This window comes from Leuciscus leuciscus, assembly GCF_965113295.1.
Source record: "Leuciscus leuciscus genome assembly, chromosome: 3".
In the NCBI taxonomy this organism is placed as follows: Eukaryota; Metazoa; Chordata; class Actinopteri; order Cypriniformes; family Leuciscidae; genus Leuciscus; species Leuciscus leuciscus.
In genome coordinates, this window is record NC_138727.1 from 27806866 (window position 1) to 28095223 (window position 288358).

The 288358-nt window shown below is 41.7% G+C and overlaps 3 protein-coding genes across 3 annotated transcripts; 2 read left to right on the forward strand and 1 right to left on the reverse strand.

The window, feature by feature from the left end:
* Positions 1 to 3660: 3660 nt before the first annotated feature.
* On the forward strand, positions 3661 to 159788 carry LOC309495581 (putative ribonuclease ZC3H12C; the record flags this gene model as incomplete). The annotated part of the gene is made up of 5 exons (XM_082165365.1): positions 3661 to 4298; positions 136120 to 136259; positions 136463 to 136697; positions 136815 to 136921; positions 158392 to 159788. 5 exons carry the CDS (start codon positions 3661 to 3663, stop codon positions 159786 to 159788), a joined length of 2517 nt encoding a protein of 838 aa, XP_082021491.1.
* LOC309494680 (uncharacterized protein) lies at positions 154393 to 156511 on the reverse strand (the record flags this gene model as incomplete). Its single annotated transcript, XM_082164094.1, has 2 exons — positions 155703 to 156511; positions 154393 to 155672 (listed from the first exon to the last, which is right to left on the reverse strand). Exons 1-2 carry the CDS (start codon positions 156133 to 156135, stop codon positions 154393 to 154395), a joined length of 1713 nt encoding a protein of 570 aa, XP_082020220.1. The 5' UTR covers positions 156136 to 156511.
* Positions 159789 to 270613: 110825 nt separating the features above from the next.
* On the forward strand, positions 270614 to 274170 carry LOC309495584 (piggyBac transposable element-derived protein 4-like). The gene is made up of 3 exons (XM_082165369.1): positions 270614 to 270837; positions 271727 to 271813; positions 272037 to 274170. The coding sequence occupies exons 1-3, from the start codon at positions 270689 to 270691 to the stop codon at positions 273640 to 273642; spliced, it is 1842 nt and encodes a 613-aa protein (XP_082021495.1). The 5' UTR covers positions 270614 to 270688; the 3' UTR covers positions 273643 to 274170.
* Positions 274171 to 288358: the final 14188 nt, after the last annotated feature.

A 288358-nucleotide genomic window follows, 5' to 3' on the forward strand; every position in this document is an offset into this window, starting at 1 on the left:
CCCCAAGCAGGCAAGGCAAGCGGGCGCACCGGCGAGCTTTGCGGGTTGGGGGGGGCGGAGGAGCAGTCTCGGAGAAGGATGCCAGGTGAGTCCTCAGAGTCACCAGGCAGTAACTGGCTCGCAGTGAGGGCGGTCGCCGTCAGCGAGCGCGAGCGCGAGAGCTGCGTGATCCTCAGGAAAGGGGCGTCTTGAAAAAGACGCCCGGCTCTTTTAGTGCAATGAGAGTGTGTGTCGCGGCGGCGAGCACACACACATACACAAAACACAGTAGCAGAGAAAGGATATAACGCCGGATAGCGCAGCAGGAAGGCGACTGAAGGCGGCGCGGCCAGCGGCTTCAGAGTGTCGACTCGTCCCGCTGAAAGGCTTTTTCAGACGGCGCGGCTTCTCTCCGGGTCCAGCGATGCGAGAGCTTCGCTGAAGAGATGAAAAATCAGTGAGCTAGCCTCTCGAAGCTATGTTTATAGCCCTAGACCACGCCCATTCTGGCGGGACGTGACGTATTGGGCGCGAAGCGCCCCCATTGGAGCTGACGTCACGAGTGGGCCTTATCGATAGGCTGCTGCAGTTGCCGCAGGGCAGCCAATAGGCGCACAAGCCGTCTCGCCTGTGTCTGCATGCTGCCGCAACGCGTTTTACATTATTTCAAAATTAAGGATAATTTTTTGGCTTCAGTATCTCGCGGAAAAGAGATTTTCCCCTAGCGTAAGATTTACGCAGTACGAGAGTACCTCTCGTAAGAGAACCTTATTTCTCCCATCTCAGGGAAAAATTAATGAAAAATCCACGTTTATTATAATATATGACTGGGTTTCTAACAATACAAAGCTTAATGCAAATGGGTGAAGTGTCCCTTTAAATAAAAAACGAACAGTCCCTTATGAAATGTGCATTTCTCTCTGGCTCGTTCTGAGAAGATCGCGACGCATCGTCAACTTTATCTTTGCAGTCGACACAGAAAACACGTGTTTTTTAATAAACAATTAAAATGTCTCCTTGCTATATTTGACATATTCATAATAATAACTTTTGCCGGTTCTTTGTGACAGCTTTTAGATGCTTTGTTGGCAGCGCCACCCACATGTTGAACGAGTCACACCGCATCAGCACCAAAAACATGACTTTTTTCCAAATCTAAAATCAAAAATCGTGATACGAACCGAATCGTAGGTTTGGTCTATCGTTACAGCCATAGTAAGATGAGAAAGCAAGAGTTTATGGTTTTAAAAAACAAACAAACAATGGCTATCTGAACATCTTTGCCAAGCGCAGTACAGAAGTAGGCTAATCAATAAATTATCGGGGAGGGTCATGCCTTTTTTCACAATCATTTTGGAGGGTCATAGAAAAATGTATTGCTGGCGAAGGGAGGGTCATGTCTTTTTTGACAACAGATCTCAAAACTCCTCCGGTGGCCCCTTAAATAAAAAACGAACAGTCCCTAAAAGAGATTTTTGATCTCAATGAGACTTCCTGGTAAAATAAAGGTAAATAAAATGTAGAGTTCTGGGAAATTAAGTCTGGGAATAACAGGGTTCATACTTCATAGTGACAATGAGGGACGAGGCTGCCATCTGCTGGTACTTATGGGTACCGCAGCTGACATGTAGCACTCAGATATTTCTCGTCTCACTTATTTCTCTTAAGGAATTTTAAGAGAAACATCTGAATCACTATTAATACTAAAATAAGATATATTTGATCATATTTGAGCAATAAAATATTCACATAATGGAGCCTTGAAAGAGATTACAGCAAGACAATAAAGATATGTTCTGTTTCTTCCACCATATTCTTTTGAATATTTCTTTCACCATATTCTTTTGACTATTTCTTTCAGATATTTCTCAGGTCTCATTTGTGTCTACTTTTATATCTTCCAAGGGGTTTTAGGATAAACATCTGAGACACTATTGATACCAAAATGGGAGATATATGAGAATCACAACTAAGTCTCCTGCAGTTTAGGAAAAGTAACCACTGAGCAATAGCCTACATTTTTCCTTTGTATTGTTAGTAGATGACCAACGATATTCACTGTGACTGGTCATAATGAGTTGTGTAGAGTTGTGTACATCAGTGTAGATGTACAATCTGTAGTTTAAGAAATGTACATTTACATTTACTAATTTAGTAAATGGTTTAATCCAAAGTGACTTATGCTTACAAGTCCACAATTAGTCCACAAGCTAGAGCAGAGGTAAAGGCAGAAAAGATGATTTATATAAAATAATTTATTCCAATGGAAAATTCTTTAGTTCTAGGATTAGAATTTGTATGACATTCTTTCTCTTGTGAAACATAAAAGATATTTTTGGTGGAAGGCTATCTTGAGGGTAATTAAGAGGGAAGGGGGAGTGCCAAGCGCAACAACCCACAATACCACAGACCGACAACATTAATGAACATTAAAATGTGAGTATAGACAAAAAAAGCATAGCACTTTGCTGTTTAATTCACGGAACAAACGTGTAAAAGGGTGAAGAGTGACGACAACTGAACCTTTTGTTACTCTCATTCCTTTCACTGCTGATTTCATGACCTTTAGTAAAGCTCTTAACCTCATGTCCTTCAAGCACAGGAGCGGCTGGTCAGTAGAGGCCGCTAGGGCGGTATATGTGATATGTATATGTGAAAAATATGATAGAAATTCAAAATATCTGCTTTTTCTACATGTCCCCTCCACCTGTCTGCACGTCTCATCAGCTCTGGGGCGCTGGAGAAATCGCCCCAGGCAGGCGGGTCTGTGTAGCAGCTTAGCCAATTGCTCATTTAAGATATGAATGTTTGACATAAACTGTAGCCAATCAGCGAGCTCAAATCTAGTCTGAAAGTATTTTAGGGCCCATGCGCACACATCTCTATCAGACAGCAGGCCAACGATAAAGGGAAGCATATATGTGCAAGGCTTCTCTCGTAGCTGGCAAACTAGAAAGGCCTGGCTAGATGGATGCAGTCATGCTAATGCCTTATTTTGCTTTCTGTGATTGCTTGTTAAAACAACAGGGACAGATCCAGCATTGACAGTTACCGGAGTGAGGGATATGAAGCACCTGTCTGAGAAAGTAACAAAACAGTTTAAGTTCAATTTCAAATGCAAATGGAAAGTTTGTGCAATATGTTTGTTTTTGTGTAAGAATGCCTCAACCTTTTTAATATTGTCATTAATTACTGACGTTTTCACAGAACACTGGTATCCTGCAGTTTGTGTTAAATTGTGTTTTGGTGGTTATTATTAATAATAATAATAATAATATTTATATATCGCTTTTCCAACACCCAAGGTCGCTTTACAAAGATAGGTCAAAAATACAAACAAAGAGGGATTCAAACAAATAACATATCCATAACAAGGTATAATTTACAGACACAACGCTAAAACACCTGGCTTCCATGGTTACCATCAGACTATTAAAACTGACTGAATATGGCACAGCCCCACCGAAGATATTTTTCACTAGCCACCACTGTTCAAGCATGCTTTAGAAGTTCAGCACCTTTCACATTTCTCTGTTCCCTGAATTACTATGCAGTCCCTTAAAGTATCCCTCTCTCCTTCTCTAGGTTCACATGAGAAACACGACCTGAGAGCTAAATAACAGGTGGCAGGGCTCAGAAAGACTCACAGTCAGAACGGTGCTGGATGTCTGTGGCTGATTCATGGGCCTGAAAGACCATCTGGATGATGGAACAGGCCACATCCTCGAACTGGAGCTGGATCTAGACTACCTCCAGGTGAACGCCACAGACCAGCAGACTGGAGCTGACACTGGTTCTTCACCACAAGATGACTCTGAGAAAAGTTCAGGGCCAAAAAGTGAGCCTGTGCAGAGCCATAGTCATCCTCCTATTGATACGCTTAGCAATAGGTCTATCCATGCAGTCCACCCATTACTGTGTTGGTCTCCATGTCTAGATTTCGATTCACCAGTTCCAAATATGGTACCCCAAGAGCCAGGTCCTGTGAATACATTCAGGGAATATCAGACAAAGATGGAGTTTGCCCTTAAGCTTGGCTATGCAGAAGACTTGGTTCGGTTGGTTCTGAACAAGCTAGGGTCAGATGCACTGATCAATGATATTCTTGGGGAGCTGGTAAAACTAGGCAGTAATCCGGAGAATGAGGGTGGGATACAGTCTCCCTCCCAGTCCACTTCCACGTCATCATCATCCTCTGGCTCATCTTCTTCCTGCAGTTTCTCTGACTCACTTGAGTCAGAGTCCCCTTCTCAGATACCCGTGGATGATAAGGATAACCTCCGCCCCATTGTTATTGATGGCAGCAATGTGGCCATGAGGTAAGAATCCAGACATTGAAGAAACCATTTATACAACCAGACCTGAAGTAGTAGGGGTTTTGCTTGTAGTAATTGTAATGCAATTGTAATTGTATTGATCACAAATGTAGCAGCAAAGGGGCAATTAAGGAGCCAAGCACAACAGAGGCAAAATGAGGAGCTAAGCAAGCATGGCAATGAGTCATCAGACCAACTGTAAAAATGTGTCATTTAAAGAAATTAGTTGAGGATTTTAGTCAAAATGGTTGAAAACAATCACAATGAAGTAATTGCATTTCATTTTTGACAAACAGATACTGCTAGCACCAAATCCAGCTTGGCATCATGCCATCAACCTCGCTGATACAGTTTAGTCAATCAAAACAAAATTGAGTATTGTTTGACTTAATTGGGTATTGTTTGACTTTAGTATGCTAATAACAGAGCGGCATACCATTAGCATAAATAGGGCTGCACGATTAATCAAAATAAAACTGAAATCGCAAAGGCTACGACTTTTATTTTTATTTTTTATCCAGTCTTCTTATCATAGAATAAGCCAGACAATATATTATTTTATAGCATTCTATACAATGAGAAAGGCTATGTTGATTAGTATTGCATTGTAAATATACTTTATTATTAAAATACCAGAGAAGGCGTGAAGAACTCAGGTAAACAAGTCAAACTCTGTCGTGTGCATTCAAAGCATTTCTATCTTCTTTTTATTCAGCGATCGCTTGATGCATTTGTCCATATTAGGGATTTCCTGGAACATTATAAATTATAACAAGTTATATTACATCTGCGAGGCATATTTGGACTTTCTGCGGGAGGACGCCCTTCGGCTTCCAGTATGAATAAAAAATACATGTTTAGCGCTCAGTAATGCTCACTCCATCCTATTTTGGGTGAAAATAGACAAAATAATACTTCTCTCTAAAGAAATTTGAAGTAAACATGATAATACAATTTTTTTTTTTGTTTTTTTTTTTGAGGGGACAGCCAGTTGTAGTAGTATTATGTAAAGCATTATATCATACAGGTATAAATACCTTTTTAATTGATTATTAAATTATTTAATTAAGGTTTATACATAATATTTTCATTACCACTGGAGCTGCCAGTTTGCTAAGTTATAAATTATTATTAAACAGCAAGCATAAACTATGCAAATACGGCAGCCCTTCCGGCACACTCAGTGTCCGAATTTGCTCAGTTGTTTTCATTCACTCCTTCAAGTTGACTATATTAGTAGAATAATGTAGTAGGGAATAGTGAAAAAAAAACAAAAAAAAAACCTTTTGCCAGAGCAGAGCAGTGCCTTATATGCCATGAGAGAAGTGTTGGTTCTTGTCATGCTAGCTAGCCAGATTTGGCAATTACAGGGTCCGATCAACCCGTGGTTAGCCATTGACAAATATCCCTTGACAAAACCCTACGACCTGTTAGTGTCATTGACCAGAAAATATTTTTTTTCCCCAAACTAGACTTAACTAGACTTAATAATTGCCTCTCCCAAAGGATTGTATAAAATAAATTGGTTGCCCTATGGTATGTCTTGTTCACCAGCAATCTATCAACTAGGGGTGTGCAGTAGAGCCACTATTTGTATCTTTATCTGTATCTGTAACAATCTCAAAATTATTTGTATTTGTGGCAGGGTTTAAAATGAAATTACATGAGAAGCCAGAATTAAATGTAATTATGTTCCCTTCATAGTTTTCATTCAACAAATATACTTTCTCATAAAATAATGATTTTTATTATAATTATAATAATTTATTTAAATATGTCATAAATAAAAACAAATGTTAAATAAAAGGATTTTTTTCTTTCTTTTTCCCCCCAGAGGAACTTTGTGCACATCAGAATAGTTATACCAGTTATATATTTATATATAAGTTATATATGAGTTATATATGGACAATCACCCACAACCTCAGATAAGAGGACTCTCAAGTCAAGTCAAGTAAAGTCACATTTATTTATATAGTGCTTTTTACAATACAGATTTTTTTTCAAAGCAGCTTTACGGAGATAACAGGAAAATAATGCAACAAAGTTTGTTTCCAGAAGAAAATGGCATCACAGTCCAGCTTAAGTAAGTTCAGTGATGTTTCATTTTTGTTGTAAAAAAAAGTTATTAATTTAGTTCATTTATATATATATATATAGCAGCTCTGGAGAAAACAGTGATGTCATCGTCCAGCTCAGATCTCATATAATGGTGTAAATGCAGGCAGGTCAATAATATTGTTGAATATTAAATTAAATGTCCCCAACAAAGCAAGCCAAAAGCCAATGGCAACAAAGATGAAAAAAAGGTGACAAAGGTGAAAAAGGTGACAGTGGCAAGTAACCAAAACTCCATCAAGTGGCAGAATGGAGAAAAAAAAACCTTGGGAGAAACCAGGCTCAGTCGGTGGACCAGTCCTCCTCTGGCCAACAAACGAACAGTGTATGAGTATGATTCAGGCAGCATTGTAGGTCAGAAGTCAGATTGGATTGGAACAATCAGAATATTATCCAGTTCCATCTGGTTGAAGATTGGAGTCACACGGGTATGGAGACGAGTTTGTTGAGGATCAGTGCCGTGTCGATGAGGCCTTCACAGGGCAGAGTCTAGATGACACAATCTCTGCTGACACTTCAGGGATGCGTTGTGGTCGTGTCTAGGCACAGGTCCACCATCTGATCTGGATACGGCCCGGATACGGCTGATTAGTCAGCTTAGTAAACTTAGTAGACTGTCCTTACTCAATGGCTGGCTGTCTAAGTGGTGTCCGCAAAATAATATAGAATTCATAGACAATTGGAAAAGTTTTTGGGGCAAACCTGACCTGTTGAAAAGAGATGGTATTCATCCCTCCTGGGATGGTGTTGCTCTTCTCTCTAGTAATATGGAACATAGTCTTAGAGCTCAAACATGAATTGGGGATCAGGTCAGGAAGCAGACAGACTGGCTAAACCGACCGTCTGCTAGCTGTCTCACGTCACTGAGGTTAGATAAATCCCATCACATAGAGACTCTTTCACCTACATATCATCATATGGAGACTGTGTCTGTTCCCCGAATTAGGAAATACAAAAAACTTCCAAACCCATCTAAGGGTGAAAATTGTATTGATATTCAACAAATAAAAAACAAATATAATACAAATGAGCAAATGATAAAGCTTTGGTTGCTGAATATTCAATCCCTTACTTCAAAAGCACTTATTGTTAATGATATGATTACAGACTATAACCAAGATGTGCTGTGTTTGACAGAAACCTGGCTAAAACCAAACAATTACATGACTTTAAATGAGTCCACCCCCAAGATTATGGTTACAAACATGAACCTCGTCTGAAAGGCAAAGGGGGAGGTGTTGCTGTAATTTATATTAATATTTTCAGAATTACTAAGAAGTCTAGTTTCAAATATAATTATTTTGAAGTGTTGGTGCTTAAATGTAACTGTCACGGCTCATCACAATGAAGAAGAAGAAGATAATTTTAAACGCTTTAAAGGGTCATGAAACCCTAAACCAAATTTTCTGTTATTTTAACAGAGGTATGTGAGTTGAACACCATTGAAGACAATGTTAGCATCTGCATCATTTAATAGTAGGGGGGAAATGTTTAAATTTTAGTTTTTCTCCGCTATTTTCATCTTCCGGGCGTAAAATCTTCATCGTGTCCACGTCACAGGCTGTGACGTGGCAGAGCACTATAGTACTTTGATGACTCATCGGTGTCTCATAATTATTCATGACTGAGTTTTCTTATCCAATGAGAAGACACTTGCTCTTAATTATTCATGACACCACGTGGAACTTTCCAATGACAGACATGTCAAACTGTGATATCACGTAGTAGACAGGGGGGCAGGGTTTCATAAAATATTGAAGCTTCCCCGGGGGCCGCCATTGATTAGCGGACCATCACCTGCTGTTAGCATTCCATTGACTCCCATTCATTTTGGCGTCACTTTGACAGCGAATAACTTTACATCTGAGGCATTATTTATTTCTAAAGAAACACGAAAATGTATAAAAGGCTCCATTACCTTGTATCTTACGTTATGGCCCAGTAGAAGCAATTTTTGTAAAAATAGGCTAACGATTGCGTCATAACCACGCGACTGTCTGTCGCACAGTAGAGAGATTACCGTATGGACAGGAGGAGAAGCTTGCAGGCAATCGGGGGGACGTGGAGGCAAAATGACAAAGTAATTAATCAGAATACTTAGCAAAAGTTGCTCCTGCTCCTAGCTCATGGACAGCTCCTAGTCACGATCTCCGTCTCTGTAAATTTCGGAAGGGAATGATTCAGATTTCTCTTGGCACAGCTACTAGAAGAAAGACGGGTTGCTCACGTCACATCTACGTCGTCAAGCTCAGTTTGAGTCTGTGCAGTACGCTCGACCATCAGGAAGTGAGAGCTTCTAATTGACTAAACTTGTCTCCGTTGAATCCAATGGGGGTCGCTGTGTCCAGTTTATATACTGTCTATGGTAGTAGATGAGAGAGGCAATGATGGGACGCGCGTTTGTTTTCGTGGTGCAAAAGTTCCAGTGCATCTTTCCCCGCGATGCTGCCTGGGCTAGACTCTGGCTGTGGGCGGTTGGTTGGCCATCAACCACGGACACATCTAAACTATGTGTGTGTAGCAACTATTCAACTGGAGAATGGTGGACTTGTACACCAATGCAGGTTTCGTCTTGCGAGTGATGCGGTCCCGAGGACTTTTCTATCGCTTCAGAGGTGTTTGTGTGTGTGTGTGTGTGTCTAAAATGTAACCCTGACCGTTTTACTTGCCTTTTGTTAAAAGTTTAGGGGGCGCGTAGATCCAGGCTATGTACAGAACGTTTTTGTTTGTTTTTAAGCGGAAAATTTATTATTTTAAAATATATGCATTTATAGTGTGTATATAAACAAATATATATTTTATAATGACATAATTATACATATGCATGTACATTTATATGTTTTAAATACAATTATGATTACTGTAGGCTAATATACAGTGGCTACGGAAAGTATTCAGACCCCCTTACATTTTTCACTCTTTGTTATATTGCAGCCATTTGCTAAAATCATTTAAGTACACACAGCACCCCATATTGACAGAAAAACACAGAATTGTTGACATTTTTGCACATTTATTAAAAAAGAAAAACTGAAATATCACATGGTCCTAAGTATTCAGACCCTTTGCTGTGACACTTATATATTTAACTCAGGTGCTGTCCATTTCTTCTGATCATCCTTGAGATGGTTCTGCACCTTCATTTGAGTCCAGCTGCGTTTGATTATACTGATTGGACTTCATTAGGAAAGCCACACACCTGTCTATATAAAACCATACAGCTCACAGTGCATGTCAGAGCAAATGAGAATCATGAGGTCAAAGGAACTACCTGAAGAGATCAGAGACAGAATTGTGGCAAGGCACAGATCTGGCCAAGGTTACAAAAAAATGTCTGCTGCACTTAAGGTTCCTAAGAGCACAGTGTCCTCCATAATCCTTAAATGGAAGACGTTTGGGACGACCAGAACCCTTCCTAGAGCTGGCCGTCCGGCCAAACTGAGCTATCGGGGGAGAAGAGCCTTGGTGAGAGAGGTAAAGAAGAACCCAAAGATCACTGTGGCTGAGCTCCAGAGATGCAGTCGGGAGATGGGAGAAAGTTGTAGTAAGTCAACCATCACTGCAGCCATCTACCAGTCGGGGCTTTATGGCAGAGTGGCCCGAACGAGCCTCTCCTCAGTGCAAGACACATGAAAGCACACCTGAAGGACTCCAAGATGGTGATAAATAAGATTCTCTGGTCTGATGAGACCAAGATATAACTTTTTGGCCTTAATTCTAAGCGGTATGTGTGGAGAAAACCAGGCACTGCTCATCACCTGTCCAATACAGTCTCAACAGTGAAGCATGGTGGTGGCAGCATCATGCTGTGGGGGTGTTTTTCAGCTGCAGGGACAGGACGACTGGTTGCAATCGAGGGAAAGATGAATGCGGCCAAGTACAGGGATATCCTGGACGAAAACCTTCTCCAGAGTGCTGTGATACAAGCAATGTAGCCCGACTACGCCACCCAATTAAAGAGCTGGGACTCTATTAACCCTCTGGAGTCTGAGCGTTTTTTTGGGCCCTGGGGGTGTTCTGACATGCTCTGACATTTGTGCTTTTTTCAGTTGCTTATAAACATATTAATGGCAAAGGTGTAAATTCACTCTATATAGCACAAACAGGACTACAATAATATGTGAGCCACATGTATGTACATGTTTTCATTTTTGAGAGAATAATGTTTATGCGTGGTTATCGAAAAAACTAAAAATTAAAGTTTTTGAAATAAGGCCACAAAACACATACTAAATATGTGGCAATAAGACTTTTGACTAATGGATGTCCTCGCCTAGAGTTTTTTCTTCAAAATTATGTGAAAATAGTCTTGCTTTATCATTCACATAAAACCATACATTGATTTAAATTGATGTAAAACAGGTTTTGCTTGGAAAGCCAATATGCGAGGGGGCGTGAACGAGGAGTGGTTTACACCTTAGAATACACCCACTCTGCATAATTAGCCATTCATTCAGGTGTGACACAGTGACTGAGCCACAATGCAAGGACAAAAGATATATTTAGAAGAAGACTTATATTGACCATTTAAGATTTTGCTTACATCTATCTTGTAAATATGTTTTGCTATTTTATTAAAATGGTTACAATTACAACAATAATTACAATTTCAACAATATTTCAAGTGTACTCTTTCTTTGTAAAAAAAAAAGATTATAGGCCTACATTTTATCTATGTATTCATTAGTTTGAATATAACCAACATTGGAACAGCTAACATCTTAGTTGATGACTTTATTTTTGACAAAAATAGTATTTTATATATAGAAATTGCTAAACAAAAGCTTATTTGATGTGGCAGTATATTCTACAGTAAAAACTGTACCCAAATCTACTAAACAAAATGTTGTCTTTCATATTTCGTCTGACTGTAACGTTGTTTTCATGAAATATTAGGGCATATTGTTAATTTGCAGTTTAATACGTTGCTTATACAAATAGCCTACATTTTATTTCAACATTCAGTCGATGTTTACTTATCTCAGTATAGCAATACAGTTTGCTAAAACATCATCATTCATTCACACACGCGATTTAAATTTAAACTGTCTTTGCCAGCTGTGGTAAACAGCGCGCATCTCTGCCGTTTATTCATTCATAAACAGAAACCCACGTGAAGAAATTCACGTGAGAAGGAAAAAACTTACTAGTATTCCTCAGCTCGCTCCTCGATATACCTGCACTTCTGAGGGACATTTTCCATTAGTATTATTCCTCACAGCGCTGCAAGACGGTGTAAACAAGTAATGATCTAAATAAACTTGTGTGTTTTCTCGAGCTGATGGGGGCGTTCACAGGATTGCCTCAGCCATTTGCGTTTGAATAGCGCGCGCTCTCCGTGGGCGGAGTCACATTACATCTGAATTAGCTGTAATGAGGTCGACTGGAATCGCTCTCTTTTAATACAGATTTCACAAGATGAGAATATTTGTTTTTTATATAAATTACTTCATTTAAAAGAAGAGAATTCAAGCTTCATGCCTGTGTGTCTGTATGCCTGTTTGACTGAGTATTCGCGGAGTTATTGTTCATTTTCGGACGCGTTTCAGAATGGACTACACTGGCAGAGAGAAGGCAGAACTCGCTTCGTGTTTATTTTTCTTTATTTGGCAAAAAGCACAACACTTTGTTTTTATTGTGAGTATACACAAAAATAATACACATTTAACAGAATCGATTGATGTATGAAACTCATATGGTAAATCAAAGTCAACAGAGTATTTATGAGTTTCTTTTACACTAATAAAAAAAAAGCGAGCTGGTATCGCCGGCGATACCGTAGACCTCAGGGGGTTAAAGTAACCTTATCTTTTACTTGAAAGTTCTTTTAGTTTGGTGGGAGCAACACAACAGAATGACCCAAACAACGGTTTCAATATAAAAATATATTTATTACAATCTCTGATTAAAAGGATAAAAGGAAAAGGGCGCGCCGTGCACTCACGCACTCTCTCACTCAAATTTAAAAGCTGGACATCGGAAAAAAATACATTCACAAATCCACTGGAAGTCCGTAGTTAGGCACCCACAGTCCATAAGCGTTTCCTCTAACGCAAGTCCGTCTCGCACCAAGCAGCGGCGTCTACACAGCAGGCCACCTGTCAATCACTCGTGCGCTTCAACACAACACTCACACAAACAGAAAAGAAAGAGCCGCCAGTATCTCCACAGTAGATAAAACAGCATAAACACCACACTAGAAAAGCTATCAATCGTGCAATACTCAATTAGATCACTGCAATTCGTGAATAGATAGTTATGAGGGTGGTATGACAGTAGACAGACTAGAACTCCTCAATTTAGGTGAGACAGAGCTTAACTTCAGGCGAGGCAAGTCACACAACTTAACACAGGGCGTCACTCACCAATAAACTGGGAACAGACGAATCAAATTCCCAGTATTGTTAGACAGTGCTCCACAACACCACCAGCCCAAGACAGACGAAGCAGAGCTCCGGGCAGCACAGCGGAGAACAACAGCGATCTGTAGCGCAGCAGAGGCGGCAGCAGTCCAGCGCAGATAAGAACGGCAGCAATCCCAGCGCAACAGAGAACGGCAGCAATCCCAGCGCAGCAGAGAACGGCAGCAATCCCAGTGCAGCAGAGAACGGCAGCAATCCCAGCGCAGCAGAGAACGACAGCAAATCCCAGCGCAGCAGAGAAAAGACAAAGATACCAGCAGCCACCGGATTATCAGCAGGACCGTCACTCAACAGAACTTCAGCTTGAACACGAGCAGACAATAATCCATGCAACAGTCGGAGCAGTGAAATAAAACAATCGCGACTACCGTCCAGTAATAAAACATGTGGAGAACAGAGCTGCACAACAGAGTTCACGGGATCACAGACACTTGTTTTCAGTTCCTTCGCCTTTTTGAACCGTCCGTGATTTGACATGGCAATTACCAACAGCTGTCCATCTGCTAATCAGCTGTGATCCGGACTCCCCGCAAAATACGGGGGCGTTACCCCACATTCTAAATCATGGTCAACAGTCACAAAAATAAAACGTGCATCAATAAACAAATCACAAAAGAACACCAAAAAAGAAAAAAAGGAAAACAACGGTGCCAAATACACACAAAAACACACAATAAAATAGACCATAGTCTCTCCATATGACAGTGCTCTGGACCTCAGACTGGGCCGAAGGTTCACCTTCCAACAAGACAATGACCCTAAGCACACAGCTAAAATAACGAAGGAGTGGCTTCACAACAACTCCGTGACTGTTCTTGAATGGCCCAGCCAGAGCCCTGACTTAAACCCAATTGAACATCTCTGGAGAGACCTGAAAATGGCTGTCCACCAACGTTTACCATCCAACCTGACAGAACTGGAGAGGATCTGCAAGGAGGAATGGCAGAGGATACCCAAATCCAGGTGTGAAAAACGCCTCGGTTACGACTGTAACCTCGGTTCCCTGAAGAGGGAACGAGCGTTGCGTCGAAATTGACGCTATGGGAACGCTTTGCGTGATGATTTCTTGAAGCACATGTAAAATCAGTCCAATGGCGTGGCGGAACGTCAGATGCGGGTGACGTCACGTACCAGGAAACTATAAAGCCTGAATGAAAACAGAGAGCGGCAGCTTCGTAAAGTCTGAAGTAGCAGCTGACAGGCATGAAGGAGATATGGCAAGGTGACGCAACGCTCGTTCCCTCTTCAGGGAACCGAGGTTACAGTCGTAACCGAGGCGTTCCCTTTCAAGGGAACTCGCGTTGCGTCGAAATTGACGCTATGGGAACGTCCATACCAACGCCACCATAGCTACAAGTGTCTGTCCTGTGTGAAATCATAAGAGCAGCACTAGGATGACAGGACCTGAGACCCTGGTGTAGAGTCCAGGTCCAAGGAGTAAAACCTGACAAAGGTGTGCGGTGAGGACCAGCCTGCCGCATCACACACGTCCTGGAGAGAAACTCCTGAAATAAGGGCCTTGGAGGCCGCCATACTCCTTGTAGAGTGTGACCGGACAGCCATAGGAGAAGGCTGCCCGGCCGCTTCATAAGCAAGCGAAATAGCCTCAACCACCCACTTGCTCATCCTTTGCTTAGACACTGGAGATCCCTTGTTAGGGGACCCAAAGCACACAAATAATTGATCACTTTTACGCCACAGGGCAGCTCTGTGGGCATAAGCATCTAATGCCCGGACTGGGCAAAGCAAATTATTAGTCTCCTGGTCCGCATTCTGAAAGGGAGGAGGACAGAAGGCCTGCAGTATAATAGGTCTGGCCACATTAGTGGGGACCTTGGGGATATAGCCCGGTCTTGGATGCAGAAAAGCTTTCACCATGCTCAGAGCAAACTCCAAGCATGACGGGGCAACCGACAGTGCTTGGAGATCCCCTATCCTCTTAAGAGAGGAAATGGCTAGGAGGAACAGAGCTTTCAAAGTTAAGAACTTCTCGGGAATCTCCTCAATAGGCTCAAAGGGGGCCAGGGAAAGGCCTTGCAGCGCAATGGACAAATCCCATGGTGGCACCCTAGAGCGAACTGCAGGCCTCAGCCTCCAGGTGCCACGAAGGAAACGAGATACCAGAGGGTCCTTCCCCACAGACATTCCACCCAAAGGAATGTGGTAAGCACCTATGGCCGCCACATAAACCTTTAAAGTGGACGGGGTCAGACCTGCAGTGAACCGGTCCTGCAGGAACTCCAGCACTGTACCAACTGGGCAGTTAACTGGGTCCAACCGACGGTCACTACACCAAGAAGTGAATACTCTCCACTTCAGGGCATAAAGTTTCCTCGTGGAGGGAGCTCTGGACTGTAGAATGGTCTCAACAACCTCAGTTGAGAGACCTGACTCTATGAGCTGGGCCCCCTCAGAGGCCAAGCCCACAGGTTTCACAGTTCTGGCCGAGGGTGAAATATCGAGCCCTCTGCCTGGGACAGAAGGTCCCTCCTGACGGGTAGCTCCAGAGGAGGCCCGTCGAGGAGCGACACAAGATCGGGAAACCATACTCTGCCCGGCCAGCGCGGGGCTATAAGAAGCAGGCAAACCCGGTCCCTGCGAACTCTCTCCAGAACTCCCGGGAGCAGAGCAACTGGGGGAAAAGCGTACAGACGTAGCCTCGGCCACGTCTGCACCATAGCATCCAGTCCCAGAGGAGCTGGATGCGTGAGGGAGAACCAAAGTGGACAGTGAGACGTCTCTCGAGACGCAAACAGATCCACTTGCGCTTGGCCAAACTCCCTCCATATCAGCTCCACCACCTCGGGGTGGAGCCTCCATTCCCCGGGCCTCAGCCCCTGTCTCGACAGAGTGTCTGCTCCTATATTCTGGACCCCGGGGATGTAAGCTGCCCTGAGAGACAGCAACTTCCCCTGGGACCACAAGAGGATATGGCGTGCCAGATAGCATAATGGGCGCGAGCGCAAACCCCCTTGGTGATTTATATAGGCGACTACCGAAGTGTTGTCCGTATGTACTAGCACATGGTGTCCCCTGAGATCTGTGATAAAGCTCCTCAGAGCCCGGAAGACAGCTAACATCTCTAGGCGATTGATATGCCAGGAACGATGATGGTCTTCCCACAGACCTTGAGATGAGCGACCCTCCAGGATCGCTCCCCAACCCGTGAGGGAAGCATCCGTCGTTAGCAGTTTGCGATGACAAGGAGCTCCCAACACTGGGCCCTGGGACAGGAACCAAGGTTTTTCCACATAACCAAGGCACGTAGGCATCGCCGCGTGACCTTGATTGTGCGAAATGGGTTGCCCCTCGGGGAAAACCCCCTGGTCCTGAGCCACCACTGCAGGGGCCTCATGTGCAGTAGTCCAAAAGGTATCACGTTGGAAGCTGCTGCCATGAGACCCAACAGTCTCTGGAACTGTTTGACAGTGAGTAGCTGGCCTAGCTTTACACTTTTCACAGCTGCAAGGATGGAATCTATCCGTGGCGGTGACAGGCGCGCCTGCATCGACACTGAATCCCAAACCACGCCTAAGAAAGTGGTCCTCTGAAGTGGAGAAAGCACACTCTTCTTGGCGTTCAGCCGTAACCCCAGCTCTTTCATATGGGCGAGAACAACATCTCGATGTTGAACCGCTATCTGATGCGAATGAGCTAAAATCAACCAATCGTCGATGTAGTTCATGATGCGAATACCCTGGAGGCGCAGTGGCGCCAGAGCTGCATCCACGCATTTGGTGAAAGTGCGGGGTGATAAAGCCAGGCCGAATGGAAGAACTCGATATTGGTATGCTTTGCCCCCGAAAGCAAACCTCAGGAACTTCCAATGACACGGACGGATGGAAATATGCGTCCTTGAGGTCTATCGTGACAAACCAGTCCTCGGACCTGATCTGTGGCACGATTTGTCTCAATGTTAACATTTTGAACTTGAGTTGCATGACTGACCTGTTGTTAATACATCTCCGTGGATAAATGACGCTATCCGCAGCTTTAGACGTGTCTGTCGGAAGACGGAGCGGTTATGGAAAACGACTCAGCTTCAAGTCCATCGTCTGCATCTTAAAGAGCTCTTGATTGATCTTAATGAGATGATCAAGGATGCTAGAGTCGCTTATTTTTCAAAACTGATATCTGCCAGCAAAAGGAATCCTAAAACTTTGTTTGAGACTATTAACAACATTGTTTCTCCTGCTACATCTTCTGTCCCTGTGTTTTCTAAAGATGATTGCAATCATTTTTTGTCTCACTTTGTGGACAAGGTTACAGCTGTTAGGGCAGGCATTGTACCATCAGTAAACCATCTTATAGTTACTCAACAAAGACCCTCAATACTGGACTCCTTTTGCCCCATTTCCCTGGAGGACGTCATTAGGTTGGTGGGTACAATGAATCCTTCCCAAAGCTCTGTCGATATTTTGCCTACATCTTTGTTCATGAAATCCATTACATCTATTGGCCCGTGTTTGGTTTCAATTGTAAACCTTTCTCTTAGGCTAGGTCAGGTCCCTAGGTGTTTTAAACATGCTGTTGTTCAGCCTCTTTTGAAAAAGAGTAACCTTGATGCAGCATCTTTTAACAACTATAGGCCTATTTCTAGATTACCTTTCATCTCTAAAATCCTAGAAAAGGTTGTGGCAATGCAGTTAAATTATGTGTTGGAGGCTCATAGTATCCGTGATAAATTCCAGTCTGGCTTTCGTAAAAACCATTCAACTGAAACTGCCCTCCTTAGGGTTTCAAATGACATCTTGATGGCTGCTGATGCAGGAGAGTGTTCTGTGCTGGTCTTGTTAGATCTTAGTGCAGCGTTTGATACTGTTGATCACTGCATTCTGATTGATAGACTTAACTCTCTAGTGGGCATTTCTGGATCTGCTCTGGACTGGTTTACCTCCTATCTGACAGGAGTTTTTCTGTGTCCATAGGATCTTTCATGTCAGATTCTGTTCCTTTGTCCTGTGGTGTGCCACAAGGTTCTGTGCTTGGCCCCCTGCTGTTCAGTTTGTACATGCTTCCCCTTGGAAAGATTATAAGTAGTTTTAAAAGAGTATCTTATTGTTATGCAGATGACATCCAGTTATTTATTTCATTTAGTCCAGACAGACTAGACAAACTGTCCCTTCTGCTGAATTGTTTAGTCTCCATTAATACATGGATGACTGAGAACTTTCTGCAACTTAATACGGATAAAACAGAGGTGATGATTTTTGCCCCAGACATTACAGGGGTAATGACTCAGAGGTCATTACCCCTAAGATTAGGCAGGCCCTCGGGGGTCTATCTTCCTCTGACCGCAGTGACATAAGAAATCTGGGTGTCATTTTTGATAGATCAATGTGTTTTAACAGTCATGTTAAGTCTGTGGTTCGCACTTGCTTTTTCCATCTTAGGAACATTGCTAAGATTAGATCTATGGTTTCCAAAAAAGAGATGGAGATGCTTGTTCATGCCTTTATTTCTACACGATTGGATTATTGCAATGTGCTGTACACTTGTTTGAATAAATTTTCTTTAGATCGACTGCAAGTTGTACAAAATGCAGCTGCTAGGCTTTTGACTAGGACCAGCAGGAGGTCTCACATTACTCCGGTGCTGAGGGCCCTTCATTGGCTTCCTGTTGGGTTTAGAGTACATTTTAAAATTTTGGTCATTACTTTTAGAGCCTTGCATGATCAAGCACCCTCATACGTTCAGGATCTATTACATATGCATACTCCGTGTCGGTCCCTGAGGTCTTCAGGCCAAGATCTTTTAACTGTTCCCAGAACACGCCTTAAGACAAGAGGTGACCGTGCTTTTTGTGTTGTGGCTCCAAAGCTCTGGAACTCGCTCCCTTTAGCTCTGAGATCTATGAGTTCTGTAGAATCTTTTAAAAAAACACTTAAAGACTCATCTTTTTGGACAAGCTTTTAATTAACAATTTGACGTGTTTATTAGTGCATTTTTATGAATCTGATGGTAGTACAGTTGTGGAGTTGTACTAGGTTTGTACTTGTGCTGTTTTTATTTTTTAATTTTTTTTAATTTTTTTTTATTACTGTGCAGCACTTTGTGACCCTTCTGTCTGTGAAAGGTGCTATACAAATACATTTTACTTACTTACTTACTTACTTACTTACTTCAGAACTCGAAGATCTAAAATGGGACGCAATCCCCCGTCCTTTTTTGGAACTATGAAGTACCGGCTGTAAAACCCGGTTTCCCTGTTCGAGGGAAGTACATATTCTATGGCCCCTTTCTCTAACAGAGTGTTTACTTCCTGTTCCATAACCAGAACCTGCTCGGGGCCCACCACTGTGGGCAGGACCCCCATAAACCGAGGTGGGCGTTTCTTGAATTGTATCTGATACCCTTTTTCCACGGTCTGCAGGACCCAACGAGAAACATTTGACAGTAGCTTCCACGCTGTCAAAGATTCTACTAGAGGTACCAGTCTCTCGAGACTGACTTCTGGGTTCTGTTGTTGTTGAGTAGTCGGTTCGTCGCCCTGTAACGGCGCACCGGCAGGGAACGACTGAACGGACTGCTCTAACACCCTCCTCAGAGGGGGCGGGCATCCCAAGGCCACTACATTTCCGGGTGGTCCTTGAGATATGTGCTCGCCGGAGACCGCTGCGCCCTGAAACACCGGAGGTGGCAGGGTTGGCAGAACGGTCCCCTGAGGGTACCGAAGGGAGACGGGCACCGTAAAAAGAGGTGTTGACCGCTGCACTTCGGGGGGGACTACCCTCATCTGTCCTGAGCCCTCGGACGTCAGGACTTTTTCCCAGCAGCCTTCTTGGCGGTAATAACGGTCCGCAGATCCGTTCTACCCCTCGAAGGCTGCTGGGTTTGAGAGCGTCCTCCGTGTCCCCGTGATTTATGTGGGGGAGCACGGGAGGACACGCTCTGTTTTTGAGTTGCACGATGTTCAGTGCTCTTTTTAGATGAGTGAGGCTGCTCCCGCTCAGCAGCCTCGTGAAAAGATCGGCGGGGGAGAAGTTTTTGCAAAGCAGCTGCCTGCTTAGATGCCTCCTGAAGCTTATCAACAGCAACAGTAACAGCGTTGCCAAAGAGACCAAGCGTGGAAACTGGAGAATCTAGAAGAACATTCTTCTCTTTGTCTTTAATATCACTGAGGTTGAGCCACAGGTGCCTCTCAGTGGCCACCAGGGCTGCCATAGACCGCCCGATTGATTTAGCGGTCTCCTTGGTGGCCCTGAGAGACAAATCTGTGGCTCTGCGTAGTTCAGCAACAACCTCAGGACCAATACCCCCGCCCTCATCCAAATCACTCAATAATTCAGCCTGATAAGCCTGCAGCAGTGACATAGTATGAAGACACGCTGCAGCCTGACCAGAAGCTGAATAAGCCTTGCCCACCAGAGAAGAAGTCACTCTGAGGGGCTTATTAGGCAACGCCGGAGCTTTCAGGGAAGATGCCGTCGCTGGAGAGAGATAGCTCGCAAGCGTCTCTTCCACCTTCGGCATCTCCCCATAACCATGCTCTTTATACCCAGATATAGTGGAATAATTCATGGTTTGTGAATTAAAAACTCTATAAGAAACTGGTCTCTCCCACGATCTCGACACCTCAGTGTGGAGATCGGGAAAAAACGGCAGATTTCGGCGTTGTGGTTGTGCACGTGAGGGCAGGAAGCGTTCGTCAAGTTTACTTTTTGAACGAACGTCCTGTTTATCAGATGGCCACTCAATACATAATCTATCAACTGCTCTTGTCACTACATCCAGCAATTCTTCAAATGCATGAGACTTAGGTGGGGCTTCCTCAGACTCAGCATCAACACTAACAACATCCAGTTCCTCAGAACTGGACAATTGACCTTTCGCCGAGCCCCGCCCCCCTTAGTTACTGTTGCTACGTCCGACAAACAAATGGTCAAACACGACCAGCGCGACAGATTGCCATGACGGGAAGAGGTATACCCGTGCGTGTCAGTGACCTTTTTTGGAGAAATACCTCCGCGATATCCTCCAGATCGAGGCAAAAGGGGTTACAGTATGCAGTGGAGGGGTTCGAAATATAAAAATACACAATGAAGGAGACACGACTACTATGGAGGCTAATGCTTACAGGTCTCAAGCGAAATCTGAGAAACCCCATGACAATCGCAGAAAAATCTCTAATACCCACGCAATCGACATAAACACTTGCAGACGGCATCTTGGAAGTTTGTGATCAACCAGCATCCCCAGGCATCGTAGACCTCTTCCTCTGTCTTGATTTTCTCCGATTTGTTGCAGACAATCGCAGTTATCTGAGCTGTTACAGTAGCTATATTTTGCTCATTTTTATTAGCAAATTAGATTTTTATTGTTTTGTTCCAGTTCAGCCCTGCTAACGTTATGTGCTTTGTTATTGGGGAAGGGAAAAAACTAACGTTAGGGTTGCCAAATATCCCGTATTTTGGGCATCATTTATTTGTCATAATTAATAATGCATAATTGATATCTCCCTTGTCCTGTTTTTTTTTTTTACTGCAAAGCTGATCTAACCACTGACTGATACAGCAGTGCTGATCACGACACCTGTTATCATCCTATCAATAATAATAATATATAATATATTATGATTTAATATATCATTATTTAGGGACAAATCATTGTTTGGTTTACCGCTCCGAGCGAGACTTTCAATGTCAGCATTTTGATTTCGGCAAATCATAGGCGAATGCAAACAACGTGATCATTGATTCCAACATCCACCCACGCAAGAAAACGTGCAGCCTACCTGAGGGAATAATACGCTGATTTACTGCTCAATAAATATTTCTGATTGTTATCAATGTATAAACTGTTTTTTGTTTTGTTTTGTTTTTCAGGATTCTTTGATTAATAGAAAGTTTCAGAGTTTTCTGAAATAGAAAGCTTTTCTAGCGTTATAAATGTCTATACTGTCACTTTTGATAAATTGAATGCATCCTTGCCTATTACTTTTCTTAATTTCTTAAAAAATCTTACTGACCCCAAATTACTTTTACTGGTTCTTTGTGGCAAGCTTTATGCGTGCGGCCGTGCGGCTATATTACGTAAACGCTCATTATCCTGTAGTAGGCTATATAGCATATTTAAGTAATTCAATGAATATAAAGGGGCGATTTGTCCACTAATGGCTTAAATGAATAACTATAGTCGATTAGAAAATGTTTTTTGTCGGAGGCAGCCCTTATTCCACATATTTACAAACGCCGTGGGCGCACCGCTTCACCATCTTGCTTGGAGAATGTTTGTCGGACATGCTCACATAGTAACGGTTGCTATGATGTGTGATTGGACAATGGCCGTTTTGGGGGAGGGGCCGGCGAAAGGTCAATTGCAGTGTTTGTTCTATCATCGGGGCGGAAGAAACCGCTGCGCGTGCTTCCGAACCCTGATGACAGACATCGGGTCTATCAGGTAAGGGCTGAGATAGGGCAGAGCCCGTCTCAGACCCCGCTGATAGATCCATTTGCGAACCCCAGGACTGAGATCGCCGCTGTGCCTCGGCAGCAGCGGGACCCGAGCCCTGGGGAACGCGAGCTTCCCGGAAGAAACTCAGCCGGGATCGGAGCGAGCGCATGGACAGCGCCTCGCAATGCACACAGCCAGCACCCTCGAGTGCTGACTGGGCATGCTCCTCTCCCAAACAAACAATACACAGTACGTGAGTGTCCCTACCCGTAATAAAACGCGGGCAGGGATGCACACACATTCTGAACTGATCGCTGGACATAATGGGTGACAAACAACAGTAAATAGACAGAGACAGATTTCACATCAAGCGCTACTGAAGACACAGAAGCTGCCGCTCTCTGTTTTCATTCAGGCTTTATAGTTTCCTGGTACGTGACGTCACCCGCATCTGACGTTCCGCCACGCCATTGGACTGATTTTACATGTGCTTCAAGACATCATCACGCAAAGCGTTCCCATAGCGTCAATTTCGACGCAACGCGAGTTCCCTTGAAAGGGAACTTGTTGCATCTTTCCCAAAAAGACTCATGGCTGTATTAGATCAAAAGAGTGCTTCTACTAAATACTGAGCAAAGCGTCTGAATACTTAGGACCATGTGATATTTCAGTTTTTCTTTTTTAATAAATGTGCAAAAATGTCAACAATTCTGTGTTTTTCTGTCAATATGGGGTGCTGTGTATACAATAATGAGGAAAAAAATGAACTTAAATGATTTTAGCAAATGGCTGCAATATAACAAAGAGTGAAAAATGTAAGGGGGTCTGAATACTTTCCGTACCCACTGTATGTAGTAGTGCATTCAGTTACTTTTGAAAGGACAAAAATAAGGTGTCAGTGTATTTCATTACACTTTAACTTTGTCAGCTATACAAAAAAATCTAGCATTTCCTCATGTTTTACCACTGATTTTTAGTGACAGTTGATATGCATGGGCCGACTAAGTTTTCCGCACCATCGGCTGAAATTGGTCTTCGTCTGTTTTTTTTTGGCCGTTTTGACATATTGAATAGGCGTCGGGCTGTCAATGAGAGAGAGAACTCTGATTGGCTGTTCAGCATAGTGAAAGAGTCAGTGCACGAGAATAATAGCAAAACAGCGAGCAAAGTCAAAATGGTACAGATAGAAGGCTGTTCTAATGTTACATCATCTTACCCAGGCCCGGGGTGGGTAATCGGGAGAATCGGGAGAATTCCCGGTGGGCCGCTTCACTTTTGGGCCGGTCGAGGAAATAATTTGTCACGTTAGTTACATTAGGCTACACACGTTCCGCATTCTGACACCGCAGCGCGCAGCCTCTGCATGGGTTGTACCATGAGAGGGAGTTCTCCCCTCCCCTCCCATAGAGTTGGTTGGGTCCATAGCCCGTCTTTTCCAAAACGTTTTCTCAGGTAGGCTACCGCGGCACCGCCGGCGCCTACCGATAGCTGGGTCGGCCCTACCGTAACGGTACGCGTCAGGGAGGATGGATGGGAGGGAGAGGCCAGGAGGGGCTGAAAAAGCCAGGTTGAAAAAAAGAAAGGCATTGGAGGAGGATGCTGCCAAATGTGGCAAGCTTACAGATTTATTTTCAAGAGGACAAACATAAGTGGCAACAGGTAAAGAGAGATAGGTCTAGTAATGATTAGCATTAGCAACGCTGCAACGTAATTATTCGGCTAATACCGTTGTAGCGTTGTCAACCTATTCACAAGCAAAATATAAAATTTAATTAAAATATTAGCCTTTTTGTATCACCCAATACATGGCAATTCATAGACTTTGCAAATATTATGCAATTTAATATTGATTACAAAACTCAAGCTTGATCTGTGTATGCAGTAAAATGACCTCTTAATTATTTTTTTGTAGCTTCTGAGCAGCAGATAAGCCAGTCCCCCGCTGAAAATGAGGATACCAGAGTAAACAATATTAATTAAAGTTATTTAACCCTCAGGTTGTGTTCAAAACCCTATAACTACGGTGGCCGAGAGAGCTCAACGCGCTGCAACTGAAGAAAACACATGCAAATAGAAAAACACCTGCAAATTAAGAAAACATCTTCATCAGTTTCACAACACCACTGATGGGCAGTAACGCGTTAGAAGTAACGCGTTACTGTAATCCGATTACTTTTTTCAAGTAATGAGTAAAGTAAGGGATTACAATTGCAAAAACAGTAATTAGATTACTGTTACTTCCCCGTAAACAGGCTGCGTTACTGCGTTATTTAACCTTGATTTTGTTTTGTGAGACTGTCTCGTGACGTGAGTCGAGTGACAATGACGTATGAGCGTCGCGCCCGCGCCGTCAGTCAGTGTAGTGTTGAACAAGAAGAGACAACATGGAGCGCGGAAGAGAGCAAGACCATGCAGCGTTTAATGCTTGGAAGTACCGACATTACTTTGAGTTTGACTCGGTTAAAGGTGACAAAAACATCAGCGTCCGCTGTACACTCTGCGTGGGAAGAAAACTTTTATCTACAGCGAAAAATTCCACCTCAAATCTGAGCAAGCACCTAGCAAGCCGGCACAGGAATGTGAAACTTACTGAAAAAAACCCTGAACCCCCAACTGACATGACCGCTGCGGCTACATCCAATTCCACCGGGCGAACCTCCGTGGGCCCCTCTCCTGCTAAACAGGTGAAAATAGACTTAAAAGCGAGTGCGACAGCACTTAGTGCCGCTGAACTGAATAAGCTCGTCGCTGGCTATATTGTCGAAAACATGCTGCCAATTTCCACTGTTGACTCTGAATCGTTCCGACGCATTGTAGAAAAAATACCGACCAAACACGGAGTCAAGCTGCCGCAGAGAAAGTCATTTGCAGGATACCTTGAGAGAGAATATGACATAATGGACGCTAATTTGAAGGCTGCACTCGGAGATGTAGACTTTGTTTCCACCACTGCTGACATCTGGACGGTGAATAACAAAAGTTTTATGGGTGTAACAGTTCACTGGATTAATTCCACTTTACAGCGCAACAAGGCCGCCCTAGCATGTAAGAGAATTAGAGGCAGGCACACCTATGATGTAATTGGAGCAGAGATTGAAGAAATCCATTCATCATATGGACTGCATGGCACAGTTGTTGCCACTGTAACTGATAATGCATCTAATTTTGCCAAAGCATTCAGAGTGTGTCAGCCCTGTAATTTGGAGTCTGAATCTGAAAATGAAGAAGAAGGTGATGATGAGGAACCGACTTTTACAGATGTCATAGAAGCTCTTTCAACCGCATCTGGTGATGGACAGTTTAGCCTCCCTCCACGCTACAGGTGTGCATCACACACAATTAACTTAATTTCAACAAGCGATGTTGACAAACATCTAAATTCCTGTGCAGACACCAAGGCTGTATAGGAGTAGTATTGCAAAATGCTCTGCTCTTTGGACTAAAGCAAGTCGATCAACATTAGCCTCTGAACAGGTGGAGGAAGTCAGCCGCAGGAAACTAATGGTACCCACATCCACAAGGTGGAATTCCCTGTATGAGGCCATTTCCAGAATCATCACAATTCCGATGAATGAGCTGAATCCCCTGTGTGTAAAACTGGGAATCAAGTGCCTTAATGAAAGGGAGTACCTATTTTTACAAGAGTACTGCACCGTGATGAAGCCCCTGACCGTAGCGCTAGACATCTTACAAGGGGATGAGTGCACCTATGGGGCTTTACTACCAACACTCACAAGCCTGATGTCAAAGACACTTGCCCTGAAAGATGACCTCTCTAGAATGACAGCCAGCCTTCCAGATGTTATTGTAAAGGTAAGATTATTATTTGATAATTGATTTGGGTGGATTTGTTGAATTTATTATATCATTCATGGTGGGCAGATCTTACACTTTGTTTGTTTTAAGCAGTGAGTACAATTATTAAAATGATAGAATATAATAAAATATCAATTATTCATCCCCTGTTCAATATCAGGGATATTGATCATCATTAATCATGAATATTAATCTTAATATCAATAGAAGATTGAAAAAAAGAGGTCAAAACAGCCTCAACCAAAATTAAATCTCATACAGTATTGAAAGCACATGAGATGGTTTAGGTCAGTAGAGCCCACAAAATAGTTAAAATAGCCAATTTATATAGTAAAATAAATATATTCTTTGTTATATCATATTGTATTTTACAGGCCATCAAGATTCGTTTTGATGCTGTACTGGATAGCCAAGAAGGACTTCTTGCAGCGGCCACTTTTCCGAAGTTCAAACTTCGATGGCTGAAAGATGAGCATAGAAGAGAGCATTTGAAGATGCTTCTGACAACAGAGTGTCGTAAAACTGCTCCTGCAGCTGACAATGCTAATGTGTCCCAACTGGCAGCCAGCCCAGCTGAAATGGACTTTTTTGATTTTGAGAACCAGCCTACAGAAAGCTTTTCAGCAGAAAATGAAGTAACTGACTATTTAAGGTCAGGGTATGAGCTTGAAATTCTGAATCAGTTCCCAAACCTCAAAAAGATGTACATGAAATACAATGCTCCAACTCCATCCAGTGCACCAGTGGAACGGCTGTTCAGTTTAGGTGGATTGGTGCTTTCCCCGAAAAGGAACAGACTGTGTGATAGGAGGTTTGAGAAGCTTCTGCTGATGCGATATAACCACTGTTTCACTCCGAAAGAAAACTAAAAAACATAGGGCCTTGTCAGGGTAGCCATAAAATGAGACTGGACTAACAGCCTAAATGTGCATGCAACAGCATTTTCTGTTTTGGTAAACTCATTTTTACTCCTCTCTGCACTTTACTGTTAAAAGACATAAATGTTAATAATTTGGAATACAGTCAGGAGAGACTTTCATTTTAATTATTTTATTGCTGTATTTTATTTACATCTTTTCGAATGAAGGATTTTACAAAAAAAAAAAAATTTATTTTATATGCTGGAATATGCAGAAATATAAGTTAACAGAAGAAGGACTTTCTTTATTTAATTAAAATATGAATGTGCAGAAAATAGGTTTAAATGTTCAAACAATTTATTCAAGTCTGAGACTGTTGCATTTAATTAAATTTTTGCTTGATGCAATGTGCATAAAGTTAAAATATTGAAACTAATAAACAAGTTTTAAAAAAGAGAATGTTTCATTTGATTCAATTTTAGATGATGGAATATGCAGAAAGAATAGAATTAGGCTGAAAGGTCTGTTGCTTTATTATAGCATATTCAGGTCGTGCATCATGTTTTTGAAAAGTAACTTAGTAAAGTGACTAGTAAAGTAACTAATTACTTTTGAAAATAAGTAATCAGTAAAGTAACTTGATTACTTTCTTGGAGAAGTAATCAGTAATCAGTAACTAATTACTATTTCCAAGTAACTTGACCAACACTGCACAACACATGTGTGCTCCAAATACTCACAACACAACCAAATACAGAAACGCGCTGCAAAAGTTCACAACACAACCAAATACAGAAACGCACTGCAAATAGGACAGAACACAACGGAAATGTTTACAGGGAACCCAATAAGTGACGGACCCGGCTGGGACGTTTTTTATTGCTCGTGAGCATTTCAGCATTACCTATGCCCTAACGTTACTCCCTTAAAAGGGCAGACGGCAGAGCCCTTGAAGTGGGCACTTTGGAGGGAGCGGGGCACTTGTGTGCCATTATGTAGCCGTTTGGAACGGACTTGATGAAGGGAGCAACGAAAGACAATGTCATTTCCTCATTATTTTCACCTGGGATGTTCTCATGACAACGCAGCGCCGTCTCATATTTGGACCTCTTATATACTGTCTATGATTTGGACCCTTCATTCTAACATGTTTTATGAAACTTATTTTAACATAACATGAATGTGTACAATGTAGCCTAACTGATGTATATATTAATATCGTTCCCTCATGTTCTTTTTCTCTATCTTTTTTCTTTAATTTATTTTAGTCTTCAGCTCATTGTTCTTTTCTGATTTTTATTCTTGTGACATTGAACATATTATAAATACATTTTGTATATTGTATACAAAGTTGTATGTCATAAACGTGTAATCTCTGGATGTTTTGCCCAAAAAAAAAAAAAAAAATTAATTAAAGTAGACAGCTGTAAGCACGTCCCAGTCGGGTCCGTCACTTATTGGCTTCCCCGGAAACATTTCCGTTGTGTTCTGTCCTATTTGCAGAGCGTTTCAGATTTGTTTGTGTTGTGAACTTTTGCAGCGCGTTTCTGTATTTGGTTGTGTTGTGAACTTTTGCAGCGCGTTTCTGTATTTGGTTGTGTTGTGAGTATTTGGAGCACACATGTGTTGTGAAACTGATGAAGATGTTTTCTTAATTTGCAGGTGTTTTTCTATTTGCATGTGTTTTCTTCAGTTGCAGCACGTTGAGCTCTCTCGGCCACCGTATATAACACCTTTTGGATTCAATATTTTTGTCAACTTGTTTTCTTTAAATTAGGACTGGTTTTATATTTCTATTTGCATCTGATTAATCATAGGCCTCATTTATCTGAGAGTAGGTATCACATTTTTTTTATTAAAAAAAGCATTATTTTGGAATATTTTTGAATACAAATAAAACTGTAAACATTAGTTCAATATGCCTCTTTGTGGAAGAGTGGGATACATTTCAAATGATTTCTTTCTTTCTTTCTTTTGTTAATTTATCAACCTATCTTTGTGGAATAGTGGAATATTTTTTGTTAACTTCACAGCTTAAGTGAATTATTATTTAACCTTTACATTATTTATTGAACCATGGTATTAATAAAAACGTTCTCGGTTACTAACGTAACCTCGGTTCTCTCTAGAAGAGGGAACGAGTACTTGCGTAAGTATCTTACGCTAGGGGAAAACCTCTTTTCCTCGAGATATTGAAGCCAAAAATTATCCTAATTTTGCAATAATGTAAAACGCATTGCAGCAGCATGCAGACATGGGCGAGACAGCTCGCGCGCCCATTGGCTGCTCCGCGGCAACTGCACCAGCCTATCGATAGAGGCCCCTCATGACGTCAGAACCAATGAGGGTGCTTCGCGCCCATTACGTCATGTCCCGCCGAAAGCGGGTCGGGCTAGGGCTATAAATACGGCCCAGAGAGGCTGGTTTGGTCAGTTTTTCATCGCTGAAGCGAATCAGAACATGACGCATGCACGGCAAGATACGCAAGTACTCGTTCCCTCTTCTAGAGAGAACCGAGGTTACGTTAGTAACCGAGTACGTTCTCTTACGAGAGGTCTCTCGTACTTGCGTAAGTATCTTACGCTAGGGGAACACAATGTAAAACGCCGTGCGTGCTTGAGACATAACACTAAAGTCCCAAGGGCAGGTGCCCGGGGCTCATACAGTGCACTGCCCACAGAAGTATACAGACGATCAGTGATCGACGCTCTAGCAGTTTCAGCATCCTGAGCCGATAGCATCGGGCGGGCAATACTGAAAAATTAAACCGAGAGCAACCTAGCTTGCAAAGCGGGAACATCGAGGTTATAAAACCTTATAAATGTAGACGGGGAGGCCCAGCCTGCCGCCATACAGATATCTTGCAAGGCAATCCCACTGGACCAAGCCCACGACGAGGCCATGCCTCTTGTGGAGTGCGCTTTGACACCTATCGGGCATTGCAGGCCCTTGGATGTGTAAGCTAGCGCTATAGCATCAACTATCCATCTGGATAGACTCTGTTTTGACGCAGCTAGTCCCTTAGAACGTCCGCTGAACAAAACAAAGAGCTGCTCCGTCTGTCTGAAAACAGATGAGCGAGACACATAGGCCCTTAACCCTCTGGGGTCTGATGTGTTTTTGGGGCCCTTGAGATGTTTTGACATGCCCTGACATTTGTGCTTTTTTCAGTTATTTCTAAACATGTTAATGGCAAAGGTGTAAATTCACTCTATATAGCACAAACAGGGCTAGCATAATATGTGAGGAACATGTATGTAGATGTTTGTATTTTTAAGAGAATAATGTTTATGCGTGGTTATTGAAAAAAATGTAAATGAAAGTTGCTGAAATAAGACCACAAAACTCATACTAAATATGCGTCAATAAGACTTTTGACTAATGGATGTTGTCGCTTCGAGTTCTGGCTTCAAAATTATGTGAACATAGTCTTGCTTTATCGTTCACAATAAAACAATACATTGATTTAAATTGTGTAAAACAGGTTTTGCTTGGAAAGCCAATATGCGAGTGGGGCGTGAAGGAGTGGTTTACACCTGAGAATACAATGTCCCACCCATTATGCGCAATGACTCTGCATAATTAGCCATTCATTCAAGTGTGACACTGACTGAGCCAAGAATGAATGCAAGGACAAAAGATATATTTAGAAGACTTATATTGACCATTTAAGATTTTGCTTACATCTATCTTGTAAATATGTTTTGCTATTTTATTAAAAAGGTTACAATTACAACAATAATTACAATTTCAACAATATTTCAAGTGTACTCTTTCTTTGTAAAAATATAGCCCTACATTTTATCATATGTATTCATTAGTTTGAATATAGCCAACATTGGAACAGCTAACATCTTAGTTGATGACTTATATACACTATATATATATATATATATATATATATATATATATATATATACACTACTGGTCAAAAGTTTTAGATCGGTAAGATTTTTTATGTTTTTAAAAGAAGTCTCTTCTGCTCACCAAGGCTGCATTTATTTGATAAAAAACAATAAAACAAAACAGTATTATTGTGAAATATTATGACAATTTAAAATGACTGTTTTCTATTTTAATATATTTTAAAGTGTAATTTATTCCTGTGATCAAAGCTGAATTTTCAGCATCATTACTTCAGTCTTCAGTGTCACATGATCCTTCAGAAATCATTCTGATATGATGATTTGATGCTCAAAAAACATTCATTATTATTTTCAATGTTGAAAACAGTTGTGTACATTTTTTTTTCAAAATTCTTTGATGAATAGAAAGTTCAAAAGAGCAGGATTTATTTAAAATAGAATATTTTCTAACATTATAAATGTCTTTACTGTAACTTTTGATCAGTTTAACTCATCCTTGATGAATAAAAGTATTGATTTATTTTATTTATTTCCCCCAAAAATAAAATTAAAATTCTTACTGACTCCAAACTTTTGAATGGTAGTGTTTAATGTTACAAAAGCTTTCTATTTCAGATAAATGCTGTTCTTTTGAACTTTCTATTCATCATAGCATCATGAAATAAAATTGTAAAAAACAGTTTTCAACACTGATAATAATCATAAATGTTTCTTGATCCTCAAATCATCATATTAGAGTGATTTCTGAAGGATCATGTGACACTGAAGACTGGAGTAATGATGCTGAAAATTCAGCTTTGATCACAGGAATAAATTACATTTTACTATATATTCACACAGAAAACAGCTGATTTAAATTGTAATAATATTTCACAATATGACTGTTTTTGTTTGTATTTTTAGTCAAATAAATGCAGCCTTGGTGAGCAGAAGAGACTTCTTTTAAAAACATTAAAAATCTTACCGATCTAAAACTTTTGACCGGTAGTGTGTATATATAGAACATATGAGCAGAAATTGCTAAACAAAAGCTTATTTGATGTGGCAGTATATTCTACAGTAAAAACTGTACCCAAATCTAGTCAACAAAATGTTGTCTTTCATATTTCGCCTGACTGTAACGTTGTTTTTATGAAATATTAGGGCATATAAATATTAATTTGCAGTTTAATACGTTGCTTATACAAAGACATTTTATTTCAACATATTTCAGTCGGTTTTTACTCATCTCAGTAGGCAATAGCAAAGCATTTTAGTTTATTAAAGCGGTTTATTCTTTCACACACAGACACGCGATTCATATTATAGAAACGCGATTCATCTTTTTGCGGTTTACATAGGCCTACAGTAACGTTATTCCATAACGTTATTTATTCCACATTAACACTTGAGAAAAGATAACTTAGCCTACCTCACTCCTCAGCGGGATCTATTGCTCCTCATATCAGCACTGTTCTGAGGAAACTTTTCTCCAGGATTATTAGGTAGGCTATATTATGCCTCATTCGCGGCGCGCTGTGTTTACAGCTGATGTGGGCGTTTCACAGGTCTGAAATGGTTCTCAGAATTTGCGTTTGAATAGCGCGCGCTCTCCGGGGCGTGGTCACATTACATTTGAATGAGCGCTAATGAGCTCGACTGGAATCGCTCTCTTTTAATACAGATTTCACAAGCTGAGAATATTTGTATTTTATATAAATTACTCCATTTAAAAGAAGAGAATTCAAGCTTCATGCCTGTGTGTCTGTATGCCTGTTTGACTGAGTATTCGCTGAGTTACAGTTAATTTTCGGACGCGTTTCAGAATGGACTTAACTGACAGAGAGAAGGCAGAACTCGCATCATGTTTATTTTTCTTTATTTGGCAAAAAGCACAACACTTTGTTTTTATTGTGAGTATACACAAAAATAATACACATTCAACAGAATCGATTGATGTATGAAACTTGTTTGTAATATCAAAGTCAACAGAGCAAAATGAATCTCTTTTGAACTGATAAAAAAAAAAGCGAGCTGGTATCGCCGGCGATACAGCCAACCCCAGGGGGTTAACGCCCTGACCGGGCAAAGGAAGCCTGCGTCCTGTAGCGAATAAATGCCTCTGGGTTAATGCGAATTAGCTCAAGAATATAGGGAATTTTGGCAATATTAATATTTATAACGCATGGTCATAATTCATAAATCGCATATGCATTTACTTTATCAATTATAGGAAATGCCTCGTTCTGTACTGTCTGATCATTACAGTTAAGAAGAAGTATTCCTGTTTACAAAACTCCAAGAAATTTTATCTTCTGGCCACGGAGACAAAACCTCTTTGGGTTTATAATTTAAAACTATTCAAAGTAGTTTTATAATATAGAGCCTGTAGCTTTATAGATCTTTTGTTTCATTGACTTTATAAAAAGTGGGTTTTCAAACACAGAGACAGTTAAAAGTATAAATGGGTTTATTAATAAAATGGCACACGCTAGAGATTATAAGCTACAAATATAAACGTACGTAAAATGCAAACGATAAAACAGACAAACATTTAAACAAACATGACGTGATCGGAATGAATGACATGAAAGAAAGAAAGAAATAAAGAGTTAAGAGATAGAGGGTAACTTAATTCGCAGACCTACAAGCTAAACACCAGGAATCAGCTGTTAGAGAGAAAGATACTTGCGAGATGTGGTACTCTTTCAGTGTGATGCTGAAAAGGGGACGCGCGCATGCGCGTGTCCGGCTGGTTTGCGTCTAGCTTCTTCTTCTGGGTCGTTTCGAAAAACGATGTAAAGGCTCACTTGAATTTAACGTTACCGAGAAAGTTCAGATTCGTCTCCCGGGATGGGAGAGGCTGGAAATCTTAGTTGCAGAGACGCAGCTACGACTCGAACATGTGCTCGCTCGATGGAGAAGGCCAGGGCCTCCTCCAGATGTTCCTTTGGAGAAGCGCTGCGCCGAGGAAGAGGGTCCAGAGAAGTTGGATGAGTTGAGAGTGGGAAGAGAGGAGAGAAGAGAGCGAGATGAGGGGGCTTCTGACGTTTTATCAGACCTCTGTTTACGCCCCCCTCTTGGAACGACAGCGAATCAGATTGTCTTTTCTGAAGCGGGAAAATTCTCTTTGTGTGAAGAAGAAAACGCCTACTTTCACCATATGTCTTATGAGAGAAAGAATTCATATTTCTTCTTAACCCTCTGGGGACCAAAAACGCGCCCGCGCGTTTTGCTCGTTTTTTTTTTTTAGCAATGAAAATAAACACTAAATGCTCTGTTAATTTTGATCTTTCATTTTCGTGTAATACATCAATCGATCCTGTTCAGTTTCTATTTTTTTTCTGTATACTCACAATAAAAATAAAGTTTTTTACTTTTTGACAAATAAAGAAAAATTAACATGATGCGATTTCTGCCTTCTCTCTGTCAGTAAACTCCCGTTTGAAACGCGTTCGAAAATTATCTATAACTCCGCGAAAATTCAGTCAAACAGGCAAACAGACCCACGGGCATAAAGCTTGAGATCGCAGCTTTTAAATGAAGTCATTTATATAAAAAACAAATATTCTTAGTTTCTGTAATCTGTATACAAAGAGAGCGACTCCAGTCGACCTCATTACGAGATGATTCACAGTAATGTGACCACTCCCCGGAGAGCGCGTGCTTTTCAAATGCAAATTCCGAGAACCATTTCAGATCTGTGAAACGCCCACATCAGCTGTAAACAAAGCGCGTCGCGAGTGAGACATTATAGCCTTTATGGAGAAAAGTTTCCACAGTGCTGATGAGGAGAAATATCTCCTGATATGAGCAGCAGATCGCGCTGAGGAGTGAGGTAGGCTGTTTTCTTTTCTCAAGTGTGGAATAACGTTATGGAATAACGTTAGTGTAGGCCTATGTAAACCGCAAAAAGATGAATCGCATTTCTATAATATGACTCGCGTTTCTGTGAGATGGATGAAGGGTACATATTTGTAAAGAGTGTTTAGCCTAAATATGAATCGCGCGTCTGTGTGTGAAAGAATAAACTGCTTTGCTATAGCCTACTGAGATGAGTAAAATCGACTGGAATATGTCGAAATAAAATGTATTTGTATTTAGCAACGTAAATGAACATTTATATGCCCTGATATTTCAATAAAACAACGTTAGTCAGGCGTTAGTCACACTATTTTTGTCAAAATAAAGTCATAGACTAAGATGTTAGATGTTCCATTGTTGGCTATATTCAAACTAATGAATACATATGATAAAATGTAGGCCTATAATCTTTTTTTTCTTTCTTTTTTTTTTTTTACAAAGAAAGAGTACACTTGAAATATTGTTGAAATTGTAATTATTGTTGTAATTGTAACATTTTTAATAAAATAGCTAAACATATTTACAAGATAGATGTAAGCGAAATCTTAAATGGTCAATATAAGTATTCTTCTAAATACATTGTCCTTGCATTGTGGCTCAGTCAGTGTCACACCTGAATGAATGGCTATTCAGAGTCATTATGCAGAGTGGGTGGGACATCCCAGGTGTAAACTACTCCTTCACGCCCCCCTCGCATATTGGCTTTCCAAGCAAAACCTGTTTTACACCATTTAAATCAATGTATTTTTTTTTGTGAACGATAAAGCAAGACTATTTTCACATAATTTTGAAGCCAGTACTCAAAGGTACAACATCAATTAGACAAAAGTCTTGTGGACACATATTTAATATGTGTTTTGTGGTCTTAATTCAGCCACTTTCATTTTTATTTTTTCCAATAACCACGCATAAACATTATTCTCTTAAAAATACAAACATCTACATACACATTGCTCGCATATTTTGGTAGCCCTGTTTGTGCTATATAGAGTGATTTTACACCTTTGCCATTAACATGTTTATAAATAACTGAAAAAAGCACAAATTTCAAGGCATGTCAGAACATCTCAAGGGCTCCAAAAACACCTTGGTCCCCAGAGGGTTAAGATTGTACACCTGGAACAATACATCTTACTGTAATACTATGTGCGGGACTGGCTGAATTAAAACAGGACGGTCAGACAGATACCAAGAATTACAGGTAGATATTGGACACACATAACATTACGTTCATATGCCTCATTACACACAAATAAAGCTTGATTAAACACACAATAAAATTGTCAGTGTTTCCGTTATGGCAAATGACGACACTTTGAGAAACATAGGAATACATATCAAACATTTAGTGGCTTGTTATGTGGAAGAATATCTGTTTCCAAAGTTCCAGAGTGTGTGTGTGTGTGTGTGTGTGTGTGTGTGTGTTCTGGAATGCCTTTGAGGCTTGGGTCGTAAAGTTTTATGGTCTGAGTTAGGGTTACAACAAGACACGACTGAGGAATTCCCTTCAATGAACATTTAGAATTCAAAACTATACTCTAGCAAACCAAACCTCTATCACACGTGCATATAGGAAGGTACACACATTATAAAGGAAAATAACAGATATTTCTCTTATTCTCAGTTATACACAAAAGGGTGTTTGTGTGTGTGTGCGGAATGCCATGAGGCCGTAAAGTTGGGGGATACGAGTCACATGGGCGCTGGTAAATGGGTCCTCGTGGGGCAATTATTAACCAGCAAGGACACAAGACGATGTGTCTTCCCATATGATCACTTAACGCGAGAAGCAGATGTCGTTGTGGCTACATTCCCCCTTTTTGTTAAACGAAATTCGGGATGGAATTCGTTGAACAACAAATAGGCACAACGAGTGTCAGGGCATTGTCGGTGACCGTGGAGATGCACATCACCGTGCTAGACTTCTCTGAGTGTGAGTCCTGCCTTGGCAGTCAGGAGTCGGGGGTGTTCTCTCTCCATGCGATGTCGGGATCGGACCTGGTGAGGTCCGATGGTGGCTGCTTTCTCGCGAACCACTGCGGCCTGCATCCTGTTAGAGGCGATAGGGAGAGAGAGAGAGAGAAGGAGAAAAAAAAAAAATTCCAGCGATGGAGGTCCTTAGTTGGTTTAGGACAGTCTTTTTGGTTCGCTGAGGTTGGTATGCCACATGCTTTGATGTCCCATGCATGGCTTTTTGGCACATGTGGCGTCATTGTTACGCCTGGCCCCCCCCCTTGTGCTTTGTGGCTTTACGAGCTGTGGCGCTGTGATGGCAACAGGTGCACAATGCGTATTGAAGTCTTGTGAACGCAACATGTGCGTGGTGGCAGACAGCTGTCTGAGGCACTGGTTGTCAGTGAGCTCGGATGGCCTGCGAGGGTGGTGGAGGGGTAAGTGGTGGCATAGGAAAAGTCTGTTCATCAGAGGCCCGCATGACTTTCTTTGTACACAGCGGAGGTAGCGTTTTAGCGGCTCTGAGGCGTGCAATGTAGTTGGTAAAGTTCGTTTGTGCTGTGTAATCACTGCAATGGTTAGGGTGGGTGGGTGGGTTGTCTGTATGTGGCGCAGACATTGGTTTGGTTACTCAACTGCAGGTCAGTCAGGACCTTGAAGCAGTAGGTGTCAGTGTTCGTTTTCTGTGTCTGTGTCAGACGTGGCTGCACTGTCTTCATCTGTGATGTAAGAAGACTCTGCCTCACCAGTGTTCTGGAGAGAGTGGTTACAGGTTCGACGGTCTGGGCTTGGAGTTCTGGACGGCGGGTGATGCTGGTTCCAGAATCTTTCTGAGCGGTCGGTCCGACGCTTTGGACGGGCACCGTCACAGTCGTGCCGCCACCTGCTGTCTGGTTCTGAGCGGTGCTCAGAGACGGAGTGAATTGTGTGTGTCTTTACCGTCTTTTCATCCATGGCCCTTTGCTTGGTGTAAGCCTTGTGGGCTAAGTCTCTGAGTTTTCGAATAGACATGGTTCGTGGGCAGACGAGCACACCGAGATGTTTACTCACGGTGCTATGCAGGTTCCGCAGAAACAAAGTTCTAAAGGTTATATCTTCTTCCATATCTGGTGTGTTGGTTGCTCCGAAGAACGTTTGTCGGAGTCGGTCATAATAGGAGTGTGGGTGTTCAAGTCGGGCCTGTTTCACGTCGAGGGCCGTGATAAACCCTTGGTCTGATTCTGGGTCAGAGAATTCGCGGATCAACGCTTGTCGCAGTTGCTTGTAATCTGCTTTGACAGGCTGTGGTTGGCGATCCAGAAAACTACGCACCTCTCTGCTTGAGGTGATTCTTACCAGGTACAATTTGTCCCAAGCTGTCGCGTTGGCGACAGTTTGCAGGTGAAAGTCAATGTCTTGAAGGTACGCATGAACACTGCAGTCTCCGGCAAACGTAGGAATGTTTCTGGCCATCTTGTTGAGGTTTGTTGGACGAGAGCTGTTGCTGGGGGCCCAATCCGTCTGGAGAGGATTCTGACCCTTTACAGCTCTTGGTGTTTGGCTGACAGGCGTGGTGTTGTGCAGTGGGCTTTCGCCCCCCTTTTCAGCTCTGGGTGTGTGGCTGAAAGGCGCAGACTCGCTGGAAGGGGGAAATGGTGTGAGATGTTCTTCCCCTTCCCGGTCGCGGTTGAAACTGTAGGCATGTCTCAGTTCTCTGCGAACCATGTCTAGTTCGTCTTCGAGATCGTGTCTCTGCTGAATGAGCTGATGGATTTTAGTCTCTGCTCTCTCAAGGAGAGCTTCAGCCCGTTGGAGCCTTTCGTTGAGTTCCTTCCGGGTGTTTTCCTCCGACTGCTGTCTTTGATCTGTGTGCAGACGAAGATCGTCCAGGGCTCTTTGAAGTCTTTCAACTTCCTGTTGTAGCGTTGTGTCCGTCTCGTCCTCTTCCTCGGTCAGGAAGATTAGCTGGTCTAGCCGACTCTGTATGTGGGCTCGGTCCTTCCGGGCTTCTGTGGCCTGGAGCTGTAGTGCGGCTGCCTTCTGTTCCATATCGAGGCTGAGCCTTTCGCTGGCCCAGGCCTTGGTGACGAGGTTGAGTGCGATTTTCCGAAGATTTTGGCCAGCTGCTCGTGGTCGTACTTCTGGGTTAGCTCGACATCTCTGCTTACTGTGGTGAGAGAAGCACAGCACACACAAAAAGAGACACAATGCAAGTTTGTTTTAGGGTTAATGAGCTATACTCATATACCCTATGCCGTTTATGAGAATTTCGGGGCTAACTGATGCCGACAGTTAGCTGAGCCAATTTCGTGGGTATGGATGAAACCCACAATAGAAATTTGGACAGGCGGTAGCCTGGGGGGGTCGTCTAGCGACGCCCGCTTTGATCGTCACTCTATTATTCAGCTTTTCCTGGGGTCTCTCTTAGGTTCTGTGTCTAAGTGAAATGAAAGAAACAAATCACAACAGAGTGGAGAAAGAGACAAGGTTGAAGGTAGGGAAGATCAGAGGGAAACACAACACAAGGAAGTGCATTGGTCTGCAATGAAATGTCACAAACAATAACACGGGGAGCGTTATTTAAGGAAAATAAATCAAATAAGATAAAATAAAATAAAATAAAGAGGCCTAAGCCTTATTAACACTGCGAGAGTTCCTGATCGGGCCAGGAGATGCGTGGGTTGTCGGGACAGGACCTCGAAAGAAGGTGTGTCTTAGAGAGAGAAAGGTGAGTCCAAGCACTTAAAATACACCCGAAGGAATAGCTAGTATTCTGTGGTTCCTAATAAGTGGATGGGTTCTATCAAATTTTAGTTTACCTGGGGTGAATAGAGGTCATCCAGGTGGAAACCAGCGGGCGCGGTCAGACTCTCCGACGGTCCCAACACCAGACAGGGCGCAGTGTCAGTAACGCCGGACAGATGATCCCGCCCACCGGAAACCACCAGGGATGACTTTTGGATTACCACAGTGCACTGACTGGGTCCTGCCAATAGATACACAATAAGGGATTGAGAGGTTAGACTTAAAGTGAATTAAGGCTTTCTGTTTTCATCAAATTGAGTAAATATGTATGCAGGGGTCAGAGGCAAAGGCTTTACTAAAATAATGATACAACAAAAGGAAATTACGATAATTGGTTGTAATTATCAGAATAACCTACCCCCCCTTTGAAAAGGCTGGGGAAAGAGAAAAAAAAAATTATCAATGAAATAAAATTCAAATAAACAACACAGGCTTGGGACGCAGGCAGAGGGATAGGCCCTGCAGTGGGTTTGTGCCACAAGGGAAAGGGGCGTATTCCTTCTCCGTGGTCCACCTGGTTGTTAGTGAACACAATTTAAATTAAAATTCAAACTAGTTTAAATTAAAATTCAAATAAGCATGCAAGGAGAGGTCCAAAATAATAATAATAAGGAAGGAAAGAAAATCAGAATGATAACAGTGATGTATCAATACTAAAAATAATCAAAACTGAAATTCAGAATGACTTCCTATAATCCTTACAATAACACTGAGGTTATTAGTATTGATTATAAAAATAATCAAACGAAAAGGGTGGCAATGAGACACTTCAATTGCAGGCTGGGGGTTAAACAGATATTGATAAGTCGACCCAAGATCGCCACACGGTGGCGTGCTTCTTCCTAGGTGGACCTTATCAATGAACTGAGTGAATCAAATCTAAGTTTTTAATTCGAAAAGTTTTCCCTTTTTTTTTTCGAACTTAACTTAAAGTGTGACAGTCAAAAACAGAAAAAGGAATTGTCTAACTCCAAATAATATCAGCATAAGCTAAGCTTGAATGCAGTTAAGTATTTGAGAGAGAAAATGAATGCAGAGAGAAAAGAAATTGAAAGCAGGTATTATCTTAGAACGCCACGAGATGGCGTAGTTGCGCTCGCGCAGGCTGACGTCAGTGGGAGGCGACGCTCACGCAGGATGACGTCGGTGGGGGGCGCGTAATTTGAGCCCTGCCACACCTCTAGAGGCTGCCCTCTAGTGTCGGTGACGTGATTCAGCAGTTAAGACAGCAGATTTTTTTATCTGTGGAATCACGTGGTGTTTTGCGCTTCTGTTGCATGCGGAAAACTGACGCGAGTTTCACAACATGTGACTAACAGGAATTACACATTATACATTACACATTGAGACGGTTTTAGAATAAGAACAGGGATTATCATCTTTTTCTTAATTCATAAAACTGGTCTCCAATTACACATTACATATAAAACGGTTTACATAAAAACAGGTATTAAAACTTCGTGTTTTAATCACTAGAAACTGTGAGCAAACAGGGATTGAACATCTATTTACTTAAGCTGTGAGCACACCAGGCATCAGAACAGCTGTGAGCAGGACTTATCATCTGCTCATCTCCCATAAGCATTAATCAAAATAGCACTTTTATGATTTTTGCGTAGGTTTACGAAATTGGATCGCGAGGCCAATTTCTGACCAGGAGCTTTATCGTTAACGTATTGTATAAGGCCTATTACGACTGAAAACTATCAGATTTACGTCTTCGTCCTAAAAGAGATCCTTCGTCTTCATTTAGTCGGTTTAAATCATGTTACATGTATCAACTGCAAAGAGTTTTGTTTCGTCTTTACAGAGACAGATGTAATGTCATGAACTGCAGTTTTAGCAGAGCTGGGCTGGCTTTGTGCCCGCCATCAGCTGGGTGAGTTCGCCTTGGCGACTTATCTCACAATTCAAAACGCGCGTATAGCCTACAATTATTAATACCAATAATACACATTCAACTGAAACTGAATTTGCCCACAAAAATGAAGTTTGAAACTGCTCGAAATATCTCCACCAAAATGTAGCGAATAAATGCCTCTGGGTTAATGCGAATTAGCTCAAGAATATAGGGAATTTTGGCAATATTAATATTTATAACGCATGGTCATAATTCATAAATCGCATATGCATTTACTTTATCAATTATAGGAAATGCCTCGTTCTGTACTGTCTGATCATTACAGTTAAGAAGAAGTATTCCTGTTTACAAAACTCCAAGAAATTTTATCTTCTGGCCACGGAGACAAAACCTCTTTGGGTTTATAATTTAAAACTATTCAAAGTAGTTTTATAATATAGAGCCTGTAGCTTTATAGATCTTTTGTTTCATTGACTTTATAAAAAGTGGGTTTTCAAACACAGAGACAGTTAAAAGTATAAATGGGTTTATTAATAAAATGGCACACGCTAGAGATTATAAGCTACAAATATAAACGTACGTAAAATGCAAACGATAAAACAGACAAACATTTAAACAAACATGACGTGATCGGAATGAATGACATGAAAGAAAGAAAGAAATAAAGAGTTAAGAGATAGAGGGTAACTTAATTCGCAGACCTACAAGCTAAACACCAGGAATCAGCTGTTAGAGAGAAAGATACTTGCGAGATGTGGTACTCTTTCAGTGTGATGCTGAAAAGGGGACGCGCGCATGCGCGTGTCCGGCTGGTTTGCGTCTAGCTTCTTCTTCTGGGTCGTTTCGAAAAACGATGTAAAGGCTCACTTGAATTTAACGTTACCGAGAAAGTTCAGATTCGTCTCCCGGGATGGGAGAGGCTGGAAATCTTAGTTGCAGAGACGCAGCTACGACTCGAACATGTGCTCGCTCGATGGAGAAGGCCAGGGCCTCCTCCAGATGTTCCTTTGGAGAAGCGCTGCGCCGAGGAAGAGGGTCCAGAGAAGTTGGATGAGTTGAGAGTGGGAAGAGAGGAGAGAAGAGAGCGAGATGAGGGGGCTTCTGACGTTTTATCAGACCTCTGTTTACGCCCCCCTCTTGGAACGACAGCGAATCAGATTGTCTTTTCTGAAGCGGGAAAATTCTCTTTGTGTGAAGAAGAAAACGCCTACTTTCACCATATGTCTTATGAGAGAAAGAATTCATATTTCTTCTTAAGATTGTACACCTGGAACAATACATCTTACTGTAATACTATGTGCGGGACTGGCTGAATTAAAACAGGACGGTCAGACAGATACCAAGAATTACAGGTAGATATTGGACACACATAACATTACGTTCATATGCCTCATTACACACAAATAAAGCTTGATTAAACACACAATAAAATTGTCAGTGTTTCCGTTATGGCAAATGACGACACTTTGAGAAACATAGGAATACATATCAAACATTTAGTGGCTTGTTATGTGGAAGAATATCTGTTTCCAAAGTTCCAGAGTGTGTGTGTGTGTGTGTGTGTGTGTGTGTGTGTTCTGGAATGCCTTTGAGGCTTGGGTCGTAAAGTTTTATGGTCTGAGTTAGGGTTACAACAAGACACGACTGAGGAATTCCCTTCAATGAACATTTAGAATTCAAAACTATACTCTAGCAAACCAAACCTCTATCACACGTGCATATAGGAAGGTACACACATTATAAAGGAAAATAACAGATATTTCTCTTATTCTCAGTTATACACAAAAGGGTGTTTGTGTGTGTGTGCGGAATGCCATGAGGCCGTAAAGTTGGGGGATACGAGTCACATGGGCGCTGGTAAATGGGTCCTCGTGGGGCAATTATTAACCAGCAAGGACACAAGACGATGTGTCTTCCCATATGATCACTTAACGCGAGAAGCAGATGTCGTTGTGGCTACAGTCCCCTTCCTCTTCAGATACCGGCAGGGCCGACAGGGAGATCACCTGTGCCCTAAACGGTGTATTGAGGGATTTAGGAACATATCCGTGCTTTGGTTTGAGTATGACTCTCGAGTCATTAGGCCCAAACTCCATACACGTCGCGCTCACTGAGAGCGCTTGCAAATCCCCTATGCGCTTCACTGAAGCGAGAGCCAGAAGAAACACTGTTTTGAAAGACAAGAGTTTCAGGTCTATTGACTGTATTGGCTCGAATGGGGCACCTTTCATGGCTTCCAGAACCGTGGAAAGGTCCCAAACGGGAACTGAGGGAGGTCTGGGAGGGTTCAGCCTCTTAGCTCCTCTAAGGAAGCGAATGACCAGATCGTTCCTTCCTAATGACTGGCCGAGCGGTGGTTCAGTGAACGCTGCTATGGCCGCCACATAAACTTTGAGCGTGGATGGGGTTCTGCCCTTATCCAGAAGCTCTTGTAAAAAGGAGAGAACCTTCGGCACCCCACAGCGTGAGGGCGGAGTACCACTCGCTGTACACCAGCTAGTGAACACAGACCATTTTGAGGAATAGAGCCGCCTCGTAGATGGAGCTCTAGCCTGTGTGATCGTGTTTAACACTCCCGCTGGGAGGTTAACGGGTACCCGTTGATGGCCCACACATGTAGGGACCAACGCTCCGGGCAAGGATGCCAGATCGAGCCGTTTGCCTGCGAGAGGAGATCCCTCCTCACCGGTATCGGCCACGGGGCGGTACTCGTCAGCTGCATCAGGACTGGAAACCAGACTTGGTTTGTCCAAAATGGGGCGACGAGTAGCACTGGGCATCCGCTCTCCCTGATTCGCTCTAACACCTGGGGTAGGAGCGTGACAGGGGGAAACGCATAGAGCGGGCAGCGGGGCCAGACGTGAGCCAGCGCGTCCCTGCTCTTGGAGAAAAATTCCTGACAATGAGCGTTCTCTTGAGACGCAAATAGGTCTATTTTCGCTCTGCCAAATGTCCTCCATAGCAGTTTGACTGTCTGTGGGTGTAAAGACCATTCTCCTGTCGGAAGATTGTTTCTGGACAGTCTGTCTGGTCCCACATTCAGATGGCCGGGCACATGCGCTGCCCTGAGCGAGCGCAGATTGTGCTGAACCCAGACCAGGAGGCGTTCCGTCAGCCTGTGAAGGATTCTGGATCTGATACCTCCTTGGTGATTTATATAAGCCACCACTGACATGTTGTCCGAACGGACCAAGACGTGGTGTCTTTTTATCTGGGGACAAAAGCGCCTCAGCGCGTTGTCGACTGCCATCATTTCCAGGCAGTTTATATGCAGAAGCTTCTCCCGTTCCGACCACTGGCCGAATAATGGTCTGCCCTCGAGCAGCGCTCCCCATCCCGAGGTTGAGGCGTCCGTAGACACCACCTTCACACTCGAGGAAGTCCCCAGGCTTACACCTGACCGGTACCAGTCGGTCACTGTCCAAGGTTTCAGAGCTGCGACGCATTTCTGATCGACCTTGAGGCGCGCGAGACCGGAGGTCCAAGCTCTGCGCGGCGCGCGCGCGCTTTCAACCAGTACTGCAGCGGGCGCATGCGAAGCAGACCCAGCTGAAGCACTGAGGATGCTGAAGCCATGAGACCCAGCATCCTCTGAAACTTTTTGAGCGGGACTAAAGCGTCGTGGCGAAAAAATCTCTGTCATGCGCTGAATACTTGGAGATACAAATACAAAAGCGAGTCCAGATCTGTGCCCAGAAAAGATATTTTCTGACTGGGAGACAGCGAACTCTTCGCCCAATTGACTGTGAGACCTAAATTCTCGAGGTGATCGAGTAATATGGTCCTGTGTTCTATGAGCTCCGACTGTGATCGAGCTAGAACCAGCCAATCGTCCAAATAATTCAGCACTCGTATGCCTCGGAGCCTGAGGGGTGCGAGCGCTGCATCCATGCACATCGTGAATGCGCGAGGTGCCAGGGATAGGCCAAATGGCAGGACTGTGTACTGATATGCCTGACCCTCTAAGGCGAATCTCAAAAATCGCCTGTGACGTGACGCTATTTGTATTTGAAAATAAGCGTCTTTCAGATCTATCAACATGAACCAGTCCCCTTGGCTTTTTCTTGGTCGTGAGCATTCTGAACCGTCGGTTCAGAAGTGCTTTGTTTAGTCGTCTTAGATCTAGAATGGGTCTGAGACCCCCGTCTTTTTTGGGTACCAGAAAATTTCTGCTGTACATGCCCCCTTCGCTCTGAGCTTGTGATAAGGGTTCTATAGCCCCTTTGCTCTGTAACTTCGCTATTTCGGCTTGAAGTAGGTGTGCTACTTCATTTTTAACCGTAGTTTCGATTCGCGCCGCTTTGCGTTGCGGGCGTCGACCGAACTGTAGCGAATAGCCTCTTTCTATAAATGTCTAGCACCCACTTCGAAACCCCGGGTAGCCTTGCCCATGCGTTTGCACGAATGGCTAGGGGTTGAATGCGAAGCGCACTCTGGTCGCTCAGCGACAGAGGGGCTTCAGTGTGCTGCAACATAAGCGTCGCGTTTATGACATTTGAGGCAGGGGGCGCGCTGATAACAGCGGGCAGATTGCCCGCGCTCGACTCCTCTGCGGTGGTCAACCGAGAGGGGAGGGCTGGGCCCGTAAGACCTGTCATGTCTATGTGTGAATGTGGGCGCGGGATAGCGGGCACATTTACAACACTGAGAGCATTGTCCGCCTGAGCAGAGCGAATGCATGTTGGTTTCGTTTAACAGAAACCTTGAGACATGCAGAACGTAGTGTTTGTGGGCACTGGGCAGTGGGCACATTTACCACATTTAATGCGCAATCGATCTGGGTCGATTTCATGTGCGCGAACCTTGTGTGACGGGCTGTGTTTCTGTGTAGGAATGAGCACTGGGCAGTGGGCATTTTGTCTACACTCATAACATCATCGGCCGTGGCCGGAACACCAGAAAATACACTCTTATGGGATTTATCTGGGTAGCCGTAAAAGCGGCGTTTGTGTGCAGGCGAGCGGGTTGTACAACGCGCTCGTTGGCTGCAAAATACACATCTGCAGTCGCCTTTTCAGGGAACTGACAGAGCGAGCATTGACGGCATAATTTTATCTGCCGGTAGACCCGGGATCGAACACGGGTCTCTCACGCGAAAGCCTGAGAATCTGCCACTGGGCCACAGGGGAAGACACATAGGCATTTAGTTAGTGCGAGTATTATCAGAGAGCGTCAACATGCTGGCGTTTGTTTGCAGGCGTGCGCGCATTACAACAGGCTCGCTCACTGCAGTATTGACATTTCCAGTTGCCTGAACTTCAGATGGGAATGAGAAATGTGTGAGAAATGGAATTCGGCCCGGCCGCAGCGGGACATAAACACTCTTTTCTCCTTTCGCCAGTGACGCACGGGAACCATAGAAACGGTGTTTGGGTGCAGGCGAGCGGGTTGTACAACGCGCTCGTTGGCTGCAAAATGCACATCTGCAGTCGCCTTTCAGGGAACTGACAGAGCGAAGCATTGGAGGCATAATTTATCTGCCGTTAGACCGGGATTCGAACACCGGTCTCTCGTGCGAAAAACCAAAGATTCCGCCACTGAGCCACAGGGGGGAACACAAAGGCTTTCAGATGCACGAGCATAAAAGAGCGTCAAAATGTTTTCTTCGGCGTTTGCTTGCAGGCGCGCGTGTATTATAACAGGCTCATTTGCTGCAATATTTATATTTCCAGTCGCCTGATCAGGGAACTGAGAAATGTGTGAGAAATTCAGGTCAGTCCAGCCTCGGTGGGACTATAAATTTATTATAATAATCAAGCGTAGCGTTAGTTCTGGCAGGTCACGTTAGTCAAGCTTGCATCAGCTGACCCTCAGCTGATCCACATCTACCTATAAGGAATACCACGCCTATCACGTATAAATATATAAGCTCCTTCAGTATTATCAGCAGCTATCGTGTTTCTCAGGAGCTAATTACATGGCGAAATTCGGCAGGCAAACAACATCATCTCACAAGGAATCGTGCAATCGGGAATTTAGCAAGAGGAATTCGTTCCCCACAAGGATTTCACCTCAGATTCATCTTAAACTTGAACACGAGATTTGCCGCATTGATCAGAGGTTGCCTGATTTGGAAGTGACCTCAGTCTGCATTGCTGCTTGCATCGCTGCATTATTGACACATGACTCGACGTGATTCATTCTCCATTCATCTCTGAAAGTCTTCACAAAGCTAAGCTAAGTCCTTTTTAATGCTCATTGCTAAAATCTATCAGGGTATTGGCAACATGCTTGTTGCTAATGCTATACGTGTGGCTTGGGCTTATCTAACTTAGTCGTTTTCATTAAAATGATCTTGCTAGGCTTATGCGATCATATTGGCTATGTGCGTTAAGTATGTGTTGTCATTGGCAACTGATCGCATTGCACACGCTGTGCTTTTAGCACTATGCAGCACAGATTCAAGCAGCTGCTTGATGTGAATTAATTCATGATGCAAACGGAATAATTCTGCTGTGGCACAGCTTTAAAAAAGACATTGTAAACAGTCACAATTCAGTTGAGTCACTTCAGCGTTATTGGACAGGCTTGGTCTATCTAGTTCTTGGAAACACGGTGTTCTTAAAGCTACAGTGTATTGCATACCGTGCTTTCATTTAATGCACAGATGTTAGTTGCTATTGAAAACATGGTTATTTTACTTTTAAGGTTATTTAGCCCAGTCATTATTTGGAACATGGCTTTGTTTTAGGCTTAAATACCTAGTGTCATTGTCACATGCTGTGCTAAGCTTTTCAGGCATCAGTAATATGCTGTCATTTCAGCAACATTGCTATCAGTACTGTATGGTGGTTGCTAGTGCAATGTTATCGAATATATATGCTTGTTACTTAGGCTTCTAGTATTTTGCGCATACTGTCCTCTGCAACATGCTGTAGTAATCAAGCGTTGTTTATGCTATCTGGTTGCATTGGAAAAATGCCTGTTCTTTTTTCTATCTGATTATTGCAACATGCTGTGTTAAAGTTACCACATGCTTGTGGCTAAAGCTATCTAGATACCGGTAACATACTTGTGCAAATACACAGTACATTCACCGCAGAGGTCTGGTATTCAACACTAACAACATCGTAGCTTGATGGTCCTGTGAAGGAGTGTGGAATCATGGGAGTCGTCATCTTCACCTCCACAGCCGATGGAATCCGTAGGACGGGAGCAGAAATCATGTTAATGAATGAGGAAGCACACTGTATTTCATTGCTTAGCTGCGCACTGCATCTGACTCAGAGCTAGTATGCTCAGTATGCTTCTCCGACCGGACTACACTAGTTCTAATATTAGTCCTATGGTTATACAAACATGCTAGTTGTATCAGTTTTCTTGCCGCTAGTTGGAGCTATTGCTGTAGGGTGTATGCTTCCCCTGCCAAACTACACTAGTTTTAGCTATAGTTCTGTGATTTATACAACATGCTTGTTGTATCAGGTTTTGCTGCCACTAGGGGTGTAAGCTTCCCCCAATAGATCCCATACAATTGTTAAATTGGCTACAGCAACACGCTTGTTGCCATGTATCCTTGCTTGCTCCAGCTTGGTGTGATGCTTCCCCCATTAGATTGGATCTATAATGCTCAACATATGATGCTAACATCAGGATGTAACCATTCTATCAGCCTCAGTCGTGGTGGGGGGTAGTATGTAAAAATATATATATATAATAACAAAATGTGCATATTATTATTTTTTTTAATTTTTTTTTTATTCTACAGAAGTAAACTACAACCAAGTATAACAAGGTTATGACGTCATTGACAGGTGACACTGTACGCAGTGATTGTCTAGTGATTGGAATTTATTCAAATCTACATATTTGTGACTAAATATATCCAAGCATCAGCATCACGCTTGTTACATTAAACCATCCAGCTTTATTAATGACATGTGTTGCTAATCTGTGTGAACCAGTAGTTTCCACCAGGATTACTTCAGTATTGTGTACTTCAGTACTTATTTCCAATGAAAAAGATAATTGAAAAATTAGATCCCCATCTCTCATCTCTAGCTCACAGGCGTCACTCAAAGAAACTGGAACTGGACTGCGGATATACATCAAGCAAGCAGCTGATTCATTTTGATATCTCAATTTTCACTTCTTCATTTCAGGTGGTATGCCATTCATTGCAATATGCATGTTTACTGCTAAACATGCAGGGGATTGACAACATGCTTGTTGCTATGGCTTATGTGGGTATTGGCAACATACTCGTTTAGGCCATAAGGGCAACATACTTGTTGCTTAAGGCTTTCTTGTATTGTTGGTAGCATGCTGTTGCTCAAGCTTTTCAGGTATTGATAACATGCTTGTTGCCTTGGCTCACTCAGGTAACTACAAAAGCATCCAGATTGCGCTGTCAGTTGGGTTGGGGGATATTGGCATATGGTTTTGTTTTGGGGGGTTATTGCTGCTCTCCCTGCTTTTATCCATGCTAGGCTGCATGGATGCGCAGGGAGTTCTAGCTCAAAACGGAACCATACCGCCAATCCAAACTGTATGCTAATTGTCAATCGTATTTGACGGTAGTGGTCCTGACAGAAATCAAGCGTAGCGTTAGTTCTGGCAGGTCACGTTAGTCAAGCTCGCATCAGCTGACCCTCAGCTGATCCACATCTACCTATAGGAATATGACGCCTATCACCGTATACATACAGTATATAAGCTCCTTCAGTATTATCAGCAGCTATCGTGTTTCTCAGGAGCTAATTACCCTCCTCCATCCCCAGCTCCTCCTCTCGCCCAGTCAGGATTTGGCATTCTGATTCCCCTTGAATCAGAATAAATTCTCGAAATATGTTGTACTTTAGAATCTTGAATTAAATATATTTGCAAACATTCATGTTGGTTCTGTTCGGTTTACCCCAAGGGGGGTTATTGCTACTTATCCATGCTAGGCTGCATGGATGCACAGGGTGTTCTCACCCAGAACGGAACCATACCGCCAATCCAAACTGTATGCTAATTGTCAATCGTATTTGATGGTAGTGGTCCTGACAGAAATACATACAGTTAGTGTTGGCAGAATTGTCCTCTTATGGGCAAAATCCACGCACCCGTCCATGCAGCCATGCCTAGACAGAGTGGGGAGAGCAGCAAGTAAAACGTACTCGGTTACTAACGTAACCTCGGTTCTCTCTAGAGAGGGAACGAGTACTGCGTAATAGCTTACGCTAGGGGAAAAACTCTTTTCCACGAGACACTGAAGCCCAAAAATTATCCTTAATTTGTAATGTTGTAAAACGCGTTGCGGCAGCGTGCAGACATGGGCAAGACGGCTCGCGCGCCCATTGGCTGCTCTGCGGCAACTGCACCAGCCTATCGAGCGAGACTGCTCATGACGTCAGATCCAATGAGGGCGCTTCGCGCCCACTGCGTCACGTCCCGCCGAAATGGGCGGAGCCTTGAGCTATAAATACAGGCTCGGGAGGCTGGTCTAGCTGGTTTTTCATCGCGAAGCGAACCAGAGCGTGATGCATGCACGGCAAGATACGCAGTACTCGTTCCCTCTCTAGAGAGAACCGAGGTTACATTAGTAACCGAGTACGTTCTCTTACGAGAGGTTCTCTCGTACTGCGTAATAGCTTACGCTAGGGGAACACAGTGTAAAACGCCGTGCATGCGGAGATTCAACACTAAGGTCCCAAGGGCAGGTGCCCGGGGATCATACAGTGCATAATCACATGGGACTCAATAGAATCCAGGAAGAGGGTCTAGAATAGCATCATTCCTGTAAAATGTAGTACTCTACTAAGAGCAACTATATCAAGTGTTCCACACAGCCAGGGCGGAGTCGGCCTGGACTGATGAGTATTGGGGGACTTACACACTGCCCACAGAGCATATAGACGATCAGTGATCGATGCTCTAGCAGTTTCAGCATCCTGAGCCGATAGCATCGGGCAGAAAACACTGAGTTATTAAACCGCGAGCAGCCTGGCCTGCAGAGCGGGAACTTCTAGGTTGTAAAACCTAATAAATGTAGACGGGGAGGCCCAGCCTGCCGCCATACAGATATCTTGTAAGGCAATCCCACTAGACTAAGCCCACGACGAGGCCATGCCTCTCGTGGAGTGCGCTTTAACACCTAACGGGCACTGCAGGCACTTAGATGTATAAGCCAGCGCTATTGCATCAACTATCCACCTGGATAGACTCTGTTTTGACGCGGCTAGTCCTTTGGAACTACCACTGAACAAAACAAAGATCTGCTCCGTTTGCCTAAAACGGATGAGCGAGACACGTAGGCTCTTAACGCTCTGACCGGGCAAAGGAAGCCCGCGTCCCCTTCCTCCTCAGAAACCGGCAGGGCCGACAGGGAATCACCTGTGCCCTAAACGGTGTGTTGAGGGATTTAGGAACATATCCGTGCCTTGGCTTGAGTATGACTCTTGAGTCGTTACCCAAATTCCATACACGTATCACTCACTGAGAGCGCCTGCAAGTCCCCCACGCGATTCACTGAAGCGAGAGCCAGAAGAAACGCTGTCTTGACAGACAAGTGTTTTAAGTCTATTGACTGAATTGGCTCGAATGGGGTGCCTTTTATGGCTTCCAGAACCGTGGAAAGGTCCCACACGGGAACTGAGGGAGGTCTGGGAGGATTCATTCTTTTAGCTTCTCTAAGGAAGCGAATGATCAGATTGTTCCTTCCCAATGACTGGCCAAGCGCTGGTTCAGCGAATGCTTCTATGGCCACCACGTAAACCGAGCATGGATGGGGCTCTGCCCTTATCCAGTAGCTCTTGTAGAAAGGAAAGAACCTCCGACACACCACAGTCTGAGGGTGATATGTCACGAGCTGTTCACCAGCTAGAGAACACAGACCATTTTGAGGAATAGAGCCGCCTAGTAGACGGGGCTCTAGCCTGCATGATCGTGTTAAACACTCCCGCTGGGAGGTTAACGGGTACCCGTTGATGGTCCACGCATGTAGGGACCAAAGATCCGGGCGAGGATGCCAGATCGAGCCGTTGGCCTGCGAGAGGAAATCTCTCCTTACTGGTATCGGCCATGGGGCGGTACTCGTCAGCTGCATCAGAACTGGGAACCAGGCTTGGTTCGTCCAGAACGGGGCCACAAGTAGCACTGAGCATCTGGTTTCCCTGATCCGCTCCGAGACGCCGTGACAGGGGGAGACGCATAGAGCGAGCAGCGGGGCCAGACGTGGGCCAGCGCATCCCTGCTCTTGGAGAAAAACTCCGGACAGTGAGCGTTTTCTTGAGACGCAAACAGGTCTACCTTCGCTCTGCCAAATGTTTTCCACAACAGTTGGACTGTCTGTTTCTCCTGCTGGAACGTTGTTCCTGGACAGTCTGTCTGGGCCCACATTCTTTTTTTATTATTTTTATTAATAAAAGCATCTCAAGCACAGTACAAGTATCGGATTATTACATAAATAAATGGAGGAAAAAAGCAAAAATTAAACAAGCATAATAAATACATAAAAATGAACATATAGTCACAGTAACATTTGCATATACATATAAACAACTAAATAAACCAGATTAAAAAAAAAAAAAAAAAAAAAAAAATCTTATCCAGAGCTTGCCTCCTTAAAATAATCTAAAAAAGGGCTCCAAGATTTCAAGAAAAGTTCGGGTTGCATTCTAACTAAAAGTAGGTCAAAAACCCACTGACGGTAGGTTGGAGGAGATGGCAGCTTCCAATGAATTAGTATAAGTCGTCTAGCCAGCAGTGTGCAAAGTGCAATATTATCCCTCTCTAAAGCTGTAAGTTTAATATTTTCCGGACGGACCCCAAATAAAGCTGTCAATGGGTTGGGATCTATTACTGTGGTAAGAATTTCTGAGACACAACTAAAAATTCCCCCCCAAAACCTTAATAATTTAGGACAGGACCAGAAAGAATGAAACAGAGAGGCTGGCTCCGCAACACAGCGTGGGCAGGTGGGGTCTAAATCAGGAAATATCTTGGCAAGTTGCACCCTAGACCAATGAATACGATGCACTACCTTAAATTGAATAAGCCTATGCCTAGAGCTAACTGAAGAAGATTGTATCCTTTTTAAGGTAGTGTGCCAGGTTTCATCTTCTAACAAAATACTTAAGTCCTGCTCCCAGAGAGATTTGAATGACCTGCTAGATGGGGTTTGATTGTCATTTATTATACTGTAAATCTTAGAAATGGCACCCCTTATACATTTATGTTGGTCTAAAATACACTCCAAGACACCACTAGAAGGGGCAGAGGGGAACTCCGGAAGATGTTTACGGGCAAAGCTCCGAACTTGAAAATACCGGAATAAATGTGAATTGGACAAAGTAAATTTATTTTTAAGTTGGTCAAATGAAGCAAAATTATTATCAATAAATAGCTGATCAATTGTAACTAGACCCTGTGACTTCCAAATATTGAAAGCCCCATCAAAAAGAGAGGGTGGAAAGGAAGCGTTACTGGCAATGGGTGCAGCTGAAGAAAGACCCTTAAGCTCTAGAGCTCTGCGGAACTGAGTCCAAATCCTCAGAGAGTGTTTAACAATTGGATTCTTAATTGAGATACTATGAGTAGGAGGGATAGAAGAACAGAGCAAAGATGTCAATGTGACTGGGGAACAACAACCAGCCTCTATTTGCACCCAGAGAGCTTTACACAGTTGCAAATCATGCCGGCACCAGTACAGCAAGTTTCTAAAGTTGGCTGCCCAGTAATACGTTTGAAAGTTAGGCAAAGCCAAACCTCCCACCTCTTTTGGCTTAACAAGATGCTTTAGACTTATTCGCCTTGGCTTGTTATTCCAAATAAATGACGAGATAGTCTTTTCCAGACATAAGAAAAATGACTTAGGAATAAATATGGGCAAACATTGAAATAGATATAAAAACTTGGGAAGAATGTTCATTTTAACTACATTTACCCTTCCTATCAGTGAGAGAGGAAGGGGTTTCCATGATAAAAACATAGATTTTGTGAGATCAAATAAAGGACTAAAATTTGTTTTAAACAAGTCAGTATGTTTACGAGTCACTTGGACACCCAAGTATCTAAATTGGTTATTAACAACTCTGAATTGGAAATTTGAATATGAGAGACTTAATGCAGCAGAATTCACTGGGAATAATTCGCTCTTGGAATAATTCAATTTATAACCTGAAAAAGTACTAAATGAGTCTAATATTAATAGAACTCGTGGAATTGAGACTAAGGGATTGGATAAAAATAAAATTAGATCATCAGCATGTAAAGAAACCTTCTGTTCTAGACCAGCACGAAAAATGCCTTGCACCTCTGAGTCAGCACGTAATGCAATTGCCAAGGGTTCAATAGCAATAGCAAATAGAAGGGGGGAAAGGGGACAACCCTGCCTTGTGCCCCGACACAGTGGAAAAGGATCTGAAATAATATTGTTTGAACGTACAGATGCTTTGGGTGTAGCATAAAGGAGCTTTATCCAAGAAATTAATTTTAAACCAAATCCAAACCTTTCCAAAACATTTATAAGATAGCCCCACTCAATGCGGTCAAATGCTTTTTCAGCATCTAGTGAGACCACAACTTCAGCATTGTTGGAATGAGGTGAATACAAAACATTAAAAAGATGCCTAATATTAAAAAAAGAGTGCCTGTCCCGAACAAAACCGGTTTGATCAGGTGAAATGACTCCATGTAGAGTTTTTTCAAGCCGAAAGGATAATACTTTAGCTAGTATCTTGTAATCACAATTTAAAAGCGATATGGGGCGATAAGAACCACAGTCTAGGGGGGGTTATCTTTCTTAAGAATTAATGAAATAGTAGCTTGATAGAAGGTTGGGGGCAACTTAGAATTTTGAAGACTCTCTAAAAAAACCAAAAGCAACACAGGGCATAGCAATTTAGAAAATGCTTTATAAAAATCAGACGGGAAACCGTCAGGACCCGGGGCCTTGCCTGTTTTCAAGGAAGCAATCGCATCAGCTATTTCTTCAATTTGAATATCCTCATCCAAAAAAAATCACACAAAGTCTTCTCTACAGTGGGGAAATTTAATTTATCTAAGAAAGTTTTCATTAAAGATCCATCTTGAGGAGATTCTGAGGTGTACAATTTTCCATAGTATTGTTTAAATTGAGAGTTTATTTCTTTATAGTCAGTGGTAGTAATTCCTGAAGGTAACTTAAGTTGGGGTATCAAGCGTGATGTTTGCGATTTACGAATTTGGTAAGCTAACAATTTACCCGTCTTATCACCAAACTCATAGACCCTATGTTGAGCTCGTAAAAACAAATTCTCAGCCTCTTCCGTCGATAGCAGATCATATTTTGTCTGCAAAATCTGACGCTCTTTGTAAAGGTTGGGAGATGGGTTCAGTGAGTACTGAACATCAATAGCTGATATAGAACTAGATAATTCATCTAGTTGCCTTTTTCGCTCTCTATTTTTATAAGACGAATATGAAATTATGCAACCACGCAGATAGCATTTTAAGGTCTCCCAAATGGTAGAATAAGTCATACCCTGAGTACTATTGAGTTCAAGAAAAGAAGATATATTTGAGGAGATACATTTTACAAATTCTTTATCCCTTAATAGACCAGGGTTAAAGGACCATTGATGATGCTTTGGGGGTGCTTTTGGAAAGCTAAGTTCCAGAACAGCTGGTGCATGATCAGATATTACTATGCTTTCATATGAACAATTCTGCAGATATGGAAGAAGTTTGTTATCTAGAAAAAAATAATCAATTCGTGAATAGGAATGATGTACTTGCGAAAAAAATGAATATTTCCTTGCGGAAGGATTTAAAAAGCGAAATGGATCACGAATACCGTAGCTATGCAGAAAAGATTGAATAATCACTGCACATTTTGAAAGAGATATAACTTTTTTCGAGGACCTATCAAGTCGTGGACACATCACACAATTAAAATCTCCGCCCAGGACTAATGAGTGAGAGTGAAGGTCAGGTATACATGATAAAAAAGAGGTCATAAAGGAAACATCATCATAATTTGGGGCATATACATTAGCAAGAATTAGGGGGGTTGAAAACAATGTTCCTGTTACAATGACATATCTGCCCTTATGATCTGCAATTACTTGTGATACGGCAAAAGGAGTGGATTTATGTACCAGAATGGCACAGCCCCTGGATTTGAACTGAAAATGTGAATGATAGACTTGGCCCACCCAGTCTTTTTTCAATCTAAAATGGTCAGATGAACAGAGGTGAGTTTCTTGAAGAAACACAAAACTGGCTTTCAGTTTCCTAAGATGAGTCAGAACCTTATTGCGTTTGACTGGATTATTCAAACCTTTACAGTTCCAGCTAACCCATCTCACCAAACCATCTTCATTAGCTCTACCACCCATCATTTAAAAAAAAGAAGAAAAAAAAAGAAAAAAAGAGGAGACCAAAAATATACTTGTAAAACGTACTCGGTTACTAACGTAACCTCGGTTCTCTCTAGAAGAGGGAACGAGTACTGCGTAAGATATCTTACGCTAGGGGAAAATCCTTTTCCGCGAGATATTGAAGCCAAAAATTATCCTTAATTTTGTAATAATGCAAAACGCGTTGCAGCAGCAATGCAGACATAGGCGAGACAGCTCGCGCGCCTATTGGCTGCTCTGCGGCAACTGCAGCAGCCTATCGAGCGAGGCCTGGCGTGACGTCAGACCCAATCAGGGCACTTCGCGCCCGCTGCGTCACGTCCCGCCGAAATGGGCGTGGTCTAGGCCTATAAATATCGCTCGCAGGCAGCTATTATCTGGTTTTTCATCATCGAAGCAACCAGAGCGTGTGCATGCACGGCAAGATACGCAGTACTCGTTCCCTCTTCTAGAGAGAACCGAGGTTACGTTAGTAACCGAGTACGTTCTCTTACGAGAGGTCTCTCGTACTGCGTAAGATATCTTACGCTAGGGGACCCAATGTAAAACGCCGTGCATGCTGAGATCTGACACCAAAGACCCAAGGGCGAAAGCCCGGGGTACATATAGTGCACAATCACTCAGTGAACTCACAGGGAGTCCGGGAAGAAGGAGGGGTGCAGCCTCACTTTTCCACATAAAGTAGCGTCGATGGGACGCGAATTTCATCATACAGACAGGGCGGGGTACGGCCTGAACTGATGGGGAAAAATGTGGGTCTTACACAGTTTGCCCAGCTTTATACTGTCGAACGTTGAGCTGTGCTCAGCAAACGCAGCATTCTGAGCTGAACGCATCAGGTCAGATAATACTGGTAGTTTAGACCGACAGCAGCCTGGCCTGCAGGGCGGGAACCTCTAGGTTATAAAACCTTATAAATGTAGACGGGGAGGCCCAGCCTGCCGCCATACAAATATCTTGCAAGGCAATCCCACTTGACCAGGCCCACGAAGAGGCCATGCCTCTCGTGGAGTGCGCTCTGACACCCAATGGGCACTGCATGCCCTTGGAGGCGTATGCCAGCGCTATAGCATCAACTATCCATCTGGATAGGCTCTGTTTCGACGCGGCTAGTCCCTTAGAACGTCCGCTAAACGAAACAAAGAGCTGTTCCGTCTGTCTGAAAACAGACGAGCGAGACACATAAGCTCGTAATGCCCTGACTGGGCAAAGGAGGCTCGCGTCTCTTTCCTCATCAGGGACCGGTAGGGCTGACAGAGAGATAATCTGCGCCCTAAACGGTGTGTTGAGGGATTTTGGAACATAACCGTGCTTAGGTTTGAGTATAACTTTTGAGTCATTGGGCCCAAACTCCATGCACGCCGCGCTCACAGAGAGCGCGTGCAGATCCCCTATGCGCTTCACTGAAGCGAGAGCCAGCAAAAACACCGTTTTGAAAGACAGGTGTTTCAAATCGATTGACTGTAAAGGCTCAAATGGCGCACCTTTCATGGCTTCCAGAACCGTAGAAAGGTCCCATACGGGGACTGAGGGAGGTCTGGGAGGATTCAGTCTCTTAGCTCCTCTAAGGAAGCGGATGACTAAATCGTTCCTTCCTATTGACTGACCAAGCGTTGTTTCTGAGAACGCTGCTATAGCCGCCACATAAACTTTGAGCGTGGAGGGGGCCCTGCCCCCATCCAACAGCTCTTGTAGGAAGGAAAGCACCTCCGTCACATCACAGTTTGTGGGTGACACACCACGGGCTGTGCACCAGCCCGAAAACACTGACCATTTCGAAGAATAGAGTCGTCTTGTAGACGGAGCTCTAGCCTGCGTGATCGTGTTTAATACTCCTTTAGGGAGTCCAACATGTACCCGTTGATGGCCCAGACATGAAGGGACCATAGTTCCGGGTGAGGATGCCAGATCGAGCCGCGGGCCTGTGAGAGGAGATCTCTCCTCACTGGTACTGGCCACGGGGCAGTACTTGCTAACTGCATCACGGCTGGGAACCAAGGTTGGTTTTTCCAGAACGGTGCTACCAGCAGTACTGAGCATCCTTCTTCCCTGATCCGTTCTATCACCTGAGGCAGGAGAGAGACGGGGGGAAAAGCATAGAGCGGGCGGCGGGGCCACACATGGGCCAGCGCGCTCCTGCTCTTGGAGAAAAATTCTTGACAGTGAGCGTTTTCTTGAGACGCAAACAGGTCCACTTCCGCTCTGCCGAATTTCTTCCACAGCAGTTGGACTGTCTGTGGGTGTAGAGACCATTCGCCTGCCGGAACATTGTTCCTGGACAGTCTGTCCGGTCCTAAATTCAAGATCCCTGGCACGTGCGCTGCTCTGAGCGAGCGCAGGTTGCACTGAGCCCATACCAGGAGGCGTTCTGCCAGCCTGTACAGTTTCTCGGATCTGATGCCGCCCTGGCGATTTATGTAGGACACCACAGACATGTTGTCCGAACGGACCAAGACGTGGTGACCTTTTATTTGGGGACAAAAACGCGTCAGCGCGTTGTCTACTGCCAGCATTTCGAGGCAGTTTATGTGCAGGAGCTTCTCCCGTTCTGACCACTGGCCGAAGAACGGTCTGCCCTCGAGCAGCGCTCCCCATCCCGAGGTGGACGCGTCCGTGGACACCACTTTCACCCTCGAGGAAGTCCCCAGGCTTACACCTGATTGGTACCAGTCGTTCGCTTTCCAGGGTTTCAGAGCTGTAACGCATTTCTGATTGACCCTGAGGCGAAGCAAACCGGGTGCCCACGCTTCGCGTGGGACTCGCGCTTTCAGCCAAAACTGCAGCGGGCGCATGCGGAGCAGACCCAGCTGGAGCACTGACGATGCTGAGGCCATGAGACCTAGCATCTTCTGAAATTTCTTGAGCGGGACAAACGCGCCGCAGCGAAAAGAGTTCGCTGTGCGTCGAATGTCTACCGCGCGCTGTTGTGATAGTCGCGCTATCATGGATAGTGAGTCCAGTTCTGTGCCCAGGAAAGATATTTTCTGACTGGGTGACAGGGAGCTCTTTGCCCAATTGACACTCAGACCCAAATCCTCGAGGTGATCGAGTAAAATGGTCGTGTGTTCTATGAGCACTGCGCGAGATTGCGCTAGAATCAGCCAATCGTCCAAATAGTTCAGCACTCGCATGCCTCTCATTCTGAGGGGTGCGAGCGCCGCATCCATGCACTTCGTAAATGTACGGGGTGCTAGGGACAAACCGAACGGCAGGACTGTGTACTGATATGCCTGGCCCTCGAAGGCGAATCTCAAATATCGCCTGTGACGTGACGCTATCTGTATTTGAAAATACGCGTCTTTCAGATCTATTGACACAAACCAATCTCCTTGGCGAATCTGCACAAGGATTTGCCTGGTCGTGAGCATCCTGAACTGTCGCTTCACAAGCACTTTGTTCAGTTGCCTTAGATCTAGTATGGGTCAGAGACCCCCGTCTTTTTTCGGTACCAGGAAGTATCTGCTGTATAGCCCTCCCTCGCTCTGATCTTGAGAGAGAGGTTCTATGGCCCCTTTGCTCAATAGTTTCGTCACTTCGGCTCGAAGTAGATGTGCTACTTCTGTTTTTACCGTGGTCTCGACGCGCGCCACATAGCGGCGAGGGCGTCGGCGAAACTGCAGCGAATAGCCTCTTTCTATAATGTTCAGCACCCACTTCGAAACCCCGGGTAGCTTTGCCCATGCGTCTGCATGGATTGCTAGGGGTCGAATACGAAGCGCGCTCCGCTCGCTCAGCGATGGAGAAGCTTCGGTGTGTTGTAACACAAGCGTGTCGCTCGTGACATTTGAGGCATGGGGCGCGCTGATGACAGCGGGCAGATTGCCCGCGCTCGACTCCTCTGCGGTGGTTAACCGCGAGGGGGAGGGCTGGGCGGTTCCCGTGGGAACTGTCATGTCTATGTGTGGATGTGGGCGCGGGACAGCGGGCACATTTATCACACCGAAAGCATCGTTCGCTTGCGTGAAGCGAGTGCACGTTGGTTTCGTTTTTACAGAAACCGTGAGACATGCATAACGTGGTGTTAGTGGGCACTGGGTAGTGGGCACGTTCACCATGTTTGAAGCGCAACCGATCTGAGTCGGTTTTATGTGCGCGAGCCCTGTGTGACAGGCTGTGCTTATGTGTAGGGATGGGCACTGGGCAGTGGGCATTCTTACTACACATGAAACACCATCGGCCGTGGCCGGGACACCAGAAAATACACTCTTTTGGGGATTTATCTGGGTAGCCGTGAAAACGGCATTTGTGTGCAGGCAAGCGGGTGACAGAACCGACTTGTTGGCTGCAGAAAACACTGGAACAGTCACATTTTCTGGAACTGGACGAGCGAATAGCTTTGGTGTGAGTCCGGCCGCAGCGGGACTGGAACACCGTCGTTTTCCTAGCTGTGCTAGGACGACTTCGGGGCCTCGGGCTTCACCGTGATCCTATGTCGCGAGCCGCGTCCTGCGGGGCGGCGACCGGATGAGCGGGAGCACGGTCTCACGCTTCTGGCCTGGCGGCGCTGTGAAGTGGAGGCAGTGGACGGTGGCTGTGGCTGTGAGCTCTGAGCAGACGGTTTCGCACGGCCTGCTGCAGAGCTGGAGCGCTTCGGGAGGAAGTGCTTCATAGCCTGAGACGCTTTCTGTACCTCTGCGAATCTCTCCGCGAAATCCTTGACGGAGGATCCAAAGAGGCCTGTAGCGGAAAGCGGGGCGTCGAGGAACGCGGTGCGTTCATACTCGGCCATTTCCGAGAGCGTCAGCCAGAGATGTCTCTCAGACACGGTGAGAGAAGCCATAGTCCGTCCAATGGCTTGTGCTGCGGACTTAGTAGCACGAAGAGCGAGGTACGTGGCACTCCTTAAGTCCGGCACGCAGATCGCGTCAGGTCCTTCCTCATCCAGCTTACGGAGGAGATCGGCCTGGAAGATCTGGAGCGTTGCCATGGTGTGCAACGCTGACGCAGCTTGCCCGGCGGCGGAGAAAGCGCGGTGGAGCAAGCTTGACGTCGTGCGGCAAGCTTTAGAGGGTAGGGCCGGCTTAGCGCGCCGTCCAGCGGAGGGCGGGCATAAGTGGGCCGCTATCGCCTCTTCAACCGGCGGCAGCGAGAGGTATCCTTTGTTCTTGGCATCGTCAACGGCGGAGAATGCCAAAGAAACAGCAGGACGCACTCTAGCAGAATAGGGGGCGCTCCAGGACTTGGCGACTTCTTCGTGTAACTCAGGAAGAAAGGGCGCCGGTCTGGACACAGGCGAAGCGCGCTCCCCAGGCAGGAAAAATCCATCCAGCCGGTTGTGAGCGGGCTGCTCAGGCGAAGACCACTCGAGGCCGAGGCTCGCCGCGGCCTGTGCGAGTACTCGCATGAGTTCCGTCTCAATGGAAGCTCTCTTGCCTGACGATGTGCGGGCAGGGGGTGCGGGGTCCTCAGAGCCCGCCCAATCCTCACTGCCTGACGCCAGGATAGAGCAGGAATCATCCTCTCCCAGCAGGGCTTCCTCATCCGCGATATCAACGGAAGCGGCGGCAGACGGCGGCCGCTGTCCGTCAGGAAGCGAAACAGAAGAAGCCGGGGAAGCAAGCGGGCGAACCGGCGAGCTTTGGCGGCTGAGGGAGGGTCCCGGGGCCCGCTGGGCACGGCGCTTTTTACGGCGCGACGCCGCGGCGGGCGGGGGAGCAGTCTCGGTGAAGACGGCTAGGCGAGTCCTCAGAGTCGCCATTGCCATCAGCTCGCAGTGAGGGCATCCGCCGTCAGCGAGCGCGAGAGCTGCATGTTCCTCACCCAGGCAGGAAACGCAGATCACGTGGCGGTCCCCGTCGCTGAGTGTGGCTCTGCACGAGCCGCAGGAAGGCATCTTTAAAAAGATGCTAGCTCTTTTAGAAATGTGTGTCGCGGCGGCGACACACACACACAGAAATACAGTGTAATTAAAAGAGAAGGATATAAGCGCCGGAAAGCGCAGCAGGAAGGCAGGAAGGCGGCGCGGCCAGCGACTTCAGTGACTCGTCCCGCTGAAGGTGCTCTCTCTCGACGGCGCGGCTTCTAATCCAGCTCCAGCGATGCGTGTGCTTCGCTTGAAGGATGAAAAATCAGATAATAGCTGCCTGCGAGCGATATTTATAGGCCTAGACCACGCCCATTTCGGCGGGACATGACGCAGCGGGCGCGAAGTGCCCTGATTGGGTCTGACGTCACGCCAGGCCTCGCTCGATAGGCTGCTGCAGTTGCCGCAGAGCAGCCAATAGGCGCGCGAGCTGTCTCGCCTATGTCTGCATTGTTGCTGCAACGCGTTTTGCATTATTACAAAATTAAGGATAATTTTTGGCTTCAATATCTCGCGGAAAAGGATTTTCCCCTAGCGTAAGATATCTTACGCAGTACGAGAGACCTCTCGTAAGAGAACCCAAATAATTATGCAAGGATCAGCAAGTACAGAAAAGTATAAAACAATACAAAAGAGCAATGGCCCAGTCTTGTGCTTATGAGATGAACAAAAAAATGAGAACATGTTAACACACTTCAAGAACCCTAGCGCAAAGACCCGCCCCCCGCCCTCACTGCCACCCCCCACCCCGCGCTCTTGACCTAAGCTAACACTCCCCCAACTGGAGCGTACGCTACCCTGAGGAAAAATCCCAATGTGCGTGCGAGATATTGTGATTCTTACCTCGGACGCATCTCCGCAAACAAATAACAAATACAGCGAATGTATTCTGATGAAGATAAAATAAAAATTATAATCCTATATAATTATATAAATTATAATTATAATCAAAGAATAAATCCTAACATATTAAACCACACATCTGAGTAAAGTGCTTTCAATAGTCTCTGACCCAGAGAAAATGAGACATTATAAGCTCCAGCACGTTCATAGATGATCAAGCAGGTAATAGGTGTTGTTTCACAAAAGCCAGTGCCGCGGCAGGAGTATCAAACATATGTTCAGTGCCGTTCTTTGTGATTCTGAAGCCGGTAAGACCTTTTAGACCATACTTAACATCTGGCATGGACCTCAGTAGACGTTTAACCTCATAGTATGCGGCCCGCTTCTTGGCAATCTCAGGCGGAAAGTCCGGGAAGACGAACACAGTTTTGTCTCTGAACTTAGGTTCAGAAAGATCAAATATCTCCACCAATGCATCTGCCACGAACTTCGTAGGTTGTGGGCCTTCCAAACCCTCCGGAATTCCCACCAAGCGAAGATTGGATCTGCGGGAACGACACTCTAAATCGATGCACTTAGCTTGCAGTGAGGCGACCTCTTTCTGGAGAGAAACGACCGTTGGCTCGAGAGAGTGAAGACTTGTCGTCCATTCTGAGGTAGCGGTCTCCAGGCTTGTTAAGCGCTCACTCTGAGTCTTGAGGTCTTCTTTAAAAGATGAAAATGTGTTATTCATTTCTTCTCGTATCAGGGAAATTTCGCCTCGAATTTCAGCGGCGTGCGCGTCAAATTTGGCGAGAATTCCACTTTCAAGCCTGTGAATGGCAACCATTATCGCAACACCCTCAGGGGTGGAAAGTTCAGCCGTTTCCAAAGGCGAGCCGCCGGCGACAGCCGAATCGGCCTTCTTTTGTCGTTGCGTTTTAGAAGACATCGTTGGAGCTCATACGACTATAAGATTACAACAATATTGTTAGAAGTAAAGTAAACATCAAATACACGAGATGTAAAAAAAAAAATATATAGCGCTGTATCAAACTATAAAACGAAATTTAAAAGCTGGATTGCGGAGCTCCCGACTTATGCGCCCTCACATGGCAGATGCTAAACCGGAAGTCTTGTCTGGTCCCACATTCAAGTGGCCTGGCACGTGCGCTGCTCTCAGCGAGCGCAGATTGTGCTGAGCCCAGATCAGGAGGCGTTCCGTTAGCCTGAAAAAGGGCTTTGGATCTGATACCTCCTTGGTGATTTATATAAGCCACCACCGACATGTCGTCCGAACGGACCAAGACGTGGTGCCCTTTATATGGGGACAAAAAATGCCTCAGCGCGTTGTCGACTGCCATCATTTCCAGGCAATTTATGTGTAGAAGCTTTTCCCGTTCTGACCACTGGCCGAAGAACGGTCTGCCCTCGAGCTGCGCTCCCCATCCCGAGGTTGAGGCGTCTGTAGACACCACCTTCGCCTTCGAGGAAGTCCCCAAGTCCACATCTGACCGGTACCAGTCGGTTGCTTTCCAAGGTTTCAGAGCTGTGATGCATTTCTGATTGACCTTGAGACAAAGCAGACCGGAAGTCCATGCTCGGCGCGGTACTCGCGCTTTCAGCCAGAACTGTAGCGGGCGCATGCGAAGCAAACCCAGCTGAAGTACTGATGATGCTGAGGCCATGAGACCCAGCATCCTCTGAAATTTTCTGAGCGGGACAGACGCGCCGCAGCGGAAAGAGTTCGCTGCACGCTGAATATCCAGTGCGCGCTGCGGTGACAGCCGCGCTATCATAGACAGCGAGTCCAGTTCTGTGCCCAGAAAAGATATTATCTGACTGGGGAACAGAGAACTCTTCGCCCAATTGACTCTGAGACACAGATTCTCGAGGTGTTCGGGTAAAATGGTCCTGTGCTCAATGAGCTCCGAGTGTGATTGAGCTAGAATCAGCCAATCGTCCAAGTAGTTCAGAACTCGCATGCCCTGGAGTCTGAGGGGTGCGAGCGCTGTGTCCATGCACATCGTAAATGTACGGGGTGCTAGGGACAAGCCGAACGGTAGGACTGTGTACTGATATGCCTGGCCCTCGAAGGCGAATCTCAAATATCGCCTGTGACGTGAAGCTATCTGTATTTGAAAATACGCGTCCTTCAGGTCTATTGACATAAACCAGTCTCCTCTGCGAATTTGCGTGAGGATTTTTCTGGTCGTGAGCATTCTGAACTGGCGTTTCACAAGCACTTTGTTCAGCTGTCTTAGATCTAGTATGGGTCTGAGACCCCCGTCTTTTTTCGGTACCAGGAAGTACCTGCTGTATAGCCCCCCTTCGCTCTGAGCTTTAGATAAAGGCTCTATGGCCCCTTTGCTCAACAGTTTCGGTATTTCGACTCGAAGTAGGTGTGCTACTTCTGTTTTCACCGTAGTTTCGACGCGCGTCGCAGCACAGCGAGGGCGTCGACAGAACTGTAGCGAATAGCCTCTCTTTATAATGTCTAGCACCCACTCCGAAACCCCGGGAGCACTGCCCATGCATCTGCATGAATGGCTAGGGGTTGAATGCGAAGCATGCTCTGGTCGCTTGGCGACAGAAGAGCTTCGGTGTGCTGAAACATAAGCGTCGCGCTTATGACATTTGAGGCAAGGGGCGCGCTGATCACAGTGGGCAGACTGCCAGCGCTCGACTCCTCTGCGGCGGTCAACCAAGAGGGGGAGGGCTGGGCGAGTCCCGTAGGACTTGTCATGTCTGTGAGTGAATGAATGTGGGCGCGGGACAGCGGGCACATTTACTGCACTGAGTGCATTGTCTGCCTGAGCAGAGTGAATGCGTGCTGGTTTCGTTTTACAGAAACCGTGAGACATGCAGAGCGTAGTGTTTGTGGGCACTGGGCAGTGGGCACATTTACTAGGTTTAATGCGCAATCGATCTGGGTCGATTTTAAGTGCGCGAGCCCTGTGTGATGGGCTGTGCTTGTGTGTAGGAATGAGCACTGGGCAGTGGGCAATTTTTTACACCATAACACCATCGGCCGTGGCCGGAACACCTAAAAATACACTCTATGGGATTTATCTGGGTAGCCGTAAAAACGGCGTTTGTGTGCAGGCAAGCGGGCTGTGTCGCCGACTTGTTTACTGCAGAATACACCGGAACAGTCGCATTTACTGGAACTGAACGAGCGAGAAGTTGCCATAGAAACAGTGTTTGGGTGCAGGCGAGCGGGTTGTCCAACGTGCTCGTTGGCTGCAAAATACGTATCTGCAGTCGCCTTTCAAGGGAACTGACAGAACGAAAGCATTGACGGCTTAATTTTCACTGTTGGTAGACCCGGGAATCGAACACGGGTCTCTCGTGCGAATGCCCAAGAATCTGCCACTGGGCCACAGGGGAAGACACATAAGCATTCAGTTAGCGCGAGTATATCAGAGAGCGTCAACATGCTGGCGTTTGTTTGCAGGCGTGCGTGTATTACAACAGGCTCGTTTACTGCAATATTGACATTTCCAGTCGCCTGAACTTCATAGGGGAATGAGAAATGTGTGAGAAATGGAGGTCGGTCCGGCCGCAGCGGGACTAAAACATTCTCTTTTCTCCTTTCGCCAGTGACGCACGGGAACCATAGAAACGGTGTTTGGGTGCAGGCGAGCGGGCTCGTTGGCTGCAAAATACACATCTGCAGTCGCCTTTAAGGGAACTGACAGAGCGAAAGCATTGACGGCATACATTTATTTTCATAAATTCTAATTTATAGAAAAACTAACCCCGTGACCGTCCGCTTCCGGCCTCCCTTGTGAACGGCGCAGTTTGCGCGGCTCAAACAGAGGGAGAGAGAAAGCTAGCCCCGTGACCGTCCGCTCCTGACATCCCCTGTGAACGGCGCAGTTCGCGCGGCTGGGAGAGCAGGTATCATCCCCCCCAGCCGCGACTTCTTGGTCGATATCCACGACGGAAGCGGCGGCCGCTGTCCATCAGGAAGAGACTAAAGCAGGTAAAGCAGGCGGGTGCACCGGCAAGCTTTACAGGCTGGGGGAGGACCCGTTGAGCACGGCGCTTTTTACGGCGCGGTACCGCGGCGGGCAGAGGTGCAGTCTCGGTGAAGGATGCCAGGCGAGTCCTCAGAGTCACCGTAGGCATTAGCTCGCTGAGGGCAGTCGCCGTCAGCGAGTGCGAGAGCTGCGTGATCCTGACCAGGAAAAGGGGCGTCTTGAAAAAGACGCCGGCTCTTTTGGTGCAATGAGAGTGTGTGTCGCGGCGGCGAACACACACACACACAAAAACAGTGGCAGAGAAAAGGATATAATGCCGTAAAGCGTTAGCAGGAACGGCGACTGAAGGCGGCGAGTTGTCGACCAGCGGTTTCAGGTGCAAGGCTCGTCCCGCAGAAGGCTTATCAGACGGCGCGGCTTCTTCCTCTCGGGATCCAGCGATGCGTGAGCTTCGCTGAAGAGATGAAAAATCAGCTAGACCAGCCTCCCGAGCCTGTATTTATAGCTCAAGGCTCCGCCCATTTCGGCGGGACATGATGCAGTGGGCGCGAAGAACTAAGGTTTAGAAGTACCAACACTGAACATAGACCTGCGTCCGAAGCCATTTGAAGGTCATTATAGACTCTCACCAAGGCGGTCTCAGTAGAGTGTCTCTTCCTAAAACCTGATTGAAATTTGTCATATAACTCCAAATTCTCTAAAACAGCTGTAAGTTGATTAGCTACAACTTTTTCGAGGATTTTGGACAAAAATGGCAACTTTGAAATTGGCCGATAGTTCTTCAAAACTGTTGGGTCAAAATTAGGCTTTTTTATTATAGGTTGAATAGTGGCATGTTTAAAATAGGATGGGACACAGCCTGTGGCCAGTGAGGAATTGATAATAGCTACTATACCAGGGCCAATGGCAGGGAGGGCTTTTGAGAATAATGAGGATGGTATTATATCCTGTGGGCAAAAGGACATATTCATTTTGAGATATGCCAATGGGCGCAGAGCAGCCAATGGGCGCGCGAGCCGTATCGCCCATGTCTGCACGCTGCCGCAACGCGTTTTACAACATTACAAATTAAGGATAATTTTTTGGCTTCAGTATCTCGTGGAAAAGAGTTTTTCCCCTAGCGTAAGCTATTTTACGCAGTCCGAGAGAACCTCTCGTAAGAGAACCCCCCTGGAGTAACATAACAGAGAACGTCAGACGTAGTCGACGTCGACTAAATGGGGATCTATTGAAAACGCCACTAGCGCTGCCACCTTCCAGTGCCTAGACAGAAGCCTCCTGATCCCCCCGCGATTTAAGGCGGAGAAAGGACAGGGCTTTTGGCCAGGGAAGTCACTGCTGTTCCTACAGGACCACTTGTAAAGCGTTCCCTGTACATGGAAGGAAGGGATGCTGCGGAAGCCACATCCTGCTCACAGGGAGGTAACATGTCTGCCGTACAAAGGCAAAAGACCATAACTTCGTTTTTGGTCGAAAATAAGTTATTTATATTTTTGGCACATTCAAGACCTCCTTTATCATGTAGATGAGTATCTTGAATCAATTCCGTTGTTTTTTCGAGAAAATAATGAGTTGTCTTAACCCTCTGGGGTCTGAGGTGTTTTTGGGGTCCTTGAGATGTTCTGACATGCCCTGACATTTGTGCTTTTTTCAGTTGCTTATAAACATATTAATGGCAAAGGTGTAATTACACTCCATTTAGCACAAACAGGGCTACCATAATATGTGAGCAACATGCATGTACATGTTTGTATTTTTGAGAGAATAATGTTTATGCATGGTTATTGAAAAAACTAAAAACTAAAGTTTCTGAAATAAGGCCACAAAACACATACTAAATATGTGACAATAAGACTTTTGACTAATGGATGTCATTGCCTAGAGTTTTTTCTTCAAAATGATGTGAAAATCATCCAGCCCTTATCATTCACATAACACAAATACATTGATTTAAATCTTGTAAAACACTTTTTGTTTGTAAAGGCAATATGCGTAAGGGGCGTCAACCATTCAACAGCATCATGCATATGTAGTGGTTCACACCTGAGGAGACAATGGGGCCCGCATACTTAATGAGCCATTCATTCAGGTGTGTCACCTATAGCCACAAGAAAGAATGCAAGAGCAATATATATATATATATATATATATTCTACCAAATTGGTTCACAGTTGGAAGCATGTCAATTTTTTTTTTTTTTTTTTTTTCACAAATTGTGCTTGCAAATTGTATAATATCCAAGGAAAACATGTCTAGTAATTGTGCAGTTAATTAATTCTCATACTGTATTTTCAGTTTTGGAATATGTATCCTCTCCCCAAATTTGTCAATAATAAAACACAATAAAAATTATTTAAAGAAAAGGCTTATATTTACCTTTTAAAATTAGTTTACATCTACCTTGTAAATATATATTTTTTATTAAAAAGGTTACAATTACAACAACAATTGAAGGGTAATCTTTCTTTGTAAAAACTAAAGTATACATTTTATCTTACATATTTCAAAGTTAAGGATTCATTACTTCGAATATAGCCTACATTGACAAAACTTACTATATTTAACATATTAGCAAAAATTGGCAAACAAAAGCTTATTTGAGGTGGCAGATATTTTACAGTAAAAATGTGTAATCTATCCAAAACTAATCAACGAAATGTTGTCTTTCATTTGTCTGTAACATAGGTCTTTCGTTTTTATTATAAGGAATATAAATGTTAATTTGCAGTTTAATACGTTGCTTATACAAATACATTTTATTTCAACATATTTCAGTCGATTTTTACTGAGTATAGCAAAATAGTTTGCTAAAAGCAGATCATTCATTCACACACAGAAGCGCAATTCAAATTTAAACTGTCTTTTTGCGAGTTGTGGTAAACAGCGCATCTCTGCCGTTCATTCATTCACACAGAAACGCGATTTACTTGAGAATGAAAAAAAACTTACTACAGTATTCCATCCGTTGCTCCTCGAAATACCAGCACTTCTGAGGTAAGTTTTCCATTATTATTATTCCTCACAGCGCTGCGAGACGGTGTAGACAAGTACACTGATCTGAATGTTTTCTCGAGCTGATATGTGGGCGTTCACAGTTTGTATGGGATCGTCTCAGTCATTTGCGTTTGAATAGCACGCGCTCTCCGTGGGCGGGGCCGATTAAAACGTAATGAGCTGAGATGAGCTCGACTGGAATCGCTCTCTTTTAATACAGATTTCACACGATGAGAATATTTGTTTTTTTATATAAATTACTTCATTTAAACGAAGAGAATTCAAGCTTCATGCCTGTGTGTCTGTATGCCTGTTTGACTGAGTATTCGCTGAGCTATTGTTCATTTTCGGACGCGTTTCAGAATGGACTTCACTGGCAGAGAGAAGGCAGAACTCGCTTCGTGTTTATTTTTCTTTATTTGGCAAAAAGCACAACACTTTGTTTTTATTGTGAGTATACACAAAAATAATACACATTTAACAGAATCGATTGATGTATGAAACTCCTATGGAAAATCAAAGTCAACAGAGTATTTATGAGTTTCTTTTACACTGATAAAAAAAAAGCGAGCTGGTATCGCCGGCGATTCCGCCGACCTCAGGGGGTTAACAGCAACTTCCAAAAGTCCATGAGAAACCAAGGCAGAACACCGTAACACCAGTTACCGCTCTTTGGCTTTGTTTTGGAACGCTCAAATTGAGTTACGGTACTCTGCCTTTGTTTAGCCGTGCATCAATATGAAGTTACTGTGCTGGTGTTCTATCAAATAATGCTACCTACCAGATTGTATGGTTATCTGCCTTTGTTTTACTGTCCATTAAAATCATGGTGTAGCCTGTGTATTTTGTACAGCTGACATCAGTCCCTGTAACTTCTGATGTCCTCAGAGCTTTGTTCTAAACAAACGCGGTCAGAACATTTAGTATGGTCTGAAACCGCTTCATCGACAAACGTGCAATATCGATCGCGAAGGATTATGCAGAGTTGACCGAAAAATGTTCACCGGCGCCTTCAGCACCGCCCTAAACACGGTCGAGTCAACGCTGGACTAATAAATCTATGGAGGTATTTTGTCATGTCAAATGTATTAATAATGCCATCAGAATGCAACCAAAGCACAGGATAGCAGTAAGTAGATGGCTATAAATAATTGTAAATCATACAAAATAAATGCCATGATCACTAGATTTTATACAGGTGTTACTATAATTATTTTGTTAATGGTGATCAGCAACCAAATATCGATAATGTGGAAGTTACTGCCTTTTGCCTTGGCATGACTTCTCACTTTTTGCTGACAATACAAAGGCAGAGTACAGTAACTTTAAAATAGTGGTCAAAAGTCAAGTTTGAGCTCAAGATTTTTTTATGTTCATTACTAAAACATTTACATTTACAACAACTTTCTATTTGCCAGATTTCCAGTGTCCTACCTATAATTACTTTGGCGGGACAACAAAAAAAATCTTTAAAGTCATTTTTCTCAGTTCCACACTCTAGCGAGTTAAGGTCGTTTGCCTTTGTAGGGCAGATGTGGAGAATACACATATGGACTGGGCGAATTGACGGGCAGTACAACATATGGATTGTCACTGGGGAGGCTTCAGCCTATAACCGGGGGGAGCTACTCACCAGACAGTGACGGCAGAAAGCTCTGCCAAGGGAAGACACAAGCTCGCCGTAGGGAGCCGTATCGTGGAAGAATATACATATGGGATCACCGTGGGGATCGCAACATATGGACCCAGCCTTGCACAAGTTCCACCAGTGCATACGAGTGGTAGGCCTAGCTTCGGACGCTCCGCCGCATCTGTCGCCGGAGGGTGTGGAGGAACTCAACAGGGTTCGGTTTAAGAGGGAACTCTACTGGAGCAAAAATTGCACACATATCCAGTCCCTAGGAGGGGAAAGGCGCAGCAAGCCGACACTTCGAACCGGGCCCAAGTGAAACTGGCTTCATGAGAAGGGAGCCCACGGGAAGCAGCGTTTCGACTATAGGTGTCGCCCAGCCCCCAACTGTCAACGCCTAGGCGGGAGAACACACTCACTTCAGAGGAGCTCACCACCTAAGTGGACACGTGCATCTCGGGATTTTCACCAAGATGAAGGCAGCCACTCAGGATCTCCTCATGGAGAGAAGACTCACTCAACGAATAGGTTCCACTTCTATTTGGCATAAGCAACAGCTCTCGCAGAAGTGATGGTGACTACCACATATTCTTGCGGTAGCCACCAGAACCTCCGGGTCCATTCTTAGGACCGGCCTGGAATCTCAGCGGGGTCTGAACGTGGGTGCCATCATGTCCCTTTCCTGAGAATGTACTCAGGGGAAAGTCAGGAAGGGCTGTCTAGTTCTGGTTGGGCCAATAAGGTGCAACTGTCTAGACCTGCTCCACTCCTGACCTAGCACAGTACAGTACTTGCAGGCGACATGCTTGCACAAGACAGGAGCACTGCTCAACACTAGGTGTGAAGAAAATCACTGAGCTTCAGGAGCATCTCTGCTCAACACCTGAGTGTGATGAAAATCACTGAACTTGAGCGGGCGCCAAGCGACAATGAATCGCATAGCCGCTTTTTAGAAGTCTCATTGGGGAACGAATTTCTGCGGGGCCCCGGGGCCAGCTGAGAGCCAGTGTCTGTCCAAGGGTTGTCCGCTCGGACAGAAATAACATAACTGGCAGAGGAACGAATCCGGAGAGGCAAACAGATGTGACTGTGCGGCCTCGAAGTGGTCCCTGCCCAGCTGTACCGCCCGGGCATGGAGTCTCCACTCTCCCTGGCCAAAGGCTGTCGTGAGGCTTGTGGCGGCACGATTGAGCAGGCCAGGAGAATAGTGGAATGAATTGATCCTCAGAAGCTTCTGACTCCAAGGAGGAGGTGACAGGTGAGTTGTGACATGCGAGGGAAGCTAGCTGGTTGCAATGCTGTCTTCTCAGACCAGTACCAGCTGCAGGCCGTGGTCATCTGTTGTCACACAGGGCGTGCCGCTCTGCCACGGTCACCTCGGGACTCGACCTTGAGCCAGTGCTGAAGCGGTCTTCTCCTTAAATTGAACACATTTATGGCCAAAGAGTCCTCGAAATGTTTTTTACTATTATAAACTTATAGACTCCTTCTGGTGTAAAATCAGCCATATAGAAGTCCATATTTCAACTACTGGAAAATGAGTACTCGATCTTGAACTTTCTATAAATACTCTAAACTCCTTCTGATGCTTCATAAGCCATTTAGAAGTCCATATCCGACCTGTTAACTTATCTCTGGTCAATGGGTATTTAAAAGGTTTTAAATATATATATAATCTTATATAACATATAATACTTAAGCTATATAATCTTATAGACTAATTCTGATGTTAAATCAGCCATACAGAGGTCCCTTTTTTACCTACTAAACATATTTCGGGCCAAACAGTACTCAAACTTGAACTTTCTATACATACTTGTTAACTCCTTCTTGATAATACGTCAGCCATGAAGTAGTCCATATTTGACCCAAGGAACATATTTCTGGAAAAGAGTCCTCAATCTTGAACTTTGTATTCTCACTCCTAGACTCCTTCTGATGGTTCATAATTAAGCCACATAGAATTCCATATTTGACCTATTGAACTTATTTCTGGTCAAAGGGTCCTCAAAGGGTTTCTTATTATGTTAATTCAGCCATACAGAGGTTCCTATTTGAACTACTGAACACATTTTTGGCCAAAGAGTCTTTGAACATTAACATTCTCTGCTTATTGACTTCTCTTAATAATACATTAGACATACAAAAGTCCATATTTGACCTACTGAACATATTTCTGGTCAAAGAGTCCCTGATCTTGACCTTTCTGTACATGCTCATTGACAGCTTCCGATGTTTCATCAGCCTGAAAGATGTGTATACTTGACCCATTGAATATATTTCTGACCATAGAGTCCTCGATCTTGAACTTTCTAAACGTACTCATAGACTGCTTCCGATGTATCTTCTATCCGATAACTTTTTTTTTACCGCCTCCTATAAAACATCTCGCGGCACGAATGTTCCAATAATAAAATATCTCCAGTTAACCAGCAGAGCATTCATTTCGTTCGTTTGTTAAATAAGAGACGATCTAGCGCTGAACTGTGTTTTTTAAATCAAGTGATCAAAGTGCTCGTTGCCGCTGCGATCAGTGGCGCTGATACAGTGTTTTCTTTTTTTTCTTTTCACCGTCTTCACTCTGACGCGCGCTTCAATACGTTGCGGAGACTCTCTATTCGTTCCGGTGAAATCACGAAATGCGTCTCCCTGCTTGATATACAACCACTGATGAGCATAATCGGTTGAATTTTTTTTTTTTTTTTTTTTTAAATGTACGAATGCGGATTAGAACCCATAACCTCTGACACGCTTGACTAAAGTTCAAGTTCAGCTGCCAGTGTCGTGGTGGACATGGAAGTCTAGTATTTTAATGCCAACTGCAAATCTTGCATATCAAGTATTAAGTATATCAAGTATATTTATATGAGGCTCAGGCTATACTCTGTGTGTTAAATATTTCTGCTCAGTGTCAGATATTTCTCTGTTTTAAAGTAAAAGTCATAATATGAGAAGTCAAAATTTTGATCTTAACTTAAGTGTTTTAGGCTACATTAGTAGCCTATTAAACGGCGCAATTTTTCATTTAATCAGAAATCAGAAAATCTTTAAAGATTTAAGTTAATATTGTGTCCAGTTTGGACGCACGCACGCACGCACGCACGCACGCACGCACGCACGCACGCACGCACGCACGCACACACACAGGTATTATTTTTTTTATAAAGTGTGTGTGCTTTTGTTTTCTTAAGTACCGGTTCAAGAACCGTTTAAGCACCGGAACCGTTTAAAAAATACCGAGTAGGTACTGGTATCGGATAAAACCCAACCAATACCCAACCCTAGTTCTCATAGACTACTTTTGATGTTACATCAACCATATTGTTGGTCCAAATTTGACCCATTGAACATATATCTGGCCAAAGAGACCTGGAACTTTAATTATCTATACATAATTACTATCTCCTTCTGATTTTTCATCAGCCAGGCTATTGTCCATATTTGGTTTATGAACTTGATTTCTCTATACATCGGATGTTATATCATCCTGACAAAAGTCCATATTTGACATACTGACATTTTTTGTCAAAAGGTATTTTGTGTACTATTATAAAGTTATAGACTCCTTCTGATGTTAAATAAGCCATACAGAAGTCCATATTTGACCTACCGAAAATATTACTGGCCAAAGAGTCCTTAAAGATTAACACCATACATTTAGATTGATTTCTAAGATGTTATATCATCCTGACAAAAGTACATATTTGACATGAATTTTTTTTTTTTTTTTTTTAAAAAGGTATTTTGTGTACTATTATAAACTTACAGACTCCTTTGGTCTTATTTTTTTCTGAAATTTTTTTAGTGGGACCCTTTCTCACTTCTGTATAGCACCGACCGGACACACTCTCTTCTTAAAGAGGTTTGTTAGACCAAGTCCATCTCCATAACAGAAAAGAGATTACTCTCTCCCAGTTGACCTGAAGACCCAACTGGCTATGGAGCACTAGAGGGGTACTCGAAGAACATATCATTCAGGTCAAACGCTGCAGACCAAGCTTGGGGGTGGGGCATTCTGAAAAATGCCTCTGTGTAGCAACTTGGACAGAGGCTTTCGAGAAAGGGCCTGTTTCAAGTGACACAGGGCCAAGATGGTCACGACCTACCACATACTAGGTACATGAAGAACGAGTTTATACAAACTGGCCATCATATCGGCTGGAGGAGGCAGCTATATCGCATCCTTCGCCAGTAGGACAGCGACATGCGCGCACAAGACAGGAGCACTGCTCAACACTAGGTGTGATGAATATCACTGAGCTTTCAGGAGCATTTCTGCTCAACACTTAGTGTGATGATTGTCACTGAACTTGAGTGGGCGCCGAGCGATAATGAATCGCATAGCCGAGTCTGATGGTCACAGTCTGGTCCGGACCGGTTGGGAAGCTCTTTCCGCTTCTACGAACCAGGCCCAGGCCCAGAAGACCACAGACCCGGTTCGGAAGGCCCGGGGGCGGCCCGAAGAAGGCTACTTGTCTCCATGGGGCAACAGGGGATGCGTGAGAAGGCAGATGACCGGGTCCTCGAACGCACCATGCTGCCGGCTGGCGAACAAGAGGGGGCTGAGGGGGTGCATGGCTGTCCTACAGGGTTGCATACCGCCAGCCTCGCCCTCTTGGGACTCAGCAATTTGCTCTCTTAACAATTCAGGTACTACTGGACTCCGGGGAGCCAGTGGCGGAACAGTAACCATCTGAAGAGCTCGTCCCCCCCATCCCTGGGTGGCCTGTCTCAGGGACGCTATGTCTGACACTTGCCCCCTTGCTTGGCAGTGCCTGAGACAGACCAGGCGGCCTGCCTGCTGCTGGCTCTACGCTGGGGCCTGGGTGTAGGCTGCTGCGGGGGCCCTGCGGAACCGGAGGCAGCGGCAGGGGACGCCCTTGGTGACGAGCAGGCTGAGGAACTGCCACCGGCAGCGGGGTGGAGGCAACAGCGGGCCACCGGGGCAGGATGTGTCGGGTGGCCTCCGTCTGTGCCTGTGGGTGCAGCTCTCCACTGCGTTGCCGAACAACCCAACCTAGGAAATTGGGGAGTACAGGAACCGAACCATGTCCGCATCTGCCATCTCCACCAGGCTGAGCCAACGATGGCACTCCTGGACCACTAGGGTGGACATCGCTAGACCGATCATGCACGCTGCGACGCTCGAGCCTGTGAGGGGAGTGAGGAGCCCACAGGGAATGGTTACCGGGCGAGACATCTAACACTATCCTCTTATCACCCACCCCACGTGGCACCCGAAGGCGGGGCGGGAATATGACTGTCGCGGTGTTGAGGTCGAGACTCGCCTTCATCCGCGAAGCGTCTTTTTTTATTTATTTTTTTTATTTTATAAGACGCAAACGCATCCGTGTTGCTCTTTTAGGAAATGTGACCGTCACCGGAGCACACGGAATGACCGCGGCAACACTGAATCAGTGAACTGAAACTCAGGAAATCAGCGCGCACTCACTTCTCGCCCTCTAACCAACCGTCAAACACAAACGAATTGAAATTTGATACTGTTAAAACAGCAGTTGAGAGCCTGAGAAGCTTGCGATCACTGCTGCACTCACGCTGTAGAAACACCAACATTGGGAGGTCTTCCCGCAAGAACACCGACACACTCGCTTGTTGTGTAAACAATAGTACTCTTCAGAGACATCCGATCGGCTCCGAAGCGAAAGGCAACTGGTGCGTGCGTCCACTTCCGTGTTTATACCCGCACTGCGGGGCAGAGCGTGTAATTACGCACGCCAATGTTGAATTGGCTTGATTAAATAGTAGTACGAAGAAGACAGGCTCCCTAAGCGTGATCCCCATTCAGTCGACGTCGACTACATCTGACGTTCTCGACTGAAAGGGAACTAGTATTTAACTAGTAGTCCGGTCGGGGAAGCATACACCTTGCAGCAATAGTTCCGATTAGTGGCAGCAATCTGATACAACAAGCATGTTGTATAATCACGGAACTAGTATTTAAACTAGTAGTCCGGTTGGGGAAGCATACACACTGCAGCAATAGTTCCGACTACCCGTGTGGCATTAGCATACAAAAAACAAAACAAAACCAGAATCTGGACATTGCTTTTCTCTCCTTGGTGATAAATAGAGGTTCATCAGGACAAGCATGAGGGCGAAAACTCAGATACCGGGACATGGAATGAAAAGGGCAAAAAAAAAAAAAAAGTATTAGTATGAGCAATGACAATTGGAATACCTTTAGATTCTTTGTCAGACTTGGAATGCTTATGCATTATGGTGAAAAATCTTTCATCAAAAGTGATATCAGACACCGTGAGATCATAAGATGAATCAAAATTATTACTGCGTTTGGTGAATTCACAGACTCTGAGAAACCCATAAAATGCTCAAAGAAACGCAGCCTCCAAAAATGAATCCCCGTAAGGATTGAAACACCCCTGCCATAGTGAGACCAAGCATTTTAGATGAAACTGAATGCCTGAAACCTGACTTTTAATGGAGAAGGGCTGCTTTTTTTTTGTGCTAAATGACAATGCGTGATGTATGAGCATACGATAGCAATTTAACAGGCAAAACTGTTTAAAACGAGACAGGCAGTCAACTATTTTGTTGTCGAGGCCAGGTATGTGCGCAGCACTGAGTGTAAAATTGTCATTAACACAAGTCCATGTTAGATGCCTTAAAAATCTATTAATAAAGGGAAGTGAGGAGCGCCTTTTATTAGTAATGTGAACGGTAGCTTCATTGTCGCAGTATTCGAGAATTTGTTTCCTGGACCATTAATTACCCCAAAGAATGCAGGTCAAGACCACAGGATATAATTCTAACAGCACTGTTGAAAGTGTGTTAAAGGGAAGAGCCGACAATTCCTTTGGCCAAATGCTAGCAAACCACTGATTTCTGTAAAAATCTCAGAATCCGACTGAAGGAGCAGCATCAGTAAAGAAACAAAGGCCCCATTTACACTGCATGGTTCAAGTGACCCAATTCCGATTTTTTTCCTCTCATGTGGCACAGATCGGATATGACCGGTGAACGTGTAAGCAGGAAAAAAACGCATGGATTTCGATTTTCTCAGATCGGATTCAGGCCTCATTCATATGTGGTAATAAATCGGATATGAATCGGATACGTGCATTTGCGTGTGCCATGTAAGCAGACAAATCGGATATTCCCCAGTAAATGCACATTAAAAAAGTGACGTCAACTCAGGTGGACACCACCAACTGAGAACACATGACTTATTATAGGCGCGATGGAGGTCAAAGGCTCAACACAGTGGAATAATTTTTTCTACACCTTACGAGAGCAATGTTTTGATGACCTTTGAAAATAGTGCGGAAAGCAAAACACGTCACCCGAATCCACAGCGCACCAATAATTTTCTCTGATTTAAGTGTCCGCACCCGATGGTCAAAGTTATTATTCTTATGTGTGGTTACGCGTGAGGATAAATGGATGATCATCACCTTCAACAGCGGACTCGAGGCGACGGTTGATGCGCGCATCTAATACAATGATGAATGAGCGCTGCTTTTAAATGAACATTTCTTTAAAACAAAATGTATTTGACAGAATTTCATTTTCTTAATGGCATAAACAGGCTTTACTCCCTTGAAACTTAAACTGGAATGGAACATGCTCATATTTTAGAGAATGTAGTTAATATTTTCGTTAATAATGATTTATCTATCCAACCGCGACCCACCCGAAATTAATCAGAATGTTATTTTTATTAGCCTACTTGACCCGCCCGATCCGCGGATTATCCGCAGAGCCACCGCGGATATAACCGCGATCCACGCATCACTATAATAATTTTGTCTGCTTCTGCATCCATTGCATATAGAGCGGTTTTACTTCATTTTCCGGGCCAGAAAGTCTACATTTGGTTGTTTTGGCAGTGTATAGTGTAAATGCAAATCACGGGTCACTTTTAAAAGATGATGTAAGCGGGTCGTCAAAAAAAAAAAAAAAAAAAAAAATAATAATTTGGATATAGTCAGCAAATCGGAATTGGGCATCAAGACCTGCAGTGTAAATGCAGCCTAAGCGCGACAGATGTCTCTATCTTGTCGTTGTAAAAAAAAAAAAAAGAAGATATTCCGTTCCAACCTTCGCAAAGGAGGGACCAAAACTGCAGTTCAAATTTGCAGTCTAAATCTAACTTGATAGAATCGTGGAATTTATCGACTGTTTTGGAGATATTGATGAGTCAAGTCAAGTCACCTTTATTTATAGATCGCTTTTTACAATACAGATTGTATCAAAGCAGCTTCACATTGATAACATGAAAATAATACAACAAAGTTTGTTTCTAGAAGAAAATTGCATCATCGTCCACCTTAAGTAAGGCTGATCAAAAATATTGTTGCAAGCCAAAAGCCAAGGCAATAGTGGCAAGGAACCAAAACTCCATCAGGTGACAGAACGGAGAAAAAAAACCTTGGGAGAACCCAGGCTCAGCCGGGGGCCAGTTCTCCTCTGGCCAACGAAATGAAAGCATAGAAATGAGCATAGAAATGAAAGAGCGACCTTGTGGAATAATCCGAAATAATTTTTTAAGGCCTCCCTAATGCGATTAATTTTATCGAGGGGGAAAAGAAGCTTGCATAATCTTGCTATCTAGAGTAACTCCAAGAAATTCAATAGTATTTAACCCTCTGGGGTCTGCTTTTTTTCTTATCAGTGCAAAAGAGACTCAAAATACTCTGTTGATTTTGATCTTACATATTAGTGTTATACATCATTCAAAACTGTTAAATGTCTTTTATTTGTATACACGCATAATAAAAACAAAATGTTGTTTTTTCGTAAAATAAAGAAAATAAACATGAGGTGCATTCTGCCGTCTCTCTCAATGAGAAGTTCATTCTGAAACGCTACAAAAAATTATCTGTAACTCAGCAAAAAACGAAGAATCAGAGACTTCAGTTCTCCTCTGCTTTTCATCGAGTTTGGAAGACACGTTGTGTTTGTGCTGTGCTGTGCACCTTGGTTCTCTTACGAGAGGTCTCTCGTACTGCGTAAGATATCTTACGCTCGGGGAAAATCCTTTTTCCGCGAGATATTGAAGCCAAAAATTATCCTTAATTTTGTAATAATGCAAAACGCGTTGCAGCAGCAATGCAGACATAGGCGAGACAGCTCGCGCGCCTATTGGCTGCTCTGCGGCAACTGCAGCAGCCTATCGAGCGAGGCCTGGCGTGACGTCAGACCCAATCAGGGCACTTCGCGCCCGCTGCGTCACGTCCCGCCGAAATGGGCGTGGTCTAGGCCTATAAATATCGCTCGCAGGCAGCTATTATCTGATTTTTCATCCTTCAAGCGAAGCACACGCATCGCTGGAGCTGGATTAGGAGCCGCGCCGTCGAGAGAGAGCACCTTCAGCGGGACGAGTCACTGAAGTCGCTGGCCGCGCCGCCTTCCTTGCCTTCCTGCTGCGCTTTCCGGCGCTTATATCCTTCTCTTTATTACACTGTATTTCTGTGTGTGTGTGTCGCCGCTGCGACACACATTTCTAAAAGAGCTAGCGTCTTTTTAAAGATGCCTTCCTGCGGCTCGTGCAGAGCCACACTCAGCGACGGGGACCGCCACGTGATCTGCGTTTCCTGCCTGGGTGAGGAACATGCAGCTCTCGCGCTCGCTGACGGCGGATGCCCTCACTGCGAGCTGATGGCAATGGCGACTCTGAGGACTCGCCTAGCCGTCTTCACCGAGACTGCTCCCCCGCCCGCCGCGGCGTCGCGCCGTAAAAAGCGCCGTGCCCAGCGGGCCCCGGAACCCTCCCTCAGCCGCCAAAGCTCGCCGGTTCGCCCGCTTGCTTCCCCGGCTTCTTCTGTTTCGCTTCCTGACGGACAGCGGCCGCCGTCTGCCGCCGCTTCCGTTGATATCGCGGATGAGGAAGCCCTGCTGGGAGAGGATGATTCCTGCTCTATCCTGGCGTCAGGCAGTGAGGATTGGGCGGGCTCTGAGGACCCCGCGCCCCCTGCCCGCACTTCGTCAGGCAAGAGAGCTTCCATCGAGACGGAACTCATGCGAGTACTCGCACAGGCCGCGGCGAGCCTCGGCCTCGAGTGGTCTTCGCCTGAGCAGCCCGCTCACAACCGGCTGGATGGATTTTTCCTGCCTGGGGAGCGCGCTTCACCTGTGTCCAGACCGGCGCCCTTTCTTCCTGAGTTACACGAAGAAGTCGCCAAGTCCTGGAGCGCCCCCTATTCTGCTAGAGTGCGTCCTGCTGTTTCTTTGGCATTCTCCGCCGTTGACGATGCCAAGAACAAAGGATACCTCTCGCTGCCGCCGGTTGAAGAGGCGATAGCGGCCCACTTATGCCCGCCCTCCGCTGGACGGCGCGCTAAGCCGGCCCTACCCTCTAAAGCTTGCCGCACGACGTCGAGCTTGCTCCACCGCGCTTTCTCCGCCGCCGGGCAAGCTGCGTCAGCGTTGCATACCATGGCAACGCTCCAGATCTTCCAGGCCGATCTCCTCCGTAAGCTGGATGAGGAAGGACCTGACGCGATCTGCGTGCCGGACTTACGGAGTGCCACGGACCTCGCCCTTCGTGCTACTAAGTCCGCAGCGCAAGCCATTGGACGGACTATGGCTTCTCTCACCGTGTCTGAGAGACATCTATGGCTGACGCTCTCGGAAATGGCCGAGTCTGAGCGCACCGCGTTCCTCGACGCCCCGCTTTCCGCCGCAGGCCTCTTCGGATCCTCCGTCAAAGATTTCGCGGAGAGATTCGCAGAGGTACAGAAAGCGTCTCAGGCTATGAAGCACTTCCTCCCGAAGCGCTCCAGCTCTGCAGCAGGCCGTGCGAAACCGTCTGCTCAGAGCTCACAGCCACAGCCACCGTCCACTGCCTCCACTTCACAGCGCCGCCAGGCCAGAAGCGCGAGACCGCGCTCCCGCTCATCTGGTCGCCGCCCCGCAGGACGCGGCCCGCGACCTAAGGTTACGGTGAAGCCCGAGGCCCCGAAGTCGTCCTAGCACAGCTAGGAAAACGACGGTGTTCCAGTCCCGCTGCGGCCGGACTCACACCAAAGCTATTCGCTCGTCCAGTTCCAGAAAATGTGACTGTTCCAGTGTTTTCTGCAGCCAACAAGTCGGTTCTGTCACCCGCTTGCCTGCACACAAATGCCGTTTTCACGGCTACCCAGATAAATCCCCAAAAGAGCGTATTTTCTGGTGTCCCGGCCACGGCCGATGGTGTTTCGTGTGTAGTAAGAATGCCCACTGCCCAGTGCCCATCCCTACACATAAGCACAGCCTGTCACACAGGGCTCGCGCACATAAAACCGACTCAGGTCGGTTGCGCTTCAAACATGGTGAATGTGCCCACTACCCAGTGCCCACTAACACCACGTTACGCACGTCTCACGGTTTCTGTAAAAACGAAACCAACGTGCACTCGCTTCACGCAAGCGAACGATGTTTTCGGTGTGATAAATGTGCCCGCTGTCCCGCGCCCACATCCACACATAGACATGACAGTTCCCACGGGAACCGCCCAGCCCTCCCCCTCGCGGTTAACCACCGTAGAGGAGTCGAGCGCGGGCAATCTGCCCGCTGTCATCAGCGCGCCCCATGCCTCAAATGTCACGAGCGACACGCTTGTGTTACAGCACACAGAAGCTTCTCCATCGCTGAGCGAGCGGAGCGCGCTTCGTATTCGACCCCTAGCTATCCATGCAGACGCATGGGCAAAGCTGCCCGGGGTTTCGAAGTGGGTGCTGAACATTATAAAAAGAGGCTATTCGCTGCAGTTTCGCCGACGCCCTCGCCGCTATGTGGCGCGCGTCGAGACCACGGTAAAAGCAGAAGTAGCACATCTACTTCGAGCCGAAGTGACGAAACTATTGAGAAAAGGGGCCATAGAACCCCTCTCTCAAGATCAGAGCGAAGGAGGTCTATACAGCAGATACTTCCTGGTACCGAAAAAAGACGGGGGTCTCAGACCCATACTAGATCTAAGGCAACTGAACAAAGTGCTTGTGAAGCGACAGTTCAGGATGCTCACGACCAGGCAAATCCTTGTGCAGATTCGCCAAGGAGATTGGTTTGTGTCAATAGATCTGAAAGACGCGTATTTTCAAATACAGATAGCGTCACGTCACAGGCGATTTTTGAGATTCGCCTTCGAGGGCCAGACATATCAGTACTCAGTCCTGCCGTTCGGCTTGTCCCTAGCACCCCGTACATTTACGAAGTGCATGGACGCGGCGCTCGCACCCCTCAGAATGAGAGGCATGCGAGTGCTGAATTATTTGGACGATTGGCTGATTCTAGCGCAATCTCGCGCAGTGCTCATAGAACACACGACCATTTTACTCGATCACCTCGAGGATTTGGGTCTGAGTGTCAATTGGGCGAAGAGCTCCCTGTCACCCAGTCAGAAAATATCTTTCCTGGGCACAGAACTGGACTCACTATCCATGATAGCGCGACTATCACAACGGCGCGCGGTAGACATTCGACGCACAGCGAACTCTTTTCGCTGCGGCGCGTCTGTCCCGCTCAAAAGATTTCAGAAGATGCTAGGTCTCATGGCCTCAGCATCGTCAGTACTCCAGCTGGGTCTGCTCCGCATGCGCCCGCTGCAGTTTTGGCTGAAAGCGCGAGTCCCACGCAAAGCGTGGGCACCCGGTTTGCTTCGCCTCAGGGTCAATCAGAAATGCGTTACAGCGCTGAAACCCTGGAAAGCGAACGACTGGTACCAATCAGGTGTAAGCCTGGGGACTTCCTCGAGGGTGAAAGTGGTGTCCACGGACGCGTCCACCTCGGGATGGGGAGCGCTGCTCGAGGGCAGACCGTTCTTCGGCCAGTGGTCAGAACGGGAGAAGCTCCTGCACATAAACTGCCTCGAAATGCTGGCAGTAGACAACGCGCTGACGCGTTTTTGTCCCCAAATAAAAGGTCACCACGTCTTGGTCCGCTCGGACAACATGTCTGTGGTATCCTACATAAATCGCCAGGGCGGCGTCAGATCCGAGAAACTGTACAGGCTGGCAGAACGCCTCCTGGTATGGGCTCAGTGCAACCTGCGCTCGCTCAGAGCAGCGCACGTGCCAGGGATCATGAATATAGGACCAGACAGACTGTCCAGGAACAACGTTCCGGCAGGCGAATGGTCCCTACACCCACAGACAGTCCAACTGCTGTGGAAGAAATTCGGCAGAGCGGAAGTGGACCTGTTTGCGTCTCAAGAAAACGCTCACTGTCAAGAATTTTTCTCCAAGAGCAGGAGCGCGCTGGCCCATGTGTGGCCCCGCCGCCCGCTCTATGCTTTTCCCCCCGTCTCTCTCCTGCCTCAGGTGATAGAACGGATCAGGGAAGAAGGATGCTCAGTACTGCTGGTAGCACCGTTCTGGAAAAACCAACCTTGGTTCCCAGCCGTGATGCAGTTAGCAAGTACTGCCCCGTGGCCAGTACCAGTGAGGAGAGATCTCCTCTCACAGGCCCGCGGCTCGATCTGGCATCCTCACCCGGATCTATGGTCCCTTCATGTCTGGGCCATCAACGGGTACATGTTGGACTCCCTAAAGGAGTATTAAACACGATCACGCAGGCTAGAGCTCCGTCTACAAGACGACTCTATTCTTCGAAATGGTCAGTGTTTTCGGGCTGGTGCACAGCCCGTGGTGTGTCACCCACAAATTGTGATGTGACGGAGGTGCTTTCCTTCCTACAAGAGCTGTTGGATGGGGGCAGGGCCCCCTCCACGCTCAAAGTTTATGTGGCGGCTATAGCAGCGTTCTCAGAAACAACGCTTGGTCAGTCAATAGGAAGGAACGATTTAGTCATCCGCTTCCTTAAAGGAGCTAGGAGACTGAATCCTCCCAGACCTCCCTCAGTCCCCGTATGGGACCTTTCTACGGTTCTGGAAGCCATGAAAGGTGCGCCATTTGAGCCTTTACAGTCAATCGATTTGAAACACCTGTCTTTCAAAACGGTGTTTTTGCTGGCTCTCGCTTCGGTGAAGCGCATAGGGGATCTGCACGCGCTCTCTGTGAGCGCGGCGTGCATGGAGTTTGGGCCCAATGACTCAAAAGTTATACTCAAACCTAAGCACGGTTATGTTCCAAAATCCCTCAACACACCGTTTAGGGCGCAGATTATCTCTCTGTCAGCCCTACCGGTCCCTGATGAGGAAAGAGACGCGAGCCTCCTTTGCCCAGTCAGGGCATTACGAGCTTATGTGTCTCGCTCGTCTGTTTTCAGACAGACGGAACAGCTCTTTGTTTCGTTTAGCGGACGTTCTAAGGGACTAGCCGCGTCGAAACAGAGCCTATCCAGATGGATAGTTGATGCTATAGCGCTGGCATACGCCTCCAAGGGCATGCAGTGCCCTTTGGGTGTCAGAGCGCATTCCACAAGAGGCATGGCCTCTTCGTGGGCTTGGTCGAGTGGGATTGCCTTGCAAGATATTTGTATGGCGGCAGGCTGGGCCTCCCCGTCTACATTTATAAGGTTCTATAACCTAGAGGTTCCCGCCCTGCAGGCCAGGCTGCTGTCGGTCTAGACTACCAGTATTATCTGACCTGATGCGTTCAGCTCAGAATGCTGCGTTTACTGAGCACAGCTCAATTTTCGACAGTTTTAAGCTGGGCAAACTGTGTAAGACCCACATTTTTTTCCATCAGTTCAGGCCGTACCCCGCCCTGTCTGTATGATGAAATTTGCGTCCCTTCGACGCTACTTTATGTGGAAAGTGAGGCTGCACCCCTCCTTCCCCCGGACTCTCTGTGAGTTCACTGAGTGATTGTGCACTATATGTACCCCGGGCTTTCGCCCTTGGGTCTTTGGTGTCAGATCTCAGCACGCACGGCGTTTTACACTGGGTCCCCTAGCGTAAGATATCTTACGCAGTACGAGAGACCTCTCGTAAGAGAACGTACTCGGTTACTAACGTAACCTCGGTTCTCTCTAGAAGAGGGACCGAGTACTGCGTATCTTGCCGTGCATGCACACGCTCTGGTTGCTTCGATGATGAAAAACCAGATAATAGCTGCCTGCGAGCGATATTTATAGGCCTAGACCACGCCCATTTCGGCGGGACGTGACGCAGCGGGCGCGAAGTGCCCTGATTGGGTCTGACGTCACGCCAGGCCTCGCTCGATAGGCTGCTGCAGTTGCCGCAGAGCAGCCAATAGGCGCGCGAGCTGTCTCGCCTATGTCTGCATTGCTGCTGCAACGCGTTTTGCATTATTACAAAATTAAGGATAATTTTTGGCTTCAATATCTCGCGGAAAAAGGATTTTCCCCGAGCGTAAGATATCTTACGCAGTACTCGGTCCCTCTTCTAGAGAGAACCGAGGTTACGTTAGTAACCGAGTACGATTTACCTCAGAAGAATTATAAGAACGCGATTTGAAGATGAGAAAGGTTTTTAAGGTAAGACATGTCCACTCATAATAGTAAGCATGCTAATTTTGCATAAACTTTACATTGTAGCAACTAGTCAAACTGGTGCCAGACTAAAATGTACGTTATGAAATGAGATTGGAGTAAAAACATGAAGCCTAATGCTAAATTTATATACATGTATGACAAGGATGTTTTTATGTTCAATAATAAAACACAGCATGATATAAAAGTAGGTTAGTATGAGTTTTTACTCTAATATGGTAACTATTATAATGTTTAGACCAGTGTTTACTGTTAAATACTGTGTTTGTGGATATCTGCTCAAACGTAGATAATGTATAATGTGGTAACAATAATGTTTCATAGTTTGGAGCGGCTCGATCGCTTCAGTAAATGGTCTCTGCACACCCTGTGAGTTTGAGTCACTCGCACTGTGCGTTTGAAAAGCAAAACGTGCCAAATATTAGGATTCATGTTTTTACTTACTCCAATCTCATTTCATAACGTCGTAACGAATGGAAACATTTGAAGTAACATATGATAATCCATAGGCTATATTTTTCTCTAGTGCAGTGTTACTGAAGTGTTCATTTTTAACGATTTATAGGCTGCATGCTATAGACTTTTGTTATTATTATTTTATGCATCCCTATACGTATATGACTACAAGGCATAACACACCTAGTGTTAAATAAATAAATATATATATATATATATATATATATATATATATATATACACACATACATACTATATATATATATATATATATATATATATATATGTGTGTGTGTGTGTGTGTGTATATATATTTTGTATATTTTTGTATATTTTGCTTACTTCAACATTCACATGAGTCTCTGTACAAGTACATGGTAAAATGAAAAATCAAACACCTTGGAAATGACAGGTATGTACTATGTTTCAGGAATGGCACAAAGTTATGTGACTGTTCAAGTCTCTGTCTTTAGAATAGTGTGTTCAATAATGTGCTTTTTTGTCCTTTGTTGTGTATCTGTGGATTATGTTGTGTTGTAAATAAATCCAAACAATCAAAAAGCCTTTTTTTTTATTTCTCCTCATTATTTGTGCAAGGTTCCTCATAATGATAGGGCCTGATAGCACCTGATAGGGCCATTACAACGCATTCTCATCCCAAGTCGTCATATACTGACGCTTTTGACATTTCGTCTACATCGAACGCACATGGCACCCTTTAGCGTCAATATGAGACGCACAGAGCTTTGTTCGGTTATGGGTAGGTTTAGGTCTTGGGTAGGGTTAGGGTTAGGGTTAGACCGCTAGGAGGCACCTTCTGGCCCATATCTATCTGTGTCTCATATTGACGCTAAAGGGTGCCATGTGCGTTCGATGTAGACGAAATGTCAAAAGCGTCAGTATATGACGACTTGGGATGAGATCGGGCTGGCCATTATGGTAGGGTCTTTGTCTTTCTCAGGTGTGAAACACATCAATATTCATGGTGATTCATGTTCCTTGCATAAAGCTTTTTTACACAAAACATGTCTTACAAATTTTAAATCAATATATTGTTTTATCTGAATGAGAATGCAGGAGGATTTTCACATAGTTTTTAAGCAAATATTCTAGGCTACGTGATACAATTTTCAAAAGTCTTGTGAAGAAATAATCAGTATGGGTTTCATGTCCTTATTTTAAGTGAAAATATTTTTTTTTTTTTCACAAACCACGCATAAATGTCATTATCTCAAAACTACAAACTTTTACATACATGCTGCTGACATATTATTGCAGCAGAGTTTGTGCTGGATACAGTGCATTCAGACTTTAGCCATGAAAATGTCACAAGTAACAGAAATAAGCACAAATGTCAGAACACCACCAGGGCCCAGAAAACACCTCAGACCCCAGAGGGTTAATCTTGTTTTCTCTTCTGAAATAAATAGCTTATAGAATAGCATAGCTTATAGAATGTTTCGCTCGGGTTGAGAATTTGGATAGTCTAGGACCAAAAAAATCATCTAACAAATGAAGCACGTAAGGCAGCTTGCAATTATTTAAAAGAATCCAACAAAGCGCCTCCGATAAGGAATCGAAAATATGGGGGCTACTACGACAACCAAACGCAAGTCTAACAGAGAAAAACATTTTACCACGCCATCATACTCCGAAGAGGTGCCATTGAGAGGGGTGAAGCGGCATAACTTTAAAAGCATCGACAATGTCAGCTTTGCCCAGCCTAGCACTCTTTCCAGCTGTTTTGATAAACTGGATTGCATTATCTACCGAAGCATAAAACAAAGAATAATTAGGTAGGGGAATCAAGCTATTAATGCTAGGTACATGTTCATAGTTATGAGGAGCTGACAGATCTATAATTAAACGCTTCTTTCCCCTGAGTATTTCCTTGTAGCTACACTTACTGAGTTGATCCAAAAAACTGAAAAAGGCAAGCTATTGAAGATCGTGTGTCCTTTTTCGACTTCTTAGCCAAAATACTTTCTACTACTTCGGGTTCCTTAAGACTGATGTTATGTTCTCCAAATTCATCAGGCATTATAGGAGAAGACTCAGAGCTGTTATCTTGGAAAAAGGAGGTTGCAAAAAGTATTTAATAAAAGGGGGCAAATAATTGTTCCCAACGTGTTTTTGAGAAAAAAACATTTCATAATGTGATTTTCCCCCCACTTTCAATTCTTTTACTTCAATGAAAGGTTAGATTTTTGCAATTTAAAAAAAAAATACATATCAGAAGGATTAACAATGCAGATTTATTTTTTACAGCCATCTTTGATCATATTTACCAAGGGGGCAAATAATTCTGACAAGCACTGTTCATGGCAGATTTCAAAGAGAAAGACTTATGGTACTCATAAAACATGCCGTGTGTAATGGCAAGGTCTGATATAATGGCTAGATAAGTGTCTAGTTCTGCCCTGCGCTCTGGATAAGTTTCACAGATAACGTCTCTAAACACTCCAAAAGCAACATTAAACTCAGGCATAGTTAAACAATTTGATAGCCTTTGGTCATTATCTTTTAGCAGTACTGATATCTCTCCACAGTCAACCAAACGTTTGTCTTGACCCTCTGAGCACAGGAGAATTTTAACCAAATTAACATCATTACCTGCAAGGATCTGAGCACGCAGCTGGGGAGAGATGGCAGCAGAAGTGATGGCCGTTGTGAGGGTCGAGGAAGAGGGCCAATTTTCCAGACACTGGCTCGGCAGCGGCCATCTTGTCCGGAGACACTGGCTCGGCAGACGTGACGTGAACAGTCTCTGGATAAGCAGACGTGACGTGAACAGTCTTTGGATCGGCAGCCCTGACGTGAAGGAGCTCGGGCTTGGCAGGTCCGACGAGAAGAGATTCAGGCTTGACAGGCAGCATGGGTGGGGTTGGCAGGGCAATGAGCTTGAGTGGTGCCGGCAGGGTTAGGAGCTTGGGCGGCGCCATCAGGGCAAGGAGCTTGGGTGGTGCAGTCAGGGCAAGGAGCTTGGGCAGCGCAAGACGCTTGGGCAGTGCGGGCAGGGCAATGAGCCTGGGGACGGCCTCTTGGCCCACAGCAGGCTTAGGAACGACCTCCGGGCCTAGTGGGAAACCGGAAGCCTTCCTTCTCCTTCATCTCCGAGAGCGAGGCGGTGCTCCTCAGCCACCACTGGGGGCGCTGCAGCCTCTTGGGCCACCACTGGGGGCGCTGCAGCCTCTTGGGCCACCACTGGGGGCGCTGCAGCCTCTTGGGCCACCACTGGGGGCGCTGCAGCCTCTTGGGCCACCACTGGGGGCGCTGCAGCCTCTTGGGCCACCACTGGGGGCGCTGCAGCCTCTTGGGCCACCACTGGGGGCGCTGCAGCCTCTTGGGCCACCACTGGGGGCGCTGCAGCCTCTTGGGCCACCACTGGGACCACAAAAGTCGGATTCTCCCAGACCACTGGGCTTGGGACCACCAAAGTCAGATCCTCCCGGACCACCGCACTTGAGACCCCTGAAGTCAGATCCTCCCGGACCACCGCACTTGAGACCCCTGAAGTCAGGTCCTCCCAGACCACCAGACTTGAGACCCCCGAAGTCGGGTCCTCCCAGACCACCGAACTTGAGACCCCCGAAATCGGGTCCTCCTGGACAACCGGACTTGAGGCCCCCGATTCAGACTCGGGGCCGCTGGACATTATGGGTTCAGGGCTGAAGAGAGGTTGAAGTGGGGAATGGCGTCGGGGTCCATATAGACCACGTCCTCTCCTGCGGCCTCCATGGGTCCCAGGGAATATGGCTAGGCGGGTTCCCTCAAAGGATTGCTCGTAGAAAGGAGTGTTAGCTGAACAGGTATCCGTGGTGCTGACGGAAGGGGGTTCAGGGGAGCTGCTAGTAGCAGTATTGGACCTTCCTCTTCCAACTTGACACCTGGCTGCTATGGTCTCAGTCCTTCGAGCACACATGGCAAAATACTCAAACAAGGTCATATGAGACCCTGACTCTCCTCCAGGTAGAGAAACCTCACTCCGCTGTATCCTTATGTTGGCTGGTTTGTTCTGTCACGGAATGGTCAAAATTGAAGCGAGGATACACGTGTGCGGAAATAAGGATGTTTATTAAGTAAATCAAAGGCAAAACCAAAACTACAAACCAAAACTACCCCGTAGGGGAAAACAAGAGAGATCTGAGGCGGGAACAGGAAACACGAGGGAAACATGGACAACAAACCAGCACAGGACTGCAAACACACAGGGAGACTAAATAGGGAGCAAACAAAAGAGGGTAATGAACAAAGCAGGTGGGGAAGATTAATCAATTATCAGGTAACGAGATGGGAGGGGCTAGACAATTGACAGGAGAGCACATGGAACAAGGAATACAAGACAAGCCATGTGCTCACAATAAACCAAACTAACATAAACACAGGACAAACTGGGAATGTCAGAGCTCTGTCACCAACCAGAATATAACCCAGACAGAAGTGACAGAACCCTGACAGTGCATTGGTGGAACGGGAACTGTGCTTCCTTTTGGCGGTAGCCTTTTTGGAGCCAGATGATGTTGGATTCGATGGAATGATCGGTGAATTTTCTGAGATATTTTTCAAGAGGAATTGAAAATGTTCCTCGTGATTCATTCTGAGAGGCGCCTGTATAGTAGCCTGTCAATAGCCTGTCTGTACAGAGACGTGAGAATTTTTTCAGTCTGAAATGAGCGCAGAAGGTGTTTTATTGGCCTGACTTCTGCGAATTAGATAAGTGTCTTCTGCTCACTCAATCTTCTGTGAACTTCTGCGAATTCCTGCGAAGTCCAGATCAGACATGGTGAGTAGTAGAAAAAAAAATTAGATGTGGCAAAAATAGCAATTTCCCTTATTGCAAAGTCAATAGTAATTTTATTGTGCAGCCATGAAAAAGTTATTTATGCAGCGTCAGTTAGATGCAGCGTGCAGATAAGCAATAGAGAGAGGCTGAATGAATGGAGATTTAAAGGAACTGCTGTGATGAGTGTCACAAATGGATTGGTACACGTCAGAAACAGCTGACTGTCAGCTGGTGCAAGCTTGATTGACGTGGCCTGTCTGAACTAATGCAATGCATAATAAAGTCTTTGCAAAAACTAAAAAGATTTTGACATCAGACTTCAACATTGCAATGACAGAAGTGGAAGTTAGGCGAAACTGAAAAACAGTTAGGTCCAGTTACTTACCTGGTCTGTGTTAAGGGCTAGTCCTACAAAATGCATGTAGATCAGTTAAGAGCAACAACATTATTTGCCTAGCAGGATATGGAAGAACTTTCAGCAAAAAACTTGTGACACTTTTGAATGGTGTGGGAGGAACTCCTGTGTTAGGAAAGAGCTTTTGTTTTGTTTTTTTTGTTTTGTTTAAGAAATGGAAAAACGAGACTTAAGAGGTTTTTCATATTTTTAGTGCATATGTTAAAATTAGTTTATGCTTTAATATTTGTTTCGAATGTGTGGGCGGCCCTGAAACGCCCCTTGAGTCAACCCTCTCCAGTCTTCTGTACTAGATTTTATAATCTATGCAACAACCTCAAGCTCAAATCATTTTCAGGAGACGTGGCAGGAGAGCCAAGCGTGTTCACGAGAATCCTGCGACTTTGTCTTGTACAACTGCTAGCGGTGCAGTGACTTAAGGCAATAAAAAAATATATATAATAAAAAAAAAAGTGTATAATGTAAGGTAATTTAATTAATTAAATATGTATTAAATTACAATTACATTTTGAGTGTAATCTTAAATGTAGTTTTATACGCCCTGCAGTGACTTTGCAGCTAATAGAGACATTCACTCTTCATTTTCAACAGTAAAGCACATTTCACAAACAATGCAGTCCTACTGTACCTTTACTAGGTTTTATCACAGGTTTGTGTTTAAAGTCTGTGTAGAGAGAATGGTGTCGTCTTAGCGGCCCCTAATTTAATAACAAATGATCGTTACAACGGAAGCGAATCAATCAAAACTGTTACCTTAAATTATACGTTTATCTCTGTAAAGCTGCTTTGAAACAGTCTACATTGTTAAAAGCACTATATAAATGAAGATGACTTGACTTGACTACTAGCAGCAATATAACACCAAATATAGAGCATTTATTCACAGGACCAATGTGCTAATAATCCACAAGAAACTGATTAACGTAAACTATAACTGACTGTCATAAAACTTTGAATGGCAGGCACTGACGTCACTGCCGTTACAAGATAGGCTGAGGTGCCTCAAGTGATCCAAGTTAGCCGTTACGCTTTCTCCAATGGTAAGAGATACAGACCCTCTCATCTCCCTATAATAAGACAATCTCTGCTTCAATCAATAAGATTTTTGGTCAGAGCGAGAAAACGATGGTAATGTAAAACATTTGGAAAGAAATGTGTGAAAGTACAAAAGAATGAAATAGAGGAGGCCTGTTGCTGGAGAATTTGTATCCGCCGTCATCTATTTGCATGTATAGCATGACAAATATTTAACTGCACTTGAAGATTTTGTCAAATTAAAAATGAAACACTTAAAACTGTGTTTAAACCGGACGGAGTGGCATAGGGATGTAATGTCGGACAGAGTGGCATAGGGATGTAACAACGTTTTTTTTCTATAACATGTAAAACAGGAACATGAAATTAATATTCTAAAAGCAACTCATGTAAACATCTTAATCAGAACATTGAACTATTCAGAATAAGGTCAATGATTAGATTACTGCTCTCCATGTAAACGTAGTCACTGACGCCTCGTGGAGTTTGTTTTGACACATGAGGCTGCGCGCTGCACAGAGCGGGACACTTCAGAAACGGATTTAAACGGATGGTCGCCCTCACGCTTAATAAACAAATTCCAAAACGCAGCAGCTAGAGTTCTTACCAGAACCAGGAAGTATGACCATATTAGCCCAGTTCTGTCAACACTGCACTGGCTCCCTATTAAACATCGTATACATTTTAAAATATTGCTGATTGCTTACAAAGCACTAAATGGTTTAGCTCCGCAGTACTTGAGCGAGCTCTTAACGCATTATAGTCCTTCACGTCTATTGTGATCTCAAAATTCCAGCCAGTTGATAATACCTAGAATATCAAAATCAACTGCTGGTGGTAGATCCTTTTCCTATTTAGCACCAAAACTTTGGAACAGTCTTCCTAACCTTGTCCGGGATGCAGACACACTCTGTCAGTTCAAAGCTAGACTAAAAACACATCTCTTTGACCTAGCATACACATAACACATTATAGACTTTTATAATTCAATGTTAGGCTGCATAGATTAGGTCTAACGGAACCGGGAACACTTCCCATAAATCTTGATGTACTCGTTACATCATAAGAAGAATGGCGTCTACGCTAATATTAGTCTCTCTGTTTATGTTGAGGTTTACCGCAGTCCGCCGGATCCAGGCTGTATCCAGATCTGATGAGGGACGCGACGACAGCGCAGTCCTGAAATGTCAACTACACTGTAAAAAAAAATCCTAATTTTACAGAAAATAACTGTGATTTTTTGACGATCATTTTCTTTAATTTTAAATTGTACTCAAAACACTGTAAAATTACAAATAATATCTGTAAAATAAAAATGCAGATGTTATTTTAGGTATTGTGACATTAAAGGTAGGGTAGGTAATCATTTTTCTAAAAAAAAAACATTCCAAATTTGTTTAAACTGTCTTTATATACCAATACATAATTAAAATGTAAGTACTCTGAAAAAGAAAATATAAAAATCGAGTGACTGTAGACCTTTTAATCTGCAATAAACACAGCTCATTATTTCCATTCACTCCACCCCCTCCCTTCTGAGCTCCTTCCAAAGCCACGCCCCCAAAACACATGAACGCGCGACGCCAAACGCTCAGGCTGGAACAAGACGCATTTATTACCTGAGACGAGTGGAGAGGAAGGAGCGCAGTACATACAGTGACATCATGTCAGAATCACATGTAATAAAATACCTAACTTTATCACTATGAATATAAACAAATAAGATTTATTTTAGTACTCACTATCAAGCTAGCATATCGATAATGGTAAAGTTTCATTCGGTAACGAGCTATATTTATAAGGCAAAACTAAAAACAGGTTGCATTGATACACGTTTTTCCATTACCATCAGTTACACTGTGATGAAGATGAATTTCGTGTAAGATTCATAACATATACGGTGTTTTGCATGTGAGAGTTTCCATGATGAAAACATTGTTGACTCTAATGAAGACTAACGTACACTCCGAGTCCGGAGACAAGTACCGCATCGTCGGTTCGAGGACAGGTCCGGGGTTGAGGGCGAAGCAGAGGAGGTCGTTCAAGAGCGCGGGCAGGGTCCGAGGAAGTAGTTTTTGCCTTATTTGCCTTCGCTGACTGCATATGCAGGTGCTTTGAGCTGAATATTTCCGGGAACGGTGACATGTGATGAGTGCACGCCGGGCAGCGTGCGCAGTGGGGCTCGGGGCGGGCACGAGACATGAAGGCATCTGATTGGTTCTTTACATTCGCACCGAATGGCAGTGATTGGTCAGAGTTTTTACTGTCCTGCAGCTGCTACAGAGGTCTGATTTTTTTCATTCCTTTTTCTAAACACATAATGTATTGACTACTATCAGGATGGAAGGACCATTTCACCCAGTATAAAAAAAAGTGTTTCTGAACAGGATTACCTACCCTACCTTTAATGACAAATTACAGTAATTCACATTTTTTATACAGAAAATTGATTGTATTTTTCATACAGTATTTTTTCTGTTTTCTTAAATTACATAAAAATGTATGTAAAATTACAAATATAATCTGTAATTTAACAGAAACAAAACAGTTAAATGATAAAATGGTCAAATGACTGTCAGCTCCCCAAAAAACTGTAAAACATCCTAAATTAAATAAACTGAAAAACACTGTTATTTTACAGGTATTTCCTGAATAATCACGATCAAATACCTTCATTGTAAAAAAAATCGTTAAAAAAGGGTCAAATGACTGGCAGCTGCGGCTGCCAAACAAAAACCCTAAAATTAAAGTAAAATATGCTAATTAAAAAAAACATGAAAAAACACTGTTATTTCACAGGTATTTCCTGCATTATTATGATCAAATACCTTAATTGTAAAAAAATCGTAAAAAAAGGGTCAAATGACTGGCAGCTGCGGCTGCCAAACAAAAACCCTAAAATTAAAGTAAAATATGCTAATTTAAATAAAGTGTAAAAAACTTTAAAATAAATTTGATGTCACCATGATTGAGATCAGTGTCTGCTTTAGTTGGGCTCATGATCCTTGAGTTTTTAACTTTTGTTTTTCTTTGGCTGCTTTAACTGTGTGTTTGATACACGATTATTATAGCAATAAATGCTGGAGAAAATATCAGATGATCTTGGTCATTCATTGATGATGTTATAGTCATTATATGATGATCTGATTCACTGATGTGTCAGTCAAATCTCTGAATATATTAGCTTAGATTACATAATATGTAGATGGAATTTAGCTTTATACAAAGTCTATAATTAATGTCGTAATTTTTCACATGACCCTTGAAGTATTATGGCATCAGTATTATAACAATCTGTAAAAAGAAAAAGATATATATTGTACAGAAAAAGTTTTGAGCTTGTTCATTTTTTTAGTAGAGATATCAAGAATCAACATATGAATCTCAACAATGGTGACAACCAACAAAGCCTTTTTGTGACTTTATAGTAATTCAGATTTTTTTTCTTTGTCACCATTGTTGTGATTCATACGCTGATTCTTGATGTCTGAGTGAGTCTATATGGTCCTGTCAAAACATTTTCTGTATAATGACATCATAAAATCTGAGTATCACAGCACTGCAGGTTTAGCAGTTTTGTCATGCAATATAAACATCTAATATTTAACGACTTAATCAGATATTACACTTTAAGTAGTATTAATAAAGCAGGACACTACATGATGACTATTATCACTAAAGAGTGACCAACATCATCTGATCTGAGTTTCTCTTGGAATTGCTACAATTACAAATGTGCATCAGAGACACACAGTTAATGCAGCCAGAGACACATTAAAGTTAAACATTAAAAGTTCAAGAGCCCAACTAAAGCAAACACTGATCTCCATCATGGTGACATCAAACTTTATTCTTTTCAATAAAACTTCAACTTCTAAACCTCTGTTAATTCTCAATAAGAATGTTAGTATGAAAGAAATAAAGTCTGGATTGTAATAAGTGAAGATGCTGAGATCCTGAGAGATCTGGTAGTGTTTAATGTTCTGTTGGGGTTTAAAGTGTTTCTGTATGGTGTGTTTCGTGTGTCACCATTGTGTTGAAGAGTAGAGCGTGAGCTTCAGTTCAGGATGAAAAGAGAAACACTGATGAAATGCTGCATGTTGCTTTATTTAACAGACAGTAACTGTGTAGCTGCTGATACAGTGACGTATAGTCACAACAAATCATGCATATAATTAACTGTGTGTTTTTCATTAAAAAAATCAGAAAATAACTGTGAAATAACTGTGTTTTAACTGTGTGTTTCTGTTCAAAAAGATTAATGAAGATTTCTGTAAAAGTATTTTGAACTTATTTAAATTAGGATATTTTACATTAATTTTACGGTTTTTGTATTGCAGCCGTTGCTGACAGTCATTTGACTGTTATTTTATGGGATTTTTTTTACAATGAAGGTGTTTGATCGTAATAATTCAGGAAATAGCTGTAAAATAACAGTGTTTTTCTGTAAAACATTTAAGGAAAATTTCTGTAAAAGTTTTTTGCACTTCATTTAAATTAGGATATTTTACTTTATTTTTACGGTTTTTGTTTGGCAGCCGCAGCTGACAGTCATTGACCGTTTTTGTACGATTTTATTTTTTACAGTGTAGGCTCTTCCCTGTGAAGGCCTCCCTCCCCTCCCTTTACCTATCTACAGATAAAGCGTTATCGGGATGATTCCGGTTCGCGTGGCTACGTGGAAGCGATAAAAATTCTGTATTATTCATTTTAAGACCAGACAAGTTGTATGTTGAGGGTTGATTTGTAGGGAAGGACTACACGCCTGCGCACATATATTCAAATGCGCATACCAATAGACTGAACTCGTAATACGCATGTGCACGCCATCGACGTTCTCACTGGTTTGTGTTTTTGAAGTTTGAGCAGAAAGAACTTAAGAGTTTTCTGTTAAAACGGTGTCGTGTTAGCGGCCCCTAAGTTAATAACTAATGATCGTTGCGACGGAAGTGAATCAATCAAACTAACTTTAGCTCGACAATAACTTTATTTTAGAGCTGCTATAAAGCCAAAACACTTTACTTTAATTTCCTATTATCAATGTAAAGCTGCTTTGGAACAATCTACATTGTTAAAAGCGCTATATAAATGAAGATGAGTTGACTTGACTTAAAACATAGACAACAAAACAGTATGTATACAGTACACTACAGTACGTTTTCATATCATTATAAAGTAATTCATTTGTTGACTAGATGCTGCATTAGTGGAGAACAGCAGTTTGCCGTCAAGGCAGAGAGGATGCTAACATCAAGCAAAAACACATGCAAGTCAGACCCAAATGTTTAATGTCACGTTTGTTACATCTGTTTGCATTAGTTTATATCCATTTGCACGCTTTTATAAATTCCATATTCAGCTAAGTTGCATTTTTAAAGCTAGTGACATGAGAAAGCAAACTGTGTCCTCATGCAGCCGACCAAAACATATAAACAAATCAGAAATGCATTCGATTTCACATATCTTTTTTTATTGTAACTGTAATACATATTTTGATTTGATAATTATCAAGTGTTCTAAAATAGAAGCAAATTATGTGTGAGTATACATATAATATATATATATATATATATATATATATATATATATATATATACACTGTATATGTGTCTAATTTCAATGCTATGTGGCATTTGTGCAAATATTTAAAGATGGCCATCTGTAAGTAGCCGCGTTTCCATTACCCTTCAAATTGCGCAAATTGAAATTGCGCATTGAAAATACGCTCAATGGAAACGCGTCAATTTCGCAAAAACGTACTCGGTTACTAACGTAACCTCGGTTCTCTCTAGAAGAGGGAACGAGTACTGCGTAAGATATCTTACGCTAGGGGAAAATCCTTTTCCGCGAGATATTGAAGCCAAAAATTATCCTTAATTTTGTAATAATGCAAAACGCGTTGCAGCAGCAATGCAGACATAGGCGAGACAGCTCGCGCGCCTATTGGCTGCTCTGCGGCAACTGCAGCAGCCTATCGAGCGAGGCCTGGCGTGACGTCAGACCCAATCAGGGCACTTCGCGCCCGCTGCGTCACGTCCCGCCGAAATGGGCGTGGTCTAGGCCTATAAATATCGCTCGCAGGCAGCTATTATCTGGTTTTTCATCATCGAAGCAACCAGAGCGTGTGCATGCACGGCAAGATACGCAGTACTCGTTCCCTCTTCTAGAGAGAACCGAGGTTACGTTAGTAACCGAGTACGTTCTCTTACGAGAGGTCTCTCGTACTGCGTAAGATATCTTACGCTAGGGGACCCAGTGTAAAACGCCGTGCATGCTGAGATCTGACACCAAAGACCCAAGGGCGAAAGCCCGGGGTACATATAGTGCACAATCACTCAGTGAACTCACAGAGAGTCCGGGAAGAAGGAGGGGTGCAGCCTCACTTTTCCACATAAAGTAGCGTCGAAGGGACGCAAATTTCATCATACAGACAGGGCGGGGTACGGCCTGAACTGATGGGAAAAAATGTGGGTCTTACACAGTTTGCCCAGCTTTAAACTGTCGAAAATTGAGCTGTGCTCAGTAAACGCAGCATTCTGAGCTGAACGCATCAGGTCAGATAATACTGGTAGTTTAGACCGACAGCAGCCTGGCCTGCAGGGCGGGAACCTCTAGGTTATAAAACCTTATAAATGTAGACGGGGAGGCCCAGCCTGCCGCCATACAAATATCTTGCAAGGCAATCCCACTTGACCAGGCCCACAAAGAGGCCATGCCTCTCGTGGAATGCGCTCTGACACCCAAAGGGCACTGCATGCCCTTGGAGGCGTATGCCAGCGCTATAGCATCAACTATCCATCTGGATAGGCTCTGTTTCGACGCGGCTAGTCCCTTAGAACGTCCGCTAAACGAAACAAAGAGCTGTTCCGTCTGTCTGAAAACAGACGAGCGAGACACATAAGCTCGTAATGCCCTGACTGGGCAAAGGAGGCTCGCGTCTCTTTCCTCATCAGGGACCGGTAGGGCTGACAGAGAGATAATCTGCGCCCTAAACGGTGTGTTGAGGGATTTTGGAACATAACCGTGCTTAGGTTTGAGTATAACTTTTGAGTCATTGGGCCCAAACTCCATGCACGCCGCGCTCACAGAGAGCGCGTGCAGATCCCCTATGCGCTTCACTGAAGCGAGAGCCAGCAAAAACACCGTTTTGAAAGACAGGTGTTTCAAATCGATTGACTGTAAAGGCTCAAATGGCGCACCTTTCATGGCTTCCAGAACCGTAGAAAGGTCCCATACGGGGACTGAGGGAGGTCTGGGAGGATTCAGTCTCTTAGCTCCTCTAAGGAAGCGGATGACTAAATCGTTCCTTCCTATTGACTGACCAAGCGTTGTTTCTGAGAACGCTGCTATAGCCGCCACATAAACTTTGAGCGTGGAGGGGGCCCTGCCCCCATCCAACAGCTCTTGTAGGAAGGAAAACACCTCCGTCACATCACAGTTTGTGGGTGACACACCACGGGCTGTGCACCAGCCCGAAAACACTGACCATTTCGAAGAATAGAGTCGTCTTGTAGACGGAGCTCTAGCCTGCGTGATCGTGTTTAATACTCCTTTAGGGAGTCCAACATGTACCCGTTGATGGCCCAGACATGAAGGGACCATAGTTCCGGGTGAGGATGCCAGATCGAGCCGCGGGCCTGTGAGAGGAGATCTCTCCTCACTGGTACTGGCCACGGGGCAGTACTTGCTAACTGCATCACGGCTGGGAACCAAGGTTGGTTTTTCCAGAACGGTGCTACCAGCAGTACTGAGCATCCTTCTTCCCTGATCCGTTCTATCACCTGAGGCAGGAGAGAGACGGGGGGAAAAGCATAGAGCGGGCGGCGGGGCCACACATGGGCCAGCACGCTCCTGCTCTTGGAGAAAAATTCTTGACAGTGAGCGTTTTCTTGAGACGCAAACAGGTCCACTTCCGCTCTGCCGAATTTCTTCCACAGCAGTTGGACTGTCTGTGGGTGTAGAGACCATTCGCCTGCCGGAACATTGTTCCTGGACAGTCTGTCTGGTCCTATATTCATGATCCCTGGCACGTGCGCTGCTCTGAGCGAGCGCAGGTTGCACTGAGCCCATACCAGGAGGCGTTCTGCCAGCCTGTACAGTTTCTCGGATCTGATGCCGCCCTGGCGATTTATGTAGGACACCACAGACATGTTGTCCGAACGGACCAAGACGTGGTGACCTTTTATTTGGGGACAAAAACGCGTCAGTGCGTTGTCTACTGCCAGCATTTCGAGGCAGTTTATGTGCAGGAGCTTCTCCCGTTCTGACCACTGGCCGAAGAACGGTCTGCCCTCGAGCAGCGCTCCCCATCCCGAGGTGGACGCGTCCGTGGACACCACTTTCACCCTCGAGGAAGTCCCCAGGCTTACACCTGATTGGTACCAGTCGTTCGCTTTCCAGGGTTTCAGAGCTGTAACGCATTTCTGATTGACCCTGAGGCGAAGCAAACCGGGTGCCCACGCTTCGCGTGGGACTCGCGCTTTCAGCCAAAACTGCAGCGGGCGCATGCGGAGCAGACCCAGCTGGAGCACTGACGATGCTGAGGCCATGAGACCTAGCATCTTCTGAAATCTCTTGAGCGGGACAGACGCGCCGCAGCGAAAAGAGTTCGCTGTGCGTCGAATGTCTACCGCGCGCTGTTGTGATAGTCGCGCTATCATGGATAGTGAGTCCAGTTCTGTGCCCAGGAAAGATATTCGCCCAATTGACACTCAGACCCAAATCCTCGAGGTGATCGAGTAAAATGGTCGTGTGTTCTATGAGCACTGCGCGAGATTGCGCTAGAATCAGCCAATCGTCCAAATAGTTCAGCACTCGCATGCCTCTCATTCTGAGGGGTGCGAGCGCCGCATCCATGCACTTCGTAAATGTACGGGGTGCTAGGGACAAACCGAACGGCAGGATTGTGTACTGATATGCCTGGCCCTCGAAGGCGAATCTCAAATATCGCCTGTGACGTGACGCTATCTGTATTTGAAAACACGCGTCTTTCAGATCTATTGACACAAACCAATCTCCTTGGCGAATCTGCACAAGGATTTGCCTGGTCGTGAGCATCCTGAACTGTCGCTTCACAAGCACTTTGTTCAGTTGCCTTAGATCTAGTATGGGTCTGAGACCCCCGTCTTTTTTCGGTACCAGGAAGTATCTGCTGTATAGCCCTCCCTCGCTCTGATCTTGAGAGAGAGGTTCTATGGCCCCTTTGCTCAATAGTTTCGTCACCTCGGCTCGAAGTAGATGTGCTACTTCTGCTTTTACCGTGGTCTCGACGCGCGCCACATAGCGGCGAGGGCGTCGGCGAAACTGCAGCGAATAGCCTCTTTCTATAATGTTCAGCACCCACTTCGAAACCCCGGGTAGCTTTGCCCATGCGTCTGCATGGATAGCTAGGGGTCGAATACGAAGCGCGCTCCGCTCGCTCAGCGATGGAGAAGCTTCGGTGTGCTGTAACACAAGCGTGTCGCTCGTGACATTTGAGGCATGGGGCGCGCTGATGACAGCGGGCAGATTGCCCGCGCTCGACTCCTCTGCGGTGGTTAACCGCGAGGGGGAGGGCTGGGCGGTTCCCGTGGGAACTGTCATGTCTATGTGTGGATGTGGGCGCGGGACAGCGGGCACATTTATCACACCGAAAGCATCGTTCGCTTGCGTGAAGCGAGTGCACGTTGGTTTCGTTTTTACAGAAACCGTGAGACATGCATAACGTGGTGTTAGTGGGCACATTCACCATGTTTGAAGCGCAATCGGTCTGAGCCGATTCATGTGCGCGAGCCCTGTGTGACGGGCTGTGCTTGTGTGTAGAGATGGGCACTGGGCAGTGGGCATTCTTCTTACACATAAAGCAACATCGGCCGTGGCCGGGACACCAGAAAAAAATTCACACTTATGGGATTTATCTGGGTAGCCGTAAAAACGGCGTTTGTGTGCAGGCAAGCGGGTGACAGAACCGACTTGTTTACTGCAGGATACACTGGAACAGTCACATTTACTGGAACTGAACGAGCAAGAAGTTGCCATAGAAACAGAGAGCGTCAACATGCTGGCGTTTATTGCAGGCCTGCGTGCATTACAACAGGCTTGTTCACTGCAATATTGACATTTCCAGTCGCCTGAATTCCAGAGGGGAATGGGAAATGTATAGGGAAAAAGGAGGTTGGTCCGTCCGCAGCGGGACCAGAAAAACTCCCTTTTTTCCTTACGCCAGTGACGCACGGAACACCATAGAAACGGTGTTTGGGTGCAGGCGAGCGGGTTGTACAACGCGCTCGTTGGCTGCAAAATACACATCTGCAGTCGCCTTTTCAGGGAACTGACAGAGCGAGCATTGACGGCATAATTTTATCTGCCGGTAGACCCGGGGATCGAACGCGGGTCTCTCGCGTGCAAAAACCTGAGAGTCTGCCACTGGGCCACAGGGGGAGACACATTGTAACTGAGTTAGCGCGAGTATTATAAGAGACCGTCAACGTGCTGGCGTTTGTTTGCAGGCATGCGTGTATTACAACAGGCTTGCTCACTGCAATACAGACATTTCCAGTCGCCCGAACTTCAGAGGGGAATGAGAAATGTACGAGAAAGACGAGGTCGGTCCATCCGCGGGGGGACCAGAAAACGCTCTTTTCTCCTTTCGCCAGTGACGCACGGAAACCATAGAAACGGTGTTTGGGTGCAGGCGAGCGGGTTGTGCAACGCGCTCGTTGGCTGCAAAATGCACGTCTGCAGTCGCTTTTCAGGGAACTGACAGAGCGAAGCATTGGCGGCATAATTTTAACTGCCGCTAGACCGGGATTCGAACTCCGGTCTCTCGTGGGAAAAACCAATGATTCCGCCACTGAGCCACAGGGGGGGAACGCAAAGGTTTTTGGATGCACGAGCATATAAGAGCGTCACATGCTTTCTTCGGCGTATGCTTGCAGGCGCGCTTGTATTAAAACAGGCTCGCCTGCTGCAATATTGATATTTCCAGTCGCATGATCAGGGAACTGGGAATATGTATGAGAAATTGAAGGTCAGTCCATCCTCGGAGGGACTAAAAAACACATCTTTCTCCTTTCGCCGGTGAGTGACGCATGAATGGGGCGCAGAAGGCAGGGTAGCTTTCTTATAACGTAAAGAAAAACTAACCCCGACCGTCCGCTTCCAGCCTCCCTTGTGAGCGGCGCAGTTTGCGCGGCTTGAACAGAGGGAGAGAGAAAGCTAGCCCCGTGACCGCCCGCTCCTGACATCCTCTGTGAGCGGCGCGGTGTGCGCGGCTCGAACAGAGGGAGAACAGGTATCGTCCCCCAAGCAGGCAAGGCAAGCGGGCGAACCGGCAAGCTTTGCGGGTTGGGGGGGGGGGGCGGAGGAGCAGTCTCGGAGAAGGATGCCAGGTGAGTCCTCAGAGTCACCATAGGCAGTACCTAACTCGCAGTGAGGGCAGTCGCCGTCAGCGAGTGCGAGAGCTGCGTGATCAGGAAAAGGGGCGTCTTGAAAAAGACGCCCAGCTCTTTTAGTGCAATGGGAGTGTGTGTCGCGGCGGCGAGCACACACACATACATAAACACAGTAGCAGAGAAAGGATATAATGCCGGAAAGCGCAGCAGGAAGGCAAGGAAGGCGGCGCGGCCAGCGACTTCAGTGACTCGTCCCGCTGAAGGTGCTCTCTCTCGACGGCGCGGCTTCTAATCCAGCTCCAGCGATGCGTGTGCTTCGCTTGAAGGATGAAAAATCAGATAATAGCTGCCTGCGAGCGATATTTATAGGCCTAGACCACGCCCATTTCGGCGGGACGTGACGCAGCGGGCGCGAAGTGCCCTGATTGGGTCTGACGTCACGCCAGGCCTCGCTCGATAGGCTGCTGCAGTTGCCGCAGAGCAGCCAATAGGCGCGCGAGCTGTCTCGCCTATGTCTGCATTGCTGCTGCAACGCGTTTTGCATTATTACAAAATTAAGGATAATTTTTGGCTTCAATATCTCGCGGAAAAGGATTTTCCCCTAGCGTAAGATATCTTACGCAGTACGAGAGACCTCTCGTAAGAGAACTCCCATTTATCGCAAAAAAGTTTTTGCGCTCGCATGAGGTGGTTTTTCAGGCAATTCGAAAAAGGAATATTTAGCAAAACTGCAATGGAAACAGTTTTTTCGCATTTACAGTCACCTGACTTAGAAGGCGCGGTGTGTTTGGACAGAATACGAGACAGAGTTCTTGAGAAGAAAGAATGACAGAAATTCTGGATTCTAAACCTCAAAGAAATGCCACAATCAAGACCTCGGAGCAGAAATGAGTGAGAAAACCCCAGAAACACCTCATATGTGCCGCTCACAGTAGGGTCTTTCCTTGCCATTAATGCTCGGATAACACGCCTACGTTTCCTTCCATTAATAATAATAATGTCTAGTGTGGTACGTGGCTGTGATATATATATAAACTTACCAACGTCCGTTGCCATGATTTTTAGAATGACTTATCACGAGATTAAAAAAATGACGTTTTAGTCACATAACATCGGTTAATGGAAACACCGTAATTTCGCAATAGTTTTTTGTCGATATAAAAAAAAAAAAAAAAAAATCGCAAAAGTTTTGCGCAAATCTTTAATGGAAACGCGCCTAGTGTCACCATTCTGTTCTGTTTAGTTTTGTTCATGGACTTTTAGTTTGTAATTCTTCAGTTCCTGTGTTCCTTTGTTTGGGTTTCCTGCCACCTATCTGTAACCATGGAGAAAAAATATCATCACAGCTGTTGGTCATTCATCTCATCACCATTGTGTATTTAAGTTCTTGCTGTTCACTTAGTCTTTGTCTAGTCACTTTTGTGAAAAGTTGTGTTTTGCCAATGCCTGGTTGCCTGCCTTTGAGAATACTTGCTATTAAACCACATTGAGTACTTTATTCATCTGTCTTCGTCTGCCTGCAAGCACATTGTGACAGATGACCAGACCACCAAAAATGGACGAAAGGGTTAAGTTGATCCGATCCAGAACAATAGACCTCTAGCGGCAGCACCTGCTACTCTGACAAATGATGAAGGTTGTAACGCGTTGTGTCAGGAGGGAAAGAAAAATATGGATAGCTCACAGCCGAATTATTAGGCCAGACAGACTCACAAAGGCGATTGGCATCTTACAACAACTCGCGCTTTATTTGACAACTGTCTGTCCCAGGCTCCACCGTCCACAGCGTTACCAAAACAAACAAAACAAGATAAAAAAAATGAGCTCCAAACAGAAATTACCCGCATACATGTGGGATTCGAGGCGCACGGTACACACAATACCATACAGAGTGCAGACTGTTTACCAGGGAGCGCGCAGCTCTTAAAGGGGCCACACTTATTTTCCACTCGTTACAGATTTCCTCCGGCCAAAAAAAGGCTGCCCTCAGCCGTACACAGCAAAGGAAAACTTCTACTTAACAACCATTCATACATGACTGTGTTGAAAAGTTAACAAGACAGAGGGGTATATAATGTACAGACAGTACAAGCATACATGTTAGCACAGCGTACATTAGTTCCGTAACCCTTGAGAAAAGTATGACCGCAACACAAAAGTGAAACACTCAATTCTTCCTAGATAAGAACCATGAACATGCAAGAACAACAGTTATAACTCTTGAATAACACTCTTATTTAGTCTGTCGTCCTTAATACAAGTCAAACCTTTGAGTATGGTAGGGGTTAGTCCACTTATTCACCGACCAGTCAGAAGTAATTCTAGGGACTCTTCTCTGTCTCAGTTCATAACGAGTCAGACCCTGATTTGCTGGTTCGACAGTAACTGCGTCAGATGTCAAGTCATGAGAGTCAGAAACAGTCCCCCCGTCAACACTGTCAGGAGCAAGGTCAAGTGAGTGTCCAGCACAATGTTCCAGCGAACTTTCATCTGAGTGTCGATTCAAAGGTTTGTTTGAGTAGTCAGTACCAACCTCCTGATCAACATTAACAGATTCTTCTCTGTGCGTCTGAGAATCAAAGTCCTCATCCAAAGGTAGTGACATCTCAACATCACCATAGGAACTTACTGTGGGCATGGCCGTGTCTGTCCCATAAATGAAAAGGCAGTAGATTCACTACATGAAACACGCCAGCATCTTCTCCAGTGTCCACGTTTGAAAGTCTGTAATTGACACTTGACAGTTTCTTAGAGACACGAAATGGTCCGTCAAAAACTGGGGCCAACTTGGCTGTAAAGTTTGCACCAGCATCAGATTTGGGGTGTGTCTTAACTCTGACCAAGTCATCCACAGCATAGGAAATTGTACGTCGCTTCTTGTCATAGTAATGCTTCTTTTTTGTATGGCTTGCACTTAGAGCAGCTCTGGCATGATCGTGCGCATCCTTCAGGGAAGATCTCAAATTCTCAGGATAGGGTACCTCAGGCTCATCTACTCCAACAGAATTTGGTTGTGTTATCAAATCAAGCGGTGTGTCCAACTCACGGCCATATAACAACATTGCTGGAGATTGACCTGTGCTCTCATGGCAAGCAGTTCGAAGAGCAAAACAGATTTGTGGAAGATATTTATCCCACGAAGTGTGCTTGTCCTCCACGTATGCACGTATGGCAGTTTTAAGTGTGCGGTTTACCCTCTCCGTGGCGTTCGTTTGCGGGTGGTATGCCGTTGTCAGCCGGTGTTCAGTGCCAAGGGCAGCAACCACATGCTCAAAAAGATTGCTCACAAACGGGGTCCCACGATCTGATATGAGGTAGGTTGGTGCACCATGTCGAGCAAATATCTCACTCAGAAACTTAGTCGCTGCCACTTGAGCTGTCGCTGACCGCACTGCACTCACTTCCACCCATTTTGAAAAGTAGTCAATGAAGACGATTAGATGTTCATTGCCACTCTGTGTACGAGGAAGCGGACCCACAAAATCCACTCCTGTGTATTCCCAGGGTTTCATTGGTTTAATCGGAACCATCAGCCCTGCTGGTTTTCTTTGGCTCGGCTTCGTCAACTGGCACACAGGACACGATATAACGTATCTTTTCACATCTGTCACCATCTTGGGCCAAAAGAACCTCTGTTTCAGCCTGGCCAACGTTTTTGTCACACCCAGGTGGCCAGCTGTAGGATGGTCGTGATAATATCGGAGTACAGTGGGTCGAATTACTGTTGGGACATATAACTTAAGCTGCTTCATTGGGTGGAGACTGCAGGTTATCTTAGGGTCCTTGAAATAAAGCAGACCATCATGAATGACATGTTCTTCATCTGTACCGCCCTCTTCAAGGTTTCGAAGAAGACCGCCAACCACTGGGTCACCCTTTTGTAACTGCATCAACTGTGCTCTGTCAGTTATCGGGACCGAGGAGAGACTGCGCAGATCCAACCCAGCTATGACCGCATGCGGAGGAAGAATGTCAATAGGGCCCTCACAATGCGGCAGCGGGTTGCGTGATAGAGCGTCTGGAACTTTATTCTGAACCCCCGGCCTGTGGACGATGTTAAAATCAAAATCCTGTAGGCGCAAGGACCATCTCGCCAGTCGTCCAGAGGGGTTGGGACGGTTCATCAGCCACCTCAGGCTGTTGTGATCAGTATAAATGGTTACATGAAGGCCCTCGATGTAAGGTCTGAAATGTTCCAGAGCCCAAATCACTCCCAGACACTCTTTCTCAGGTGTTGAGTACGGTCTTTCCGCCTTGTGCAACGTCCTGCTTGCGAAAGCTACCACCACATCTCGCCCCCTGTCATCCTTCTGCATCAAGGCCGCACCAAGGCCCAAGTCACAAGCGTCAGTGTGGATGAAGAATGGGCGTGAAAAATCTGGGAGACACAGAATGGGTTCAGACGTAAGGCAGTTTTTCAAGTAATCCATCGAAGCCTGACAACCATCGTCCCAGTTGAACGGAGTTTCCTTTCTGGTGAGTTTAAAAAGTGACTCAGCTTTTTGTGCATAATTTGGAATGAACCGCCTGTAATAGCTTGTGAGGCCGAGAAATCCTCTCACTTGTTTCACATCCGTCGGCGTTCTGAACTCTGTGACCGCTTCCACCTTTCTTGGATCAGGAGAAATACCATCCGGAGTGACCCTGTATCCTAAGAAGATGAGTTCTCTCAAGCAGAACTGACACTTATCTAGCTTGAGAGTAAGACCAGCTGACTCAAGCATAGAAAGGACTTCCCGGAGGTCTTCCAAGTGTTGTTCAAAGGTTGGGGATACAACGACAATATCATCCAAGTACACTGCACAGCACTTGTAAACCAATCCAGCAAGGACATTGTTCATTACTCTCTGAAACGTGGCCGGGGCGTTACTAAGCCCAAAAGGAAGGACTTTGAATTGCAAAAGGCCACAGTGTGATGCGAATGCTGTCTTTGGCCTTGACTTTTCCTCTACCGACACCTGCCAGTACCCCCGAGCCAAATCAAAAGTAGTAAGAAATTTTCCACGAGCCAGGAAATCCAATGATTCGTCGACTCTGGGAAGTGGGTATGAATCCTTAAGTGTCAGGTGATTAAGGCCTCTGTAGTCAACACAAAACCTGTGGTCTCCACATGGCTTCTTGACAATTACCACAGGTGCAGCCCATGGACTGGAAGATGGTTCGATGAGGTCTTCTTCCAGCATCATCTGAATCTGATCTTCAATGATTTTTTTCTTGGCTGGTGAGCTCCGGTATGGCGGAAGGTGAACTGGTTTTGCTTCACCAGTGTTGATTACGTGCTCCCCCAATGAAGTATGCCCCAGGTGTCCATCAAACAGGCTCCAAAAGTCTTTAAGAAGGTCCAACAATTTCCCTTTCCCTTTTCAGACAAGCTCTCCCAACTTTCTCATCCAAGGCAGACTGGCAGACATTTAAAAACATTAAGCTTCCAAGCTCAGGTGCCTCCAACCACTCACTCGAAACTTCTTGGGGTGTAGATTCACCCAGGGTCACCGTCCTTGATGGGATGTGAATGCTGACTGACGCTCGCAGCATAAAATCCATCCCTAAGATGAGCGGAGAGGAAAGATCAGGGATAATGACAAATCGATGGTAGAATTTTTTTTCCTTGGAGGCCAATGTTTAACCAGACAACACCAGTCGGAGTGCAAGCAGCACTGTTGGCAAGCTGAATTGGGGGAAAAGTCCAAGGTTGAACCTTCTGAGAATGTTGCAAGACATCCGAAATCATATTTGTACGAACTGCTGAAAGTGAGGCACCGGTGTCCAGCGCTGCGTCAATGGCCTTATGACAGAAATTGACCTTAACAATAAATGGTGTATTCCAAAATGGAGAAGCACGGTCCTCCACATGTCCAAGGACAACCGGCTCAGGCGAGGACATAAGACAAGGGTGAGGCGCATTTATCTTCTGGAGGGAGGATTGCCTCGGTGAAACGTCCTCCCCCCTTTGAAGTTTACCTTCTGCCGAACAGAAGTGTGCTTTTGCTCCTCCCTGTCTTCGTATGACATGGCTTTAGTATCCTCCTCAGGGTTCCGTGGCTCATTCGAAACTGGACTTGTCTGTTTGTCAGTGGCTGGAAAAGGCACAGTCTGCTGCGCAAAGTTACAGTTTGGACAGTTTCTCGAGGTAAAACCAGGCGCAGAACATTTGAAACAGTAAGTCTCTCGTCTGTTCTTGTTTTTCTGCAATACTGGTTCATCACGGCTGTCAGGGCCGAGAGCGGAGTGCAGCTCGTGGGCACACATCAAGAGGTCGATGACTGAAGTAATTCGTGCGCCGTACAACGCAACCCTGTAGCGCTCAAGCGCATGCTTGCAGATAAGATCAATCTGCTCTTGTTCTGGTGGTGGAGACTTTAGTTTCTTGAATTCAGATAACAAGTGTGCTACAAACGTTGGAAATGGTTCTCCTTGAGCTTGTACACGGTCAAGAATACCTCTCCAGACACGCTCTTGGTTATCCGCTGGAAGAAACACAGTCTTGAACAGGGTGCAGAACTGTGTCCAGGATGTGACATGTGAACTCAGTACCGTAAACCACTTCCTGGGCTCCTTAGCTAAGAAACGTGGTAATTCAAGCAAAATCTGAGCATCGCTGACACCCAAAGAAGTTCTATAGGCATCCACAAGAATAAGCCAATCATCAGGTTGAATTGTCCCATCATTCCCAAACACTGGGGGTTCCAGTCTCGATTGATGCAAGACGGAGGCCAAAGTTCTGGTTGCATTTTTCAAATCAAGAGAGCTTTGAGCCAGTCCAAGCGCATTTTCGGTTCTGGCAGTCATTTCCACTCCAAAGGACCGAGACCCCTTTATTTGATCAGTTGGTGCTTGAGCATGTGGAGTGGACGAAGCAACAGGCCTGACCTGAGAAGGCAATTGGTATGAAGCAGGTACCTGCAAGTTTTCTGTGCAACGGTCAATAATACCTCTTTGTAGATCAAGAGACTCACTCAGGCACCTCCGCAGCATTTCCACTTCCTCTTTCAACGAGTCAACCTGCGTCTTCAGGCGCTCGCCTGACCCTGGCACTCTCCGTCTGGGTGGAAACTCAAAGCATGTAGATTGGTCAAATAAATCGTCATCGTCATCAACACGTCTGGCCATTGTATCAAAATCAGTATGTCAATATGAAATTCAAAACAATGAATTGGCACAATATCATTATACAAACAATTCCACTTGCACTAATGCACTGTACAATCAAGCAAAACAAATGGGACAAACAATTGGATAACGTTACCCTTTGAGAAAAAAAAACAAAAAAACATATAACAATAAATTCGGCATTTGTACAATGATTTTTTTTTTATTTTTTTTATTTTACCAGTGACAAGCTCAATATCACCAAACCTCAAACACAGAGTCCATTAATTATCTTCTTATCTCGTTTTTTTTTTTTTTTTTTTTTTTTTAGTTCCTTCGATGAGCAACACAGTGCGAGCATCGAGTAAGTTAGTTATTACCCAACGACAACTCAAAATATAGTAGAAGTTCAGGAAAAATCCAGTAAAAAAAAGAAAGAAAGTTTCTCAAGTTCAATTCAACCAATTCAACATTCAGTTCCAGCAAATGAACACAAATGAACGTAGCAACCAGGCCTGAATCCTTGAAACAGTCAAAGTTCACTAACAGATGAATTTCCGATTACTTCAACGAACCACAATCCTCCGTGCACACATCAGATTCACGAAGATTGTATCTATGACGACTTAAATCCACTTGAATATGAACAAATATCCTCTGCGTCAGCAACACAAAATGTCCGCTACAACGTCGTCAGGCGACTCGGGCCGTTTACTTTATACGCAGTGAAATTTGCCTCGTGTAAACTCACACATGTCCGGCTGGAGGATCACAGCATTTCGGCGTCGTCCGTCGCAAACCGCTTTAGATCCAAGGCCAGAGATAAAATGTTCGGGCGCCACTTGTAACGCGTTGTGTCAGGAGGGAAAGAAAAATATGGATAGCTCACAGCCGAATTATTAGGCCAGACAGACTCACAAAGGCGATTGGCATCTTACAACAACTCGCGCTTTATTTGACAACTGTCTGTCCCAGGCTCCACCGTCCACAGCGTTACCAAAACAAACAAAACAAGATAAAAAAAATGAGCTCCAAACAGAAATTACCCGCATACATTCGGGATTCGAGGCGCACGGTACACACAATACCATACAGAGTGCAGACTGTTTACCAGGGAGCGCGCAGCTCTTAAAGGGGCCACACTTATTTTCCACTCGTTACAAGGTGACAAACATATTTGCTAGAAATGTTTTCTTATGTTGGAACTAAAGAGTCTTCGTACTAGATGAACTGCCTCAATGTCAGGGGCGTAGCATAGGCAGTCCTGATGGCCCCCCATGATACTCAAAACCCTCTGTACACATGAATCTGTAGGCCTAGATGTTTATAGGGTAATAACTATTAACTGTAATGCTTAGAGTAGCCTGAAAATTTGTCACGTGTGCATGTCTACACACATTTCAAACCTCCTTTCCCAACATTCTCTAGCCTACTTTACTGTGGTTACTAAGTTTAAGCTAAATTATATTCTTTTTTGTATATATAACACCTGGGGCCGGTTTCACAAAGCTATTTTAGACCGGTCTATAGTGTTAGACAAGTCTAAAATTTGCTCATAGACTAGTCTAATGCAAGTTAGACTGTTTCACAAAAATAATGATTTAATTTAGATCAAAAAAATTTGACACCTTACCCCCAGGCTAACTTAGGTCTAAGACTCTGTGACCTTGGCAACCAGCAGTAACAATCAGTTACATTACAAACAGCCAAAAGAAAAGGGAAAATGGCTCATAATTTGTGGTTTTCTGATGACGTTACCACCCGCTGTTACCTGACAGGGGAAGGAAATGGGACTGTTTGGTTACTGACATTTTTCAAAATATCTTCCTTTGTGTTCAGCAGAAGAAATAAATTCATACAGGTTTGAAACAACTTGAGGGTGAGTATATGATGACAATTTTCTTTTTAAAGTGAACTATCCCTTTAACTCTCATTTAGAAAGAGTCTGGAGGACAATGATGCTTATTATGCACAATCATTTTCTCCCTCATACAAAGGTACCTAAACCTATCCATTACAGAAAACATTTAGCATTTTTACATTTTCAGAAAACATAATTCTGTATGATTTATAAGATTGTTTCCATGTAATTTACTGGTATTACTATACTTTTGGGGTAATTTGGTCCCCATAACCTAGGGATTACCAGTACACACATCATTTTAGAAGCAAACACACAGTACCTCAAACACACAACCCATGAATTAATACAAACAAAATGTGAAGAAAAGTATCATTCCATGTACAACACTAAGATTCAAATGGGTAATGCTTTACAAAAGGTATTATTAGTTAACTACTTCAGTTAACATGAACTAAGAATGAATAATACTTTAAGCATTTATTAGCCTTAGTTAATGTTAATTTCAACATTTAATTATGCATTATTATATTCAAAAGTTGCGTATTAAAATTAGTTCATGCACTGTGAACTCACATGAACAATGACTATAAATTGTATTAACTAACTTTACCAAACTATATTTTAATTAACTGATATTAACAAAGATGAATAAATACTGTAAAAAAAATGCTCATTGTTAGATCATGTTGGCTAATACAAAAATTAATATTAACAAATGAGACCCAATTAAAGTGTTACCAAACCGTGTTCATTTTAGCTCTTAAACCTTTACATAGCACCAACATTAAACAGGACAAAATGCTTACTCCAGCATTACAGTGAATATAAGTTTGTCTAAAAACAAAACAAAAACTGAAGAAATCCAAAGGCACAAAAAAAAAAGAAAACCAAAATCATTTGTCACCAATTGTTTTGAAGTTGTTGGAAAGTGCTGTTTATGTCAATGTCCCAGGTGCTCTCCAAAGTAAATGTGAATGTAAATGTTCCAAAGAGGCAGGAAAGTCAGAAAAAATACCTTGAGAAAAAAGAAAAGAACAGAAGGTTTATTTTGTTTATAAAACAGATCCAGTCCATTATTATATTTGGCTCAAATGAATGAAATTGCTAGATATACAGTTGTGCTTTAAAGTTTATATACACCTTTGCAGTATCTGCAAAATGTTAATAATTTGAGCAATAAGACGGATCACAAAAATGTATATGTTCTCTTTTTATTGAGTAGTACCCTGATGAAGCAGTTTATTCTGCAAAGCATACACAAACTTTTGACTGCTAACTGTTGATGAATGTGTGATGTGATGAATTACCTCAGTCATCAGGGTCACATCGTAGTGCTGGGCAAGGTTCCTTCTAATTCCCACAAACACCAGGATTCCATTGACCACGCCATCTTCACTGACACTGGGCTTAAAGTGATTAAAAATAGAGAACATTTGTATTGCTACTTTACAGGGAATTAAACTATCAATTACACAAATATAGATAAATGACCCGTGCAAATTGAGAAAGGTAATCTTGAATTTTAAGCTTGCCGCACATAGCTATCTTCATGAAGGATGTTCCTGTAGGCTATTTACCACGGTCGACACAGCAATGCTGCAGCCTTCTTCCTTTGGTTTGTTAACGTTACCTCAAGTTCAAGTTCAAGTTCGTTTATTTCTAAAGCACATTTACTTCCGGTTTTTGGCCGACCAAAGTGCTGTACAATAATCACGACAAGATACATGAAGAACCAACAACATCACTATCAACAGTCAAATATGATGCATTAAAAAATAAATACAAGTAAATTACACATTAAAAGCTAATCCAAACAGATATGTTTTTAGCGCTGATTTAAATTCAGATAAAGTGGAAGCCATTTTAAGTTGAGTAGGAAGATTATTCCATAGAGTGGGGCCCACCACTTCGAAAGCTCTATTTCCCCTCCTTTTCAAGCGAGTTTTCGGAATACGAAGGAGGAATTTGTTTCCTGATCTCAGTTCTCGGTTAGGAATATAAGGGTGGATTAAATTCGATAAATAAGATGGTGCAAGATTATGTAAGGATTTGTAAACTAACAGTAAAATTTTGTAGTCGATTCTATATTGAACCGGTAACCAGTGAAGGGATCTCAAAAGTGGTGTCACATGATCAAATTTTTTGCCTCCTTTCAAAAAACGTGCTGCTGCATTCTGAACAACTTGTAGTCTCGAAATTTGATTCTTAGAAATGCCATAATAAAGAGAGTTGCAATAATCTAGCCTAGATGTTATAAAGGCGTGAATAGCAATTTCTAGAGAAGCATTAGAAAGAAAAGATTTAATTTTAGAAAAGGAGCGCAGATGAAAAAAACTAGAGCCCACTACCGAGGCAATTTGCTTATCAAATTGTAAGTTGTCATCAATTACCACACCTAAATTACGAACCTTAGCTAAGATAGTAAAATTTAAGAGATCAAGGTTAGGTAGATATTGTCTTCTTTGTTCGGAGGGGCAAAAAACAATAGCTTCCGATTTATCTGAGTTCAGAAAAAGAACGTTTTTTTTTTTTTACATCATTCAAACATGCTGATAAGTTACTAACAGCATTCACATTACCGCTGGTCAAAGGCAGATAAATTTGCATGTCATCAGCGTAACAATGGAAGGCTACATTGTGTTTCCTGAAGATGGATCCCAAGGGAAGTAAATATAAGGAAAACAGAGTGGGAGCAAGAACAGATCCCTGTGGTACACCACAGGATAACTTGCGTAATGAAGAAGTAAAATTTCCAATATTAACAGAAAAAGTTCTGTTTGTTAGAAAAGATTTAAACCATTTTAACACTGCCCCGCCTAAACCCACATAGGACTCCAGTCGAGAGATGAGGATTCCGTGATCGACAGTATCAAAAGCTGAAGACAAGTCCAGCATGATTAAAACGACAGAAGCTCCCGAGTCAGTAATCATTAAGATGTCATTTAAGACTCTAACAAGGGCCGTTTCAGTACTATGTAAAGATTTGAAACCAGATTGAAAGATCTCATATATACGACTTGTGGATAAGAAGGACTGGAGTTGCAGAAAGACAATTTTTTCCATCACCTTCGAAATAAATGGAAGGACAGACACGGGGCGAAAATTTGCTAAAATAGATGTATCAAATGTGGGTTTTTTTAGCACTGGAGTCACTGTGGCTCTTTTTAAGCTATCCGGGATAATCCCTGACTGCAAACATTTATTAAATAAAGTTACAAGGCCAGGTCCTACAATATCAATTAATAACTTCAGATAGCGGGGGTGCATAGTGTCAAGAGGACTAAAATAGGTTTTTAGTTTTAAAACTATTTTCTTTAATGAGTCTAAGGAAATAGAATTAAAAATATTCCAAGAAGCCAATGGAGTAATTGAGGTCGAATTATCATCACTGGTATCTGGTATTTGAACTCTTAGGTTTATAATTTTAGTCTCGAAATAATTTAGAAAATTTTCACATAATGCTTTAGAAGGATTACGGAAAGTCTGTACAGGGGGATGTGATACTGAATTGATAATCGAAAAAAGAACTCTAGGAATTTGATGATGCTCCTCGATTAGATTAGAAAAATAAAGAGACTTGGCCTTCTTAACTGCATTCTGATATGTCCATAAACATTCTTTAAGTATGGTAAAGGATATTTGAAGCTTGTCTTTCTTCCATTTTCTTTCTGCTTTCCTACATAGTTGTCTCGAGGAGCGAATATTTTGATCTAACCACGGCTCAGCTTTACGTTTCGGCTTTAGCAACCTATAGGGTGCAACAGCATTTAAAATCTCCAACCATACAATGTTTAAGGACTCAAGATGTTGCTCAACATCTAGATCTAATAATGAAGATTCATAGGACACTGAGGAAGTGATTTCATTAAAACGTTCAGTGAAAGCCTCGCAAAATCGCGGTGAGTACACTCGAACCTGTTTTAAATCAGAGACAGTTATGTGAGGCATAGCTGGAAGAGCAATTTTAAATATGATAGGAAAATGATCAGAGATGGGTAGTTCAATCACTTCAGTATCAGTTATTGAGAGTCCAAAGGACAATATTAAGTCCAACTTATGACCACGATTGTGTGTGGGTTCTTTAACCCACTGCACCAAATTAAAAGAATCAATAATATTCAAAAACTCCGATGATAAGTGATCCGACACACAGCAAACATGTACATTAAAATCACCTAACAATAAAATCCGATCGTAAGTAATAATTAAATCCCCAAGAAGCTCAGTAAATTCCTCTATAAAGTCCTTCGTCAGGTGCGGAGGCCGATATATTAAGACTAAGACAATAGGTTGAATCCAGTCAAGTCTTAATAGTTGAACTTCAAAGCTTGTAGGGTTAATGGAGGGTAGCATTTGGCAGCGTGCTCCTAAACTGTCTTTAGCAATAACAGCTAACCCTCCGCCCCTACCAACCAGACGGGGAGAGTTATAGAAGCAATAGTCATTTGGAACAAGTTCAGAGTACGGGCTCAAATCTCCTACCTTCATCCAGGTTTCGGTGATAAACATGAAATCAAGGTTGTTAGATGTTATAAAATCATGTAAAATAAATGTCTTATTGACCAAGGAGTGAGCATTGATCAGTGCCATTTTAGGAGAATGCAAAATGCTGTATGGAGCTGAAGCTTTCCTCAGAGGGCGAAGATTTGAAGAATTTACTCCCATCGGACGAAGACGTCGAATAATAATCCGAGTGTCGGAATCCTGTAGTTGTCGGTTAGGAGAAGCACGGGAGTTAGTCTGAATATATGTGAGCCAACGAGATGACGGGACCGGCGTATAATGAACCGAGAAGCTGATCAGATCCTCGGTCCATGGCCGAGACGTAGAGATCTTACGGAGACCACCTCGCAGATAGATCTTTAGACTGACCAGTTTTCCGCTGCGTTTCCCACGTCTTCTCCGACGTTTCCTCGGGATAACATCCAATGGCCAACAGCGAAGAAAATCTGGAATGCCATCGAGAGTACTCCTGTAGGTATTATCAGCAAAATTCCCCAATTTCGCATCAAAGCCATCCATGCAACAACTGCGAATGTCCAGGAGTGTCTGACGATCATAAACAACGGGCTCCGTTTGATAACAAGGTATAAGAACACATAAAAACAACCAAATATAAAACAAGGTAGGGAGTGATAGATGGCATGCCACTCGCACAGGCGCCATCTTGGATCACCATTCAAGAACACTATTCGCAATGTGTCACCTGTAAAATATATGATGATTATAGGGCCATATGTAAATGCACAGGTGGAAAAGATAGAAAAGATTCAAAGCATTTACAAGCTATAGGGATAGTTAGTGACTTGATAGTAGTGTTTTAGCTTGATCAAGGTGTGCTGTCTTGGCAATACATTTTGTACAGACTCTTGTACATCTACTCAAATGAGTCAAAAGAATATTTTATGTATATAACGTTAACACAATTACAAATGACTGAACATGTTAAGCATAAGATCCTGATAAACATATGTAAACCATACATATTTAACATAAATTTTTCTTTCTGCAGCGGCAGGAAATAACACAGTATTACATCAGCTGAATATATGTCCGAAACATTTGACTGAGAAAGTGCATCCGATCTTTATATGTATACATAACTTAATAAACCAAACACAATTTTAAAGTAAACTCATAATTAACACTATAACCTTGTAACTGGAGTCAATTTGAATCGAATTAAACGCGTTTCACAATCACAGTGGACACAATGGACACAATCACACTGTCCGAAATGGCGGACAGTCTGCATATCAACATATTCACCCCCCCGAACGTCATTACTCGAAATATCTGCGGCATATACATTCAGTAGGGGTAAAATCTCTGCGTGGCAGGGGGAGCTGCCATTCCACCTGTCACTCAACCCGTCACCGCTAGAGGCAGCTGCCACTCGACCAGTCACCGTTAAATGCGCCTGCCACTCGACCAGTCACGGATATATGTGCCTGTCACCGCGCCTGCCACTCGACCAGTCACCGTTATATGCGCCTGCCACTCGATCAGTCACGGATATATGCGCCTGCCACTCGACCAGTCACGGATATATGCGCCTGCCACTTGACCAGTCACGGATATATGCGCCTGCCACTCGGCCAGTCACGGATATAACCAGTCTCGGCACCTAAGAGTCGCACCTGCCACAAGATCTCTCACTGTTTTCATCTACCAGACACTCCGATTGATACACGAGAGCACACAGACAGTGCAATCCTGCTCTTATTTACCTATTGCTCATCTTATCTTATATTTTATTCGTTCTTTTTGCCCGTAATGGAGCGCGTCTCGTGGGTCTTACTAAGCGTCGCTCCAGCCACTATAGCGTCGCACCTGCCACAAGATCTCTCACTGTTTACATCTACCAGACACTCCGATTGATTCACAAGAGCACACAGACAGTGCATTCCTGCTCTTATTTACCTTTTTGTCATATTATCTTATATTTTATTAGCTCTTTTTGCCCGTAATGGAGCGCGTCTCGTGGCTCTTACTAAGCGTCGCTCCAGCCACTAGCGTCGCACCTGCCACAAGATCTCTCACTGTTTACATCTACCAGACACTCCGATTGATTCACAAGAGCAAACAGACAGTGCAATCCTTCTCTTATTTACCTTTTTGTTATATTATCTTATATTTTATTCGCTCTTTTTGCTTGAATTGGAGCGCGTTTCGTGGCTCTTACTAAGCGTCGCTCCAGCCACTAGCGTCGCACCTGCCACAAGATATCTGACTGTTTACATCTACCAGACACTCCGATTGATTCACGAGAGCAAACAGACTCGTTTCTTGCGCCACTCCTGTTCAACCTGTATATGCTCCCAATGAGCCACATAATGGGAAAGAACCAAATTGCTTACCACAGCTATGCAGACAACACACAGCTGTACTTAGCCCTATCGCCTAACGATTACAGCCCCATTGATTCCCTGTGCTGATGCATTGATGAAGTCAACAGTTGGATGTGCCAAAACTTTCTTCAGTTAAACAAAGATAAAACTGAAGTCATTGCGTTTGGAAACAAAGATGAAGTTCTCAAGGTGAACGCATACCTTCACTCTAGGGGTCAAACAACTAAAAATCAAGTCAAGAATCTTGGTGTGACACTAGAATCAGACCTTAGTTTCAGTAGTCATGTCAAAGCAATAACTAAATCAGCATACTATCATCTAAAAAATATTGCAAGAATTAAATGCTTTGTTTCCAGACAAGACTTAGAGAAACTTGTGCATGCTTTCATCACCAGCAGGGTGGATTATTGTAATGGACTCCTCACTGGCCTACCCAAAAAGACCATAAGACAGTTGCAGCTCATACAGAACGCTGCTGCCAGGATTCTGAGCAGAACCAGAAAATATGAACATATCACACCAGTCCTCAGGTCTTTACACTGGCTCCCAGTTAGATTTAGGATTGATTTTAAAGTATTATTACTGGTATATAAGTCATTCCATGGCCTAGGACCTCAATACATTGCAGATATGCTCACTGAATATAAACCCAACAGATCACTCAGATCATTAGGATCATATCATCTAGAAATACCAAGGGTTCACTCTAAGCATGGTGACTCTAAGCAGATGTGCTCCTACAGTGGTCACATTCAAATCCAGACTCAAAACACTTCTGTTTAGCTATGCATTTACTAAATGTGCACTGTGCCACTGTTCGTCCGACTGTACTGTACTGTATTTCATTTTATTTTTCTAAACTGTTTAAATTATTCTTATTTCTTTTTATTATTTTAATTTCTTCTATGTTTGAAAGTAGAACAGTATTTAAATGACGATATTAAAGTTTTCGTCGGAGAAAGAATGTGAACGCAGTGCTAAAGAAAGTGAAAAGAACGTGCGAGTAAATGAGGGAGAAAAGAAAGTTAAAGGAAAGTTGATAGATGGAAGTCGTAAGAAGATTGAAGGTTAAAAGAAGGTTGAAATATTTAAGTCTTAAGGGAATCCTTTTGAAGGAAATATCTATAATAATATTATTTTTTTTATTTTTATAAGTACTGTATTTTATTTTATTTTTCTAAACTGTTTTATTCTTATTTCTTTTTATTATTTTAATTTCTTCTATGTAAAGCACTTTGAATTGCCATTGTGTATGAAATGTGCTATATAAATAAACTTGCCTTGCCTTGCCTTGCAAACAGACAGTGCAATCCTGCTCTTATTTACCTTTTTGTCATATTATCTTATATTTTATTCGCTCTTTTTGCCCGTAATGGAGCGCGTCTCGTGGCTCTTACTAAGCGTTGCTCCAGCCACTATAGCGTCGCACCTGCCACAAGATCTCTCACTGTTTACATCTACTAGACACTCCGATTGATTCACGAGAGCACACAGACAGTGCAATCCTGCTCTTATTTACCTATTTCCCATCTTATCTTATATTTTATTCGCTCTTTTTTCCCGTAATTGAGCGCGTCTCGTGGCTCTTACTAAGCGTCGCTCCAGCCACTATAGCGTCGCACCTGCCGCAAGATCTCTCACTGTTTACATCTACCAGACACTCCGATTGATGTACATGTGCAAACAGACATTAAAATACTGCTCTTATTTGCCATCTTATCTTACATTTTATTCGCTCTTTTTGTCCATAATTGAGCGTGATTGTTGGCTCCTAAGCGTCGCGCCAGCCTCAAGATCTCCCACTGTTTTACTGGCTGATACTCCGATTGACATGCTGAAGCGAAAAGCAGACGAAGAGTCTTCACTACATCGATTTGTTTGTTTTATAGGCTATTTTATTTCATTTTATTTAGAGAATTGCAGAATATCAACATTTAAGGATGAGGTCTTTGAATTTGCATGAGAACTGCAAAACAAACAAAAAAACTTGTTCAGGCAAAGAACTAAATTTAATTTAATAATTAAAAACAATTGAAATTAGTGCATGGGGTTTTACCAATCGGTGACTCTACCAGTGGCCGTTAAAAAATCAACACCTGTGCGGAAAATCCAACACAAATGGACTCATACTGAATTTAGATTGTGAAATTGACAGCATTTTAATGATTAATCTAAAATATTAAAATAGTGAAGCAAGTGGCTGTCTATGGCCCAGTCCAAATATACACTCTTGTGATCTCAGCCACTTGAGATAATTTGTCATAATTACCTATTAGTTCTTAATGATGCCAATCTCATTGAGTAATTATTGATTACGTAATAAGGAACTATCTTATTCCTAAATTACTAATCATTAGGATTACTAATCCTAATCACTTACTGATTAGTTTAGCTTGTTTACATATTAGTTAATAGTAGTAGCTTAAGTGTTAATGTAGTACTACTCATTAGTCCTGCATTACTTCCTGCATAGTTGCTTATTAATGACTGACCATTATTCTAAAGTGTTACCTTGTTTTGGAGTCTCCTACAACAGGTTTACATGCACCAAAGGTCAAAAAACACTTTCATTTTCTCATAATATACATTGCACATCACCACATTTTTTAATGATTCTCAAACGACTTGTCCGATGATTCAGGCTGCGTCCGAAATCGCATACTCTCTTGAGTAGGTACTTATTTTGAATAAGTAATTATTTCACGACCGCTAAAAAAGTATGTTCTATATTGTATGCATGTGTGTAGTATGAATGTAATCCTGACGTACTATATTCGCCATGTTTTCATTATCATGTGACCTACCAGCGTCAGTTGCATCACTTCACCTCCATTCACAAATATTCTCCTTTGGCCTCATGGGATAGTAAAGTGTCCATCGTATGCATACCTCAAAATCTCGCCGGAAGAAGTAGGTCATCCGAGTACTTTTTGCCCACTCTTTTACTGTATGAGTACTGAGTCTTTAATAAGTACAATGGTGTCAATTTTACCGTATCAATCCGAGCGTGAGTCCGATGATGAAACATTGGAAGAACTAGTTATTCAACCCAAACCTCCATTGCAAGGACGACTTGAGCAGGACATTTCTCAGTCATACGCTACTCAGTTTGAGGTACATTATGAGATGTTGCAACTGTAATTCCTCAACATCAGCATTAACAAGTGAATGTCCATCAACAAATCGACAAACTGTATCAACAAACTGTATATTTCTAATTTATTGCAGTGCACATGCTGGAATTGTATCATAAGCACAAACGTTAGCCGAGCACTAACGTGAATGACTGATGTTACATTGAAGTTTGTAAAAAATCTTACTACTTTTATCATTATACAAAGTAGTAAGAACAACAGACAATCTGCATTAATGGACACAATTTTAGGTAATAGTGGCCCACAGCTGCTTAGCAGAACTAATTGAGTAAGACTGTAATAACGTGAGTTTGCCGGTTAGCCGTAGACCTACACAATATAAAACACAAAACTACACATTTTGAAAACCCGGTAGAAAATATATACATCAATAATTAATCATACTTACAGGTTGTGATTCTGAGGAGCAAGCTGGTCCAAATAAACTGGGTATTGACCCCTCTTTCAAGAGCAAGCATTTTGCAATCCTGCTTTGAACTCCCCATGATTTGAGAAGCAGCCGTGAGTAAATTACAGGAACACAACCACTGATTCTTTGCAACCTCATCTTTTGGAAGTTAAAATAAAACAACTTTAACAGCGTAGACACAATGGCCCTCATTTATCAATCTTGCGTAGAAACGGGCGTATATGTTGGCGTAAGATTATGCTTACACTCCTCTCACCGCCTGATTTATGAAGCTGTGCGTACCTTTGAAATCCAGGTGTACGCAATACCTGACCTTGATAAATGCCGCGGCTGAAAACGTTCGTCATTAGAATAACACGCCCCTATATATTCAAGTCTCCGCTTCCCCCACGCCCTCATTTTACGCCATGGACACACGGAAGACGGCAAAGAAGAGAAACTTCTTTGAGAAAGAGAAAGCGAAACCAGGGAAGGGGAAAGAAGCAAAATTGATTTCTAGATTTGTATTATTAATGACACTTATTGTTATTTAGAAGAAGAATGTCGTTATTATTATTATTTGTATTATTATTATTATTTAAAAGAAGAATGTCATTTTTATTATTTTGTCAGTCTGAATAATTTTTTTGGTCATTGAAAGCCTTTCATTACTAAACCCAGTCCGTGCACACCTGCCGGGCCTAACCCTGGCCCTACCATCGTTTCAAAGAATAGTACGACGGCGAGCGCGTCGAGTATAACTCGTCCGTTTGGGGAGGTGCGCGCGCAGTCTGCGGAGACTCGCGCTGCGGAGCCAGGCGAAAGTATAAACAAGGCTTGAAACGTCAGGTAAAGCGCACAGGCTCGCAACTGAAGGAATACATATGCCTACAATTCAAATGCTTTGGTAAAGTCACACAACTTAAACATTGAAGTCCATGTTGCACAAAAATAAACACTGAAGTTTATAATTACTATGTTGTTGTTTTTTTTACAGTGGGTCATAATATATCATATCTTTTAGTTTGTCAGTGCGTTTTGTGGTGTTAGGAATTGTTTTTCTGCGCATTCCCGCACTCAAAACGTGCGTACACCACCTCCTGAGCTGGCGTAGGATTTGAGCGTGCCGTACGCCAATGTTCATATTGATAAATCTCAAAGTCACCGTGGTTTTGGGTGTACGCCAGGTGTACGCTGGAAATTTGGTGTACGCACTTTTGATAAATGAGGGCCAGTGTCTTCTCGACATGATGTTAATCATATAACATGCTAAGGTGTTTGTGGGTGGGTCAAGTTGCTTGTAGGTGGACAACTTGGAACATAGGTGGGCATTATGTAAATATGTTACCCAGTGATGTGTATCTTTAAAGCAGTTGGGTTCGAATTCCTGACGACTTGTTTAGGCGCTTCAGAGTCAATTCTTTCTTTTGGTTGACAATAACTTTATTTATCGAGTAGTTTCAACTTTACAACTTTGCAGACCGTTTATATTTACAGACAGCTATATGACACTGCAAGAAAGATTCTAAAAACTATAATGGGGCACTTATTATTTCTGAAATAATCAGCTAATATTCTCTGGCACATAGGTTGTAGAACCCATGCCTTTAATATGCAGCTCAAACGTGCTGTGTAACACGAGATTGAACCTCATTGGTTCTCGCACGTCAAGCGAACATGCTTAAGCTTATGTTGGTTTACCACAACTGATGTGTGAGTTGATGAATGTTTATATGAATAAAAGTCTTAATTCGATCGAGTAGAAAATGTGGACTAAACCGCTCAATCCATATGGATTAGTTTTACAATCTCTTTATGAACTTTTTGAAGTGTCAAAGTTTCAGTTGCATAGCTGTCTATGGAGGGATAGAAAGCTCTCAGTTTTCATCAAAAAGATCTTCATTTGTGTTCCGAAGATGAGCAAAAGTCTTACTGGTTTGGAACGACATCAACTTAATTTCTGACCAACATGAATAAGCATCAATTGCCAATAGAAACTGATGCTTCACTTTTTCTCAGAAATCAATATGCACTCTCTCCCATAGATAATCAGGACATTTCCAGGAATGCACAGTTAGGCATATTTTAATGTAATGCAAATACATTGCAGTGACTAATCATATTTTCAATATCATAATCCAATTAAGGTCACCAAAATGTCTTCTGGCTACTGCCGTACTCTTGACCATTGCTAAATGTGACCATTCCTACTTGTTTTGTTTTGTTTAAGAGTTGATGTCTCAGCAAGTCTGATCCGAAATCTCCACAATAGACAGTCAGCCTCTAACGTGATCTTGTCATTTTTATACCAATATGGTTTGAGTTGTTTCGTCTGACAGCCTTTTTGGTCGACCTTTCAGTGTGAAACCCGAGGTTGACAGAAAGCACATTTATCCCTATTTACTCTAATACCACTTGTAACCTTTTTAACATATGTTCAGAATTTTTACCAGTGATCAGAATGTCATAGTCCAAATAACAGACTACATTCTGCAGACCCTGTTATGTCTGGCCCATAATGCTTGTGAAAAATTGCTGGTGAACTAGACATATCATTCATGTGAGACAATCCTCTGGGAGAGTTAATAGTAGAGTATGGCTTAGATTGTGGTCTAAATCTACTTAGTATTACTCCAGTTATTACTAAATGGTAAATGGACTGAATTTATATAGCGCTTTCACAGACCTATGGCCACCAAAGCGCTTTACATAGCCTCACATTCACCCATTCACTCACTCATTCACACACCGACGGCGGTGTCAGCCATGCAAGGCGCCATCCAGCTCGTCGGGAGCAGCTGGGGTTAGGTGTCTTGCTCATGGACACCTCGACACTTGGTCAGGTGGAACCGGGGATTGAACCACCAACCTTTCGGTTTGTAGACAATCTACATGAACCACTGAGCCACTGCCACCCCGTAATTAACTAGAGTTAAGTCTAGCTTGGTGAAGTATTAACACCTCCTAATGACACAAACAGGTCCTGGGGTTTTGGCAAGATCTCTGAAATGATGACATGGCTGCTCCTGTATTGACCTCCATATTTAACTTAACATTATTCAGTGGTGTAGTCTATGTGATACGCAGGTATACACCATTACCTACTAGGAAAGGTCAAGGATTTCCATATACCCAAATGCACAAGGATATGTAACAACTTAATTTTGTGACAGAACTTTCACACTTTCATTCATAAATTCTGTGTTTGCAAAACGACACAGATTGAATTGCAGAATCCAGTCAGAAATGGAATGTACTGTATAAAGCGGAACATCACGGAATTTGGCCATTATTGAATGTATAAATCAAAAGTAGGGTTGTACAATGAATCAAATCTCGATATGGACAAATCTCGATACGGACCATGCCGTTGGACTATTTTCTTTAATCTTCTTTAAGCGCAAAGGAGCAACTGTGTCTAAAGTGCTGGAAAAGAAAGAGTTAAAAGTTTCTGTTCTTCTAAGCTATCTGGGATGCTGAGATGATGAAACTGATCAGGAAGATTATTAATAAAGCAATCTTTAGTGGCAGAAGTGATAGGTCTAACATTAAGAATTTCAACGGCATCAACATTGATTCCACGTGATAATACTAGATCTAGAGTATGATTACAACAATGAGTAGGTCCTGACACGTGTTGTCTAACTTCAATAGAGTAAAGAATGTCTTTAAATGCCAATCCCAATGCATCTTTTTCGTTATCTACATGTGTATTAAAATCACCAACAATTAGGACTTTATCTGCTGCCAGTACTAACTCTGATAGAAAGTCAGGAAATTCTTTGAAAAAGTCTGTATGGTGCCCTGGTGCCTTTCAGACGAGGATCATGTTTATAACCTTAATCTTGGGGGGTGGACTCATTTAAAGTCATGTAATCGTTTGGTTTTAGCCAGGTTTCTGTCAAACACAGCACATCTAGGTTATAGTCAGTAATCATATCATTAACAATAAGTGCTTTTGAAGTAAGGGATCGAATATTCAACAACCCAAACTTTATCATTTGCTCATTTGTATTATATCTGTTTTTTATTTGTTGAACAACAATAAAAATTGTACCTTTAGATGGGTTTGGAAGTTTTTTATATTTCCTAATTCGGGGAACAGACACAGTCTCTATATGGTGATATCTAGGTGAAAGAGTCTCTATGTGATGGGATTTATCTGACCTCGGTGACGTGAGACAGCTAGCATACGGTCGGTTTAGCCAGTCTATCTGCTTCCTGACCTGAGCCCCAATTCATGTTTGAGCTCTAAGACTATGTGCCATATTACTAAAGAGAAGAGCAGTACCATCCCAGGAGGGATGAATACCATCTCTTTTCAACAGGTCAGGTCTGCCCCAAAAGCTTTTCCAATTGTCTATGAATTCTATATTATTTTGCTGACACCACTTAGACAGCCAGCCATTGAGTGAGGACAGTCTACTAAATATCTCATCACTCCAGCAAACAGGAAGGGGGCCAGAGCAAATTACAGTGTCTGACATCGTACTTGCGAGTTCACACACCTCTTTAACGTTAATTTTAGTGATCTCCGAATGGCGGAGTCGAACATCATTAGTGCCGACGTGAATAATAATCTTAGAGAATTTACGATTAGCCAGCACTTTTAAATTTGCTTTGATGTCAGGCGCTCTGGCTCCCGGCAAACATGTGACTATGGTGGCTGGTGGCTCTATTTTCATGTTCCGTGTAATAGAATCGCCAATAACTAGGGCACATTCAACAGGTTTCAGAGTGGGTGTTTCACTGAGTGGGGACAATCTATTTGTTATGGTAATCGGAACGGAAGAGCTGTGTTTTGTCCCGTGACAACAGCGTCTCACCGTCACCCAATTGCCCTGCTGCATGGGCTCTGCAGCCAGAACCGAACAATGTACAGAGTTCACTAAGCTAGTCGCATCCAAAGCAGTATCTAAAGCCCTTGCACTCTTACAATTAACCTCGATTAAAGTTTGGATGCGTGTCTCTAGTTCTGAAATCTTCTCTGTCAGCCTGACTATCTCCCTGCAATTATCACTTGTAAATCATGTGCTGACAGAGAAGGCTATGTTATACATGTTACATGAAGTGCAAGTGACAATAAGAGGAGAAGATGACATGACTGTGTTTGTTGTCCGATCGTACTCACCTAAATTGTTTGAACTCGTAAAAGGCGCGAGCGTGCGAAAAAAATAAAAAAATAAAAAAATAAAAAAATAAAAATAAAGAGCGCACTGATGGCACGTTAACAGGCTAGCGAATTACTAGCGTGTTGTGCTAGTAATAATGATTTAGATTGAAGCTAGCGATGTCAGGTTAATGTGTGATGTTGAGTAAGCTATATTTAGCAGTATAAACAACAAGGAATTGTTGCAAAGCTGCATCGCAACAGAGCCATGGGACCATGGGAACCCCAGTGTACCCTTTTGCAACGGCCCCGTCGAGGGGAGGAAAGGCGGAGAAGGTCACTGAACGATCATGGTAAGAAAGGGGTGCCTTCCAGGACCTTGTGACCTCCTCATGCACTTCCGGGAAGAATGGTATTGGGGTTGGACGCTGATGGGGATCAGCGGCTTCACCCAAAAACCAATCATCCAGCCGTGAGCGCTCGGGATGGTGTGGAGGGTTCTACTCCAGACCGATGCTCGCCGTGGCCCGGGAAAGCATGGCCATCAATTTGGGATCAGACTCGGACAATGCTGGCACACCCGAAGGCGCCAGCACAACCGAATCTTCACTTCCCGATGACTCCTGTCCACCTTGTGATGCTGTGATGGACATAGCATCATCATCTGGAGCGCTGAAAGAAACACGTGGAACGCCCGAAGACGGTCCCGCGGTTTCAGTCTGAACACTCACAGGTAGCAACACAGGAGAGGGGGGTGTGGGCCGAGGAGCAATCATCGGCACTTTGTTCCACACGGTCACCCTCAGGTCACCCTGGCCAGCAGCCGAAGTACGACCTCTCGTGGAGGTGGTAGATCGGGGTGTGGATGAGGGGACTCTCCCTCTGACGAGGTCATTGAGTCTCGACCGTAGTGTTGCGATGGTCAAGTTCCTGCAATGATAACATGAGTCATCCACAAACGCTGCTTTAGCGTGATAAATGCACAAACACACAAAGCAGCGATTGTGCCCATCAGAATCAGATACAGTCCAACCGCAACCAGAAGTGCACAGGCGAGACATCTTTGAAAAGAGCGTGCAAGCTCTTTTTGTGAGAGGAAAAAACTCTGCAGATGCTGAAGCGACCTGGGAGAAACACACTCACTGGCAGATCACTGCACAGATCAGCAGGCAGTGTGAACTCGCTGGAGATCGCCGTCACACCAACACCTGGAGAGTTGCTTGTCTCGAAGAGTGAAGAGATGAACTCAGAATGGCTTGTGGAGTGAAGAATGCTCTTGTCTCCGAAGCGAAAACATAACTGCATGTTGCCAGCGTACTTCCTTATATACCCATGAGGTGGGGCGGAGTTACGCAATGCAAATTCCGCAGACCCAAGGCATTTCATTGCCATTGGCTCGTTTTCTAATTCTTGAAGGTGAGAGGCTTTCTAAGCGAAACCCCACTCGTCGTCAGCTGTGTTTGATTTTACTGATTGGACTTGATTAGGAAAGCCACACACCTGTCTATATACGACCTTACTGCTCACAGTGCATGTCAGAGCAAATGAGAATCATGAGGTCAAAGGAACTGCCTGAAGAGCTCAGAGACAGAATTGTGGCAAGGCACAGATCTGGCCAAGGTTACAAAAAAAATTCTGCTGCACTTAAGGTTCCTAAGAGCACAGTGGCCTCCATAATCCTTAAATGGAAGACGTTTTGGACGACCAGAACCCTTCCTAGAGCTGGCCGTCCGGCCAAACTGAGCTATCGGGGGAGAAGAGCCTTGGTGAGAGAGGTAAAGAAGAACCCAAAGATCACTGTGGCTGAGCTCCAGAGATGCAGTCGGGAGATGGGAGAAAGTTGTAGTAAGTCAACCATCACTGCAGCCATCCACCAGTTGGGGCTTTATGGCAGAGTGGCCCGATGGAAGCCTCTCCTCAGTGCAAGACACATGAAAGCACACCTGAAGGACTCCAATATGGTGATAAATAAGATTCTCTGGTCTGATGAGACCAAGATAGAACTTTTTGGCCTTAATTCTAAGCGGTATGTGTGGAGAAAACCAGGCACTGCTCATCACCTGTCCAATACAGTCTCAACAGTGAAGCATGGTGGTGGCAGCATCATGCTGTGGGTGTGTTTTTCAGCTGCAGGGACAGGACGACTGGTTGCAATCGAGGGAAAGGTGAATGCGGCCAAGTACAGGGATATCCTGGACGAAAACCTTCTCCAGAGTGCTCTGGACCTCAGACTGGGCCGAAGGTTCACCTTCCAACAAGACAATGACCCTAAGCACACAGCTAAAATAACGAAGGAGTGGCTTCACAACAACTCCGTGACTGTTCTGGAATGGCCCAGCCAGAGCCCTGACTTAAACCCAATTGAGCATCTCTGGAGAGACCTGAAAATGGCTGTCCACCAACGTTTACCATCCAACCTGACAGAACTGGAGAGGATCTGCAAGGAGGAATGGCAGAGGATACCCAAATCCAGGTGTGAAAAACTTGTTGCATCTTTCCCAAAAAGACTCATGGCTGTATTAGATCAAAAGGGTGCTTCTACTAAATACTGAGCAAAGGGTCTGAATACTTAGGACCATGTGATATTTCAGTTTTTCTTTTTTAATAAATGTGCAAAAATGTCAACAATTCTGTGTTTTTCTGTCAATATGGGGTGCTGTGTGTACAATGAGGAAAAAAAAAAGAACTTAAATGATTTTAGCAAATGGCTGCAATATAACAAAGAGTGAAACATTTAAGGGGTCTGAATACTTTCCGTACCCACTGTAACTCGTAGTGACCACGAAAGGGAACTTTCCTTTATCTGGGGTTAAAAGCGGGGTTTAGAACTATGACAACCCAGAGTTAAGCACATTGTGAGAAGTCTTATAGAGTGTTTAAGATTTTTGCACAGTGTTTTAAAGAAATGCTCAATGACAAAATTCATGACTGGGAAAAAATTGTCTGCAGTTGCATTTAAAAAATGTTTTAACTAATAATCTTGTTATTAACCCTCTGAGGTCTGAGCTGTTTTCTGGGCCCTGGAGGTGTTCTGACATGCTCTGACATTTGTGTTTTTTTCTGTTACTTGTGACATTTTCATGGCTAAAGTCTAATTACACTGTATTCAGCACAAACTCTGCTACAGTAATATATCAGCAGCATGTATGTAAAAGTTTGTAGTTTTGAGATAATGACATTTATGCGTGGTTTGTGAAAATACAAAAAAAAAATGTCACTGAAATAAGGCCATGAAACCCATACTGATTATTTCTTCACAAGACTTTTGAAAATTGTATGACGTAGCCTAGAATATTTGCTCCAAAACTATGTGAAAATCACCCTGACTGCTCATTCAGATAAGACAATATATTGATTTAAAATTTCTAAGACGTGTTTTGTGTGACAAAGCCATATTCGAAGAGGCGTGATCATCTCATGAATATGTAAGGTTTTAACACCTGAGAAAGACAAAGACACTCCCCTAACTGCCCTATTAGGAGCGATCAGGCCCTGTCATTCAGAGCAACCTTGCACAAAGAATGAGGAGATTTAAAAAAGAATGGCTTTTAGATTGTTTGGATTTATTTACAACACAACATAATCCAAAAATACAAATTACAAAAGAGCACATTGAAAACAATGATCCAAAGACCGAGACCTTTGTGCCATTCCTAAAAACATTGTACATACCATTTCCAAGGTGTTTGATTTTCACTTTACCATGTTCATGTACAGAGACTCATGTGAATGTTGAAGTCAGCAGGACTCAGTTGCATCTGGTCCCTGAAAGAAAAAAAAAAGAAAAAACTGTGAACATACTGATATCAAGAGAAACTATAGGGCTGCACAATTTTGGGAATAGATTTTAGATTTTTCTGGTTAAAATTTCTTTTTAAAATTCACAGAATACACACACACACGTTTCCAACAATATATAATGAACTCCAGGTTTGTTGTGCCTTGTAGGCATAGGCTACGCAGTGCTGCATAAAATAATAATAACAATAAATTAAATCTTCCAAAAGATTTCAAGAACAACTACGCTAGAGAAAAATATATTGATTATCATATGTTACTTCAAATGTTTCCATTCGTTATGATGATATGAAATGAGATAATAGTAAAAACATAAAGCCTAATGTTTGGTGCATTTTTCCTTTCAAACGCAATCGCGCTCCAAAATATGATACATTAAAACCCACAGCGCGCTCCAAAATATGATACATTCAAACCCACAGCGCGCTCCAAAATATGATACATTCAAACGCCATCGCACTCCAAAATATTAAACATTATGGTTATACATATCTATGTTTGAGCAGATATCCACAAACAGTATTTAACAGGAAACACGGGTCTAAATAGTATAATATTCACCATATCGTCGCTGTCGGGCGGAATCCTCGTATCTCCAAAACCATTATTTTTCAGGAAATTAAAAAAACTGCATATTTTTTGAGTTAATAAACATTGTATCGTTAAAGTTGGTATTATACCTTATATTGCTATCATATACTGTTGTATACCAACATTAACACATCATTTCCCTAAAATCATGTTTAATCGGAGATACGAGATTTATGACTTGGGAGCGGGGAGATACGAGGTTACGCTGTCATTGATTAGAATGGAACGGACACAGACGTCGCTGCTGCCAGCAGTGTTCATCACAGTCTGCGGTCGCGTTCAGCCTTTTGATAAGAGATAAGGCTTTAAGAGCTATTCAAATCTAATGATTGTGGTTACATACATCTTCCTAAACTCCATTTTAAACGTTTAAGAGATATGAGTGATGCAATACCAAAATATTAGGCTGTCTAAAATAGGCGGTTTAAGAGCTATAAGTGAAGCAGAACAAAAAATGATGAGCTGACTAACGTTGTCTCATAGGTGGAAATTTGCCTAATCTGCACGCAAACTTACCTCCGTGGCTCACGGGCTTCCTTCTGCACCGAAGCATTACAGCTATCGATTTTTAACAAAACAAGCCAACTCAAATGTATCTAACCTAACTATTTTCACTCGTTATTGTCTAAAAAACAGACAGAGTTATGCAAAAATAGGCTTAACTTACTGGCACCAGTAGACAGACCCTTTTTCTCCCATAAATAAAACCTGCTACTTGGGGTATTTTACATGCACAGTGCCAACTTCGAGTCAGTAAAATAATAATAAAAACAATCATTTAAAGCTGGTATCCAAAACATTTAATTCAATTCAAGTATTAGGCTATATTAGATACATTTTAAAACTTCAATGCACAAGTATAATAAGCCTAATAATAAGCCTAGTAATACGTAGACATTTAAAATGCATCAATAACTGATATCATAGTTTAACACAGATAAAATCAGAGTTAAGGCTTGCTTTACGTGTTGCTCGACGAGGGTTTTTTAATCGTTGCGAGTTTCAATCCTGAGGAGACAAAATGAAGAAGAGGTGGAGTTACGAGGATTCTCAGACAGTTGAAGTGTCCAATGGAGTTACGAGATTTGCTCTCAAGCTATTTTCAACACTTTAGATTGGTTAATAATTTGTAAAAATAACAGAACCACGTGGGGACTGACCAATAGCATCGATTTGTGAAAAAATATGAAATTGACCAAATTTGGACATACGAGGTTTCCGCCCGACAGCGACGATATATCTAGCAACAGTTCAACTGCAATGTGAAGTTTATGCAACAATACCATAAACTAATAAGTAAGAATTTCTTACCTTACATCTTTCTTGTCTTCAAATCGCGTTCTTCTTCTTCTTAGGTAAATCCAATGTAAGCTCAGACGTGTCTTCCAAACTCGACGAAAAGCAGAGACTTGTGAAGTTTTTTGGTGTTTTGTGTTTGAGGTAACAAGGGCGTTCGCGTCCCATGTGGAGATTTGCATGTGAATCTCTTTTGCGCGAGTGGGCGTGTCGAATTAAAAAGTAATTAGCAAGCGTTTGAGATACTGGACATCCTGTTGGTTTTATACAAATTACTTAAACAGAGAATATTTGTTTTCAGTTTGAATCCGATCATTTAAAAGTACATAAATGTGTATAAAGGTATATGGCTCATAAATGTGTGAGAAATATTCGCCGAGTTTTGTTTCAGTTTATAGACGTGCTCAAGAAAAAAAAGTTCACTGCGACGGAGAGGCAGAACGCACACAGATCATTTTTTTATATTTCTTTTTTCTGTATAGCCATAAATGACGGAGTAATTTAAGTTTATGTTGCTGCTATGTGAAAAAAATCCAGCAAAACGCGTCGGCGCGTTTCTCGACCTCAGAGGGTTAAAGGTGACTAACTGGCTGAGATTCGGGCCAGTTATGGCCCATGTGTGACCCTTGTCTTTAATCCAGTTCTGGGCCACTTCGGGGCCGTCATTCTTTGCGGTACTTGGGCCGAGGGAAAAGTGATTGTGTGGCCCCGGAGCTGGGCCAGAAAAAAATTGCTATGTGGGTGTTACTTTCTTCTTTCTTTCTCATTTTTACAGCCATGGCAATAAACAGATGTTCTCCTGTCATGGCATTCAGCTTGCAGTTGACTGGTTTCTTGAACGTGGCCATCAAGATATTACAGTTTTTGTGCCAGCCTGGAGGAAAGAACAGTCCCGCCCTGATGCTCTTATCACAGGTGAAAATATTTGCCTGCTTGTCCTCAGACATTCAAATGAGCACATGTTGACATTTAAACTTGTCTGTGAAGCTTTTCCTTTGTTATATTAGGTATACATTTGATGGTATCTTCATTTTATTTTCCATTTGTTGTTATTTTAGGTCTAGCATCCATGTGACTATATCAATCAAACAGATTTTTTTTACATTATTTCCTTACAGATCAGGAGATTTTGAGACGGCTGGAAAAGGATAAGATTCTTGTTTTCACACCCTCACGTCGTGTCCAGGGACGCAGAGTAGTCTGTTATGACGACAGGTTTATTGTTAAGCTAGGTTATGAATCAGATGGCATCATTGTTTCCAATGACAACTACAGAGACTTGGCTGTTGAGAAACCGGAGTGGAAGAAGTTTGTTGATGAACGCCTTCTGATGTATTCCTTTGTAAATGATAAGTAAGTCTGTTGAACCTGGAATTTTGAGGTATAAATATTTGTGGGATTTACATTTTAAGTTTGCTTTTTTGCCATTTATAAAAATTAGAAAATTAATCTTGGAAAAAAATCTCCCAGGTTTATGCCTCCTGATGATCCATTGGGTCGCCATGGGCCAAGTCTGGAGAATTTTCTAAGAAAAATACCTATAATTCCAGAGCATAAGAAACAGCCCTGTCCATACGGTAAGTTCTGACCCATATTTGATACTGTTTTACAGTTGCCTGTAATTGTACAACTATCAACTATTTACTGTATAGCTGATGTATATAGCCAATCTATAACTCACTTGAAGCAAATTAATTACATAACTCTTATCAGCTGATTGCTATAATTAAGCTATACAATTAAATTAAATTAAATTGCTGTAATGCTTCCAACTAATCTTATTCTATTTTTCTTTCTACCAGCCAATGATGATTCTGAAAGAAAAAGCGCACAGTTTGTTATAGTAACAAATAGGCCTACAACTTTCAAGCACATTGGATTGACAGATAAACCATACGCTCTTATTTCAGTGTTCCTGTTAATATTGTGGTTATTTTAGTAGACAGTTTGCTTCATACATTCAGTTCAACAGCATTAACTTATAGAGGGTAAACTTTATCACTCAACTGAACTACACATGCATTTTAGATACTTAGGTGTTCTTGCTCCATCCAAGAAATAAATGCACATCCTTAAATGAGGACTATAGTGTATTTATTTTAAATTCTATCTGTAGTAAATAATTGTATCCCTTAAATTAATCTTTGATCACCAAATTTAAAGTGTTTTCCTGTGAATAAAAACATATGGTAACGCTTTAGATTACAGCCCGGAAAGTACTGCGTAATTAAAATGAAAGTACAGTATAACTTTCGGTAATTAAAGTGTACCTATAAAGTACTTACGTGTAAGTATAGGGGAACAATATGTTAAGTCTTGGGAATAAAGGTGTAACAACCAGGAAAATACTGCGTAATTAAAACGAAATTACAGTGTAACTTTCGGTAATTACAGTGTACCTATAAAGTATGTACGTGTAAGTATAGGGGAATTATATGTAAAGTTTTGTGAATAAAGGGGTAACAACCAGGAAAATAACAAATTATTTAGGCAAATTATTTAGATTATTTAAGTATTTTAGAATCTTACTTTTGGGAGCAATTTAGCGAGTATGCTACATACACTGCACCTTTTTGTAATAATAGTGTATAAAAATACATAAAGGCTTTTTTTTTAATTGCGGGGTACATATCAGTGCATTTATAAAGTAGGCTAATTTGTTATTATTGCAAAGGTGCACTGATTAAGTGCACATCATAACTCTTGTTCCATGTAGTTACAGGGTAAGTGTGACATTGCGGGCTGTAAATTAAAGTGGTGCTTCTTATCCTCTTGTTTCATGTAGTTACAGGGTAAGTGTGACATTGCGGGCTGTAAATTAAAGTGGTGCTTCTTACCCTCTTGTTTCTTACAGGGTAAGTATGACATTGCAGGCTGTAAATTAAAGTGGTGCTTCTTACCCTCTTGTTTCATAGTTACAGGGTAAGTGTGACATTGCGGACTGTAAATTAAAGTGGTGCTTCTTATCCTCTTGTTTCATGTAGTTACGGGTTAAGTGTGACATTGCGGGCTGTAAATTAAAGTGGTGCTTCTTACCCTCTTGTTTCATGTATTTACAGGGTAAGTACAATAAAAACACATGTACACACACAATCTGACATCACTTGGAAAACCTTTATTTGAAAAACAACTTATTTCAAAACAGATTTACAACATATTTCACTTCTTATTCTTTATTATTTTTAAAAAATAAACTTTTCATTTCAAATACTAATGTCCTGACAGAAAGTAGCATGTTTTGTCCTTTTTTGTCCCTCTTGGTCCTCCTCTTCTTTTTCTATCGTTCCACTGATTAGCCTAATCTTAAGAAGGAGTCTTTTTCTATTCTGTATTATGTATTAAAAGAAAATACAGTACACCCAGAAATGTTCTCATAATTTACTCATCTTTTCGCTACCGATCAACTGTCACCAGCGAGTGCATGAGAGTCGGCTTCATAGGGTCGGCTTGAATGGCTTCGCGTTTGGTGAAGCTTTAAGCGTTCATTGCATTCTCACGGGAGTTTGATGTGAAACTCGCACGAGAACTGGTGTCTGTTCTTCTGCATGGTTTGTTTTTCATTATTATTATTATCTGTTATTGTTTGTATTTTGTTGTAAGCAATAATGAAAACATAAAAAAAAAAAAAAATCGACATTCGGTTTTTCGGTGCGCTTACGTCACGCTTTAAATTGTCAAGCGTAAACGTACTCAACCCTCTCATGAACGCGCAGGTGACAGTTGGTCGGAAGCGATAGTCTACAGTTTAAAAATGTAAAATATTTGGTATTTTTCTTACAAACGCTTATCGTTTCACTTCAGAAGACATTGATTCATCCATTGGGGTCGTATGGATTACTGTAGTTATTGTTGTATGTGCTGTTGTCAACTTTTAGAAACACATGAACTTGCATTATATGCATTCACAGAGATTATTTATTTTTCTAAAAACTTTTGTTTGTGTTAATCTGAAAAAGGAAATTCGTATACATCTCGGATGACATGAGGGTAAAAGATGAGTAAATGGTGAGGACATTTCTGTACTGTATTTTCTTTTAACACATAATACAGAATAGCTAGAGACATGTCATGGGATTCCTTCTTAAGATTCATCAGTGGAAAGAAAGAAAAAGAAGAAGAGGAACAAGAGGAGGAGGAAACCAAGCAAGAGAAACAAATTGCTGTAAATCCGTTTTGAAATAAGTTGTTTTTCAAATAAAGTTTTCCAAGTGATATCAGATTGTGTGTGTGTACGTATGTTTTTATTGTACTTACCCCGTAACTACATGAAACAAGAGGGTAAGAAGCACCACTTTAATTTACAGCCCGCAGTGTCATACTTACCCTGTAACTACATGAAACAAGAGGGTAAGAAGCACCACTTTAATTTACAGCCCGCAATGTCATACTTACCCTGTAACTACATGGAATACTTAGTCTAAATAATTTGCCTAAATAATTTTTTTTTTTTTCTGGTTGTTACCCCTTTATTCCCAAAACTTTACATATTATTCCCCTATACTTACACGCAAGTACTTTATAGGTACACTGTAATTACCGAAAGTTACACTGTAATTTTATTTTAATTACGCAGTATTTTCCTGGTTGTTACACCTTTATTCCCAAGATTTTACATATTATTCCCCTATACTTACACGTAAGTACTTTATAGGTACACTGTAATTACCGAAAGTTACACTGTAATTTCATTTTAATTACGCAGTATTTTCCTGGTTGTTACACCTTTATTCCCAAGACTTTACATATTATTCCCCTATACTTACACGTAAGTACTTTATAGGTACACTGTAATTACCGAAAGTTACACTGTAATTTCATTTTAATTACGCAGTACTTTCCGGGCTGTAATCTAAAGCGTTACCGGTATCGCTCTTTACAATGTCGGGCACATAACAGTAATTAATATGATTAGCCTTTTGTTTGACTATGTTATCAAACAGCTAGTAATGTGTTCTAATGTTACACAAACCATGTTCCCATTCACATCTCAGAGTCAGATAGGTGCCTTCAGAAATGCTTTGAACAACTCAGAACGTCAGTGGAGAAAGGCATATAGTTCATCATAACATCGTAATATACATCATACACCCGCTATATTGCTAAATCTACCCAATTTTGCTAGTTTGCAGTTAATTATATGCTAAAGAACGCCGGCAAGTTGACATGATTGGTTATAAGGTAAAACACCAGCAATTTCAAACCGTGTTTTTGAGACACCCTGCTTGCGCTGACATAACACGTCATCAGCGTGTTTCATGCTATGTAGAGTTAGACAGAAGTCAGTCACTGAACACGGCAACTGAAAGAGGCAGCCACCTTTTACAGTTCCTCCTGAACCAAAAACAATGATCTTTTGCCACGTTCACCCCATAACTTCTGTAATTTTGAAGAGAGGGAAACCCATTGTTATACTAGGACCAGTTCGTGACTCGGATAATGTGTTTCAATGGCAACACTATCAACGCCTAAAAGAATCTGCAGCAGTCAGGTGGTACAGATCAGTGCTCTTTCAGTTGTTTATGTTCATTATTACTGTAATGTTATGTGCTTTGAGACACAAGGTAGTTTAATGCAGTCTCTCGTGACGCTTTTGTTTGCTCCTTGCTGTAAGCTTTCATGTGTTGTAGAGGAGGCATAGCTTTGGAGACTCCCTATAGCGAGAGTAGGCCAACCAAATCATCTTCAAAGACAGTTTATCAAGGCAGCCTTGCATAGGGCCAAACACTTGATGTCACTGTCTAACTGGAGGCCTCAGCAGAATGACTCTTTATAGTGAGAGGAGGCGAACCACATTAAAGACAGTTTATCAAGGCGACCTCAAAGAGGGCCGAACACTTGATATCACTATCTAGCTGGAGCTCAGGTGAGCGAAGGCCTCAGCAGAGTGACTCCCTGTAGCGAGAGGAGGCCAACCAGACTCAACCTTAAAGACATTTTACCAAGGCGGCCTCAGAGAAGGCCAAACACCGATGTCACTGTCTGGCTGGAGCTCAGGTGAGTGGAGGCCACAGCAGAACGATCCTCAGATCGAGAGGAGGCTAAACTGAGGTCCTTACTCTCTGTGGTCATTAAAAATCCCAGGATGTCCTTCAAAAAAGAGTAGGTGTTTAACCCCAGCATCCTGGCCAAATTTGCCCAGTGACCCCCATCCATCATGGTCTCCTAATCATCCCCCTTAATACTGATTGGCTTCATCACTCTGTCTCCTCTCCACCAATAAGCTGGTGTGTGGTGGGCGTTCTGGCACAATATGGCTGCCGTCGCATCATCCAGGTGGATGCTGCACATTGGTGGTGCCAATGTAGAAGATTCCTCCTTCCATATGTAAAGTGCCTTGAGTTCCCAGAAAAGCGCTATATAAATGTAACAAATTATTATTATAATTAATAATAATATTATTATTATTATTATTATAAAGAGAGGAGGTCAGCCATACTAAACCTAAAAGACAGTTTACCAAGGTAGAAAGGTAGCCTAGAAAGGGCCAATCATTTGATGTCACTGGCTGGCTGGAGCTCAGGTGAGCGGAGGCCTCAGCAGAACAATTTTCAGATCGAGAAGAGGCCAAACTTCACTCATCCTTAAAGACAATCTGGATGCTTAGGTGAATGGAGGCCTTAGCCGAATAACTCTCTATAACGAGAGGAGGGCAACCAGACTCATCCTTAAAGGCAGCCTATCAAGGCGGCTTCACAGAGGGCTAAACACTTGATGTCATTGCCTGACTGGAGCTAGATATGAGAGGGAGGCCAAACTACACTCAACCTTAAAGATATCTTATCATAGCGGCCAGCAGAGTGCCGACACACTTGATGCCACTGTCTAGATGGAGCGAGGCCAAACTCTTCAAAACACTGTAATTTAAAATCTTATAATTAATCAGAATTAGATATAACAAATTAGTCAGAGCAGTACCAGAGCTAGCAAGAGGAGCTTAAAAATATATATTCCTGTTCGACTCCGACCCGAGCTGCAGAGAGTAGGTGCTTAACTCTCATCCTCTCAAGAGAGAGTCAAGCCTGGCTGGAGAAAATCACAGCGACCGCCTTGCACAAACGTGCATTTAATCCCCTCAGGAGTTAAGCGGGCTAAATTCAAATGCCAGATTCTGTAACTCTGAAAGAATCATGCGAGAACAGCCACGAATGCATCGCTTCAACTCCCTTGAAAGCTGAATGCGCTTGTGCAAACGCTAATTACTATCCTTATGCTGCGTTCACAGCGAGTGATTTCCATGTTAAGTCAATGTAAAGACGCGCGCCTGAGGTCCTGCGGCACGATAGACACAATGGACGCGATTTCACCTCATTCGCGCGAAAGAGGCGAATTGAGCGTCTGGCACGAGTGTTTTTTTTGTTGTTTTTTTGTTCTTTATGTGCATTCACGCATTTGAAGCAAATTCGTGTCTGCCCCAGTTAAAAAATCTGAACTTTGGCGTCTGTTTGCGCCGCGTTAACCAATCAGGAGCCTGCTTGCTGCTGTCACGTGGTGAAGTAAAAACAAAGCAAATCTTTTATCACATAACTTGATTTCAATATATGAGACATATTCATTTTGTATTGAATGCTATTTATGAAACATTATTATTCTAATGTAAAGACAACCAACATACTTTAGTGTATAAGAACATAGTTCGTGTCTGGACCGTGTTGTGTGAGGAAAAAATAAATCACAGGACAGGTTTTGGAGGCTGGCTCCATTTATCATCAAAACAAAAATAAATTACAGATTATTTTACAGTAATAACCTGAACAAAGAAATGGCACAGACCTATAGAATTATTCAGGACATCAAAGAAGGAATGAAATTGTTCACCTATATGTTAACTATGAATGTGACACTGAACACTTGCAGTCATACATTTCTGAATGAGATGAACCGAGGTTACGTTAGTAACCGAGTACGTTTTTCTTCATCTCATTCAGAAATGTATGACTGCAAGTGTTCAGTGTCACATTCATAGTTAACATATAGGTGAACAATTTCATTCCTTCTTTGATGTCCTGAATAATTCTATAGGTCTGTGCCATTTCTTTGTTCAGGTTATTACTGTAAAATAATCTGTAATTTATTTTTGTTTTGATGAATCGAGAATTTGTCTATCGAGCGAGGCATAGCGTGACGTCAGACCCAATGAGGGTGCTTCGCGCCCACTGCGTCACGTCCCGCCGAAACGGGCGTGGCTTAGGCCTATAAATCCAGATCGCAGGCAGCTGATATCTGGTTTTTCATTGCTGAAGCTAACCAGAGCGTGTGCATGCACGGCAAGATACGCAGTACTCGTTCCCTCGTCTAGAGAGAACCGAGGTTACGTTAGTAACCGAGTACGTTCTCTTACGAGAGGTCTCTCGTACTGCGTAAGTATCTTACGCTAGGGGACCCAATGTAAAACGCCGTGCGTGCTGGGATCTGACACCAAAGACCCAAGGGCGAAAGCCCGGGGTTCATATAGTGCATAATCACCAGGGGAACTCACAGGGAGTCCGGGAAGAGGGAGGGGCGGAGCCGCGCTCTTCCACATATAGCAGCGTCCCACAGACGCAAATTACATCATCCAGACAGGGCGGAGTACGGCCTGAACTGATGGAAAATTGTGGGTCTTATTCATTTGCCCATAAGCATTTTGCGGTCGATCAGCGAGCAGTGCTCATCGAGCAGTGCTTAGCAGACACAGTATTCTGAACCGATAGCATCAGAACAGACAGTACTGGTATATTTAGACCGACAACAGCCTGGCCTGTAAGGCGGGAACCTCTAGGTTATAAAACCTTATAAATGTAGACGGGGAGGCCCAGCCTGCCGCCATACATATATCTTGCAAGGCAATCCCACTTGACCAGGCCCACGATGAAGCCATGCTTCTCGTGGAGTGCGCTCTGACACCCAACGGGCACTGCATACCCTTGGAAGTGTACGCCAGCGCAATGGCGTCAACTATCCATCTGGATAGGCTCTGTTTCGACGCGGCTAGTCCCTTGGAACGTCTGCTGAACGAAACGAAGAGCTGCTCCGTCTGTCTGAAGACAGATGAGCGAGACACATAAGCTCTTAATGCCCTGACTGGACAAAGGAAGCTCGCGTCTCCTTCCTCATCAGAGACCGGTAGGGCTGACAGGGAAATGACCTGCGCCCTAAACAGTGTGTTGAGGGATTTTGGAACATGACTGTGCTTAGGTTTGAGTATAACTCGAGTCATTAGGCCCAAACTCCATGCACGCCGCACTTACTGAGAGCGCGTGTAAGTCCCCTATGCGCTTCACTGAAGCGAGAGCCAGAAGAAACACTGTCTTGAAAGACAGGTGTTTAAGATCAATCATCTGTAAAGGCTCGAATGGGTCACCTTTCATGGCTTCCAGCACCGTAGAAAGGTCCCATACAGGGACTGAGGGAGGTCTGGGAGGATTCAGTCTCTTAGCTCCTCTAAGGAAGCGGATGACTAAATCGTTCCTTCCTATTGACTGACCAAGCGTTGTTTTTGAGAACGCTGCTATGGCCGCCACAAACTTTGAGCGTGGGAGGGGTCCTGCCCTTGTCCAACAGCTCTTGTAGGAAGGAGAGAACCTCCGTCACCCCACAGTCTGGGGGGCGACACGCCACGAGCTGTACACCAGCTGGAGAACACTGACCATTTCGAGGAATAGAGATGTCGCGTAGACGGAGCTCTAGCCTGCGTGATCGTGTTTAACACTCCGCTTGGGAGGTCAGCGGGTACCCGTTGATGGCCCAAACATGAAGGGACCACAGCTCTGGGCGTGGATGCCAAATCGAGCCCTTGGCCTGAGAGAGGAGGTCCCTCCTCACTGGCACTGGCCATGGGGCAGTGCTCGCTAGCTGCATCAGAACTGGGAACCAGGGTTGGTTTTTCCAGAACGGCGCTACGAGTAGCACTGAGCATCCTTCTTCCCTGATCCGTTCTATCACCTGAGGCAGGAGAGAGACGGGAGGAAAGGCATAGAGCAGGCGGCGGGGCCATACATGAGCCAGCGCGTCCCTGCTCTTGGAGAAAAATTCCAGACAGTGAGCGTTTTCTTGAGACGCGAACAGGTCTACTTCCGCTCTGCCGAATTTCTTCCACAGCAGCTGGACTGTCTGTGGGTGTAGAGACCACTCGCCTGTCGGAACATTGTTCCTGGACAGTCTGTCCGGTCCTACGTTTAGGAGCCCTGGCACATGCGCTGCTCTCACACCAGGAGGCGTTCTGTCAGCCTGTGCAGGTTTCGGGACCTGAGGCCGCTCTGGCGATTTATGTAGGACACCACTGACATGTTGTCCGAGCGGACCAGGACGTGGTGTCCTCAAATTTGGGGACAAAAGCGCGTCAGCGCGTTGTCTACTGCCAGCATTTCGAGGCAGTTTATGTGTAGAAGCTTCTCCCGTTCTGACCATTGGCCGAAGAACGGTCTGCCCTCGAGCAGCGCTCCCCATCCCGAGGTGGATGCGTCCATAGACACTACCTTCACACTCAAGGAAGTCCCCAGGCTTACACCTGATTGGTACCAGTCGTTTGCTTTCCAAGGTTTCAGAGCTGCGATGCATTTCTGATTGACCTTGAGACGAAGCAGACCGGAAGCCCACACTCGGCGCGGCACTCACGCTTTCAGCCAGAACTGTAGCGGGCGCATGCGAAGCAAGCCCAGCTGAAGTACTGATGATGCTGAGGCCATGAGACGTAGCATCCTCTGAAATTTCTTGAGCGGGACAGATGCACCGCAGCGGAAAGAGCTCGCTGCGCGCTGAATGTCTAGTACGCGCTGTGGTGACAGTCGCGCTATCATATACAGCGAGTCCAATTCTGTGCCCAGAAAAGATATTATCTCTCTGGGGGACAGAGAACTCTTCGCCCAATTGACTCTGAGACCCAGATTCTCGAGGTGATCGAGTAAAATGGTCCTGTGCTCTATGTGCACCGAGTGAGATTGAGCTAGAATCAGCCAATCGTCCAAGTAGTTCAATACTCGCATGCCCTGTAGTCTGAGGGGTGCGAGAGCTGCGTCCATGCACATCGTAAATGTACGGGGTGCTAGGGACAAGCCGGCTGTGTACTGATATGCCTGGCCATCGAAGGCGAATCTCAAATATCGCCTGTGACGTGACGCTATCTGTATTTGAAAATACGCGTCTTTCAGATCTATTGACACAAACCAATCTCCTCGGCGAATCTGCGCGAGGATTTTTCTGGTCGTGAGCATTCTGAACTGTCGCTTCGCAAGCTCTCTGTTCAGTTGCCTTAGATCTAGTATGGGTCTGAGACCCCCGTCTTTTTTCGGTACCAGGAAGTATCTGCTGTATAGCCCTCCTTCGCTCTGAGCTTGAGATAATGGCTCTATGGCCCCTTTGCTCAACAGTTTCAAAATTTCAGCCCGAAGTAGGTGTGCTACTTCTGTTTTTACCGTGGTCGCAACGCGCGGCGAGGGCGTCGGCGAAACTGTAGCGAATAGCCTCTTTCTATAATGTCTAGCACCAACTTCAAAACCCCGGGTAGCCTTGCCCATGCATCTGCACGAATGGCTAGGGGTTGAATGCGAAGCGCGCTCTGGTCGCTCAGCGACAGAGGGGCTTCGGTGTGCTGCAACATAAGCGTTGCGCTTATGACATTTGAGGCAGAGGGCGCGCTGATAACAGCGGGCAGATTGCCCGCACTCGACTCCTCTGCGGTGGTTAACCGAGAGGGGGAGGGCTGGGCGAGTCCCGTAGGACTTGTCATGTCTATGCGTGGATGTGGGCGCGGGATAGCGGGCACATTTACCATACCGAGAGCATTGTCCGCCTGAGCAGAGCGAATGCACGTTGGTTTCGTTTTTACAGAAACCTCGAGACATGCAGAACGTAGTGATTGTGGGCACTGGGCAGTGGGCACATCTGCTACGTTTAATGCGCAACCGAACTGGGTCGATTTTATGTGCGCGAGCCCTGTGTGCTTGTGTGTAGGAATGAGCAGTGGGCATTTTGTCTACACTCATAACAAGCGGGCAGTGGAACCGGCTTGTTGACTGCAAAATACACTGGAACAGTCACATTTCTTGGAACTGAACGAGCGATGAGTTTTGGTGGAAGTCCGGCCGCAGCGGGACTTGAACACCGTCGTTTCCCTAGGCGTGCTAGGACGACTTCGGGGCCTCGGGCAATTACCGCAATCCCACGCGGGGCGGGGCGGCGGCCAGATGAGCGAGAGCGCGGTCTCGCGCTTCGGGCCTGTCGGCGCTGCGAAGTGGCGGCGGTGGGCGGAGGCTGAGGCTGTGAGCTCTGAGCAGACGGTTTCGCACGGCCTGCTGCAGAACTGGAGCGCTTCGGCAGGAAGTGCTTCATAGCCTGTGACACTTTCTGTACCTCGGCGAATCTTTCTGCGAAATCTTTGACGGAATTTTCGAAGAGGCCAGCAGGAGAAAGCGGAGCGTCGAGGAACGCGGCACGCTCAGACTCAGACATCTCAGAGAGCGTTAGCCACAGGTGTCTCTCAGTCACAGTGAGAGAGGCCATGCTCCGTCCTATGGCCTGTGCAGCAGACTTAGTAGCGCGGAGAGCGAGGTCCGTAGCACTTCTCAAGTCTGGCACGCAAATTGCATCTGGTCCTATCTCGTCCAGCTTTCGGAGGAGATCGGCCCGGAAAATTTGCAGTGTGGCCATAGTATGCAGTGCTGACGCAGCCTGCCCAGCGGCGGAGAAAGCGCGACCGAGCAGGGTTGACGTCATGCGGCAAGCTTTTGAAGGCAGAGCCAGCTTAGCGCGCTGTCCAGCGGAGGGCGGGCATAGGTGGGCTGCTATCGCTTCTTCGACCGGCGGCAGCGAATGGTACCCTCTGTTTTTAGCATCGTCAACAGCGGAGAATGGTAGCGAAACAGAAGAGCGCATTCTAGCTGAGAAGGGGGCGTTCCAAGACTTAGCGACTTCTTCATGTAACTCAGGAAGAAAAGGCGCTGGTCTGGACGCAGGCGAAGCGCACTCCCCAGGAAGAAAGTATCCATCCAGCCGGTTGTGAGCAGGCTGTTCAGGCGTAGACCACTCGAGGCCGAGGCTCGCCGCGGCCTGTGCGAGTACGCGCATCAGCTCTGACTCGATGCTAGCTCTTTTGCCTGATGATGCGCGGGCAGAGGGCGCGAGATCCACAGAGCTCGCCCAATCCTCACTGCCCGATGCCAGGAGAGAGCAGGAATCATCCTCCCTCGACGCGGCTTTCTCATCAGCATCGTCGATGGAAGCGGCGGCAGACGGCGGCCGCTGTCCGTCAGGAAGAGACACTGACGAAGCCGGTGAAGCTGGCGGGCGAACCGGCGAGCTTTGACGGGTGGGGGAAGGTTCCGGGAACCGCTGAGCATGGCGCAGTCTCAGCGAAATATGCCAGGCGAGTCCTCAGAGTCGCCATAGGCAGTAGCTCGCAATGAGGGCAGCCGCCGTCAGCGAGCACGAGAGCTGCATGATCCTCACCCAGGCAGGAAACGCAGATCACATGGCGGTCCCCGTCGCTGAGTGTGGCTCTGCACGAGCCGCAGGAAGGCATCTTTAAAAAGACGCAAGCTCTTTTAAACAGTGTGTGTCGCGGCGGCGAACACACACACACACAGCAGAGAGTGTAAAGGATATGGGCGCCGGATAGCGCAGCAGGAAGGCGATTGAAGGCGGCGCGGCCAGCGACTTCAGTGACGACTCGTCCCGCTGCAAAGGCTTCCTCAGACGGCGCGGCTTCTCTCCGGATCCAGCGATGCGTGTGCTTCGCTGAAGAGATGAAAAATCAGATATCAGCTGCCTGCGAGCTGGATTTATAGGCCTAAGCCACGCCCGTTTCGGCGGGACGTGACGCAGTGGGCGCGAAGCACTCTCACTGGGTCTGACGTCACGCTAGGCCTCGCTCGATAGGCTGCTGCAGTTGCCGCAGAACAGCCAATATGCACACGAGCCGTCTTGCCTATGTCTGTATGCTGCCGCAACGCGTTTTACAATAATACAAAATTATCTCACGGAAAAGGGATTTTCCCCTAGCGTAAGATACTTACGCAGTACGAGAGACCTCTCGTAAGAGAACTCCAAATATGGGATTGTTTACCATGTTATATTAATAATAGGACTACTAATAATGTATAATTTTCTCATTTTACATTATATACAAACATGGAAAACCTGCCATTTGAAAAAGTTATTTGACTCAAGGTCTAAACTTAATAAATGTGCATGTTGTGGTGGATAAGCACTTGTCCCTTTGGGAACCCAGAGTACTCCCCCCGTCTCTGGTTAGGAAGATAACCATGCAAGTGTGAGGAGATGGGGTGGTGGAGGGATGCTGAAAACTGTCGAGGAATATGGGTGAGTCGACTGCGTATATTTATAGGTTTAACTCATGCTGATTGAGTGGACCTGTTGATTACTGATTGATGACAGCTGGTTAGAATGACTTGATTGCTTGATCATTAGAACGTGTTCCTCCCGAACCTTGTTAATAAAAGATCATTTTGTGCTTCTACTAATGCATTCTTCATGATATTTATGTTCACACGTACGCAAACAGACGGATCCTGAAGAAAAAATAAATTGTTGATGTGTCCTAAAGGTCCCCTCTTGTACTCACGATCGTACACGTAACCACGTCACGGCCAATGACATTGTCGCGTTTGAATCACGTGCTTCAGACACCGTCATGCTGGAGTCGTTCCCCATAGTGTCTTCGGACGCAGTGCGAGTTCCCATTCGAAAGGGAACAGTAATATTGTGAAATATCTTTACAATGTAAAATATTTTTTTTGAAAGAATTGTGCACACTCTCTTGAATTAATAGCAACCCCACACATGGATGGTCTACAACAGGGCCGGAGTGGGGCCACTTTTCAGCCCGGGAGTTTCAGGCCCAAGACCGGCCCACTTTTTCCATGGTGGAATTCCAAATTAGCACTTTTTCTAAATTGGATAAATGAAGCAACAGTTCAGTTATTGTGTAGTTTGTATAAATACCATGGTTCAACAAATAATGTAAAGGTTAAATAATAATTTACTTAGACTTTATAAGAAGCAATTGCGACTTTATCACACAATTCTTACTTTATATTTCGCAATTCTGACTTTATAACGCGACTTTATATCACACAATTATGACTCTATATCTTGCAATTCTGACTTTATTTCTTGCAATTCTGACTTTATAAGCAACTGCAACTTTATTTCACGCAGTTCTGACTTTATATCTTGCCATTCTGACTTTATAAGAAGCAATTGCGACTTTATTTCACACAATTCTGACTTTATATCTCGCAATTCTGACTTTATAACATAAAATTGCGACTTTATATCACAATTCTGACTCTATATCTTGCTGACTTTATAAGCAATTGCGACTTTATTTCACGCAGTTCTGACTTTAGGCTATATCTTGCAATTCTGACTTTATAAGAAGCAATTGCGACTATTTCACACAATTCTGAATTTATCTCACAATTCTGACTTTATAACACACAATTGCGCCTTTATATCACGCAATTCTGACTCTATCTCGCAATTCTGACTTTATAACACGCAATTGCGACTTTATTTCAGGCAATTCTGACTTTATATCTCGCAATTCTGACTTTATAACACGCAATTGCGACTTTATTTCACACAATTTTGACTAAAATAAAGTCAGAATTGCGAGCTGTAAACTCACAATTGTGAGATAAAAAGTCGCAATTATCTTTTAAAATGTTTTATTCTGTGGCGGAAACAAGCTTCCATACCTCATGGCCTCTTCCTCCCATCCATCCTCCCTGACGCGTACTGTTAGGGTAGGGCCGGCCCTATGAAGGTAAAATGATGCCGTAATGAATTGCATGCGCAGGGTAAGATTTCTGAAAGTGTACATAAGATTGCAAGCGTAAATTAAATTTGCATGCGCAAGAGAAGATTTGTAAAGGTGTAAATCGCCTTTCAAGTGTAAGAAAAAAATATTTGCAGCATTTAACTGTTATTCGTAAGTGTAATTCATGTATTGTGAAGCTGCAGCTTCATGCTAACGCAAAATAAATAGGATCTGTATTCTTCTGACTTCCATTTTTCCGCGCTAACACTTTTGGCACAGTTTTTGCACACAAATACGGCAAAAAGCATTGCAGGAGTGTGAACAGCAATTGGCAATCGAAAGCAACAGAGTTAGGAACTGCAAAACAGATTCATTGTGTAAAATCAAACTTTGTGTAAAAAAATAAACTGTTGCAGTTTATATGACTTGTTGTACATGAGGCAAAAAACGTTACCGAAATAACCCGATTTGTACAGTTGCGTCTTTCCTTTACCTGCGCTTCCAGTTTTGGCACGGTTCTCTCACTCATTGAGTTTTGCAAGCGTGAAGAGGAGGGCGGGTCCAGCTTCTTCATGTAGCCAATCAGATGAGCTTCTCGCTGACTCTAGGTTTACTCTTACCTGATTGGTTCAATAAACACGCCAGTCACCAGAACACATCTTTATCTTCATTTGGCTCAGAAACGTTCTCGTTGCCGAAATGGTACTTTTAATGCACACATACATGTTAAACAAATAAACAAATAGATCATGATTGCTTAATAGCCTGTGAACCATTAGGCTGCCTATATGAGTCCATACTGAATTTCAAGCTGGTGTGTTAAGAAAATTAATTATCTGCACTACTGCATGCATAGGCTACTATTATTATTTAACTTAAATGAGTTACAATAATTATATTTTTTTCCCTTTAACATGTATTTTAAGAGCATCTCTGAATTATGCACCATTTATCACCTGCAATGCCATCGTGTAACCACTAGATGGCTGTATAGCCCTATATATAATCATATCAAGAGGCTGTATATTCCCTGGTTGCTGGGTTTTTATTCAGACATAATTAGTTACTTTTTGTGAAAGTTTTTAATTTAGTATTAGTTTTTCATTACAGTCAAATCTGGACACAGAGAAAGCATTTTGTTATTCATGCTAGCTACATAAAATAGCTTGATCAGTCACAGGAAAGTAATCACTAATCAGAATGAATATTGACAGTGCGACCAAGACAATATTTCAAAATATATAACTGAGTGTTAATTACCATGAACAGAGACATGATGTGAAAAACACTGCATCAGAATGGTATTATTACATAAAGAATGGGTATTAAATGTTTTGATTGTAAAGTTTAACATCTGCTCAGTGGTGTAACAGATTATATAATTTATCAAATTTCAATCCAATAACGTTAACACCAGCTTGAAAATCAGTATGAATGTTAGTCACCCTTAATCAGCCTAATGGTGCACAGCTTATTAAGCAATCATGATGTATGTTTATTTATTTGTTTGTTTATCTATTTGTTTAACATGTATGTGTGCATTAAAAGTACCATTTCGGCAACGAGAACGTTTCTGAGCCAAATTAAGATAAAGATGTGTTCTGGTGACTGGCGTGTTTATTGAACCAATCAGGTAAGAGTAAACCTAGAGTCAGCGAGAGGCTCATCTGATTGGCTACATGAAGAAGCTGGACCCGCCCTCCTCTTCACGCTTGGAAAACTCAATGAGTGAGAGAACCGTGCCAAAACTGGAAGTGCAGGTAAAGGAAAGACGCAACTGTACAAATCGGGTTATTTCGGTAACGTTTTTTGCCTCATGTACAAAAAGTCATAAAGACATTTGCAACAGTTTATTTTTTTACACAAAGTTTGATTTTACGCAATGAATCTGTTTTGCAGTTCCTAACTCTGTTGCTTTCGATTGCCAATTGCTGTTCACACTCCTGCAATGCTTTTTGCCGATTTTGTGAACCCGTATTGGGGAGAACTCCCTCACATGGTACAACCCATGCAGAGGCTGCGCGCTGCGGTGTCAGAATGCGGAAGGTGTGTAGCCTAATGTAACTAACGTGACATTGAAATGTAAAAAAAAAAAATATATATATATATATATATATATCCTCGACCGGCCCAAAAGTGAAGCGGCCCTCCGGGAATTCTCCCGATTCTCCCGATTACACACTCCGGGCCTGGTCTACAATATAAATAACAGGATTTATTTAAAAATGTATTTCATGTCACATGAATGAATTATTCTAATATTCTGATTTTGTGCTTAAGTCATGTCTTATTCTTATCGCAGTTAAAAAGGGTTCTTATGCTGCTTAATATTTTGTGCAAACCGTGATTTTTTTTTTTTTTATGAATATAAAGATAAAAAGTACAGCACTTATTTGAAATATATAATATAATTAATATAATATTAACATAATATAATAAACAAATTGAAGAAATTAACGAGTCACAAGGTTTGTGACGACCATAATGTGTCTGTGTGATTTTTATTTATATTTGATATTTAATATACTATAATTAATAAAATAAGCGAATTGAAGCATTTAAAGACCCGCAGTGGTGAAAATCAAGTTTTAAATGTTGTTTTTATGTCTATGTGGTGTTTTTTAATATGTTTTAAGATAAACCATGTGCAAAGTCATAAGTCAACACTATTGCTGAGTATTTTCTCCTTTAAACTGCAGTGAACCAAAGTTTCAAAAATGCGGTTTGAAATTGCTGGTGTATCTTACGTCACAAACTACCTTGTAACCAATCATGTCAATATGTGGATGGACTTTATGTCACGGGGTGGCGAAATACAAAAAGGTGTGAGGACTCAAGTGCGGGAGAATGACAATATTTATTAAAGAAAAACAAATACAAAAACAAAACCCACGGGGGGGAAAACAACTAGTAAAATAAAAAGCCAAAAACAGAACATAAACTCACAAGGGAATCACAGGGTACAGGAAACATCAGACAACGAACCGACACAGACTGCAAACAAGAGGGGACTAATAAAGGGAAACTAATCAAGGGGGAACAGGTGGGAGAACTGAAACAATAATCAGATAACAAGGGGGAGGGACCAGACAATGACATGAGCACATGGCCCAAAATAACAAAACACCCATGTGCAGCACAAGACAGGACAGGCATGTGACATTACCCCCTCCCTACGGAGCGGCTACCAAACGCTCCATAAGACCCGGACGGGACGGAAGGGACAGACCAGGGCGGGACGGAAGGGACAGACCAGGGCGGGACGGGAGGGACAGACCCGGGAGGGACAGACTAGGGAGGGACAGACCAGGGAGGGACAGACCAGGGCGGGACGGGCGGGACGGGCGGGGCAGAGGAAATGGACAGTTCGGGAGGCCAGGGCGGACCACAGAGTTCGGGAGGCCAGGGCAAAAATGTCAGTCCATCTGGCGGCCAGGGCGGAGAAGATCGTGCAGGCAGCCAGGGCTGAGACGACCCGTCGGGCGGCCATAGCGGAGGCGACCTCTCAGGCGGCCATGGCGGAGACGACCCCTCAGGCGGCCATGGCGGAGACGACCCCTCAGGCGGCCATGGCGGAGACGACCCCTCAGGCGGCCAGGGAACAGGCACCGGCTCAGGAACAGGAACTGGCACCACCGGAACTGGCACCACCGGAACTGGCACCACCAGAACTGGCACCACCGGAACTGGCACCACCAGAACTGGCACCACCGGCTCAGGCACTGGAACTGGCACAACCGGCTCAGGCACTGGAACTGACACCACCGGCTCAGGCACTGGAACAGGCACCACCGGCTCAGGCACTGGAACAGGCACCACCGGCTCAGGCACTGGAACAGGCACCACCGGCTCAGGCACTGGAACAGGCACCACCGGCTCAGGCACTGGAACAGGCACCACCGGCTCAGGCACTGGAACAGGCACCACCGGCTCAGGCACTGGAACAGGCACCACCGGCTCAGGCTCAGGAACAGACACCCCCGGCTCAGGAACAGACACAGGCTCGACGGCGGCCATCTTGTCAGGGGACACAGGCTCGGCAGGCGTGACGTGAACAGGCTCGGCGGCGGCCATCTTGTCCGAAGACACAGGCTCGGCAGGCGTGACGTGAACAGGCTCGGCGGCGGCCATCTTGTCCGAAGACACAGGCTCGGCAGGCGTGACGTGAACAGGCTCAGCGGCGGCCATCTTGTCCGAAGACACAAGCTCGGCAGGTGTGACGTGAACAGGCTCGGCGGCGGCCATCTTGTCCGAAGACACAGGCTCGGCAGGCGTAACGTGAACACGCTCGGCGGCGGCCCTCTTGTCCGAAGACACAGGCTCGGCAGGCGTGACGTGAACAGTCTCTGGATCGGCCGGCAGGGCGAGCAGCTCGGGCGGGGCCGGCAGGGCGAGCAGCTCGGGCGGGGCCGGCAGGGCGAGACGCCTGAGCGACGCGTCAGGGATGGCAGTCACCTCCGGAATGGTCTCTGGGTCAGGAGCCACCGGACAAGTCGTTGTGGAGGGGTTTCTCCTCCTCCTCCGTCTCGGGACCACCGGACTCGGGACCACCGGAACTGGGACCACCGGAACTGGGACCACCGGAACTGGGACCACCGGACTCGGGACCACCGGACTCGGGACCACCGGGACAGTCACGGAGGGAGTCTTCCTTCTCCTCCTCCGTTTCGGGACCACCGGCACTGGGACCACCGGCACTGGGACCTTTGGACTCGGGATCACTGAAACTGGGACCCCCGACCTGGCAATTCTCTCCCGATGACGTATAAGACCCTCCACCATCGTCTCAAGACTGACCCGATCAAATGCTGATCGGATCAGCCAGTCCATCGGTTCGTCGAGCGCATGATTGAACAAGTCCTTAAGAGCCTCCTCATCCAGATTCAGCCCCTCAGCTGCGCTGCTGAACCTCCGGCTAAACTCTCTCACCTCCGTTCCCTGCTGACGGAGGGAGACTAGCTCCTTGAATTGGAGAATTTGCTCCCATTGCGGACAGGAGACTGGTTGCGCCCCTCTTCTCCGCTGAGTCCTCATGTGGTCGGTTCGTTCTGTCACGGGGTGGCGAAATACAAAAAGGTGCGAGGACTCAAGTGCGGGAGAATGACAATATTTATTAAAGAAAAACAAATACAAAAACAAAACCCACGGGGGGGAAAACAACTAGTAAAATAAAAGCCAAAAACAGAACATAAACTCACAAGGGAATCACAGGGTACAGGAAACATCAGACAACGAACCGACACAGACTGCAAACAAGAGGGGACTAATAAAGGGAAACTAATCAAGGGGGAACAGGTGGGAGAACTGAAACAATAATCAGATAACAAGGGGGAGGGACCAGACAATGACATGAGCACATAGCCCAAAATAACAAAACACCCATGTGCAGCACAAGACAGGACAGGCATGTGACACTTTAGCATATCATTAACTATGCTGCGAAGCATGGGAGTCTCAAGAGAAGCCAGGTTATCCTGATATATTTTTCTGTTGATATGAAAATTCGGTTACATTTGGCAATATAGCTGATGAATTATGTATATGATGTATATTACTATGTTATGATGAACTATATGCCTTTCTCCACTGATGTTCTAAGTTGTTCAAAGCGTTTCTAAGGATACTAATGTTTAGAAGGCAGCTGTCTGACTCTGAGGTGGCGAACGGGAACATGGTTTGTGTAACATTAACAACACATTATTAGCTGTTTGATAACGTAGTCAAGCAAAAGGCTAATCATATTAATTACCGTTGTGTCCGACGTTGTAAAGAGCGATACATAAAATGCATTACCATTCTGATACATCGAATTGTATACGAGCCTGTATAATTCTTCAGAATCAGTAGTCAATATACTTCTGAATCAGTTTCTGGTTCAAACACACAGTATATGGCTGGATTAAACCAGTGTTTCCACTTGCCATTGTGCAGCGTTTACCTAAAGACTATAGATATAGAAAGGGTGTTTGGTTTACCTCAGTAAAGTCGACCGAATGAATCTCTGAGCTGGTGTGAGTGAGTGGAGGCGGAGCTATTTTGCATATTCATGAATGCGCGTATGCTAAATGAAGTAAGGGTTTAGACTTAACTATGCAAATCATCAAATATTTATACCACTTGATCAAACCTCTCTTTATTTAAACATTTTTCTCATGTCTTTGCAATTGCATTGCCTCTCCTATTTAGTTATTTTGTACCACAACCATTAAAGTATTCCAACAGCAACTGATCATTCTTTTTCTATGAAACCTGTAAATTGCATTCACTGGATGATATAACTGTATAGTGCTAAAAACTCTATAGCAGTTGACCCGAACACTCCAATTATGTCATTATAATAAATATCACACTTAAGCCGCTTTTCCACCATCGGGCCGAACGGTTCCAGTTATGTTTCCACTTGAGCCTGGTTCAGCACGGCACGATTACAAACTGTTCTCGGCCTGGAGTTCTCAGTATGGTTGGCTAACCGATATAAACACAAATTAATAATACAATTAAAATAAATATCCGATCGCTATTTACATCTCATATCGTCTTTAAACTCTCGTGTTATCAAGACAACGACTGACGCATTTGTGTTACATTTCAAAGAGCTCCATTATCAGCCCCACAGTGGAAAATGAAACCATATCCGTACTGGCTGGGCCGGATGGGCACAGAATGGAATACAGAGAGAACGGTTTGGTCTCTCTGTCATTACTCCATCCTCTATCTCTGTTTGAATGAGAGCTGTAATAAAAATAATAGTTATAACATTTGTACACATAAACATTTGTTAAAACGTTTGTGAAACATCAGTAATTTGAGAGTATCAATCCTCTTTATACAATATCAGTATCACAAATATTCATACTTATTTCGCACTTACAGCTGTCTGTCTAATCACTGAGACAAGAACGTTACTGACAGAATCAAAAACAGGTAGTCAGACGGAGCTTGTAACGCTTGAGTGTCCTTAACTTGGTTATTGTACATTGTGCTCATCGGCTCTCCAAACAGTAGGACGCCCAGGTGGGCACGGCTGGGTACATGCAGACCATCAGTCAGCTGCTTTCTCTTGCATTGTGGAGTTGTTAAGCGGTGCATGGATATAGCGTGATCCTATACTCTAATGTTAGCCAAAGTATGTGGGAAAGAGACATTAGCATATCTACTTTAGGAATTGAAAAAATATATTTATCACAGAAACCTTAATATATGACAACCTTAATATATAAATAGAAGTGTAAGTCGTTTTACAAAGTGCTTAAAATACTAAAACACTTGTTTACTACTTATTTCTATTAGGAAAGAAGTGCACCTACGGTCACAAGTGTAAGTTCTACCATCCAGAGCGTGGAACACAGCCACAGAGAGCTGTGGCAGATGAGCTCCGGGCCAGTGCCAAGAGCTCCACAGTTAAAAGTCTGGGAGAGACATGTCTAGAGAAGAGTCACAGTGTGCCTGGAGGTTCCTGTAATCACAAAGCCAGTGACAGTAGACAATCTCAGCCAAAGAGGCAATCTGACCCCAATATCCGTGCCCTCTTTTTCAGTGATGTGGAGGATAAGCTGTGTTCAAAAACCAAAGCAGACCTGTATAAGAGCAACCTAGCTCTGCCTCCAGCTCAAGGAGGTGCTCCTTTATCTCATGGGCATAGCCAGGACTTAAAGGATCACAATATTTGTTTGTTGAATAATCAGGAAGGTCCATCGTTGTCTCATGCAGAGCCCCACAAAACCTGTGAGTCTCCAGAACTTTATTACTCCATGGTTAGGGCATATTCTGGCCTAAGCTTGCCCTCTCAGAGGAGTCCAGAGCGTCACTTCCTGTTCGATGCTGACCCACGGACCAGCTCAGTGCCATCAGACTGCAGCAGTGATGGCAGCATGAGCTCAGATTCTTATGGCATGGCAACCCACACCGAGCTTTCTCGCATGAGCTCTCCTGATTTGTTACTGGATGAAGGTATGAAGTGTCATCACCACTATCATCATCGTAGAAATTACCAGTTACTCCCTGTTATTCCTCGAGGGTGCATTCTCTCCCCTGCTACATCTAACCATCCTGGATTCCACCACAGGATACTTGGTGTTCATAGCTTTGCTCTAGAAGATCAGCAAGACCCCCACTTCCAGCACTCCTGCATGTCTCCACAACTCCAGCATCAAGTGGTGGGCGCTCGCTCAAGCTGTCCTCAAGACTACCCTCCTCTCTGCCAGGGGAACACTCACTCCCAGAACTCTCCACTGGGTCGTGGCCTTTCCTCAACACGTGTGGAAAGTGTGTCAGACTCCAGAATTTATGAGCACTCTCCATTACTGCCTAGAAAACCCTACTTATCACAAGAACAAAAGACCAATTGGGATCCATATTACAGACAGCACCCACAACCTTGCTACGAGCCCTTGAGCTTCCAGGAAATTTCAAAGAACCGTGAACAGATGTGGCGGATGCCATGGGACTTTCGCTCCACTCCTCCACCCCCACATTCGTCCCATCTGCCCCAAATTTCATCACACCAGCACCAGGAGCCACTTGCCTTGAGTCGTTACCAGGAAGTACGAGATAAAGTATTTACCAATCTGTGCAACATTTTCCCCACTGAGCTAGTACAATTAGTCATGGGGTGGTACCCTCATGTGACTGACGCCCAGCAGTTGGCAGCAGCCATCTTGGCAGAAAAGAATCATGCTGAATACTAAGTTTTGAGGTGTTAAAAGTATACTGCATCCAAAAATGAAAATTCTATGTTAGTGTGTTTAATAGGAGTAAATTATGTGAGAATATAAATTTTTGGGTGGAGTATCCTTAAACTTTGACTTTCTCTGCCAGCTTCTTGCACCCTAATGAAATTGAGGTAGCTGTAGTGAATTATCAAATCTATTTATGTTAACCATTTTTTTTATTTTTTTTTTATTTAGTTTTGATGGCCTGACCTATGGGAATACAACTTTTAAAGTAATTTGTCTACCAGAGGTGTGAATGTTGTGAAGCATGTGATATTTATTTTCTGAAATATTTTACGTGGTTAATGATTATGTTCAGGGAGCATGTAATGAATCACAAGGCACTTTCTATTGCTGTTTATCAAAATGCAGTTTGGTAACTTACAGCAATCAAACCAGAGGAGATGGAATGTCAGAGTATTTGTTGGTGTAGATGGTCTACAAATGGAATCTATTAGGACAACTTTTTTGAAACAATGTATATAGTTAAAAGTGCTATACAAATAAAATGAAGCATTGCATTGCATTCAACAGATCAAGGCATCAGTTAAATGAAATCCATGTAAGGTAATGGGACTCTCTTTGTTTTTCTAGAATGTCCATTATGACAAGAATATCTTTGGCAAGACAAAATATTTTTATATATCTGCTCATATTATTTCTGGAAGATAATTACCTGTCAAATTTAGAGGTTATATAATGAAAATAGCTTTATTTATTTTTATTTTCTTTGCAGGAATTCAGAATTGTAGCCATAATCCTGCAGATCTTTGCCTTTTCCTTCTCTTTCTGATGTAATGCCAACTCTAACTTGAATTTGTATTTGTCTTTTTTTATTATTATTCTTGTTACTTTTTAATCACTTTTTTTTTCCGTAATCTAGTTACATTTAAATTTGGAATGGTTCTTTATATGCAAAAGTGGCTTGTCCAGCAAAGTAACTGTTTGTATTGCCAATTTAATTATTATTTATTAATTGCTTTGTGATGTTTTATTATTTTACAGATAGAAAAGCTTAATCATGAATGTGTGAGGTAAAATACTTGCTTGTAATTTGGGAAGTGGGCTTGGGTATTCTGTAGTTCTATCAGTGTTGTAATAGGATAAATGGTCTGAATATAGCTGAATATATGTACAGTATAAAGTAGTAAAGACAGGTGCCTCAAGCTCTGTCTGTGTACCTTAATGTTAATGAGGAACATTTCTGGCTTAGCTTATGGGTGCATGTTACTGTAAGCCAGTTGTATCCTGCTCCTACTGAAAGCAACTGAGGTTGAGACCTAATTGGGTGCACATTCCTTTTTTAAATTATGGGCCCTATCTTGCACCCAGCGCAATTGACTTTGTACACCGACGCATGTATCATTCCTAGTTTGCACCCGACGCACAGCAGACTTTTCCCTCGACAGATGCACGTCTGTAAATTAGGGAATGAACTTGCGCTCTCATTGGCGGTTCAGCGAAAAGAGGAGGCGTGTTCCGGCACAAACGTTCCCTGGTGCTATTTAGCAGTTCCAGAAAACAATTCTGCAACAGACCAGGAAAAACCTAGTTTTCAGTGGCGTGTTCAGATACTATTTTAAGGGCGCATGCTTGGCCATAATGTAGCGTGTGCACAACACGCATACACTTTGCTTCTCTCATCTACACAGACGCAGCAGTTGACATTTTTGCAAACCATACATAATTACAAGGAAAAATATTCCACACGAGGGAAATCATTGTGGTGTCCATGAATATGTGAAAAAATAGGCATAAATCTAGCTTACATAAATCTAGGTTTCTCCCATCCCCATACAATGTCACTTCTCTGTCTTTTACGGCCCTGACGAGAACGTCGGTCTCCTCGGCTGTGAACTGCTCCTGGCGTGCGCCTGGCAAATCCGCCGTTATAATAGCAAGCTGCCATGGAACAAACGCGCCTGCTTTTAAAGGGAATGTGAGATGATGTTCTGATTGGTTTATTTCACGTTACGGCCAAACCACACCTATAAGTAATGTAGCTACTTCAGACCAACCCATTTTAGATTTGCGTCGGGCGCAAGAGTCATTTATCCCACCAGTATAATAGCAACAGCGCCCGAGATCCTCCCACAAAGTTACTTGCGTTTCGCGTTTGATACTTATGTTTCAGATCGTTAAAATAGGGCCCTATGTTTTCCTTATCAGGCATGAATTATTTCAGAATTGTTTAGATTTTTATGTGACCCATGGTAGCCAGAGAATACCCGTCCTTGCTGATACAAATTGTATCTTTTTAACTTAAAACCAGAGATGTTTATATACATATGATTTATGGAAAAGTATATTCACACACAAAGTTATGTACAATAGGTAGTACATGTATAAAACAAGAAATATTTTGGGCAACATTTTATCATAAAGCGAACTTGTTCAGTTATTATTATTTTTTCTTTTTTTTTAAAGTTAAATGCTTTTGAAATTGATGGTACTATAGTAATTAAGGAGTTTATTTTATTTTAAAGAAAAAGTAAAGAATTTACTGTAAAATATAATTTCTTAAATTCATTTCTTAAATGTTGCAGATGAAATACAACACAGATTGGGGCAGGATTTGAGAAACTTAAGCATTGCTATTTTTTACACACAGTTCTGATGATTTGCATGCTATTGCTTCTGCTCTTGTTCTATTAAACTTTTTTTTTTTATCTGAAATATAAATTTAAACTAATAATGTTTAAAAACTATCATGGCAGATGTAGACAGATATAATTTTGATACATTTAAGAGGGCAGGGTTTAAGGTCATTAAGTGAGATTTGTTAACCTATGGGAATAAAATACTGCCTGAAATATGTTTGTTATACAGAAGAGCCTTCCCTTTGGCCTTGTGGCACTGTGTGCCATTGTTAGTTGCTGTGTGGGCATAGAGTATTTGCCACTACATGGCATTGTGCTTAAGATACATCTGAATAATCTGAACCATGTTCAGCCAACAAGTTTTCAATTATATAACAAGTTGACAAGTTTCCTTTTTTTTTCTTTTTTTTTTCTTTTTTTTTTTTGTGTGTTTACTATCAATATACTTTAAAGAAAGCATTGCAAATGCTTCCAAGTACATGATATGCTACATTTAGGATTAAGTGTGGATAATGTTCTGTAACATTAACAATAATGTTGCATCATTTTGCTATGACATGTAGTTCATCAGCTGCAAATTTTTTTATGTTTATCATGTAAATGCGCATTTAGTAGGGATGCTTTATTAAGTTGGCCCAGTGTTCATGACAAGTTATTTGATTTTGTGCTTAACCATTGCATTAACTGATGTTTGCTTTCTGCAATATTGTAATGCAACTAGCTTCAAACACATCTTGACAATAAAACCGCGTTCAACCACCTAAGAATTCCAAGGCCACTCTTTACAAAGGCTAGTTATTGCACTCTGTAAGCTTGTGACTATAAATAATAGACAGCACCATTTCCAGCTGACCAATGCTGCATCCTTATTCGCCTATTATACTATGCCCTAGAAGTATGTACACTTTTTAAGAAAGCTGTCTTTTTTCTTTCTTTCTTCTTTTAATAAAAAGTAGATACTTGTGTAGAGGGAGAGTAATAAAGCTTTGGGACTTACAAAATTGCAATCTGGCGCATAGTTACGTGCATCCTGTCACTGCAAACCATCCGGTCAATCATCCTGTCACAGTTAACTTCTTCATATATATATATATATATATATATATATATATATATATATATACATATACATATACATATATATATATATATTATATATATATATATATATATATAGTGGAGAGAACAAGTATTTGATACACTGCCGATTTTGCAGGTTTTCCCACTTATAAAGCATGTAGAAGTCTGTAATTTTTTTATCATAGGTACTCTTCAACTGTGAGTGACGGAATCTAAAACAAAAATACAGAAAATCACATAGTATGATTTTTATGTAATTAATTTGCATTTTATTGCATGACATAAGTATTTGATACATCAGAAAAGCAGAACTTAATATTTGGTACAGAAACCTTTGTTTGCAATTACAGAGATCATACGTTTCCTGTAGTTCTTGACCAGTTTTGCACACACTGCAGCAGGGATTGTGGCCCACTCCTCCATACAGACCTTCTCCAGGTCCTTCAGGTTTCGGGGCTGTCGCTGGGCAATACGGACTTTCAGCTCCCTCCAAAGATTTTCTATTGGGTTGGAGTCTGGAGACTGGCTAGGCCACTCCAGGACCTTGAGATGCTTCTTACGGAACCACTCCTTAGTTGCCCTGGCTGTGTGTTTCGGGTCGTTGTCATGCTGGAAGACCCAGCCACGACCCATCTTCAATGCTCTTACTGAGGGAAGGAGGATGTTGGCCAAGATCTCACGATACATGGCCCCATCCATCCACCCCTTAGTACGGTGCAGTCGTCCTGTCCCCTTTGCAGAAAAGCATCCCCAAAGAATGATGTTTCCACCTCCATGCTTCACGGTTGGGATGGTGTCCTTGGGGTTGTACTCATCCTTCTTCTTCCTCCAAACACGGCGAGTGGAGTTTAGACCTAAAAGCTCTATTTTTGTCTCATCAGACCACATGACCTTCTCCCATTCCTCCTCTGGATCATCCAGATGGTCATTGGCAAACTTCAGATGGGCCTGGACATGCGCTGGCTTGAGCAGGGGGACCTTGCGTGCGCTGCAGGATTTTAATCCATGACGGCGTAGTGTGTAACTAATGGTTTTCTTTGAGACTGAGGTCCCAGCTCTCTTCAGGTCATTGACCAGGTCCTGCCGTGTAGTTCTGGGCTGATCCCTCACCTTCCTCATGATCATTGATGCCCCACGAGGTGAGATCTTGCATGGTGCCCCAGACCGAGGGAGATTGACCGTCATCTTGAACTTCTTCCATTTTCTAATAATTGCGCCAACAGTTGTTGCCTTCTCACCAAGCTGCTTGCCTATTGTCCTGTAGCCCATCCCAGCCTTGTGCAGGTCTACAATTTTATCCCTGATGTCCTTACACAGCTCTCTGGTCTTGGCCATTGTGGAGAGGTTGGAGTCTGTTTGATTGAGTGTGTGGACAGGTGTCTTTTATACAGGCAACGAGTTCAAACAGGTGCAGTTAATATAGGTAATGAGTGGAGAAAAGGAGGGCTTCTTAAAGAAAAACTAACAGGCCTGTGAGAGTCGGAATTCTTACTGGTTGGTAGGTGATCAAATACTTATGTCATGCAATAAAATGCAAATTAATTATTTAAAAATCATACAATGTGATTTTCTGGATTTTTGTTTTAGATTCCGTCTCTCCGTCTCTCACAGACCTCTACATGCTTTGTAAGTAGGAAAACCTGCAAAATCGGCAGTGTATCAAATACTTGTTCTCCCCACACAGAACAAAGCATGTAGAGGTCTGTAATTTTTATCATAGGTACACTTCGACTGTGAGAGACGGAATCTAAAACAAAAATCCAGGGCAACTAAGGAGTGGCTCCACAAGGAGCATCTCAAGGTCCTGGAGTGGCCTAGCCAGTCTCCAGACCTGAACCCAATAGAAAATCTTTGGAGGGAGCTGAAAGTCCGTATTGCCCAGCGACAGCCCCGAAACCTGAAGGATCTGGAGAAGGTCTGTATGGAGGAGTGGGCCAAAATCCCTGCTGCAATGTGTGCAAACCTGGTCAAGAACTACAGGAAACGTATGATCTCTGTAATTGCAAACAAAGGTTTCTATACCAAATATTAAGTTCTGCTTTTCTGATGTATCAAATACTTATGCCATTCAATAAAATGCAAATTAATTACTTAAAAATCAAACAATGCTATATATATATATATATATATATATAGGGAGAGAGAGAGAGAGAGAGAGAGAGAGAGAGAGTCTATGCAAAAGTCTTAGGCATGTTAATATCTTAAACTTAATTTGCCCATTTCTTATTAATTATATTGTCCTTTTATTTGACTGTAGGGTTATCATAATTAAGTTTAAAGCTGCTGAAATCAAGAAACACCTTTAAAGTAATCATAACCAGATTTGCATCTTTTTCACTCACAATGCCATTACTGAGGATTTATAGGAGTCAGACTTTTAACAGACCCTGCATGTCGTTTCAATTGTTTTTGACCGCTCCATGTGCCTCTTCAAATATTCTAACTTTTATTTACACATTCCACTTAGGTCTTTCCTTTTTTGGATACAAAAATATAAATTGTACAATGAATATTTTGGTAGAAATACTGTACTATTTAAAGATGTTTTGACATCCATACTGGAATTACCTTAACAGGAAAAACAAAGGATAAATGGCACAAAAATAAGCAGAAAATAAATATTCAATCTTTATTTTCAACCAAATATTTAGATGGGCATTGCTATACATGGGCATTGTTCCAATGTGTTATTTCTATGTAACAGAAAGCTATTATGAACAAAGCGAGAATGAACCTGCAACTTGTTTTATCCCCTTTTTAGTAAATGCAAATGCTGGTGGTTTAGTTCCAAAAAGCTTAAAAAAAATAAAAAAATAAAATGGAAGCACATTATTGATCTTGCTATGGCAAATACATCCCATCGTGGACACCTGCCGTGGGAAACAACATAACTTCCCCTCCACTTCATTAAGATCCCAAACAAATGCTTTAGAATTTTCCTGAACATTCTGGTATGAAGATATGATCCAAACATTCCCCCATCTATAGGAGGATCTTTGTTGACATCTTTGTACGCATGCGCGAGTGGTTGTGTGGCAACTAAACAAACAGTATGGCGGGCTGTAAAGACGCGACGAGCACTTTCAAGAGAGTTAGCCGGCGAAATCCACAATATATAAGCACTTTAACATCTGAAGACCGGAGGAGGTTTGGAGAGAAGCAAAAAATTGGTGACAAAATCGAAGTTATTCAAAGCCCATATGAGATCTGGGATGACAAAAAACGTTGGTCCGTGTCTTGGCCACCAATCTGCTGGGGAAACATTTATTCTTATTTAATAGAAACCCCTGGACCCTTCACTCAAGAAAGATTAAAGGCTTTCAAAAGTCTGGAGGCCTATGATTATTTTGTTTCTCGAAAAGTTGGGCCGATCTTTTCTGCCAAACAGAAAGCATTGATCGTGCTAAAAGCAGAGGTTAGACCTGGCCAAGCAGAGTCACAGCGTGATTCGCATCCTCCGTTCGTATCACTGAACAGCCTTTTCTTTTGCTTTTAAGTTTTGCGATCCAGAATAGCCCATTTTGATGTGAGGAACATAGTCTGGGTGCTGTGGATCGTGGTTTGGGACACCTGAATCAGAACGCGAAAACATATGACTCGGTTGATTTGACTCAGTTTTATTTTTTATTTTTTTTATTCAATCTTCTATAAATACATAGTCACTAAGACTTACCATGAACAAAATGAGCCTCACAAACTCGATCAGAAGCTGCAGGAATCCAGGCTTTCTTCGGAGCGTCCAGGTTCAATCGCCTAATTGCACGCAACCATTTCTTTCGTTTTTCGCGATCCTTTTCGGAGGGAATTCGAAAAAACTTTTTATCAGGCCCCCAACGAGCCGTACAATCGACCACACAGCAAGAGTGAACCATCCTCTTCTCTAAATCCTCCTCCAAACGTGCAAAACAATCAAATTACAGGTATCTAGCGGTGTTTCCTGCCACACGATTCCCATGATGCAACGCGACAAACATAAACAATGACGTCACAAAAGATATGCCTATTTTTGCTAGCATAAAAACATAAACAGTGAGGGCTTTGAAAATTTAAATTCTAGGAATTAATCAAAATAGTCCTGTGAATAACCAATAATCAATCATTTTAAAAGTATTGCATAAAAAAGGGGGTAAAATAAAAGAAGGAAATTATTTTATAGGCCTGCTTTCACAACAATTTTTTTAACCGATATGCTGAAGATATTTTATCATGCAAAATGTGAAATAAAAGGAGTACAGGTCCTGGATACTGAGTATTACAGGGTTTCTACTGCAATTCCGCACAAATACCAGCTGAGCAGAGAAAATATTGTGTGGTGAAAGACTAGAGGAGTCAACAGAACCAAGACCTGATAAGAATTTTGAAAAGGTGGACATAAAAAAAGTTCTGGGTAAGTAACATCTTGAAAGAAGTCTCATAAAGAAAAATAATGGGGAAAAAAGTCAAAAACATGATATGTTCTAAACAGATATGCTTCATTATTAGACTGGGTTAACATATTGAAGTTGGATCAGACAATGACACAATTTTTGTCATGTTGTGTTAAATGTCAAGTTAAATGAGAATACTGACAAGATAGCTTTGATATCAAATTGCAGTTCATCTATAGGATTAATTATCATCCACATATCTTAGGCTGCTTAATACAACACACTTTCATACCACCCCTAACTCTAGCCATCCAAAGCATTATTGTAGGATGATATCTACCTACAATACAATTTCCAAGAGACATTCAAAACCAAGAAGTGCAAAAGGCAATATTAAGATTTGGGTAACAAGAACTCAAAAAGAACAAAATTACAACACTTGCCTCTATCTGCCATACGGTGCACCAAGTGTTTGACTAACCAGTCACAATGTTTTACATGTAATGAGGTAGCAAGCTATCCCGAAAACAGGACTGATGTTATAAAATGCTCCCCAGCCAGAAAGGCCACGAGTGTTACAAAACAACCACATGAGTATGCAGGTGTACAAATACATTCACACAAAAATGCCTCCCCAAAAATCACAGATGAACAGAACATAACTTTCTATCTATTCCAAAAATGACGTTTCCTAAGGTAAGTGCTATCAAAGTGTCGCCGCGCGCCAGAGCGATTGATTGCACGCACTGAGACGAGAGAGGTATGTATCAACTCGTCTTAGTTAAGGGAATAACATAGTTTAATATGAAAAAACGGTGAAGTATCCCTTTAAGCAATCTAAGGTATGGTTCGGGAAACACGCCTAAAAAAGAAATGGTATATATTGTTGATTTAAAAATCTTGCTTTCCCCTGTTGTTTAATTTCATGGAAACAGACACCAGTGATTTTGCAAAGAGATCTCTTATTTAATTGGGTTATAAAACATAGGAGGAAGAGACAATGGACCAAGCTAAGGTCTAATTCAGCTTCTCAGTCACCTTCTTTACATTTCCGTCTCTTCCTGATTTTCGGACAAACAGGGCTTGGTTTTTATATCCCTGACCAAGGAAAAAACTACATCACCATAGGAACACATACATTCAGCAGAAGAACATATGGTTTCCATTAACGTTGGAATGTATTCCCCTTATGCTATGCATTTCAGTCCAGCAGCAGCACACACTCAAGTCCAAAGTCTCCCAAAGTCTCTCCCACATATTCACAAAATACAATGAGTACAAATAATTATGAATGTATATAAAGAGTATAAAAGAGATACATAATACTACTGATTATGAATATTAATAAAAGATAAAAAAGTAATAATAATACTAAAAACAACAGTAAATGATGAAATTTGAGTCTTCAGTCCCTCCACTGGAACTACGGCCGTCAGTTCCACCATCATTCCCAGGTTGCGACCCTATAGAAGTGATAGTGAGGAGGAAAAGCAGACCAAGAAATAGAATAGAAGACAGAAGAATAGAAACAGAAAAGAAGAAAAACAAAACAAAACAAAGAACAAAATAACAAAGAACCCCAACCATGTTATGTCCCCGTACTATGTGTTAATTTAACATCTATGTGTAAGCATTTAAAAATGAACCCCAATCATCTAAGAAAAGAAAAACTAATAATTCTTCCGCCAGTGCCTTGACTCGTTAATTACTTAACTCCTCAAGTTCCTGGCCAAAACAACAAACTAAAATAAATGTTGATCTTAAAGGATCCTGTCCCTTGGGGTAGAAAATCAGTAAGCGGGTGTTCATTGTTTGTGAGGTTGTGTTTTGTATGTAGTGTAGAATGTGTAAAATCTCTTATTTCACACAGAATTTCCCATTCTTGGATCTATCAATATGTCTTGTATTGAGAATAACTTACAACCATCTCTAATCAATGTCTATGGACTTGATTCCTGAAATGGAAGCAGAGAAATAATTAAACATCACTTCTTTATTCCCAATCTTTAAAGCTAATGGATGAACAGTGCTCAGTATCAGGCCATAAGCGTTATTATCATTTTGTTCATTCACTAAGCAAGGTTTAACTTGTGACCAATGATACCATCTATCTGTTCCTACACCCTTCCCTTTAAGGCAAACACTTGTATCGGTTGTTAAGAGTATCTCATATGGTCCCTCCCATCTAGGCTCTAAACCTTTCCTAGCAATGCGTTTGACCATAACAAAACTGCCTAACTCAGGAATGTGTGGAATATCAGTAGTGGTATGTTTTTCATCCCATTGCTGTTGAGCTTCTCGCACTTTCTTATTATTGTCTTTGGTAGCTTTGTCCAGCATTGTTAGATAGCGTCGTAACTTCTCTTGGAACAAAGTAGAATCTCCTCCCGTTCCCGCAGGTGGCGGAGCATCAGGAGGTAGGACCATTGCTCTTCCAGTCATCAGTTCAAAAGGAGTTAGTCCTGTTACTCTGTTTGGAGTTGCTCTCAAGTTCCACAGAATAGCAGGTAATAACTTATGCCAACCTTGGCCAGTTTGTAGAATGGCTTTGGTAAGAGCGGTTTTCAACGATCTGTTCATTCGTTCTACCATGCCTGAGCTTTCCGGATGGTACGGAATGTGAAACTTCTGTTTGATCCCCATCAATTTCATTGCTTCCTTCATCAGTTTTCCAGTGAAGTGAGTTCCATTGTCAGAATCAATTTCATATGGAAGACCCCAGCGAGGAAAAACTTCTTCCACCATTACTCGTGCTGCCGCTTCAGCTGTGCAAGTTCTCGTAGGGAATGCTTCCACCCACCTAGTAAATCTGTCCATGATTACTAGAATGTATTGGTACCCTCCACTGGGTGATAAAGGTCCTGTGAAATCGATTTGGAGGTGTGTCCATGGACCTGTTGGTCTGGGTGCATGTGACATTCGCACCTTTACAGATTTTCCCACATTTGCTTTCATGCAAATTAAGCATCTTCTACAGTAATCATCAATGTCTCTCATCATTCGTGGCCACCACCACGTCTCACTGATTTGAGCTTTCATTGCTTTTGCTCCAGCATGCACTTTTCCATGATACAGCTGCATTAGTTCTCTTCTTGTTCCAATCGGCATCACCACTTGTCCGGTTGGAATTCTCCAGATGCCTTGATCATCCTCTTTCGCTCCTGCTTTTATCCATTGTTCTTTCTCTTCATCTGTCTCTGTTTGATATGACAGAAGATGATGCTCAGGATTATCTTTGCTGTTTTCCTGTACCATGGTAACAGGAGTAAGAGGTAGTAGAGCTGCTTCTCTAGCTGCTGCATCTGCTGCCGCGTTTCCTTGACTTTCTTTGGACTTGTCTGATTGATGTGATTTTACTTTGATCACGGCTGCTTCTCTTGGTAAGTGACATGCTGCAATCAAGCGACGAATTATGGAAGCGTGTTGTATTTCGCTCCCGCTACTAGTGATAAGTCCACGTCTTTTCCACAGAGCAAGATAGTCATGGACCACGCCAAAAGCATAACGACTATCTGTGTAGATGTTGACTCGATCTCCTTCTGATAGTTCAAAAGCTTCCGTAAGTGCCGTGAGCTCAGCTACTTGTGCTGAAAATTGCCCAGGAAGAGCTCCTTTCTTCACAACAGTTCCATCAGCTTCCACTACAGCCCATCCAGTATGTCGTTTTCCATCAACGTAATAACTGGATCCATCAACCCATAACTCCTTATCTGGATTTTCAAGAGGGATTGGATTAACAGGACCATGGCTTTCCTCTTCTACTTGTTTTTCACACTCATGTGGTGTTCCCTCATGTGGTTCTAGCATCATTGTTGCAGGGTTAAGGGATGTGTCTCTGATTATTTCCACTCTCAAATCCTTGTTCAACAAAGTTGCTTCCCATTTTGCTCTTCTTGCGTCAGTTATGGTCTTGATGTTTGTGTTGTTCAACAACGTCACTATACTGTGTGGAGTGTGAAGTATGATAGTTTGTGCTCCTATCAAATTTTCCACAGCATCCACTGCCCATGTGGCACCATCGAGAGCTTGTATACATCGTGGTTGACCAATCATTGTGACAGGAATCTTTGTGGAAAAGTATCCAACTGGTCTGTATCGATCACCTGGTTTTTGACACAGTACTGCTGAGTAGGTCTCATTTCCCACCCTGGTCCACAAATGGAATGGCAATCGTCCATCGGGAAGTCCCAAGGCTGGGGCTGATGTCAGTTTCTCTTTCATAGATATAAATGCTTCCTCAGCTTCTGGTGTCCAGGTTATCTGCTCCACTCCAGGCTTTCCTCCCTTGTACAAGTCGATGAGAGGACTAGTGATGCTGGCAAAATCAGGTATATACTGGCGACAGTAGTTGAAAAGTCCCATCACCTTCCGTATTCCTGTAACTGTTAGAGGTTTTGGGAGTTTCCGTAATGCCTCTACACGCTCTGTTGTCATTCTCCTTCCCTCGACAGATATTTCTTGGCCCAAGTAGATAACCTTGGTTTTGGCCAACTGTGCTTTGTCGGGGTTGACTTTGAATCCTCCTTTCCTAAGGGCTTGTAGGACAACATTTAGAGCAAATATATGGCTGTTTTCATCTGGGCTTGCAATCAACAAGTCATCAACATATTGGATGCAAACACTCCCTGAACTCTCAATTTCAGCTTTTCGCTCCGTTAAGAACTGATCCAAAGTTCTATGGAATACCACAGGAGATAAATTTAGCCCTTGTGGGAGTCGGTTCCAGACAAACTGTTTTGCCCCCACTGTGAAGGCCAATTTCTCTTGAGATCTTTCGTCAATAGGTATAGACCAGAAAGCCGACAGTACATCTAATACTGTGAAAATTCTTGCGTTTCCTGGAATATCATTCAGAATGGTGGCTGGATTGGCCACAATAGGATGCGGTTTTGGTGTTACACTGTTAAGTCTTGTGTAATCGATGGTTAACCCCCTGAGGTCTACGGTATCGCCGGCGATACCAGCTCGCTTTTTTTTTATTAGTGTAAAAGAAACTCATAAATACTCTGTTGACTTTGATTTTCCATAGGAGTTTCATACATCAATCGATTCTGTTAAATGTGTATTATTTTTGTGTATACTCACAATAAAAACAAAGTGTTGTGCTTTTTGCCAAATAAAGAAAAATAAACACGAAGCGAGTTCTGCCTTCTCTCTGCCAGTGAAGTCCATTCTGAAACGCGTCCGAAAATTAACAATAACTCAGCGAATACTCAGTCAAACAGACATACAGGCACACAGGCATGAAGCTTGAATTATCTTCTTTTAAATGAAGTAATTTATATAAAAAGCTAATATTCTCATCTTGTGAAATCTGTATTAAAAGAGAGCGATTCCAGTCGAGCTCATCTCATCTCATTACGTTATAATCGGCCCCGCCCACGGAGAGCGCGCGCTATTCAAACGCAAATGGCTGAGGCAATCCTGTGAACGCCCCCATCAGCTCGAGAAAACACACAAGTTTATATAGATCATTGTTTACACCGTCTTGCAGCGCTGTGAGGAATAATACTAATGGAAAATGTCCCTCAGAAGTGCGGGTATATCGAGGAGCGAGCTGAGGAATACTAGTAAGTTTTTTCCTTCTCACGTGAATTTCTTCACGTGGGTTTCTGTTTATGAATGAATAAACGGCACAGATGCGCGCTGTTTACCACAGCTGGCAAAGACAGTTTAAATTTAAATCGCGTGTGTGAATGAATGATGATGTTTTAGCAAACTGCATTGCTATACTGAGATAAGTAAACATCGACTGAATGTTGAAATAAAATGTAGGCTATTTGTATAAGCAACGTATTAAACTGCAAATTAACAATATGCCCTAATATTTCATGAAAACAACGTTACAGTCAGACGAAATATGAAAGACAACATTTTGTTGACTAGATTTGGGTACAGTTTTTACTGTAGAATATACTGCCACATCAAATAAGCTTTTGTTTAGCAATTTCTATATATAAAATACTATTTTTGTCAAAAATAAAGTCATCAACTAAGATGTTAGCTGTGCCAATGTTGGTTATATTCAAACTAATGAATACATAGATAAAATGTAGGCCTATAGGCCTAATCATTTTTTTTACAAAGAAAGAGTACACTTGAAATATTGTTGAAATTGTAATTATTGTTGTAATTGTAACCGTTTTAATAAAATAGCAAAACATATTTACAAGATAGATGTAAGCAAAATCTTAAATGGTCAATATAAGTCTTCTTCTAAATATATCTTTTGTCATTGCATTGTGGCTCAGTCAGTGTCACACCTGAGTGAATGGCTAATTATGCAGAGTGGGTGTATTCTAAGGTGTAAACCACTCCTCGTTCACGCCCCCTCGCATATTGGCTTTCCAAGCAAAACCTGTTTTACATCAATTTAAATCAATGTATGGTTTTATGTGAACGATAAAGCAAGACTATTTTCACATAATTTTGAAGAAAAAACTATAGGCGAGGACATCCATTAGTCAAAAGTCTTATTGCCACATATTTAGTATGTGTTTTGTGGCCTTATTTCAAAAACTTTAATTTTTAGTTTTTTCGATAACCACGCATAAACATTATTCTCTCAAAAATGAAAACATGTACATACATGTGGCTCACATATTATTGTAGTCCTGTTTGTGCTATATAGAGTGAATTTACACCTTTGCCATTAATATGTTTATAAGCAACTGAAAAAAGCACAAATGTCAGAGCATGTCAGAACACCCCCAGGGCCCAAAAAAACGCTCAGACTCCAGAGGGTTAATCTCCATGAGTTATCCGATTTCTTGACAGGCCATACAGGACTATTAGTGGTTGATGAAGATTGTCTGATGATTCCTTCAGCTTCCAAGTCTGCCACTATCTCTTCCACAGCTTGTCTTGCTTCAGGTCGGATAGGGTATTGTTTATGAGGGGCATGTATCGGTCCCTCAATAACAACAGGGTCAATGTTGGCTTTACCGCAATCCAATTTGTGTTTAGCCCAAACATCTGGATATAAACTGCACAGAAGTCCCCACACACCATCTTTTCCCCAATCTCTGATAATTGGTTTTGCTGTACCAACAGACGTTAGATTACATGTGCGATCTTCGTGTGGTATTATTCCAGCTGTTGTAGCGATTTGACGACTGTCGGTAAATATGATCATGTTCAACAGTGGAAGAATGTCCATGCCAATAAGGCTTCCTTGTGAATTCGGACCCACCCAGAAGGATGTCCATAAGACTTCATCTTCATGTATTTGCAAAGGAACTTGTATACTTTTGCGAAATTTAGTGATACCTCCTCCAACTCCTTCAACTTCCATAGTTTCATCTGTTGTAGGTAGGTTCAGATCTGTTATTGAAATCGCCGCTCCTGTGTCGAGCAACACGTCACATGGGTGGCCCCCTATTAATGCATTAACGAAAAGGCGATTGTCTCTTTTCTTACTAATACAGGGGGCCGCTGATTCCTATTGCGGATGCATAATTCCCTCTATGAGCTGACGGACTTGAGCTTCAGTAAACATTTTCCCTTGAGGGGTTTCATCATGTTTCTTCGCACTGACTTGTTTAAATGATGGACCTTGATCTTCTGCTCCACCTCCTTTAGCCCAACAATCTTTTATTGAGTGGCCACGCTTTCCACAGTTGGTGCAGAAAATCATCCTCTTCTTTGTGTCCATGTTGTATTGAGCTGTTGCCACTCCTCTTCGATTTGGCTTGTTTCCTTCTTCCTTGTTTGATCTCGTAGCCATCTCTAAGCGCCCAGCCCATTGTAAAATCTGATCATATGTCTCACCTGGATTGACTCCAAGTGATAAGGCTTGTTGGTATTTTGTACTAAGTCCATCCACAAGTGTGTCAGTGAACTGTACATCATCTCTGTCAGGTTGTTTCTTAGCACAGAGAGCCCATCTCTCGTAAGCATTCCACTTACGCAGAGCATATTCATCTGGAGATTCATCATCCTTTTGCTTAATCAATGTCACTAATGTGAAAGGAATTTTTCCACTGCCCAATATTTCTTGGATTTCTTTTCGAAACACATCTAATGCTTGCCAAAGACCCAGGGGTCGCCCCTGGTCATCAACCCACAAATTTATCCATTGGGCTGTGGTTATCGAAGCTGGCAAGCGTTCCCATCTGTCTCTTGGGATTTTAGCTTTCACAATGGTGTGTATGTCTTTTAATGTCATTTGATGTGCTTCAACCAGAGAGTCTAATTCTCGCCAAAACTCCGTGTTTGGATCTTGTCTCTTCAGAGGAGGCAAGGCTGTGAGAATGGCTTGACGTTCTCCTGGTGTGAATGGTCTCTCTTCTGTCATCATTTCAGATTGTAAGTCTTCCCTTTTAATAACAGGTGAAGAAAATTCAGGACCGATCTTGTCAACTGTGATCATGTCGTCATCTCTTGTCTCATCATCCCAGTCAGATCCATAATTACGAGCTGGTGTACATCGCAACATGTCTCTGTTTGGCTGGGCTGATTTAGATCTTGTTATTACTGGAGCTGCTTGTGCAGATGCAATGTACATCTTGTCAACTGGACCTCCATTTGATCTCGAAGGTTGAGACTGTGTCACAGGTTTAGATGAACTTGTATATTGTTCAGGCAAAGCTGGATAGATTGGTTTATAAGGAGGAGGCGTTACTGTGGTTGCGGATTTCACTGGTGGTTGTGAATATTTTCTTTCCGCTTCAGTTATTATATTTGTCCAATCTGGATCAAACGAATCATCATTGGTTGTATTTTCTCCATCTGAACATTTAATAGACATGATTTTGTTCAACTTATTAAATACTTCAATTTGAGGCTTCATTGCTTCAGCAAGTGGAACTGGACCGCCATTTATATCACAACAAATTCCACCTTGCTTTACAATCCAATGAGCTGCCAGTATTGGAAATGCTTGTGATTTTATCTTGTCTTTTTGAGACTCGAACCAGTGTAACTGTGCATCCATATTTGCATTTATGTCAAGTCCTTTTTTCAAAAGCTTAGCTTGTTTCTTGTTCTTTCTTTCAAGGTACCAAGCCGAAATTGTTCTGCTGTTACAGTCACTTTCTGCCATCTTGCAAAGTTACTTTGTGCTGCTCAGAACAGCAGGGATGTGTGTGTCTGTGAGTGTGTTTCTCTAAGGGTGGGGCTATGGTACTCTGCTTCTCTCTCGCTCTCTCTGTATATTATGTGTGTGCGCTCAGAACTGCAAGCCTATGTATGTGTGTGTATGCATATGTGCATGCATGTATGTGTGTGTGTGTGTGTGTGTGTGTGTGTCAGAGGCTACCCTTCTTCTCTCTCTCTCTCTCCCTTCTCCAAACTACAGTATGTGTGTGCATGAAGGTATGGAGCAAATTCTGAAGGGAGGGGCTGCCTCACTCTTTCTCCCTTTACAGAACAAAAGAAAATTTTATAGAAAAGTTAACTTCAATGTTTTTCAGTATTTTGTTTAGGTTCCAGTTAACTCAAAACAATTTTTTTTATATTTTTTTTTAAATATTTGTGGATTTTCTCTCAGATTAATTTCTTGTTTTCTTTTTCCTTTTTTTTCTTTCTTTAAGCTTACTCTGATCAGTATCCTCAAAATATTTGAACAGCTTTACGGTCAAAGTTGGAATGCACGCGATCCTAACTATTTTAACTCGTATTACTCCAGTGTATTAACGTGCTTTAGAGTTTTACCTGCCATCGTTTTAAACAGACTCGCCACACTTTAACCACTCATGTCAATCGAGCTTTGCTTGTGTTTCACCTCCTCGCCTCGAGTACGAATCTTCCGTGTGTTGGATATATTTTAGAGATTACTCTGCCATCGTTTTAAACAGTCTCGCCATATTATCCAACCACCAATCAGTGACAACCAGCAAATAATAGTTTTACCGTCTTACAGCTAATTCTCCCAAATTTTTGACTAGATGGTCTTTTTTCTAAAAAAGATCCTTCTCAATCCCAGCATATCAAATAACTTTAGAGGTTTACTTTTCAGAGAACTTAAATAAGCCAAATTAAATTGAATTATTTAATTTTTTTATTATACTATGTTTTATATTCTTTGGCAAAACCACAGGCTCCTTAAACAACACAGTTCTTTTTAGCAGTTACAGTCATTGTCTCTAATCATCAGGCAGACTTAGAACTTTTATATAAAGGAAAAAGTCTTACCTTGAGACATTATTTCTGGATATACTATCTTGTTCTTCGTGACGCCAAATTGTTGATTTAAAAATACCCAGACACCAGTGATTTTGCAAAGAGATCTCTTATTTAATTGGGTTATAAAACATAGGAGGAAGAGACAATGGACCAAGCTAAGGTCTAATTCAGCTTCTCAGTCACCTTCTTTACATTTCCGTCTCTTCCTGATTTTCGGACAAACAGGGCTTGGTTTTTATATCCCTGACCAAGGAAAAAACTACATCACCATAGGAACACATACATTCAGCAGAAGAACATATGGTTTCCATTAACGTTGGAATGTATTCCCCTTATGCTATGCATTTCAGTCCAGCAGCAGCACACACTCAAGTCCAAAGTCTCCCAAAGTCTCTCCCACATATTCACAAAATACAATGAGTACAAATAATTATGAATGTATATAAAGAGTATGAAAGAGATACATAATACTACTGATTATGAATATTAATAAAAGATAAAAAAAGTAATAATAATACTAAAAACAACAGTAAATGATGAAATTTGAGTCTTCATATATTATATATAATGGTATATATTGTAAGGTAAGTGCCTCTGGGTTAATGCGAATTAGCTCAAGAATATAGGGAATTTTGGCAATATTCATATTTATAACTCATGGTCATAATTCATAAATCGCATATGCATTTACTTTATCAATTATAGGAAATGCCTCGTTCTGTACTGTCTGATCATTACAGTTAAGAAGAAGTATTCCTGTTTACAAAACTCCAAGAAAGTTTATCTTCTGGCCACGAAGACAAAACCTCTTTGGGTTTATAAATTAAAACTACTCAAAGTAGTTTTATAATATAGAGCCTGTAGCTTTATAGATCTTTTGTTTCATTGACTTTATAAAAAGTGGGTTTTCAAACACAGAGACAGTTAAAAGTATAAATGGGTTTATTAATAAAATGGCACACGCTAGAGATTATAAGCTACAAATATAAACGTACGTAAAATGCAAACGATAAAACAAACAAACATTTAAACAAACATGACGTGATCAGAATGAAAATGAAATGAAAGAAAGAAAGATAGAAAGAAATAAAGAGTTAAGAGATAGAGGGTAACTTAATTCGCAGACCTACAAGCTAAACACCAGGAATCAGCTGTTAGAGAGAAAGATACTTGCGAGATGTGGTACTCTTTCAGTGTGATGCTGAAAAGGGGACGCGCGCATGCGCGTGTCCGGCTGGTTTGCGTCTAGCTTCTTCTTCTGGGTCGTTTCGAAAAACGATGTAAAGGCTCACTTGAATTTAATGTTACCGGAAAATAAGGTTCATCTCCCGGGATGGGAGAGGTTTACAGTCTTTGTTGCAAAGGACGCAGCTACGACTCGAACATGTGCTCGCTCGATGGAGAAGGCCAGGGCCTCCTCCAGATGTTCCTTTGGAGAAGCGCTGCGCCGAGGAAGAGGGTCCAGAGAAGTTGGATGAGTTGAGAGTGGGATGAGAGAGGAGGAAGAGAAGTGAGAAGTGGGGGAATCTTCCTTTTAACAGACATCTGTTTACGCCCTGTTTTGGGGACAGAGCGAATCAAAACTTCTGATTTGTAGCGGAGAGAAGTCTTCTTTGTGTGAAGAAAAACACGCCCCCTTTTACCATATGTCTTATGAGGGAAAGGATTCATACTTAGAAATATGATATTTCCTGGAACAAATGCATATTATTGTACTTTGCAGTCAAGATTCGTCTCCGTGAGATGGAGAGGATTACAGCGATGTCAATTATGACAGGTAAAGATTGGGGAAACATAACGTCACACTTATATGCATAATCACACACAAATAAAGTTTGATTAAACACACAATAAAGTTGTCAGTGTTTCCGTTATGGCAAGTGACGACACTTTGAGAAACATAGGAATACATATCAACATTCAGTGGCTTGTTATGTGGAAGAATATCTGTTTCCAAAGTTCCAGAGTGTGTGTGTGTGTGTGTGTGTGTGTGTGTGTGTGTGTGTGTGTGTGTGTGTGTGTGTGTGTGTGTGTGTGTGTGTGTGTGTGTGTGTGTGTTCTGGAATGCCTTTGAGGCTTGGGTCGTAAAGTTTTATGGTCTGAGTTCGGGTTACCAGACACTATGGAGTGAATATTCTTTCAATGAATCTTCAGAATTAAAGATTTTACTCTAGCAAAACACACCTCTATTATAAGGCAAAGCTAATCACACACATACATATCGGAAGGTATACATTCAAGAGCCATATTTCTACATGACGTTGCACTTTAGTGGCTTTCGTGTGTGTGTGTGTGTGTGGAATGTCACGAGTCTGTGAAAAGTCACAGGGAATCCATGCTGAAATGGGGGTTTTAGAGGGGATTCTAAGAAAACAGGGTTTCCTTATGTGACTCAAATGTCCCTCGGGGGAGCCACAAAGATGCAATTTTGACCGTTCAAGCAGACTTGGAGACGCCATGACACTCGTTGTCTGTTTGGAGATCAGGATTTACTAATTTGAACAGCATGTGACCGCATGTCATAGCCATTGTCGTTACAATATAAATGGTATATAAAGTTAAGTTATACCTTAAGTGTCTTCGTAGCACGCGAAGAGACAACGTTATCAGCAAACACAGCCCTGGTCTCTGTTTTGGTCTCTGTTTGCACTTTGAATACTGAGAAATATTTAGCAATTTTTTATACTCCATTATACTGATCAAAATACATGGTAACGCTTTAGATTACAGCCCGGAAAGTACTGCGTAATTACGCCAAAATTACAGCGTACCTTTCGGTAATTATAGTGTACTTATAAAGTACGTACGTGTAATTATAAGGGAACAATTTATAGTATTTGGAGAATAAAGGGGTAACAACCAGGAAAAATACTGCGTAAGTACACCGAAATTACAGTGTACCTTTCGGTAAATATATTGTACTTATAAAGTATGTATGTGTAATTATAAGGGAACAATTTATAATATTTGGAGAATAAAGGGGTAACAACCAGGAAAAATACTGCGTAAGTACACCGAAATTACAGTGTACCTTTCGGTAAATATAGTGTACTTATAAAGTATGTATGTGTAATTTTAAGGGAACAATTTATAATATTTGGAGAATAAAGGGGTAACAACCAGGAAAAATACTGCGTAAGTACACCGAATTTACAGTGTACCTTTCGGTAATTATAGTGTACTTATAAAGTACCTAGCCTATGTGTAATTATAAGGGAACAATTTATAATATTTGGGGAATAAAGGGGTAACAACCAGGAAAAATACAAATAATATGCAGTATTTCATAACTAAGGGCTAACTATTTCAATATTACATGCTATGTATGACCTATATGCTAAAAACGTGGAAAATTACAAATGATTTATACAGTAAGTAATTCATAACTTCGGGCTAACTATTCAAATATTACATGATATGGCCTATAAGCTACATGCAAAACAACAATCATAATCATACACCATATCTTTTTGGAATAATACATAGGACTAAAATATATTTAGGACCAGGTATTTTTTTAACCACGGGGTACATATTCTATCATTTCATGATGCATGATGGAGATTACTGAACAACAAAACTTGAAATTCAGGGGATTGAGTTAATGAGTTTCTGCTATGGTTTTATTTAGAATTTTCAATATAGGTTACTTACCTTAAGAAATAAAAACAGGAATACAGGATTTTGTTGGGTCATCAAGCAAAATTAAAAATAGGCAAGGAAACTATGGTGAAAACAAGGCAAGCAAAACAAGAACTATTTTCACAGTTACTGTGTAAATATACCATTGTTTTGTGTTGTATGTATCAGTAAATATGTAATCATAATCGTTCTGTAACTTCTGTTATTGTTACACAGCTTGCTGTCATGTATTAGTGTGACCACTTAGGCTACTACTATTACAATGTTAATATTAGTTACACTTAATAAAAACTAATGCGGTATAAAAAAAATAATTTTTATTTTTTGATCAGATAATTTTTGAGATATCTTGATTTAAAGGGCACCAATTATGCCCCTCTTCACAAGATGTAAAATAAGTCTCTGATGTCCCCAGAGTGTGTATGTGAAGTTTTAGCTCAAAATACCTCACAGATAATTTTTTACAGCATGTTTAAATTGTCATTTTTGGGGGGCTGAGAAAAACGCACCGTTCTATTGCTTCTCCTTTAAATGATAATGAGATGCGGTTCCACACACAGGGGGCGGAGCCTAACCAGCTCACGCTCAGAGCCAGAACAATCATCTCACGAAAAGATGATAATAACAAAACAGAAACTCACAGTATAACAGTGTTTATTTCGACTCGGAGTCGGACAATAATGCCCACAGAGCTAGAGAATATATGCTGTATGGAGATAGAACAGGTATGTTTATTTTAATTACCTTTATAACTTATATGCCATCTGCTCCACTATTAATACAAGCCTGCTGTAGCAGACCCCGTCTGAATGATGACCAAAATATACTGATGAGTTCAATTAAGTTTATTGTACATCACATAAAAGATGAAGCGTTAGTTTTACTGCAGAAAATCACTAAGAACTGAATAAACACAGTATAAGAAGTGCGCATTAAAGTCTTATTCATAAACTCTCTCTCTCTCTCTCCCTTTCATTATCATGGAACATAACGTTACACAGCGAAGTACACAAAACACTCGTTGAATTATAGTGTTATGCTAAAAGGCTTCCCTATTGTTTTTGGGGGCAGTAGAAATCTCGTTCCAGGGCCGGGACACTTAGAGAAGATCCTTGTAGGCCCTCCTGGCCTGTACACAGTCCCCCTTCTCAATGAGTTAAAAATTGTGCAAATGGTAATATTTAAATATATATATATATATATATATATATTATGTTAAGTTGATTACATCTTTGCATTTTTAACAAGATTATTTTCTTGCAGCGTTTCACACAGCTTCTTTTACGGTAGAACAGGGTTGTCCATTCCTGCTCCGTCCTGCAGAGTTTGGGTCCAACCCTGATCAAACACAACTGAAAAATCTTACCAAAGTCTTCAGGATTACTTTGAAAATTATTGTTGTATCATAAATCAGATTAAATGATTGCTTAGAAATGGAGCTAAACCCTGGGCTAGAGTTGCCCACCCCTGAGGCTGAAGATGTGAAAAATTGTTCAGCAGTGAAAAAATATAATATATATATATATATATATATATATATATATATATATATATATATATATATATATGCCTAAATTTCAGGACACTTAGACCTGTCATATATATCAAATAAATCATAAGAATATTGATGACTTTGGCCTTTTTAATACCTTAATAGGGCAATATATCCTAGGATGTACAACTCATAAAATACAAACTACATCAAATATTTAAAATATTCCTTTGGATATGTTTTACTTAAGTCCAGATGAAATTTACATATATTTTTTGCTGATCAATTTCTATTCTTGCCTGTTCCTCATTTGGGAGTCACACTTGTGTTCTTTGCAGTCAAAAGTGACGGGACACCTGACAATGAAACTCCCCCATTTTTTTTTTTTTTAAATACATTTTTCAATTAATGCAGTATTTCAGATTAATATAGAGACTAGGCTTTTTAAATCAAATTTTTGAAGGCAGATTAGTGCAATGTCAAATTTTTTTGACATTCTGCTAAATATATATATATATATTTCTCTACTTGTGTGATTACAGGTGGCAATAGCATCAGAGGGAGAAGCCCTGACTGTGCCTCCCTATACTGCAGGGACAACCTTGCAGTCTTATGGAAAATATTTGCAGCAATTCCTTTCTTCTTGCCCCCAGCTCAAAATTTAAATTTAAAAAATGAAGGCAGCAAACAAGCTGTTACCTTTAAAAAATAAATGTAGGCGTTAATTGTTTTATTAAATACTTAATCCTTAAATTGATGTTCTTTTGTTGAATTGTTCGTTCGTTATTTGTTGTTTTTACAGTTTCTTGTTGTTCTTTTAAAATTGTTCGGATAAATATTTTTGTTTTAAATAAACTTGTTTTGGGTTAAATTAAGGTCTTTCTACTATGCTTTTAAAATTGTATTTTATTTCTTTGTTGATAACTTTGGCTGAAGTTAGGTTTATCTGCACCATTACTTTAATATTAAACTTACCCTAAAACTATACAAAACAAGGGTGTAACAAGTGCCACTTTAATTTACAGCCCGCAGATGTTGTAACTACTCTGTAACTACGTGAAACAAGGGGGTAACAAGTGCCACTTTAATTTACAGCCCGCAGATGTTGTAACTACTCTGTAACTACGTGAAACAAGGGGGTAACAAGTGACACTTTAATTTACAGCCCGCATATGTTGTAATTACTCTAACTACGTGAAACAAGGGGGTAACAAGTGCCACTTTAATTTACAGCCCGCAGATGTTGTAACTACTCTGTAACTACGTGAAACAAGGGGGTAACAAGTGCCACTTTAATTTACAGCCCGCAGATGTTGTAACTACTCTGTAACTACGTGAAACAAGGGGGTAACAAGTGCCACTTTAATTTACAGCCCGCAGATGTTGTTATTACTCTGTAACTACGTGAAACAAGGGGGTAACAAGTGCCACTTTAATTTACAGCCCGCAGATGTTGTAACTACTCTATAACTACGTGAAACAAGGGGGTAACAAGTGCCACTTCAATTTACAGCCCGCAGATGTTGTAACTACTCTGTAACTACGTGAAACAAGGGGGTAACAAGTGCCACTTTAATTTACAGCCCGCATATGTTGTAACTACTCTGTAACTACGTGAAACAAGGGGGTAACAAGTGCCACTTTAATTTACAGCCCGCATATGTTGTAACTACTCTGTAACTACATGAAACAAGGGGGTAACAAGTGCCACTTTAATTTACAGCCCGCAGATGTTGTAATTACTCTGTAACTATGTGAAACAAGGGGGTAACAAGTGTGACTTACACTTTAACAACACAAAACAATGGTATATTTACACAGTAACTGTGAAAATAGTTCTAGTTTTGCTTGCCTTGTTTTCACTATAGTTGCCTTGCCTATTTTTAATTTTGCTTGATGACCCAACAAAATCCTGTACTCCTGTTTTTATTTCTTAAGGTAAGTAACCTATGTTGAAAATTCTAAATAAAACCATAGCAGAAACTCATTAACTCATTCCCCTGAATTTCAAGTTTTGTTGTTCAGTAATCTCCATCATGCATCATGAAATGATAGAATATGTACCCCGTGGTTAAAAAAATACCTAGTCCTAAATATATTTTAATACCTATGTATTATTCCAAAAAGATATTTTGTATGATTATGATTGAATGAAGACCCAGCGCACTTTACAACCATTTCAGAGGTCTCTTCTGAATCACCACAGTTTGCAGAATCCACTTGGATGATGCGACGGCAGCCATGGTACTACGACGCCAGTTCAATCACCACACACCAGCTATATGTGGAGAGGAGTGTGATCGAGCCAATTCAGTGAATGTGTTCTCGCTAAATTGCTCTCAAACATAAGATTGTTGTTTTGCATGTAGCTTATAGGCCATATCATGTAATATTTGAATAGTTAGCCCGAAGTTATGAATTACTTACTGTATAAATCATTTGTAATTTTCCACGTTTTTAGCATATAGGTCATACATAGCATGTAATATTGAAATAGTTAGCCCTTAGTTATGAAATACTGCATATTATTTGTATTTTTCCTGGTTGTTACCCCTTTATTCCCCAAATATTATAAATTGTTCCCTTATAATTACACATAGGCTACGTACTTTATAAGTACACTATAATTACCGAAAGGTACACTGTAAATTCGGTGTACTTACGCAGTACTTTTCCTGGTTGTTAACCCTTTATTCCCCTAATATTATAAATTGTTCCCTTATAATTACACATACGTACTTTATAAGTACACTATAATTACCGAAAGGTACACTGTAAATTCGGTGTACTTACGCAGTACTTTTCCTGGTTGTTAACCCTTTATTCCCCTAATATTATAAATTGTTCCCTTATAATTACACATACGTACTTTATAAGTACACTATAATTACCGAAAGGTACACTGTAAATTCGGTGTACTTACACAGTACTTTTCCTGGTTGTTAACCCTTTATTCCCCTAATATTATAAATTATTCCCTTATAATTACACATACGTACTTTATAAGTACACTATAATTACCGAAAGGTACACTGTAAATTCTGTGTACTTACACAGTACTTTTCCTGGTTGTTAACCCTTTATTCCCCTAATATTATAAATTGTTCCCTTATAATTACACGTACGTACTTTATAAGTACACTATAATTACCGAAAGGTACACTGTAAATTCTGTGTACTTACACAGTACTTTTCCTGGTTGTTACCCCTTTATTCCCCTAATATTATAAATTGTTCCCTTATAATTACATGTACGTACTTTATAAGTACACTATAATTACCGAAAGGTACGCTGTAATTTCGGCGTAATTACGCAGTACTTTCCGGGCTGTAATCTAAAGCGTTACCAAAAAACGTTTACCATTTAATTGTTTATACTGTAGGCGAGCTGTCAGTCACGTAGGCTACGTCTCTCTCACACACACACACACACACACACACACACACACACACACACACACACACACACACACACACACACACACACACACACACACACACACACACACACACACACACACACACAAACAAAACATTGATTCACTAGCTTTTCTTAATGGTATTACAGTAGTAGAATATAGCCTAAGGTGTATATATAGCGTTTTGCAAAAAAAAAAAAAAAAAGTTGTTATGTTGTGTATGTTCTGGCCAAAACTAACTCTTAAAATCTTATTATTATTAATCAATCTTTGTATATACTATTCCATATATTTATGATGTATTGTTTTTTTAACCAATTTAAGATGTTTGACAATGTTAAGATAAATATGTTGCATTTTGGCATGGTTTTTGATTTATTTATGAACTATTTATGGACATAAAATTAAATAAAAAATATCCTGGATTTGAAGAATATTGTGTCCCTGGCCTTCACTGAGCTCAAGTAATAGTTTAATGTACAAAAAATTGTGAATGAACTTGACTGTTGATGTCTTAAATAATAATGTGAAATAACCAACATTTCTCAAAATGGATATATCTCGTTTTGCAACGAAACTCTTCATTTATAGTCCATTTTTTGCCATTGAAAATAATGATTTTTTTTTTTATAATTTTTTTTTATAATTTTTTTTTTATGATTTTTTTTTCTATGCAGTATTTTCGGTTAAAATAGAGACTAGGCTTTCAGAAAAAAAAAAAAAAAAAAAAAAATCAATTTATTAAACATAAAATTAAATAAATCATGTTATTGCATGGGTTTACCACTAGATGCCTGTATACGCTGATTTCACGCAGCCGCCATTTTGAAATCGAAAGTGAGGCTCCGGTGGGAAAAACCCCGGAAGTAAAGATAAACAACAATGCCTTTGGACTACCAACTTGAAGCTTCTGCCGCGATTTACACTATTGGATGTTAATATCCAATATAGGATATGTATATAGTTCATTCCTGCTTCTTTTTTTACTTTTTGAATTATATAAAAAAAAAAAAATATTTATAAATGAATTTCACTGTATATAGTCTAAAGTATAAAAGAAATGTATGTACAGTTTTAGAATTGACACAACATCATTAAACACAACAATACGCCATCGCATTCACGACTCTCCTGTGATTAAAGGCGACACTTCCGGTTTTCTTCCCACCGGAGCCTCGCTTTCGATTTCAAAATAACGGCTGCGTGAAATCAGCGTATAGCTCTAAATGGAGATGCTTGTGAATTCTAGTTGTTTTTGGACCAAATTACTTACTTTTAAGATGTGGATTGAATGTATTTTTTTTAGAAATTCTCAAATAATACTTTTTGCCAAGGTTTATAACATTTTATTAATTATTATTTTAATAATTTTGATAATTATTATATTAATTATATATATATTAATTATAATTATTAATTATGTTATGTTTTTCACTCTTGATGTTTTAGAGTTTCACCCCTTCATTGCTGAGCACTTTTTTTCTGCATCGTGGCCGATTTGTAGAAAATGTTTGTGTTTTTGTCAATTTCCCATTCATTTCCTATGGGGGTCGTTTTTGACCGAACACCAAAATCATGACAATTTTTTTTACGACCACTTAGCATGCTCGGATCATGAACTAAATTTGTTTTTGTGTTCACATACCAAATGCCAGAAAAGTCACCAAGTTTCGTAACATTCCGATGAAGCTGTGATTTTTAAAAATTCAAAACAGATTTTTTGTAAACTGAATTTATTGGTGTGTATGTGTATAAAAGTGTGTTTCTATGTGTGTGTGTGTGTGTGGGTGGGTTTGAATTTTTTGCACTCTTGATGTTGTAGAGTGTCACCCCTTTACTGCGGTGTACTTTTTTTTAAGAATCGTGGCTGATTTGTAGATTGTACAGACAAAAATTCAGAGAATTTTTGTTTTTTTTAAAATTTCCCATTCATTTCCTTGAATGAAGACCACGAGTGTGACTATTTTTTTTACGACCACTTAGCATGCTCGGATCATGACCTCAATTTTTTTTTGTGTTCACATACCAAATGCCAGAAAAGTCACCAAGTATCATAACCTTCCGATGAAGCTGTGATTTTTCTCAATCATTCTTTCAAGAAGAGAAAGCAGCCTGTCCATTCTCTCCTGTGCTCTCCTCGCCTCTGCAGTCCCATGTCTTCTCTAATCAAGTCCAAAAACTCGTCCTCTCTGTCTCGCCTTCTTCGTGGTGCTGGTTCTTATAAGACACAAGTGAGATAGACTAGTGCAAATATTACAAATAGGTCATTAAACTAATAACGTTATTACCACAAGTTTTGCCTAAAACTACCTGACAAATGAAGCCACGCAATGGTGACGAAGGAGTTAAGATGAAGTTTATAATAAACTTTAACTCTGGTTTCGCTAGCTATTTGAGTAAATGAAAACATAAATATAGCTGCGAGCAGCGATTGCGGGCCCAAGCCGGTGGCACCGCCACCCTGGTGCCTTTAGTTACACTAAAGGCACCGGGGTGGCGGTGTCACCGGCTTGGGCCCTCCATCGCTGCTCGCAGCTATATATATATATGTATATAATAAAGACGGGAAATTTTACTTGTCTTACCTTATTCTGATTTTATGATACACTCAAAATATTCCACAACAAATCCTTTAAATTTAATGTAAAAATAAAAACGAAAGTAAGTGTTGGGCTCACGTAACCCTTTCATTAGAATCAAAATGTTTCAACAGTTGCGATGTATTTGGATGCTAAACTATTCTTTATTATAGGCTTTGTACTTCACTCGTGTTCCAATATCGACGGAAAAAATCATCCTCTTCACACGCGCAAAAATGTGCTTGGAAAAATCACAGTGGAGCAGTGCTTACTGTGAATGTAAGAATTGTACTACAGACTATTTAAACAGAGCAGTGTGTATATTACTATTTTATTATATTTTATTAAGGCTATAATGAACAGGCTGCGATGTCAAGTTTGCAATGCTGGAATGTGTGTGTGATTTAACAGTAGACACATAAAAACATAATTGGCACATAATTTTGTTCATACAGGACATCATTCAAACTGCAAAGTGTTTACTTATATTTATATACAATCGCAATAAAACACAACATTGTGCTTTTGTAAAATAAATTCAAGCAATCCACCCCCCGAAATGGCGTTCATTTTAAAATTAAACTAAAAGCTCTTGGCTAAACAGGCATTCATAACTGTGAGCACCCACGGCGAGGAACGAGCAGAACAGAGCAAACGTTTTTTAGTTAATTCCGACTTCCATAGGAATTCATTGAAAATGCTCGCTCTACTCAGCACCATTATTAAAGTCTGTGCAGACATCTGTATTTTACTTTAAGTTAGCGTTTTAAAAGCCCCCAGCGGTGTCACACGTCGATTAACCGACATCCCTAATATATTTATACAATAGGCCTACCTGAAAGAGAATTTGGCTTGCCCGACCAGTATAAGAAATTATGGTCTGTTCCAAACCACTTCAACTCCAATATATATATATATCAAAATGTTCCTTCACTTAAAAGAGCTTAATTATCATATAGAGACGATTACATCCAATCTCAGTAATATGAAAATAGTATCACAGAGGCGCAGGTGTCACCTATAGCTTGGGAGTGACTGAGGGCAATCGAGAACCATCTTGATTAAAGGGACTTCATACAATCTTATCACTTTAACCTTTGGCTGTTCTTATTTGAAGGAATAACAGAGAACCTTCTGTGGGACACTAGGGACCATGGGGTGTCTCAATTTCATTAACATAGAGACCACAGCTGTTGCAAGAAGAGCAACTTCATTTACATTAAGACCAGGATAAAAGGTTTAGGATGGGGTATGTTCGGGGTTCATTCTGACGCCGGTGAACCCAAGGTGCTTCGTGTACCTTGCCACTATTATGCTGTAATAAACTTCATTTTTTGAGATCTCGACGTCCACTTCATTTTTTCTTACATTGGCGAGCCAGACCCAGGAATCGACGGATTTCCAACAAAAAAGGGAAAAGGTAAGAAAAAGCTGTTTTCTTTCATTTATGCTGTTTTTGTCAAGGAATTCCTCGGTTTAAAAAAAAATCTAGAAAAGAAAAATCAAGGACAGAAGAGATCGAATTTGGTTTATTCAGTATTAGCAGGAGGAGTTTTAAGCCTATTCCGTACATTTTTGTTAAAGATTCGAACGTAACTGAATAAGCCCGAAGCAGTGTGGTAGCAGACTTGTATTGGAATTGTTGTTTCTAAAGTAATTGAAACAAAGTGCTTAAGTGTAAAGTTTCTAAAGTAACTGAAATTTGGTGTTGGTCTCTTATAATTCTGTTAAGATTCTAAAGTAATTCAATAAACCCGAAGTAGTGTGGTGACAGAGTTATTTCAGATTGGTTGTTTCTAAAGTAACTGAAACAAATGTGTATGTTTCTAATGTACTTGAAACCGATTGTGAAGTTGTAATAATTATGAGGAAATTCTAAAGTAATTGAATAGACCCGACGCAGTGTGGTCACAGAATTATTTCACAACTATTGTGTGTTATAGCATAGGCTAGACTAGTGAGTCTGATGTGCCGTGACTTTGTGAAGTTTAAAACAAAGAACCCGAAGCAGTGTGGCTTTGCCCGACGTACTGTGGCATTGTTTTTAAATTCATAAATATAGTTTGAACCCGAAGTACTGATAAGCAAGCTGTTTTAAGAAAATAACATAAAAACCCGATGTAGTGTGGTTGTGTCCGACGTACTGTGACAGTGTTAATTTTTTTGATATTGTTTAAGCCTGACGTACTGTGGCCAAGTTGTTTTAAGAATATAACATAAAACCAGAAATTTTTTTGGTTTTGTCTGACGTACTGTGACAGTGTTGCATTTCTTAATTGTTTTGCGTAATGAAATTTAAGGACCAATGGATTGTGGCTGTGGTTAAGTTTAGAAGCCTCAGGTAGTGTGGCTATTTTGATCATTTGTGTCCGAAGTACTGGAGCTGTGAATAATTAGACTAACAGACATCTTAAAGGAACTAGATAACGTGTAGTCATTTAAATCAGACTTTGTGAATAACTATTAGATCACGAGATATTTTAAAGCTTGATAAGACTTTTGAAAATGGAAGAAATTATTGTTAAATACATCGCTAAACACGGTTCTCAGGGAATGTTTGACGGAATAGAGAATATTGTTGATAAACCGTACAAGTGGGCTATCTCTAAGTTTGAAAATGATCCCAAAATGCCTAAGAACAAAAATGGAAAAATTGCTAATGCGCTTCAAGCACTTTTTGCTTCATACAAAGTAACTAGGAGGAGAGTAGATGAGTTAGAGGCTGAAAATGAGTGACTCAGTGTTGGGGTAATTTCTACAAAAAATTACCTGGCTAGTGAAACGATATGGAAAGAAGAAAAGATCAAGATGCAGAATGAGATTTCACTTCTTAGAACTAACAATAGTATGCTTAAATCATCTGTGGAAACATTGTCTAAAAATTTGGAGGAAGCGAAGGCGACTTGTCAGTTTATGATAAAGAATGGCACAACTGAGAAAAACCCTGGTAAGACATTGTTAGGTGTCACGTTGTGTAACCCAGTTCCAGAGATGCCAGATTTGCAGGAAGACAGTGCTGAGGGTTTGGAAAAAGATTATCAGTCATTCAGTAGCCAATACTCTGACTGTAGAGTTAGATTTCCGATGGCACCAGTTCATTCTACTACGACTACGCCTGCTAGAGAAGGGAGGAACCAATGACCACTACCATAGTCCGAGGATTTAATCCAACTGAACTAGATGCTGTGATCAAGAATATTGGGAAATTTGATCCTGCCAAACAAGATCCATTAGATTTTCTAAAAAACTTGGAGGAATATGCTGAAGTTTACAATTTAACAGATGGTGATGCGTGCGTTTTGTTAAGAATGTGCCTGCCTGACACTTTGTCTGGAGCCTTAACTAAGAAAGTAAAGGACAGAAATGCTAATAAGTCAGAGAGGAAAAAGGCACTGCTTGAAGTCTTGGGTGTGATGTCAGTTAATTGGGATAAAATATCTGAGATGCACATGAGGAAAGGGGAGCATCCAGCAGCATTTTCAGAACGATTATTGGAGATGTTTAAAACTTTCAGTGGCAATCCGGACATTTCTAAGAATGATGTCACTTTCAAGTCTGCCTTGATTAACAAATGTGACAAACTCACCCGGTCTGCTGTGACAATGCATGTGACACCACTATCTGAATATAATGACATTATTGCTAAAATGACACAGTTTTACAACAATAATGTTCATGCAAATAGTCAAAAGAAAGCTGCCAAATCTAGACATCCAGTTGCTGCCTTTGGCGAGAGAGAATGTTCTATTACATTGCCTAATGGTTTCTATCAGGGACCAAGGAGATTTGCAAGAATAAATTCAGAAGGTGTTATTCTTTGCTATGCATGTGGAAAAGCTGGTCACATTGCTAGACATTGTCAAGACAGTGAGAGACCTCTTCAAAACTTTGTCTGTCATGCATGTGGAAAGGATGGTCACATTGCAAGGCATTGTTTGGAGAAAAGAAAGGAAGATCAGGAAGTTGTTTGTTTTGCTTGTGGAAAGGATGGTCACATTGCAAGGCACTGTTTAGAGATAAGAAAGGAAGATAAGGAGGTTGTTTGTTTTGCTTGTGGAATGATGGGGCACAAGGCAAGACAGTGTCAATTTTCACACAAAAGAAAGATGGACTATCGTTGTTTGCTTAAGAAAATAGGCAATTTAGAAACCAAGTTGGCACTGTTGAAAGGAAATAAAGAAGTCATTCACACCTTGTCAAATATATCACTGCACCAGCAACATGACTGTAGCTCAGTCACAAGCAAATGCTGATGCAAATTAGAATAAGTTTTTGATAGTAACACATTGTAGAGAAAGGTTTACTATCAAAAGGGGGGTGATTCTTTATGATTCTTTGATTCTTTGATGTGATTCTTTATGATTTTTGATTTGTAAAGTGTAATTTTATGACATTAATAATGTTTGATGTTTATTTGATTAAACCTTTGACTTTAATGTTTTGAATGTGAAAAGATGATTGTGGGAAAAGGGGGGGGAGGGGGGGGGGGGGGGGGGCAACTTCTTTTTGGTTATCATTTCAGATATAAGCATAAAGATGTTTGCCTGAAAGGAGTTACCTCATGTAGAAACATGACATGGTCGTTTGAAGGATGAGAATGAAGTACTGTAGAACCAGTAGAGCCAGGGGATTTTCTCATGAAAAAATTACAGAATACAGAGATTTCCAGACCTGCAAGATCATGAACTGCAGGCCTAAAAGACCTAAAAAACCCTGAAACCCACCATGGGATGGATGGAACTAATGAAGAGGCACAGACTCGAACAACACCGGTGACTGCTTCTTCTAGAAGGACTTATGGTCCAAGTGGAAAAGAATGGACAATGAGAAGAGAAAGAAAAGGAGATTTCAGAAACAAACCATTTCTGAGACTATGGACAACAGTCTTTCCACAGAGGGAAAACAAGTGGATAAAGGATGTCCACATGGAGAAAATGGACACAAACACACACGTGCACAGTACACACACGCACATTTTATTGTCTATTGATTGTTGATAGTTTGAGTTATCAAAACTAAACAATATGCTAATATCACTGAGGCAAAGGAAAGATTGAGACATTGTGAGAGCCCAACAAGGCCTTGAAGAAAGAAAACAAATGCTTGATGGACACTTTGAGATATGCCCTATTCTGGTTCAATTTGGAATGTCACATTTAAAATGGCTGTATGTATCTTTCTTATTATTTGCCAATGCATAATGTTATTTGTTCCATGTTGAGACGTAAGATTGAAGATAATTCTATGATCAATATTGAATGTTCCAATTGGATATGATGGTTTTTGATTACCTCTTAAAAAAATTAAAATTAAAAATAAAAAAAGATTTTCTTTCTTAAACACAAAGTATGATAATTCTGCTCAAGTAAAGTAGAGCCATAACTCAGTGTGCAGGAGGTGTTTGACCCTATGACGGGTAAGATTCTCTGATGGCCATAGATGGGAACGACCTAAGCCACGGGCTACACCGCCACTGGGGCACCTGCCCACCAGGTTTCGGGAGGTGTTATCTATGAAAAGGGAGTGGTTGTGATGCTACTTTGGGCCAAGAGCATCAAATGGGGGTCTATAAGAAATTATGGTCTGTTCCAAACCACTTCAACTCCAATATATATATATATATATCAAAATGTTCCTTCACTTAAAAGAGCTTAATTATCATATAGAGACGATTACATCCAATCTCAGTAATATGAAAATAGTATCACAGAGGCACAGGTGTCACCTATAGCTTGGGAGTGACTGAGGGCAATCGAGAACCATCTTGATTAAAGGGACTTCAAACAATCTTATCACTTTAACCTTTGGCTGTTCTTATTTGAAAGAATAACAGAGAACCTTCTGTGGGACACTAGGGACCATGGGGTGTCTCAATTTCATTAACATAGAGACCACAGCTGTTGCAAGAAGAGCAACTTCATTTACATTAAGACCAGGATAAAAGGTTTAGGATGGGGTATGTTCGGGGTTCATTCTGACGCCGGTGAACCCAAGGTGCTTCGTGTACCTTGCCACTACTATGCTGTAATAAACTTAATTTTTTGAGATCTTCGACGTCCACTTCATTTTTTCTTACACCAGAGTAGCCTGATTTGAACGTCAATGACAAAAAATTACTTGGGAATCACTAAAACGAGAGATTATTCTAATTTTATTACATTCATTTTAAGTTGCAATCAACAGTTGATAATAAATGTATTACTGATCAATGGTAACAAGGTTGCGCTGCTGAGGCTCGTGCAGCTTCTCCAGGAGAAACGTAAACAAATGAGCGCAGCACACAAAAAAGAAACCCAGTTAACAACATACTGACTATAAAAATTACAAATATGGAGTTTTTATATATTTTATAACCTATGATAGAGTTAAGCAACCTCACTTGACGAGTAGGCTACTGTTTCCTCAATACAATCACGATTGAAACTGTGACATTGATTTCATACAACAGGTTAATAAACAGTTATAATTAAGTCACTTACATTTTAGATGCAATATTGACTGTTTTTGTTCTGTTTCAGTAGCAAAAATAGTTCAACAAAGATCACAGCAGAACCGTCGCGCATCTCACGGCAACTTGTTTTCTCATTACTGAATGATTCAGCATTTTGAACGAATCGGTTGACTCAAAGATTCAATGATCAATCCATAAACATCTGTCTCAATCATGAATGACTCAGTCATTTGAACGAATCGTTTGAACGAATGAATCAATGACTCGCTCATTAAGACAGTCGCCTGGCGCCACCTAATGGCAGTGTAGTGTTATGTTTAAAAGTATCATTCTTTCCAACGTGTGTGCACCATTATCAATGTCCGTGCAGACGTCCGAATTTTACTTTCACTTTTATATTAGCGATTTAAAAGCACCCGCTCGTGTCACACGTCGATTAACCGATGGGAAAATATCCTCACAGTCATATACCTAATACATTTATATTTAAATACAATATAGGCCTACCTAGTAAAAAGTTTAATATACTATTTTTATATCCTTTTGGACACAAGAGGGCAGTATAGCCCTATGTTTGCTTATTTGTTGAACCAAATAGCACTAAATAGCCTGTTTTTAACTTTTTTTATACTTCTTGAATTGTAAAAACAGAATAAAATGGGTTTAGTTCTAATATTTGTATAATTTTATATAAAAATAAACGGTGTATAATTACATTTGTAGAAGATATGAGATGTTTTCTGATTCCTTTTTTGACATTACTTTAATCCCTCGCCATATCAAAACCGTTTGAGATATTCAATATCCGTTCACAATTTAGCATCTTTAATGTATTTTCATCATGTTGAAAAAGTTTGGTGTGAATAAAATAAACCACTTAGCAGGAGTGGGTAAAAATGCAGAGGCTGAATTTGCAAATAAATCCACATTCAAACCAAAATATCTGATTTCCTATTGGTCAGAGCTAATGGCTGCAAATTAGAAAGTTGTCCTGCTCGATGAGACCAATATACGTACTTATTTTTGTAATTGTGGGTATAAAATAAATAGTTAAGAGGAGTGGCTAAAAATTCAGAGGCTGATTTTGCAAAAAAATCCACATTCAGACCAAAATATCTGACTTCCTGATGGCCAGAGCTAATGAATGTAAATTAGAAAGTTGTCCGGCTTGATGAGTACAATATACAAACTATTTTTTTTTTACTGTAGTTAAAACTAACCCGCCCACTTTTGTCAAAAGCATGTTGAAAGTGACACACTTCCTGCTGCCAGTTGGTGGCGCTATAACTTTGACTCACAATAGTCACATCCATGTGATCGGCCTCTTACAACGAACACACTGCTGAAGTTTCATCAAGATCAGATAATGTATGCAGAAGTTATAACACACTTCCGATTTGCATTATTCGCCATAAATTCGTTTCCTCGACGAATTCTCTAGGAGAAGTATTTCACATTCCACAGCAAGCGTTTTCCAAACAACCCATAATAGCCGACTTCCTGTTGGGCTGGCGCAAAACTTAGAGCACGAAAGTTGTTCGGCCCGATGAGATATATATGTGTGCTGAGTTTCATATTAATTCATGCAAGCTAGTTTGATCTATGGACCAAGTTTTCGGACCCCATTCCAGGGGGCGCTGTTGAGCCCCCTTGCCACGCCCGGGTACCAGCTTCAGCCAGGCCCTGGTAGGTTCTGACCTGTGTGCAAAGTTTCATGAGTTTTCGAGCACGTTAAGGGCCCCAAAAGCCCCTGAAACCTTGAAAAACAATTATAAAAGCAGTCTCTCCTAACAGACAAATCCCCCCCACCCCACACACACACACAGAGACAGAGAGAGAGAGAGAAAATTCTCAAAAAAATCACATTCAAACCAAAATATCTCACTTCCTGTTTGTCAGAGCTTATGACTATAAATATACATAACGATTTTTGTGACTCTACTTAAAACTAAGCACCCATTTGTAACATTCAGCCTTCTCGGTTGAATTACATTAACTAAAATTGGGGTCAGATTAAACTGTGTGAGTTTGTTAAGTGTTTTAAAAGATGAGACAACAGAAATAATGTGAATAAATGAAGTGCATTTACAATTTCTACCAGGAACTTAAAACAACACGATACAACAAAGAAGCCTTAGGCTGTTAAAAGCATAGTCCATTGGTTCCATACCCTAAAACAGTCCTTAAGAGTCCTTGCGTGCTGTAAGTCCCAATGTGTAAGTGTCCACCGGTGTATATACAATCCAACTGCAGTGATAATCCAATGAAAAGTGATGTGGTTGGCTGGAATGGTAAGTCCTTCAATAAACTCCTCAATCCAGCATTGGTCCTCTTTACAGAGACCCTGTTTGTTTGCCATGCTGCTTCCTTTATGCTGGTTATTTCCTGTTTCCTGTCATGTGATTGCTCACATGACAGGCAGACCATAATCATTTAAAGACATACACACATAAAAACAAATAAGAGGAATAAAATGGACTAAAATGACTAAGACAACATGTAAACCTATTAAAACTCTAATATACATAAAATCATTATAATATACAGAGTGGTTAAAACATGTGTCATGTGTGACAGTGTCACATAGTCCAGCCTACGGCTCCCCGGGGAAGGTACTAGTCCCTTGAAGGTACTGTCAGCCATTGTCCATGTAGTGGGTATCCTCTTGAATGTGTGTCCTAAAATGTCTTTGTAATAAATTAGATAAAACTAGGCCCTCCCACACAGGCACTAGTCTGCCGGAGGAATCTATGGGAACACCAGAGAGAGGTGGAATCCGATACCAGCCTGGGTGTCCTTGGGTCGGTGACGCCATTCCTCCCAGGGTCCTGAAATACCCAGCTTTCCTGGCATGCCTCTCACCCCGGCAATTCCTTCTATCCGGCTTAAGGGTCTCTTTCGGTGATGATGAACGGTGATGTTGATGGTGAAGTGGTTTCTTGTTAGGATTGATGACTGCACACTCCTTGGTCTCCACACCACACAACTTGCAATCGGCGACAAATCTCCAGACGTCGCTGCGGATCGTGGGCCACCAGGCAACTTCCAAGATCTGCAGGAGGCTCTTTAGCCGTCCATGATGTTTCTCCTCGGTCTTTAGATGGAAGTGCTGTATCGTCTGCTGGATCAGGGGCTTGGGAACGACGAGCTGGATTTTCATGTTGTCGTCCCCCTTCTGGATCCGCCGATACATCAAGCCCTGGTGTTCCCGCAGTTCGACCCGGTTGGTTGGTTGAGTGGTGGGAGAGATGGTAAGTCCCTGGAGAGTGTCATCAGCACCCTGTGCACTGGCGAGTTGCTCTCTGGAGAAGGGAAGGATGGAGATTATGGGGTCGAAGTCTGGCCCTGCTAGCATTGTGGCACAGAATTCTCCATCTGTTGTTCTGTTGATGATTCGTGAAGTGGTTGAGGCGGTGGGATTGTTGGCCGGAGGAAAGCCAGGGGTTGACGTGGGAGAAACCGGGCTGGTCGTCGCAGTGGGAGAGCAGATAGTGGCTTCTGGATCCTTCCTCTGCTCCAGTTGTTTCGCCCATTTCTTGTCTCTCCTCTTGAAACACTCGATGACCTCTCTCTCCAGTGTTCCCACGGCATCCTTTATAGATTCCTCCATTTTATCCAATTTTAAATCCACAGCCTCTCTAAAATACACTTCACGATTAAGATTACTTTCAACAGAGTCTTTAAAATTCTTCTCCAATTTTAAAACAATGTTTTTAAGAGCAATCACCTCAGCACGAAGCTGTACACACTCACAATGATGTAAAAGCTGTTCATCATTAAAACCAGCTGATGTATTAAAAGAAGCAGCACTATCTTGACTAGTCGTCATCTTAAAACACTCTTCTCAACACAGCGTTAAAAAATCTTTAAACGTCCCCGTACGGGCCACCATATGTAACATTCAACCTTCTCGGTTGAATTACATTAACTAAAATTGGGGTCAGATTAAACTGTGTGAGTTTGTTAAGTGTTTTAAAAGATGAGACAACAGAAATAATGTGAATAAATGAAGTGTATTTACAATTTCTACCAGGAACTTAAAACAACACGATACAACAAAGAAGCCTTAGGCTGTTAAAAGCATAGTCCATTGGTTCCATACCCTAAAACAGTCCTTAAGAGTCCTTGCGTGCTGTAAGTCCCAATGTGTAAGTGTCCACCGGTGTATATACAATCCAACTGCAGTGATAATCCAATGAAAAGTGATGTGGTTGGCTGGAATGGTAAGTCCTTCAATAAACTCCTCAATCCAGCATTGGTCCTCTTTACAGAGACCCTGTTTGTTTGCCATGCTGCTTCCTTTATGCTGGTTATTTCCTGTTTCCTGTCATGTGATTGCTCACATGACAGGCAGACCATAATCATTTAAAGACATACACACATAAAAACAAATAAGAGGAATAAAATGGACTAAAATGACTAAGACAACATGTAAACCTATTAAAACTCTAATATACATAAAATCATTATAATATACAGAGTGGTTAAAACATGTGTCATGTGTGACAGTGTCACACATTTTTGACTAAAGGTGGCGCTACTGAGCCCCTCACCACGCCCGTTTCTGAAACTTTGCACGTCTACTGGCTAATAAGTGTGATGTGTCTGTCGAGTTTCATCCAATTTCAAGCATACTAAGAGTCTCAAAAGCATCCGAAAAGAATATTAAAGTTTGATGCGTTGCCACGGCAACAGTATCTAAGATATCAATAATCCTTTCACAGGTCTACATCTGCCGTGTGTCTACATTATACACATGAAGTTTGAAGCAAATCGGGTAAAAATAAGAGGGTGATTTCAAAGCATTTTGAAAGTGACACACTTCCTGCTGCCAGTTGGTGGCGCTATAACTTTGACTCACAATATTCATTTCAATGTGATCGGCCTCTGACAACGAACACACTGCGTAGGTTTCAGCAAGATCAGTTAATGTATGCCGAAGTTATAATACACTTCCTGTGTGCCTTATTCGCCATAAATTCGCTTCCTCGCCACGGCCAAACCGTTCGAGATATCAAAAATCCGTCCTCAATTTAGCATCCTCAATGTCTTGACTTCGTGCTGGCCGAGTTTGGAGGCGAATGGATGAATTCTGTAGGAGGAGTAGATCAAATTCCACAGCATGCGTTTCCAAACAACCCATAATAGCCGACTTCCTGTTGGGCTGGCGTAAAAAGTAAAAGTACGAAAGTTGTTCAGCCCGATGAGATCTATATATGTACCGAGTTTCATATTATTACATGCAAGCGTGTCTGATTTATGGACAAGTTTTCGGACCCCGTTCAAGGGGGCGCTGTTGAGCCCCCCTGCCACGCCCGGGTACCAGCTTCAGCCCGGCCCTGATGGCCGCGGGTTCTGACCTGTGTGCAAAGTTTCAAGAGTTTTCGAGCACGTTAAGGGTCTCAAAAGTGCCCGAAAGGTTGACAGAAAAATAAAAATAATAATAATAAATATAGCTGCGAGCAGCGATTGCGGGCCCAAGCCGGTGGCACCACCACCCTGGTGCCTTTAGTTACCGTATTTTCCGCACTATAAGGCGCACCGGATTATAAGGCGCACCTTCAATGAATGGCCTATTTTAGAACTGATTTCATATATAGGGCGCACCGGATTATAAGGCGCATAGAATAGAAGATACTGCAGTCAAACGTTTGACTGGGTTTGCGTTATGCAGTGGTCACCAACCTTTTCAAGCCTAAGATCACATCCAAAGTCCAAATGTAAACCAAGATCTACCACTTGCAAAAAAATATGAAAAAACAAGTGGCTGAGCTGTAAAACCTTGTTTATACTCGACGCGTCCGCATGAGCGCGAAGGTAATAAAAAACTAATATCCGTCTGCTCGGGCAGATTCGGCTCAAAGTCGTGCATCTTCGGATGCGGAGGCGCGCGCGCGGCAAAATGACGTCATTGTGACAGCGCGCGCGCCTCCGCATCCGAAGATGCACGACTTTGAGCCGAATCTGCCCGAGCAGACGGATATTAGTACATCTCATCACACCGGCACCCAGTTTGCGCGTCTAAATCAGTTGTATGGTCTGGTGTTCAGTCTAAAACAAAACAGTTGCGTCAAGTATAAATGCCTCGTCTGTTTGGGGAGGTGGGCGCGCAGTCAGCGGAGGCTCGCGCTCCAGTGCAAGGCGAAAGTATAAACAAGGTTTAAGTCAGCGGTTGTTTTACAGACATTAATATAAGGCGCCAGATCCATATATAAGGCGCTCCGGATTATAAGGCGCACTGTCGTTTTAAAAAAAAATTAAAGGCTTTTAAGTGCGCCTTATAGTGCGGAAAATACGATACACTAAAGGCACCGGCGTGGCGGTGTCACCGGCTTGGGCCCTCCATCGCTGCTCGCAGCTATATTTATATATATATATATATATACACACACATATATATATATATATATATATATATATATATATATGTCACATGCCTGTCCTGTCTCGTGTAGCACATGTGGTGTTTGTGTTCCTGTCACTGTTTGACCCCACCCTCCTTGTTATCTCATTATTGGTTTCATTTGCCCCACCTGTTGTTCCTCATCACCTGCCTGATTTGTCCCTTTTATAAGTTCCTTTGTGTTTGCTGTCTGTGTCGGATCGTTGTCTTGTACACGTCTCCTGTTCTCCCGTGACCCTTCTGGTATGTTTGTTTTTGAAGTTGTTGTTTTGTATTTAGTTGTGTTTTCCCCCTCGTGGGTGTTTGTTTTACTTTGTTCTTTTGTTTATTAAACCATTCCTCTGCACTTGAGTTTTTTCCTCGTTTTCTTAAGTTTTACCGTGACAGAACGATCCGACCATGTCAAAGACTCAGCAGAGGAATTCCCAGCATCCACTTGTTCCCCCTGTCTCATGCCCACAGTATGAACGCATTCTTCGTGTTCAGGCGCTGTTTGCGCTCCGCCAGCAGGGAGCTGACCTAAGGAAGTTCGCGGTCGAATTCCTTAGTACAGCAGAGGGACTGGGACTTAATGAAGAGCCCCTCAAGGACCTTTTCTTTTACGCCCTTGATGAGCCCATGGATTGGGTGCTTAGAAGGGCATTTGACAGCAGTACTTTTGTGGCTATGGTGGAGGGTCTCGCTCGCTTTCAGGAGCGAGAGGCCAGGAAGAGGGTCCCAGTTCCGGTGGTCCCAGTTCCAGTGGTCCCAGTTCCAGTGGCCCCACTTCCAGTGGTCTCAAAACGGAGGAGGAAGAGGAAGACTCCCTCCGTGACTGTTCCGGTGACCTCAGTTCCGGTGGTCCCGAGTCCGGCGGTCCCAGTTCCGGCGGTCCCAGTTCCGGCGGTCCCAGTTCCGGCGGTCCCAGTTCTGGCGGTCCCTGTTCCGGTGGTCCCTGTTCCGGTGATCCTGCTCGCACTGCCTGCACCACCTCAGCGATCCGTCACGTCTGCCCAGCCAGAGGCGGTTCACGTCACGTCTGACGGGCCTGTGTCTTCGGACAAGATGGCCGTTACAGAGACTGTTCACGTCACGTCTGCCGAGCCTGTGTCTTCAGACAAGATGGCCGCCGCCGAGAGTGTTCACGTCACTTCTGCCGAGCCTGTGTCTTCAGACAAGATGGCCGCCGCCGAGAGTGTTCATGTCACGTCTGCCGAGCCTGTGTCTTCAGACAAGATGGCCGCCGCCGAGAGTGTTCACGTCACGTCTGCCGAGCCTGTGTCTTCAGACAAGATGGCCGCCGCCGAGAGTGTTCACGTCACGTCTGCCGAGCCTGTGTCTTCAGACAAGATGGCCGCCGCCGAGAGTGTTCACGTCACGTCTGCCGAGCCTGTGTCTTCAGACAAGATGGCCGCCGCCGAGAGTGTTCACGTCACATCTGCCGAGCCTGTGTTCCCTGACAAGATGGCCGCCGTCGAGCCTGTGTCTGTTCCTGAACCTGAGCCGGTGGTGTCTGTGCCTGTGTCTGTTCCTGTGCCTGTGTCTGTTCCTGAGCCGGAGCCAGTGTCTGTTCCTGAGCCGGAGCCAGTGTCTGTTCCTGAGCCGGTGGAGTCTGTTCCAGTTCCTGAGCCGGTGGAGTCTGTTCCAGTTCCTGAGCCGGTGGAGTCTGTTCCAGTTCCTGAGCCGGTGGAGTCTGTTCCAGTTCCTGAGCCGGTGGAGTCTGTTCCAGTGCCTGAGCCGATGGTGCCTGTTCCTGAATCGGTGGTGCCAGTTCCTGTTCCAGAGCCGTTGGTGCCAGTTCCAGTTCCAGAGCCGTTGGTGCCAGTTCCAGTGCCTGAGTCGATGGTGCCTGTTCCTGAGTCGGTGGTGCTAGTTCCTGTTCCAGAGCCGGTAGTGCCAGTTCCGGTAGTGCCAGTTCCGGTGATGCCAGTTCCAGTGCCTGAGCCGGTGATGCCAGTTCCAGTGCCTGAGCCGGTGGTGCCAGTTCCACCGTCCGAGGGGTCGTCTCCGCCGTGGCCGCCCGAGGGAGGGTCTCCGCCGTGGCCGCCCGAGGGAGGGTCTCCGCCGTGGCCGCCCGAGGGAGGGTCTCCGCCCTGGCCGCCCGAGGGAGGGTCTCCGCCCTGGCCGCCCGAGGGAGGGTCTCCGCCCTGGCCGCCCGAGGGAGGGTCTCCGCCCTGGCCGCCCGAGGGAAGGTCTCCGCCCTGGCCGCCCGAGGGAAAGTCTCCGCCCTGGCCGCCCGATGGACTCTCAGCTCCGCCCTGGCCTCCCGAACTGTCCATTTTCCCTGCCCCACCCTGGTCTGTCTTTCCTGTTCCTCCTGTTTCGCCCTGGTCTGTCCCTCCCGTCCCGCCCTGGTCTGTCCCTCCGCCCTGGTCTGTCCCTCCCGTCCCGCCCTGGTCTGTCCCTCCCGTCCCTAGTGGAGCGTCTGGTAGCCGCTCCTTAAGGAGGGGGTAATGTCACATGCCTGTCCTGTCTCGTGTAGCACATGTGGTGTTTGTGTTCCTGTCACTGTTTGACCCCACCCTCCTTGTTATCTCATTATTGGTTTCATTTGCCCCACCTGTTGTTCCTCATCACCTGCCTGATTTGTCCCTTTTATAAGTTCCTTTGTGTTTGCTGTCTGTGTCGGATCGTTGTCTTGTACACGTCTCCTGTTCTCCCGTGACCCTTCTGGTATGTTTGTTTTTGAAGTTGTTGTTTTGTATTTAGTTGTGTTTTCCCCCTCGTGGGTGTTTGTTTTACTTTGTTCTTTTGTTTATTAAACCATTCCTCTGCACTTGAGTTTTTTCCTCGTTTTCTTAAGTTTTACCGTGACAATATATATATATATATATATATTTATATATGTGTGTATATATATATATATATATATATATATATATATATATATATATATATATATATATATACATATATATATATATATATATATACATATATAAATGTAACAATATATATATTTATATATATATTCATTCCTACTTCCATAGGAATTCATTGAAAACGCACGCTCTGCTCCGCACCATTATCAATGTCTTTGCGGACGATCATATTTTACTTTCGTTTTTAAGTTAGCGATTCAAAAGCCCCCAGCGGTGTCACACGTTGATTAACCGGTGGGGAAATATTCTCACCGTCACAAACCTAGTATATTTTCTAGTGGTGGGCCGTTATCGGCGTTAACGTGCTGCGTTAACGCGAGACTCTTATCGCGCGATAAAAAAAATATCGCCGTTAATCTATTCTCCAAGTTGGGTTGGGAGATGGCTCTATACTACACAAGCTATGATGACGCAATCTACCCGCGGCCGCGAGGTAAACCCGGCTGCAACGCATATTCGTCGTCATCTTAAGTAAACACGGCTGAAAGTGAAAGCTGGTGAAAAAGATCGGTGCAACATCCATTATTTGGACTTGGTTCGGGTTTAAGCCGTCAGACGAGCAGCAGCAAACTATATACAGAGTGTGTGGGGTAACAGTTCGGTAAGTTAACACACGACTAATCCGTTCGACCACCTCAAATTCAAAACGAAACATGATATCACTGAATACCAGCGCGCGCGTATTATTCCCATTCCAATATATCTTAGTGGTGTAGGCAGCACATAATCTCGATTTTAAGAATCGTTGTTGTGTTTCTTTTTAACTGAAAAGACATCAGTTAGACAATATTCTAATTTTAAATTTGGGGTTTCATAAGCTCCAAGCCATAATAAACATTAGACCTACTTAAGTCTCTGCAGCTAGTGTACTTAAATTTTATTTATCTGCAAAATTATGTTGTATACTTACAGTTTTGCACAATATATGTTCTCAAAACTACATACACCCTTTAAAAAAAATACATTTAGCAGTTGTTTAGCATGGGTCTGTGTAATCTGTTCTGAAATGGTTTTATTATAATATACTGTATATCGTTATCGCAAGAGGCTGCAATGTATATCACAATATAGATGTTAGGCCATATCGCCCATCCCTAATTGATAGCCTATAGTAGTTGATAATAACATAGGCCTACCTAATGTTGCCTATGGACGGTAACAGTACAGTAGTAACCTTTTACAGTCTATGAGTAGAACAGCTTTCTCAAGTAGTTTGTGATGCATTTTGGAAACAGGAGATGAGCCCCTGGTCTAATGCGCCACCTGGCTTGAGAAACCCGTTCTCAAAGACTTACTTTTATAGTCATTATTTGGGTAGCACACATATTCTGAATGCCTTCGGCAGAATTCAAATGAGCCATTTTAATCTAGATTAATCTAGATTAATTTCAAAATTAATCTAGATTAATCTAGATTAAAAAAATTAATCTATGCCCACCTCTAATATTTTCATATAGATACAATAGGCCTACCTGATTTTGAACACAAGAGGGCAGTATAGCACTATGAATTACATAATTTATTTTTTGGACTAAAAAAACATTCTTGATGTTTTTAAACTTAAACAATTATTAAATAGAAAAAAAAAGAATAAAATGGGTTTAGTTCTGATATTTGTATAATTTTATATAGAAATACATGGTGTATAATTACATTTTTAGAAGATAGGAGGTTTTTAGTGTTTCCTTTTTTGACATTACTTTAATCCCTCGCCATAGCAAAACCGTTTGAGATATTTATTATGCGTTTACAATTTAGCATCTTTAATGTATTTTCATCATGTTGAAAAAGTTTTGTGGGAATAAAATAAACCACTTAAGAGGACTGGGTAAAAATTCAGAGGCTGATTTTGCAAATAAATCCACATTCAAACCAAAATATCTGACTTCCTGTTGGTCTGAGCTAATGACTGTAAATTAGAAAGTTGTCCGGCTTGATGAGACCAATATACGTACTGATTTTTATAACTGTGGGTAAAACTAACCCCCCCACTTTTGTCAAAAGCATTTTGAAAGTGACACACTTCCTGCTGCCAGTTGGTGGCGCTATAACTTTGACTCACAATAGTTACATCCATCTGATCGGCCTCTTACCACGAACACACTGCTGAAGTTTCATCAAGATCAGATAATGTGTGCAGAAGTTATAACACACTTCCTGTTTGCATTATTCGCCATAAATTTGTTTCCTCGCCACGGCCAAACCGTTCGAGATATCAAAAATCCGTCCGCAATTTAGCATCCTCAATGCCTTGACTTCATGCACACCGAGTTTGGTGGTGATCGGGTGAATTCCCTAGGAGAAGTGTTTCAAATAACAGACCATGCGTTTCCAAACAACCCTTAATAGCCGACTTCCTGTTGGGCTGGCGTAAAACTTAGAGCACGAAAGTTGTTCGGCCCAATGAGATCTATATGTGTACTGAGTTTCATATTATTACATGCAAGTGTGTTTGATTTATGGACAAGTGTTCGGATCCCATTCCAGGGGGCGCTGTCGAGCCCCCCTGCCACGCCCGGGTACCAGCTTCAGCCCGGCCCTGATGGCCGCGGGTTCTGACCCGTGTGCAAAGTTTCAAGAGTTTTTGAGCATGTTAAGGGCCCCAAAAGTGCCTGAATAGTCGTAAGAAAAATAATAATAATTATAATAAATATAGCTGCGAGCAGCGATTGCGGGCCCAAGCCGGTGGCACCGCCACCCTGGTGCCTTTAGTTACACTAAAGCCACCGGGGTGGCGGTGTCACCGGCTTGGGCCCTCCATCGCTGCTCGCAGCTATATTTATATATATATATATATATATATATATATATATATAAATGTAACAAAAAATATATACATTATATATATGTAACAATAAATAAATAAATAAATATATATATATATATATATATACTGTATATATGGTGTGCGTCCACGGCGAGGAACAGGCAGAGAAGAGCGAACGTTTTTTAGTTCATTCCTACTTCCATAGGAATTCATTGAAAACGCTCGCTCTGCACCATTATCCATGTCAGTGCGGACAAACATATTTTACTTTCATTTTTAAGTTAGCAATTCAAAAGCCCCCAGCGGTGTCACACGTTGATTAACCGGTGGTAAAATATGTTCCTCACCGTCACATACCGGTACCTAGTATATTTTATATAGATACAATAGGCCTACCTGACTTTGAACACAAGAGGGCAGTATAGCACTATGAATGACATATTTTAAAAAGAAAATTTGGACTAAAAAAACATTCTGGATGTTTTTAAACTTAAACAATTATTAAATAGAAAAAAAAAAGAATAAAATGGGTTTAGTTCTGATATTTGTATAATTTTATATAGAAATACATGGTCTATAATTACATTTTTAGAAGATAGGAGGTTTTTAGTGTTTCCTTTTTTGACATTACTTTAATCCCTCGCCATAGCAAAACCGTTTGAGATATTTATTATGCGTTTACAATTTAGCATCTTTAATGTATTTTCATCATGTTGAAAAAGTGTTGTGGGAATAAAATAAACCACTTAAGAGGACTGGGTAAAAATTCAGAGGCTGATTTTGCAAAGAAATCCACATTCAAACCAAAATATCTGACTTCCTGTTGGTCTGAGCTAATGACTGTAAATTAGAAAGTTGTCCGGCTTGATGAGACCAATATACGTACTGATTTTTATAACTGTGGGTAAAACTAACCCCCCCACTTTTGTCAAAAGCATTTTGAAAGTGACACACTTCCTGCTACCAATTGGTGGCGCTATAACTTTGACTCACAATAGTTACATCCATCTGATCGGCCTCTTACCACGAACACACTGCTGAAGTTTCATCAAGATCAGTTAATGTGTGCAGAAGTTATAACACTTCGTGTTTCTCTTTTCTCGCCATAAATTCGTTTCCTCACCACGGCCAAACCGTTCGAGATATCAAAAATCAGTCCGCAATTTAGCATCCTCAATGTCTTGACTTCATGCTGACCGAGTTTTGTGGGGATTGGACGAATTCTCTAGGAGGAGTATTTCACATTCCACAGCAGGCGTTTTCCAAACAACCCATAATAGCCGACTTCCTGTTGGGCTGGCGCAAAACTTAGAGCACGAAAGTTGTTCGGCCCGATGAGATCTATATGTGTGCTGAGTTTCATATTAATTCATGCAAGCTAGTTTGATCTATGGACCAAGTTTTCGGACCCCATTCCAGGGGGTGCTGTTGAGCCCCCCTGCCACGCCCGGGTATCAGCTTCAACCCGTCCCTGATGGCAGGGGGTTCCGACTTGTATGTAAAGTTTCAAGAGTTTTTGAACACGTTAAGGACCCCAAAAGCCCCTGAAACCTTGATTAACAATATAAAAGCAATAGTCAAATCCCCCCTCCCCTCACACACACAGAGACACAGAGAGAGGGAGAGAAAATTCTTCAGAAAATCCACATTCAAACCAAAATATCTCTCTTCCTGTTGGTCGGAGATCGTTAATGTAAATTAGAAAGTTGTCCGTCTTGATGAGAACAATACACATACCAAGTTTTGTTGCTGTTGATAAAACTAACCCCCCCACTTATGACTAAAGGTGGCGCTACTGAGCCCCTCACCACGCCCATTTCTGAAACTTTGCACATGTCTACGGGCTAATAAATGTGATTTGTCTGTCGAGTTTCATCCAATTTCAAGTATGTTAAGAGTCTCAAAAGCATCAAAAAAGAATATTAAAGTTTGAAGCGTTGCCATGGCAACAGTATTAAAGATATCAAAAATCCTTTCACAGGTCTACATCTGCCGTGTGTTTACATTATACACATAAACTTTGAAGCAAATCGGGTAAAAATAAGAGGGTGATTTCAAAGCATTTTGAAAGGGACACACTTCCTGCTGCCAGTTGGTGGCGCTATAACTTTGACTCACAATAGTCATATCCATGTGATCGGCCTCTTACAACGAACACACTGCTGAAGTTTAATCAAGATCAGTTAATGTGTGCAGAAGTTATAACACACTTCCTGTTTCCATTATTCGCCATCAATTCGTGTCCTCGCCACGGCCAAACCGTTCGAGATATCAAAAATCTGTCCGCAATTTAGCATCCTCAATGTCTTGACTTCATGCTGACTGAGTTTGGAGGCGAATGGATGAATTCCCTAGGAGGAGTACATTAAATTCCACAGCATGCGTTTCCAAACAACCCATAATAGCCGACTTCCTGTTGGGCTGGCGTAAAAAGTAAAAGTACGAAAGTTGTTCGGCCCGATGAGATCTATATATGTACCGAGTTTCATATTATTACATGCAAGCGTGTCTGATTTATGGACCAAGTTTTTGGACCCCGTTCAAGGGGGCGCTGTTGAGCCCCCCTGCCACGCCCGGGTACCAGCTTCAGCCCGGCCCTGATGGCCGCAGGTTCTGACCTGTGTGCAAAATTTCAAGAGTTTTCGAGCATGTTAAAGGCCCCAAAAATGCCCGAAAGGTTGACAGAAAAATAATAATAATAATAATAATAAATATAGCTGCGAGCAGCGATTGCGGGCCCAAGCCGGTGGCACCGCCACCCTGGTGCCTTTAGTTACACTAAAGGCACCGGGGTGGCGGTGTCACCGGCTTGGGCCCTCCATCGCTGCTCGCAGCTATATTTATATATATATATATATATATATATATATATACACATATATATATATATATATATATATATATATATATATATAATAAAGACGGGAAATTTTACTTGTCTTACCTTATTCTGATTTTATGATACACTCAAAATATTCCACAACAAATCCTTTAAATTTAATGTAAAAATAAAAACGAAAGTAAGCCGTGTTGGTCTCACGTAACCCTCTCATTAGAATCAAAATGTTTCAATATTTGCGATGTATTTGGATGCTAAACTATTCTTTATTATAGGCTTTGTACTTCACTCGTGTTCCAATATCGATGGAAAAAATCATCCTCTTCACACGCGCAAAAATGTGCTTGGAAACATCACAGTGGAGCTCTGCTTACTATGAATGGTACAAATTGTACTACTGACTATTTAAACAGAGCAGTGTAATTCGTATATGTTATGTTGACTATTTTTATTATTATATTGTATTAGGGCTATAATGAACAGGCTGCGATGTCAAGATTGCAATTCTGGAATGTGTGTGTGTGTGTGTGTGTGTGTGTGTGTGTGTGTGTGTGTGTGTGTGTGTGTGTGTGTGTGTACTCGTCTATCTATCTAACTGGGGACCTTGGTGTCGTTACACACTCACTAACAGGGGACCGTCGAGCCAAGTGGGGACATTTTTCAAGTCCCCTGTTGGTCATGCTTTAAAACATGTTAAAATCAGCCAAAACACGCTCTGGTTAATTTTGTACATTTTTGACCAAGTGGGGACTTACATGTGTGTGTGTGTTTAAGTCCATACTCAGCAGCGCTCCTGTAGGCTGGAGCAGGAATTGCAGTGGTCCATTAACACACGTCGTTCACACTTCTCTATTGTCTGAATGGCTGCTGTCCTTGAGAGGCTCTGAGACTGTAGAGCTGCTGTTTAACTGCTTCAGTAACACTTTATAATAACTGCACGCTATTAATCATTAGTTAAGCATTAGTAAAGAGTTAATTCATTTATAAAGCATTAATATACACTAATAAGCAGTATATAAATGCAGTTATAAATGCTTTATTCCTGTTTTAAAAGCATATCTATAATGTGTTTAATAATTGTATTTTCATACTTTATTAATGATCAATTTATCATTTCTAAATGAAGTATAGCATCATTTACAAAGCAGTTATTTAGGAGTTGTCAGTGGTTCATAAGATCCCTTAGAAAGTGTGAGTAAATGATTAAACTAATTCAATGTACATTCATACATCATACACTTATTATTCAGACATATAGTAATAGTTACTTAGTGTGTTAATAAATGCTTTATTAACATGTATTTCTACTGTAGTTCAGGTAGTTATAAAGCATTTAGTAGAGGTCAGTTCACAATTTTTTGGGAGCTCATCTAAAGTGAGGACTAGTTATGCTAGTTATGTAGGAGATTTAAAGGCTGTTAATATTTCTATGTTCTCTATCATTGTGTTGTGTTGTGTTTGTTTCCTTTTTCTGTTTAGAAGATAACTGAGTCTTTAAATCTCCTTTATAAATGCTTTACTAGGCATAACTAGTCCTCACTTTTGCTCACAAAATAGTGAACTGATCACTACTAAATGCTTTATAACTCCCTGAATCTACTACATTTACTCACACTTTCTAAGTGATCTTATTAATCACTGACAACTCCTAAATAACTGCTTTGTAAATAATGCTATGCTTAATTTAGAAATGATAAATTGATAATTAATAAAGTATGAAAATACAATTATTAAACACATTATAGATATCCTTATAAATCAATAATACAGCATTTAAAGCTGTATTTATAAACGGCTTATTAATGTCTGCTTTATGAATTATGATTTAACTGTTTACTAATGCTTAACTAATGATTAATTAAATGCAGTTATTATAAAGGGTTACCATATATATATTATATAATATTTTTCAGAATATAACTTCAAATATGCATTTTTTTAATAAAAAATAAAATAAAAAAAACATGCCAAGAGGGGATCTACAACTCAATGTTATAATTATAATGTAATTATTATTATATTATAAAGGTATTAATAATGCGACAGATAGTATTGGCTGCCTATTAATTAAAACATCATTTCTACAAAAAAAAAAAAAAAAAAAAAATCAATAGACATGTCCTTATTTTTCTGTTTCCTTTGTTTCTAGGATGTTGATGTACAGAGAAAGTCAGTGTTTGAAATATTGCTCAATTTAAATGCAACCAAACATATGTCGTTCGTTACCATCCAACAGTGGACCTTTCTTTAAGATCTAATTCAAAACTTTTGAGTTGACTTGCTGCATCTGGTCATTTTGAAGAAACAAAAATTAAATCATTTTTTTCATAATATAACTTTAAAAAAAATTAAAATTAAAAAAAATAAACATGCCAAGATTGAATCTCAACTCTGAACGATCTCTACCTATACAACAGTGGACTCACAATAGCCTGCAATGGAACTGTGTGTGTGTGTGTGAATAGTTAAGTATGTCTTTATTTTGTAACTATAAGTTATATATATTTATATATAGGCCTTCATAGATACTTTCTATGCTTGGTTATGCAGTCCCTAACAATTTACTTGCCATTGTTATGTGCCATTGCACTCACACATACATGTCTATATTACTAACAGACCAATGTCGCTCTACACTGGCCAAGTGAGGACTCAATGAACGATGTCTATCTATACAAGAGAGGACTTGAACAGTGTGTGTGTGTGTGTGTGTGTGTGAACAGTGAAGTGAACTGGCAGTGAAGTCTGTCTTCATTATGTATATATAGTATATTATATAGTATATTATATATTATGCCTTTTATCAGTCATAATATTTGTTTATTTTATTTAACACTTATTTTCTCTCTTCATAGATACTTTCTATGTTTGGTTATGCAGTCCCTTTAGGGTTTATAGGATTAATCAAACAGAAATAGCTCTTTAAGGTAACGATTTCAGGTCACTATAGTGACCTATATTTAGTATAGTGTAAAGCATACTTTATACAGTGAATAATGATTTTATTAATCAAAATGAACTTCGCGTCCCCAGTTGGATGGTAAAGAACGATACGTGTTTGGCTGCTTTGTACATTTCTTGCCATCACAAACACACTGTAAAGATTTTGGAGGTCAATCTCAAAATGTTATGTCGAAAAACTAAAGTGCAATAAATAATACACGCTTTAGGGTCTGTTTACACGACATCATTTTCAACTGAAAACTGAAAACGTTTTGGCCGTTCATTTCAACGAAAATGCCATTTTGGGGGCCTGACAATGAACGCTTTTGAAAACGAGTTTTTGTGAGCTCATCTAAAGTGAGGACTAGTTATGCCTTGTAAAGCATTTATAAAGGAGATTTAAAGGCTGTTAATATTTCTATGTTCTCTATCGTGTTGTGTTTGTTTCCTTTTTCTGTTTAGAAGATAACTGAGTCTTTAAATCTCCTTTATAAATTATTTACAAAGCATAACTAGTCCTCACTTTAGATGAGCTCGCAAAATAGTGAACTGACTACTACTAAATGCTTTATAACTGCCTGAATCTACTACATTTACTCACACTTTCTAAGTGATCTTATTAATCACTGTAAACACCTAAATAACTGATTTGTAAATAATGCTATACTTCATTTAGAAATGATAAATTGATTTAATAAAGTATGAAAATGCAATTATTAAACACATTATAGATATGCTTCTAACTCAATAATACAGCGTTTAAAGGTGTATTTATAAACTGCTTACTAATGTCTGCTTTATGAATTATGATTTATCTGTTTACCAATGCTTAACTAATGATTAATAGGATGCAGTTTTTATAAAGGGTTACCATATATATTATATTATATTTCTCAAAATATAACTTCAAATTTGCTTTTTTTTTTATTAAAAAAAAAGCATGCCAAGAGGGGATCTGCAACTAAATGTTATAATTATAATGTAATTATTATTATATTAAGATATTAATAATGCGACTGATAGTATTGGCTGCCTATTAATTAAAACATAATTTCTACTCTTAAAAAAAATCAATAGACATGTCCTTATTTTTCTGTTTCCTTTGTTTCTAGGATGTTGATGTACAGAGAAAGTCAGTGTTTGAAATATTGCTCAATTTAAATGCAACCAAACATATGTCGTTCGTTACCATCCAACAGTGGACCTTTCTTTAAGATCGAATTCAAAACTTTTGAGTTGACTTGCTGCATCTGGTCATTTTGAAGAAACCAAAATTAAATCTTTTTTTTCATAATATAACTTTAAAAAAATCAAAATTAAAAAAATTAAAAAAATTAAACATGCCAAGATTGAATCTCAACTCTGAACGATCTCTACCTATACAACAGTGGACTCACAATAGCCTGCAATGGAACTGTGTGTGTGTGTGTGTGTGTGAACAGTTAATATGTCTTTATTTTGTAACTATAAGTTATATATATTTATATATAGGCCTTCATAGATACTTTCTATGCTTGGTTATGCAGTCCCTAACAATTTACTTGCCATTGTTATGTGCCATTGCACTCACACATACATGTTATATTACTAACAGACCAATGTCGCTCTACACTGGCCAAGTGAGGACTCAATGAACGATGTCTATCTATACAAGAGAGGACTTGAACAGTGTGTGTGTGTGTGTGTGTGTGAACAGTGAAGTGAACTGGCAGTGAAGTCTGTCTTCATTATGTATATATAGTATATTATATAGTATATTATATATTATGCCTTTTATCACTCATTTTGAAAACGATGCCTTTACCATCTGCATGTAAACAACATAAACGTGAATTTGTGAAATTGTTACGTCATTCCAACCCGGTCACACTAAATGCGTCTCTATAGCACACATTGTGTTTATTGTGCAATTTATACGTGCATATGATAGGCATGGGTGGGTTTAGGGTAGGTTTAGTAGTGGTGTGTAATATGTAATATGTATTATATGTTTGGTTAGGATTAGTTTTGTAGGATGTGTGTGTATTACACTCAATAAAGTGCGTATTATATGCATGTAAAAAAATATATTTTCGCGTAAAAATTGCACGATAAACACAATGCGTGCCATAGAGATGCATTTTCATGACATCAGGCAGGTCATGCACAAGTATATAACATGGTCACATGCGTACTTATCATCACGTGTTCACATGTTCATGAGTATTTGAGTTTTTTTTTTTGGTTTTTTTTTTTTGACAAAAGGCCCTTTCACACCGGATGCGTAACGAAAAAGCGAAACGAAAAAGCGAATAGTTCGTGTGCGAATAGTTCGCATCAAAACCATTCACATCAGCCGCGACGCGAATTTGCGACGTCTGTGACGTTCAGAGAGCTTCAACATTCTCAAACTTTCGCGCGAATCGCGCCGACAGCTGAGAAAACATGGACATCACGTGTTCACATGTTCATGAGTATTTGAGTTTTTTTTTTTTTTTTGACAAAGTAAGAAAGGTTTGGGGTGTGCTTTTAGATGGGCCTTTAAAATTTGACAAACAAATATCTTCAGTAACTGGATCTAGTTTCTATCAACTCCGTCTTTTGTCTAAAATTAAACACTTCCTAACTGACAAAACACTAGAGATGGCTGTTCATGCTTTTATTACTTCCCATTTAGACTACAGCAACTCATTGTATTGCGGTATTTCCAAGTCACAAATCGCTCGCCTTCAACTGGTCCAAAATGCTGCAGCAAGATTTATTCACAAAAGTAGTAAATATAATCACATGATGATGATGATACATTTTATTTATATTGCGCTTTTCTGCTTTACATATAGCCTCACATTCAAGCTGGGGGCAAGCTGGGGCCAGTTGTACTGTTAGAGGGGCCAGTTTAGACCTTATTGTTGTCATATCATTTTCTGCACTGCACTATAGGCATTAACAGGCAAAATACCATGATTACCAATCATTCAACAATGTATTTGCATTGCCATTATATTTTTTAAATTTGCATTACATATTCAGAATCAGTCACATTAACTGCATTCTACGATTTTTGTGTTTTTTTTGCAAAAAGATCAGCAAATTCATCTAGATTTAAGGCCTTTGCCCTCCTTGACTCAATACTTAGAACACCTAAATTGCTTAATCTGTCATCTGACATTGTGGACCTGAGATAGGTTTTCACCAGCTTTAGTGCATACAATATAATATACAATTAAATTATGCTTATTTTAAATGTATTGTGCAGGCTAGGTATAAAAAATATAGGAAAAACCATGATAATATGAAACGCTTCAAAACAGAGCGCACAAAGCGCGTATGCGCATCGCGGGTGCAGAATGATGTGCTCAAAGCAACATGGAGTCACAGTGTTCAGCGCTGCACAAGTGCGCATTTAAAAGTTCACGGCACAAAGCGAAGAAATTTCGAGCGCACAAATCCTAGTGTAGCCTATATCTGTCCAACAGTTTATTGATCATTTGTTTCTTCACATAGTGAAGTTTTAAATTCCAGTTATTGTGCGTTTGATGCCGATTCATAGTCCTTGTGGTGTGAACAGGCACACGGTAGCGAGTCGTTTTAAAACAGCAACAAACATAAAATACAAATACACAAAATAAAGTCATTTTATGCAAATCCACAGCCTTTTATCTACAGATCAAGCATTATAATGTGTATATATCATATTGGAGAGAGTTTTACCGTGCATATATATAACATAATATAAATTAACATTACAAAAGTTAATGATAGTACATTTCAAATACCTAAAAATTGACAATTAAGTGATTTTGTTCGAGTCAAAAATATTACTTAACATTAATGAACCAACGGTACACATTTTTTACTTTAGCAATCTTATGGGTTGTGGTCTCTCAGACATTGGCAGTAATAAAAATACAATAAAAACATAGTTTCCCTTTGGACTTAAATTACATATCTTTGTGGTATACGGTAGAAATATTGCACATTTCAGTCTAGCTTAGGTTTTTAAAATAAATAACACAGTCTTGGAAATAATATGTAAGCATGTGCAAATAAGCCTGTATAGTAAATCAAGTTCTGTTGGTCTTTGTGTTTAAGTGAGAAATTAATTCATTTAAATTGAAAGATCTCAATGTTTATAAGATCTTTCAATTATGTTTAACAGTTTTGAGCGTATAAAAGAGTGTATAAAAATGGGCTCTGAGTTTTGGCAGTGGTTGTGTCTAAGTGAAATATGTAGTTTGGAAGATGTAGTCACTGAATGCATTAATACAACATTGAATGACACAGACATTTGCAACACTTCTACAGTAATACCGTAGTAAAATATTTTCAGAATCTAAAAAATTAAATACTATCAAAACAATTAGATGTAGCTGAACACATACAGGTATTAATCTTTCAGTTTCATCACCATCTATAAAAAGGGGAAACTTGGGGGAAATGTGTACTGTACTGTAAACAATGACCATGTGACATAAAATGCTGTGAATTCTGAACAACAGAAAACAGCAGAAATATGTTAGAATTCTACCCGTTATTTGTGTGTTTTTTTATTTAACGTGTGTTTTTGGGGGGTAAAACCTTTTCTAGTGTTCTGGAAGAATGAGTTGATCTGAGAATGAAGTTTCAGTGCATTTTGAATGTGAAATGAACTGCTGTCAAGCTGTAAGTTGGTTTGGAGAAGATATCATGGTCTTTTAACCTGATATCATTTAAGACATCATTTAAGACTGTGGTATAAATGATTGAATGATTTAACCATAACTCATTACTATCCTTGATATTCTAAAATAGGTATTTTTCATGTGTATGTAGACTAGGCTGTGTATATTGAGTTGTTGCACTTCCCCCCCACACGCAATTTACATATCAATGCAGGAAGGCCTTAAAGGCCAGTGTTTTTCTTAGGTGAGAAAACTGGCCAACAACCCCCAGAGTAGTGTTACCAATATCTGTGCAACTTCTCAAATACACTAGAATAAACTAGAGAAAACGCTGGGATTTACCCTGCCAAATTAAATTAAATTACAGGTTTTTACAATCGCTATGACACATTTCTCAATATTTAGGTACATTTTCAAAACTCTTCACTCAGTTCTCCTAACCAACTTACAGCTTGACAGCAGTTAATTTCTCATTCAAAATGCACTGAAACTTCATGTCTCAGATCAACTCATTCTTCCAGAACACTAGAAAAGGTTTCACCCATACACTTAGTGATACACTTTGTCACACATAAAACAAAAAAACACAAACAACAGGAGCATTACACAATGTTTTCTTTTGTAAAATGCTTTCATAAAACAAGAATGACACTATCTACTGTTTATAATTCACTGCAGTTGATGTTACATAATCCTTTTTGATTACAGCCCAGTTATCATCTATGATAATATTGAGCAGGTGGATACCTATAAGTATCTAGGTGTGGTCATTGATCGTTCATTTACTTGGAAAGCCCACATTGATTATCTTTGTTCAAAATTCCGGCAACGATTGAATTTTTTTAAGAAGACTTAGGCTGTTCGGTGTAAATCAGAGAATTATGCAATTATTTCATTATGCCGTTTTAGGTAGTCTTTTAAATTATAGGATGCAAACTTCATATGGCAATCTTTCGGTCCAATTAAAATCACAGCTTGCATGTCTTGTGAAAACTGCAATGTAAGTTATGGGTGTAAGAGAGTACTCATCACTTCAATCAATTTACGAATCGTGGATTTTTAAAAAAATGCACAGACAATAGTGAGTGATTCAAGCCATGTTTTATTTCCAATGTATCAGCTTCTGCCATCATGGAGACGGTATAGAGTCCCACTGAGTAAGAGTAACCGTTAGAGTATCTATTAATATGTTAAATAGCAAGATGTAGTTATACATATATGTAGTTTTAAACTCTTTTTGGTTTGTGTGTGTATGTATATGTTGTGTACTAATGCAGCTTTGAGTCCAAGACAAATTTCCTGAAAAAGGACAATAAAGTAAAGTATACTAACAAACTAACTTTTTAACATTACTGTACTAAAATATTCCTAAGTTTCCCCTTTTGTATAGATGGTGATGAAAATGAAAGACTAACACTTACATCTAATTATTTTGATATTATTATATTTTAGAATCAGAATATCTATTTCAATGTGATATTACTGAAATTAATTTTTAACAGTTTAACAGTACTATTATTATTAACAGTTTTAAAAAGAGTATGTAAACGTGCAAATTAGCCTGTATAGAACATAAAGTTCTGTTGGTGTTTGTGTTTAAGAATAATTAATGTAAATGGAACAAAATGCATTCAATGACATCTTTCAAAGCAGTGATCCACAGTTTAGCTCACATAGACGGAAGGTGTGATCACTGTGTGAAGAGAGTTTTGAAAAAGTGACTTTAGAATTGGGAAACTTACATTTTATTTGTGTTTGGAATAATCATTAATTTAGTTTCATTGTAAACATAGTGCTAAACAAGTAAACAAGATTTTATATTTAAATATTATATTATAATATATAATACTGATTTCAGAATTGTGCAAGGTGTATTTTCCGGAATCTCTGTGTGAACGGAGCTTATGCTAGCCAAACTGTGGATCATTTATTATTGCTTTGGCAAAAAAAATAAATGTATTTCTCACTTAACACAAACACCAACAGACATTTATGTTCTATACAGGCCAATTTGCAGATGTTTACATTCTCTAATCAAAACTGATGTTCAAAACCTAATATTTAAATTCTGAATCTAAAAAAAACAAAAACAAAAAAATTATATTTAACTAAACACCTATACAAGTGTTAATCTCAGTTTCATATTTTTGTACAGTATTGTAAACGTGGATAATGTAACATTAACTGCAGTGAACAGTAGATAGTGTAATTCTTGTTTTATTTATTTTTTAAATACATTTTTACAAAAGAAAACTTTACAAAATAAATTTGGCAGGGTAAATCCCAGCGTTTTCTCTAGTTTATTCTAGTGTATTTGAGAAGTTGCACAGATATTGGTAACACTACTCTGGGGGTTGTTGGCCAGTTTTCTCACCTAAGAAAAACACTGGCCTTTAAGGCCTTCCTGCATTGATATGTAAATTGCGTGTGGGGGGGAAGTGCAACAACTCAATATCACACACCCTAGTCTACATACACATGAAAAAATACCTATTTTAGAATATCAAGGATAGTAATGAGTTATGGTTAAATCATTCAATCATTTATACCACAGTCTTAAATGATGTCTTAAATGATATCAGGTTAAAAGACCATGATATCTTCTCCAAACCAACTTACAGCTTGACAGCAGTTCATTTCACATTCAAAATGCACTGAAACTTCATTCTCAGATCAACTCATTCTTCCAGAACACTAGAAAAGGTTTTACCCCCCAAAAACACACGTTAAATAAAAAAACACACAAATAACGGGTAGAATTCTAACATATTTCTGCTGTTTTCTGTTGTTCAGAATTCACAGCATTTTATGTCACATGGTCATTGTTTACAGTACAGTACACATTTCCCCCAAGTTTCCCCTTTTTATAGATGGTGATGAAACTGAAAGATTAATACCTGTATGTGTTCAGCTACATCTAATTGTTTTGATAGTATTTAATTTTTTAGATTCTGAAAATATTTTACTACGGTATTACTGTAGAAGTGTTGCAAATGTCTGTGTCATTCAATGTTGTATTAATGCATTCAGTGACTACATCTTCCAAACTACATATTTCACTTAGACACAACCACTGCCAAAACTCAGAGCCCATTTTTATACACTCTTTTATACGCTCAAAACTGTTAAACATAATTGAAAGATCTTATAAACATTGAGATCTTTCAATTTAAATGAATTAATTTCTCACTTAAACACAAAGACCAACAGAACTTGATTTACTATACAGGCTTATTTGCACATGCTTACATATTATTTCCAAGACTGTGTTATTTATTTTAAAAACCTAAGCTAGACTGAAATGTGCAATATTTCTACCGTATACCACAAAGATATGTAATTTAAGTCCAAAGGGAAACTATGTTTTTATTGTATTTTTATTACTGCCAATGTCTGAGAGACCACAACCCATAAGATTGCTAAAGTAAAAAATGTGTACCGTTGGTTCATTAATGTTAAGTAATATTTTTGACTCGAACAAAATCACTTAATTGTCAATTTTTAGGTATTTGAAATGTACTATCATTAACTTTTGTAATGTTAATTTATATTATGTTATATATATGCACGGTAAAACTCTCTCCAATATGATATATACACATTATAATGCTTGATCTGTAGATAAAAGGCTGTGGATTTGCATAAAATGACTTTATTTTGTGTATTTGTATTTTATGTTTGTTGCTGTTTTAAAACGACTCGCTACCGTGTGCCTGTTCACACCACAAGGACTATGAATCGGCATCAAACGCACAATAACTGGAATTTAAAACTTCACTATGTGAAGAAACAAATGATCAATAAACTGTTGGACAGATATAGGCTACACTAGGATTTGTGCGCTCAAAATTTCTTCGCTTTGTGCCGTGAACTTTTAAATGCGCACTTGTGCAGCGCTGAACACTGTGACTCCATGTTGCTTTGAGCACATCATTCTGCACCCGCGATGCGCATACGCGCTTTGTGCGCTCTGTTTTGAAGCGTTTCATATTATCATGGTTTTTCCTATATTTTTTATACCTAGCCTGCACAATACATTTAAAATAAGCATAATTTAATTGTATATTATATTGTATGCACTAAAGCTGGTGAAAACCTATCTCAGGTCCACAATGTCAGATGACAGATTAAGCAATTTAGGTGTTCTAAGTATTGAGTCAAGGAGGGCAAAGGCCTTAAATCTAGATGAACTTGCTGATCTTTTTGCAAAAAAAAACACAAAAATCGTAGAATGCAGTTAATGTGACTGATTCTGAATATGTAATGCAAATTTAAAAAATATAATGCAATGCAAATACATTGTTGAATGATTGGTAATCATGGTATTTTGCCTGTTAATGCCTATAGTGCAGTGCAGAAAATGATATGACAACAATAAGGTCTAAACTGGCCCCTCTAACAGTACAACTGGCCCCAGCTTGCCCCCAGCTTGAATGTGAGGCTATATGTAAAGCAGAAAAGCGCAATATAAATAAAATGTATCATCATCATCATGTGATTATATTTACTACTTTTGTGAATAAATCTTGCTGCAGCATTTTGGACCAGTTGAAGGCGAGCGATTTGTGACTTGGAAATACCGCAATACAATGAGTTGCTGTAGTCTAAATGGGAAGTAATAAAAGCATGAACAGCCATCTCTAGTGTTTTGTCAGTTAGGAAGTGTTTAATTTTAGACAAAAGACGGAGTTGATAGAAACTAGATCCAGTTACTGAAGATATTTGTTTGTCAAATTTTAAAGGCCCATCTAAAAGCACACCCCAAACCTTTCTTACTTTAGGCCCTTTCACACTGGACGCGATTTTGACGCACGAATCATTCGCGCGATGGTTTTATTTTTCGATCAGCTGTTTGTGTAATGAGTGCTTCCACACCGAACGCGAATGCGCAGCGGCGAAAAAACGACTTTTATTTTATTCGCTTCGATGTCGATTTTTTTTTTACTTTTGCGGCGACAGAATAGGCTTCAGCCAATCACATACTACAAGGACAACGATTTGAAAGACAATGTGTGGCGTAGCATTGCCAACCAACTCGGTTATCTTGACTGTGAGTTTGTTGTGTGATAGTTTTAGTCATATAGTCCTGTGCTGTGTAGGCTAGCAGGCCAAACTACATTTGGGAAAGCTAACACTATTATCGTCAAAGATAGAGACAGAGCGTGTTTACTTTGAACACGTAACAAAATGTAGTGAGACTATTTAGGGCTGCTTTTAGTATAGGCTACTATACATTCTTTGTGTGATATCTACAGTTTCTAGTCGAATGATTTTTAACTTACTTACTTCGTGTGTTACATGTAATGTGTAGTTACATTACAAAACGCACTGTGTTTAGTTGAAGACGAAAAAAAAAAAAAAAAAAAAAAAACCCTGTGCACATAAGCATACTCCCCTTCAGACTCTCTGTTCTGTAAGATTGGGTGCACCCAAAACCTTCTTTTCTGTCTTTTAAATAAAATGAAAAGCTCGTCTTTCTCTGGATGCTATGACTATGACTGGATGATGATGATGATGAAGTGTCCATGTTTTCTCAGCTGTCGGCGCGATTCGCGCGAAAGTTTGAGAATGTTGAAGCTCTCTGAACGTCACAGACGTCGCAAATTCGCGTCGCGGCTGATGTGAATGGTTTTGATGCGAACTATTCGCACACGAACTATTCGCTTTTTCGTTTCGCTTTTTCGTTACGCATCCGGTGTGAAAGGGCCTTTTGTCAAAAAAAAAAAAAAAAAAAAAAACTCAAATACTCATGAACATGTGAACACGTGATGATAAGTACGCATGTGACCATGTTATATACTTGTGCATGACCTGCCTGATGTCATGAAAATGCATCTCTATGGCACGCATTGTGTTTATCGTGCAATTTTTACGCGAAAATATATTTTTTTACATGCATATAATACGCACTTTATTGAGTGTAATACACACACATCCTACAAAACTAATCCTAACCAAACATATAATACATATTACATATTACACACCACTACTAAACCTACCCTAAACCCACCCATGCCTATCATATGCACGTATAAATTGCACAATAAACACAATGTGTGCTATAGAGACGCATTTAGTGTGACCGGGTTGGAATGACGTAACAATTTCACAAATTCACGTTTATGTTGTTTACATGCAGATGGTAAAGGCATCGTTTTCAAAATGAGTGATAAAAGGCATAATATATAATATACTATATAATATACTATATATACATAATGAAGACAGACTTCACTGCCAGTTCACTTCACTGTTCACACACACACACACACACACACTGTTCAAGTCCTCTCTTGTATAGATAGACATCGTTCATTGAGTCCTCACTTGGCCAGTGTAGAGCGACATTGGTCTGTTAGTAATATAGACATGTATGTGTGAGTGCAATGGCACATAACAATGGCAAGTAAATTGTTAGGGACTGCATAACCAAGCATAGAAAGTATCTATGAAGGCCTATATATAAATATATATAACTTATAGTTACAAAATAAAGACATACTTAACTGTTCACACACACACACACACAGTTCCATTGCAGGCTATTGTGAGTCCACTGTTGTATAGGTAGAGATCGTTCAGAGTTGAGATTCAATCTTGGCATGTTTAATTTTTTTAATTTTGATTTTTTTAAAGTTATATTATGAAAAAAAAGATTTAATTTTTGTTTCTTCAAAATGACCAGATGCAGCAAGTCAACTCAAAAGTTTTGAATTCGATCTTAAAGAAAGGTCCACTGTTGGATGGTAACGAACGACATATGTTTGGTTGCATTTAAATTGAGCAATATTTCAAACACTGACTTTCTCTGTACATCAACATCCTAGAAACAAAGGAAACAGAAAAATAAGGACATGTCTATTGATTTTTTTTAAGAGTAGAAATTATGTTTTAATTAATAGGCAGCCAATACTATCAGTCGCATTATTAATATCTTAATATAATAATAATTACATTATAATTATAACATTTAGTTGCAGATCCCCTCTTGGCATGCTTTTTTTTTAATAAAAAAAAAAGCAAATTTGAAGTTATATTTTGAGAAATATAATATAATATATATGGTAACCCTTTATAAAAACTGCATCCTATTAATCATTAGTTAAGCATTGGTAAACAGATAAATCATAATTCATAAAGCAGACATTAGTAAGCAGTTTATAAATACACCTTTAAACGCTGTATTATTGAGTTAGAAGCATATCTATAATGTGTTTAATAATTGCATTTTCATACTTTATTAAATCAATTTATCATTTCTAAATGAAGTATAGCATTATTTACAAATCAGTTATTTAGGTGTTTACAGTGATTAATAAGATCACTTAGAAAGTGTGAGTAAATGTAGTAGATTCAGGCAGTTATAAAGCATTTAGTAGTAGTCAGTTCACTATTTTGCGAGCTCATCTAAAGTGAGGACTAGTTATGCTTTGTAAATAATTTATAAAGGAGATTTAAAGACTCAGTTATCTTCTAAACAGAAAAAGGAAACAAACACAACACGATAGAGAACATAGAAATATTAACAGCCTTTAAATCTCCTTTATAAATGCTTTACAAGGCATAACTAGTCCTCACTTTAGATGAGCTCACAAAAACTCGTTTTCAAAAGCTTTCATTGTCAGGCCCCCAAAATGGCATTTTCGTTGAAATGAACGGCCAAAACGTTTTCAGTTTTCAGTTGAAAATGATGTCGTGTAAACAGACCCTAAAGCGTGTATTATTTATTGCACTTTAGTTTTTCGACATAACATTTTGAGATTGACCTCCAAAATCTTTACAGTGTGTTTGTGATGGCAAGAAATGTACAAAGCAGCCAAACACGTATCGTTCTTTACCATCCAACTGGGGACGCGAAGTTCATTTTGATTAATAAAATCATTATTCACTGTATAAAGTATGCTTTACACTATACTAAATATAGGTCACTATAGTGACCTGAAATCGTTACCTTAAAGAGCTATTTCTGTTTGATTAATCCTATAAACCCTAAAGGGACTGCATAACCAAACATAGAAAGTATCTATGAAGAGAGAAAATAAGTGTTAAATAAAATAAACAAATATTATGACTGATAAAAGGCATAATATATAATATACTATATAATATACTATATATACATAATGAAGACAGACTTCACTGCCAGTTCACTTCACTGTTCACACACACACACACACACACACTGTTCAAGTCCTCTCTTGTATAGATAGACATCGTTCATTGAGTCCTCACTTGGCCAGTGTAGAGCGACATTGGTCTGTTAGTAATATAGACATGTATGTGTGAGTGCAATGGCACATAACAATGGCAAGTAAATTGTTAGGGACTGCATAACCAAGCATAGAAAGTATCTATGAAGGCCTATATATAAATATATATAACTTATAGTTACAAAATAAAGACATACTTAACTATTCACACACACACACACAGTTCCATTGCAGGCTATTGTGAGTCCACTGTTGTATAGGTAGAGATCGTTCAGAGTTGAGATTCAATCTTGGCATGTTTATTTTTTTATTTATTTTTATTTAATTTATTTTTTTAAGTTATATTATGAAAAAAATTATTTCATTTTTGTTTCTTCAAAATGACCAGATGCAGCAAGTCAACTCAAAAGTTTTGAATTAGATCTTAAAGAAAGGTCCACTGTTGGATGGTAACGAACGACATATGTTTGGTTGCATTTAAATTGAGCAATATTTCAAACACTGAATATCTCTGTACATCAACATCCTAGAAACAAAGGAAACAGAAAAATAAGGACATGTCTACTGATTTTATTAGAGTAGAAATTATGTTTTAATTAATAGGCCACAACAGAGAATGAATTTCTTAAAGCAATAACTTTGCTGTAATGTCCACAACATAAAGCTTCTGATGTTTTATAGTGCTTTCATTGAAAGTGTTATGATATTCTGTATTATTTGTTGGTATGGAACTGCTACTGAGGTACAGAAGAAATTATTAAGAAAAGTAGTAACAAGTAAATTGTTAGGGACTGCATAACCAAGCATAGAAAGTATCTATGAAGAGAGAGCGTTAAATAAGAAAAATAATATTTTATAAATAATATAAGATAATATATCATATAATAATATAAAAATAATATAAGAAAAAAAAGAAAAAGGATATTCTCGCCTCTGCTTTTGAACTGTTGCCGTTGGGCCGTCTGTATTTTTTACCCCGTTGTAGATTTAAATGGTCTTTCCTAAAACAAATCGTATTTAACATTTTTTGATAACTGATAGGTTATATATATATATATATATATATATATATATATATATATAGAGAGAGAGAGAGAGAGAGAGAGAGAGAGAGAGTTACATAATGAAGGCAGACTTCACTGCCAGTTCACTTCACTGTTCACACACACACAGCTCCATTGCAGGCTATCAAGTCCCCACTAGTATAGATAGAGATCGTTCAGAGTTTCAGGTCCCCACTTGGCATGTTTTTTTTTTAAATAAAAAAATGCATATTTGAAGTTATATTATGAAAAAAGAGCTTAAAAGAAAATTTTGTATGTAATTTTTGTTCCTTCAAAATGACCAGAAACACTAGTCCCCTCTTGGCCAGTGTAGAGCGATAGTCCCCTGTTAGTAATATAGACGTGTATGTGTGTGTGTGTGTGTGTGACGCGGTTGCGGTTGAACAGTGGACACATAAAAACATAAATAAAATGTATTAGTTTATTCCTACTTCCATAGGAATACATTGAAAATGCTCGCTCTACTCCGCACCATTATCAATGTCTGTGCGGACATCTGTATTTTATTTTCGCTTTTAAGTTAGCGATTTAAAAGCCCTCAGCGGTGTCACACGTCGATTAACCGGTGGGAAAATGTTATCACAGTCACATCCCTAATATATAAATACAATAGGCCTACCTGAAAGAGAATTTTACTTGCCCGACCAGAGTATAGCCTGATTAGAACGTCAATAACAAAACAAATTACTTGGGAATCACTAAAATGAGAGATTATTCTAATTTCATTACATTCATTTTAAGTTGCAATCAGCAGTTAATAATAAATGTCTTACTGATCAATGGTAACAAGGTTGCCCTGCTGAGGCTCATGCAGCTTCTCCAGGAGAATTGTAAACAAATGAGCGCAGCACACAAAAAAGCAACCCAGTTAACAACATACTGACTATAAAAATGACAAATATGGAGTTTTTATATATTTTATAACATATAAGCAACCTCACTTGACGAGTAGGCTACTATTTCCTGAATACAATCACGATTGAAACTGTGACATTGATTTCATACAACAGGTTAATAAACAGTTACAATTAAGTCACTTACATTTTAGATGCAATATTGACTGTTTTTGTTCTGTTTCAGCAGCAAAAAAAGTTAAACAAAGATCACAGCAGAACCATCGCGCATCTCACAGCAACTTGTTTTCTCATTACTGAATGATTCAGCATTTTGAAACGAATCGGTTGACTCAAAGATTCAATGGTCAATCCATAAACATCTGTCTCAATCATGAATGACTCAGTCATTCGAACGAATCGTTTGAACGAATGAATCAATGACTCGCTCATTAAGATGGTCGCCTGGCGACACCTAATGGCGGTTTAGTGTTTAAAAGTATCATTCTTTCCAACGTGCACCATTATCAATGTCAGTGCGGACGTCCGTTTTTTACTTTCACTTTTATATTAGCGATTTAAAAGCACCCGCTCGTGTCACACGTCGATTAACCGATGGGAAAATATCCTCACAGTCATACCTAATACATTTATATTTAAATACAATAGGCCTACCTAGTAAAACGTTTTGTATACTATTTTGATTTCCTTTTGGACACAAGAGGGCAGTATAGCCCTATGTTTGCTTTTTTGTTGAACCAAATAGCACTAAATAGCCTGTTTTAAACTTTTTCATACTCCTTGAATAGCAAAAACAGAATAAAATGGGTTTAGTTCTAATATTTGTATAATTTTATATAAAAATAAATGGTGTATAATTACATTTTTAGAAGTTATGAGATGTTTCCTGCTTCCTTTTTGACATTAATTTAATCCCTCGCCATAGCAAAACCGTTTGAGATATTCAATATCCGTTTACAATTTAGCATCATTAATATATTTTTATCATGTTGAAAAAGTTTGGTAGGAATAAAATAAAAAGTTTAAGAGGAGTGGCTAAAAATTCAGAGGCTGATTTAGCAAAAAAAATCCACATTCAGACCAAAATATCTGACTTCCTGATGGCCGGAGCTAATGAATGTAAATTAGAAAGTTGTCCGGCTTGATGAGTACAATATACAAACTTTTTTTTTTTTACTGTAGTTAAAACTAACCTGCCCACTTTTGTCAAAAGCATGTTGAAAGTGACACACTTCCTGCTGCCAGTTGGTGGCGCTATAACTTTGACTCACAATAGTTACATCCATCTGATCGGCCTCTTACCACGAACACACTGCTGAAGTTTCATCAAGATCAGTTAATGTTTGCAGAAGTTATTCCACTTCGTGTTTCTCTTTTCTCGCCATAAATTCGTTTTTTCGCCACGGCCAAACCGTTCGAGATATCAAAAATCCGTCCGCAATTTAGAATCCTCAATGTCTTGACTTCATGCACACCGAGTTTGGTGGGGATTGGATGAATTCTCTAGGAGGAGTACTTCGCATTCCACAGCAAGCGTTTTCCAAACAACCCATAATAGCCGACTTCCTGTTGGGCTGGCATAAAACTTGACCGGGGGAAAGTTGTTCGGCCCGATGATATCTATATGTGTACCGAGTTTCAAATTAATTCATGCAAGCGTGTTTGATCTATGGACCAAGTTTTGGGACCCCGTTCAAGGGGGCGCTGTTGAGCCCCCCTGCCACGCCCGGGTACCAGCTTCAACCCGTCCCTGATGGCAGGGGGTTCCGACTTGTATGTAAAGTTTCAAGAGTTTTTGAGCACGTTAAGGACCCCAAAAGCCCCTGAAACCTTGATTAACAATATAAAAGCAATAGTCAAATCCCCCCTCCCCTCACACACACAGAGACACAGAGAGAGGGAGAGAAAATTCTTCAGAAAATCCACATTCAAACCAAAATATCTCTCTTCCTGTTGGTCGGAGATCGTTAATGTAAATTAGAAAGTTGTCCGTCTTGATGAGAACAATACACATACCAAGTTTTGTTGCTGTTGATAAAACTAACACCCCCACTTATGACTAAAGGTGGCGCTACTGAGCCCCTCACCACGCCCGTTTCTGAAACTTTGCACATGTCTACGGGCTAATAAATGTGATGTGTCTGTCGAGTTTCATCCAATTTCAAGTATGTTAAGAGTCTCAAAAGCATCAAAAAAGAATATTAAAGTTTGAAGCGTTGCCATGGCAACAGTATTAAAGATATCAAAAATCCTTTCACAGGTCTACATCTGCCGTGTGTTAACATTATACACATAAACTTTGAAGCAAATCGGGTAAAAATAAGAGGGTGATTTCAAAGCATTTTGAAAGGGACACACTTCCTGCTGCCAGTTGGTGGCGCTATAACTTTGACTCACAATAGTCACATCCATGTGATTGGCCTCTTACAACGAACACACTGCTGAAGTTTAATCAAGATCAGTTAATGTATGCAGAAGTTATAACACACTTCCTGTTTCCATTATTCGCCATCAATTCGTGTCCTCGCCACGGCCAAACCGTTCGAGATATCAAAAATCTGTCCGCAATTTAGCATCCTCAATGTCTTGACTTCATGCTGACTGAGTTTGGAGGCGAATGGATGAATTCCCTAGGAGGAGTACATTAAATTCCACAGCATGCGTTTCCAAACAACCCATAATAGCCGACTTCCTGTTGGGCTGGCGTAAAAAGTAAAAGTACGAAAGTTGTTCGGCCCGATGAGATCTATATATGTACCGAGTTTCATATTATTACATGCAAGCGTGTCTGATTTATGGACCAAGTTTTTGGACCCCGTTCAAGGGGGCGCTGTTGAGCCCCCCTGCCACGCCCGGGTACCAGATTCAGCCCGGCCCTGATGGCCGCGGGTTCTGACCTGTGTGCAAAGTTTCAAGAGTTTTCGAGCACGTTAAGGGTCTCAAAAGTGCCCGAAAGGTTGACAGAAAAATAAGAATAATAATAATAAATATAGCTGCAAGCAGCAATTATCGGGGCCAAGCGCAAGCAGATGACAGGATATGCCAACATGGCTGAAGGTGTCAGACCAACTGCAACAATGAGCAATTAAAGACATTTAGAGAGGATTTTAGGCGAAATGGCTGAAAAATCATATAAAAAGTAATTCAGAATATGATTTAATGGATTATCACTTTCGACCAATAGGTGGAGCAGTTACAAAACTGATGTGATGTGGTCAGAGTGAAGTGACAATGACACATACAAAGTTTGGTGTCAATATTTCAAGGGATTTCAGAGATAAAGCCTGAAGAGTGCTTTTGGCATCATGACTCAAATTTGCTGCTGCTCTACACGAAAACGGTTTCGTCTATTGACACGAAATCCATAACTTTTAGTCGGCACAGTCTGGAGATGATCCGATTCGATTTTGGTGAAAATCGGACAAACGGTCTAGGAGGAGTTTGAAAAAGTAGGTTTTGAATGAAAATCAAGATGGCGGACAGGAAGTTTGGCCAAATAAGGAAAACTTGGTATCTATGTTCTCGGCTTGACCCAGGGAATCTATTAAGACCAGTGGCATTTCAATAGCCAGATTTATTCAAAAGTTATTAGCCTTTTTGGAATTTTTTTTATAACTTTTGACCACTAGGTGGCGCTGTCTCGAAATATTGTGGGTACCTTCAGGGGATGGAGCTGATGGCACATTCTGAGTTTCGTAATATTACACTAATGCATTTGTTTAGTATAGCATTTTATTTCACAAAACTGTATTGAAGTCAATGGGAATTTCATGTTTTGTTCTGTTATAGCGCCACCAAGAGGCTCAGTCACACCATTTTTTTTATGTGTCCTCAGAGTGAGCCCATACATATGTGTGTCAATTTTGGTGAAGATATCTCAATTCGCTTCGGAGTTATAGACATTTATATGAAAAAACACGTAAAAAATGACTGACACATGACTTTGATTGGAATTTACTACCCCTAAACATCCATATTTTTGCATTTGGGCATTGGTGTATAGCTATCGACCTATGTTTCCAAACTTCTGACGGTGGTTTCGTCTCGATCGGACTAGCGGTTTCGAAGATATAGCCAAATGTTTTTTAAGCGCTAAATCACAACGCTACACAAACCGTAAGGCGAAACCTAGCATGTTTGCTATCGTGGGACTCGGCAACGATTCAGGACTCTAATGAGATGAGTCTCGTGAAAATAAGTCGACCACACCCAAAGTTATAAGCATTTGGGAGAAAAAAATTCACCACTAGGTGGCGCTGTTTCGAAACTTCTCAGGTTCCTTCAGGACATCGTGATGATGACCAATACCAAGTTTCGTAACAATTCGTTCATGCGTTCATAAAATACAGCATTTTAGCACAAAATTCAAAATGCCTGACAGTCAAAATGGCCGATATGGTCAAATTGGATATCAGTCGAATCGGCATGTTGCCCTGAACCTAACGAGACCAATTTTATGATTTTTGGACAAACTGTTCAAAAGCTATAAGCAAAAATAGCCATTTTCCATATCTCCGGACCAGTAGGTGACGCTGCGCCGAAACACAGCATGTAGCCTCAGGTCATGCCTGTGATGACATGTACCAAGTTTGGTCTGTATACGATAAACCGTTGCGGAGATAGAGCCCTACGACTGTTTTTGCAGGCGCTACGTAAAATTAGTTTGAGCGTTTTTCGAAAACGGTTTAACGAATCAATTTGAATTCCATAACTTTTGGTCAGCACTGCCTGAAGATGATCTGGTTCAATTTTCGTGCAAATCGGACAAACCATCTAGGACGAGTTCGAAAAAGTAGCTTTTAAGGACAATTCAAAATGGCGGCCATATTGTTATGACGAAAATGACGTCATAGGGTGCAATCGAATTGGCATGAGCTCAGGAATAAGAGAAAAAAAGAATTTTGTTGATTGGACTTACGATTCAAAAGTTATTAGCAAAATAAAAGTGAAACTTTGGACAGGTGGTGGCGCTAGAGGGAATGACTTAGACACACCAAAATTGGTGTATTTAATGTTGGGACTGTCCTCTATCAGAATGTCAAACCATTACAACTTTCCCGCAATCGGTTCTATGGGCTGCCATAGACTCCCAGTCGGAAGAAACGGAAGAATAATAATAATAATAGGAACGGGAACAGATACAATAGGTGCCTACGCACCTTCGGTGCTTGGCCCCTAAATAATCCTACCGAAAACAATAGGGCCTTCGCCCTTTCAGGGCTTGGGCCCTAATTAAAGCTGCAAGCAGCGATGAAAGGGCCCTCGCACCCGTGCCATCGTCACTCGTTGGCTTTAGGAAGACAGAGCATGGTTGGGCAATGTGCTTTTAAGGAGGTATACAGTATATTGTAGTTGCTAGCATGTTTAGTATGTTTTTAGCATGCTTAGTACACAATAGGTATGTGGTTAGTACTGCATTACTGTGTTAACCAGTTCAGTTTCTGTTGGCAGTAGGTGGGGTTATATATCTGAATATTGCTTTGTAGATGTGTTCAGTGCAGGACTTTTATGAAGTATGTGAAGTTTGGGGCAGATTGGATATTGTATGTTTGAGTTACAACAACTTCCTTTAACATTTCTAACATGCTTTAGAACTTAGCTATGTGTTGCTAGCATGTTTCTTGCATGTTACATATTAAGTTTGGGGCAGATTGGACATTCCATGCCTGTGTTACAGCAAATTCCTATTTAATTGCAGCAATAGCATGCTTTAGCACTTAGCTAAGTGTTTGCTAGCATGTTTTAGCATGTTTCTAGAATGTTGTTAGCATGTTTAGCACTTGCTGGCACTTTTTTATATGTTATTAGGAGTCCACAACAGTGTTTAACATGTCACTTCCTGTTGCCAGCAGGTGGCGCTTTGACTGTAACTGAATATGAGCATTGTCATGTGTTCAAGACAGAACGCTTATCAAAAGTGTGAAGTTTGGTGCAGATTGGACATTGCCTTCTTGAGTAACAACAACATCCTGTTTCATTGAATTAGCATGCTTAAGCACTTAGCTAAGTATTGCTAGCATGTTTTAACATGTTTCTAGCATGTTTAGAAGTCAATGGCATTTTTAACGTTGCTAGAACGGCATCAACGTGTTAAACATGACACTTCCTGTTACCAGTAGGTGGCGCTATTACTATAACTGAATATTCTCATGTAGATGTGTTCAGGCCATGACTCTTATCAAACGTGTGAAGTTTGGGGCAGACTGGACATTCCGTGCCTGTGTTACAGCAAATTCCTATTTAATTGCAGTATTAGCATGCTTTAGCACTAAGCTAAGTGTTTGCTAGCATGTTTTAACATGTTTCTAGTATGTTGTTAGCATGTTTAGCACATGCTGGAACTTTTTTTATATGTTATTAGGAGTCCACAACAGTGTTTAACATGTCACTTCCTGTTGCCAGCAGGTGGCGCTATGACTGTAACTGAATATGAGCATGGTCATGTGTTCAGGACAGAACACTTATCAAAAGTGTGAAGTTTGGCGCAGATTGGACATTGATTTGATTTGATTTGATTCAATTTATTGTCATTACACAAGTACAAGTACAAGGCAACGAAATGCAATTTAGGACCGACCTGAAATTAGTAAGAATACAGCATAACATGAGGAGAGTTGAGGAGAAAAAAAGGCAACCCCCAGACTATGCTCCAATAGGGAGTACAGTTTGGGGACAGTAAAACACCTCAGCAATTTGCACATAATCAGTACACAACATGAACACACAAGACTTGCAACAGGGGAGGGGAGAGGGGAGGGGGGAGGGGGGAGGGGAAATGGGGTTGGAGGTAATCCAGCAAAGGCAAGCAGCCATCCGGTCCTGCAGCCATTTCGGCGCTGGTCACAGACCCGCCTGACAAACTGGTGGTAAAAAGCGTCGAAGGCGTGGGATGGGGGGTGGGGGAGGGTGATTGTATATCTGTATCTATGTAAGAGTTCGTGTATGTGTAGGCCTGAAGAGTCGCTACGCCTGGCATCCCAATCTAGGTGCCTCAGTCCGCAGGATGTCATATCGAAACACAGCAGTTGCCATGGAGACAACCTTGATCAGGTCCCAGACAGAGTCAACAACAGCAGGTGTCAGTGTGGAGTCGGGGAAGGAACGAGAGCGTCTCGCTGCAGTGCTCTCTCCAGAGGGAGTTGTTGTTCCAGCAGCGGCCTCGGCCAAGGCCAGTGCTGATAAAGGGGGGCCAAAAGCAGATAAGATTGGGGTTGTTTGGTCTTGGGACGAGTAGCTGCATTCCAATTTACACAGCTCCTGGTCCGTTTGGGTCTCCGAAACGATCAATTTGCCTTTGCAAAGCTGTGAGCTTCTCCATGATGTTATCCATATTGTGGTTCATAGTCACAGTCTGAGTGCCAACAGCTCTGCCCACTGCTTCAATCATAACGGGCAGCCTTGTGGGGCTTTGGACAGCTGTCACCGTCTTCTTAATTCCTCGATAAACCAGGGCAATGCCTAATCCAAACAGCAGAAAACCTGTTATCATGGTTCCGAATAGGTAGATATCTTCAACGTCCTCCACGGAAAGAGCCGCCAGACACACGACCCGCCACTTCGCCCATGCGTCCATCGTGTAGCCAGCTGCGAACGTTCCGTCAGGGCAGTTAGGTTCCCCCGAACCCAAGCTTCTCGTCGAGAAGATGGTGTCAATTGCGTTGAGAGACCAGTTGATCAAATCCATAATTTCTTAATTTGTAGAGTAGTGCGGAGAGAGTCTCTCAAAGTACAAGACAGTAGACGAGACGAGAGGAGCAAAGCAGGGAAGATAAGGGAGAGGAGGGTAGAAAAATGCGACCGCCTTCGTTGAGAGCCAAAGCAAGCCTTCTTGAGTAACAACAACATCCTGTTTCATTGAATTAACATGCTTTAGCACTTAGCTAAGTTTTGCTAGCATGTTTTAACATGTTTCTAGCATGTTTAGAAGTCAATGGCATTTTTAACATGTTGCTAGAACGGCATCAACGTGTTAAACATGACACTTCCTGTTACCAGTAGGTGGCGCTATTACTATAACTGAATATTCTCATGTAGATGTGTTCAGGCCATGACTCTTATCAAACGTGTGACGTTTGGGGCAGATTGGACATTCCGTGCCTGAGTTACAGCAAATTCCTATTTAATTGCAGTAATAGCATGTTTTAGCATGTGTCTAATATGTTGTTAGCATGCTTAGCACTTGCTGGCACTTTTTTATATGTTATCAGGAGTTCACAACAGTGTTAAACATGTCACTTCCTGTTGCCAGCAGGTGGCGCTATGACTGTAACTGAATATGAGCATGGTCATGTGTTCAGGACAGAACGCTTATCAAACGTGTGAAGTTTGGGGCAGATTGGACATTCCATGCCTGAGTTTCAGCAACTTCCTGTTTCATGGCGAAACATCGAAATTTGTCAGGCCGCCGAGGACCCGCCCTTCGACGAAAACTCAAGATCTTCGCAATTTAACGTCGCAAAGGCCTTAAGATTACACTCACCAAATTTGAAGATGATCAGATTAAAACTGTAGGAGGAGTTCGTTAAAGTACGAGGCATGAAAATGGCAAAAACTGCACAAACATCTGAGAGGAAGTTGAAAATGGCTGACTTCCTATTGTGTTTAGGGCTACGCTCCAAGAGACTTTTTTGTAGGTATTAGGTCCTTACATGTATGTACCGAATTTCGTAAACGTACGTGGAACATAGCGGGAGGCGCACTCCGTTGAACTTTTATAGGTGGCGCTATCGAGCCATTTTGCCCCGCCCAATTCTGAAACCTATATCAGATGTAAATTTTCGCCAGTTCTGACGCGTGTGCAAAGTTTCGTGAGTTTTCGAGCATGTTTAGGCCCTCAAAAATGTGATTAAATGCGGAGAATAATAATAATAATAAATATAGCTGCGAGCAGCGATTGCGGGCCCAAGCCGGTGGCACCGCCACCCTGGTGCCTTTAGTTACACTAAAGGCACCGGGATGGCGGTTTCACCGGCTTGGGCCCTCCATCGCTGCTCGCAGCTATATTTATATATATATATATATAACAAAAAAAAACAAACAATATATATTTTTTTTTTTTTTTTTTTTTAAGTGTGTTTATATATATATATATATATATATATATATATATATATATATATATATATATATATATATATATATATATATATATATATATTACATTTTTTGGATGCTAAACATTTGTTTATTATAGGCTTTGTACTTCACTCACGTTCCACTATTGAAGGGAAAAATTATCCTCTTCACATGCGCAAATATGTGCTTGGAAACATCACAGTTTAGCGGTGATTACTGTGTTTAAATAGTCAGTACAATTCATACTATTCAGAGCAGTGTAATTTGTATATGTTAGGTTGACTATTTTATTATTATATTTTATAAAGGCTATAATGAACAGACTGCGATATCAAGATTGCAATGCGCTCGCTCTGCACCATTATCAATGTCCGTGCGGACGAACATATTTTACTTTCGTTTTTAAGTTACCGATTCAAAAGCCCCCAGCGGTGTCACACGTCGATTAACCGGTGGGAAAATTTTCCCACAGTCACATCCCTAATATATTTAGATATAAATACAATAGGCCAACCTGAAAGAGAATTTTACTTGCCCGACCAGAGTAGCCTGATTAGAACGTCAATGACAAAAAAATAACTTGGGAATCACTAAAACGAGAGATTATTCTAATTTTATTACATTCATTTTAAGTTGCAATCAACAGTTGTTAATAAATGGATTACCAGTAATCAGTTGATCAATGGTAACAAGGTTGCGCTGCTGAGGCTCATGCAGCTTCTCCAGGAGAAATGTAAACAAATGAGATCAGCACACAAAAAACAAACTCAGTTAACAACTTACTGACTATAAAAATTATAAATATGGATTTTTGATATATTTTATAACAGTTAAGCAACCTCACTTGACGAGAAGGCTGTTTCCTGAATACAATCACGATTGAAACTGTGACATTGATTTCATACAACAGGTTAAAAAACAGTTACAATCAAGTCACTTACATTTTAGATGCAATATTGACTGTTTTTGTTCTGTTTCAGCAGCGAAAATAGTTAAACAAAAAGATCACAGCAGAATCATCACGCGCATCTCTCAGCAATGTGTTTTCTCATTTCTGAATGATTCAGCATTTTGAACGAATCGGTTGACTCAAAGATTGAATGATCAATCCATAAACATATGTCTTAATCATGAATGACTCAGTCATTCAAATGAATCGTTTGAACGAATGAATCAATGACTCACTCATTAAGACGGTCGCCTGGCGACACTTAATGGCGGTTTAGTGTTATGTTTAAAAGTATCATTCTTTCCAACGTGTGTGTGATTTGTGTGTGCAACATTATCAATGTCCGTGCGGACGTCCGTATTTTTCTTTCACTTTTATATTAGCAATTTAAAAGCACCCGCTCGTGTCACATGTCGATTAACCGGTGGGAAAATATCCTCAGACACATACCTAATAAATGTATATTTAAATACAATATTGGCCTACCTGGTAAAAAGTTTTATATACTATTTTGATGTCCTTTTGGACACAAGAGGGCAGAATAGCCCTATGTATGACTTTTTTTTTTTTTTTTTTTACTTTACTGTTTTTAATTTTAGATTAAAATTAGAATAAAATTCTTTTTAAAAACAGAAAAAAATGGGTTCAGTTGTAATATTTGTATACTTTTATATAGAAATAAATGGTATATAATTACATTTTTAGAAGATTTTAAGCTTTTAGTGTTTCCTTTTTGGACATTACTTTAATCCCTCGCCTTAGCAAAACCGTTTGAGATATTTATTATCCGTTCACAATTTAGCATATTTAATGTATTTTCATCATGTTGAAAAAGTTTGGTGGGAATAAAATAAATAGTTTAAGAGGAGTGGCTAAAAATTCAGAGGCTGATTTTGCAAAAAAATCCACATTCAGACCAAAATATCTGACTTCCTGATGGCCGGAGCTAATGAATGTAAATTAGAAAGTTGTCCGGCTTGATGAGTACAATATACAAACAATTTTTTTTTTACTGTAGTTAAAACTAACCCGCCCACTTTTGTCAAAAGCATGTTGAAAGTGACACACTTCCTGCTGCCAGTTGGTGGCGCTATAACTTTGACTCACAATAGTTACATCCATCTGATCGGCCTCTTACCACGAACACACTGCTGAAGTTTCATCAAGATCAGTTAATGTATGCAGAAGTTATTCCACTTCGTGTTTCTCTTTTCTCGCCATAAATTCGTTTCCTCGCCACGGCCAAACCGTTCGAGATATCAAAAATCCGTCCGCAATTTAGAATCCTCAATGTCTTGACTTCATGCACACCGAGTTTGGTGGGGATTGGATGAATTCTCTAGGAGGAGTGCTTCGCATTCCACAGCAAGCGTTTTCCAAACAACCCATAATAGCCGACTTCCTGTTGGGCTGGCGTAAAACTTAGAGCACGAAAGTTGTTCGGCCCGATGATATCTATATGTGTACCGAGTTTCAAATTAATTCATGCAAGCGTGTTTGATCTATGGACCAAGTTTTGGGACCCCGTTCAAGGGGGCGCTGTTGAGCCCCCCTGCCACGTCCGGGTACCAGCTTCAACCCGTCCCTGAAGGGTTCCGACTTGTATGTAAAGTTTCAAGAGTTTTTGAGCACGTTAAGGACCCCAAAAGCCCCTGAAACCTTGATTAACAATATAAAAGCAATAGTCAAATCCCCCCTCCCCTCACACACACAGAAACACAGAGAGAGGGAGAGAAAATTCTTCAGAAAATCCACATTCAAACCAAAATATCTCTCTTCCTGTTGGTCGGAGATCGTTAATGTAAATTAGAAAGTTGTCCGTCTTGATGAGAACAATACACATACCAAGTTTTGTTGCTGTTGATAAAACTAACCCCCCCACTTATGACTAAAGGTGGCGCTACTGAGCCCCTCACCACGCCCGTTTCTGAAACTTTGCACATGTCTACGGGCTAATAAATGTGATGTGTCTGTCGAGTTTCTTCCAATTTCAAGTATGTTAAGAGTCTCAAAAGCATCAAAAAATAATATTAAAGTTTGAAGCGTTGCCATGGCAACAGTATTAAAGATATCAAAAATCCTTTCACAGGTCTACATCTGCCATGTGTTTACATTATACACATAAACTTTGAAGCAAATCGGGTAAAAATAAGAGGGTGATTTCAAAGCATTTTGAAAGGGACACACTTCCTGCTGCCAGTTGGTGGCGCTATAACTTTGACTCACAATAGTCACATCCATGTGATCGGCCTCTTAAAACGAACACACTGCTGAAGTTTAATCAAGATCAGTTAATGTATGCTGAAGTTATAATACACTTCCTGTGTCCCTTATTCGCCATCAATTCGTGTCCTCGCCACGGCCAAACCGTTCAAGATATCAAAAATCCGTCCGCAATTTAGCATCTTCAATGTCTTGTCTTCATGCACACCGAGTTTTGAGGCGATTGGATGAATTCTCTAGAAGGAGTACATTAAATTCCACAGCATGCGTTTCCAAACAACCCATAATAGCCAACTTCCTGTTGGGCTGGCGTAAAAAGTAAAAGTACGAAAGTTGTTCGGCCCGATGAGATCTATATATGTACCGAGTTTCATATTATTACATGCAAGCGTGTCTGATTTATGGACCAAGTTTTCGGACCCCGTTCAAGGGGGCGCTGTCGAGCCCCCCTGCCACGCCCGGGTACCAGCTTCAGCCCGGCCCTGATGGCCGCGGGTTCTGACCCGTGTGCAAAGTTTCAAGAGTTTTAGAGCACGTTAAGGGTCTCAAAAGTGCCCAAAAGGTTGACAGAAAAATAAGAATAATAATAATAAAATATAGCTGCGAGCAGCGATTGCGGGCCCAAGCCGGTGGCACCGCCACCCTGGTGCCTTTAGTTACACTAAAGGCACCGGGGTGGCGGTTTCACCGGCTTGGGCCCTCCATCGCTGCTCGCAGCTATATTTATATATATATATATATATATATATATATATATATATATATATATATATATATATATATATATAACAAAAAAAACAAAAACTATATATATTTTTTATTTTTTATTTTTTTTAAGTGTGTTTATATATATATATATATATATATATATATATATATATATATATATTACATTTTTTGGATGCTAAACATTTGTTTATTATAGGCTTTGTACTTCACTCACGTTCCACTATTGAAGGGAAAAATTATCCTCTTCACATGCGCAAATATGTGCTTGGAAACATCACAGTTTAGCGGTGATTACTGTGTTTAAATAGTCAGTACAATTCATACTATTCAGAGCAGTGTAATTTGTATATGTTAGGTTGACTATTTTATTATTATATTTTATAAAGGCTATAATGAACAGACTGCGATATCAAGATTGCAATGCGCTCGCTCTGCACCATTATCAATGTCCGTGCGGACGAACATATTTTACTTTCGTTTTTAAGTTACCGATTCAAAAGCCCCCAGCGGTGTCACACATCGATTAACCGGTGGGAAAATTTTCCCACAGTCACATCCCTAATATATCTATATATAAATACAATAGGCCAACCTGAAAGAGAATTTTACTTGCCCGACCAGAGTAGCCTGATTAGAACGTCAATGACAAAAAAATAACGTGGGAATCACTAAAACGAGAGATTATTCTAATTTTATTACATTCATTTTAAGTTGCAATCAACAGTTGTTAATAAATGGATTACCAGTAATCAGTTGATCAATGGTAACAAGGTTGCGCTGCTGAGGCTCATGCAGCTTCTCCAGGAGAAATGTAAACAAATGAGATCAGCACACAAAAAACAAACTCAGTTAACAACTTACTGACTATAAAAATGATAAATATGGAGTTTTGATATATTTTATAACAGTTAAGCAACCTCACTTGACGAGAAGGCTGTTTCCTGAATACAATCACGATTGAAACTGTGACATTGATTTCATACAACAGGTTAAAAAACAGTTACAATCAAGTCACTTACATTTTAGATGCAATATTGACTGTTTTTGTTCTGTTTCAGCAGCGAAAATAGTTAAACAAAAAGATCACAGCAGAATCATCATGCGCATCTCTCAGCAATGTGTTTTCTCATTTCTGAATGATTCAGCATTTTGAACGAATCGGTTGACTCAAAGATTGAATGATCAATCCATAAACATATGTCTTAATCATGAATGACTCAGTCATTCAAATGAATCGTTTGAACGAATGAATCAATGACTCACTCATTAAGACGGTCGCCTGGCGACACTTAATGAAGGTTTAGTGTTATGTTTAAAAGTATCATTCTTTCCAACGTGTGTGTGATTTGTGTGTGCAACATTATCAATGTCCGTGCGGACGTCCGTATTTTTCTTTCACTTTTATATTAGCAATTTAAAAGCACCCGCTCGTGTCACACGTCGATTAACCGTTGGGAAAATATCCTCAGACACATACCTAATAAATGTATATTTAAATACAATATTGGCCTACCTGGTAAAAAGTTTTATATACTATTTTGATGTCCTTTTGGACACAAGAGGGCAGAATAGCCCTATGTATGACTTTTTTTTTTTTTTTTTTTTTTTTTTACTTTACTGTTTTTAATTTTAGATTAAAATTAGAATAAAATTCTTTTTAAAAACAGAAAAAAATGGGTTCAGTTGTAATATTTGTATACTTTTATATAGAAATAAACGGTGTATAATTACATTTGTAGAAGATATGAGATGTTTTCTGATTCCTTTTTTGACATTACTTTAATCCCTCGCCATATCAAAACCGTTTGAGATATTCAATATCCGTTCACAATTTAGCATCTTTAATGTATTTTCATCATGTTGAAAAAGTTTGGTGTGAATAAAATAAACCACTTAGCAGGACTGGGTAAAAATTCAGAGGCTGATTTTGCAAAGAAATCCACATTCAAACCAAAATATCTGACTTCCTGATGGCCGGAGCTAATGAATGTAAATTAGAAAGTTGTCCGGCTTGATGAGTACAATATACAAACTATTTTTTTTTTACTGTAGTTAAAACTAACCCGCCCACTTTTGTCAAAAGCATGTTGAAAGTGACACACTTCCTGCTGCCAGTTGGTGGCGCTATAACTTTGACTCACAATAGTTACATCCATCTGATCGGCCTCTTACCACGAACACACTGCTGAAGTTTCATCAAGATCAGTTAATGTATGCAGAAGTTATTCCACTTCGTGTTTCTCTTTTCTCGCCATAAATTCGTTTCCTCGCCACGGCCAAACCGTTCGAGATATCAAAAATCCGTCCGCAATTTAGAATCCTCAATGTCTTGACTTCATGCACACCGAGTTTGGTGGGGATTGGATGAATTCTCTAGGAGGAGTACTTCGCATTCCACAGCAAGCGTTTTCCAAACAACCCATAATAGCCGACTTCCTGTTGGGCTGGCGTAAAACTTAGAGCACGAAAGTTGTTCGGCCCGATGATATCTATATGTGTACTGAGTTTCAAATTAATTCATGCAAGCGTGTTTGATCTATGGACCAAGTTTTGGGACCCCGTTCAAGGGGGCGCTGTTGAGCCCCCCTGCCACGCCCGGGTACCAGCTTCAACCCGTCCCTGATGGCAGGGGGTTCCGACTTGTATGTAAAGTTTCAAGAGTTTTTGAGCACGTTAAGGACCCCAAAAGCCCCTGAAACCTTGATTAACAATATAAAAGCAATAGTCAAATCCCCCCTCCCCTCACACACACAGAGACATAGAGAGAGGGAGAGAAAATTCTTCAGAAAATCCACATTCAAACCAAAATATCTCTCTTCCTGTTGGTCGGAGATCGTTAATGTAAATTAGAAAGTTGTCCGTCTTGATGAGAACAATACACATACCAAGTTTTGTTGCTGTTGATAAAACTAACCCCCCCACTTATGACTAAAGGTGGCGCTACTGAGCCCCTCACCACGCCCGTTTCTGAAACTTTGCACATGTCTACGGGCTAATAAATGTGATGTGTCTGTCGAGTTTCATCCAATTTCAAGTATGTTAAGAGTCTCAAAAGCATCAAAAAAGAATATTAAAGTTTGAAGCGTTGCCATGGCAACAGTATTAAAGATATCAAAAATCCTTTCACAGGTCTACATCTGCCGTGTGTTTACATTATACACATAAACTTTGAAGCAAATCGGGTAAAAATAAGAGGGTGATTTCAAAGCATTTTGAAAGGGACACACTTCCTGCTGCCAGTTGGTGGCGCTATAACTTTGACTCACAATAGTCACATCCATGTGATCGGCCTCTTACAACGAACACACTGCTGAAGTTTAATCAAGATCAGTTAATGTATGCTGAAGTTATAATACACTTCCTGTGTCCCTTATTCGCCATCAATTCGTGTCCTCGCCACGGCCAAACCGTTCAAGATATAAAAAATCCGTCCGCAATTTAGCATCTTCAATGTCTTGTCTTCATGCACACCGAGTTTGGAGGCGATTGGATGAATTCTCTAGAAGGAGTACATTAAATTCCACAGCATGCGTTTCCAAACAACCCATAATAGCCGACTTCCTGTTGGGCTGGCGTAAAAAGTAAAAGTACGAAAGTTGTTCGGCCCGATGAGATCTATATGTGTACCGAGTTTCATATTATTACATGCAAGCGTGTCTGATTTATGGACCAAGTTTTCGGACCCCGTTCAAGGGGGCGCTGTCGAGCCCCCCTGCCACGCCCGGGTACCAGCTTCAGCCCGGCCCTGATGGCCGCGGGTTCTGACCCGTGTGCAAAGTTTCAAGAGTTTTCGAGCACGTTAAGGGTCTCAAAAGTGCCCGAAAGGTTGACAGAAAAATAAGAATAAGAATAATAAATAATCCTACCGAAAACAATAGGGCCTTCGCCCTTTCAGGGCTTGGGCCCTAATAAATAATCCTACCGAAAACAATAGGGCCTTCGCCCTTTCAGGGCTTGGGCCCTAATAAACAGAGCAATTCCAAGAGGGTCCTCACACCATCGGTGCTCGGGCCCTAATAAATATATATATATATAAATATAGCTGCGAGCAGCGATTACGGGCCCAAGCCGGTGGCACCGCAACCCCGGTGCCTTTAGTTACCTAAAGGCACCGGGGTGGCGGTACCGCCGGCTTTGGCCCTCCATCGCTGCTCGCAGCTATATTTATATATATATATATATATATATATATATATATATTATACAAACATATATATATATATATATATATATATATATATATATATATATACACACTCCGTTCAAAAGTTTGGGGTCAGGAAGATTTTTTATGTTTTTAGGAGAAGTCTCTTCTGCTCACTAAGGCTGCATTTATTTGATTAAAAATACAAACAAAAACAGTAATATTGTGAAATATTATTCCAATTTAAAACAGCTGTTTTCCATTTTAAAATATTTTACACTGTAATTAATTTATGTGATCAAAGCTGAGTTTTCAGCATCATTACTCCCGTCTTCAGTGTCACATGATCCTTCAGAAATCATTCTAATATGATGATTGATGGTCAATAAATATTAATTATTATTTTCAATGTTGAAAACAGTTGTGTACAGATTTCTTTTCAAAATGCGTTGATGAATGTAAAGTTCAAAAGAACAGCATTTATTTCAAATATATATATTTTTTGACATTATAAATGTAAATACTGTAACTTTTGATCAGTTTAACTCATTCTCGATGAATAAAAGTATTGATTTATTTTATTTCTTTCCCCCAAAATTTTAATTTAAATTATTACTGACCCCAAACTTCTGAACGGTAGTGTTTAATGTTACAAAAGCTTTAGATTTCAGATAAATGCTGTTCTTTTGAACTTTCTATTCATCAAAGACTGTACACAACTGTTTTCGACATTTAAAATAATAATGAATGTTTCTTGAGCATCAATCATCATATTAGAATAATTTCTGAAGGATCATGTGACAGTGACGACTGGAGTAATGATGCTGAAAACTCAGCTTTGATCACAGGAATAAATAACAGTTTAAAATATATTAAAATAGAAAGCAGCTGTTTTAAATTGGAATACTATTTTACAATATTACTGTTTTTGTTCGTATTTTTAATCAAATAAATGCAGCCTTGGTGAGCAGAAGAAACTTCGCTTAAAAATCTTACTGACGCCAAACAGTAGTGTATATATATTATATTAAAATGTAAGGGATAAGACACAGGTAATTTTACTTGCCTGACCTGATTAGAACAATGAAAAAACTTAAATGAAAAAATGGAATCACTAAAACGAGGGCGCGATTGAACAGTGGACACATAAAAACATACTCTGTCATTTTGTTCAGAACATCATTCAAACTGCAAAGTGTTAATTTATATTTTTGTACAGTAGCAAAAAACACAACATTGTGCTTTTTTAAAATACATTTAAGCAATCCGCCTAGAAAATGAAACTAAAATGCTCACGGCTGCACAGGGATTCATAATGGTGCGCGTCCTCAGCGAGGAACGAGCAGAACAGAGTCAACGTTTTTTAGGTCATTCCTCCTTCCATAGAAATTTATTGAAAACGCTCGCTCTGCTCCGCACCATTATCAATGTCCGTGCGGACGAACATATTTTACTTTCGTTTTTAAGTTAGCGATTAAAAAGCCCCCAGCGGTGTCACACGTCAGTTAACCGGTGGTAAAATATTCTCACCGTCACATACCTAGTATATTTTTATATAGATATAATAGGCCTACCTGATTTTGAACACAAGAGGGCAGTATAGCACTATGTTTGACTTTATTTATTTATTGTTTAGACTAAACAACCATTCTGGCAGTTTTTAAACTTAAACTTCATTCTTAAATTGAAAAAAAAAGAATAAAATGAGTTAAGTTCTGATATTTGTATACTTTTATATAGTAATAAATGGTGTATAATTACATTTTTAGAATATATGACCCTTTGAGTGTTTCCTTTTTAGACAATACTTTAATCCCTCGCCATAGCAAAACCGTTTGAGATATTTATTATCCGTTCACAATTTAGCATCATTAATATATTTTTATCATGTTGAAAAAGTTTGGTGGGAATAAAATAAACCACTTAGATAAAGGTGGCTAAAAATTCAGAGGCTGATTTTGCAAAAAAATCCACATTCAGACCAAAATATCTGACTTCCTGATGGTCAGAGCTAATGACTTTAAATTAGAAAGTTGTCCGGGTCGATGAGATCAATATATGAACTGAGTTTTTTTTACTGTAGTTAAAACTAACCCCCCCACTTTTGTCAAAAGCATGTTGAAAGTGACACACTTCCTGCTGCCAGTTGGTGGCGCTATAACTTTGAATCACAATAGCTACATCCATCTGATCGGCCTCTTACCACGAACACACTGCTGAAGTTTCATCAAGATCAGTTAATGTATGCAGAAGTTATTCCACTTCGTGTTTCTCTTTTCTTGCCATAAATTCGATTCCTCGCCACGGCCAAACCGTTCGAGATATCAAAAATCCGTCCGCAATTTAGCATCCTCAAAGTCTTGACTACATGCACACCGAGTTTGGAGGGGACACGGTGAATTTTCTAGGAGGAGTATTTCACATTCCACAGCAAGCGTTTTCCAAACAACCCATAATAGCCGACTTCCTGTTGGGCTGGCGTAAAACTTGACCAGGGGAAAGTTGTTCGGCACGATGAGATCTATATGTGTACCGAGTTTCATATTAATTCATGCAAGCGTGTTTGATATATGGACCAAGTTTTAGAACCCCGTTCAAGGGGGCGCTGTTGAGCCCCCCAGCCACGCCCGGGTACCAGCTTCAGCCCGGCCCTGATGGCCGTGGGTTCTGACCTGTGTGCAAAGTTTCAAGAGTTTTTGAGCACGTTAAGGACCCCAAAAGCCCCTGAAACCTTGATTAACAATATAAAAGCAATAGTCAAATCCCCCCCCCCCCCCTCCCACACACACAGACACAGAGAGAGGGAGAGAAAATTCTTCAGAAAATCCACATTCAAACCAAAATATCTCTATTCCTGATGGTCGGAGATGGTTAATGTAAATTAGAAAGTTGTCCGTCTTGATGAGAACAATACACATACCAAGTTTTGTTGCTGTTGATAAAACTAACCCCCCTACTTATGACTAAAGGTGGCGCTACTGAGCCCCTCACCACGCCCGTTTCTGAAACTTTGCACATGTCTACTAGGTAATAAATGTAATGTGTCTGTCGAGTTTCATGCAATTTCAAGCATGCTAAAGGGGGTCGCACACCGGACGCGCAGCTCGGCGGCGCGCCACGCAGCGCCACGTCTTTTAAATTCGAACACATTATTCTCTATGAGAGTACACACACTGGCGGCGCCTTTCGGCGTCTGTCCGCGGCGGCTCAGGACCGTGTTCAAAATCCTGCCGCGCCACAGAGCGCCATTTACATAGTTTTATATTAAATTTACATGTATGTGTCTCAAATCGTAGTTAATGTATATACGGACTTCACCCTGTGCTGCAATATACATTTAGTTTTATATTTATTTACAGAAATCAGAAAATTGCTGATGTTATCGGATTTTCAGATGAGAGTTGTCCTAGACGTGGCGCGACGCGGCGCTGAGCTGCGCGTCCGGTGTGCGGCCGCCTTAAGAGTCTCAAAAGCATCAAAAAAGAATATTGATGTTTGATGCGTTGCCATGGCAACAGTATTAAAGATATCAAAAATCCTTTCACAGGTCTACATCTGCCGTGTGTTTGTGGTGGAATTATGTTTCAGGTGGAAACAGACTCAGTCAGGGCCCTGTACAAAATGAGACTTGAACTAGACTGCACACTAAAGGAGTCTTGAACTAGACTGCACACTAAAGGAGACTTGAACTAGACTGCACACTAAAGGAGACTTGAACTAGACTGCACACTAAAGGAGACTTGAACTAGACTGTTCACTAGGAGCTGACTGTGAGCTGAGAAAAAAATAAAATGGAGATCAAACAGCTGAATAAAACTGATCTCAGTATGTGAACTTATTTAACCAAGTAACACTTTAGTATTAATATTTATTAATTCAACTTTCTCTTGCTCTCTTTTTCTCTCTCATCCCACAAAACCAATAAAACAGTTTGAGACTTATCTGCAGTTTCATTGTGCTTTTATTAAGTGTAATATTGTATAGTGATTGCATCTACATCTGCACCAGCTGGGTGGTCAAGTGTGATCGGGTCAGTTTCATCGGGGAGAAGCTGGTTTTGTGGTGTTTCTCGCTCCTTTCTAATGGTGGCTATATTGTGCAGAATGGCACATGCAGCCACTATCTCTGATGCCCGGTCTGGTGACTCTTAAGGGCTGAACACAGTTGAAACGTGCCTTTAGGATGCCAAAGGTCATCTCGATATTCACTCTGGTTTAACTGAGGGCCACATTGAAGCGGTGCTGTGGCCCTGTCTGAGGTCAGGGGGTTATTGTGTAGGTTTTTCTATCTTAGTTCAAATTAAGTGTTTTGTACTGTACCAAATTTAACTTGCTTTCCTCAAAGCGCTGACACAACACAGACTCATGGAAAATTCGTGAGTCAAGCACTGGAGCCAGGCCATTTAGCATCCAAACTTGTGATCATACGTTCATGACCACAAGTCATCAGCAGATGAAATGTTTAGTAGATCATTGTTATATCTGTTAATGTTACTAATTTAAAGATTCATCTCACAGAAAATAATCATCTCACAAATTCACATCTCTACCTGAAGTGATAGGATTTCCTATTAACATCTGCCTCATGTTCTCTTAGAGCAGTGGAGACTGGAGCAATAGACTATAGGGAATCCTATCATAAGATTAACAGAATAATAATAAAGATTTAAAATAATTCTTAACATGTATTATATTGTATAGTACATTTGTGAAATGTGCATTTTGAAAAAAAAAAAAAAGTGTTCATGTGATGTCACCCTATCAATATATCTTACCGGCAATTTTATAAAAGCCCTCTTTTATGGACATAGTCGATAAATGTCCGGGGAACAATATTAATGAAACTATTCATGAACTCCTGCAGAGCGAGGTCCACCTTGCGAATGGTTCGACAAACCGTGTTTTCCCCCAGCTTCTGTGCATCACCCACCGTGCAAGTATGTACCACTTGCAAAAAAACACAAACGCAATACCATTTGCGGTACAGTAAGTGCATGAATTCGACGTGTTAAATTATTTATGTGCGGCTCAAGAAGTTCGCAAAGATAAGACATTCCTTCCGCGGAAAAGCTGTATCTTTCATACAAGTAACTATCAGGAAAGGCAAGGGGATTTTGTCAGGCTAAAAACTCTTTCTTTACAAAGTGCTCGTCAAACAATTTGCGCTGAGATGTCCACCGGATTTGGAAGAAAAGGTGAAGTCATTGTAACAGACACTTGGAATAAGTTACGTCACCTATATGTTTCTTTGCTCTCAGCTGATTGGTCAAACTTCAGTCTGAGATCTTGAATCCAGAACATAACCTGCCCCGGAGCAGGTTAGCCGTGCAGCGTAAGATACCATGGCAACGAACACCGATTTAAGCCGAGCTACTTTCATAGTACCTAAAACCCAGGTTTGGCGGAAACTAAGCTGAAACATAGCCGGCTAGCCACCTAATCCGGCTTCATGGTACAGGCCCCAGGAGAAATGTAAACAAATGAGATCAGCACACAAAAAACAAACTCAGTTAACAAATATGGAGTTTTGATATATTTTATAACAGTTAAGCAACCTCACTTGACGAGAAGGCTGTTTCCTGAATACAATCACGATTGAAACTGTGACATTGATTTCATACAACAGGTTAAAAAACAGTTACAATCAAGTCACTTACATTTTAGATGCAATATTGACTGTTTTTGTTCTGTTTCAGCAGCGAAAATAGTTAAACAAAAAGATCACAGCAGAATCATCACGCGCATCTCTCAGCAATGTGTTTTCTCATTTCTGAATGATTCAGCATTTTGAACGAATCGGTTGACTCAAAGATTGAATGATCAATCCATAAACATATGTCTTAATCATGAATGACTCAGTCATTCAAACGAATCGTTTGAACGAATGAATCAATGACTCACTCATTAAGACGGTCGCCTGGCGACACTTAATGGCGGTTTAGTGTTATGTTTAAAAGTATCATTCTTTCCAACGTGTGTGTGATTTGTGTGTGCAACATTATCAATGTCCGTGCGGACGTCCGTATTTTTCTTTCACTTTTATATTAGCAATTTAAAAGCACCCGCTCGTGTCACATGTCGATTAACCGGTGGGAAAATATCCTCAGACACATACCTAATAAATGTATATTTAAATACAATATTGGCCTACCTGGTAAAAAGTTTTATATACTATTTTGATGTCCTTTTGGACACAAGAGGGCAGAATAGCCCTATGTATGACTTTTTTTTTTTTTTTTTTTACTTTACTGTTTTTAATTTTAGATTAAAATTAGAATAAAATTCTTTTTAAAAACAGAAAAAAATGGGTTCAGTTGTAATATTTGTATACTTTTATATAGAAATAAATGGTATATAATTACATTTTTAGAAGATTTTAAGCTTTTAGTGTTTCCTTTTTGGACATTACTTTAATCCCTCGCCTTAGCAAAACCGTTTGAGATATTTATTATCCGTTCACAATTTAGCATATTTAATGTATTTTCATCATGTTGAAAAAGTTTGGTGGGAATAAAATAAATAGTTTAAGAGGAGTGGCTAAAAATTCAGAGGCTGATTTTGCAAAAAAATCCACATTCAGACCAAAATATCTGACTTCCTGATGGCCGGAGCTAATGAATGTAAATTAGAAAGTTGTCCGGCTTGATGAGTACAATATACAAACAATTTTTTTTTTACTGTAGTTAAAACTAACCCGCCCACTTTTGTCAAAAGCATGTTGAAAGTGACACACTTCCTGCTGCCAGTTGGTGGCGCTATAACTTTGACTCACAATAGTTACATCCATCTGATCGGCCTCTTACCACGAACACACTGCTGAAGTTTCATCAAGATCAGTTAATGTATGCAGAAGTTATTCCACTTCGTGTTTCTCTTTTCTCGCCATAAATTCGTTTCCTCGCCACGGCCAAACCGTTCGAGATATCAAAAATCCGTCCGCAATTTAGAATCCTCAATGTCTTGACTTCATGCACACCGAGTTTGGTGGGGATTGGATGAATTCTCTAGGAGGAGTGCTTCGCATTCCACAGCAAGCGTTTTCCAAACAACCCATAATAGCCGACTTCCTGTTGGGCTGGCGTAAAACTTAGAGCACGAAAGTTGTTCGGCCCGATGATATCTATATGTGTACCGAGTTTCAAATTAATTCATGCAAGCGTGTTTGATCTATGGACCAAGTTTTGGGACCCCGTTCAAGGGGGCGCTGTTGAGCCCCCCTGCCACGTCCGGGTACCAGCTTCAACCCGTCCCTGAAGGGTTCCGACTTGTATGTAAAGTTTCAAGAGTTTTTGAGCACGTTAAGGACCCCAAAAGCCCCTGAAACCTTGATTAACAATATAAAAGCAATAGTCAAATCCCCCCTCCCCTCACACACACAGAAACACAGAGAGAGGGAGAGAAAATTCTTCAGAAAATCCACATTCAAACCAAAATATCTCTCTTCCTGTTGGTCGGAGATCGTTAATGTAAATTAGAAAGTTGTCCGTCTTGATGAGAACAATACACATACCAAGTTTTGTTGCTGTTGATAAAACTAACCCCCCCACTTATGACTAAAGGTGGCGCTACTGAGCCCCTCACCACGCCCGTTTCTGAAACTTTGCACATGTCTACGGGCTAATAAATGTGATGTGTCTGTCGAGTTTCTTCCAATTTCAAGTATGTTAAGAGTCTCAAAAGCATCAAAAAATAATATTAAAGTTTGAAGCGTTGCCATGGCAACAGTATTAAAGATATCAAAAATCCTTTCACAGGTCTACATCTGCCATGTGTTTACATTATACACATAAACTTTGAAGCAAATCGGGTAAAAATAAGAGGGTGATTTCAAAGCATTTTGAAAGGGACACACTTCCTGCTGCCAGTTGGTGGCGCTATAACTTTGACTCACAATAGTCACATCCATGTGATCGGCCTCTTAAAACGAACACACTGCTGAAGTTTAATCAAGATCAGTTAATGTATGCTGAAGTTATAATACACTTCCTGTGTCCCTTATTCGCCATCAATTCGTGTCCTCGCCACGGCCAAACCGTTCAAGATATCAAAAATCCGTCCGCAATTTAGCATCTTCAATGTCTTGTCTTCATGCACACCGAGTTTTGAGGCGATTGGATGAATTCTCTAGAAGGAGTACATTAAATTCCACAGCATGCGTTTCCAAACAACCCATAATAGCCAACTTCCTGTTGGGCTGGCGTAAAAAGTAAAAGTACGAAAGTTGTTCGGCCCGATGAGATCTATATATGTACCGAGTTTCATATTATTACATGCAAGCGTGTCTGATTTATGGACCAAGTTTTCGGACCCCGTTCAAGGGGGCGCTGTCGAGCCCCCCTGCCACGCCCGGGTACCAGCTTCAGCCCGGCCCTGATGGCCGCGGGTTCTGACCCGTGTGCAAAGTTTCAAGAGTTTTAGAGCACGTTAAGGGTCTCAAAAGTGCCCAAAAGGTTGACAGAAAAATAAGAATAATAATAATAAAATATAGCTGCGAGCAGCGATTGCGGGCCCAAGCCGGTGGCACCGCCACCCTGGTGCCTTTAGTTACACTAAAGGCACCGGGGTGGCGGTTTCACCGGCTTGGGCCCTCCATCGCTGCTCGCAGCTATATTTATATATATATATATATATATATATAACAAAAAAAACAAAAACTATATATATTTTTTATTTTTTATTTTTTTTAAGTGTGTTTATATATATATATATATATATATATATATATATATATATATATATATATATTACATTTTTTGGATGCTAAACATTTGTTTATTATAGGCTTTGTACTTCACTCACGTTCCACTATTGAAGGGAAAAATTATCCTCTTCACATGCGCAAATATGTGCTTGGAAACATCACAGTTTAGCGGTGATTACTGTGTTTAAATAGTCAGTACAATTCATACTATTCAGAGCAGTGTAATTTTTATATGTTAGGTTGACTATTTTATTATTATATTTTATAAAGGCTATAATGAACAGACTGCGATATCAAGATTGCAATGCGCTCGCTCTGCACCATTATCAATGTCCGTGCGGACGAACATATTTTACTTTCGTTTTTAAGTTACCGATTCAAAAGCCCCCAGCGGTGTCACATCGATTAACCGGTGGGAAAATTTTCCCACAGTCACATCCCTAATATATCTATATATAAATACAATAGGCCAACCTGAAAGAGAATTTTACTTGCCCGACCAGAGTAGCCTGATTAGAACGTCAATGACAAAAAAATAACGTGGGAATCACTAAAACGAGAGATTATTCTAATTTTATTACATTCATTTTAAGTTGCAATCAACAGTTGTTAATAAATGGATTACCAGTAATCAGTTGATCAATGGTAACAAGGTTGCGCTGCTGAGGCTCATGCAGCTTCTCCAGGAGAAATGTAAACAAATGAGATCAGCACACAAAAAACAAACTCAGTTAACAACTTACTGACTATAAAAATGATAAATATGGAGTTTTGATATATTTTATAACAGTTAAGCAACCTCACTTGACGAGAAGGCTGTTTCCTGAATACAATCACGATTGAAACTGTGACATTGATTTCATACAACAGGTTAAAAAACAGTTACAATCAAGTCACTTACATTTTAGATGCAATATTGACTGTTTTTGTTCTGTTTCAGCAGCGAAAATAGTTAAACAAAAAGATCACAGCAGAATCATCATGCGCATCTCTCAGCAATGTGTTTTCTCATTTCTGAATGATTCAGCATTTTGAACGAATCGGTTGACTCAAAGATTGAATGATCAATCCATAAACATATGTCTTAATCATGAATGACTCAGTCATTCAAATGAATCGTTTGAACGAATGAATCAATGACTCACTCATTAAGACGGTCGCCTGGCGACACTTAATGAAGGTTTAGTGTTATGTTTAAAAGTATCATTCTTTCCAACGTGTGTGTGATTTGTGTGTGCAACATTATCAATGTCCGTGCGGACGTCCGTATTTTTCTTTCACTTTTATATTAGCAATTTAAAAGCACCCGCTCGTGTCACACGTCGATTAACCGTTGGGAAAATATCCTCAGACACATACCTAATAAATGTATATTTAAATACAATATTGGCCTACCTGGTAAAAAGTTTTATATACTATTTTGATGTCCTTTTGGACACAAGAGGGCAGAATAGCCCTATGTATGACTTTTTTTTTTTTTTTTTTTTTTTTTTACTTTACTGTTTTTAATTTTAGATTAAAATTAGAATAAAATTCTTTTTAAAAACAGAAAAAAATGGGTTCAGTTGTAATATTTGTATACTTTTATATAGAAATAAACGGTGTATAATTACATTTGTAGAAGATATGAGATGTTTTCTGATTCCTTTTTTGACATTACTTTAATCCCTCGCCATATCAAAACCGTTTGAGATATTCAATATCCGTTCACAATTTAGCATCTTTAATGTATTTTCATCATGTTGAAAAAGTTTGGTGTGAATAAAATAAACCACTTAGCAGGACTGGGTAAAAATTCAGAGGCTGATTTTGCAAAGAAATCCACATTCAAACCAAAATATCTGACTTCCTGATGGCCGGAGCTAATGAATGTAAATTAGAAAGTTGTCCGGCTTGATGAGTACAATATACAAACTATTTTTTTTTTACTGTAGTTAAAACTAACCCGCCCACTTTTGTCAAAAGCATGTTGAAAGTGACACACTTCCTGCTGCCAGTTGGTGGCGCTATAACTTTGACTCACAATAGTTACATCCATCTGATCGGCCTCTTACCACGAACACACTGCTGAAGTTTCATCAAGATCAGTTAATGTATGCAGAAGTTATTCCACTTCGTGTTTCTCTTTTCTCGCCATAAATTCGTTTCCTCGCCACGGCCAAACCGTTCGAGATATCAAAAATCCGTCCGCAATTTAGAATCCTCAATGTCTTGACTTCATGCACACCGAGTTTGGTTGGGATTGGATGAATTCTCTAGGAGGAGTACTTCGCATTCCACAGCAAGCGTTTTCCAAACAACCCATAATAGCCGACTTCCTGTTGGGCTGGCGTAAAACTTGACCAGGGGAAAGTTGTTCGGCCCGATGATATCTATATGTGTACCGAGTTTCAAATTAATTCATGCAAGCGTGTTTGATCTATGGACCAAGTTTTGGGACCCCGTTCAAGGGGGCGCTGTTGAGCCCCCCTGCCACGCCCGGGTACCAGCTTCAACCCGTCCCTGATAGCAGGGGGTTCCGACTTGTATGTAAAGTTTCAAGAGTTTTTGAGCACGTTAAGGACCCCAAAAGCCCCTGAAACCTTGATTAACAATATAAAAGCAATAGTCAAATCCCCCCTCCCCTCACACACACAGAGACACAGAGAGAGGGAGAGAAAATTCTTCAGAAAATCCACATTCAAACCAAAATATCTCTCTTCCTGTTGGTCTGAGATTATGACTTTAAATTAGAAAGTTGTCCGGCTTGATGAGAACAATATACATAACGATTTTTGTTAATGTAGGTAAAACTAATACCCCATTTTTGACTAAAGGTGGCGCTACTGAGCCCCTCACCACGCCCGTTTCTGAAACTTTGCACATGTCTACTGGCTAATAAATGTGATGTGTCTGTCGAGTTTCATGCAATTTCAAGTATGTTAAGAGTCTCAAAAGCATCAAAAAAGAATATTAAAGTTTGATGCGTTGCCACGGCAACAGTATCTAAGATATCAATAATCCTTTCACAGGTCTACATCATCCGTGTGTTTACATTATACACATAAAGTTTGAAGCAAATCTGGTAAAAATAAGAGGGTTATTTCAAAGCATTTTGAAAGTGACACACGTCCTGCTGCCAGTTGGTGGCGCTATAACTTTGACTCACAATAGTCACATCCATGTGATCGGCCTCTTACAACGAACACACTGCTGAAGTTTAATCAAGATCAGTTAATGTATGCAGAAGTTATAACACACTTCCTGTGTCCCTTATTCGCCATAAATTCGTTTCCTAGCCACGGCCAAACCGTTCGAGATATCAAAAATCCGTCCGCAATTTAGCATCCTCAATGTCTTGACTTCATGCACACCGAGTTTGGAGGTGAATGGATCAATTCCCTAGGAGGAGTAGATCAAATTCCACAGCATGCGTTTCCAAACAACCCATAATAGCCGACTTCCTGTTGGGCTGGCGTAAAACTTAGAGCACGAAAGTTGTTCGGCCCGATGAGATCTATATGTGTACCGAGTTTCATATTATTACATGCAAGTGTGTTTGATTTATGGACAAGTGTTCGGATCCCGTTCCAGGGGGCGCTGTCGAGCCCCCCTGCCACGCCCGGGTACCAGCTTCAGCCCAGCCCTGATGGCCGCAGGTTCTGACCCGTGTGCAAAGTTTCAAGAGTTTTCGAGCATGTTAAGGGCCCCAAAAGTGCCCGAAAGGTTGACAAAATAATAATAATAATAATAAATATAGCTGCGAGCAGCGATTGCGGGCCCAAGCCGGTGGCACCGCCACCCTGGTGCCTTTAGTTACACTAAAGGCACCGGGGTGGCGGTTTCACCGGCTTGGGCCCTCCATCGCTGCTCGCAGCTATATTTATATATATATATATATATATATATATATATATATATATATATATATAAAAAAATATATATATATATTTTTTTTTAAGTGTGTTTATATATATATATTTTTTTTTTGTTATATATATATATATATATATATATATATATATATATATATATATATATATATATATATATATTACATTTTTTGGATACTAAACATTTGTTTATTATAGGCTTTGTACTTCACTCACGTTCCACTATTGAAGGGAAAAATTATCCTCTTCACATGCGCAAATATGTGCTTGGAAACATCACAGTTTAGCGGTGATTACTGTGTTCAAATAGTCAGTACAATTCATACTATTCAGAGCAGTGTAATTTTTATATGTTAGGTTGACTATTTTATTATTATATTTTATAAAGGCTATAATGAACAGACTGCGATATCAAGATTGCAATGCGCTCAATCTGCACCATTATCAATGTCCGTGCGGACGAACATATTTTACTTTCGTTTTTAAGTTACCGATTCAAAAGCCCCCAGCGGTGTCACACATCGATTAACCGGTGGGAAAATTTTCCCACAGTCACATCCCTAATATATTTATATATAAATACAATAGGCCAACCTGAAAGAGAATTTTACTTGCCCGACCAGAGTAGCCTGATTAGAACGTCAATGACAAAAAAATAACTTGGGAATCACTAAAACGAGAGATTATTCTAATTTTATTACATTCATTTTAAGTTGCAATCAACAGTTGTTAATAAATGGATTACCAGTAATCAGTTGATCAATGGTAACAAGGTTGCGCTGCCGAGGCTCATGCAGCTTCTCCAGAAGAAATGTAAACAAATGAGATCAGCACACAAAAAACAAACTCAGTTAACAACTTACTGACTATAAAAATGATAAATATGGAGTTTTGATATATTTTATAACAGTTAAGCAACCTCACTTGACGAGAAGGCTGTTTCCTGAATACAATCACGATTGAAACTGTGACATTGATTTCATACAACAGGTTAAAAAACAGTTACAATCAAGTCACTTACATTTTAGATGCAATATTGACTGTTTTTGTTCTGTTTCAGCAGCGAAAATAGTTAAACAAAAAGATCACAGCAGAATCATCACGCGCATCTCTCAGCAATGTGTTTTCTCATTTCTGAATGTTTCAGCATTTTGAACGAATCGGTTGACTCAAAGATTGAATGATCAATCCATAAACATATGTCTTAATCATGAATGACTCAGTCATTCAAACGAATCGTTTGAACGAATGAATCAATGACTCACTCATTAAGACGGTCGCCTGGCGACACTTAATGGCGGTTTAGTGTTATGTTTAAAAGTATCATTCTTTCCAACGTGTGTGTGATTTGTGTGTGCAACATTATCAATGTCCGTGCGGACGTCCGTTTTTTACTTTCACTTTTATATTAGCGATTTAAAAGCACCCGCTCGTGTCACACGTCGATTAACCGTTGGGAAAATATCCTCACAGTCATATACCTAATACATTTATATTTAAATACAATATAGGCCTACCTAGTAAAAAGTTTTATATACTATATTTATATCCTTTTGGACACAAGAGGGCAGTATAGCCCTATATTTGCTTTTTTTGTTGAACCAAATAGCACTAAATGGCCTGTTTTTTACTTTTTTATACTTCTTGAATTGCAAAAACAGAATAAAATGGGTTTAGTTCTAATATTTGTATAATTTTATATAAAAATAAATGGTGTATAATTACATTTGTAGAAGATATGAGATGTTTTCTGATTCCTTTTTGGACATTACTTTAATCCCTCGCCATAGCAAAACCGTTTGAGATATTTATTATCCGTTCACAATTTAGCATATTTAATGTATTTTCATCATGTTGAAAAAGTTTGGTGGGAATAAAATAAATAGTTTAAGAGGAGTGGCTAAAAATTCAGAGGCTGATTTTGCAAAGAAATCCACATTCAGACCAAAATATCTGACTTCCTGATGGCCGGAGCTAATGAATGTAAATTAGAAAGTTGTCCGGCTTGATGAGTACAATATACAAACTATTTTTTTTTTACTGTAAATGGTAAATGGTAAATGGACTGCATTTATATAGCGCTTTCACAGACCCAATGGCCACCAAAGCGCTTTACAATATTGCCTCACATTCACCCATTCACTCACTCATTCATACACCGACGGCGGTGTCAGCCATGCAAGGCGATCCAGCTCGTCGGGAGCAGCCGGGGTTAGGTGTCTTGCTCAAGGACACCTCGACACTTGGTCAGGTGGAACCGGGGATTGAACCACCAACCTTCCGGTTTGTAGACAATCTACATGAACCCCTGAGCCACTGCCGCCCCTGTAGTTAAAACTAACCCGCCCACTTTTGTCAAAAGCATGTTGAAAGTGACACACTTCCTGCTGCCAGTTGGTGGCGCTATAACTTTGACTCACAATAGTTACATCCATCTGATCGGCCTCTTACCACGAACACACTGCTGAAGTTTCATCAAGATCAGTTAATGTATGCAGAAGTTATTCCACTTCGTGTTTCTCTTTTCTCGCCATAAATTCGTTTCCTCGCCACGGCCAAACCGTTCGAGATATCAAAAATCCGTCCGCAATTTAGAATCCTCAATGTCTTGACTTCATGCACACCGAGTTTGGTGGGGATTGGATGAATTCACTAGGAGGAGTACTTCGCATTCCACAGCAAGCGTTTTCCAAACACCCCATAATAGCCGACTTCCTGTTGGGCTGGCGCAAAACTTAGAGCACGAAAGTTGTTCGGCCCGATGAGATCTATGTGTGTGCCGAGTTTCATATTAATTCATGCAAGCTAGTTTGATCTATGGAGCAAGTTTTCGGACCCCATTCCAGGGGGCGCTGTTGAGCCCCCCTGCCACGCCCGGGTACCAGCTTCAGCCAGGCCCTGATGGCCGCAGGTTCCGACTTGTATGTAAAGTTTCAAGAGTTTTTGAGCACGTTAAGGACCCCAAAAGCCCCTGAAACCTTGATTAACAATATAAAAGCAATAGTCAAATCCCCCCTCCCCTCACACACACAGAGACACAGAGAGAGGGAGAGAAAATTCTTCAGAAAATCCACATTCAAACCAAAATATCTCTCTTCCTGTTGGTCGGAGATCATTAATGTAAATTAGAAAGTTGTCCGTCTTGATGAGAACAATACACATACCAAGTTTTGTTGCTGTTGATAAAACTAACCCCCCCACTTATGACTAAAGGTGGCGCTACTGAGCCCCTCACCACGCCCGTTTCTGAAACTTTGCACATGTCTACGGGCTAATAAATGTGATGTGTCTGTCGAGTTTCATCCAATTTCAAGTATGTTAAGAGTCTCAAAAGCATCAAAAAAGAATATTAAAGTTTGAAGCGTTGCCATGGCAAGAGTATTAAAGATATCAAAAATCCTTTCACAGGTCTACATCTGCCGTGTGTTTACATTATACACATAAAGTTTGAAGCAAATCTGGTAAAAATAAGAGGGTTATTTCAAAGCATTTTGAAAGTGACACACGTCCTGCTGCCAGTTGGTGGCGCTATAACTTTGACTCACAATAGTCACATCCATGTGATCGGCCTCTTACAACGAACACACTGTGGAAGTTTCATCAAGATCAGTTAATGTATGCTGAAGTTATAATACACTTCCTGTGACCCTTTATTCACCATAAATTTGTTTCCTCGCCACAGCCAAACCGTTCGAGATATCAAAAATTTGGTAATTTTTCATCCTCAATGTCTTGACTTCATGCTGACCGAGTTTGGAGGCGAATGGATTAATTCCCTAGGAGGAGTACATTAAATTCCACAGCATGCGTTTCCAAACAACCCATAATAGCCGACTTCCTGTTGGGCTGGCGTAAAAAGTAAAAGTACGAAAGTTGTTCGGCCCGATGAGATCTATATGTGTACCGAGTTTCATATTATTACATGCAAGCGTGTCTGATGTATGGACCAAGTTTTCGGACCCCGTTCAAGGGGGCGCTGTTGAGCCCCCCTGCCACGCCCGGGTACCAGCTTCAGCCCGGCCCTGATGGCCGCGGGTTCTGACCCGTGTGCAAAGTTTCAAGAGTTTTCGAGCACGTTAAGGGTCTCAAAGGTGCCCGAAAGTTTGACAGAAAAATAATAATAATAATAATAATAATAAATATAGCTGCGAGCAGCGATTACGGGCCCAAGCCGGTGGCACCGCAACCCCGGTGCCTTTAGTTACCTAAAGGCACCGGGGTGGCGGTACCGCCGGCTTTGGCCCTCCATCGCTGCTCGCAGCTATATTTATATATATATATGTATTTATATATGTGTATATATATATATATATATATATATATATATATATATATATATATTATACAAACATATATATATATATATATATATATATATATGTATTTATATATGTGTATATATATATATTATACAAACATATATATATATATATATATATGTATTTATATATGTGTATATATATATATATACACCGTTCAAAAGTTTGGGGTCAGGAAGATTTTTAATGTTTTTAGGAGAAGTCTCTTCTGCTCACCAAGGCTGCATTTATTTGATTAAAAATACAAACAAAAACAGTAATATTGTGAAATATTATTCCAATTTACAACAGCTGTTTTCTATTTTAAAATATTTTACACTGTAATTAATTTATGTGATCAAAGCTGAGTTTTCAGCATCATTACTCCCGTCTTCAGTGTCACATGATCCTTCAGAAACCATTCTAATATGATGATTGATGGTCAATAAATATTAATTATTATTTTCAATGTTGAAAACAGTTGTGTACAGTTTTTTTTCAAAATGCGTTGATGAATGTAAAGTTCAAAAGAACAGCATTTATTTCAAATATAATTTTTTTAACATTATAAATGTCTGTACTGTAACTTTTAATCAGTTTAACTCATTCTCGATGAATAAAAGTATTGATTTATTTTATTTATTTTCCCCAAAAATAAATTTTTTATTATTACTGACCCCAAACTTCTGAACGGTAGTGTTTAATGTTACAAAAGCTTTAGATTTCAGATAAATGCTGTTCTTTTGAACTTTCTATTCATCAAAGACTGTACACAACTGTTTTCGACATTTAAAATAATAATGAATGTTTCTTGAGCATCAATCATCATATTAGAATAATTTCTGAAGGATCATGTGACAGTGACGACTGGAGTAATGATGCTGAAAACTCAGCTTTGATCACAGGAATAAATAACAGTTTAAAATATATTAAAATAGAAAGCAGCTGTTTTAAATTGGAATAATATTTTACAATATTACTGTTTTTGTTTGTATTTTTAATCAAATAAATGCAGCCTTGGTGAGCAGAAGAAACTTCGCTTAAAAATCTTACTGACGCCAAATTTTTGAACAGTAGTGTATATATATTATATAAAAATGTAAGGGATAAGACACAGATAATTTTACTTGCCTGACCTGATTAGAACAATGAAAAAAACTTAAATGAAAAAATAACTTGGGAATCAATAAAACGGGGGCGCGATTGAACAGTGGACACATAAAAACATACTCTGTCATTTTGTTCAGAACATCATTCAAACTGCAAAGTGTTAACTTATATCTTTGTACAGTAGCAATAAAACACAACATTGTGCTTTTTTTAAATACATTCAAGCAATCCGCCCCGAAAATGAAACTAAAATGCTCACGGCTGCACAGGCATTCATAATGGTGCGCGTCCTCAGCGAGGAACGAGCAGAACAGAGTCAACGTTTTTTAGGTCATTCCTCCTTCCATAGGAATTTATTGAAAACGCTCGCTCTGCTCCGCACCATTATCAATGTCCGTGCGGACGAACATATTTTACTTTCGTTTTTAAGTTAGCGATTAAAAAGCCCCCAGCGGTGTCACACGTCAGTTAACCAGTGGTAAAATATTCTCACCGTCACATACCTAGTATATTTTTATATAGATATAATAGGCCTACCTGATTTTGAACACAAGAGGGCAGTATAGCACTATGTTTGACTTTATTTATTTATTGTTTAGACTAAACAACCATTCTGGCAGTTTTTAAACTTAAACATTCTTAAATTGAAAAAAAAGAATAAAATGAGTTAAGTTCTGATATTTGTATACTTTTATATAGTAATAAATGGTGTATAATTACATTTTTAGAATATATGAGCCTTTGAGTGTTTCCTTTTTAGACAATACTTTAATCCCTCGCCATAGCAAAACCGTTTGAGATATTTATTATCCGTTCACAATTTAGCATCATTAATATATTTTTATCATGTTGAAAAAGTTTGGTGGGAATAAAATAAACCACTTAGATAAAGGTGGCTAAAAATTCAGAGGCTGATTTAGCAAAAAAATCCACATTCAGACCAAAATATCTGACTTCCTGATGGTCAGAGCTAATGACTTTAAATTAGAAAGTTGTCCGGCTCGATGAGACCAATATACGTACTGATTTTTGTAATTGTGGGTAAAACTAACCCCCCCACTTTTGTCAAAAACATTTTGAAAGTGACACACTTCCTGCTGCCAGTTGGTGGCGCTATAACTTTGACTCACAATAGTTACATCCATCTGATCGGCCTCTTACCACGAACACACTGCTGAAGTTTCATCAAGATCAGTTAATGCATGCAGAAGTTATTCCACTTCGTGTTTCTCTTTTCTCGCCATAAATTCGATTCCTCGCCACGGCCAAACCGTTCGAGATATCAAAAATCCGTCCGCAATTTAGCATCCTCAAAGTCTTGACTACATGCACATCGAGTTTGGAGGGGACACGGTGAATTTTCTAGGAGGAGTATTTCACATTCCACAGCAAGCGTTTTCCAAACAACCCATAATAGCCGACTTCCTGTTGGGCTGGCGTAAAACTTGACCAGGGGAAAGTTGTTCGGCACAATGAGATCTATATGTGTACCGAGTTTCATATTAATTCATGCAAGCGTGTTTGATATATGGACCAAGTTTTAGAACCCCGTTGAAGGGGGCGCTGTTGAGCCCCCCAGCCACGCCCGGGTACCAGCTTCAGCCCGTCCCTGATGGCAGGGGGTTCTGACTTGTGTGCAAAGTTTCAAGAGTTTTTGAGCACGTTAAGGACCCCAAAAGCCCCTGAAACCTTGATTAACAATATAAAAGCAATAGTCAAATCCCCCCCTCCCCTCACACACACAGAGACACAGAGAGAGGGAGAGAAAATTCTTCAGAAAATCCACATTCAAACCAAAATATCTCTCTTCCTGTTGGTCGGAGGTAGTTAATGTCAATTAGAAAGTTGTCCGTCTTGATGAGAACAATACACATACCAAGTTTTGTTGCTGTTGATAAGACTAACCACTTATGACTAAAGGTGGCGCTACTGAGCCCCTCACCACGCCCGTTTCTGAAACTTTGCACATGTCTACTGGCTAATAAATGTGATGTGTCTGTCGAGTTTCATCCAATTTCAAGTATGTTAAGAGTCTCAAAAGCATCAAAAAAGAATATTAAAGTTTGATGCGTTGCCATGGCAACAGTATTAAAGATATCAAAAATCCTTTCATAGGTCTACATCTGCCGTGTGTTTACATTATACACATAAAGTTTGAAGCAAATCGGGTAAAAATAAGAGGGTGATTTCAAAGCATTTTGAAAGGGACACACTTCCTGCTGCCAGTTGGTGGCGCTATAACTTTGACTCACAATAGTCACATCCTTGTGATCGGCCTCTTACAACGAACACACTGCTGAAGTTTAATCAAGATCAGTTAATGTATGCAGAAGTTATAACACACTTCCTGTTTATCTTTTCTCGCTATAAATTCGTTTCCTCGCCACGGCCAAACCGTTCGAGATATCAAAAATCCGTCCGCAATTTAGCATCCTCAACGTCTTGTCTTTATGCTGACCGAGTTTGGTTGTGATTGGACGAATTTTCTAGGAGGAGTATTTCAAATTCCAGAGGATGCGTTTTTCAAACAACACATAATAGTTGACTTCCTGTTGGGCTGGCGTAAAACTTAGAGCACAAAAGTTGTTCAGCCCGATGAGTTCTATATGTGTACTGAGTTTCATATTATTATATGCAAGTGTGTTTGATTTATGGACCAAGTTTTCGGACACCATTCCAGGGGGCGCTGTCGAGCCCCCCTGCCACGCCCGGGTACCAGCTTCAGTCCGGCCCTGATGGCCGCGGGTTCTGACGTGTGTGCAAAATTTCAAGAGTTTTCGAGCATGTTAAGAACCCCAAAAGTGCCCGAAAGGTTGACAAAATAATAATAATAATAATAAATTAAAGCTGCAAGCAGCGATGAAAGGGCCCTCGCACCCGTGCCATCGTCACTCGTTGGCTTTAGGAAGACAGAGCATGGTTGGGCAATGTGCATTTAAGGAGGTATACAGTATATAGTAGTTGCTAGCATGTTTAGTATGTTTTTAGCATGCTTAGTACACAATAGGTATGTGGTTAGTACTGCATTACTGTGTTAACCAGTTCAGTTTCTGTTGGCAGTAGGTGGGGTTATATATCTGAATATTGCTTTGTAGATGTGTTCAGTGCAGGACTTTTATCAAGTATGTGAAGTTTGGGGCAGATTGGATATTGTATGTTTGAGTTACAGCAAATTCATATTTAATTGTAGTAATAGTATGGTTTAGTACTTATAGTGTTTACTAGTATGTTTTAGCATGTTTCTAGTATGTTGGTAGGATGTTAAGCACCTACTGGCATTTTTTTTTATATGTTATTAGGAGTCCACAACAGTGTTTAACATGTCACTTCCTGTTGCCAGCAGGTGGCGCATTGACTGTAACTGAATATGAGCATTGTCATGTGTTCAAGACAGAACGCTTATCAAAAGTGTGAAGTTTGGCGCAGATTGGACATTGCCTTCTTGAGTAACAACAACATCCTGTTTCATTATATTAGCATGCTTTAGCACTTAGCTTAGTATTGCTAGCATGTTTTAACATGTTTCTAGCATGTTTAGAAGTCAATGGTATTTTTAACATGTTGCTAGAACGGCATCAACGTGTTAAACATGACACTTCCTGTTACCAGTAGGTGGCACTATTACTATAACTGAATATTCTCATGTAGATGTGTTCAGGCCATGACTCTTATCAAACGTGTGAAGTTTGGGGCAGACTGGACATTCCGTGCCTGTGTTACAGCAAATTCCTATTTAATTGCAGTATTAGCATGCTTTAGCACTAAGCTAAGTGTTTGCTAGCATTTTTTAACATGTTTCTAGTATGTTGTTAGCATGTTTAGCACATGCTGGAACTTTTTTATATGTTATTAGGAGTCCACAACAGTGTTTAACATGTCACTTCCTGTTGCCAGCAGGTGGCGCTATGACTGTAACTGAATATGAGCATGGTCATGTGTTCAGGACAGAACGCTTATCAAAAGAGTGAAGTTTGGCGCAGATTGGACATTGCCTTCTTGAGTAACAACAACATCCTGTTTCATTGAATTAACATGCTTTAGCACTTAGCTAAGTTTTGCTAGCATGTTTTAACATGTTTCTAGCATGTTTAGAAGTCAATGGCATTTTTAACATGTTGCTAGAACGGCATCAACGTGTTAAACATGACACTTCCTGTTACCAGTAGGTGGCGCTATTACTATAACTGAATATTCTCATGTAGATGTGTTCAGGCCATGACTCTTATCAAACGTGTGACGTTTGGGGCAGACTGGACATTCCGTGCCTGTGTTTCAGCAAATTCCTATTTAATTGCAGTATTAGCATGCTTAAGCACTAAGCTAAGTGTTTGCTAGCATGTTTTAACATGTTTCTAGTATGTTGTTAGCATGTTTAGCACATGCTGGAACTTTTTTATATGTTATTAGGAGTCCACAACAGTGTTTAACATGTCACTTCCTGTTGCCAGCAGGTGGCGCTATGACTGTAACTGAATATGAGCATGGTCATGTGTCCAGGACAGAACGCTTATCAAAAGTGTGAAGTTTGGCGCAGATTGGACATTGCCTTCTTGAGTAACAACAACATCCTGTTTCATTGAATTAGCATGCTTTAGCACTTAGCTAAGTATTGCTAGCATGTTTTAACATGTTTCTAGCATGTTTAGAAGTCAATGGCATTTTTAACATGTTGCTAGAATGGCATCAACGTGTTAAACATGACACTTCCTGTTACCAGTAGGTGGCGCTATTACTATAACTGAATATTCTCATGTAGATGTGTTCAGGACAGAACGATTATCAAAAGTGTGAAGTTTGGGGCAGATTGGACATTCCATGCCTGAGTTACAGCAAATTCCTATTTAATTGCAAAAATAGCATGCTTTAGCACTTAGCTAAGAGTTTGCTAGCATGTTTTAGCATGCTTCTAGTATGTTGTTAGCATGTTTAGCACTTGCTGGCACTTTTTTATATGTTATTAGGAGTCCATAACAGTGTTAAACATGTCACTTCCTGTTGCCAGCAGGTGGCGCTATGACTATAACTGAATATGAGCATGGTCATGTGTTCAGGACAGAACGCTTATCAAACGTGTGAAGTTCGGGGCAGATTGGACATTCCATGCCTGAGTTACAGCAACTTCCTGTTTCATGGCGAAACATCGAAATTTGTCAGGCCGCCGAGGACCCGCCCTTCGACGAAAACTCAAGATCTTCGCAATTTAACGTCGCAAAGGCCTTAAGATTACACTCACCAAATTTGAAGATGATCAGATTAAAACTGTAGGAGGAGTTCGTTAAAGTACGAGGCATGAAAATGGCAAAAACTGCACAAAAATCTGAGAGGAAGTTCAAAATGGCTGACTTCCTGTTGTGTTTAGGGCTATGCTCCAAGAGACTTTTTTGTAGGTATTAGGTGATTACATGTATGTACCGAATTTCGTGCACGTACGTGGAACGTTGCGGGAGGCGCACTCCGTTGAACTTTTATAGGTGGCGCTATCGAGCCATTTTGCCCCGTCCAATTCTGAAACCTATATCAGATGTAAATTTTCGCCAGTTCTGACGCGTGTGCAAAGTTTTGTGAGTTTTCGAGCATGTTTAGGCCCTCAAAAATGCAATTAAATGCGGAGAAGAATAATAATAATAAACAGAGCAATTCCAAGAGGGTCCTCACACCATCGGTGCTCGGGCCCTAATAATCCTACCGAAAACAATAGGGCCTTCGCCCTTTCAGGGCTTGGGCCCTAATAATAATAATAAATAATCCTACCGAAAACAATAGGGCCTTCGCCCATTCAGGGCTTGGGCCCTAATAATAATAATAATAAATAATCCTACCGAAAACAATAGGGCCTTCGCCCTTTCAGGGCTTGGGCCCTAATAATAATAATAATATTAATAATAATAAATAATCCTACCGGAAACAATAGGGCCTTCGCCCTTTCAGGGCTTGGGCCCTAATAATCCTACCGGAAACAATAGGGCCTTCGCCCTTTCAGGGCTTGGGCCCTAATAAATAATCCTACCGGAAACAATAGGGCCTTCGCCCTTTCAGGGCTTGGGCCCTAATAAATAATCCTACCGGAAACAATAGGGCCTTCGCCCTTTCAGGGCTTGGGCCCTAATAATAAATAATCCTACCGAAAACAATAGGGCCTTCGCCCTTTCAGGGCTTGGGCCCTAATTAAAGCTGCAAGCAGCGATGAAAGGGCCCTCGCACTCGTGCCATCGTCACTCGGTGGCTTTAGAAAGACAGAGCATGGTTGGGCAATGTGCATTTAAGGAGGTATATATAGTAGTTGCTAGCATGTTTAGTATGTTTCTAGCATGCTTAGTACACAATAGTTCTGTGGTTAGTACTGTATTACTGTTTTAACCATGTCAGTTTCTGTTGCCAGTAGGTGGGGCTATGTCTACATCTGAATATCGCTATGTAGATGTGTTCAGTGCAGGACTTTTATCAAACATGTGAAGTTTGGGGCAGATTGGACATTGTATGCTTGAGTTACAACAACTTCCTTTAGCATTTCTTGCATGTTTTATGATGTTTCTAGCATATTACATATTCATTTTGGGGTAGATTGGACATTGCATGCCTGAGTTACAGCAAATTCATATTTAATTGCAGTAATAGCATGCTTTAACACTTAGCTAAGTATTTGATAGCATGTTTCTAGTATGTTGCTAACATGTTTAGCAGTTGGTGGCACTTTTTTATATGTTATTAGGAGTCCAGAACAATGTTAAACATCACTTCCTGTTGCCAGCAGGCGGCACTATGACTATATCTGAATATGAGCATGGACTTGTGTTCAGGAGATAATTCTTATCAAACGTGTGAAGTTTAGGGTAGATTGGACATTGTATGCTTAACCCCCTGAAGTCGGCGGTATCGCCGGCGATACCAGCTCGCTTTTTTTTTTATCAGTTCAAAAGAGATTAATTTTGCTCTGTTGACTTTGATATTACAAACACGTGTCATACATCAATCGATTCTGTTAAATATATATTATTTTTGTGTATACTCACAATAAAAACAAAGTGTTTTGCTTTTTGACAAATAAAGAAAAATAAACACGAAGCGAGTTCTGCCTTCTCTCTGTCAGTGTAGTCCATTCTGAAACGCGTCCGAAAATGAACAATAACTCCGCGAATCCTTCTCACACAGACACGTGATATATGTCTTTATGAAGCTTGAAATCTCTTCTTTTAAACGAAGTAATTTATATAAAAAACAAATATTCTCAGCTTATGTAATCCGTTTGAAAGCAAGGAGAGGTACCGTTTTTCTTTCTGCCTCATTATCTCTTTAATGAGCTGAGGCCGCCACGCCTCCGGCGCTATTCACATGGTAAATAGTTTAGGTAATCTATTTGCATCGCACACGCCCCCCGATCAATGCCATAAAAACACAGTCTCTTCATCTGATTCACTGATAGTTCATCGCGCTCCGAGGATGGCACGTTTCTCCGGTAAAGACGCCCTTCAGATGATTCTGGACAGCGAGGAAGAATTCACCTTTTCCTCAGAGGAAGATTGCAATTCGGACGATGAACGGGTGCATTTTCAAGAGCGAATTGATCCCGCCGAGGATACATGTTCTGAGTAAGTTGTTTACTGTTATATAATTATTTTTCTGATAATATAGAACTCATATGAATTTTCAGACTATATTTTGCCTAGTTTTGGCTAGCTTTTGACATCTTACAGGAACGATTGCCTTACAATATCCCTAACATTCGTGTATACGCTCAAGTTAAACTTTTTTAAATGTAATATTGCTCTTTAAACATATTTGTATATGAAATATATTTCACTCAGTTTTGATTAGCTTATGACACTGGTTAAAATGCTAAAATACTGCCTTATGCGTAATGTAGCATGTTTGTGAATATCTGCTTAGGTGTAATGTGATTTAGTGCAAATATATTTCAGCCTCTGGTAAAATATGTGATAGGCTACTGTCTAAATACATTATATTTTTATATAAATGTTCGGTTTTGGTTAGCCTATGACAGTGTTTATCATGCTTCAATACTGCCTTATGCGTAATGTAGCATGTTTGTGAATATCTGCTTAGTTTATATAATGTGATTTAGTGCAAATATATTTCAGCCTCTGGTAAAATATGTGATACTGTCTAAATACATTATATTTTTATATAAATGTTCGGTTTTGGTTAGCCTATGACAGTGTTTATCATGCTTCAATACTGCCTTATGCACAGATGTTTGTGAATACAGGTGTACATTTTTTAAATGTAGTGTAGTGATCATTCGCGAACGATCCGTTCATTGCGTGCGTCACTAAATGCATGCGGTGTATATAGCCCATCAACAGATACTCGCAGTGACGCGGTCTACGGCCCATAAATAGATATTTCTCCATCCTATGGCCTATCAACAAAACATTGTGTGTCCATAACCATCAATTGCTCATCAGTTTACTTTGAATAATGTATGCTAACAGTTTTACTTTGTTGTTGTTTGTTTAGGAATGTGTCAAGCTCTCCTTCTCCAGCACCCCGCAGAGGGGCACGCAGGTGTCGTTCAGTTCTCAGTGCCATCGAGAATCATACTGAGTAAGTGCATAGACGTAATATTTTACAGATGAAATGTAGCCTGATTGTGTTTACAGCGTCATAATATAAAAGTAGCCTACCTATTCTTGAGTGAAATGACAAAAAAACGTTGTCTTTTTTTATCCATGGCCATTAGTGATCGATAATGATAATACAATTTCTTTGATTGTGTTATCAGCATGCTCACGTGTTTTTTTTTTGTTTTTTTGTTTTTTTTTTACAGATGTGACAATGAACATGTCCAAGCACCTGTCCCGAAGAGAGCCAAGGCAACCAAGCAGGCAAGCAACAGGCAGTCCACTCTGGCATGGAAAACAGAGACTGATGTTGACATGGTTCCACAGACTGTGCGCTTCCGTCCTGCACGGGAAACTGGACCACAACTGAGCCCTGTTGACTCACATTCACCCATGAGTCTATTCAAACAATTTTTTTCAGAAAGTGCTGTCTCAACTCTGTGCCACAACACCAATGCCCAGGCTGCCAAGGCAACTGCAAAGGGCAGCAAATATAAATGGACAGATGTCAGCATCAGTGAGATGTACCGCTACATTGGGTTGCTATTTTACATGGCCATGGTGAAGGTCAGCTCCATCAGCGACTACTGGCGGCAAAGCAGTGTTTTCTCCGTACCCTTTCCAGCTACAGTTATGTCCCGGGACAGATACCGCATCATTTCATGGAATGTGCACATGAGTCACCCAGATGCAGATATGGATAATGACAGAAAGAGGGGCACACCTGAACATGACCGTCTTTGCAGGGTCAAACCTCTCATGGACACGATCCGTCAGGCTTGTAAATCCATCTATCATCCTAAAAGAAACTTAGCTGTGGATGAAAGAATGGTGGCATGCAAAGCACACACAGGTATGACGCAGTACATGAAAGCCAAGCCAACCAGATGGGGTTTCAAGTTGTTTGTTCTTGCAGACTCATCGAATGGATACACTGTGGACTTTTCTGTGTACACAGGAAAGAACAACTTTCCCACAGGCCATGGACTGTCATATGATGCTGTAACATCTCTTTTAGACCACACATTTTTAGGTTCTGGGTACCATGTGTACATGGACAATTTTTATACAAGTCCAAAGCTCCTCAAAGACTTGTTTGCAATGAAGTTTGGTGCATGTGGGACTTACAGGGACAACAGGAAGGACTGCCCTCGGAATGCAGCTAATTCACTCTCTAAAAAATCTGCCAGGGGATCCATCAGGTGGATTCGCGATGGTCCTCTTGTATTTGTGAAGTGGATGGACACACGAGAGGTATCTGTCTGTTCTACCATCCATCCTGCTTATACAGGAAACACTGCGCAGAGGAGGGTGAAAACGCAAGATACATGGAGGACAAAGACATTTCCATGTCCTGCACCTGTGACTGAATACAACAAGCACATGGGGGGCGTTGACCTGTCTGATCAGCTGATACAGTACTACACAACACAGCACAAAACCATGAAGTGGTACAGAAAGATTTTTCTACACTTCTTGGACATTGCTTCCACCAACTCTTTCATTGTGCACAAAGAGCTACATGGTAACTTGTCCCATAAAGAGTTTATGGAGCAACTTATCACAGAGCTCTGTGGTGTGTCACAGAAAACGGCACCAAAACGGACCGATAGTGACCATGTACCGGTTCCAGGAGCTGAGCTGACTTCAGATGACAGGGATGTTGCCACAGTTGGTCGCCGCTCATGTGTGCATTGCAAAGCAGTGCGTGGTAAAAAGCAATTAACACCATGGAAATGCCAGGCATGCAATGTTCACTTATGTCTTCAACTGAACAGGAACTGTTTTCAAGAGTGGCATAAAGATGTGTGACTGTGTTCAGATGTGTGTGCTCTGCTGACCACCTTCCACTAACCATCAGAGTTCAGAAATCATTCTGATATGTTTTTTTGTTGTTTTTTTTGCTCACATTTGATTCGCTTAGAGCCCGCATCAACGGGGCATAAGCATTTACTGTGAGATACCTGCCTTTACTTTTGTTTATTTATCGCTCACAATTGCTTTGTTTATAGCCGACTGATTATTTTTTTATTTACTGTAGAATATACAGCCACATCAAATAAGCTTTTGTTTAGCAATTTCTGCTCATATGTTCTATATATATATATATATATATATATATATATATATATATATATATATATATATATAAAATACAATTTTTGTCAAAAATAACGTCATCAACTAAGATGTTAGCTGTTCCAATGTTGGCTATATTCAAACTAATGAATACATATGATAAAATGTAGGCCTATAATAATTTTTTTTACAAAGAAAGAGTACACTTGAAATATTGTTGAAATTGTAATTATTGTTGTAATTGTAACCTTTTTAATAAAATAGCAAAACATATTTACAAGATAGATGTAAGCAAAATCTTAAATGGTCAATAAAAGCCTTCTTCTAAATATATCTTTTGTCCTTGCATTGTGGCTCAGTCAGTGTCACACCTGAATGAATGGCTAATTATGCAAAGTGGGTGTATTCTAAGGTGTAAACCACTCCTCCTTCACGCCCACCTCGCATATTGGCTTTGCAAGCAAAACCCGTCTTACACAATTTAAATCAATGTACTGTTTTCTGTGAACGATAAAGCAAGACTATTTTCACATAATTTTGAAGCCAGAACCCGAAGCGATAACATCCATTTGTCAAAAGTCGTATTGACGCATATTTAGTATGAGTTTTGTGATCTTGTTTCAGCAACTTTCATTTTTATTTTTTTCAATAACCATGCATAAACATTATTCTCTTAAAAATACAAACATCTACATACTTGTTGCTCACATATTATGCTAGCCCTGTTTGTGCTATATAGAGTGAATTTACACCTTTGCCATTAACATGTTTATAAATAACTGAAAAAAGCACTAATGTCAGGGCATGTCAAAACATCCCAAGGGCCCCAAAAACACCTTAGACCTCAGAGGGTTAAGTTACAACAACTTTCTTTAGCATTTCTAGCATGATTTAGAACTTAGCTATGTGTTGCTAGCATGTTTCTTGCATGTTACATATTAAGTTTGGGGCAGATTCGACATTGCATGCACGGCGAGGAGCGAGCAGAACAAAGCGAACGTTTTTTAGTTCATTACTTCCATAGCAAATAATGGAAAACCCTCGCCCTGCTCCGAAGCATTATCAATGTCGGTGCGGACGGGAGTATTTTACTTTCATATTAGCGATTTAAAAGCCCTCGCCGGTGTCACACATCGATTAACCGGTGGGAAAATATCCTCAGTCACATACCTAATATATATTTATATATACATATCATTTTTATATATAAATATTTTATATACAAAAAAGCAAGGCCTTAGAGAATTATTTATCATTTAATGCAGAACAAATGAATGAAATAGTTAAGCTCTTTTCACTGTAACAGACAGACAGCCACACACACACAAACACAGAGAGAGTGAGACCCCCTCCTCCTCCTCGCCACACACACACAGACACCCCCCTCCCCTCCCCACACAGACACACACACACACACAGAATGGCAGAGGGCACTCTCTCTGTCAGAGAAAATCCACATTCAAACCAAAATATCTGACTTTCTGTCGATCCGAGCTAAAAACTGTAAATTAGAAAGTTGTCCGGCTCGACGAGAACAATATATGTGGTGAGTTTTGTAACTGTAAGTAAAACGGACTAAGTTATAACACACATTTTGTTTCTCTTTTCTCGCCATAAATTCATTTCCTCGCCACGGCCAAACCGTTCGAGATATCAAAAATCCGCTGGCAATTTATCATCCTCAATGTCTTGACTTCATGCTGACCGAGTTTGGTGGCAATCCGATCAATTCCCAAGGAGAAGTATATCGAAATCCAGGGGCATGCGTTTCCAAACAACCCATAATAGCCGACTACCTGTTGGGCTGGCGTAAAACTTAGAGCACGAAAGTTGTTCAAGCCGATGAGATCTATATGTGTACCGAGTTTCATATTATTACATGCAAGCGTGTTTGATTTATGGACAAGTGTTCGAATCCCATTCCAGGGGGCGCTGTCGAGCCCCCCTGCCACGCCCGGGTACCAGCTTCAGCCCGGCCCTAATGGCTGCGGGTTCTGACCTGTGTGCAAAGTTTCAAGAGTTTCCGAGCATGTTAAGGGCCCCAAAAGCCCCTGAAACCATGAAAACCAATAATTAAAAGTATTCTCACTCAAAGAAAAATCTCTCCCCCCCCTCTCCCTCTCCCTCTCACAGAGAGAGAGAAAATTCTTCGAAACATCCACATTCAAACCAAAATATCTGACTTCCTGTTGGTCGGAGGTAATGAATGTAAATTAGAAAGTTGTCCGGCTCGACGAGAACAATATACGTACTGAGTTTTATCATTGTAGGTAAAAGTATAGACCTAACTCCCCCTCTTTTGTCAAAAGGTGGCGCTAGTGAGCCCCTGCACCACGTCCGTTTCTGAAACTTTGCACATGTCTACTGGCTAATAAATGTGATGTGTCTGTCGAGTTTCATGCAATTTCAAGTATGTTAAGAGTCTCAAAAGCATCAAAAAAGAATATTAAAGTTTGATGCGTTGCCACGGCAACAGTATCTAAGATATCAATAATCCTTTCACAGGTCTACATCTGCCGTGTGTCTACATTATACACATAAAGTTTGAAGCAAATCGGTTAAAAATAAGAGGGTGATTTCAAAGCATTTTGAAAGTGACACACGTCCTGCTGCCAGTTGGTGGCGCTATAACTTTGACTCACAATAGTCACATCCATGTGATCGGCCTCTTACAACGAACACACTGTGGAAGTTTCATCAAGATCAGTTAATGTATGCTGAAGTTATAATACACTTCCTGTGACCCTTTATTCGCCATAAATTTGTTTCCTCGCCACAGCCAAACCGTTCGAGATATCAAAAATCCCCTGGCAATTTTTCATCCTCAATGTCTTGACTTCATGCACACCGAGTTTGGAGGCAATTGGATCAATTCTCTAGGAGGAGTACATCAAATTCCTGAGCATGCGTTTCCAAACAACCCATAATAGCCGACTTCCTGTTGGGCTGGCGTAAAAAGTAAAAGTAGGAAAGTTGTTCGGCCCGATGAGATCTATATATGTACCGAGTTTCATATTATTACATGTAAGCGTGTCTGATTTATGGACCAAGTTTTCGGACCCCATTCAAGGGGGCGCTGTTGAGCCCCCCTGCCACGCCCGGGTACCAGCTTCAGCCCGGCCCTGATGGCCGCGGGTTCTGACCCGTGTGCAAAGTTTCAAGAGTTTTCGAGCACGTTAAGGGTCTCAAAAGTGCCCGAAAGGTTGACAGAAAAATAAGAATAAGAATAAATATAGCTGCGAGCAGCGATTGCGGGCCCAAGCCGGTGGCACCGCAACCCCGGTGCCTTTAGTTACCTAAAGGCACCGGGGTGGCGGTGCCGCCGGCTTTGGCCCTTCATCGCTGCTCGCAGCTATATTTATATATATATATATATATACATACATACATACATAGGCTACATTTATATATATATATATATATATATATATATATATATATATATATATATACATATATAAATATATATATGTATATATGTATATATATATGTGTATATATATATATATATATATATATATATATGTATATATGTATATATATATATATATATATATATATATATATATATATATATATATATTTATGTGTGTATGTGTGTGTGTGTATATATATATATACATTTTCAGTTGCAATCAACAGTTGATAATAAATGTATTACTGATCAATGGTAACAAGGTTGCGCTGCTGAGGCTCGTGCAGCTTCTCCAGGAGAAACGTAAACAAATGAGCGCAGCACACAAAAAAGAAACCCAGTTAACAACATACTGACTATAAAAATTACAAATATGGAGTTTTTATATATTTTATAACCTATGATAGAGTTAAGCAACCTCACTTGACGAGTAGGCTACTGTTTCCTGAATACAATACAAACCATTGAAACTGTGACATTGATTTCATACAACAGGTTAATAAACAGTTATAATTAAGTCACTTACATTTTAGATGCAATATTGACTGTTTTTGTTCTGTTTCAGCAGCAAAAATAGTTAAACAAAGATCACAGCAGAACCGTCGCGCATCTCACAGCAACTTGTTTTCTCATTACTGAATGATTCAGCATTTAGAACGAATCGGTTGACTCAAAGATTCAATGATCAATCCATGAACATCTGTCTCAATCATGAATGACTCAGTCATTCGAACGAATCGTTTGAACGAATTAATCAATGACTCGCTCATTAAGACGGTCGCCTGGCGACACCTAATGGCGGTTTAGTGTTATGTTTATAAAGTATCATTCTTTCCAACGTGTGTGCACCATTATCAATGTCCGTGCGGACGTCCGAATTTTACTTTCACTTTTATATTAGCGATTTAAAAGCACCCGCTCGTGTCACACGTCGATTAACCATTGGGAAAATATCCTCACAGTCATATACCTCATACATTTATATTCAGGGATGCACATAAGTGGTGCGCAGGTGCGCATGCGCTACCCAATTAAACAATGCGTACCAGATGAATTGCCGCAACCCTCATTTGCGTACCTAAGATTTGGGGATAGGTGCGCAATCTGTGGTGTTGGATAGGCCTCAGAACTAGAGATGCGCGGATGGGCTATTTCATCCGCAACCACATCGCAAAACTCATCATCCGTCCGCCATCCATCCGCACCAACGTTTTTGACCAATTTTCAAAACCGCACTCGCCCGCCATCCGCTGATTGGGCAATGCAAGGCGCTGCTGACGACATTCGCGAAAACTCTCTTACCTCAGAATATCAGCAGTGAACTCCGTCTCCGATCGGCGCACATGGACAAAAATAAAAAAATTATTTAAATAAATAAATAGCCTAAATTAAACGAACTTCGGCAAACCTGACCGTACAATATTTTCATTGTAGCCTAATAGAAAACGCATTTTGGCACATCATTTAGGATTTTTCGTTGGTGCGCCATCAGCTAGCCTATGCCTACAAAAGACAGGTGAAATTTAATATTAATATTTGATCCATGTCGGTATACACAGCCTAATATTTTACACTTAGGCTATAATAAAAAAATAGCCTAAACAATCAAGATAGCCTATTTACTTTTTTTATTTATTAAAACCACGAAATTAGTTAATGAAACATGGATTAAAATTAAGATACAATTAATACAAAACGAAATTCGCTTTAAAGAAAGGCTTTGTGCTTTCTGTTTGAGGTCTCTGTGAAAGTTTGAAAGTCTTTTAGTGCCGCGGCGCTTTCAGAGTGGTCGCGTCCGTAATGGAGAACTGTCACTCACGTAAGATTGTTTTTTCCTCATAAATGACAAAATACTTTTTTTAAAAAGTCAAACCAAAAAAATAATATATATATATATATATATATTAAAAAAAAGGATGGATTTATAGCGTTTTGGGGGGAAAAATGGATGGATGACCTTCTATTGCCTTTGTTTTTAATTCTCCTTTTTTGAGTTTGTCACGTAAAGTTACCTCCTTCGCCGGCGTTGCCATCTCTGATAATAACAAGCAGTCTGCATAGACTCGACTAGGCCATATTAGCCTACTGCCTGATAAAAATTTGACTATTTCAAAGTGTGCTCGATTTTTTTTTTTTTTGGGGATGTAGGTATAGTCAGATAACAATATTTAACAATATATTATGCATCCCTCTAATTTGTTCCTCCCGTGAGGTGGGTTAAGGAAAAAATGCATTTGAAAATGTGAGGACCATGCAACAACCCCAGGTTCTCCCCTGAGAACAAGACCAAAAATGTTATGTGCACCCCTGTTTATATTTAAATACAATATAGGCCTACCTAGTAAAAAGTTTTATATACTATATTTATATCCTTTTGGACACAAGAGGGCAGTATAGCCCTATATTTGCTTTTTTGTTTAACCAAATAGCACTAAATAGCCTGTTTTTAACTTTTTATATACTTCTTGAATTGCAAAAACAGAATAAAATGGGTTTAGTTCTAATATTTATATAATTTTATATAAAAATAAATGGTGTATAATTACATTGGTAGAAGATATGAGATGTTTTCTGATTCCTTTTTTGACATTACTTTAATCCCTCGCCATATCAAAACCGTTTGAGATATTCAACATCCGTTCACAATTTAGCATCTTTAATGTATTTTCATCATGTTGAAAAAGTTTGGTGTGAATAAAATAAACCACTTAGCAGGAGTGGGTAAAAATGCAGAGGCTGAATTTGCAAATAAATCCACATTCAAACCAAAATATCTGACTTCCTGTTGGTCAGAGCTAATAACTTTAAATTAGAAAGTTGTCCGGCTCGATGAGTCCAATATACGTACTGATTTTTGTAATTGTGGGTAAAACTAACCCCCCCACTTTTGTCAAAAACATTTTGAAAGTGACACACTTCCTGCTGCCAGTTGGTGGCGCTATAACTTTGACTCACAATAGTCACATCCATCTGATCGGCCTCTTACCACGAACACACTGCTGAAGTTTTATCAAGATCAGTTAATGTGTGCAGAAGTTATAACACTTCGTGTTTCTCTTTTCTCGCCATAAATTCGTGTCCTCGCCACGGCCAAACCGTTTGAGATATCAAAAATCCGTCCGCAATTTAGCATCCTCAGTGTCTTGACTTCATGCACACCGAGTTTGGTGGCGATTTAATTAATTCTCTAGGAGAAGTGTTTCAAATTCCACAGCAAGCGTTCTCCAAACAACCCATAATTGCCGACTTCCTGTTGGGCTGGCGTAAAACTTAGAGCACGAAAGTTGTTCAGCCCGATGAGATCTATATGTGTACCGAGTTTCATATCATTACATGCAAGTGTGTTTGATTTATGGACAAGTGTTCGGATCCCGTTCCAGGGGGCGCTGTTGAGCCCCCCTGCCACGCCCGGGTACCAGCTTCAACCCGGCCCTGATGGCCGCAGGTTCTGACCTGTGTGCAAAGTTTCAAGAGTTTTCGAGCACGTTAAAGGCCCCAAAAGCCCCTGAAACCTTGAAAAACAGGATTTTAAACAAATCTCACTCAAAAGACAAATCCCCCCACCCCACACACACACACAGAGACGCAGAGGCAGAGAGAGAGAGGGAGAGAATTCTCCAAAAAAATCACATTCAAACCAAAATATCTCACTTCCTGTTGGTCACAGCTTATGACTATAAATTAGAAAGTTGTCCGGCTTGATGAGAACAATATACATAACGATTTTTGTGACTCTACTTAAAACTAAGCCCCCATTTTTGACTAAAGGTGGCGCTACTGAGCCCCTCACCACGCCCGTTTCTGAAACTTTGCACATGTCTACTGGCTAATAAATGTGATGTGTCTGTCGAGTTTCATCCAATTTCAAGTATGTTAAGAGTCTCAAAAGCATCTGAAAAGAATATTAAAGTTTGATGCGTTGCCACGGCAACAGTATTTAAGATATCTATAAACCTTTCACAGGTCTACATCTGCCGTGTGTCTACATTATACACATAAAGTTTGAAGCAAATCGGGTAAAAATAAGAGGGTGATTTCAAAGCATTTTGAAAGTGACACACTTCCTGCTGCCAGTTGGTGGCGCTATAACTTTGACTCACAATAGTCACATCCATGTGATCGGCCTCTTACAACGAACACACTGCGGAAGTTTCATCAAGATCAGTTCATGTATGCAGAAGTTATAACACACTTCCTGTTTATCTTTTCTCGCTATAAATTCGTTTCATCGCCACGGCCAAACCGTTCGAGATATAAAAAATCCGTCCGCAATTTAGCATCCTCAATGTCTTGACTTCATGCACTCCGAGTTTCGAGGGGATTGGATGAATTCTCTAGGAGGAGTATTTCAAATTCCAGAGCGTACGTTTTTCAAACAACCCATAATAGCTGACTTCCTGTTGGGCGGAGATAATAACATAGAGTGCGGAAGTTGTTCGGCCTGATGAGATCTATATGTGTACCGAGTTTCATACTAATACGTTCTTGTATGTGTCCAAGATTTCAGATTGTGTTCTAGGGGGCGCTATTGAGCCCGCCTGCCACGCCCCGGGTACCAGCTTCAGCCCGGCCCTGATGGCCGCGGGTTCTGACCTGTGTGCAAAGTTTCAAGAGTTTTCGAGCACGTTAACCCTCTGAGGTCTGAGCTGTTTTCTGGGCCCTGGAGGTGATCTGACATGCTCTGACATTTGTTTTTTTTTCAGTTATTTATAAACATGTTAATGGCAAAAGTGTAAATTCACTCTATATAACACAAACAGGGCTAGCATAATATCTGATCAACATGCTTGTAAATCTTTGTATTTTTAAGAGAATAATGTTTATGCGTGGTTATAAAAAAAAAAAAAAAAGAAAGTTGCTGAAATAAGGCCACAAAACACATTCTAAATATGTGCCCACAAGCCTCTTGACTAATGTATGTTGTCTTTCTAGTTCTGGCTTCAAAATGATGTGAAATTCATCCTGCCTGATCGTTCTCTTAAAACAATACATTGATTTAAACATTGTAAAACAGTTTTTTTTGTCAGAAGAGGTTTATGCGTGGGAGGGGTAATCGCTCATCAATATTTATGAGATTCAGACCAGGGGTGTGACATAGACACTCCCCCAATGACTAATTGGCCATCAAGAGAGGCAGCCTGAACAAAGTAGAGGAGATTCAAAGGTTTTGTTTTTCACTGTTTTATTGTAATTCCTCTATGAGGAGGAACGTACTCGGTTACTAACGTAACCTCGGTTCTCTCTAGAAGAGGGACCGAGTACTGCGTAAGATATCTTACGCTAGGGGAAAATCCTTTTTCCGCGAGATATTGAAGCCAAAAATTATCCTTAATTTTGTAATAATGCAAAACGCGTTGCAGCAGCAATGCAGACATAGGCGAGACAGCTCGCGCGCCTATTGGCTGCTCTGCGGCAACTGCAGCAGCCTATCGAGCGAGGCCTGGCGTGACGTCAGACCCAATCAGGGCACTTCGCGCCCGCTGCGTCACGTCCCGCCGAAATGGGCGTGGTCTAGGCCTATAAATATCGCTCGCAGGCAGCTATTATCTGGTTTTTCATCATCGAAGCAACCAGAGCGTGTGCATGCACGGCAAGATACGCAGTACTCGGTCCCTCTTCTAGAGAGAACCGAGGTTACGTTAGTAACCGAGTACGTTCTCTTACGAGAGGTCTCTCGTACTGCGTAAGATATCTTACGCTAGGGGACCCAGTGTAAAACGCCGTGCGTGCTGAGATCTGACACCAAAGACCCAAGGGCGAAAGCCCGGGGTACATATAGTGCACAATCACTCAGTGAACTCACAGAGAGTCCGGGGGAAGGAGGGGTGCAGCCTCACTTTCCACATAAAGTAGCGTCGAAGGGACGCAAATTTCATCATACAGACAGGGCGGGGTACGGCCTGAACTGATGGAAAAAAATGTGGGTCTTACACAGTTTGCCCAGCTTAAAACTGTCGAAAATTGAGCTGTGCTCAGTAAACGCAGCATTCTGAGCTGAACGCATCAGGTCAGATAATACTGGTAGTCTAGACCGACAGCAGCCTGGCCTGCAGGGCGGGAACCTCTAGGTTATAGAACCTTATAAATGTAGACGGGGAGGCCCAGCCTGCCGCCATACAAATATCTTGCAAGGCAATCCCACTCGACCAAGCCCACGAAGAGGCCATGCCTCTTGTGGAATGCGCTCTGACACCCAAAGGGCACTGCATGCCCTTGGAGGCGTATGCCAGCGCTATAGCATCAACTATCCATCTGGATAGGCTCTGTTTCGACGCGGCTAGTCCCTTAGAACGTCCGCTAAACGAAACAAAGAGCTGTTCCGTCTGTCTGAAAACAGACGAGCGAGACACATAAGCTCGTAATGCCCTGACTGGGCAAAGGAGGCTCGCGTCTCTTTCCTCATCAGGGACCGGTAGGGCTGACAGAGAGATAATCTGCGCCCTAAACGGTGTGTTGAGGGATTTTGGAACATAACCGTGCTTAGGTTTGAGTATAACTTTTGAGTCATTGGGCCCAAACTCCATGCACGCCGCGCTCACAGAGAGCGCGTGCAGATCCCCTATGCGCTTCACCGAAGCGAGAGCCAGCAAAAACACCGTTTTGAAAGACAGGTGTTTCAAATCGATTGACTGTAAAGGCTCAAATGGCGCACCTTTCATGGCTTCCAGAACCGTAGAAAGGTCCCATACGGGGACTGAGGGAGGTCTGGGAGGATTCAGTCTCCTAGCTCCTTTAAGGAAGCGGATGACTAAATCGTTCCTTCCTATTGACTGACCAAGCGTTGTTTCTGAGAACGCTGCTATAGCCGCCACATAAACTTTGAGCGTGGAGGGGGCCCTGCCCCCATCCAACAGCTCTTGTAGGAAGGAAAGCACCTCCGTCACATCACAATTTGTGGGTGACACACCACGGGCTGTGCACCAGCCCGAAAACACTGACCATTTCGAAGAATAGAGTCGTCTTGTAGACGGAGCTCTAGCCTGCGTGATCGTGTTTAATACTCCTTTAGGGAGTCCAACATGTACCCGTTGATGGCCCAGACATGAAGGGACCATAGATCCGGGTGAGGATGCCAGATCGAGCCGCGGGCCTGTGAGAGGAGATCTCTCCTCACTGGTACTGGCCACGGGGCAGTACTTGCTAACTGCATCACGGCTGGGAACCAAGGTTGGTTTTTCCAGAACGGTGCTACCAGCAGTACTGAGCATCCTTCTTCCCTGATCCGTTCTATCACCTGAGGCAGGAGAGAGACGGGGGGAAAAGCATAGAGCGGGCGGCGGGGCCACACATGGGCCAGCGCGCTCCTGCTCTTGGAGAAAAATTCTTGACAGTGAGCGTTTTCTTGAGACGCAAACAGGTCCACTTCCGCTCTGCCGAATTTCTTCCACAGCAGTTGGACTGTCTGTGGGTGTAGGGACCATTCGCCTGCCGGAACGTTGTTCCTGGACAGTCTGTCTGGTCCTATATTCATGATCCCTGGCACGTGCGCTGCTCTGAGCGAGCGCAGGTTGCACTGAGCCCATACCAGGAGGCGTTCTGCCAGCCTGTACAGTTTCTCGGATCTGACGCCGCCCTGGCGATTTATGTAGGATACCACAGACATGTTGTCCGAGCGGACCAAGACGTGGTGACCTTTTATTTGGGGACAAAAACGCGTCAGCGCGTTGTCTACTGCCAGCATTTCGAGGCAGTTTATGTGCAGGAGCTTCTCCCGTTCTGACCACTGGCCGAAGAACGGTCTGCCCTCGAGCAGCGCTCCCCATCCCGAGGTGGACGCGTCCGTGGACACCACTTTCACCCTCGAGGAAGTCCCCAGGCTTACACCTGATTGGTACCAGTCGTTCGCTTTCCAGGGTTTCAGCGCTGTAACGCATTTCTGATTGACCCTGAGGCGAAGCAAACCGGGTGCCCACGCTTTGCGTGGGACTCGCGCTTTCAGCCAAAACTGCAGCGGGCGCATGCGGAGCAGACCCAGCTGGAGTACTGACGATGCTGAGGCCATGAGACCTAGCATCTTCTGAAATCTTTTGAGCGGGACAGACGCGCCGCAGCGAAAAGAGTTCGCTGTGCGTCGAATGTCTACCGCGCGCCGTTGTGATAGTCGCGCTATCATGGATAGTGAGTCCAGTTCTGTGCCCAGGAAAGATATTTTCTGACTGGGTGACAGGGAGCTCTTCGCCCAATTGACACTCAGACCCAAATCCTCGAGGTGATCGAGTAAAATGGTCGTGTGTTCTATGAGCACTGCGCGAGATTGCGCTAGAATCAGCCAATCGTCCAAATAATTCAGCACTCGCATGCCTCTCATTCTGAGGGGTGCGAGCGCCGCGTCCATGCACTTCGTAAATGTACGGGGTGCTAGGGACAAGCCGAACGGCAGGACTGTGTACTGATATGCCTGGCCCTCGAAGGCGAATCTCAAAAATCGCCTGTGACGTGACGCTATCTGTATTTGAAAATACGCGTCTTTCAGATCTATTGACACAAACCAATCTCCTTGGCGAATCTGCACAAGGATTTGCCTGGTCGTGAGCATCCTGAACTGTCGCTTCACAAGCACTTTGTTCAGTTGCCTTAGATCTAGTATGGGTCTGAGACCCCCGTCTTTTTTCGGTACCAGGAAGTATCTGCTGTATAGACCTCCTTCGCTCTGATCTTGAGAGAGGGGTTCTATGGCCCCTTTTCTCAATAGTTTCGTCACTTCGGCTCGAAGTAGATGTGCTACTTCTGTTTTTACCGTGGTCTCGACGCGCGCCACATAGCGGCGAGGGCGTCGGCGAAACTGCAGCGAATAGCCTCTTTTTATAATGTTCAGCACCCACTTCGAAACCCCGGGCAGCTTTGCCCATGCGTCTGCATGGATAGCTAGGGGTCGAATACGAAGCGCGCTCCGCTCGCTCAGCGATGGAGAAGCTTCTGTGTGCTGTAACACAAGCGTGTCGCTCGTGACATTTGAGGCATGGGGCGCGCTGATGACAGCGGGCAGATTGCCCGCGCTCGACTCCTCTACGGTGGTTAACCGCGAGGGGGAGGGCTGGGCGGTTCCCGTGGGAACTGTCATGTCTATGTGTGGATGTGGGCGCGGGACAGCGGGCACATTTATCACACCGAAAACATCGTTCGCTTGCGTGAAGCGAGTGCACGTTGGTTTCGTTTTTACAGAAACCGTGAGACGTGCGTAACGTGGTGTTAGTGGGCACTGGGTAGTGGGCACATTCACCATGTTTGAAGCGCAACCGACCTGAGTCGGTTTTATGTGCGCGAGCCCTGTGTGACAGGCTGTGCTTATGTGTAGGGATGGGCACTGGGCAGTGGGCATTCTTACTACACACGAAACACCATCGGCCGTGGCCGGGACACCAGAAAATACGCTCTTTTGGGGATTTATCTGGGTAGCCGTGAAAACGGCATTTGTGTGCAGGCAAGCGGGTGACAGAACCGACTTGTTGGCTGCAGAAAACACTGGAACAGTCACATTTTCTGGAACTGGACGAGCGAATAGCTTTGGTGTGAGTCCGAGCTGTGCTAGGACGACTTCGGGGCCTCGGGCTTCACCGTAACCTTAGGTCGCGGGCCGCGTCCTGCGGGGCGGCGACCAGATGAGCGGGAGCGCGGTCTCGCGCTTCTGGCCTGGCGGCGCTGTGAAGTGGAGGCAGTGGACGGTGGCTGTGGCTGTGAGCTCTGAGCAGACGGTTTCGCACGGCCTGCTGCAGAGCTGGAGCGCTTCGGGAGGAAGTGCTTCATAGCCTGAGACGCTTTCTGTACCTCTGCGAATCTCTCCGCGAAATCTTTGACGGAGGATCCGAAGAGGCCTGCGGCGGAAAGCGGGGCGTCGAGGAACGCGGTGCGCTCAGACTCGGCCATTTCCGAGAGCGTCAGCCATAGATGTCTCTCAGACACGGTGAGAGAAGCCATAGTCCGTCCAATGGCTTGCGCTGCGGACTTAGTAGCACGAAGGGCGAGGTCCGTGGCACTCCGTAAGTCCGGCACGCAGATCGCGTCAGGTCCTTCCTCATCCAGCTTACGGAGGAGATCGGCCTGGAAGATCTGGAGCGTTGCCATGGTATGCAACGCTGACGCAGCTTGCCCGGCGGCGGAGAAAGCGCGGTGGAGCAAGCTCGACGTCGTGCGGCAAGCTTTAGAGGGTAGGGCCGGCTTAGCGCGCCGTCCAGCGGAGGGCGGGCATAAGTGGGCCGCTATCGCCTCTTCAACCGGCGGCAGCGAGAGGTATCCTTTGTTCTTGGCATCGTCAACGGCGGAGAATGCCAAAGAAACAGCAGGACGCACTCTAGCAGAATAGGGGGCGCTCCAGGACTTGGCGACTTCTTCGTGTAACTCAGGAAGAAAGGGCGCCGGTCTGGACACAGGTGAAGCGCGCTCCCCAGGCAGGAAAAATCCATCCAGCCGGTTGTGAGCGGGCTGCTCAGGCGAAGACCACTCGAGGCCGAGGCTCGCCGCGGCCTGTGCGAGTACTCGCATGAGTTCCGTCTCGATGGAAGCTCTCTTGCCTGACGAAGTGCGGGCAGGGGGCGCGGGGTCCTCAGAGCCCGCCCAATCCTCACTGCCTGACGCCAGGATAGAGCAGGAATCATCCTCTCCCAGCAGGGCTTCCTCATCCGCGATATCAACGGAAGCGGCGGCAGACGGCGGCCGCTGTCCGTCAGGAAGCGAAACAGAAGAAGCCGGGGAAGCAAGCGGGCGAACCGGCGAGCTTTGGCGGCTGAGGGAGGGTTCCGGGGCCCGCTGGGCACGGCGCTTTTTACGGCGCGACGCCGCGGCGGGCGGGGGAGCAGTCTCGGTGAAGACGGCTAGGCGAGTCCTCAGAGTCGCCATTGCCATCAGCTCGCAGTGAGGGCATCCGCCGTCAGCGAGCGCGAGAGCTGCATGTTCCTCACCCAGGCAGGAAACGCAGATCACGTGGCGGTCCCCGTCGCTGAGTGTGGCTCTGCACGAGCCGCAGGAAGGCATCTTTAAAAAGACGCTAGCTCTTTTAGAAATGTGTGTCGCAGCGGCGACACACACACACAGAAATAC

Coding starts and splice junctions, on each gene's coding strand:
- LOC309495584 (XM_082165369.1), top strand. CDS start 270,689: ATGGCACGTTTCTCCGGTAAAGACGCCCTTCAGATGATTCTGGACAGC. Junction 270,838..271,726: donor GCCGAGGATACATGTTCTGA/GTAAGTTGTTTA, acceptor TTGTTTGTTTAG/GAATGTGTCAAGCTCTCCTT. Junction 271,814..272,036: donor GCCATCGAGAATCATACTGA/GTAAGTGCATAG, acceptor TTTTTTTTACAG/ATGTGACAATGAACATGTCC.